General features: G+C 38.1%; 2 protein-coding genes and 1 long non-coding RNA gene across 8 annotated transcripts; 2 read left to right on the top strand and 1 right to left on the bottom strand.

Annotated features, from left to right (window-relative positions):
* Window positions 1-86,933: 86,933 nt before the first annotated feature.
* LOC120525763 (TOG array regulator of axonemal microtubules protein 2-like) lies at window positions 86,934-227,229 on the top strand. Of its 3 annotated transcripts, none has more exons than XM_039748344.1 (22): window positions 86,934-86,973; window positions 133,207-133,317; window positions 159,859-159,993; window positions 162,270-162,500; window positions 165,245-165,876; window positions 171,204-171,364; window positions 176,263-176,342; window positions 177,439-177,521; window positions 183,183-183,375; window positions 189,429-189,541; window positions 195,025-195,343; window positions 195,435-195,584; window positions 195,935-196,067; window positions 206,580-206,685; window positions 207,450-207,685; window positions 207,955-208,113; window positions 212,712-212,829; window positions 212,915-213,018; window positions 213,105-213,420; window positions 215,546-215,762; window positions 222,901-222,987; window positions 226,843-227,229. In XM_039748344.1, the coding sequence occupies exons 2-22, from the start codon at window positions 133,293-133,295 to the stop codon at window positions 227,124-227,126; spliced, it is 3,882 nt and encodes a 1,293-aa protein (XP_039604278.1). In that variant the 5' UTR covers window positions 86,934-86,973; window positions 133,207-133,292; the 3' UTR covers window positions 227,127-227,229. The 3 variants fall into 3 exon arrangements, with proteins under 3 accessions (XP_039604278.1, XP_039604279.1, XP_039604280.1); XM_039748345.1 differs by lacking the exon at window positions 86,934-86,973 and adding an exon at window positions 131,712-131,755; XM_039748346.1 differs by lacking the exons at window positions 86,934-86,973; window positions 133,207-133,317; window positions 162,270-162,500; window positions 165,245-165,876 and having other exon boundaries at window positions 159,865-159,993.
* Window positions 227,230-243,728: 16,499 nt separating this feature from the next.
* LOC120525761 lies at window positions 243,729-249,929 on the top strand. Of its 4 annotated transcripts, XR_005633007.1 has the most exons (8): window positions 243,736-243,970; window positions 245,041-245,191; window positions 246,539-246,590; window positions 246,674-246,724; window positions 246,918-246,977; window positions 247,068-247,123; window positions 249,288-249,361; window positions 249,475-249,929. It is a non-coding gene; the product is annotated as an uncharacterized LOC120525761 (long non-coding RNA). The 4 variants fall into 4 exon arrangements; XR_005633006.1 differs by having other exon boundaries at window positions 243,729-243,970; window positions 246,539-246,724; XR_005633008.1 differs by lacking the exons at window positions 246,539-246,590; window positions 246,674-246,724 and having other exon boundaries at window positions 243,770-243,967.
* An 11,534-nt stretch (window positions 249,930-261,463) lies between these two features.
* LOC120526636 (photoreceptor cilium actin regulator-like) lies at window positions 261,464-276,351 on the bottom strand. The gene is made up of 2 exons (XM_039749798.1): window positions 272,939-276,351; window positions 261,464-261,593 (listed from the first exon to the last, which is right to left on the bottom strand). The coding sequence occupies exons 1-2, from the start codon at window positions 276,349-276,351 to the stop codon at window positions 261,464-261,466; spliced, it is 3,543 nt and encodes a 1,180-aa protein (XP_039605732.1).
* Between the last annotated feature and the right edge of the window lie 12,007 nt (window positions 276,352-288,358).

The following is a 288,358-nucleotide window of genomic DNA, read 5'->3' as shown; positions in this document are numbered from 1 at the left end:
TCTTCAGCACATATATTGTATTCCTGATGTGTCAGTCAGTTCCCTGAGAATTAAAGAAAAACAAAAAAGTTTTTCAATGCAAATATGCAGCATTGGCTGTTTTAAAAAGGACCTAAAATACAGTCTATACATTGTATTTAACAATTTCGAGGTGTAATATGTTTTCTCATGTCAATGTTCATATTAATAGCGGCTTTGTGATATGAATTATTATGCATGTGAGTCGTCATTTACAGTAGCTGGTTTGCCTGTATTTCCCTACTTGATCAAGGGTGTTGTCACTTCCCAGTTTCTCCAAAATGTTGTGTATGCATGAGTCAGATTTGTTGTAAATGTATGCATGCATGTTCCCCCATCATGTTTTCTTTCATAAATCCCAATATTTGCATGGAAAATTGCGTACATATATTTTGCACCATTTTTTGTGTATATACAAGTCTTCATAAATAAAGCCCCAAGTGAGTGCAAGGATAAGAGAGCAACAGTTGGGGTAAGGGTGGCACGGTGGCGCAGTGGTAGTGCTGCTGCCTCGCAGTAAGGAGACGTGGTTTGCTTCCTGGGTCCTCCCTGCGTGGAGTTTGTATGTCCTCCCCGTGACTGCGTGGGTTTACTCTGGGTACTCCGGTTTCCTCCCACAGTCCAAAGACATGCAGGTAAGGTGTATTGGCGATCCTAAATTGTCCCTAGTGCGTGCTTGGTTGGTGGGTGTGTGTGAGTGGCTGGGATTGGCTCCAGCAGACTCCTGTGACCCTGTTAGGATATAGCAGGTTGGACAATAACTGACTGACAGTTGGTGTAATGGATATACATGTGAGTCTACATAACTAAGAATCTGTGAATAACAGAAGTTAATCTATACTAATAAAAGGCAAAGCCCTCACTGACTCACTCACTCACTCACTCACTCACTCACACTCATCACTAATTCTCCAACTTCCCGTGTAGATAGAAGGCTGAAATTTGGCAGGCTTATTCCTTACAGCTTACTTACAAAAGTTAAGCAGGTTTCATTTCAAAATTCTACACGTAACGGTCATAACGGTCGATAACAGTCAACAACATCCGCCATGTTGAACTTTCTTATTTATGGCCCCATCTTCACGAAATTTGGTAGGTGGCTTCCCTGCGCTAACCGAAACCAATGTACATACTTATTTCGTTGGTATGACGCCACTGTCGGTCGCCATATTGAAATTTCCAACGTCACTAATTCTCCAACTTCCCGTGTAGGTAGAAGGCTGAAATTTGGCAGGCTTATTCCTTACAGCTTACTTACAAAGGTTAAGCAGGTTTCATTTCGTAATTCTACGCGTAACGGTCATAACAGTCAACAACGTCTGCCATGTTGAACTTTCTTATTTATGGCCCCATCTTCACGAAATTTGGTAGGCGGCTTCCCTGAGCTAACCGAAACCAATGTACGTACTTATTTTGGTGGTATGATGCCACTGTCAGCTGCCATATTGAACTTTTCAACAGTCTTTGTTACTTATGGGCCCATCTTCAAGAAATTTGGTACACGGGTTCCCAACGCTAACTGAATCTTACTTATGTACATACTGTATATACGTCCATAGCCTGCAGCTCAGTCACCGTGTGAGGCGGTCCTGCCTACCTATATAAGGCTCCGGTCTCTACATTCCCTTCCTTGCTTCGCCACGGGATTCACGTCTCACTACTGATAACTACAGCCTTTTTATTTAATCAACGGCTTCTCTGCTGTTTTATTGTTCGTTTATTACGATTATAGTTATTGTGTAGGTATTTTAGACTTACTTTACATTGCTCAGGTACCCATTTCCTTTATCATTCCAACCGTACCCCCATTACCATGTCTGTTGAGGTGATCCCCATTGATCAAAGTCACTTACCGAGTGGTTTCCATGCCTGGAGATGGCACCTACCTTTTCCATTCTCTTTGTTACATATTGCATGGCCATATCAGGCTCACTCTTGATATCCGGAAGAACATTGTGTCTTATGTATTGAATGACTGGGACAGGTTCAAGGTTTGGACTGATGATGGTACAGGAGATAATTATACTACACAGGATCATTATAAGAGTGAAATGTTTAAGCTCTTCACCTATTGTTCTGCATGTGAGTTGATGGTTGCCGCTGAATTGTTCGGTTGTCGCTTTCAAGTGTACCGAAATGGCCAAATATTTTACACCTTTCGACAACCGCCAATGCCTCTTAAACATCTTAGATTCACAGGGGACGATTTCAGTAGTGGACACTTTGATGTTTATGAATGTTTAAACTCTCAAAAGCTGGATGTGAAGTTATCGATGAAACCGGTTGTGTATGCTTACAACACTTGACAGATGCCAAATGTCACTTCAACACAAGTCCTGCAAATACTGTCGTAATTGAAACAAACCATGAAACTCAAACCGATTATGACAACAGCAATCCGAGCTGTGAGATTTGAAACAAGATTACTGTTCACATGGCCAACTGTAAGTTGCATGCTCAAGAGTAAGCTCAGCACACAGCTTGGTCATATTACAACTGGAGGGCCGAACTCACAATGTGATATACAAAGAGATCCTAAACAAATAATTATTGGCATATTTTCCCTCAGTTTAAAAAGGTTTCATTTTCTTCGTAATAAAAATTTTAATGCCGTACTTCGCCGCTGCGAAGGGCGGTATTTTGCTAGTATTTTCATACAATAAAACCATTAAGATAAAATTGGCACAGTATATATATATATATATATGTATGTATATATATGTATATATATATATATATATATATATATATATATATATATATATATATATATATATATATATGTTACATGTGTTTTTTTGATGGGATTTCGTTTAGTAAGTATATTTTACATTATATTTTGCAATTCATACACATTCGTTATACACCTTAGATTGGCCTGTACCTCAAAATGGTTTCAGACCTTCAAAGAACACTTCATTGGATAAAACAAATTGAGATTGCTACATAACTGTCATAATTCATGTCTATCTATTATTTTATATTTAAACTTAACAATTGACATTCCTGTCTCCTTTCATCATCATTAACTAAATTCAGGGTCACAGCCTACACTTGCAGCATCAGGAGAAATCAGAAATCTGCCATGGATAGAGTTCCAGCCCAACATTCCAATTTGCTTTTCATAATATTTGTCTCTGCTTAAGATTTCAATCCAGGTGACACCCACCTCTCAGGCACACATCCTCTCTGAGATGGCAGCAACAGCAGAACTCAGACCTTGAACCTTTACATTACAAAGCAGTATTCTCTGCCATTACACTAAAGGAGATTAGTACAACGGCAGTGAATGCTGTACTGAAATCTGAAGGGCCCAGTTTTGAGTCCTTCTGCTGCTGCTGTGTGAGTGAGAATGAAGAGCTGAGAGGCAGATTGACTGAGCAGAGACAGTATTAAATGTTTATAGGCAAACTACTGTAAAAATGCAAACCATCCTTCAACATAAAAATGAAAGTATTAACTATGTGCTACTTTATACAGGACACATCCTGTACTGTTAAAGTAGGGATTATTACTTTGCTATTCTGTCATGCTTTATCCCTTGCTTCACCTCTGCTCATATTAGTGAACTTGCCATGTGATATAGGCAAAGGCCATTTGCAGTGAGTCACCACACCAGTTTAATACTTACCTGCAGCAAAGTCAATCTCAACTGAATCTCATCAGCAGCCTGTATTTAATAAGGTCTTCATGATATGAAGGGCAGTTTTTAATTACACTGTCTTTCATAGATTTGTGATGTAGGTGATTTCAAGGCTAATAAAACCACCATCATGTATCTATCCGTTCATCTCGTATAGACTTTGTGTTTTTGTAGCCTAGCGCATATTTTATCTTGTTACTTTGACATGTACAATTATTTGTATCATACAGCACTTTGTGATGGTGTGTTCTTAGAGAAGCACTATATAAAATAAATAATATTTGATTGAAAAGTAGAATATTTGTGCTGAGATGCATATTTCTAATGAATGAAGTGAAAGTTTTTGTAGATGGGGGTAAACATAACTCATTCAGACACTAATTTTCTTGATAAACAAATCATATTTATCTGTCTCCACTGTGTTTTCCAATTGTCTCTTCATCCCATATCATCAAACAATTTTCTTACATACAATGATTTAAAGTTAAAAAATGAATTTTTATGCAGTACTCTCAATTTTTGTGCTGCATATGTTTTCCTGAGAATATCAATTTCAGCAAAATGCAGGAGGCTGCAAATCCCTCTGTGAGACAATTAACTTGCTTTGTTCTCAGGTACAGCTCCCAAGCTGGCATGTATTATTTATTTGTTTCCGAGGTATAACTCTATTGTAGTTCAAATGCTAATCTGCATTTTAACTAGACTTCAGACCACCATATTATGCTTTATAAGCCACCTTTTTTCAGTGGCACTATTGTGCTCCTTCAGATTTTCACTTCTGCATTATTAGAATTGGCCTTTTGTGAGCTGCATTTGAAAGAGTTTATAGACAAATATTAATACAAGCAATTCTGTGTTAACATGACTCACTGTAAGATATGGTATAAAGGATTATACAGTAGGGCATTCTTACAATCAGTAAAGCTCCATGCTGAAGCTGCAAATCAAAATTGTACCATTAAAGCAGGCACACTTGCACCTGAGAATATTGCATATGAAGACCAAACTGGGTCAGAGCTGAATTAAATCATGTCCTGAAACTATGTAATTCTGTTATGTTCAGCTAAGCACTGTGGTAAAGCAAAGAAGACATCCAGCAAGTAAATATTAAGAGCATCATAGTGACACATTAGTTAGAGTTGCTGCCTTACAAATCCAATGTCTTGTGTTTGAATATGTTTTTTGGTCACTCTTCATGTTTAGTGTACATATTTTCCCAGTGTCTGTGTAGGTTTATGTTTGGGTACTGCAGTTTTCCTCCCATACTTCTAGCCCATGTTTTAAGTCAAGTGTAGGAGTGTGTAAGTCAGTCCTGTCTGGGTGTTTATGTGAGTTGGCTGTGTAATGGACTAGCACTCTATTTCTATGGTTGCTGCCATCTATTCAGTGCTGCTGGTAAAGGCTTCAGTCCCTGACTTGAATTGAATTTAGTGAGTTTAGCCAGAGAATGTTATATTATGTTTTAGCAAAGTTGTCAAAGTATCTCAACCAATCTGTTTTGGCAGAGCATATGTCCTTAAAGTTTAGATGATGTTACTGTTTTGTCATATTTTTGCTAATCTGTATGTAAATAAATACAACAATGGAACTGTCACTTATATTCTCGCCTCTCTTCCTTGATTGTTGACTGGAGGGCCACTGATATCACTCCACCTCCAACCTGCAGTCCCACCTTTTCCACCCAGAACCTATGAAGGAAGCAGCTATCCAGGAAGATCTCAGTCTAAAAAAGGTCCATGTCTAAATAAGATGTACCTCTTTTTCAATTGTGTGTTGAGAACTTTCTTTTTTTAATTCATTTTGACAGAACAACCAGGTATTTCACCATTGTGTCTGTTGTTTCTTATATGCTTACAATACCAACCAACCAACTATTTTCTAACCCGCTGAATCCGAAATACAGGGTCACGGGGGTCTGCTGGAGCCAATCCCAGCCAACACAGGGCACAAGGCAGGAACCAATCCTGGGCAGGGTGCCAACCCACCACAGGACACACACAAACACACCCACACACCAAGCACACACTAGACCTGCATGTCTTTGGATTGTGGGAGGAAACCGGAGCGCCCGGAGGAAACCCACGCAGACACGGGGAGAACATGCAAACTCCACGCAGGGAGGACCCGGGAAGCGAACCCGGGTCTCCTAACTGCGAGGCAGCAGCGCTACCACTGCGCCACCGTGCCGCCCTGCTTACAATACCTTTTATTTTAATTTTTAAATAACAACAACAACAACATTTATTTATATAGCACATTTTCATACAAAAAAATGTAGCTCAAAGTGCTTTACAAAATGGAGAATAGAAAGATAGAAGACACACTAAAAAATAAAAATAAGTTAACATTAATTAACATAGAATAAGTAAGGTCCGATGGCCAGGGTGGACAGAAAAAACAAAAAAAACTCCAGACGGCTGGAGAAAAAAAATAAAATCTGTAGGGATTCCAGAACATGAGATCGCCCAGTCCCCTCTGGGCAACCTACCTAACATAAGTGAAACAGTCCTCTTCGTATTTAGGATTCTCATGGAAGGACTTGATGATGATGGTCGCGTAGACTTCTGGCTTTCAGTCCATCAATGTTGGAGCATCATGATGCTTTGAGTAGGTGGTGGTGGCGCAGGAAAAAGAAACAGAAGAGAGAGTTGGGGTCAGTATGGATTTTAGAGCCACTATGAAATACACCTCCTCTTAAGTCAACTTCATACTAATAATTAAACCCAGGTGATAACTTCTGTGATTTTTATTTATGTTTACGGTTTATTTTATGTTGCTGGGACCACCTCACCTTGTTTAGGTATTCATGCTGTCAATCTCTGAATACATATTGGGACTTGCTGTGCAAGCTTCAAAAGATAAAAACTATAAAAATAATGCATGCAGCCTGAGGTTCATAAAACCCATCCATCCATCCATCCATTATCCAACCCGCTATATCCGAACTACAGGATCATGTGGGTCTGCTGGAGCCAATCTCAGCCAACACATGGTGCAAGGCAGGAAACAAACCCTGGGCAGGATACCAGCCCACCGCAGGGCACATACACAATTTTAGAATCGCCAATGCACCTAACCTGCATGTCTTTGGACTGTGGGAGGAAACCGACGCACCCGGAAGAAACCCATTCATTCACAGGGATAACATGCAAACTCCACTTAGGGAGGGCCTGGGAAGCAAACCTGGGTCTCCTAACTGCGAGGCAGCAGCACTACCCACTGTGCCACTTCATAAAACCCTATATTGACATTTAAAATGAATATTCAAAACATATTGTTACTATAGTCTAAAAGGGTATTTGTTATATACTGCCAGTAGTCTTTATTTGAGTACCTGGAAATGAAACAGCATGACAAAATGTAACCCCAAGTCTGATTTGTAACACTGGGTGTGGGAACAGTCCCCATACACCCACAGCCCTTTCACATACTAACTCCAGTTAACCAATAGCACTAAAAAGGTAAACTAAAACTTGGGATGACCCTTTCCCAGCTCATGCTGGTGCTTCCATGCTATAAACAGTTACAGTCCAGGGGAAAAGAGGTGGACTACAACTGAGCTACAGTGCAAATGTGTAGCAGGCTTTATTTCTAGCATTCTCTTCAGGTGAGTTTTATTATTTAGCTGGAAAAAAAAACTACTGTATTAGCTTAAATACTTTGCTGAGTATTGAGAAGATGGACTAGATTCACACTTTCTCACAATGCGTCTGAAATGTAAATTTCCTTCATTGCTGCTTTAGATGACTTAGAATGTTGTCCAATTTTTTTAAATCACTTCAAGAATGTAATAAAATGCAGATTAACCATATGGTCTCTCAGAGAAATCAGCCCAACATCTGCAAAGACATCAAAGTTAATCAGTTGTTTTATAAATGGATTTAAAAAATGCATAGAATACTTTTATTATAATATAATATTATTGTTACTTCAGTATTATAATATATTGTTTTCATACAATAAATAAACAAGTGAAAATGTAAAAAGGATTTCAGAGTTTTGCCTAGTTATTTGTTGAATTTATTAAGGGGCTGGTCATGAAGTACTGCTCTATTTTTACTTGTCTACTTCATGTTATTTCTTTGTTTCTTTTTGTACTGCCAGTGCAAGTGGACTATGTAGTCAGGTTTTAAGAAAGAAGCAGGGCCCTCATTTATAAAACTTGGTGTGATTTCAAGCGTGAAAATAGGTATATGCCAAAACACAGGAAAATGTGTACAGCAATAAAAAAAAATCTAATTTATAAAACTTGGCATATGCACATTGCTACACAATTTACTCTTCATAAATCACAATCATCTTGTAAATGTGCATTATTGAAACAACAATTTGTGGACCATGCTAATCAATCTTATACATATTCAATCACAATGCTGCAAACCCTCATTGGCTGGTACAGGTGCCTCCTACATCAGGGGTCTTCAATCACAGTCCTGGAGGGCCACAGTGGCTTCAGGTTTTTGTTCTAAGTCGGTTGCTTAATTAGAAAGCAATTCTAGCCAATAACTTAAGCTCATGGCTTGTTAGTGCTTTAACTCTGCTAAGTCAGGTAATTATCATAGAAAATCCTAGATTTTCTTCCCCTTTCTAAGGACATCATCCAAATGATTTGAAGGCTAAAATGGATGAGTAATTCTCAGTCCTTCACTTTTTTCTCTTCACTATCCTTTCTACTATGTAATTAAACCCAATAGTGCATGATAAATACACACAGGTGTAAATGGTAACAAGCTAAACAGAGAAATGCTGGACTCCTTTGTCATTTGCATGTTATTGCTAATTAGGAGCAATTAAAAACCAAGAATAAAGCTGTTTAAGACTAAAATAAGCAATAAGGGTTTAAAATCTTAACGAGCGAGACAACTAAATTGAAGGAGAAGTGTTACTTGAGCAATAAGTGCTTCCTTTTAAGCAACTGGGTTGGAACAAAAACCTCCAGCCACTGCGGCCCTCCAGGACTGTGATTGAGGACGCCTGTCCTACATAATGCATGTGGTAGTGCAAGACAGAATTTCTTGTCTCTAAGTTAGAGGAGCTTTACTTGGTAGCCTAAGCACAGGCTCCAGAACCAAGCACAACTATTACAGTTGCAATATGTTACTACTACCATAAATTCTGTAAGCTCCAGCTGCACTGTGTGGTAAGTAAATTAAATAAACAAATAAATAAAGGTTTGACCTCTGGCAATGAATCAGATTGCTAACCAACAGCAGAGTGTGTGTGTAACAGGAGGAGAAGAAAAACACATCTACACTCTCTTATTTCGGCCTGTGATTGGCTTATGTAAATGGAGATTCCCCTTTGTGCAGCATTATGCCAGAGCAGTCCTAATGATTGTCAGTCTCATCTTGGCAGCACAGATGAATTGTATGTTAATAGAATGTAACTGCTTGCAGTTAACACAAGCAGCTTCATTCTGTCTCTAGGTGCCCTTATTGCAATGTAAGTGCATTAAAGTGCTCTTTTTACCTTAGGGAAATCAAACATTGCTGCAAATTGCCTTTTTCTGTTGGTAACATGTTATATGTATATGAAAAGTGGATGTAGCAATTTGTCGGGCTTCCAGCACAGCGGGCATGATGGAGTAAAGCTTGGCTGAGACAGTCCTCATCTGTCGGCCAGATCCCTGAAAAGTGACAACATTAAGTATAAACTGACAAAAAAAGGCAAAATAGTTGTTTAGTGCAAATACTCAGTATCGGCCTGTTTGAAAGGGAACTAAAATAGAGTCTACATCATATTCATAACATCTGACCTATAGTATGTTTTTCATGTCAACACACATAATAATAACAGCTCAGTGATATTAATTACTTTGGATGCAAGTCATAATTTAGCTGGTTTGCCTGCATTTCCCTACTTGATCCAGGTTGTCGTTATTTCTCAGTTTCTCTGAAATGTTGCACACACATGGGTCAGTGTTGCCGTAAATATATGTATGTTCCCTTGTCAAGTTTTCTTTTATAAACCCAGACGTTTGTATGGGAAGTTGAGTATGCACATTTCAAGCTTCATTATGCAAGCTTTATAAATGAGACTCCATGTGATTAAGTCAAAATCAGTGTACATTCATAACTGTTGATTTTAAATAAATCGTTGCAAAATAGTAATCGAAACTTGTAACCTAATTGAGGATTGCTGATATTTGTAACCAGAAACACACCAAAAATGCAATCTGATTTCTCCAAACTTTTTCTGTTTAATATGCGGTGCAAGGTTTTAAAGAATTGCACTGCTATGCAGTATGACCTCCAGGACCTTGCTCTCAGTTACCAAGTGATTAACTTGAAGTTGTGATTTTTTTGTTATATAATTTAGTGAGAAGTCAAGCAAAATGACACATTTTATTTGCTAACTAAAACGATTATAATATGCAAGCTTTTGAGGCAACTCAGGCCCCTTCTTCAGGCAAGATGCAATACAGAAACTGGAGTTCCCTGTGTTTATATACACACTAGGACAAATAACCACATTGGTAAATCTTTAAGTGAGACTTATTATATAATTTAGAAATGGCAACTGTCTAATGAATATAAGTGTGTTTGCAGGCTTGAATGACACTTACTGTGTTACTTTACTTATTTTACTAGGTTTGTTACCTGCTAAAAACACGTAATAGAATAATTTTTAAAGTATATCTCTTGCCTTATGTGGACTGTCAGTGTTCATCCTATGTCATTCTGCTTTACCATTGTGTGTCTCATCCTCTCTTGGCCAGGCTTATTCTGTTGAAGGCAATCCTGTAAAGCCTGCTTCCCGGACTCTGTAAGTCTGAGATGTGTTGCTCACCTACTGTCCACTTTTTGACTACCACCAATGGTAACAGGGCTCCCATTACCCAATGTGAAATCATCATTCATATTATTATGAATACTTTGAAAGCAATTCTCAGGATTCCTTTCCTCCAAGTACATGTCAACTTCTGTTGCCCCAGGCTTCCTGTCTCGAATGCATTTGACTAAGCAACCGAAAAACTGACCAATATGACAAAGCCAAATTGACCAATCAGATTGCTTGGAGGGACCACACACATGCACACACAAACACACATACACACACACGCACAATAGAGTCTTATTAGATGTTGAGGTTTAGTATATGAGATTCACTAAACTTTAATTCAATAATAATATACTGTGTTGTGGTATAATGGCAAAAAATAAAGGCAAATTAAATGTATTATAATGTTAAAAAGAATAATGAAATCCATAATACTGTACTGAAGTGTAAGGAATTTTGCATTGCTGTTCAGACTTTATAAATGTTGTTTTCTTCTTTAGCAATGTTTTTTTCACTCAAGTGTTGAATGAAGCATTAAATAATGCATAGCCCAAATCATACACCTGGGCACAGTTACAAGGTAAACATAATACAAGTTTATTAATTCTTTTCTATTGTGCATCCTGTAATGGTAATCAATTATTTAACTTTGATCAGGCTGTGCGCCTTGTCATTTGCTTGTCAAACTTGCTTCCAACTTTACGGCTGGTTTTTTTCTTTGGAAAGTGTAGGAAGAAAAAAAGTCCTGTTTGTAAAAGTACTGGTTTAAATCACAGCAGCAGAGTTAGCACACAGACACATCTCTCCTGGTTCTCATGTAGATATTAAGTGTTTTATTGCAACTTTGTCTAGACATCTGCTATCGCTTATACTTGAGCTTTTCATTTCACTGCACTTTGTGAGAGCAGACTGTTTGTTTTTTTGTTTGTTTTTGTTTTTCAAGGTGTGACAAAGAATGTTTCACTTTTCAGCAGTACACACTTCAGATTTCAGAGGTGAAACAGCAGTGTTGACAGCATCTTTGTAAACTCTACATCAAGTGTCATCTGGTTAAATAAAAATATTTAGTTACTTGAAATAGTAGAAATAAATCTTGTACTGAAGGAGAGAAAAATCAATTGTTATTTGGAGGGAATGAAACAGAATGATTTACCAATTAACTAATTAGCCTTATCCTTGTGATCTTGCATAAGAATAAGGTTACCATTACAGTTTGTCGCCAAAGAGAAAAAGATTGGCATCTGTCTGTAAGAATTTGCTTGAATATTTTCCTAAGTATCGGTAAAAGTTATTTCATGGGCATCTTTATTTATCTATAACAAACAAAAAGTTAGCACTGTTGGAATAATCTCAGCTTTTAATGTCCCCAGAACTAAGGTTGAAAGCTAACCCCAATATGATCTATATTGTATATAAATTTGCTTACCAGCTTATCTAATCCTTTTCCACAGATGGAATACATTCTGGTGTTTGAAGAGAAAACTACATGATGATGAATTCAATGTCCAGCTCCAGAAACCACTCTATGACTTACGTAGCCTTGTGGTATACAGTATTATCTGACTGAAATAGCCTATTTACAAAGGGCTAAAACATTTCCTTTAAGGAATGCAGATTATCAGCAGTGATGTACAGATATCCTATGTCAGGAACAGGCCATGGCCTTTATGATAAGTACTGGCTGAGGACACACCTCTAGTATTTTGCCTGCTTATTTGCCTTTGGCCTCTCCTGTCTGTGTTTGCTGCTGTGAGTCGTTTATTACATGAAAATCACATGATGCATCACTTATGCACTTTGAAAGTTTGTCATTGCAAGAACCTGCCTTCTTGAGCTGTCTTTTAAGTTTTTTTTTATTCTTTCTGCAATTCTAATTGTTCCTAAACTCTTAAGATGAAGGGTCTTGACTTGTGCATTTGTTCTTGATTATTTTCACAGTTTATGATTCCGACCCTAACCCTTACCCTTCACATTTTGTTGTTCATTACTCTCGTCAAAGGAAGAACTTATTGTTCCTGAGGATTAGGCCCAATTGAAATGAGTACAGACTGAGCTCCTGGGCAACTTCAACAGTCCAAAGCTCAAATGATGAAAACCATATGTCAGCTAAGACGAACCAATGATAAAAAGCATCTTTTTCAGAATGATCAAAGATCTTTACAGGTGACAACATGACAGTCAGAGACCCAAACACCAGCACTGTCACAGTTAAGCACTTAGCAATAGTGGCTCTCACAATACATAGAAATCTTCTGCTTCTCCATAATACCAAAGTTATTCAAGGTAAAAACTGAAGAAAGCTGCTGTTTATGGTATTCATTTTTTAGCCTGTCATTTTTTGACAGGTAGTTTACCAGTATGTAAAAGACATGATTAAAGTATCATTGTAAAAAAAAGTAAGATAGGTCATGCTAAAAAAAAAGTCCAGTGTATTCAGATTCTTTTAAAAATAAAGCTTTGTGTTTTACATTCCTTTGAGAAAAACCAAGCCCTTAGCTAGCAGGACATTCTTTAGATAGATAGATAGATAGATAGATAGATAGATAGATAGATAGATAGATAGATAGATAGATAGATAGATAGATAGATAGATAAATACTTTATTAATCCCAAGGGGAAATTCACATACTCCCGCAGCAGCATACTAATAAAGAACAATATTAAATTAAAGAGTGATAACAATGAAGTATAACAGACAGAAAATAATTTTGTATAATATTAACGTTTACCCCAGGGTGGAATTGAAGAGTTGCATAGTGTGGGGGAGGAACGATCTCCTTAGTCTGTCAGTGGCTTCATCAGGCCATGATCTTCAGCTCTCTCTGGATCGGTTCGCAGCTGAGTGTGAAGCGGCTGGGATGGGAATCAGCACCTCCAAATCCGAGACCATGGTCCTCAGCCAGAAAAGGGTGGAGTGCCCTCTCAGGCTTGGGAGTGAGTTTCTGTCCCAAGTGGAGGAATTCAAGTATCTCGGGGTCTTGTTCACTAGTGTGGGGATCTCCTTAGTCTGTCAGTGGAGCAGGATAGTGACAGCAGTCTGTTACTGAAGCTGCTCCTCTGTCTGGAGATGATCCTGTTCATACTGTTGGATACTTTAGTGTGCAGTATGCAATGTAATGTTGGCTTGTTCTCATTGTTTTAGTAAAGTAAGATGAACACTAAATTCTAAATCTATCATCAATAACAATAATACCCTCTCTATACATCCTGCTCACTCCAGGAGGAATATGTAACAGTTGATGCCAAGTGCACGGCAGCATACTAAGAAGACAGGAAGATTTAGTAATAGCCAGTATGTTTTCAGTTTAAAATGAACAGCCCCATTGGTTCTTGCTATAAAATAAGTCTGCTATTATAAAATAATATGTTTTGAGCCATGGTTTACATGGGGAGTATGATAGGATACCTATACTGTATTGGCAGATAGATAATGCAACAGGCTTAAAATTCTAAGCCAAATATATAATATTATCATTATACTTACTGCTAATTTTATTACTGGATGGCACAAAAACAACACAGAACAGCAAAAGAGTAATGTTTGACACAAAAAATTAGAAAAAACTAGGAACGTTAAGATTGACAGATAAATTTACAAAACGCAAACCATTCCAATTTTCTAGATTAAATTTTTATTTAGATCACTTTTAAGATTCACTAGTTATTCAGATGACCTCTAACAGTATATAATATGAAGCAAGTAGATTTAATGGTGATTTAATTTAGTCTATGAGAATTAAATGATGCTAAATGTTTTGGTCAATTTCACTTTAAACTACTGTATATGCTATTATATTGCATTTTAATCTGTCTTTTTTACAGAATGAAAAATTCAGAGTTTATAAACAGCTCTTACACACAGCCAGCCCACATATATGAGTGCTTAATATTGGCAATTAAACAAGGAAGCAGCACAGGAAATTCTAACACACAGGTAGCACATTTGCCTTTTTATGAGTAACATTAAGTTTGTTCAATGTTGCTTTCAAAACTGTTCAGCTGTTTTCCTTATAATTTGGCATCAGTTTAATATTTGATATTTTACTGATGCTGCAATAGCATAAATAAAGGAAAAAATAATGTCTTTGTTTACAAGCAGATGTGACAGATAGTGGGCGCTATCGCACCCTTGAACCCCTGTCCACGACTCCAGACACCACGTAAAAGTCCAAACTTTGATTTTATTAAATCTCCACAATGTACAAAGCACCCTCTCCTCCACTATATTCATAAACACTCACAATCAATAACAATAAATTAATCCTCCACTCCCAGATGCGTTGTCACCCTTCCACCCAGCTCAGCTCACCGTCTGGGAGCTCCCATAGTCTTTTTATATTCCCTGACCCGGAAGTGTTCCAATCCCCAGTCCATGTGACTCTCAATCTCTTCCAGGTCAGGTACAAGTCCTTTCTTTTCACCCCGGAAGCCCGTCGCTCTTCCTTTGACGAACTTCCAGGTTAAAGGGCACAAAGAAGTCTTCGGTCCTCCCTACAGCTCCCTCTTGCGGCCCCTGTGGTATCCAGAAGGGTCTTGTATAAAAACTACATGTCCCATTACTCCCTGCTGGTCTTCGGGGCACCTCCATATGCAGGGAGAGCTCCATCTGGCGGCCTGAGGGTATTGGCCGGGATGACAAGCCGGCCACATCTCACACAGATTATGTAAAAAAATATTCTGACGTTTGTTTTACATTTTACTGCTGAGAAAACAATAGTTGTTGTCTGATACCCTATGCATTGTGATAACTCACAATGTCACACTTGTGACCTTACTTCAGTGTTTATATTTGAGTTACATTTAGGAAGGTTAGTTTTGGAAAGCTTGAATATTAGGTCTTTAGAGGAAGCATAGCTGAAGAGATCCATGTTTAGCTTTTGAACTCACTTAATTCAGTTCAGGGTCATGGGTATTTGAAAAAGAGCTCTTCAGAATTTGAAATAATACTATTTTTCATTTAATAAAAGCACCAATGTCAGTCAAAGTGTCTATCAATTGCATCGGTTATTAACAATGTTAAACATACATTGAATTTTTTTGACCCATCGCCTCCAGACAAAGTAAATTAATTTCTCTGTTGGTTTGATGTGCCTTGAGCTGCGCTTTATTAATTAGGACCATTATGTATGGCTGTTTCTCATAGTACAGAACAATTTGAAAGCATCTGGACTTGACCTTGCTTCAGCAATGAAACATCACTAATTCACATCTTTTTTCAGATACAGTACTGTATTTTCAATTTTAAACATAGGTGAAAGGTCTAAACTGCTTTATGGGATCCATTCCAATACTTGTTCCAAAGACATTCACCAGTGTGCTGCCTAAATGACTAAATACAGTATCTGTCACTGTAACATCTGTTATAATGAAGATGTGTCATTGCTAACTTCCTGGTCTCTTGACTACAGTCCTGCTTTTAATACAATGACCCGTTTCTTTCCTTGTTTTTTGACAAAGTAAATATATAAGTATCAAACCATCTTCATGTTACTATCTGTTAAAAATTTTGTAGATGAGTAGGTGGTAATTCTGAAGTATAACTTCTCTATGCCCCTCACTGTGAGTGAGACTGTTTCACAGAGTAGTGTCTTATTACCAGTCCTTTTTTCACTGTATTTGAGTGACTGTATTTCATATGTGATGTAGGACAGACTGGCATTGCCCATTTTACAATGCTCTGTCATTCAAGGACTTAGCTAAGAAGCAAAGTGCCAGACACTCTTAATTCCAGCAAGGGTAACAGATTTTTTTTACTGCAAGGCCTCTTTGGAATATAGATACTGGGCCTTATCTGATAAAATTATAAACCACAAAGTGAAACCTCAGGGTGTCTCCTCTGGGATGCTTCAGGAAAATATAGTACAAGGGTGACCAACTCCAATCCTGAAGAGCCACAACGGCTACAGGTTTTCATTTTAACATTTTTCTTAATTAGTGACTAGTTTTTGCTACTAACTAACTTCATTTAATTTGTTTGCAACGTCAGTCCTGCAGGGCCACTGTGGCTTAAGGTTTTTGTTCCAAACCAGTCGGTTCTTGACACTTTTCTGCTTCATTTTAGTTGTCTTGCTTGTTAAAATTTTTAATCTTTAATTGCTTATTTTAGTCTTAAAAGGCTGTATGAATTTTTAACTGCTCCTTATTAGTAACAAGATGCAAATGACAAAGGAACCAGCTACATCTAGCTTTTCTCCATTTCTCAATGTTTATTCATTATTCACCATTTGGTTTAATTAAGGGCTCAGAAAGAAACAGAAGAGAAAGTAAAGAACTGAAAATTGCTCATCTGTTTTAGGTTTCAAATAACTTGGAGGATACATGAATTGTAGCTGCGTTTTTCCAAAATTACCAAAGCTCAGCAGTTCTAACTCAAAAAAAATGGGATTTAACAAAAGCCTAACACGCAGAAATAATTCCACAGACAAAATATCTTTGTTTTTAAAAGTTTAATTAAGTTTCAAAGTAAAAAAGAAAATTAAAACAGCAAAAAAAAGAAAAAATCATGTTAAGAAAAGTTCAGTTCAAAGCTTAAATCTTGTTACATCTCAAATCATTACTATTTACTTAAAATTTCTGAACTATTTCAAAACGTTCAGAAAACTGTATGCTTATCCCATTTCTGAGTTGAAAATGGGTCTTTCAGGTCCCTCTTTACTGGCACCTGTTCTAAACACAACAGAATCTATCATCACACTGTTTCTCAGTTACTGTATAGTAAGAAGGTTCTATCTCTTACTAACTTATAGGGGGAAAAGAATATACCATTGTCTATGACTATGGTAGAAATTTATATTCTATTCAAATTAGGAAAACCTTAATATGAGTTTAACTCAAAATTTTATCCATCCACCCATCCATCCTCTTCCGCATATCTGAGGTTGGGTCGCGGGGGCAGCAGCTTGAGCAGAGATGCCCTGACTTCCCTCTCCCCGGCCACTTCTTCTAGCTCTTCCAGGGGAATCCTGAGGTGTTCCCAGGCCAGCCAGGAGATATGGTCCCTCCAGCGTGTCCTGGGTCTTCCCCGGGGCCTCCTCCCGGTTGGATGTGCCCAGAACACCTTGCCAGGGAGGCGTCCAGGAGGCATCCTGATCAGATGCCTGAGCCACCTCATCTGACTCCTCTCGATGCGGAGGAGCAAGCTGCTCTACTCTGAGCCCCTCCCGGATGACTTCTCACCCTATCTTTAACTCTTTTAGGGCTAATTTCTTATCTCCCAAGGCTGAATATTTTTCCAAAAACTAACATTTTTTAAAAAAGAACACAAAGCAATTGTTTAACATATCAAATCAACAAAAAATATTTACTTTTGACAAATGTTACTGTCTTGCATGTTGTATGAGCCTGCATACTCTATGATTTCACATACATATCACATAAATTTTACACAGCAAAGTCCTGCAAAGTCTGATCTCGCTCAAAGCAGCCAATTTCAGTTGCACTCACTTCGCTCCCTTGTCACATGTCGATGCCATCTTGCCATTGTTTACATTTCGCAACTCATGCACACGCTAGGATTAGTTGCCGAGTCAACGAGTCTAGCATTCCTCCAAGCACAGAGGGAATGCCTGTGACGTGACAGTGAGATTTGTCACCATTAACAGCTGATTATTGCCCTCTATCCCTTGGATGTCGACTTTAGTCGACATTCACCCTCAACCCCTCCTGTCGACAAAAGTCGACATCCGCCCTAAAAGAGTTAAGGGAAAGCCCAGACACCCTACGGAAGAAACTCATTTCAGCCGCTTGTAATCGCGATCTCGTTCTTTCGGTCACTACCTATAGCTCATGACCATAGGTGAGGGTAGGAATGTAGATCGACTGGTAAATTGAGAGCTTTGCCTTACGGCTCAGCTCCTTTTTCACTACGACAGACCGATGCAGAGCCCGAATCACTGCGGATGCCACACCGGTCTGCCTGTCGATCTCACGCTCCATTCTTCCCTCACTTTTTAGTGTTCATCTTACTTTACTAAAACAATGAGAACAAGCCAACATTACATTGCATACTGCACACTAAAGTATCCAACAGTATGAACAGGATCATCTCCAGACAGAGGAGCAGCTTCAGCAACAGACTGCTGTCACTATCCTGCTCCACTAACAAACTAAGGAGATCCCCTCACTCGTGAACAAGACCCCGAGATACTTGAATTCCTCCACTTGGGACAGTATCTCACTCCCAACCCTGAGAGGGCACTCCACCCTTTTCTGGCTGAGGACCATGGTCTCGGATTTAGAGGTGCTGATTCCCACCCCAGCCGCTTCACACTCAGCTGCGAACCGATCCAGAGAGAGCTGAAGATCACGGCCTGATGAAGCAAACAGGACAACATCATCTGCAAAAGCAGTGACCCAATCCTGAGTCCACCAAACCGGACCCCCTCAACACCTTGGTTACGCCTAGAAATTCTGTCCATAAAAGTTATGAACAGAATTGATGACAAAGGGCAGCCCTGGTGGAGTCCAACTCTCACTGGAAAATGGTTCGACTTACTGCCGGCAATGCGGACCAAGCTCTGACACCAGTTGTAAAGGGACCAGACAGCCATTATCAGGGGGTCCGGTACCCCATACTCCCGGAGCACGCCCCACAGGACTCCCCAAGGGACACGGTCGAACGCCTTTTCCAAGTCCAGAAAACATATGTAGACTGGTTGGGCAAACTTCCATGCACCCTCCACTGATTATAATGCAATCATGCACACTCAAAATTTTAACTTTCTAAAATTGGCTCTTACATGTATCATTAGAAAGGAAAATAAATCTGTGATTTACAAATGAACTAATATGGTGGAGTTAAATACTAACAAGACATGAAATTAAATAAGTTATTTTATTGGTGAGGACTGGCTTCTAATTAAGCAACAAAATTTTACAGCAACTGCGGCGTTAGTTCATCATGGTCTAGTATATAGAGAAAACATGAAGATTAGCAGAATTTAAAAACTACAGAAACAGCAACCAAATGGTTAAATCTCTGTACATGGATTACTGGTTTAGCGGGATTAAACTGTTGACAATTTAGCATGATCCTAGATCTGTCGGTTCTTCAAAACTCTTTTATACAATACAATACAATTTATTTTTGTATAGTCCAAAATCAGAAGTGCCGCAATGGGCTTTAGCAGGCCCTGCCTCTTGACAGCCCTCCAGGAAAAAACCCCAAAAAAAACCTTTTAGGGAAAAATGGAAGAAACCTTGGGAAAGGCAGTTCAAAAAGAGACCAGGTAGGTTGGGCGTGCAGTGGGTGTCACACATTTTTCTGTAAATAAAAATCAAACACAAATGTGTTAGGAAGTTTTTCTTCATGGTGCCTCTTGCCTCTGCAGTAATATGTACTAACCTTCTAGTGGTGTCAGAAAATTCTCACAGTATAGCACTCTGTACCCCTTGCCGTGTCATATGTTCACAAAATCTCTCTTTTTCAATGTAGACTGTATACCAGAAGGGGCATGTGTACTGGCAACGGGATCCTGCGCAAGTTACTGTATATCACTATCAGTACAGGAATGTTTAAAGTGGAGTTTATACATTATTAAATATTATTATATTTGCAAACTTACCTCTTCTTCTGATGAGTGGTTATACATTGCGTCCTCATCCAATACATCACATGGGTCAACCTCTCATTGCTCAGGCACAGGTGAACTGTTATGACATTCCCTGCAAATGAGCCATCAAGAAAGGAATATATGGAAATTGGACCACAAGGCCTCTGAAAACACACCTATGGCATACTTAAATGCACAAATTTGTTGGTCCTTTACCCACAATGAAGTGACCACTGCTGCATTCTACCACTGGTTCTGAGGAGGAGCTTCCCCCTTCAATGCCCTCAGAAACATACAACAGGAATTTTGCTGGAGAGCCAGCTCTTAAGCAGGTGAGGTCTGGGACAAGTGGATTGCCAACATTTTTTTTTTTTGGTCCGCCTTCTTCTTATTAGCTTTTAAAGGAAGAATAATAATAATAATAATACACATCTTCTTGAAACTGTTTATGCTATGATATGTAAGATTTACCAGTTTGAACTATATTCTTGTGTTTCGCTTTAACCTGTTCCAAGGATCTGACAGTGCTTATATGTGATCTGCATTATAATCAATAATAATTAATGATGTAACTCTGTGGAAATGTAATGTTGTATACAAATACTTTGTAATAAAAGAAATACTTGCACACTTAATTTGTCCTCCATTTTTCACCAGCCCTCCTTTTGTACATAATAACTCCTTGAATTCATCATACCTCTCTAGTAAAACTTCTTGCTGTCCACCAATAAGCGACTTGCCGATCATGTTTTCTTGTCTTGATGTATATGGGCTATTCAAGCAACACAGGGGCTCACAATCATCTCAGATCCAGCTGTGCTAATCTAATTCTCAGGTGCATTTTTAGGACCGACATAACCAGATGGATTTAAGCTGATCCAAGATGAAATTTCTGATCTTGGATGATTTAAGCGACATATGGAGAATATCCCCTGGTCTCTGACGTACTAACTGCTAACCTTCTTAATCCAGTCCAGTTTTGTGAGGTGTAAATGACCACAAAATCATTCCGCACATAGGGAACATAACTACGTACAATACCGGAAATATGAAGAAACAGTGAGGACAAACGTTATCTCTGAAATGGTGACCTTTAGAATTGTTGCACCCCTTATAAACGGAGCGAAGTACACAATGAATTGTATGTTGTTTAATTTGTTCTGTTTCTTTGTAGAATGTTAAAAAAAAATTTACTTTTTATTTTTGTTATAGTTATCATGGTGCTCGTAATGATATAACGACTACAATAAAGAGCCAAAGTCTAAGACATAAAGATAAATGCACCAGTCTGAGACTCTCTGCATGTCGATTCTATTGAAACCAAAGGATGCTACAGTGAAAACTTGACCATACATCTGAAACGTCCTTCATGTCTTGTGCTGCTTAGCACCTCAAGAGCAGCAGTTGTCCAGCTGATAACCTACACTCAGACATGTGCCGAGTATGACGGCACATCATATATGGGGATACTACAGATACAGTGATAAATCCTTGTCGATAAGGGACAATGAAATTTGAACATCCTTATATACTGTATAAAGTACTTAAACCTACATGGACTATATTATAATGATGGTATAGTAAAATACTGTTCAGTAAATTGTATGGTTTTCCTTGAAATATTTTATAAGTAAAAGTTTAACAAGTGCTATATTTATTTTAATAATTATAAGTAAATGTTTAAAAGTTATTATATTGTAAAAATTTTAAAGTCAGGATAAAGAACTATAATTCCTGAGGTAAAAGTTGACAATCAAAATGTTTAAGACAAAGTTGAGATATAGCTGTGAAGGTATGATAAAGTTCAATGCTATGTTATGAAATCATAACTTTAAGCTTGTACTACAGTGAAAACGCCTTCTTTTGTTAAAGATTGAAAGGTTTATTTAAATATTTATAGTGTATTTGCCTATGACCTTCATTTTATTCTAATTTAGTAAAAACAGGGCTGAGATTACTTACTGCTGTTTCACTGCCCACTGAAGACACAAAGAATAATTAAACAGCTGCCTAGGCTATAAAATGTTGTCCACTGCAGAAAATAATGACAATCCAATAAAGACAACAAAATTTAGATCCAGCTCTCGTGAAAGAAGCTTAACAGAGAAGGGCCAGGAACTGCATGATCAGGAAGCCAAGAAACATGAGAAGGCATTCAACAAGGCTTATGACTCCTGGAAGCAAATAGCAAAGGAAATTAGGACAAAATTGAAAACTTTCTGTTCACAAGAAGACCTTAATAAAATACAAGAAGACATTCAAACAACACATGAAAGTGTGTGCCAACATTATGAGTCCATTTAACACAACCGCACTTCAACTCCGGAAATTGTTAAAAAAAAGATGCCTGTGTCATCTTGACTGCGGACATCTGTGAGCTTGTAAGTAAAAGACTTCATACTGTTGAAGAGAGCTATAATGACCAATTAGAGAAAGAAAGAGCAAGAATGGCACTGAATAAGGATAAGCATGGGTCTATTTTTGGATATACAAAATCATAAACAGTAATCTCAGGGTTATCGCAAAGATCAGACAACCGCTCAAAAGCCATCTCTAACGTCTCTAGCCAATGACCAGATGGAGAAGCTGAATTTGCAGCCAAATTAGAGCAGGCCAAAGCTATGCAAAAAATTCATGCTCAACAAGCAAGACTTCACAAATCAGAAAGCGAATGGAAGCTCAATGAGACAAAAATGTTGGCAGAAATAAAACAGAAAGAAGCAGAGATGCATCTAAAGCTGGAGGAGGAAAAGGCAAAGCTCCAGGAACTTCACACAGATAGAGAAGTAAGAGTAGCAACAGCCCAGGTAAGAGTTTACAACAATCTTCAAGGTGACCTGGAGAGGTATGAGGAACAAGATGAACACAGAACCTACTCTGTGTGCCAAAACATTGAATCTAGAGTTCAGCTAAATCCAGAAGCTGTACCTTTTCAATCTCAATATTCTTCTCCTGAAGTGCCTGCATCTCAAGAATCAGTTAGTCTTGCCCAAGCAATTGCAAGTTCATTAGCCATAAACCGTCTCTCTATCCCTGAACCCACCCCATTTACTGGTGATTTCTTAAAGTTTATTGATTGGAAGACATCACTTATTGATTGTAAGCCCATTCCAACTTGTGAAAAGATGTTGTATTTGTATTTGTACCTTGCTGGAGAGGCTCAAAAGGCTGTGGAGGGACTTTTCTACAGAAACTCAGAGCATGCCTACAAGAGTGCCTGGACTGTCCTTAATGATAGATATGGAAACCCATTTATTGTACAAAGGGCCTTTCAAGACAAGCTTATGAAGTGGCTTAAGATTGGTGCAAATGATCCTATAGCACTTCGAGAGTTTGCAGACTTCCTGCAAAGCTATTCCCAATGTTAAAGGATTGTCCACCCTAAACGATTGTGAGGAAAATCATAAGCTGCTTAAAAAATTGCCTGAGTGGATTGTACACAGGCGGAGCCAAGCTGTCGTTAAGGAAATGGATGCATCCGGAGACTATCCAGGCTTTACTCACTTCTACTCACTCACCTGTTTCTGTTCTTTATTTGACAGGACTGGACCCTGGCGCTTCAGGAGTAGGACCCACTTCGGGGGTAAGGTGCCCTCGCGGGATGTGCCGCTGCACCCGACGGGTCTTCAGTGGCGGTGGGGCAGTGTCGGAGATGGCTGAGGGGGCAACCTAGCCGGGACACCTAGGAGGACCGGAGGAGGGCTTACTCCTTCCCCAGACCAAGTGGGAGCGACCACCCTTGTATCTTTGGGGGCCACGGGTACAGAGCTTTGATGGTCAACCCTGTAACCCTCAACCCGGAAGTGCTGGGGGGAAGAGGAGCAGGGACACCCGGAGTGCTTCCGGGGATGCAGCTGGCACTTCCGCCACACTGGGGCGTGTCGGTGGAAGATTGCCGGGACACACCTGGAGCACATCCAGGTGATTATAAAAGGAGCCGCATCCCTTCATATGATGGCTGGAGTCGGGAGGTCGAGAGACAAGTTCTTGGAGGAGGCAAGGAGGCGGCCTGAAGAAGGAAAGGCATTTTGTTGTGGGCAGGACTTTGGGGACTTTGTGGTTTGTGTGGCACTGTAAATATGATCAATAAACGTGTGTTGGGTGACATTGACGTGTCTGCCTGCTGTGTCTGGGCCAGTTTCCACACTGTGTAGATCCCTCAAATAGGGCAACAATGACCAATTCTCTTAATCTCAATTTGGATACAACAGCTGACCACATACTTGGTATTCAATGGTCAATAGAAAGTGATACCTTCAGCTATAAAAAAAAACAGTCTTCAACACGCGGCGGCATTCTATCCATCCTTGCCTCTCTATATGATCCACTCTGGTTTGTTGCTCCATTTACTCTAAATGAAAAGTGCATCCTGCAGGAGCTGTGCCATAGAAATATTGGATGGGATGATCCGCTCCCTGAAGACCTACACCCACGGTGGGCTGAATGGAGAAATGGTATCCAAAGTCAAAGATAAGTCAAAATACAGAGATGTTTTCACCCACAAAACTTTGGCAACATTGTCAGAACAGAACTGCACCACATCTCAGATGCTAGCTATGTTGGATACGGTGCATGTTCTTATCTGAGATATAAGAATACAAGACCTAACTTTTTGTGGCAGCAAGAAGTGAATCTTACAACTGACCTTTTAGACAAGTTCCTTGTGGGTGATTCTGAAGTTAAATTAATTCAGTTAATTCCAACAAGAGTCAGCAAACACATGGACATTCTTAGCCCGCTGAGTCGGTTTTCTTCATAGGCAACACTTCTTAAGGTGGTTTCAAGAACTGGGGTCTAACCAAGAAAATCACTGTGACCTGGTGACCACTGAAGAATGTGAAAGAGCTGCAGAAATTGTCATAAAGCTTATTCAACAGCAAGCCTTTTGTCAAGAAATGAAGTCACTCCAAAACCGAAATACTCTTTCAAGTGTGAGTCCTCTCTTCTTATTTGATCCCATTTTGATTAGAGGAATTCTTTGTGTTGGTGGAAGACTGAAGAAGTCTTCTCTCAGTCAGGAATTAAAACACCCCATCATTCTTCCAAAGGATAGTCACATCACCAAGTTGATTCTGTTCTATTATCGCAATAAGATCTGTTATCAAGGCCGAAGTCAAACTCTAATGGAACTTAGGGTCAGTGGATTTTGGGTCACAGGTGGGAGCAAATCTGTTGCCAAATTGATACACGACTGTGTCTCATGCAGGAAACTTCGACGAGCAGGAGAGGCGCAAAGAATGGCTGATCTCCCTAAATAGCGTGTGGAAGTTTCAGCTCCATTCACATTTTGTGGAATGGACTGCTTTGGACCCTTCCTCATCAAGAGGGCCCACAAGGAATACAAAAGATATGGCATGATCTTCACATGCTTCTCATCTCGAGCTATCCACATTGAAATGCTTGAAGATCTGTCAACAGATGCATTTATCAATGCTCTGAGGTGTTTCATCAGTCTTCAAGGAGCTGTTCGCCAGCTCCATTGTGACCTTAGGTCAAGCTTTCTAGGTGCTAAGAATGAATTCAGAGAAGCACTCAAGCAATGCAATAACAAGGCACTTGTGGTTTTCCTAACTGAAAAACAATGCAAATTTATCTTCAATGCACCCTCAGCAAGCCATGCTGTTGATGTTTGGGAATGACAAATTTGTACTGTTCGAAGTGTGCTGAATGCCACACTTGCTCAGTGTCCAGGAAGACGTAATGACGCCTCCCTTAGAACATTGTTCTATGAAGCAATGGCTATTGTCAACAGCCGTCCATTAACTGTAGATGGAATCAATGATCCCAAGTCACTGGAACCATTGACCACAAAACACCTGATCTGGATGAAGTCTAAGGTTGCTTTTCTACCTCCTGGGAAATTTGTAGAGGAAGATGGGTATGCGACAAAAATTTGGCACAGAGTCCAATTTCTGATTGAACAGTTTTGGAGTCACTGGAAGAAAGAATACCTCTTGAACCTTTCCAGATGCCAGAAGTGGCACGTTCCCAAGTGTAACCTCAGGGTGAATGACAGTCATTATCAAGGAAGACACCCTGCCCAGAAATCAGTGGCATCTAGGAAGTGTGGTTGAAACCATGGAAGGCAGTGATGGCTTAGTTCGTCAGTCAAAGTGCAAGTAGGTGAGCAAAACCCAACTAAAACACATGATCAACCATCCAAACTTTCAATCATTGAACGACCCATCCAGAAGTTGGTACTTCTTGTTGAAAGTGGGTGATTGGCTTAAGCACTGGGTGGTTTCCCCTTACATCAGACATGTTATTTATTGTTACGTTTTATGCATCAAAAGGTTATGTTTGGCAACTTAAGAGGTAATTTAGTGTTATATAGAAATAATGTTATATTCAGTCAATGGTTCCTCATAACATGATTGGTAGGAGTGTAAATGACCGCAAAATCATTCTACATTTAGGGAACATAACAACGTACAATAACAGAAGTGTGAAGAAACAGTGAGGACAAACGCTATCTCTGAAACGGTGACCTTTAGAATTGTTGCACCCTTTGGTAAGCGGAGCGTGGTATGTTATTAATTGTATGTTGTTTCATTTCTTCATTTTTTTCTGTTTGTAGAATGTTAAAAAAATGTATGCTACTATTTTTGCTATAATTTTCATGGTGCTCGTGACGACATAACAACTACAATAAAGAGCCAAAGTTTGAGACATAAATAAAGATAAATGCACCGGTCTGAGACTCTCTGCATGTCGATTCTATTCAAACCAAGGGTTGCTACATGAGGTTCATCCATCAACTAAAATGACAAGAATGGCTAATATTTAAAAATATTAAGCCACTAGTTTCTAAAGTAGTGTCAAATAAGTAAGTATTGTAGTATGTGTGGAATTTGTTATTTGTATTAATTGTAATGTTTTAATGAGTATAGCCCATTAGCCTTTAAATTTGCCCCAAAACACTCTCCTTGTAGTAGGATGAAGGTGGGATGATTTGTATGACATTATGGGATTTCATCTTGAAGGTGATATTTTAATGATAGGAGCACTGTTCGGAGCAGTTAGATACACTGTATAGTCACCACTTAGATTTCATTAGCAGCTCTGATGTGGACTCCAGGGTTATGGAACAGAAGCGTGATGTGTGCAGAGTAGCATCTTTAAGATTTCTGTTGCAGTACAACAATGAACTCATGTGGGAAATCGACTTTCTGGAGAATGTAAATTGAGTAGTAGTGCTGAATATTAATGAACAATTTTTAATCTTTTGTTTTATATGCTAGATTTTTCTTTTTGACGTTTAAACTATAATAGAGTATCTCTGGAGGCTTTTACCAGCAAAATTACTGACAGCATCTTTCCAACACAGGACATGTGGCTTTATTCCTTCAGAGTGCTTGTGCTTAAATAGGCATGAAAGCAATCAGCTGTGGTGCCAACAATCTAGCATATTTTTAAAGTCCATTTTGTACTTCTCCTTCAAATTAGACATTGTATACAAATATTTAAAAAAACACTGATTGAAATTAAATTAATTCAAGGACATCCATGTCAGACACAGAAGGATGAATTACAACCAATGCATCCTAAAAGCATGTCATTACAGTAAGACAATATTCATTTAATTGGTAAAATTAAAAAAGCAATGCAACCGTCTATTTTAAGACATGCCTTGTGTTTTTTTTACTGCAGATACTTAAAGCAGCAACTCAACAAAGCACAACAGAAAGTCAGGCTAGGTAATCTTAAAGTGAATGAAAAAATCATGAACCTGAAGTGGAGAAGAGACCGTTATGCATTCAAAAACTTAAAAGCATAAAATTTTATCTATGCGAGCATCATGAATATGTGATATATTACAGTTTCTTTGAATACTTGTTTCATCCACAGTTTATTATTTGTGGGAAAAAGATGGAGGAATGTCTTAGAAATCAAAATGTATGGCTCTTGTGTCTGAAAGTGAAATGAGCAGTGTAACTCAGTTTAATAATTCTACATTTATAATTCATCATAAATTTCAAAGTATTTCATAAATAGATGTCCCTGCTGCCTTTATCCTATTGTCTTTTTATATAAGGTATTCTAGATTTCTTATGTTGATATTCACACATTCAGCTGATTCATCATTTTGTTTAATTGCTAGAGACTGGTGATTTATGGGATAAACTCTACATCTATATTAACTTTCTAATGGAACATCATAAAATAATTAAACATTACATAACATATTTCGGGGTTGAAGTGGGTCCTATTTTGGAGGTAGTAGGAGTAGGAGCAAAACAAGTGCTAACCTTGGACTGAAAGCCGGGCCAATGCAGGTCCCTCTTATATATACACTAGTTTAGAGTTACTAATGAACCTAAAACTTATGTTATTGCCTGTGAGGGGTCTGAACCTTTTCTCATGTATGTGCATATATTCAGCCTTATGCCCAGTTTTGCCAATTTTTTTTTTAATTGTCTAAAGTCCTGGGAATGACGTTAAACTGCATCCACCTCAGCAAGCGGTCCTCCAACTTGCAGGGAAATCATGGGGACTGGTGGCAGGATTGGCACTCCAGCCACTGTAAAAAAATTCACACAGCTGTAAGATGACAGAAAGGACTCCTTTTTGCTCTCCGTGTGAGTAGCTCTGCTGCAGCTGCTCATAGAAAGACTGCTCGCATCATGAAAGGGATGGGGAAAGTCCTCAGGAGCCCCATCCCCAGAAGAGTGGAAACTGTCAGCAAGCCATTCGGGTCAAGCCTGTTGGGGATCAGAACTGGTGTGGTGCTGAGGCGTCACCCACTGCACGGCAGCATTCGGGTCCCAATTTGAGGTGGCCCATCCGTGTATGTGCGTGGAATGTCTTGTCTCTGCGGCATGATGATCAACTTCCTCTGCTGTTGGAGAAGCTGTGTAAACTCTGCATTTCAGTATCAGCACTCTCTGAGGTGCGCAGAACTAGAACTGGGTAGAGTTGAGTGTGTAGTGTACTGCTTTCAGCATTCTAGAAAAGTGCAAATGCAAAAACCAAAACTGTTAAGATTAACTATTGTAGGGCAAGTTTTGAACAGATGAGGCAAAGTCTAAGGAGAAAGGACTGGGATAAGCTTTTAAGTGTGGAGACCTGAAACAGGTTTAAAAACATTTTACATATGATTCACGACAGATACATCATAAACTTTGGAATTAGTAGGAAATTAAGAAACACTCTTCAGTCAGTTAATAAGCAGTTCAAAAAGAAACTGCAGTTATATAAGGAGTAGAGGGGCCACCTCCCTTCATTTGGAGTCAAGAGTCGGGTGGAAGTGGACTGGAGTCTGGAGAGAGAGGAGTGGAGGTGGCAAGAAGGAAGGCACTGGAGAGTGAAGCCTGGACTTTGGAGGATCGGTGCTGGAGGCACTGGGTTGTGAACTTGACTTGTAAATATTGTGTATAATAAATATGTGTGTGCTGGGTGACAAACCGTTGTCCGTCTGTCTGTGTCCGGGCCACATTCCACTATATATATATATATATATATATATATATATATATATATATATATATATATATATATATATATACATATATATTTTTTTTTTGATGTCTTGACATGTGAGGAAGAGGATAATCTCCCAGCGGTAACAGAGACTAAGGAGGTACCCAGTGATTTAGAAATTGTAAATGAGTTTAGTGAGTACATAATGCATATAAACCCTTAACTCATAATTTTTAGAAAGTCGCGGAACACTTGGGAAATTCCAGAGGACTGGAAAGTTGCCAATATTATCCTGTTATATAAAAAGTATCATCAGGTAGATCCAAGCATCTATAGGCCAATAAACATGTATCACAGACAAATTAATTAACTTATCATGTTATGGACAAATTCAGAACCCTTGAGAAACAGATCCAGCAGCTCTTAGACAGGTAAACTCATCTCATGGAATTGAAAGCTCGACTATTAGAAGAGATTTAATCAGTATCTGGGATTAAATCTACAAGTTTAACTCTTCATTGTGCAGCTTGTACCCTGGGCAAAGTAAACTTTAGACCCATTCCTGCTCTAAGGGAATTTTGGGAGCTCTGGCAACACAAGCAGGTGCCCAAGCCCAGGTCACCTTGCTTTGTTAAGCAGTCATCACCAGACAGAACTGTTTTTGCTTTCACCACTCCCCCGCCATGACTGAGGACCATGGGGATGTAATTGATATTGGAGACTCAATCATGTGCCATCTGAGTTTTCATTCTCCAAACCACAAAACGTTTGTGCCCTGTTTTCCAGGTGCATGAGTTCAAGATGGTGAGATAAGAGACCCAACATTCTTTGAAAAGCACAAAAACAGGACTATCAGGACAATAGTTCTATATATTGGCATGAATGACATTTGACATTGGCAGTCAGAGCTACTAAAAATGGACTTCACAACCCTTTATCCAGGCCAAGAGGGAGAGGACCTGGACTGTAAGAATATTAATTTTTGGACTGCTTCACGTGCTCACATGATCAGATGAAGACTACAGCCAACTCCTGGCCTTGAACACCAGAATGACAGCCTTTGGTGATGGCCTGCATACAAACTGATTTGGTATCATCAATCAATCAATCAACATTTATTTATATAGCACATATTCATACAAAAAAAATGTAGCTCAAAGTGCTTTACAAAATGAATAGAAAAATAGAAGACACAATAAAAAATAAACATAAGTCAACATAATCATCACACTTTCTGAAAATATCTCTAAGGTAATAACATTGTTCATGACTATGTAGCTTTAGTTGTAATGTTAACTATAAACACATGCTAAGGTGTGATAATTTTTCAGTGTTTTTACCTATAGATAAATGTGCATTATATTAGCACTATAATAACGAGTAATAGTTTAGCTAAATAGTCCAGACAAACATGGTAGTGAATAACCTATTTGGCATATTTTACATTAATGATCTTATCAATGATAGGCAAGTAGACATTTTGTAACACTGACTTAAATGTGGCACACCAGTGATGGTGCTGCAGTGTTAAAAGAAGCAGGGCCTCTGAATTATAATTTTTCTATGCTTTATACACCCATGGAAGAATGCTGGTGATTTAGCAAGTATTTACTCAAGTTGTATAAACTGTAAGTATACCACTTTTCATATTTCGAGTATCTTCCTGTAGTTATTTAAAGAGTATCACAGACTCTCAAATTAAGCATTTATTGATCTCCATAACAGAACAGGTGTTTTATTGAGGTATTCTCAAATTTATTATCTATATTAATAATTAATTATGACAGGTTCCTAATAGTAGGCATTTATCACCTTTCATGTTGATAACCAATGTGACACCAAAACAAAAGAAGTTATTAACTTACTGTATTCTTTTGATCTCAGTCAGTATATTAACCAGCCTACACATAAGGAAGGACTTCAGCAGGATTCAATAATTTCAAAAGGGATACAAATTGGCATTAGGCAGGTCTTTGAGGTATATCTGACCATTTCTGCATTTTATTTGATATATTGGTGACTAGGACTAAAGAGCAACTATTGATTGCATTCCAAACCAAGCTCAATCAATGGAATGCCTCCCCTTTCTTTCCTACTAAGTCCTCTTTTATCCCTGGAAGTGTAGGTACTTTGCTTCAAAACCCATTCATTGTCGGTAAGGGATGGCTGCACTGATTGTGCTTGCATGTTAGCAAGAAATTAGTCAATCCCCCCATTAAACACTCTGTGGCCATACACTTTTCTGTGTGTACACCTATACTCTCAAGTTATGAGCTGCACTATTTTATTATAACACCTGCACCCGCTTAGACATGCCATGGACCCTGGACAGGCTCCATCACAGATCTAAATGGGGTGGTAGTCTAGCATATGGCCCAGACTATTATTGCATCCAGCACTGTGACATTTCATAAATACGATTATTTTTTATGAGGGTGGTAGCGCTTCTCTTTCATGAATCTAGCTTCATGTGTTTGACTTGTGCATCTAGTGATTGTCTGTTTGGAGTTTTAATATTCTCCTTGAGTCTACATTGTTCTTTCCCAGGTATTATTGTTTTCCTCATATATCATAAAAGATGTGTGTTAACTTATTTGGAAACTTCTCAGTGGGAGGATGTGAACCCTGTGAGATGATCCTTGTGGAAGACTGATGCCCCTCCCATGGCACTTGAAATATAGCATAACATAATATTCTCATACCCACTTAATTCATTTCAGGGTCATAGTGGGCAGAGTCTATCCTGGGAGGTATTAACACCAGTCAATTTCAGACATTATATTATATTATATTATATTATATTATATTATATTATATTATATTATATTATACCTATATTATATTATATTTGTTTTTAGGCATTTCCATTTTATTATGTTTTTGTTTGAGAAATTAAGTGACACTGATATATTCTTCTGACTCTCAAAACGCATATTACCAACAATAGCAGTGCCTCCATATTTTCTAGCAGCAAGGGTAAATTAGTCATCAGAATCACTGAGGAGAGAGCAGTAAAGCAATTTGCATGCATTCATGCTGCTTGACTAACTTTTTTAATAAATGCAAGCAACAGAGTTTAGAGTAATGAGGTTTATTTGGCAATAAAACACATTACTGCAACATTATTTACACATTTAAATGGCTTCTGAGCTCAACCTCAGTAACTCATTACTTTCATAGTTTAAGTGGACAGGGCACAATAATCCTGAAGCTAAGCCTTTCCAGAAAAGCAGCAGCTGTTAATTTTTATATAGAAAGCTAAGGCACATGATGTTTATGGTTTATAACAAGTGTCAGATTTAAAGGTTTCTGCTTTAGTTTTATTTTTTATAATTTATTATATATTATTAAGTCATTTATAAATCTACATCTACTCCAGAGCAAAGGCCCTGTAACAGAGTATAAACAGAACACGAAACTTGCACAACAGCTGGCATGCATAGTAATGTCAGAGGAAAACAAAATTCACATTTAAATATTATTCATCTCCTGTTAGGCTTCAAAGAAAATAGTGTTAAGCCAAGAAGAACTGCATGCATCAGATTAGAATGTTATTAAGAGACCAAGATGTTTGTTTTGTAGTCTGCAGAACTAGAAAGTAAAATTTCCAGTGTAGGGAGACATTTGACAGTTGTAGTTAAACGGCGCCTGATATGCTCACTCCTCCAAAATCATAAGCCACTTTTTTTTCCATTCTAATCACTTATAGGCAGCACAGATTTGTGTAGACCCATTTTAATATAATCCAAGAGAGAAAATTTCATAAAGCAATATATATTTGATGCAGTGTAATATAAGCTTTCCAGTAGCTGCTGATTTGGCAGTCATCCTACAAGATAAAAGAAACAAATGGTGGGATGTTTAAGAAAGCCTTTGCTTTTATTTAGCTGAAAAAATGTCTGTTCTCCAGCTTCTCTCACAATATACTGGGAGAACCATCATGTTATAAGACAACTAATGCTGCTATTATACAAGATAAGACCAAGGTAGCACAATTACTGTACATAGCAATACAAAATGTGAAGCCAAAAATTTTAATGACATAACAAAGTAAGATGCATGGAATATGATTTGGTAAAGCTCATCCAAACAACATGCAGTATCAACAGAAACATTCAATCCAAGGACAACTATAATCAACATTCCCAGTGGTCCCTAAACAACTGATTGAAGAATAACACTTATTCATATTCATGAATTTATTGTAGACAACTCTTAAGGTCAAGACGTTCAGAGCAGCTACAGTCACGATCCATAAAAATAAACACATAAACATGTTATATAAAAATACACGTGTGACAGATTTATAGGTGCATTATACCTAATGTAAGTAAATCTTTTTAAAAAGCTACTAGTAAAAGTTTAATGTTCAGCCTTTAATGAAATGTGAGGATTAAAGGAGATTCAAGGGGTTCCCAGGTTAAAGACATTTTTGGGGCACAACAACCATCTAAATGGCATAAGGTATGGCCAGGTATACTAATGTGTCTTGATAGTGTAGGTGTAACATACAAAGACAAATAGAATAAAAATGATAAATGTAAGATGATAAAGTATAAAATGATAAAATATGAGGCAGCATAAAAGGACAATACAAAAAAAGAAAGAGATAGTAGGATTAAAATTTCCAGGCAGTAGATACTGAGTAGAAGCTTGGCCTTATAACTAAGCATGGAAAAAAGGCATTTAGATGATATGTTGTTTTAGCTTTAACTGCACAAAGACGTTTATTGGAGGGAAGTATTTATACAGGTGATGCCCTAGGTGAGTCGGAGGCAGAGGCTGCAAAGAGGTGAAAGACACTGTCATGAGTACAACAGAGAGAAAATGAGGAACAGGGAAGAGTCCTGAAGAGGCTAGAGTGCAGCCTTATTACATGAATTTGGCCAAATTGTTATTATCATAAAATCATAAGATCCCTAAGCAGGTTGCCCATTTATGACCAAGATTAAGAAAAAGAGTTTGGAAATGCCTTACCCACCATCAAGAGGACATCTCCCTGACTTAGACAAGGGGACCATAGTGGCACTTTTGTGAAAGTGACACTACAGAGCTACAATGTAGACTCATCTCTGTAAGGACTGCACAAGGCTCGGGATATCATACTGCTAAAGAAAGGCTTTTGTAGTAATGCCACATAGGGAGTTTTCCAAATTGTATAGTATGTCCTCTGTTTGGTGATTGTTAAATGTTAGTAACAACACTGGTAACTCAGATATCTGGTATGCAAGTATATGGGGTCTGTGTCTTTAAACAGGTCTTTAAACAGGTTTGCATGGATGCAGAGGCTTGTTGGATTTGCTATTTGTAGTTGTAGGCACTGCACATATAAAACAGAAAAAGTGGGATATGGTGGGACTTTTTGACTTTTCCATTTTCCACCAGCTTCATTATCTGCAGCACTCAAAAAGGCCATCACAAGTTGTAATTCCGCAGGAATGAGGATGATTTTGGATGGCCATCAAATATAGGAATGGTGGTGTGTACATTTTTTACCATTTACATCTGCTCTTTGATAAGAGGTGCACCTCAGAAGATCATTCACCTTCAGAACTCCGGTGGTAGGATTATGTTCATTATCCATTTTTCAGGGAAGCAGTTTACAAAAGGGGATTATTCCACCACATCTTTCCTTCTATTAACTGTTGTTTGCACTTCAGGATCCACATCCATCACTTACAGTAAAGACTTTTTCAGGACTGTACTTATCATCTGGGGTGTGGGGTTGGGATAGTTTTTTTTTTGGTGTTCTTTTTATAAGTTTGTCATTACCTTTTCTTTGTTGTGTTATATTTGTTGCTTAATATATTTAATATATTTTGATTGTTTTTATAGTGTGTTTTGCTAATATTCAGGCATTGCTTGAAAATACTTTTAGGCTTAGGTGTTGGCCTAATTCCATTCATTCCTCATCTTACAGCATACCGGCATCCTCGCCACACAAATCTGTTGTCAATTTCTGCATTCCAACCCCCCCTGACCCCCCCAGAAGTCGGGGATCGCTATGTTGTTTATAAATAAAATGGCTTCATTTTGTTTTGTTTAATCAAAGCACCCTGATGCCCCAACACTGATGCATTAAAGGCCAGAAGTCCACATGACCGTCATCATCAAGTTCTTCCATGAGAACCCTGAATACAATGAGGACTGATTGAGGTGATTTATGTTAGGTAGAATGCCTAGAGGGGGCTGGGTGGTCTCGTGGCCTTGAATCCCTGCAGATTTTATTTTTTTCTCCAGCCGTCTGGAGTTTTTTTTTTTTTTGCTTTTTCTGTCTTCCCTGGCCATTGGACCTTACTTTTATTCAATGTTAATTAGTGTTCCCTTATTTTAATTTTTATTTATTTTCTCTTTTTTTTCTTATTCTTCATCATGTAAAGCATTCTGAGCTACATTATTTGTATGAAAATGTGCTATATAAATTAATGTTGTTGTTGTTGTTAGTACTCACTAATGAAAAAATTGTCACAGAAAAACAGTCTTTTAAATGACATTTCAGACAGTAGAGGTCAGGTCTGACATGTTAAAGAGTATATTGCTAGATTGATTAAAGTCTCTACTGAAATGCTTGTATTTTCTTTTGAATTGCAGTTGTGGTGGCTTATATTTATATTTTTACAAAACACTGTCAACTTTTCATAATCCATTTGCAATTGGCGTTGTTCATTTTATAGGAAAAGAAGTGTGGTTGTATAATTATCATTTTTCATTTAATCATTATTTTTTTTAATTTTAATATGCAGAGACTAAACTTTAAAAAACAAAGAGAATCATGCATAGATAAAAAAAAAGCTAATAAAGATAATTGTATGTACTGTATTTGGAAGAAACCTATATGCAAAGCAGCTTACAACATTTGAGAAACAAATGGCTGCATATCTTTTTGTTTTACCATAGCTGGAACACAGGCAGATGAAGTGACTTTCTCAGATTCAACATTGTCAGTGGTGGCATTTGAACCCACAACCTCAAAGTCTGAAGTTTAAAGCCTTAACCACTGATGATCTTGTGTCAGTAAACGGGTGGTATACGAGAGCAAGCCCCTGTGATACCTTGGCACCCCTTTGCATCCCATCTTGAGTTCAGTGCTGGCTGGACAGGCTCTTATTCCATGTGATTTTATAATGAACAGAGCAGGTTTTGAAAACAAGTACATAAAGACTATCAAACTATGCCAATGCCTACCCAGAAAGTGTTACCTTGGAGTGGGGATCCATAGTCTAGTCATAGTCTATTGTGCAGTGAACCTACACCCACTCATTCATATTGGGCGAGATATTTTTTAGTCACCATGAGACTAATGGGCAAGGAAGCAAGAGTAAACTGAGAAGAGTCATAATAATGTAAGTAGGAACATGCACACTCTATACCATCTCTCATCGGCTTGGGATTTGACTTATGGAATCAGTAGACATAAGGGAATTAGTAGACATTAGGTAGTAAAATGGTCTATAAAGATGTTTAAGTCATTAGAGGCTCTCACGCATATAGAAATATCTTTTTGTTTGTTCCGATATCCCAAGACTTGTACAGGTATGGCAGGTTGATGACCTATAACTAATCCTGTGTCAGTAAGCAGGGTGGTATTAAAGAGCATTCCCTGTGATAGCATGGCATCCCAATAAAAGTTGGTCTGTGTTGTAATGGAGCCCTGTCCAAAGCTGTTTGCGTGCCATTGACCCATTGCAGCCAGGAAAGGCTCCAAGCCTTGCATAAAAATTATGAGTTTAAATAGAATTTATATTATTAGTGCTTATTTTAAATAAGGGAGAGAGTTTGGGAGCATCCATTGATACAACACATTGCCGCACCCACCACACGACAAACCACATCAGGATCCTAGCACCCGAGTGCAGCTGTGCAATTGGTGACACCTCAGCATCACACTAGTTGGAACAGAATAGTGTAATACAATTAATATGAAGATGTATATTTAGTAATCAAATATAAAGCTTGTTTCCACCAAAGTACCTGTATTTTATTGTGAATTGCATTTTGTTTGGTTTTTACTTGAAACTTTACATAATCCACTTATGACCTGCATTGTTCATTTTGTAGGAAAGGAGTCGTAGAATAAAATATTACAAAATATAAGCAGTTTGTAAAAAAAATATTGTTTTTTAATAGAATTACCATTTCAAATGTATGATGTATTTCAAATAATTAAAAAAATATTAAAAAGAATAATGGCTGGTAAACAAAAAATAATCCTATCACGTCCTATGTTTGAATAATGCACCTTGTCATTGTCTGTGTAGATTTTGCATGTGCTCTCTGTGCTTGTAGGGGTTTTCCTCCTTCATCTTTAAAGACTGATTGTTTATGTTAGATGGTAATGTAAATTTGCTCCAAAGTAAGTAAGTATGGGTGTGTGCCTTGTGATGTACTGACGCCCTGTCCAAGGTTGTTTTCCTGTCATCCACCCAGTGCTGCCAGGGTAGGCTAAAGGACTCTACAATAAGTGTGTTTGAGAATTTACGTATGTAGAAATGAATGTATAGTGTGTAGTTACCTTTAGGAACTGCATAGAATCAACTGCATTTCTTTAAGGCTAGAATTGGCAGATACCTGAGTAGCCAAAGATGGACACAGAAGGCAGAAAAGTAGGACAAAGGAGGATGCATTGAAAGTTTAACTTGGGAAGTATCTTTAGCAGTGCTTGAAGTGGAACCAAATAATTTTTTTCACTTTGGAGTTTCAACCACTCATACAGTACAGTATATACCTGCATTGTATCAAGTCAGGAGAGAGGGATTGCCCTTTCAGTTTCGAGTGCACTGATAGACCTGGAGTTAAGACCATGTGGTGTTGGTAAGCAAATATCTACTGTCACTACTCCTTTAAAAGGAATAGTGCTGGTACTCCATGCAAAAGTCTGACATTTCCCAGATTATTAGCTTTGCAGGCTGGTCCAAAAAGGAGTACAGGTCCTGTTTTTGCTGGACATCTGACAACTACATTTAAGGCTCTGTCTGTAGAGAAATATATTTTATTATACTAGTGTTTTAATACAGTTTATAACATCTATGTTTTCTTTAATTCACTTATCAAATTTACCAAATATTGAATTTATCAAACTTAAATATAATTTAAATTTTACTGATTTTTAATGAAAATGGGTACAATGGTTATAAAAGTGTTTTATAGCAGTACATTTCTCTGTGTGTGTATAGTTTTCCATAATTGTATTTTGACAGCATTTTACATTGTGAAACAAAAAGAAATTGATGCATAATAAGAGTAACATGGCAAAACAGCAGAAGACAAAATATATACAAACTGGACTGAAATAAACACAGATCACGTTTGTTTTTCTTATTGATGTAAAATGCAAAACCAAAAAAGAATATTTTTGTGCAGTATAATAAATGATTCATTCTGTAAATTATATAAGTTTTCCTAATTGCCCTGTGAGAAATAGTGGCCCTGATGGGTGCAGTGACCTTTTCTTAGTCACTATCATTTTTAATCTACTTATTACTAAAAGTGCTCGATGACAGAATGGCTACCTTCACGCACTACTGCAGAATTTGTAATGAGCACCACGAGAAGGTATAAGGAGTATGTTGATTTGTGAAATTGGATATGGGTTGGCTCTTTAAATACAGATTGATATCTGAGGGCAGCCCAGTGAAGATGTTAATAAGAAAGTACAGCTGTTATGCAGTGCATGTGGAAGCAAAGTGTGTGTTGCCATGTTATTTGTTAATAAATATGTAAATAGCCAGTGTGGCAGTTGGGTTTGCAGTTTTCATTTGAATTAAAGAAGAACCTGTCACAGATGAGTAAATCAAGCAATTTTCCTCAAACCAGGCTTATATTTTATCTTAATAAAAAAACTAAATATTATTAGGGTTCAGTTCACAATTCATATTCCACATCTATAAAAGCATAGAAACTCAAAGACATGTAATATAAAAGAAGTGAAGTGTTTCAGAAAAGTGGATTTTTGAAATATTGTAATAACTGTTCCCAAAGGCTTAGTTTTACATCCCTAAAAAGTTTTAATTAATTCATTAAGATCTGTCCATCATTAAACCTGAAGTTCAGGGTTGTGGAAAATTCATTAAGATAAAATTCTCAATCAAAAAGAGATAAGACTGAGAGTTTTTGATAAGACAAAAAAGCCATTGTTTTAAAATGTTATGGGAAAGTTGACAATCCTTTAAAAATGTATTGTATGAACATAAAAAAATATATTTTAAATACAAAGGAAAAAAAGCAATTCAAGCAATTAACAAACACTGACATACATAATTTAAGCAATGTAAAAAACATTAGATTGAATTAAAAGTGGAGAAAACCCTATTAAATTTTTTATCATTTCTAAAGAAAAGTGATTTTAACAGGTGTAGGTGCACTGCTACAGATGGTTTCTTCTTTAAATGTTTTGAAAGCCTCTCTGTCTGAGGAAGGTATGGGAACCCCCTTTAATGTATAGGGGGTTACAGTCAATTACGTTTACAATTTATTCACTTTGCAGATGATTCTATTCAAAGTGATGTTCAAAAGATGTTCAAATGCTACAATGCTATAAAATCACAAATTGAGAGCCCAAAACAAAATGCACAAAAGCTACATTTCTTTAGGTATAAGAAATTATCAAAGCCATTATCAATTAGACAGAAATTCCCCAAACAAGAAGGTCTTTAAAAACTTCTTAAATACAGCGAGGGAAGCAGCAGTTGGAATGGTGGTGGGTAACTCGTCCTCCAGCTACGAGCTACACCTGATCAGAGTCTGGATTTTGATTTGATGCCAAGCAGAGATGGCACTAGCAGACACAATTCATCAGCAGACCTGAGTGGGTGAGAAGGAGCCTCACAAGTGTATCCAGTGTTGCTGACCCATTAACTACTCTGTAGACAAACATCAAGGATATGAACTGTATACAAGTTGCAACAGGGAGTCAACATGGTGATTTGGAAAGATGAGTGACATGTGCCCACCTCACCTGGTTCAACAGAATCATTTGCATCAGCTTTGTAACAAAAAGTCCTGCCTGCAGAGAACTGCAGAAGTCCGGACATGACAAGACCACAGCCTGGATCAGGAGTTCTGCTGCATGCTTGATCCGATACAGTCTGCTCTTTTAGATGTTCTACAAAGTGAATCTTTAAGACTGAGAGACAGTTGCAACATGGTCAGTGAAGGACAGCAGGACATCATTTACCACCCTAAGGTTTTTGTATTGACATGGTGGGTGTTAGCAGTAGTGGTCCAACACATGTTTATTCTTCATTATGTGGCCAATGTCCTGGCCACAACACAATGCCTTCTCTCTTTAGGCCTCCTCTGCTCCTCTCCACCCACACCTTGTCTCTCGACCTCCCGACTCCAGCCATCACATGAAGGGAGGCAGCCCCTTTTATAAGCAACCGGATGTGCTCCAGGTATGTTCCAGCAATCTCCCACCGACATGCCCCAGTGTGGTGGAAGTGCACTCTGGATGTTCCTGCTCATCTTCCCCACAGCACTTCCAGCTGTGGCGGAAGTGATGAGGTCCAGGGCTCCAAAGGCACAGGGGTGTCCCCTGGCTGTGATCACGGGCCCCTACAGGGTTGAGCTTCAAAGCTCTGTACCCGTGGCCACCAAAGGTACCAGGGCGGTCACCCCCACATGGTCTGGGGATGCCATCCCAGCCATCTCCAACAGTTTCGTAGTCGTAGTAAGGAAAACTGAAACAAAAGTCAGAAGCTGGAAACCTAAAGTATTTAAACACATGCAAGAAAGGTTATTTTGTCAGGCTATCCACAAAGGTAGATAAGGAACTTGCTTTATCAATGATTTTAGGTTCTGCGATCACTTAGATCCAATAGGATTAATAAGAACTGGAAAAAAAACTTTACCTGATCTAATTTTTTCACCAGATGGCTGCTTCTTCTGATATCCCACTAAGTTTTCCGAGACTTCTCTAAAAAGTAGGCTTCTTGTTACTAGTAATTATCTGAAGAGCTATTAATATTATCAAAATGGAAATGTTTACCTTTACCAGGTTATAAAAATCTTAAAAACCAAACAGATTTTCTCACTATGACTTCTGTAATGAATTACATATTTCATTTGCAGAGGACTGAGGCAGTCACATTGCCTTGTGGCCAGAAGACCTGCTATGGGATAGGCATGTCACATCACCTCAATCCCACTTCATGACAGGAGTGTGCCAAAGAGTGGTCAGACTGCAAAATACTACATAAATTGGCTAATTTAGTTATTTTCATTTTCTATATCTGTTTATACAAGTATTTGGATTTTCCATTATTAACAGTAACTTTGAAGTTCTGATATTGTCTTATTAGTGTTTGTAAACCAATGCTTTCAATTTTTACATTTTCATTTTTCAATTAAATTTTGTAAAGTCTGACCCTGACACAGACAGAACCTGGAGGCACAAGTACAAAAAGCACACATCATTTATTTACAGTTCAGTGTCCCCAACAGCCCAAACACACATTTTATTTCTTCTTATCTTCTTTCTTGGTCTTTCACTCTTTCTTTTTTCCAAGTCCTTCTTTCTCTCTTTCTTCACGATTCCTCCCGTCAAGTTTTGTTCTTCCTCCTCCTGACTATGGCTCCCAGGGTGGTGGCTGCTGGCTCCTTTTATAGCCCACCCGGAAGTCCTCCAGGTGTTTGATGTCCTATTTCCAGCAGCACTTACGAGTGTGGCGGAAGAACTGCTTTCCAAGGCTCAGCAGCAGCTGCAGCACCCCCTGGCAGTGCCCATGGATCTCAACAGGGCAGCACCAAATTCCAACTCTAATGATGCCCTGTGGGAGTCCTTGGCACTGCTGCAACCCAGGGGGGGCTGCCATCTAGCGTTCCGGGGTGAGGTACTGTCCTGACCAGGCTTGCTTCCCCAGTCCTCCTAGAGAAGAGGCATCCCAGCTGGGCAAAGACCCCAGTCATCCATGACACTATATATATTTTCATTTTTTGCATTGTGTAAGATTTTGCATTATACAGTACATAATATATTTTAACACTCAAATAAGGATCCCATTCATGAAGGAAAATCAGTTACAGATATACAAGTGTTAAACATGCAAACTGAATGAAGAAGGAAATATTTTTCCAAAAATATATATCTAATACTTTTTGAATTAATAACAAATAGTAAATAAAATGTAATCCTTACATTTCATGTCATCTCTTCAATTAGCTATACGTATGTTACTGAGATAAGCACTCATGTGATTAGTACAGATGCCACACAGGTCTCAAATTCTGCATTTAAATCTTGCCCAAAGACCCTACATTTATATTGGTCTAGTATGAGTCAGCACGGATGCGTGAGTGTGACATGTGACAGGCCAGTTATTGATTTATCGTTCGTTCCTGACTTGCATCCAGTGGTCTTTGCAACACAGAATTATTCAGAAAATGGATAGATGGCATATTTTTCAGTATGTATATTGAACTAAATTAATAACTTAATGACACCAGAATAGTGTATGAATTACATGAAGTATTTCATAGTGTAAAATCATTTTGCTATTACAGTATATATATTATATGCAGGATGTGTAAATCATGTAAATCTTTTGACATGTGCATTATCTTGAACTCAATGAATCATTAAGAAAGTGTTCAATTTTAGAAAAATCACACAAAACATCATTAAGTTTTATTTCATACATGCAAGTCTACTTTTGCAAATTCAAAACACAGTCAGGGGAGTTGGAACCTAATCGAGCAGCACAAGGCACAAGGTAGGAAGCATCTTGGAAACAGCATCAGCTAATCACAGTGCGCACGTGTGCACACTGACACTCACTCACACTGGGTCCAACATAGACTGACCAAACAAACTGTTAACTACCTTTAACACTAGAATTACCAGAGCCTACGAAAAAACTCGTAATTCCGTCCCACCTTAAATCGCTTCTTAAATCCCTTCACACCTCTCCGCCAGCGTCCTTTGTCTTCTAAATGTGCTGATAAAGAGAAGCTAGGAGCAGCCGGCTATTCCATCCCCCCACCAATTTTGAACGTGCACAAACTTCTCTCAGCTCATGCCTTGATTGAGTATCTGAGAGTGAAGTGGAGTTTTAGAGTGGAAATAATAGATCGTTATTTGGAACACACGCATTTCATGTCTGTTCCGTTTCTACAGTAATCTGTGTAAACACATTGTTAAAACAGAAACTTTTTTATATTCTAGTACTAGATGACAAAATGTAGGCATAAACTATATAATGTATGAAGCCTGAAGTCCAAATAGCAAAGAAACATTTTCATAAAAGGTTCAAATATAACACAATTGCGCTTTTATTCAAAAATATAACTGCAGAAACAAAAAGCCGCTTTAACATGCGACATTGACAGCACTTAATTATAACTGCCTCCGTGGTGCAATGGAATCAGTTCTCGCCTTGGAATCAAAAGGTCACGAGTTTGATCCTGCACCACTCCGTTTTGAGAAGTAAACTTCTCATAGTCTTACTATTTTAGAATAAAAGCATACATTTGATTTCAGTCTGTAACAGCCGGTGCAATTTATGATCCTTGTAAAGGTTAGCTTTTTTTTTAATTCACTTTTCATTCTCTCAGTCACGTTCAGAATCAATCCATACAACCCCATCTGACACTGCTGTTTTCACTAAAGACGCGCTATTGCTCTGCAGTGTACCACGATGCATACTAACAACAAACCCCAACAACCCCCCCGGGTTCTGACACACAAACGCTGGCGAAGCTGCCTTCTTCGTATCTCACCGTCACTTGCTTTTCTTTTTATTCAGTTTTACTAAGTGTTCCTGCCAGTCCCCGCTTGTTGCTGTATGCTGTTTCTTTTGTACTCCAGGACACGCAGAGGAAAGAATGGTAAAGAGCAGTAACTTCGGCGCTATATGCAATCATCAGACACTCCCCATCTGCCCGTGTCATTCAAACACAGGAACATATATTGGTGTAAAAGTATAACAAAAGTGCACTTTTATTCAAGTGCACGTTTTCCATCGCCTTTTCCTGTAAGAAGCAATGTACACACTTCTCTCTATGCTGTGGTTTCTATTACACACCTGAAAGAAAGAGACAATATATGTGAAAATATAATCGCACTAATGCAATATTATTTGAAAACGAACAGCTTCAGATTGGGTGTGAATTTATGCAGGAACTGGAAATTCTCTGATGCGGGACCTTCCCCCAGGGAAGAAAGTACAGTGTCAGGTGGTCATTCAGTGTAATAGGAACCATAGCACAGAGAGTTGTGTGCACTGCAACAAGTACACGTGTCGTAAATGTAGGAAGAACGGTCCTTGGGTGTGTGGGAACTGTTAATATTTGAATGTGATGATTTTATGTAGCACGGAATGAAAATCAGCACTTCTTAGCATTGCACCATGCAAGCTGTCGTATCATTCGCCTACTGTAACTTGCTTTCTTTTTTCTTCGGTTATACAGGTAGTCTTGAATAAAAGTGCACTTGTTTTGTTTGCAAATGAAGTGTCTGCGCGCACTTTTCGTGGCATTACACGTGTATTTTTTGAGCATGCTCAAACACAGGAACATATGTTGGTGTAAAAGTATAACAAAACAACGGGCAGATGGGGAGTGTCTGATGATTGCATATAGCGCAGAAGTTACTGCTCTTTACCATTCTCTCCTCTGCATGCCCTGGAGTACAAAAGAAACAGAATACAGACGCGCTATAGCTCTGCAGTGTACCACGATGCATACTAACGCCCCAAGGGTTCTGACACACAAACGCTTGTGAAGCTGCTTTCTTCGTATCTCACCGTCACTTGATTTTCTTTTTATTCAGTTTTATTGAGCGTCCCTGCCAGTCCCCGCATGTTGCTGTATGCTGTTTCTTTTGTTAGTAAGTTAGTTAGTATGCATCGTGGTACACTGCAGAGCTATAGCGCGTCTTTAGTGAAAACAGCAGTGTCAGATGGGGTTGTATGGATTGATTCTGAAGCGACTGAGAGAATGAAAAGTGAATTTAAAAAAAAGCTAACCTTTACAAGGATCATAAATTGCACCGGCTGTTACAGACTGAAATCAAATGTATGCTTTTATTCTAAATTAGTAAGACTAAGAGCAGTTTACTTCTCAAAACGGAGTGGCGCAGGATCGAACTCGTGACCTTTTAATTCCCAAGCGGGAACTGATTCTATTGAACCACGGAGGCAGTTAAAATAAACGGGTGTCAATGTCGCATGTTAAGGCGGCTTTTTGTTTCTGCAGTTATATTTTTGAATAAAAGCGCAATTGTTGTATTATTCTTGTGAAAATGTTTCTTTGATATTTGGACTTCAGGCTTCATACATTGTATAGTTTATGCCTACATTTTGTCATCTAGTACTAGAATATAAAAAACGTTTCTGTTTTAACAATGTGTTTATACAGATTACTGTAGAAATGGAACAGACATGAAATGCGTGTGTTCCAAATAACGATCTATTATTTCCACTCTAAAACTCCACTTCACTCTCAGATACTCAATCAAGGCATGAGCTGAGAGAAGTTTGTGCACGTTCAAAATTGGTGGGGGGATGGAATAGCCGGCTGCTCCTAGCTTCTCTTTATCAGCACATTTAGAAGACAAAGGACGCTGGCGGAGAGGTGTGAAGGGATTTAAGAAGCAATTTAAGGTGGGACGGAATTACAAGTTTTTTCGTAGGCTCTGGTAATTCTAGTGTTAATACTTTTTTTTGTTTAATTTTCAGTATTCTTTAAATACTCTAGTTCAGGGATGCCCAATGCGTCGATCTCGATCGACTGGTAGATCGCAAATGTAGTGCAGGTAGATCGCGTTGCATTCAAAAAAATTTTTTTTTAAACGTTATTCTATCATATATCCTCCCCATGGCATTTGCCACTTGATTGACATACAGGACGGCCAGTCTGAGATTTCTTCTAACACACTAGTCATCCCGCACGCATGATCAAACGTGCGAGCTACTGCAAAACTCCGGCTGTGATCTAGTTAGCCTTCCAATTTATATCGACTAAAGAAGGGATTGAAAAAAAAAATTAGTTTATGGAGGGTATGGGCTTTATGTGGAATTATCACAATGTCACAGTCGAAGTGCATTTGTCTGATCTGTTAATCTATCATTGCTATTGCAAAGAAGGAAAATGTGGAAAGGCATTTTCAAACTGTTCATAAAAACTACGAAACTGATGTCCTTCCAAAAAGCAATCTGAGAAAGAGAAAGGAGAGGGAACTAAAATCGCAGTTAATCGGACAGCCGTCATTTTTCACTTGGCTGAATTCAAAAGCTCCTTGACTGCATTATTCTGCTCTACTTATTTATGTGAGTCAGCCTTTTTGCACATGATGATTATTAAATCCAAATACTGTAGTGACCATAAATGTATTGAATTGTTATTGTGCTATAAAGGTTATTCAGTTATAGCAAGGTACGGCAACATACATTTTATGTCTAAAGTATACTCAGTATATATATATATATATAATTTTTAATGGAGGTAGATCGTTTCGACCTGGTCATTTTAAAAGTAGCTCATGAGCCGAAAAAGTGTGGGCACCCCTGCTCTAGTTTAATCCCATGGTCCGAAGACATGAAGGTAAGGAAAAATGTCAATCCTAAAATGCCCCCCTTCTGTATGTGCTCACTCTGCAATGGGTTGGCACCTTGTCCATGGCTTGTTTATGCCTTCCACCTGATGAGTGCTAGGATAGGCTCTGGCTGCCCTAATAAGTAGGTAATAAATAGGTTAGGAAAATGCTTGAATGGCTGGATGGAATTGTCAGTATTTAGCACACAACAGCACAAAGGTAAAGAGGAGGACAATCCAAACTTATTTGAAATTGTACATTTTTATTATTTAAAAATGCACTGTGAGCACAAAGAACTCACTTTTAAAGTGATCAGAGAGCTCGGCATGCCTGAGAGCTTGTTCTGATCCCTATGCAGGAGTGACAAAAAATTTGGTGGCACTGAATGTTCTCCTGATGTTCAGCACAAAGTCCAAGGAGGCCAGTAATGTCCACTATTAGGGATTTTAAATGAACTCAAGCGTTTTACTTTGTCTGCCCTAATTTCAGTCTTACCATCCCCTTGAAAAATTAAATCAATTAAAACAAAGATTACCCTGATTTGGCAATGGAGGAGAAGAAAGGAGTCTTCATTATTGTTATCATCATTTCTTTGCTTTAGAAACAATAAAAAGAAGACCATGTATTACTAGAATTATGAATTTAATTCTGAGTCTGGTTACACAAAAATGGTTCAAGATCTGAACTCATACCAATCACTATGCTCATTCCATACCTGTCTTTAGTGACTTTGACTTTGGGTAGCACTTGAAACTATGATATACCTGATTTGCATCAAACCTTGTCAGTCCGACAGCCATTTCTTTCCTATTTCACAAAAGAAACCTGAAATTCAATCCAAGCAGAAGTCCTATAATACATTTTTGGAAAAAAAGACCAGAAGGCATATGTTGAGAACTTGTATCGGTTTTCAGATTATTCAGTTCACTTTACCCTTTTGTATCCCTATAGGATGGAGATTCAAACCTAGAAATATGCAGAAATACTGAATGTTAAAGAGACAAAATTCTCCAATCATTCAAGCAGAAAGCATAGATGCTGGGACACTTGCTCAGAATAAGTATTTACTAAGTGAAGATTAAGTTGTGAGGGTTTTTAGGTCTCAGGTTTCTACACAGAATGAGCTTCCAACAAAATAAAGTTAAAAAATCTCTTTCACATGTACTTTCCTTTCAGACAATTTACTTGTTATGATTTATGTGTAGAAGAAGTTACAACAGGCTACAATAAACTGTATGAAAGCTGAATTAAATGGAGGTCAAGAACCCCAAGCCGCTAGATGGAACCCTCCCTGCAATGTGGAGATGCCCCGAATTCCAGCAGGGCATCATGGACTTTGGAGTTGTAGTGCACAGCCCTGCTGGATAACATCAGGGCTGCCAGGGGGTCGCTCCAGGGAGAACCAGGGACTGCTATTTGCCCTATGCCCCAGGAGTACTTCCAAGTCACATGAGCGGAAGGGATGATGTACTTCCAGGGTGAAAAAAAGGACTTTTATCAGACCCAGAAGTGATAAGGAATTATGAACTGAAGGATGAGAAACACTTCCGGTTCGGGGACTATAAAAGGACCATGGAAACTCCCAGTCAATGAGCTGAGCTGGGTGGTAGGAGGGCAACGCGTCTGGGAGTCGGAGGATTGGTTTATTGTATTTGTGTTGGTTTAATGAATAGTGTAGAGTGGAGGGTGCTTGGTGCACATAATTATTATAATAAAACAAAGGATTATTGCACTTTTACCTGGTGTCTGGTGTGGTACCTGAGGGTTCAAGGGAACGATAACGCCCCCATACTGCTACATACCATACTCTTCATCCTTTTAGCATTGATGCTATACCATCATTTGAGCCTCGGATATCAGATGATCATAAATTACACTGGGCAATTTTTTATGAAGGTTTTGCTTCCTGAAAATGTTTAATTGATAGAGAGCACATATAATCACGTATGAATATGGACAAACATGAAATTACCTTATATCGAATTTAGCATGTTTAATCGCTTAATGATGCTGACACTTTGCATTTGCTGCTGATTTGGTTTGTTCTCAGTATGCGATGCTTCTAGTGTCACTATCCAAACATAGTTGGGCTGATACTGCTTTTCTAACATTGCAGTGATCTGGTGAAGCCTTTTACCATGTTAGTCACCGACTGCAGCAAAATTAGCAGGGGATGTGGAAAGTGAATTTTTAGCAACATGTTGCACTTTATAGTTTGCCATGCTTGTATCATGTTGTGAACCACTTGGGCATAGTTTGGTGCTCTGTAGATTCCAAGAATATTCTCAACAAAATCCTAGATGCCTTCCACATGATTTCCTTCAGCCCAACTAAAAGATCTTCAAACTGCTTGTGATCTGTGGACCAACAAAAATGCCTCCCTTAATCTTGGCATCAGTATGCTGTTTAATATATCAACATCCTTCACCTTCCTTTTTCTTTGTTTTCATAGAATGTTTCATCTGTCCAAATTTCATATAAAAAGGAGGCAAAAATATCTTAGGTAAACAACTGGTTTGTGTGCCATACTTCTCTGCCCTGGAGCTGAACGCTCAAAGAACAGCAAGTTCCTTTTAATGTAGGGAGACTCTGTCCCATTCTCAAATGAAACATAAGTACTTGGTATATCCGAGCTGTGTTCCTAATAGCAGTAACTCTACTTTGAGATCAGAAAAGATGTTTCCGTTGTAGTTGTTGCACTGTATATGTACACTTACACAAGAAAATCACAAACATAAGCAATTAAAATAAAACAGTTTGTGATGGGAAAAGTTAAAGGGGAGTTTTGTGATTGCAGGCCAAAATCCATTAGCTTCATCCAAAGGAATTTAGGAAACAAAATCTTCAATGTGAATTGTCCAATGGCAAACAGACACATTCTTTACATTTTTGTTTTCTTTTTTTGGTAAATCCAACTCTGGAAAAAGCTGAGGTATGGTCAAAATAGTCAAAAGTTAATGTACATGTAAATTTACAAGGTTTAAAGATATTTCTCTCAAAAATGTAATGAGAGAACCAGAAACACAAGAAATTTGGACCAAAAAGGAAACTTTTAAGTTGCTCTTGGGAGTACTTTTGTCACCACTCCAGTCCACAGACGAAACTTACAGTATACTAGAGAAGATCACAGCTTTATATGCCATTGCTACTTGGCAAGAAAACAACATACAGAAGAATTAGGTTAAACACAAAGTCTTTTACTTCTTAAACAGCCAGATCAGCACATGAGCTTCCATACTGCCTTATTCCAGTAAGGCCCAGCAGCCAGGCAAGAAATTACTAGCCTCCGACTTGTCCTTCTTATTCTGTCATTTAAATTAACAACATCGACCCAAACTACTCGGGCCACCATTTTCTCTCACATAAGCAGCTTTCCTAGCTCTCAAGCACTTTGCGATAAATGCTCTTCTGTACTTTGGTTTGTGGAGGTGCCCAATGCTTACCAGTGTATATTTCTCATGTGGAGGTACCCTGCAGTATCCTGACTTTGTACCATCTGGGTTTTATTGCAAAATAAAAAGTATAGTACATAATATTTAACATTAACAGAGTGCATGTATATTTATATTTTTATTCTGAAGTATAGACTGAAAATCAATTCTCCGTTCCTCTGCATCTCTTTTTGGATGAGTCATTTTCATAAGATAAGTTCACATAATGTAAATGAAAGCATAGCCATTATATAACAGGCATAGTAGGAAAGAAAATTAGTGCAACAGAGCAGTAGGCAAAAAAAATATCAAAAGGATTCCAATCAAATGGCTGCACATGTAATAAGACACTGGTGGACAAATTCACAGGCAGAAGAAACATTCACACTGAAAATTAGTTTTGTAATCTACAGGCAGAAAAGATCAAAGCTAACAAAAGTAATATCTAGCAGCTAAAATAAGACATAATGTATAAAACCATTTTAAATGATAAGAAAATAGGAAAAGATTATGCATACTTTTTCTCATCCATTCACATTATACAGTATAGTACTGTATATAACAATAGTTTTCTGTTGGATTTGGCTTATTTTTTTAAGGATGAATGTATATTGTACCTGTTTTTGCTGGATACTTTTCTCATGCCAGGGTTGTAGTATATTTAGAGGAACAAAAAGTAGGAACTATTCTCTTTTTAGGATCCCAGTTGTTTCTAGGGTGCATTCTACAATAACAAGCCAGATTAAACTGCCTTTTAACACAATCTCTTTAGACTTTGTTAGGAAAATCATATGTGCACATGGATAACATGTGACAAATTTTGTTGTGGTCAGGACGAAAGAAGCTGCAAAGTCATAGTCTTTGCTGTCCTGCTATTCATTCCTGCATGTGACTTAATAAAAATTAATTAATTTAATATTTACTCATGGGCAGCATGGTGACACAGTGGTAATGTTACTGCTTTGCATCAAGGAGACCATCATTCATGGAGCAGGCACTACCTGCATTGTGTTTAGATGCTCTTCCCATGTCCGCAGTGGTTTCCTTCAGGTGCTTCAGTTTCCTCCCACAGTCCAAAGACATGCAAGTTAGGTGGATTAGTGAAGTTACATTGTTCCTGCCTTGTGCCCAATGCTTCTTGGGATATGCCCTCATGATCCAGTCCCGGATAAGCAGGATTGTGAAATGGATGGATGAATGTTTACTCATATTACTAATGAAGTATTTCTAAATCTCTGTTTCAGATTATGTTGTATTGTTGCATGCAATTTTCTATACTAATAATGACTGGGTAATGTGTTAGGAATGAAAAGATGCCAAAACATTTGATTGAAATTAAAATTATCAAACTACAGAGGGCTTAATTCAAAGACACCCCGAAAATCAAAGCGAAAAACGATGTGGCAAGCTGGTCCTTTTTGCCAAAATTGAATTGCAGCAACTCCAAATCATACTCAGTAGTTTGTGTGGCCCCCATGTGCTTGTATGCATGCCTGAAATATCTGGACCAGAGCATCACTGAGCATCACTGAGCTCCTGGACAGTCTGAGAAGCAACCTGGAGATGTGGGATGGATCGAAACATAATATCCCAGGGGTGTTCTATGGGATTTAGGTCAGGCAAGCATGGGGGCCAGTCAATGATATCAATTCCTTCATCCTCTAGGAACTGCCTGCATACTCACGCCACATGAGGCCGGGCATTGTCGTGTACCAGGAGGAACCGAAGACCCACTGCACCAGCATAGGGTCTGACAATGGGTCCAAGGATTTCATACCGTTAACTAATGGCAGTCAAGGTGTCATTGTCTAGCCTGTAGAGGTCTGTGCGTCCCTCCATTGATATGCTTCTCCAGACCATCACTGACCCACCACCAAACCTGTCATGCTGAACTATGTTATAGGCAGCATAACATTCTCCATGGCTTCTCCAGACCCTTTTACATCTGTCACATGTGCTTAGGGTGAACCTGCTGTCATCTGTGAAAAACACAGGGCACCAGTGGTTGACCTGCCAATTCTGGTATTCTATAGCAAATGCCAGTTGAGCTCCACAGTGCTGGGAAGTGAGTACAGGGTCCACTAGAGCAGGCATGTCAAACACGCGGCCCCCAGCCCACATGACAGATCCTAGTTAGCACTGAACTTGTACAAAATGATTACTATCGTTTGTGATTGAATCATTCTGCATCTTCGGCGTTACTTATTGACTTTTCTTACTTCTGCCTTCTGACAAAAGTGCGTTTTCCCATGGCATTATGGTACCGGAAACGTCATCTGCTAGTATAGCCACGAGCCTTGAACAAAGTTAATGAGCCATAACATCACAACTGGAGTGCTAGGCTGCAGCAGCGGGCAGCAGGGGCGGATTTAGGTATGTGCAAACTGTGCAGGGTCGTCACGCCAATATATATTGAATATAAAACAGAAGGAGAAAATAACGACATAGCTGACGGCAATGTGGCCGAAAAACATTGTGTTTCTTGTTAATTAGTACGCTGTATTTACTAATATTGCTAGAGTCTGAGCAGTAAGCTATATGTAGTATTATAATGTTTTGCCATAATGAGAACATCATGGGCCGCCACTTGGTTTTCAAGTTATGGACATGCGCATATAGCAGTGTGTCATGAGTGCGAGGCGGCTATGCAGTGTTTGCAATGGACGTGACCATCCATCGTGTATAAGATACCATATTGACATTGGCGAGCGAAGGGGCCACCGATTCTTTCTCTGCCCAGGGCCAACATGAGCCTAGAGCCGCCCCTGCTAGGCTATATTAGCTGGGCTGCTGAGACTGGCCACTGGGCAGAACTGACCATTACGAGTAGCTTGCATATTTTCACATTTTTTTTGCTCTAGTTTTATGTAATTTTGTGCTAGTATTGTAACAAACAGTTAGTGCAGACTACAGCTGAAGATCTGAAGTGGACGCGAGAAGTTGGTGAGTTGTTTATTAACATATTTTTGTGATTTTGAGTTTGTAAAATTAGTGTAGGTCAGGTGGCTTTTTTCATATCGGCTTATCTTACAATATAAACTTTGAAGTAAACTTAGTAAACTAAAATTTGATTTTTGGAGGATTTCTTTTCCAACTTGAATTACTGAGCAATGAATTCAGTGAGCGTTTTCGTGATTTCAGTTCACACGAACAGGACTTTGCGCTGTTCTCTAACAACGTTTGAGAATGCGCTTGAGAAGATCCAAATGAACTGCAGTCAGATTCTATTCTGAAGGCAAAATACAACAAAGTTGGTGTGCCAGGCTTGTATGCTCACTTGCCACCCTCGTATGTGCAGATCTGTAAGTTGGCATTGAGAGTACTGTCCACATTCAGAAGCACTTACCTTTGTGAGAAATTGTTTTCATTAATGAAAGCTACCCAAACCCCACATCGCTCAAGACTTACTGTCGAGCACCTTTCACCCCTCATAAAAGTTGCAGCTGCACAAGATTTCAAGCCTGATATTGAGAAACTGGTTACTAACAAGAGATGCCAAGTGTCGGGACAAAAGAAAGAAATCTCACACTGTAAGACTCCTATATAAGTAATGAATATAATATAATAATATAAGGATCTAGCTAAGAGGCCAGGACTCTAATTGTATGCTGTTGTACGGAGAGTGCATGGAAATAAATTGCTTTTCTTTAAACTTTAAACTTTAAGTGTTGCATTTTTTAAAGTTTTCAGTATTGGAAAGAAAGCTACAGTAACTTTGTATAATAGTATAATAGTATTTGTTACAGTGCGGCCCGCTGACGCACGTATGGCAGTCGAAGCGGCCCACCAATGGTAGTGAGTTTGACATGCCTGCACTAGAGGACGTCAGGCCCTCAGGCCACCCTCATAAAGTCTGTTTCTGGTTGTTTGGTCAAAGATATTCATACCAGTGGCCTGCTAGAGGTCATTTTGTAGGCCTCTGGCAGTGCTCATCCTGTTCCTCTTTGCCCAAAGGAGCATATAGTGGTCTTGCTGATTGTGTCCTCTCCAGCTCTCCTAGAGTCACTGCCTGTCTCCTGGAATGTCCTTTATGCCCTTGAGACTGTGCTGGGAGACACAGCAAACGTTCTGGCAATGGCACATATTGATGTGCCATCCTGGAGAAGTTGGACTATCTGTGCAACCTCTGTATGGTCCAGGTATCACCAGATGCTACCAGTAGTGACACTGACCATAGCCAAATGCAAAACCAGTGAAATAACAGTCAGAAAAGATGATGAGGGAAAAATGTCTGTGGCCTCCACCTGTTAAACCATTTGTTTGTGGGGTCATCTCATTGTTGCCCCTCTAGAGGACATGATGTTAATTTCATTAACACCTAAGCAGCTGAAACTGATTAACAACCTCCTCTGCTACTTAACTGACCAGATCAATATCACAGAAGTTTCATTGACTTGATGCTATACTCTGATTAATAAGTGTTCCTTTAATTTTTTTGAGCAGTATATATGTTTTATATACTATATACTATATATATATATATATATATATATATATATATATATATATATATATATATATATATATATATATACAGTGGTACCTTGGTATATGCCCTTAATCCGTTCCAGATCCTTGGACTTATACCAAACGAATTTTTCCCATAAGAAATAATGGGAAAATGATTAATTCGTTCCCATTTTAAAAAAAATCCTGTTGTTATTGGCATATTATACAGTACATTGATGAGGTTGTATAAAATAATTTAAACACTGCTTAATACTAAAATACATAAATACAAAAGCAATTAGATGAAATAAATGAAAATGACTTGTCTGATAACAATGAGTTTAATTTTACTGCACAACAAAGGAGAGCGTTACAGCTCTTCCAAAGGAGCCACTTCAAGCGATTGTGAAGCACTGCCGTTGTTCTTCTGGCAGTCTTCAATCCAAATCCCTAAAGCAGATTCCATCCAGACTACTGCCTTATTACATCCACTTACAACTCGTTTTGCACCCTGGTTAAAAGGACACTGCGGCCATTGATCTTATATTCCTTTCCTACTTTTTAAATAAAAAGAATCGTAGCCTTCAACAAATCCAAAATGTTTACCTTTTCGGCAATTGTTAACATCTTCCGTTTGTGCTTGGGCACGGCCCCTGAAGCAGTAGCAGATCGTTTTGGAGCCATAATGAAGGGCTTGACTATGCACAAAGATAAACATAAAAGAGCACAACTCTTTACACAGCGAAACACGTTGATGCTAAATGAGCGAGACGAGACTTCCTGGTTAACACTGCATTCAGCACGCAGGAACTTAACTGTGTGCTCTGATTGGTTAGCTTCTCAGTCAGGAAAACTTAACTGCATGCTCTGATTGGTTAGCTTCTCAGTCATCCGCCAATAGCGTCCCTTGTATGAAATCAACTGGGCAAACCAACTGAGGAAGCATGTACAGGAAGTAAAAAAACACATTGTCCGCAGAACCCGCGAAGCAGCAAAAAATCTGCGTTATATATTTATTTATGCTTTCATATAAAATCCATGATAGAGTGAAGCTGCGAAAGGCGAAGCGCGATATAGCAAGGTATTACTGTACAGGTTAAAACTTGGCCCTCTTTTTTTTTTGAAGGCGCGCGCCCGGTATACCACACGTGTCGTATTCCAAACAAAGGTCGTATACCAAGCAAAATATTTTGCCTCTAAACAGGACGTATACCAAGTTGGACTTATTCCAAAGCAGATGTATACCGAGGTACCACTGTATATATATATATATATATATATATATATATATATATATATATATATATATATATACTCTGTATACTCTAAAAGTCTGTTAACAACAAGAATTGGAGGATGCATCCTTTAGTGGTGTAGAGTCCAGTTTGGACTATTATCAAAAAAAGTACAGGTACTCTGCAAAAGAAGTCACACAGATTCTGCACTCAAGCAAGGATTTTCAGTTGCCAGATGAAAAAGAAGCGTGAGGCTGGATTATCCCGAAGTGCCTGTAAGTGATGTAGGGCTCGTCATTACTCCAAACTATTTTTTTTTTCAGGAGCTCCAATCTCATGATTATTCTCCTGTACTCAATGAGCAAGCTCATAAGACATTGATTTCTTTGCAGATAAAAAGTTGAAATGATTCAACACTTTTGCATTCTTTGCTCTTTGACCCTCCACCAAATTTTCATCCTCAATATCTGTGATTATCTCAAAATGTAATTAATTTTAACGTTACTTGTAGCCTTGCAACTGATCAATAAAATAAATTGGCAACTATTTTTTTCATTGATTATTATTAATAAAAATAATTACTTGCTTCTACCCTCATAACTATGTGAGTTGCAACACAATTTCTGACCTGGCTTTCACTTCATGAAGACGACTTGTGACGTCACTCTCGTTTCTACCCCAATGCTAGGCCATACAAAAAGAAGTTGCTATCATTTTGAAGAATAGCTTCTTGGAGGAATCACTGGTTCTGTTGTCACAAGTCTTTTTCAAATCTTTTAGGCAATACAGGATTAGTTTTCTTCATTTAGGCAATTTAAATGGAGTTTTCTTCAACAACAAGGACCCCAAACCTTTATATGCTTGCTTTTGTCTTTTTACTTTCTCGTATACAAAGTATAGGGAAAGTTTTGGAATCCTCCGAAGATTCGATGTTGAGATTTTGATGAATCTCAATGACCTCCTTGAGTCCGAAAATACCATTTTTGGAATTATGTCTGTATGTCTGTCTGTGCATGTGTGTGTGTATTGTGGCAGGTGGCCAGCATCCTTACGTGGCTAGGACGCCCAGAGTGTGGAAGGACCGAGGAACAGAGTATTATTAGGACAGTTTCTTCCCCAGGCTGATTGAGGGCAGCCCCCTTGGTTTCCAGTGGGGCCACGGGTTATGAGCATGGGAGCTCAACCCTGTTGGAACCCGTGGCCACCACCATGGAGCTCATGGACCTATTCTAGGACCTTATTTTTACCACACCAGGAAGAAGCTCACTAAGGAGGAAAGAGTGGACAAAGCCTGAGGAAGGAAAGGAATGGACTGTGTATTGCGGTGTTGGTGGTTTGTGCACTTTTATTATCAATAAACCAAATGTTGTGTGTTAAACCTGTGTCCTGCCTGTTTGTGTCCGGGTTTGTGCGGTGGTACACCCCCTAGTGGTGTCACAGTGTGTAAACATGATAACCGGGAGTACGTTTTCACCTAGGTCAACCAAATTTGCATACAAGTATTAGGTACAAAATGTAGATTTCTATCAACCTTTTGGGCTATTTCCATTAACTGTTAACTATGCAGCTGCAGAGTCCAACTTTATTCAACAGTATTCAACGTTACTTTTATAATAATTGTTCAAAATATTATTCATTTGATTTGATTTGTTGTAGATGGTTCTTTAATGTACATAATATAAAAATATAATCATTGTCTTGCGGTTTATTCCTCAAATATCCATCTCCATATCTGAGTATATGAGAAAGTCTAGAGCAGACCACTCCCAATTTCAAGAGTGTGTTAGTCTCTTTGTCTAAATATACAAAAGGGAATGGCTAAGAAAAAATGGAATATATTTAAAATTCTGATATAATTTATTTTATTTTAAGGGGAAATCTATTAACTTGAAGTAATTCTTCATTCTAATTTTGAACAACTCACCCATCAAATATATGAAGGGCTGGTTGGGAAAGGTGGGAGAAAGAATAAGTGAAAGAAGGCTGTGATTCTTCCCCTCACTTTAAAAAACTGTAGCAGAAAGACTACAGCCCAAAATTGTAATGCACATAGGAAGTGTTCATTCAGGACAAGAACTAAGGTAGGCAAGCCTGGCCCTAGATAACACAGTCATTGCTTTGAATTTTTAAGTTTAGATATAAATTCATGCTTCTAGCTAAATGCATTTTTTAATCAGCAGTGAGCATCTTTGAGCTTTCAGCACATAGATTCAAAATTAGGCATACAACACAAAAAAGCACAATACTGTTTAATATAACATTGCATTCTATCTCTTACTATAATATAAAAAACACAGGAAATTTGCATCTAACAAGTTCATGTGTGAATGAGAATTAAGCATCAGTGCTCTGCATAACATATGCTTAATTGCACCTGTGTCTGTTCATCTGAATTATTACTCTTAGACCAGGGTGAGCCATTAGCAAAAAGGTCAAAAAGACACAATGCAGTCCTGTGAAGCACAATTCTCAACGGTAATTCAGGTTAAGAAGGTTTCTTTGAAAGGCAAAGCACGCACTGTAGGGTCATTTTTAAATGCACATGAGGCAGAAATTGGCCTACATATAGGCCAAGAAACCCCAGAATGTTTAATTGTAGCTTAGTGCTGAACACATTTGTATTATTATTGAGTACACCTATAAATAGTTGGTTCTCCACTTGTGCTCTGAACAATGGTTTTTCAGATCATGGACTCAGAAAAGTGTAAAAAGAGAAGCTCAGGTACTATATACAGACCCATGTACACTGCAATGACTGCCATAGTTGACGCAGGATAGCTGGTGAAGGGTCTCTTATGTAAATACCCCAGTTCTTGTCATCCACTGGATACTTAAATGGTATCTGGTGACTGGAGTAATTTAAATGAAGATTACTGTGACCTTTCTTGCTTTGTAAAATGAAGCATTATAATCATGTGTGGGGTGCAGCCCAGACACAGACAGGTAGACATGATGTTTTATCACCACACATGTTTATTTACACTATATTTATAAGTATAAGTTTACAAACCCAGTGCCGCAGCACCGATCACCCCTCAAGTCCAGGCCTTCCCGCAATGCCTTTCACTTCTCTGGTCCGCCTCCACTCCTTTCCTCTGAGCTCTGTCCTCTTCCACCCGACTTCAGCCATCATATGGGGGGAGGCGGCCCCTTTTATAGCCACCCGGATGTGCTCCAGGTGTCCTCCGGTAACCTTCCGCCAACACGCCCTGTGTGGCGGAAGCACCGGCTGTGTACCCAGAAGCACTCCGGGTGTTCCCGATCCTCTTCTCCCCAGCACTTCCGGGTGTGGCAGAAGTGCTGAGGTCCAGGGCTCTCTAGGCACAGGGGCACCCCCTGGCAGTGACCATGGGCCCCTACAGGGTAGAGCTTCAAGGCTCAGTACCCATGGCCCCCAAGGGAACCACTGTGGTCGCCCCCACGTGGTCTGAGGTGAGCGTAAACCCTCTTCTGGTCTTCCTGGGCATCCCGGCCGGGTCGCCACCCCAGCCATCACCGAAGCTTGCCAACTGGTTACTTGCAGAGATACAATTGATGAACAACAAATAATTTTCAAATATCCCATAATATTCAAAAATTGCTCTACTTGTTTCAAGGGTTTAAGTGTATGCCCTTAAATTTATAGTTCTGACACCTAAATGGAACAGAGTCATGCAAATTTTTCCATATTCTGGTTGTGGTATCCACTACAGTCAACAGAAACCAGGATTTGCCAGATCAGGGAATATTTTTACAATTGTTCAGTGTTTTTGATCTATAGTTGATCAATCAAAGACTGATGCCTCATTTGTAACATACATTAATGCAGTTTTACAACAACAACTATTTATTGACTGACTGTAGGCCATTCTTTACGTTGTACAAATCATGTCGACATTCATAGGCTCCTACAATAGTCTGTCTTCTGATCACAGGACCACTGTTAGATGGGTGTGTTTTGGTTGGTAGCCTACTTCTGATGGAGAGCTCTGGTAGCTGGTCTTACCCATCCTCCCACTTTATTGAACACACACATATACATACGCATGCACACACACACAAACGCACACAAACCCATCTACGTATAATGCATTTTTTGTCATATGCTGCTATCAGTAACTGAGCAATCAATTATGCAAGAAAGGGCAGCAGCACCTAATAAACTGGCCATTTAGAGTACACTTCCTTATATTCTAAATGTGTTTCCTCATGGTAACTTCAAAAGATTAAGATGCATACATTTAGATAATTGGCAAGACTGAAAAAGGAATAGTAATTGAAAAATATCAAAATTTGAAAAAACACAGGAGTGCTACTCAGTGTCCTGGGTTTGAACCTCTTCCATGTTTTTTGTCTAGATGAATCTGCATATTCTTATTAAGTCTGTGTGTGGTTTTCTCCCTCATCCCCAAAGATATTCAGGTAACACTTTCATTTAGTTACTGCAAACTACTCATTTACTCTTATGTAACAAGACCTTAAGAAATATGGCCTTAGGTCTTCATAACACTTACAAAGCATCAATAAAGTGTTTATTCATATCTGCAATGTGACCTACTAACAAAAACATCACTTTGGAGTGGTCTACGGTTGTTTAACTGAGACACCTTAATCTTGATTTTACATATTTAGTATAAGACCTATGAATCCTTCATAGTAATAAGTAATTTTACTATCATGTCAATATGCCACAGTGCACAGAGATGAATAACTGATCTACTGATGTCTCATTAGTGTTACAAAAACAAAAATAAGCCTTCTTTAAGGTTTGGATACATAAGAGAAAAGTTTTTCAGTACCTAAAGTGTTACCAATATTTATATTTAGTTAATTGCTAAAATAAAACAAATAAATAAATCACTATAGGTATGTGTGAGTGGGTTTTTATGTTGTGTTCAATGGTGCTGGCTTCAATATCCCCACCGTGAATTGAATTAGACATTTATTTTGTTATTTTACAAAAAGTATAGTACTAATGTTAGGAAGAGAGAAGTAACCTGTCAGGAGGAGCATAGTGACCACTCACAGGGCAGAAAGATGACTGGATGAAGTGGATCAATGGGAAGATGTGTGTAGCGCTATTGTATTTGTCCAATATTGGTGATTTTGCTGTCTTTTCAATTATACTTTGACAAATGTTGCCCTCTACATATTTATTACTGAAGTCATACTAGGTTTGAAAACAATGTTAAAAATAATGTGGTCATATATGTTTTGATCCTAGTTTAATGTATATTTCCTGTGGTTGGATCCAGAACTTTTTAGTACTTTTTGTATTCTTTTTGACTGAGGGTTTGAATATTTACTTTAATGTCTCTACACCACATACTGTATGAAGACTTTGGTCTCTACTGTTGCCACATCTTTGGTTGCAATAGTGTGATTATAATGTTTCCCTTTTGAATTTTCATCTCTTTTTTAATAACTGGGGGAAAATACCCTCTTAAATGCTTTATTTATCTGTTAGTGTGCCACACCATATATGAAACAAATTAAAAATGTGAAAACAGTGATTGGAACTTGATAAAAAAAACTAACAGAATATTAAAAGTCCGTAAATGGAGCCGAACATAGGCATGCTTAAGCCATGCTCCGGGGTGAGATTTCAAATATGGCGGCAAGATTCTCATTTAACAGTCTACTCAACAAGGCTTGCCTGATCTGTAGAAGCCATCCACCTGGATTGACAGTGCCATCTACAGCAACATTTCTGAAGTGCAGCCATGTCAGTAATTTTTTGCCTAACTGTTTTTGTGTGACACTATGTTACTGCAGCAGTCTCCTTCAAAACAGCACGTTTCCTAGTTAAAGTAAATGAGGATAAAACATTTATTATCACTTAATTAATTAAATGCTCATTTGTCCTATTAAAGAAGGAAAGGTAGCTGATCTGTCTTGATTAATTTGTCACCTCATTAGTAAGGCACTGTGTTTTAAACAGTAAAATATATGGATTATATCTTACTTTCTGCCTTCAGTGACTATTATTACACATGTCCATATTCTTAGATACATTAAATTTAGAACAATTAACTTCTACTTAAAATATTAAATATTTGATTCACTATTTGTGTCAGTTAATCATTTGGAAATAAATTAGGATACTGAATTCAGAATATTAGAAGACAACCAAATAGCAAATGGTACAGTTTCCAGCAAATAACTAATCTAAAAAATTTAAATTGGATTATTATATAAAGGATAATTCATTGCAAACACAAAAAGACTTTTCATCCAAACAGTGCCTACAGAAATAGTTAAAAATTAAGGCAGTTTTTATCACAGAAAAGCTAGTTTATTCACTTGTGCCAAATAAAACTGATTGTAAACTTTATTATCAGGCTATTTATGTTGTTTGATTACTATTGTACAGTAAATTCAAAACATGGGAAATAGAATCATGACTAAACCTATTGTTGGATAACACCAATTCATAATGGGGGTTAAAACAATTCATTCTTGTCAGTAATTTTTATTCCTTCTGATCATTAAACTTCTATGCATGGTTCTTTCTGACATTCAAACTCATGTGCATATCGAAAACAGTGGACCTAAATTATGTGTCTCAAATCAAAATTAAAATGGACCATGATGTGATTTGTATTTAGAAACTGTTTCAATTAAAATGAACAGCTCTGACTATAAAGTTTATGACCCTTAAAGTGTTGGAGGTTAGAGAGCAAGCAAAACTAATGGCAACTGTAAAAAATGTGTTGAAGGAGGAAGATTAATGCTTAATGGACAGTAAGATGAAAGAGAGTAGCTTGAAATCATCTGGAATAGGATTCTTGTTAACACTTTATTTTGGATACGGCAAAAATGAATCCATTACTCATTTACTCTCATGTAACAAGACCTTAACAAAGGCTTCTTTAGGTTTTCATAACACTTTTAAAGCATCAGTAGACAGGTTATTCCTATCTGTGCAGTGTGGCTTATTGACCTAATGGTAAAATAACTTGCTGAGGATTCACATGTCTTATGCTACATATGTAGTAAGGGAAAAGTGTCCCAGTCAAACAACCGTAGACTGCTCCAAAGTGAAGATTTGTTATTACATAGCACTGCAGAGATGATGTTTTGTAAATTTTATGAAAACATGTTATTTTGTTACTGCCTAAATGATTTAAAACTAAGCATTGCAGTTACACCTAGAGTCTAGCCCGAGCAATGTATAACTATTTAAATATATCTATGTAATTAATATGAGATGGATGGATTTTAAAATTCACTCTAGTATATATGGTTTACATGGACTTGCCCAACCTTTTCTTACTGATGTTTCAATTGTCTATACAGTAGAGAATAAATTTTGATCGAAAGATGCAAGCTGCTTAAAATCCCAAGGAAAAATAATACTTGTAGATGGTGAACATTTAGGTGCAAGGCCTCTGAACTCTGGTAGTATCAACCTGTTAATATTAGAGGTGATTTGTAAATTTCAACATTTAGATTAAGGCTGAAAATTCATCATTTTAGCAGAGCATACTCTTGCTAAAACAGATATATAACAGATAAATAGGGGGCTTTGCCTCCTGCTCACTTTGCTCGCCAATAAATACAAGCTCTATGGGCTGTTGTGAAGAGGGGGGCTGAACGCACACCAAGGAGATGTGGCTTCTTCTCCAAAACGATAATACAATGGGAAACAGTCAGTCAGCCATTATCCAACCTGCTATATCCCAACACAGGGTCATGCAAACTCCACGCAGGGGGGACCCAGGAAGCGAACCCAGGTCTCCTTACGATGAGGCAGCAGCGCTACCACTGCACCACCGTGCAGCCCCAATGGGAAACAAATTCCTTTTTTTTTTGCCTCCTCTTTGCTCGATCAGCTGCTGGTTTGCTGCTTCTGCTGTGCCGTGTGATCTACACTTTGTTTGCCTACCCCTTCAAAGCCAGCACTACACACTGTTGTGAAGAGGGGAGCTGAATTCACCCCAAGGAGATGCGGTTGCTCCTCCAAAACCCCTCTTTAATGGTGATACAATGGGAATCAAAAAACAGTTGTTTTTTTTACCTCCTCTTTGCTCAGTCAACTGCCTGGTTGCTGCTGCTCCAGCTCCGCATGATCTGCATTTCGTGTGGCACTTTGAATGTTTTAAAGTGACTGCTTTGTCTCTCTTCTCCCCCAGACATCCTCAAACACTATTCAATCTCTTTTCGCTGTTCTGTTATTTCACCGAATAATATTTTCTGTTTGTTTGCGCTAATGTGATCTTTACTCTCATTTTTTTGAGACTTTCGAATTTTTCTACTTCCATGATCTCTAGCCAGCTCTGCATGTGTATCACAGGACTTGCTTCCGAAAGCTGTAAGTATGACGAGACTTAACCGTTCTTGCAGGACGTGAGTGTCTCTCTGTCTTTTCAAAAGATCTCTCTTCAAAAAATCACATCTCATCCCGTTTTTTTTTTTATAATAGAGAGATAAGTTAATTGTTCTCATATATGATAATCATTTCATTTATTTTCATTACAATTATTATCAATAACTCTAATTGACTATTACAATCATGTGTTGATAGAGTGAACAGAAGGCATTGGCATCACCAGTTATGGATTCAGTATTACACCTTCATCATATTTCACTAAAATCAGGCACACTATCCCACATTGTATTACATTAAATCTATCAGTAGAGTAGCTGTGCAGCTTGTTGTCCTAGATTTTGCTTAGTCTATTGGTAACAGCCTTCAGTGCCAGTTGTTTATTGTTTCTGTAGCATCAGAGTAAATTTACATTTTGTTTTCCTCCTCACCATTGCCAACTGGCATTAGCGTTATTCTATTACTATTAAAAGTTATTACAATAACAAAAAAAAATATTCATGTACTGTACTTGTCCCATGGTTATTTTGTGTTTTTATTGAATGCTATTTTGTGTTTATTTAGATCTCCCAGGGGAAAATTTGGCTTTTTACAGAAGTTCATAAAATATTAAATAAATAAATGTGTAGGTAATTCAATACACTATGGTCTGATCACACCAGAATAACTTCTGGTGAATTACTTGTTGGCTGAACATACTCAGTGTTAATGTTTCAGAGACAGGATGCACTCAGTTTTGTTCTAATTCTCTCCTTTGATGCTACCTCCAGGGGTCCACAGTGAGTCCCCTAAATGAGCCTGTCTTTTTTAACTAGACAGTTAATTAGTTGGGCCTCTCTTGAAGTGATATTACCAGCCCAACACACCACACTGCAGAAAATTGCACTGGCCATCACAGAGTTAAAGAAGATGTAAAGGATGTTACTACCCATATTAAAGGAGCATAGTTGTCTAAGAAAAAAGAGTCTGCTCTGCCCTTTCATCTATAGCTCTTTTGTGTTACAAGACTAGTCCAGCCTGTCATTGATTTGCACACCCAGGTACTTGTAGGAGTGCACCACCTCTACATCCACTACTTTAACAGTGACTGGACATAGCGGCATTTTGGTGTAGCGAAAGTCAGTAACCAGTTCCTTGGTATTGCTGATGTTAAGCTGCAGATATTTCCCTTTGCACCAAGAAACCATTTTCTCCACCTGACTCCTATACTCTGTCTCACCTCAGTTATCAAAACACTGTACATGTGCAGAATCATGTGAGTATATCAGCATGTGACATGACCTGCTGTTACATTTATTGCCTGAGGTGTACGCAGTAAACAGAAAAGGAGACAGGACTGTTCCTTGTGGTGCTCCAGTGTTGTAAACATACATACCAGAGACACTGTCCCTGAATCTTGCAAACTGTAGTCTGTGTGACAGATTATCCAGGATTATCAATTATCCAGGACACCATAAGATCATCACCTGCATAGCTCTGATCTTAAACTCTGTAAAAAAATGGGAAAACATATCAGTAACAGAGATTCCTAAATCAAGAACCTTTCACTCCTAAAATCTGTAGAAAATAGAACACTACAGCAACAAAAGCCATCTGAGAATTTTATCAACTAAAAATAATAGAAGCAGATACTTTGACTTAATGAACTCCTGACACTTTACACAATACAGAAATCTTATTAATGCAAACAGGATGCATCCCTGTAGATCTGAAATCAGATTGTAGCTTAAGAGAGACCACAATGTGAATTATTTGAATTCATTTATTTTATTTAATGAACTGTAAATGTGTAAAGGTCTCAGCTTTGTGAGTAAGAGAGCAGACTTTCTTTAAAATAATTAGACTGTCTTCTGTGTGGTAGAGAATAATTTCCTGCTAGATATTGCATTTCTAAAGCAATGTTGCCATCTGGTGGCTAAAGAAAAAATACCGTATTTCTAAAGGTTATTATGAAAACAGGAAGGTATTTCACAATGCAAGTTTGATTTATTCTAGCACAACTCAGGCTGCCTAACTCCGGTTAGCTGGGTCAGCTGACCTTGACTATATGTCGCTTTTGTAAATTCATGCAAAAATATCTTTGGTAATTCTGGCCAGATTTTACTTTGTAGACTAAGTGCACATACTGTGTATGATCCTTTTTAAAAAGTATGAATACTGAATGCTGAGGGCTTGAACTTGATTCACATATAGAATAAATCAAAGTAGACAATGCAAAGTACAGAAACAGAGTGGAGAATTAAAAATACAAACCAATATCCTCAGGCAAGACTAGAATGGAAGCAGGGAATTTATAAGTGGAATTAATACTTCACTAGGTTTATAATGAATGACTAAATAATGCAAGACCGCACATCATGCATTATGTTATCTGCATTTACAGCCTAATCTGCTAATTATCCAGTAGAAGAGATCAATGAGTACATATTAGAATTAAATATTTGGTATATGAGCATATTTGTTAAGGTAATTGATACTGTTTGTTCAATTCATTTGTGAAAGGTCCCCTCGATTTTACAATAGTAACATCATGTATACACAGACAAACCATATTACAGCAATTGTGCTCATGCTCAGAGGTCAGCAAGTTGCACATTCAAGCTTTGGATTCAGCCATGTCAAACCATACTTATCTTAAAAGATAAAGTACTAAATACAGTCAAAACTCTCTGATGCCAAAGTAAATTCAAATATATGGTATACAGTGATAAACATGCCGGCAGAAAACACACATCAATCCATGTTCTTCCCTTTTCTGATATTTTACTACATTATTTATAGAAATGATACAGAAACGTCTTGTAAGGTGAACACAGGTGAGTAAGTAAATGAAGGATACATGATTGCCGGCTAGTCCTTGAAAATGACAAAAACTGGAAATAGAAAACAAAAGGGCATTATTCTAAATACAAAAAAATTCAAAATTGTATTAATAGTTACAGTTGTAGAGTGTAATTCCAGGTGAAGACTGGAAAAATATAACCTTACTGCCATCTCTGGATCTGACTGGGGAGATGCTGTAGGATTTCCTGGATACTTGACAGAAAAAATAGCTGCACTTAAAGTCATGAGGGGCAATGAACAGAATGACAATAATAAACTTTCTTTTTCTAAATAAAACGTATAGTCGTTTTAAACGTTTACAGAATGGAATCTGATGATGAAACCCAGGAAAACCTACTTTAAGGAAAAGGTCAAATACTGAGCTAGATATAAGGTCCTTGTCATTTGCTGGAAGAAACACTTTTCCAGGTACAGAAAAGTCAGATAGCCAAAACAGTTATAAAAACAGAAAAGGTACATTTCACATTTTACAGTATGTAGCCCAATTACAATGTGATAACATAAGAAACATAATCACGTAGTATATGGTACATTATTAAATCAAAACTAAGGTATTACTTTTAACAAAGTATTTTTTATAGGAGGTGGATTTATAGCTTTATGGCTTAAAATGATTTTTTTTTCTGTGCTCCTTATTTCTGTCTTATACAATGCTACTATATTTACTAAATGCACCTGTGTACTCGTACCTTGGAGTATTATTAGGTTTTCCTTATGTGTCTTCTCTCCATGAGTACTGCCACTGACTAAACACTAGTGATGTGCAATGAATGAACAACCTAATTCCTTTGTACTTGTCTTGGTCTCTGAATGAATGTGCTGGTTCAATGAAATTAAAGAACGAATCCTTTTGAGACATGTGCAGTGCATGCTACGTTTTATATAGCATTCTGCGATTATTAATATGTGCGGATTACTAATTTTGTTACTTGATTTTTATAAATTGCTTATATTGTTTGAATAAAGTTGTTGCACTGTTATGATACTGTTCTAGATTTCAAACTAGACTATAGCTTGTTATTTTGAAGCAGGAAAACATGGGGCCCTAAGTAGAACAACATTTGTTGGGCCCCCACCGCCTTGGTGCTTGAACATTCGCACATCTACTATAAATTTAACACACCCATTATCACTTTTATTAGCTGTTGCTTAAATTATACCAATGTCAGCCTGGCATGTTTCACCCTTCTGTGGTTTTTAATCTTAAAAGGTATTAAGCTCATTAAAGTGGTCTCATGTTGATGTGCACTTTAATATTCAAAGTGAATGTTTCCTAACCCAGTCTTCAGGCTCCCCTAGACGACAGTTCAACTTTTTTGTTTTATCCTAACCCTCAGCACACCTGAACCAGCTGTTCAGTATTACTGATCACTTGCCTCTGTTGTAGAGGGGAGTTAGGATAGAGCAAAAAGTTGGACTGACTGACTTGAGGACTAGGATGATAATCCCTATTTAAAGAGATACAGTACTTTTTGTTTGTTCTTTATTTGGCCTTATACAATTTCTTGTATTAGGAATTTGTTAGTTTTCACATACCCCTTGGGATCAGAGCACAGGGTCAGCCATTGTACAGTGCCCCTGGAGCAATTGAAGGTTAAGGGCCTTGCTCAAGGGCCCAGCAGAGTAGGATCTCTTTTGGCAGAGACAGGGATTCGAACTGGCCACCATAAAATGAAAAGATGAGCCTGTGAAAATATTACAATAACTGTTCAAGAATTAAATATAAAGCTGAATAATTATAACTATCTACAGATGTGCAAAGAAATTCCAAAGTAAAATTTATGGCATGTATTTCTTTTTTTTCAGATATTCTTAGTTCTTCCTCTTACAATAAACCTCAATTACACTTTCACCTTAAAGTCTCTCTTTCCTGGACTTTCTGGAGGCAAAGTCATTTATGACATCGTTATAAGAGATCTGGCGGCCAACTTTGTTGTTGATGCTATACAGTGCAAGCCCATACAGTGTTTCTTGTGCCATGGAAGATCTCAAGTAATTTTTGATTAATTTGAGTTTAGAAAAGCTCTGCACTGCAAACGTAACAGCCACCGGGAGAGTGCAGGATATCCTGAGAGCTATATCTTATAGTTATACAAAAGGAAGGGATAAATAAACATGTTTGGCATATGAACAGGGTTTTTGGATGCTATTTGTTTAACGGTCTTGGACAGTGTGTCATTGGAGCATTTCATGCTGGCATAAAGAGACCTAGTGTTTGGCATCAGCAGAGGAGATGATCTCATGTACCAGGAATGGAAAACTAATTCAGTTAGGGTAAAAAACCCAACACCCGACTAGGCAAGAAGTCAGTTGGACAAAGTCACTCATCCAGCCAATGGTGAAAGCCTGAATGCAAGTGTCTCACTTACAACCAACTGAAGTTACATTTTTGAAGTTACTGGGAATACAAACAATTCATACAGAAATACACATCTGTTCACTGCCTATCAAGAGCACATTTACTGTATATATTGTGTGCCCTGCTGTATGTAAAGCTTAGGTTTTTCTGTTGAGGGAAAATACAACTCCACCTGCCAAAAATGTTCAGTTATCTTAAGGTTGATGGAATCATTAAATGCTCTGGAAGACCACGTTAGAAAACTGAGGAAAATTAGGCAAACTGAAAATTGGATTTATTAGGTTTGTTTTGATAATTTAGCCATTTCTGATTTGGCTTTAATCTTTCCAGGCCCCACTGTAGTCAGTGCATGGTAGCGCCAGTTTTACCAATTCAGCAACAGTTAGACAGGATTTTACAAAATGAGAATTTTGTCATTTGATGCCTCAAGTCACCAATATGGACCCAGATTCTGTACTCAGCAATCAGCAACATATTTGGCCCATAGTTGGTGATTACATAGTTCAGAATGTTAAAATTCCTAACTATCTTAACCCAGCAGTTCATGTAAAATGTCTCCACAGGGCAAAGGTAAAGGTTAAATTGGACTTCGTGGCAAAAGATGAAATATCCACCTTATTGCTACATGTCAGCACTTACAATATTGCTTTGCTGCAAACTGAGGGATTAAAGAGGAACTTCACCTTTTTGTACACCAAAGCAAAAAGAAAATATCAGAATCTAATTCTGTATGGCCCTTACCAAGATTATAGAGCATGGGTGGGGTGCATAGCAGATTGTGCTCTTTTCTCTACCTGGAGACTTGGTGTGGAAATAAAAATACAGCATTTGTTAATGAATACGATGAATTTTGGGGAAAGCCGTGGAGAGTATTCATCCAAAATGGAAGGGATCTTTAATTTTATCCCAATATTTGACAGCAAAATTCCTAGCTGCTTAGTCAGAGCACCATGCAAGTTGCTGCTCAATGATCTTAAATCATAAGTTGTTTTTTTATTGCAAATACTGCCCTACAGCTTCAATCCAGAATCCCTGGTGTAAGGCATCTTATAAAATTAGTCATGTAACAATATCTAAATCATTTAATAACCAGATGATATAGAGGATAATTAAGCCAGGTGATAAAAAAACAGATCTTTCACTAGGAGTGCCTGTATTAGTAACTTATATGAAATTACAATAAAAGTACAGAAAGTATAATTCAAGCTCAATAGAATCTTTACGTTTAAAATGCTATTTGCTAAATATTCTCTTGTAAATATGTTTCCTTTGGTAAATGATATTATGTTAGGTACAAAATCTGATTTGTGTTTCCTTACTGAAACCTAGCTTAATAAACAGGACGATATTCCTTTAGCTGAGGCATCACCAAATGGTGATGCATTCTTTCATAAATGAAGACATACTGGTTGAAAGGTGGGCTTGGGATGATTCTGTGTGATGAACTGCAAACCACTTCTAAAAATCTTTGCAAATTTACATACTTTGAGGCACTTAAATTAGATATTAAAACAGATTCTAGTACAATTATAGTACTAATCCACAGACACCATTTTCATTGGCTGAATCTGGAAGCATTTTATCTGACTTATCTATATCTTTGTAATGGCCAATGCAAAACACTTCCTCAATCGACGATTAAAAATAAGTAAGTAGACAGTATGTAAAACAATAAATATATGTTGTGAACATGTTGAACGCGGCCCCAAGGTAGCTGCTCCTCCAAAACAGTGATTCAATGAGAAAGAGGGGGTTTCAGAGGAGCGGCCACATCTCCTTGCGTTTGTGTTCACCTTGTTCACAATTTAAAAAAAAAAGAAATGAAACAAACTCCAAACAATGTATATATATCACACCCCAGCCATCCCCGACATAACACACAACCCCAAAAATGACAGGCGGAATATAATAATAAAAAGATGCAGCAATAAATATGCAATACAAACCCTTCCTTATCCCTACACTGAACATAAAACAGATATGATGCATGAGAAACACTTAACACACATAAAGTCCAGGAAATGTCCAGAGAATAATTAATGGAAATGACCTTTAATTGGTTAGAAACTGTCCAGCGGTAATTGTAATATGGAAGCATTTAATCGTTTGCTCCTTTCCCAAAATTAAAAAAAAAACGACTCACCATATGGTCCTCGGCGTGACCTGATATTTCTGATATTTCTCACAATTTGTGAGAATGGTGATATAGGCATGGTGAGCAGAAAGTTGTGGAAAGGTACGTGATGACCCAGATTGGCGTTTCTCTGTCTCTTGTGATGTGTTGTGTTCTGGGTTTCCTCCTTTTCCCCTATATCTCCATTTTCTTCTCTCCCTCCTCATATTTAAATAGGAAATAACCCGGTTGGACTTGATGGGGGACAGCATTTACACATTTACACAGATGTACTTTAGACTACATAAATGGTACAATGTTATGAAAGATGTGACTTGGCACAAAACACATTAAGACGTTCCCCCTTCGTGTAGCACCGCTACAACTTATGACCATGTAATGATGATGAGGACTTTTAATATACACACAGAAGTGGAAACTGTCGCTTTTAACCAATGTTTTACTCATCTACTAAGCACATTCCCAACTTGTCATATTGTTAATAGCCCATCTCATTATAATAATTATATATTAGATCTAATTATTACTTACAGAGTTCAGACGCAAAATTTAAAATATTACTCCACTAAATAAAGTTACCTCTGATCACTACTTAATTACATATTCTAACCCTTATGAGTACAACCAACAGATTGAAGCAAAAACAGTGCAACATTTAGACATTTATATGTTTTTATAAAAATATAAATAATACAGTAATTAAGAACCATGACTAATTCTCCTCTGTTTTGTTTCTCAATCTTGTGTCATGCTGTGTGTTCTACTTCCAAGCTGCTTCCTGTCAATGGAAAGCCATCTCCGATACCTGTAGCCTTGGAATTGATGGAAACATTCTGTTATCATATTAGATGGTACACTCTATGCCTCTACTGTAAAATGCCCAGAACTGTTTGTGCGACCAGTTCACCTATGCCTAAAACTGTTGCTTGTCTGATTTTGTATTATAACTGACTTTGGACTGCTTAAAAGGTTTCTTTTCTCCATGGATGCTGCTGATTGATTTTTTTTGTTTTCCTCCCTTCTGTTGTCAACTGGCTAAAGTTCACCAGTTACTTAAATGGACAGATTTTTCTGGGCTCTGTTTATGTTAATCAGTTTATCTTACTTTGTAAACTGTGTGTTTAAACCAATTTGCATCTTTATAAATATATATTGTGCAAGTCTGATTGCATTTGAACTGTAAATTTGGTAAAGAACTCTGAACATGCCCTCATTGAAGTGTGCTATACAACATTAAAGTGAATTTTATTGTTTGTAGGTTGAAGTGGGTGGGTGAGGTAGGTTGAGATTTGCGTCATCTAGTTCATTTAGCAGGTGTAGACCAATTTATCGATAAGTAACTTTAAACATAGCACCTGCAAATTTAATTTTCTGTTGCAGAATCAAAACTAATTGCCAGGACAAAGTAAAATATGTAAATAATGCATTGTTAATGCTTCTGAAAAATACACAAGTTTGTGAGGAAACAGACTAAAGCAAATTGATGACAAAGGTTCCAACACGTAATTCTGCTTTCATTGTGCCTTTGTTAGTCATATTGTAAAACAACCTGTCTTGTTCTGCTAAAAATGCAAAATGTGTGCCAGTCTCCATCAAACACAAAAAAATAACTGTATCTGAAATTATAGTCCACAGTGTTTAGAATCATGCCTCAAATTAAATAAATGTATAATCATTGTGGTTGAGTTTTGTATTCGCTCAATCAAACCCATACTCTTTGTCCTGATAAACACAAATTCTGTATTTTTATTCTTCTGTTATACTTGCATGTCTTTCAAATTCAAATTGACTTTACCAGAAAAACAGCTGGTGGTTTACAGTATTTTAAAAAAAATTACTTTTCCTGGATGCTTAGCTTCTGTTATTACATGTCAAATCAAAACAATCTCAGTGTCAGAGGCATTTTGGCATGAAAATTCTGGTGGCATGACCTGGACTTGGGAGAGAGAGATGTCCAAAGCTGTGACACCTACCCAAGAAGCTGTGTAGAGGGTGTGTGTGTGCGTGCGTGTGTGCAGAGCCAGTCAATCCATAAGACGACATAGGTGGCTGCCTAGGGTGCTAATATCTAGGGGCAGCATTTATGAAAGTTAATGGACTTGCATTCCAGACACTGAGGAGGAAGGGGCCATAGAAGTGTGATAATAATGTTCATGGTATGGACATAAAGGGGCAGTGTTCATCTTTCTGAAGGCATGTGCACTCCGGATATCAAATATGTCAGAAGGGGACCTTTTTTCAATTTCTTGGGTAATCCAGTTACTAATTGTGTCATGTCTGTCAGCAGGATGTAGGTGTTTGCTGTCTTGCAAAGGAGTCATGGTTTTGAACTCTGGCTGGTTGAGTATAGAAACAATACAAAGTTGTGATAACAGACCGGCTACTTCCTTGGAGGATGTTTGTATTTACCTGACTTGGAGATTACATGTTTGACAATATTGGCTTCTAATGTGTAGATCTGTACTCATTAATAGTTGGTAACAATACATTTTGTTAACTTGTGTTTTCATTAACTGTTAAAACCAGGAAATTTAGATGTGCCATTGCTTAATCCGATTGTCCAGAACTGATAATGTCAGGGACTGAAGGAGATTTAAACTTCTGGGCAGGAGAAGGCAGAAGAGGAACAGTCCACTGAGAATGCTGCCAAGACTCGCAGAGAGCACAGCGGCTCACTGGCAGACTGGGGTATGTGGTTGGTGCAACGTGAGGGACACAGACGGCAACACTTACTCCGTGGGAGGAAGGGACAGCTCCACAAGAAGACGGTTGTGGGTCCAGCGAGAGAGGGAAGCTGCATGAAAGGACCGAGCAAAGCTGGTAGACAAGAAGTGAGGCGTGCCTAGGTCACAGCAACACAAGGAGCCCAGAGTGGAGAAAAAGAACGATGAGGAGACGCTGACAAGGAGTCCATGATTTGACAAAACTTCTGTTGGGCAACGAGTGTCCAGTGAACAGAGTGCATCGGTGGACAGTTGGACGATTAATTGTTGGGGTAACACAGTGTACAAACTGGACTCTAAAGGTTGTATCCTCCAATTCTATTTTTGATGGACTTTTAGAGTGTGGACTGTGTGTTTTCCTTTTTTAAAAAAAGGAAAGTTGTTCTTGATATTGTTAGATTTTGTTTATGTTCATTTATCTTTTTAATGTACTTATTATTGTCTGGTGTAATAGAAGTTACTGTTGCTTTTCCTAAATTACTGTTGTGTCTTTCATTGTGTGTTTACTCACCACCCAATTTAAAGAAACCTGTGCACTATTATTGGTAAATTTCAGGAGTTCCCAGTCTCTTAATAAAACTGGGTGGCGTAGTTGGATATTTAAATGGTGTCTAAGTTAGATTTCCTGTGAGTGTGACTGGAACACCTGTCACAAATAGTTCACTGGTCATTGAACTCAGATGATACTGAGTGGGCACTGTTTCCCACTGGTCACCATTTATGAAAGTACAAGTTTGCACGCTCCATACATCAAGTATCGCACACCCCTTTAAGTCTATGGTATAGGCACAAAGGGGGCAAATTGTGCTATTGGAGTGGCGCGCACTCCAGACACCAAGGATCATCAAAGTCTAATAATACAACCCTATCTAGGGGCTGTTAATGGGTTTCTTTTTTTTTTTTTTTATTTATTAATTTTATTACAATCAATACATAGCAATCAAGTTTTTACAAAAAAGAATTATGTTAAGAACAGATCGATCCCCACCCCTGAGAGAGAGAGCAAGCCAAATGGTGTAAGATTTAAGGCTTGTAAACATACCTAAATTAATAAATTCTCTGTGCTTTATAAACTTATTTTAAAATATTACTGATTAGATCCTGCCATGTTTTGACAAAGTCTGTACAGATCCTCTAACTGAGTATTTGATTTTTTCCAATTTTAAATAGTATAACACATCAGTTTCCCACTGACTTAAAAGAGGAGAGTTTGGGTTCTTCCAGTTTATCAGAATAAGTCTGCGTGCCAACAGTGTAGTGAATGCAATCACAATTTGTTTGTCTTTCTCCACTTTAAGACCCTCTGGAAGAACCCCAAACACAGCTGTTAATGGGTTAGGAGGGATTGTGAGTCCAATGCTGTCTGAGAGGTAATTAAAAATTTTTGTCCAGAATAATGTTAATTTGGTGCAGGCCCAGAACATGTGACCTAGTGAGGCTGGAGCTTGGTTGCAACGTTCGCAGGTTGGATCATGCCCTGGAAACATTTTGGAGAGTTTTAGTCGTGACAGATGTGCTCGATATATAATTTTGAGTTGTATAATTGTATGCTTTGCGCATATGGAGCTCGAGTGAATTCTCTGCATTGCTACTTTCCACTCCTTTTCTGATATATTAATTGAGAGGTCATTTTCCCAGTGTCCTCTTGGATCTTTGAAAGGAAGGGATTGTAAAATGATTTTATCTGTTAAAATGGGTTTCAATCAGCAAAGCAACAAAGACGATTTTACACACTGCAAAAAGAAATATTATTCCATATTAAAAATTGAATTGATCTTACCATGATAAAGTGTTATAATTAGATTATAATGACTAATTTGACTTTACCATAAGCATTTTTAAAATATGTTAAATTGTTCACCTACACAGTGTAATTTGGAAGACAGAATTAAAACCCAAGAGGATAGATCCCTTCTGGCAGTAACATAATGATGTATTCACTATTGCAGAAGAACTTAAGAGCCCTTTTTTCAAAGTTGAATAAGTGGTATTATCTTTAGTAAAGCTACTTTATACATATCTAAGTCAGAGAGACGGTGGGATGTTCAACATTTCTGTCCATGTGAGGGACTGATTCCTTGCTGGTGACAACACAGGTCCTAAGCATGCACCATAGTCTCATCTGCAAATGTCTAGACGTCATTTAAGTTTTACAATGTACTTGATTCAGCCTACTGCAAAAAATATTCCATGACTTTAGTTTTGATTGGAAAAAATATATTTAAAAAATAATGATATCTCCAGAAAAAGTAAAACAATTCTGCGCTTAATCACATAGAAAATTAAGATCATTAAATAAAAAGTTTTTTTGCGACGTTAAAATACTCTCTAAAATCATAGCTAGAAGGATGGAGAAAGTGCTCCCCTCGGTAATATCACAAGACCAAACTGGATTTATTAGGGGCCGACACTTATCTTCAAATCTTCGACGCCTGTTTAATGTAATATACTCACCAACTAAATCAAACACCCCAGAAATATTATTATCATTGGATGCAGAAAAAGCATTCGACATGATTGAATGGAAATACCTTTTTACTACATTGGAGAAGTTTGGGTTTGGCCCGAACATTTGTGCATGGATTAAATTACTGTCTACTAACCCAGAAGCTTTAGTTTGCATTAACAACATTTGCTCAGACTACTTTAAACTAGAACGTGGCACTAGACAAGGATGCCCCTTGTCACCGCTGCTGTTTGCATTGCCATTGAACCACTGGCAATACATTGTCGAAATACTGATCAGATAAAGGGATTAGCAGAGAAGGACTGGAAGAGAAAATCTCATTATATGCAGATGATATGGTACTGTATATTTGGACCCAGAAAATTCTGTGCCTGCAGTCTTAGCAGCACTCACAGAATTTCAAAAGATCTCTGGTCTCAGAATTAATCTGAATAAAAGTGTACTCTTTCCAGTGAATTCTCAAGCATATAATATTAGATTAGATACCCTACCTTTTATCATTGCAGAACAGTTTAAATACCTAGGGGTAAACATCACAAGTAAACATAAAGCTCTATATCAACAAAATTTCACCATCTGCATGGAAAAAATTAAACAAGACTTGCATAGATGGTCAACCCTTCATCTCACACTAGCTGGAAGAATTAACACTGTTAAGATGAATATTCTTCCTAAGCTCCTTTTTTATTTCAAAACATTCCAATATATATTAATAAATCATTCTTTAGGCAATTAGATTCAACAATAACCTCATTTATTTGGAATTCAAAACATCCACGCATCAAAAGAGCGACCCTACAAAGACAAAAGGCAGAAGGCAACATGGCTCTTCCTAACTTCCAGTTTTATTACTGGGCAGCAAATATACAGGCGATAAGAACCTGGACACAAATAGAAGAACATACACAGGCTTGGACCGCAATAGAAGTAAAATCCTGCAGTACTTCTTTGTATTCCTTGCTCTGCGTTCCAATAAACACACGTTATCGGCAATACACTAATAACCCAATTGTGCTCCACTCACTTAGAATCTGGAACCAATGTAGAAAGCATTTTAAGACAGAGAAGCTTCTATCTGTGGCACCTCTGCAAGAGAACCACCTCTTTCAACCTTCACAAACATATGCAGTTTTTAATATCTGGAAAAATTTGGAATTAACTTGCTTAGAGATCTTTATATAGACAACGTCTTTGCATCCTATGAACAATTACATTCCAAATTTAACATTCCAGCTGCACATTTCTTTCACTATCTTCAAATCAGGAACTTTGTTAAACAGAACCTTCCAGATTTTCCTCATCTTGCACCCTCATCCATGCTGGAAAAAATATTGCTCAATCTCAAGGACTTAGACTCCATCTCTACAATATATAAAATAATTTTACAATCCCTCCCTTTCAAAGATCCAAGAGGACACTGGGAAAAAGATCTCTCAATTAATATATCAGAAAAGGAGTGGAAAGTAGCAATGCAGAGAATTCACTCGAGCTCCATTGCAAAGCATACAATTATACAACTCAAAATTATATATCGAGCACATCTGTCTCGACTAAAACTCTCCAAAATGTTTCCAGGGCATGATCCAACCTGCGAACGTTGCAGCCAAGCCCCAGCCTCACTAGGTCACATGTTCTGGGCCTGCACCAAATTAACATTATTCTGGACAAAAATTTTTAATTACCTTTCAGACAGCCTTGGACTCACAATCACTAACCCATTAACAGCTGTGTTTGGGGTTCTTCCAGAGGGGCTTAAAGTGGAGAAAGACAAACAAATTGTGATTGCATTCACTACACTCTTGGCACGCAGACTCATTCTGATAAACTGGAAGAACCCAAACTCTCCTCTTTTAAGTCAGTGGGAAACCGATGTGTTATATTATTTGAAATTGGAAAAAATCAAATACTCAGAGGATTCGTACAGACTTTTTTCAAAACATGGCAGGATCTAATTAGTAATATTTTAAAATAAGTTTATGATGCACAGAGAATTTATTAATTTAGGTATGTTTATAAGCCTTAAATTTTACGCCATTTGGCTTGCTCTCTCTCTCAGGGGTGGGGATCAAATTGTTCATAACTCAATTTTTCTTTTTGTAAAAATTTGATTGCTTTGTATGGATTGTAATAAAATTAATAATAAAAAAAAAGTTTTTTTTCTGAATGTCTATACAGTGACAACAAAAACAAGCAATATACAAACAAAAAAATAATAATTCAAGAACAAGTAAAGTCACATAAAAGAAACAAGAAAATTCATAACAGAAAGTAAAAATCCATCCATCCATTATCCAACCAGCTACAGTGCATCCAGAAAGTATTCACAACGCATCACATGTGCTTTCTCAATTTTTTTATTTTTAATAAATTTGCAAAAATCTCAAGTGAACTTTTTTCACGTTGTCATTATGGGGTGTTGTGTGTTGAATTCTGAGAAAAAAAATGAATTTAATCCATTTTGGAATAAGGCTGTAACATAACAAAATGTGGAAAAAGTGATACACTGTGAATACTTTCCGGATGCACTGTATATCCTAACTACAGGGTCACGGGGGTCAGCTGGAGCCAATCCCAGCCAACACAGGGCACAAGGCAGGAAACAAGTCCTGGGCAGGGTCACAGCCCACTGCAGAGCGCGCAAACACACACACACCCACACACCAAGCACACACTAGGGACAATTTAGAATCACCAATGCACCTAACCTGCATGTCTTTGGACTGTTGGAGGAAAACAGAGCACATGGAGGAAACCCACACAGACACAGGGAGAACATGCAAACTCCACGCAGGGAGGACCCAAGAAGTGAACCTGGGTCTCCAAACTGCGAGGCAGCAGTGCAACCCACTGCACCACTGTGCCACCAGTAAAAATGTAAAAATGCAAAAACAAAAAATTAAACAGAAGTAACCTGACTTGAATAAAAAGGAAAAATGGGCAAATCAGTAACAAGGCACTGGAAAATCCCAAGAAGGCATTTTACTTAACATAACAAGCCCCTACAAAACTATGTCACACTTTTTTAGTACTAGGGTGTTGTACCGTGTTAGCCATGAAACTTTCAGCTTTAATTTTTAAAATAGAACCACTCCCTATTCAGAGATAGACATTTGCATAAATCTGGATACTGAAGCGGGTACAGGGCATTGGCACACTGGAAAATGTCTTTCCAGCTAAGTCACACTGCAGAATAGACATACTGTTCAGCTGTCGTCTGGCTTACAAAAATCTCAACTTTTTTGGCAGTGTGGTACAGTGGTTAAGGCTTTGGACCTCAGGCCCTGAAGTTGTGGGTTCCATTCCTGCCACTGACACCATATGATCCTGAGCAAGTGACTTCACCTGCCTGTGCGCCAATTGGAAAAAAATTGTAATCAATTGCATCTCAGATGTTGTAAGTCACTTTGGATAACAGCATCTGCCAAATAAATGAATAAAAGTTTTATTATTTATTTTTTTTTTATTTTGGAATACAACATTTTTGCAGAAACCTTAGTTGCTGTTTTGGAAAACCACAAAGTATATTTGAATGGAAGGCAGCTCAAAAGGTTTTGGAAATGTAATGTCAAACCCACTTTATCCACTTCAGGGTCTCAGCCCTGTGCTTCATCTCATAGCAAAGATGTAAATCAGAGTTGAGGCCAAATAGACACCAGTGCTCAAACATAGCTATAGTTCAATGAATGACAACTGCAGTGGACAAAATAATGTGCCTATGAGAAGGTACTGCTTTTTCAACTTGAAATGACTTTAATCAAGAGAGTTTATAGCTTCCTTAAAAACTAGCTGCACTCATCTTTCTGGGGGAACTCTTTTGTGCACACTCCAAAATGACATCCTGCACTCTCTGAAACAATCTGTCTCTATCTTTGGAGAGCTGAAGGCAAGCAATCCCTTTGCTTTGTGGATCTGAAAGCTGAGATTCACTCTGCCAAGGCAACCACTCAGCCAATGGGCTGAGAAGCAGTTATTGCTTCATGAAGGCAATTTCAGCATCTAAACTCTTGTGCCAGGAAGAGTGATGCTTTTCCCTATGCAGTTGCAAGGAACACAGCACAAATCACAAACAAAGGCCCCCATCACAAAGAGACACTGAAACGCAAGAAGAATCCTCCATTTGAAACCATACCAACAACAGCAACAACTCCAAACAACATCCTTAAAGACTTGGTATCATAGAACTATTTATCTGTGCCAAAATACATTAGAACTATAAATAGCCAGCAGCCAGCCTCTTCTGCGTTACATGTTTGTTCTGATTCATGTCTTATATGTCAATATATATATATGCAGTTACTATATTTCTAAAATCATTCTATTTATTAATTTCTTAATTTATTATTCTGTTTCTTAAAATGAATGTGCTTCAGCAAACTTAATATAAGACTAATGGTAGGAGACCACCTCTGAAATTGAAAGGTAAAGAAAATAAACTAGGAGCTTTACCAAGTTATTTGGTTAAGTATTGCCTGATAATAAAGCAAAACTGATCACTAATTGAGCAACTAAAATCTGCTGTTGGTATAAAGGAGCCTCAATGGTGTTTTTTGGCACACTTCTGCTAAATGATTCATTGGCTTAAAGCCAGTGTTAGTGTGTCAGAGAGAGAATGTGCAGCATTGTTCATAATGGCACTCAATCTTGTTTTAATTCTCTCCTTCACTACTTCCTCCAGGGGGTCCACAGTCGGTCATATAACTGAGCTTGTCCTTTTAATTAGCTTGTTGAATCATTGGGCCTTTCTTGAAGTCATGTTGCCAGTTCAGCAGACTACAGCGTAGAAATTCACACAGGCCACAGAGTTGTAGAACAGATCACTATCTGGAAGCATCATAAACAAGACACTATGCTGTATATTGATTTTCATCCACCACTGAGAAGTACCACTCTAAATTTGAAAGAGCTCTTTCCACTTAGTGGAAAAGAAGCCAGCAGTTGAATGCTCCCGTTTCAAAGAAGAATGCTGGTGTGGAAAGAACAGGAATGTACTGTATGTAGAAAATCATTTGTTTAGCTATTTGCTGGCCTTGCACTAACCATCAAACACCTGGCCACCAGTAGTTAGCACTGCTACCAGATGTGTAGTGTACAATTTGAGCCGTGAAGCTTGCATATTCTATGAATTCTGTCCATGTCCTTGTGGCATTCTTCTTTTTCATCTTAAAGCCATTCAATTCTATACTAAATGTGCTGCCATGATAATTTAGGCTTTTCATAGCCAGGAGATATTCCTGAACAATGTGTGGTTGCAAGGCTTTTACTCAGTTTGGCTGTATTTTGTCAGACAGGCACCAGTAGAACATTTTTTGATCAAATGGTTTGTGATATGAAAGGTGATTGAACTTGTGTATATTGATAGTCATTAGCAAAAAAGAGCCAGATTTGATTTGGTAAGTTATTGTTTATATTAGAGAAGTCTTACATTTAAAAAAATTCTTGTATAGCTCCACTTGCATTTTTTTGCTAAAAAACCCACTGAACAGGAGGCCAATTTAGACTCTTCAACTTCTCTGCAACACATCTTTTGGATATGTGAGGAAACTGCAATACTGTTAGGAGAATGTGGAAACTCCACACAGGCAGAGGCAAGGCCTGTGATTCTAATCACGGCCATCCTAAATCCACAAGGCAGTGCTAACGTCTCACCACTGCAAAATCAAAAATGCAGTTATAAAAAGACTTTTAGCTTTAGCTCTGTTTAACATTCATTTATCAAAGATTCTCTACACTGATGCATCCATCTGTGAACTGAGAATAGTTCTCATCAAAAGCCTGGAAACTGGAAAAAAAAAACTTGTCTCTTGTATATGCATGCTCATTGAAGGGTCATCTTCTGGGCTTGTCAGAGGTAAGCACTAACAATCCTAAGACACCAGGGGGTGTGATCTTTGGCTCTCTTGTCTTTTCCACTGACAGCTCAGAGAAGATGGTCATTGAGGGCAACTGAGCAAGCCCAGATTTTAGGTTTCCTTGGAATTCTAAGGAGACACTCATTTGAGGATCTGAGGTCCATGAGCTATAAGAGCAGGTCAACAATCACCCCTAAGCTTTTACCTCCGTCTTGACACTCCAGTTTATTTCCCATTGTATCCATTATTGCTGATCACTAAAATTTCAGTTTTCTCTTTATTTAACTTGAGAAGGAGACATCTTATTTAGGGGATAAACAACCCTCCAGATGGATCTGCAACCCTGAAGCCTGAGATTCGTTAGAAACTATTTTTTCCAGCCAATGGATGATTCTATATAACAGGATGTTGGGGTTTAGGGGATCCTTAGTGTTGGGGAGATATACTATGTTATTTCTAATATCATTAATTTTTGATTGAAAATACAGCGACAGCCTCACAGGTTTCACTTTTCCTTCCTTATACTGTCTTTTCAGGTGTAATCTCATGAGTGTGTGCCTAATATTTTAGCACCAACATGCATGTGGATTGATGAAGTACATTGAGATTGCTTATTACAGTATTAATGGTGTACAGGTATATTCTGTGGAAAACATGTCATGAGGCTACTGTACCCACTGTACCTGTTAGACAGCCAGGAAATGCCAGTGAAGAAATGTTGGAATCAATGTCTTTCCTACTGGTTGGCCTGATTGAGGTGTCAAAGTATGGATTCAGAAATGTTTACCACTCACTTTCAGTACTCTGGTGTTAAACAAAAACACAGGGCCAAAGTTTTATTTCTACATTTGTTGGCATCGCCAGAGGCACTCACCTCTTTCATGTGCTGTAGGAACTTTAGAAGAATTGTGCCTGACACCCAAAATGGTTTTGCAAACAGAAGCAATGATCAAAAAATATTCTAACAGTATACAACTTAAAAGCCTCTACACCTAGTATCTCCAAGATGCTTCTTGGGGAAATGTTTCAGTCTATATGGTGGAACTCTTCAAATTTGCACCAGCTAATTACAGATACTTCTTCATGGTGGCGGACTACTTTAGAAAGTGGCCCAAAATGGGCTTTTTGCTTTAGGGGACTGTTATTAGCATACTTACGTTTACCTGTAGGTGATACGAGAATCCATGTGAATTTATTTCTGGTTAATGGACTGCAGTTTGTGTTACATGTGTTCATTATGTTCCTAAAATGCATGGAAATAACATATTTTAAAAGATTTAATATAAAGTGCATTTGTTTGCTCCATATGCAACAAGTAGGGTGTCTCCATCTATGCTGCTTCAAAGCAAGAAGAAAATACCCATTATCCAACCTACTATATCCTAACTACAGGGTCACAGGTTCTGCTGGAGCCAATCCCAGGAAATAAATCCCAGGCAGGGTGCCAGCCCACCGCAGGGCACACACACACACACCAAGCACACACTATGGATAATTTAGAATCGCCAATGCACCTAACCTGCATGTCTTTGGACTGTGGGAGGAAACCCACGCAGACACAGGGAGAACATGCAAACTCCAAGCAGGGTGGACCCAGGAAGCGAACCTGGGTCTTCTAACTGCAAGGCAGCAGCGCTACCACTGTGCCACCAGAAGAAAACATAAAACACAAACTTTTCCTGGGCTTGATGTGTAGCAAAGAATAAAGCAAAAACAATAATATTTGAAAAATACATTAATGCTGACAGAATTGCAAAACAAGCCAACAGCTGGTGATCGGTACAGATATAATAAAAAGTCAAGGGTGGTAAAGAGAGTCAGTTCAGTTATCTTTTAAATGATAATAAGCAAGAAGTGCAATGGCGCCTAAATTATATAAAGTTACATTCTTGGCTTTTATTGAAGGGACTCATATTTTATACAACACTGGCTTTGAAATTTTATGGCCATTAAACAGGTAAAACTGTCACTTTTATTATGATGTATTTAAATGTACCTGTATGAGCACTTCATAATTGACATTACTGCTCAAGAAAAAACACAGTAAGTAGTGTGTGTATGAAATTGTACAGATTTACTGTTATTAGGCCACACAACACTAAAGGCTATAAATGGACAATACATCTAGGAAAGAAAAAGGATTAGAATCTGACGTAATGATCCAAAATATGAAGCTGTCATATGGGCACATATGGAAAGTGTTGTATGTTTGTCCCCTCCCTGATTTCCTTTTAACCAAAATCTAATATTATATAAAGCACACCTGAGTGAACAGATAACACTTTTTTATTTAATTTATTGAATGAATATACCTATACAACACTAGCTTACATTAGATTACACTGGCTCTATAGTAAATAATGACTGTGTGACCAGATATCAACATCAAATTCGCCAATGACACCAGATCATGGATGAGACAGTTTACAGTAAAGAAGTGGACTTTCTGACAAAGTTAACCAAAACAACAACAATAATAATAATAATACATTTTATTATATAGCACTTTTCCTATACTCAAGACACTTCACAGAGTCTCAGAACAGTAGTGTATATGTGACATTGGATACAAAAATATCCACCTAGAACACTAAAATCAGATAAATAGAGGATATGCAAAGAATTAAATAGAATAAAAAGCAATAAAAGATGGTAAAATGAGAAAATTCAATAGTAATATAAAAGCCTGAACAAATAACATTCTTTGATATAACACACACACACATATTCTCCTGGGCATCTGGACAGAGAGATAAATTGAAAGAAGGTGCAGAATGTTAGGTTAAGTTAAACAAATTCCTGAACAAATGAGTTTTAAGTTGTGTTTTTTTCTAGAATGATTTGAGTCATCTGAACTAATTAATTGTGTGAAGTCATTCTAAAGTCTGTGTGCAATACAGCTGAAAAGCCTGTCACCCACAGAGTGCAGGTTAGTGTGGGGCACAACAAGGTTGCCAGAATTATTGGATCTTAGTGGGCGAACAGAAGTACAGTGACAGAGTTCTGGAGGACTAGGTCAAGGCTGAAAGAACTCCTCATTAACAAAGTTCAGCATACTGTCCAAGATGGCTAAGTAAGAATTAAATTGCACTTTTAAATGGACTAATAGGAAAAGGGCCCCACTCTTAAGGTTATTGAAGGAACACTATAATAGCACAGTAACACAGTATGTAATATCGACCCCACAGGTTCTATAGACTGGAGTTTTAGTGCCTAATCAAAACTCTGACTAACGGAAGGAAGTGTGAAAGAAAAGAGAGGAATAAAGTAAAATGGGGAATATTGAGAGGTGACTTCTGGGAAGAACACCAACCAGTATAGGAAGGACTTGAAATGCAGTGTGCTTTGTTGTCTTACTTCAGTTTATTTCTGATTTGTGTCATTCATTTGTTTACATTTTGTCCTCCTTAGTGTTATTCTGGGAGAGGAGTCAATACAATCATTCCTCTTTCTTTGTAAACAGCGGTCATTAATTATGAAAGGCGTTAACGCTTTAACCACCTTTCCTGCGCAAATTTCCCAAAACTCTTATTTTTCCATTTTCCTTCTACTAACCAGTAAGGCAAAATTATTTACCAACAGTCATCTTTAAAATCCTCTACCTCTACTTTGCCAGAAGCATATCAGACATCATTAAAATGATAAAAAGTTTACTTTTGTCACTTACAAACATCCATTCCCTTCCATCTAATTCCCTGCATGCAGCCCTATCTGTACTTCTTTGTTCTTCACATGCTAGATGATTCCTCTAATACTGAGGACTTGAGCTCTAAGTTGCTGTTCTGTAGGAAAAGCAACTGATCTCATGATTACTGATTAGAATGAAGAAACATAACTAAATATTGCTGTTGTTACATGTTAAATGTATTTTTACTTTTCTGGCTGAGGTCAGTGCTTTATTCTCATACAAATCATTTTCGTTTAGAGGCTTTTATTTGTTCAGATTATTGATATTATTGATAAATGTCCTTAGAATCACATCCAGCTGGCCGGTTGTTGCTGCAGAGATGCCCTCTGTCCCAAACCCTGCACTGTTGCTATGCTGCCTTGTTTGATCACCCTACCTTCTCCTGACCTCACCTGAGTATTTGTTTGTTCTTTGAGCTATTTATTCTCTGAGGTGTGGATGTTGCCTTGCTGTATTATTGGCCAGCACAGATTTTACACAGGGTTGTATCACTGCCATCTGCACTGCACAGCAATGGTCCAATTCAAGAACAGCCAGGAGTCAGGTCAGTATGAGTACAATTCTGAACTGGGTAAAGCCTTATCCTTCAAAAAATAGTTGCTATTAAGCATTGCATGAATAACAGCTTTGAGACTTCAGTGATTCTTAAAGGTTTCTCTGGAGACAGTAATTGAACTTGTGGTCATTGTGAAAAACTTCTGCGGATGTTTGTGTGTTCCGGAACTGTGAGTGATTATTAAATTATTAATGAATTTAGAACACAAAACTTTTTGCAGCAAATTTGAAGAAGGCATCACATTGCAAACAATTCTAACATTATGTAATCTGCACTTAATAATGAGCACATTTTAGTTTTGTTTTTATTTCTATATTATTTTCACCTGTCATCATTTTCATTAGTTTCAGTTTAATTTTCTAAGATTTTTGACCAGCTCATTTTTAGTTTTTATTATTGGTGACTTACTTCCATTAGTATTTATTTTCAGGGAATCATTTTGGTTTATTTTTCATTGTAGCCTAACAAGAAGCCATTTGATGAAGATTAAAAAATACATACTGGGGCTCCAAAATGCAAGGATTGTAAAAATATGTAGATTTGCCCATAAGTAATGTAATGAGCATATTCTGCTCCAACTATTTATTCAGAGTTCACTTCCGGATGTTTTGTCAAATGTGTCTCAGAAACACTGTGGTAGTGTCCATCTGGTAAAGAAGCTGGACATTTATTTTCAAACTGCCAGTCATGAATTTCACAAATAGCCAAATAATTCACACAGGCACTACTGGGCTGGACCAGCACACATTTTGTGTCTCTGGTTTTGAGTTCAATCAACTTTTTGCTACCAGGAAAAGACAGAATAGCCCAAATTCACTGTTTGTTGTAACGGATGCAACACAAAATCATGTTTCTTTTTTGATGCTATGCAATTTCCTCCCACTTTATTTTCTTGTGATGTAAAGTGGTCTGTACACTTACTATAAACTGTTTGCTTTCTGAACCCTTGTAGCCTCTTTTCGGTATTTCTTGCAACATTCCATTTATTCAGTTCTATTTTCTTATTGTTATTTTGTTTGGTCTAATACATGGTATATATTTATATTTGATATTTATACAGTTTTAATTTGAAATAATTACATATTTAATTATTTTCAGTTGCCACTGCTATGTTAAGAAATTAGTGTCTGCTGTACTGTTCAATGCTCTACAATATTTTCATTGCATGTTTACTCATTGTTGGCTAGCAAAAAGTGTTCTTCATTGTGCTGTAATATGCAATGTCAATAAATTAAGCTAAATAGAAAATTCTCATTCTATTTGCATATCGTCTTTATGATCATATAAGTACGCTTTGAGATTTTCTGAAAATATATATATGCAATCTGAAAAAACACAAATATCTCCTGAGATCTGAAAAGATATTGAAATCTGTCTCATTATATGTTCTCCCTCTACTTGCAGTGCTTAAGGTTGAGTTACAATGTTCTCATGCGATAAAATGTTAAATAATTTATAAAACTGACTAATAATAATTTGCAAGGGAAAAATGGTCAATAATCTTCTGTAAAATCAGTAATTTGTGAAATTGACTGAGGTCAGCAGACAGAAGGTTTCTGGAGACATAAGATCTATTGATCTGTACAGCCTGTCATTTTACCTTTTTTGGTAGGTTTCTGGTTTTATTGTGGCATTATGACTGTAAAAGCAGTTTAAGTGTGTTTTAAATTATTGGCTCCTCCCCCAAATCCAAGCACCTACATCAATTATGCATTTGGTCAAGTTGATGGCAGTGTTATGTTCGCAGTGGACCCAGACAGGACTATCTAGTTTTCCTTTTATTCCCTAATTTGTAGGTCTGCTACCCATGTTTGAAAAACAAAATGTTCATGTTGACCAACTAATAACTGTTATGCTCAATAGTTTACATAACCCTGCAGTGCATAGCCATGTCCTGAAGAAGGAGAGACAGTCAACAATAGTGTATCAGCAATGGGCTTATTTAAAAACAGAAACAACACATTTTTGTTTCCACCTATTTTAATTTTATTTCAGTTAGAGCATATGGTATTAATTTCAGTATGATTTTATGTTTTATTTCAATTAACACATTGCATTTTAGTCATGTTGGTGAATAATTTTACTTTGCAAAAAAATGCGAAAGAAATGGTATTTGGTGACCAGTGAAGTTCATGCTATTGGCACTGGAAAGGAAGGTTTCAGTTCCTGTTTTCCTGTATTAATTCAGTATGTTTCTACCTATTTCTTTAATTATTGGAGTCACTTCCTGTCATGTGTAGTGTGTGTTGCGGTTGTTCTTGGAGTACAATGCCCACTTTGCCAATTATGAAGGCACTCCTGACAATCACAGTCTTTATCAATACTTAAAGCTCTAAAGCACTTGGAGGGTGGATATCCTCAAACCTCATCTGCAAAATGTAAGAAACAAAAAAAGATGGTTGCTGTGTAATGGCTTGGCTTTCCATGTAGCATGTTTTCTCATGAAGAAAATGCAGTAATGTGCACAGTGGTGCATTTTGGCATGTTTCTGTGTGGAAAATATGCAGCATGTCACATACATTATTTACAAAATGCCCTGTGCTTCTCTGTTTTACTGGTGTGCTGTGCTTTCAATTTATTACACAACAATGCAAGTTGACATAGAAGTTTGCAGAAAGTGTTAGGGAGCAATACTTCTTATTATACATCCAAAAAACTTTAAAAACTCCTCAAAAAATCATTTTACTTAGCTTATATTCATAGTTTTTTGCTTTCATTTCATAACTTAATGTAAACTAATTTTAGTGTAAATTTCATGACACTTTATGAGAAATTTAACTTGGCCGTTTTGTTAATCACTAGTTATTTTTACAGTTTTTCAGTGTAGATAAAAGCAGAAGTGCACACAAAGTGATATGGAAAAAATTCCTTGTTATATATCCAAAAAAATATTTAAAAACGCCACAAATAAAAATTTCTGTTGAGCCAATTTGGAATGGCCAGTTAACCTAACATTCAACTTCTTAATGAATTTGGCAGGACAACCAAACTACCTAAAGGTGAACCCATGCAGACACCAGATGAATGTCTAAACTCAATTAAAATAACATGCAAGCAGAATATTTAAAAACAGGAGTTTGGATTAATGAGTCTGAAAGTGGTTACAATAGACAGTGACTGCAAATGGAGGAAAATTAAATTATTGCATCCCTAGTTGTATCAGGGGGTGAGTCAATAACAGTATGAAATGGCATTCCATCACGCAAATGAGAAGCTTCAGAGCCATTTGCAGGGGGGCCTAGAAAAACAGCTGATCCTAACCACTTTTCCTAATTTAGGAAGCTATTCCTAACTTCACAAGGATTCAGGAGAGATCATAAGCTATTATAACTCTCTAGAAGTTGCCAAAAGATGATGTTCAGGCAGAGATTGGCATGTACATTCCAGGAAAGGAATAATTTTTTGGTATTGCTAGACAACAAAGAATTCATAAAAAGATATCAATCTGACAAATATTATACATTATGTGATTGATGTGAATTGTCAACTGAAATGAAAATGTTGGTAATGTTACTTTCTTAGCTACAGGGAAAATGCCCCTTTTCAATAGTGATCTTCTTCTTCTTCTTTCGGCTGCTCCCGTTAGGGGTTGCTACAGCGGATCTTCTTATTCCATATCTTTCTGTCCTCTGCATCTTGTTCTGTTACACGCATCACCTGCATGTACTCTCTCATTACATCCATAAACCTTTGCTTAGGCCTTCCTCTTTTCCTCTTCCCTGGCAACTCTATCCTTAGCATCCTTCTCCCAATATACCCATCATCTCTCCTCTGTACATGTCCAAACCAACGCAATCTCGCCTCTCTGACTTTGTCTCCCAACCATCAAACTTGAGCTGACCCTCTAAAATACTCGTTTCTAATCCTATCCATCCTCATCAAACCCAGTGCAAATCTTAGCATCTTTAACTCTGCTACCTCCAGCTCTGTCTCCTGCTTTCTGGTCAGTGCCACTATCTCCAACCCATATAACATAGCTGGTCTCTCTATCATCCTGTAGACCTTCCCTTTCACTCTTGCTGATACCTGTCTGTCACAAATTACTCCTGACACTCTTCTCCACCCATTCCACCCTACCTGCACACTCTTTTTCACCTCTCTTCCACAATCCCCATTACTCTGTACTATTGATCCCAAGTATTTAATGTCATCCACCTTCGCCAACTCTACTCCCTGCATCCTCACCATTCCACTGACCTCCCTCTCATTTACACACATGTATTCTGTCTTGTTCCTACTGACATTCATTGGTCTCCTCTCTAGAACATATCTTCACCTCTCTAGAGTCTCCTCAACTTGCTCCCTACTATCGCTACAGATTACAATGTCATCAGCAAACATCATAGTCCACGGGGACTCCTGCCTAATCTCATCTGTCAACCTGTCCATCACCATTGCAAAAAAGAAAGGGCTCAGAGCCGATCCCTGATATAATCCCACCTCCAACATCCGTCACTCCTACCGCAGACCTCACCACTGTCACACTTTCCTCATACATATCTTGTACAACTCTTACGTACTTCTCTGCTACTCCTGACTTCGTCATACAATACCACAGCTCCTCTTGAGGCACCCTATCAAATGCTTTCTCCAGGTCCACAAAGACGCAATGCAACTCCTTCTGGCCTTCTCTAAATTTCTCCATCAACATCCTCAGAGCAAACATTGCATCTGTAGTGCACTTTCTTGGCATGAAACCATACTGCTGCTCACTAATCATCACCTCACTTCTTAACCTAGCTTCCACTGCTCTTTCCCATAACTTCATGCTGTGGCTCATCAATTTTATTCCCCTGTAGTTACTGCAGTCTTGCACATCCTCCTTATTCTTAAATATTGGCACCAGTGCATTTATCTACTCCTCAGACATCCTCTCACTTTCTAAGATTCCATTAAACAATCTGGTTAAAAACTCCACTGCCATCTCTCCTAAACACCTCCATGCTTCCATAGGTATGTCATCTGGACCAACGGCCTTTCCATTTTTCATCCTCTTCATAACCGTCCTTACTTCCTCCTTGCTAATCCATTGCACTTCCTGATTCACTATTTCCACATCATCCAACCTCTTCTCTCTCTCATTCTCTTCATTCATCAGCCTCTCAAAGTACTCTTTCCATCAGCTCAACACACTCTCCTCACTTGTCAGTAAGTTTCCATCTTTCTCCTTTATCACCCTATCCTGCTGCACATCTTTCCCAGCTTGGTCCCTCCGTGTAGGCAATCAGTACAGGTCTTTGTCTCCCTCCTTAGTGTACAACCTGTCATGCAACTCATCATACACCTTTTATTTAGCCTTCAGAACCTCTCCCTTCACCTTGTGCCTTATCTCCTTGTACTCTTGTCTACATTCTGCATCTCTCTGACTATCCCACTTCTTCTTTGCCATCCTCTTCCTGTATTTCCTCATTCCACCACCAGGTTTCCTTTTCCTCCTTCCTCTTTCCAGATGTCATGCCAAGCACCCTTCTTGCTGTCACCCTTACTACATCTGCTGTAGTTTCCCAGCTGTCTGGTAACTCTTCACTTTTACCCAGTGCCTGTCTCACCCCTCTCTAAACTCAACCTTGCAGTCTTCCTTTTCAACTTCCAGCATTTGATCCATGGCTTTGCCCTCACTCTCTTCCTCTTCTTGATCTCCAACATCATCCTACAGACCACCATCCTATGCTGCTTAACTACACTTTCCTCTGCCACCACTTTGCAGTCTTCAATCTCCTTCAGATCAACTCTTCTGTATAGGATGTAATCTACCTATTTGCATCTTCCTCCACTATTGTAAGTAACACTATGTTCCTCCCTCTTCTTAAAATACATATTCACCACAGCCATGTCCGTCCTTTTGGCAAAATCCACTATCCTCTGACCTTTTTCATTCCTCTCCTTGACACCATACCTACCCATCACCTCCTCGTCTCCACTGTTCCCTTCACCAACATGCCCATTGAAATCCACTCCAATCACCACTTTTTGTCCCTTGGGCACACTGTTCATCACTTCATCCAACTTGCTCCAAATATTTTCTTTCTCACCCATTGCACACCCAACTTGCGGTGCATATGCACTAACAACATTCATCATCACACCTCCAATTTCCAGCTTCATAATCATTGCTCTGCCTAACACTCTTTTCACCTCCAAAACACTCTTGACATACTGTTATTTCAGAATAGCTCTTACCCCATTTCTCCTCCCATCCACACCATGATAGAACAATTTGAATCCACCTTTGATCCACCTGGCCTTACTCCCCTTCCATTTAGTCTCTTGCACGCACAATATATCAACCTTCCTTCACTCCATATCTACAAACTCCCCTTACCAGTCATACTGCCAACATTCAAAGTTCCTACCCTCAGTTCCACTCTCTTTACATTCCTCCTCTCCTCCTGCCTCCGGACACGTCTCCCCCCTCTTCTTCTCCTTCTTCTTCGGCCAACAGTAGCCCAATTTCTGCCGGCACCCTGTTGGCTAACAGTACTGGTGGTGGTCATTGTTAACCCGGGGCTTGACCGATCCGGTATGGAAACTTGTACTGTTTGTTTGCAATAGCGATGATCCTGGTATATCACAGCCAAACATTTCTTGAATTTTGCACCAAACTTTAAACACCCTTACAATGTGTGAGTTATACTGATTTTCAGAAACTGTTATTTTATGAAGTTTTTCCTGTGGTTATAAGTTTATGAACTTCAAAGTATGGCTGTGGATCATTCATCCATCCATCTATTAATTTTCTATACCCACATTATCCTGAGCAGGGTTGTACAGAAGCTGAAGCCTATTCCAAGCAAGCATCGGGTGCAAGGCAGGAACAATCCATAGAGCATTCATTCAGTGAATTCACACATTCAGTGTGTGTCTCTTTCCATCTTATTGTTCATTTCAGTTTTATTCTTTATGTTATTTGAAAGTGGCACCAGAAATGCACAGCTTAGCTCAATATCCTGCCTACTTTTCCATGTTTTCCTACTTCTTCTACTACTATTTTTTTATTATAATTATTATTATTATCAACTTTGTGGTTCTAAGTTAGTATCAGTAAACTACAAAACACTATTATAAGTTCCAACTTGTGGTTTGGGTTGTTGTGAAGTTGTGACATAATTTATTCTCAAATGTAAACTCATTCCTGGCTGCGAGTGTGTGTAGGATGCTTTTTTTAAATACTTATGTTCTACTCTGAGGTAGGACAAATTCTTATCTTAGAATGAATTTGAATGCAATTGTGAGACACTAGATAAATACAGGACACTATAACTAACTCAGCCAATCCAGGACATTCATACATTTATTTTTTTTATTTGTTAATACTCAGTCTTTAATGAATGTTATTATACAAACCAAATGATGGTTCATCTATTAATTAATTGATCTCTTGTTGCCAGGATAGGCTTGGGTTCCCCGTACCAATACAATATCAATAGCTGTATAGTTTATATATACAGTCAGGTCCATAATATTACAGTAACACAATTTTCAAAAATTAGTTCTCTTTACACCATCACAATTGATTTGAAAGAAAGCAATTTAAGGTTTTTAACAAAAATCTTGTATTAACTGTTTAGAAAAGACTATTTTCAGGAGATCAAAAGTATTTGGACAAATTAACATAATCATAAATATAATGATCATTTTCAATATTTGGTTGAAAATCCTTTACAGTCAATGACTGCCTCAAGTCTGAAATCATGGCCATCTCCCATTGATGCTTTGCCAGGCTTTTACTGCAGTTGTCTTCAGTTGCTGCTTGTTCATTGGACTTTCTGCCATAAGGTTTGTCTTCAGCAAGTGAAATGCATGTCCAATTGGGTGGACATCAGTTGATTGATTGACTTTTGAAGAATATTCCAGTATTATGGATTGAAAGCACTTGGTTTGCTTCTGCAGAATGTTTTGGCTCATTATCCATCTGTACTTTGAAGCATCGTCCAATTAGTTTTGCAGCATTTGGCTGAAATTCACCAGATAGTATAACCCTGTATATTTCAGAATTCATCCTGTTAAGCCCCTTCAATTAAATCTAAAAGTCTATATTTCAATCACATCTTGATTGTTTTATTTTAAATCCATTGTGGTAATGTACAGAGCCAAATAAGGGAAAATTGTGTCACTGTCCAATATGGACCTGACTGTATGTGATGGTGCACACCTAAGTATGAAAGCAATGTTCTTTCCCAAAGTTAATAAGTTTATTGTGCAAAACAATGTCCAGTGGGAGTTAAGCAATTGGAGAGAACAAAGTTTAAAAAGTAATAGCTTAAAGGTAAATCTCAGTTGCCTCTCTGAGCCTTGTTATACGGATTTTTTAGTCTCAGTTTACTCAGTGTGGTGGCTGGTCTCACTACTAAACAAAGCGCCAGAAGCAGACAATGTTTTTGCTTCTCACTTTCAAACCTTCGACTGTTGCTTCTTTCCACACTACCCTTCCAGGTTGAACTCTTGTCCAGCACACTTCCCAATTTAAATTTCAAAAGTTCAAAGCCCAGCCTTGACCTCTTCTCTGCATCCTGTTCCATAATAACAACTGCCCAATCCTTTTCTGAGCATATCCATACCTTTAACAATCTTGTCCCCTTGGAGTAATAAATTCCAGTGTAATTAAGGAGCTTATGATATGTTACTTCCTCTAACAGATACTTAAAATGTTCTTAAAAAAGAAGTTTTTCAAAGCCATGATCCAGATCAAAAGTTACCTGTGGTATGTCAATCTTGAATGAAAGATGGTAGTTTGGCCTAGTGGTTCAGGCACTAGACTGTACACCACAATGCTGCCAATGCAGTTCCCATGCTTGACTCACTGTCTTATCCTGAGCTAGTCATTTAACCAACCAGTGCCAAATAAGTGTATAATATAAACTTAATTGGGGTTCCAGAGGTAAACATGTTTAATATTTACTTATTTATTTGTAAAGTTCCTTGGGGTAGTGTTAACTAGAGAAAGGTTCAAGATAAAAAAGAAAACTATAATACCAAAAGGAAAAGTATTAAATATAAAATAGAATGAAAATAAATTGTTTTCATTAACATGATAACTCAATCATTTCAATTAAATTGTTGAGTTTGCACTCAAGATGAATTTTATTATATAACTAGCAAAATACCCGTGCTTCGCAGTGGTGAAGTACTGCCTTAAAATTTTTATTAAGAAGAAAAGTAAACCTTTTTAAACTGATGGTAAATATACCAATAATTATTTGTTAAAGATCTCTTTGTATACCACTTTGTCAGTTTGTCCCTCCGGTTGTAATATGACCAAGCTGTGCGCTGAGCTTACTCTTGAGCATGCAAAGTACAGTTGGCCATGTGAATAGTAATCTTGTCTCAAATCTCACAGCTTGGATTGCTGCTGTCGTAATCGGTTAGAGTTTCATGGTTTGTTTCAATTACGACAGTATTTGTAGGACTTGTGTTGAAGTGACATTCGCCATCTGACAAGCGTTGTAAGCATACAACTGGTTTCATCAATAACTTCGCATCCAGCTTTTGAGAGTTTAAACATTCATAAACATCAAAGTGTCCACTACTGAAATCGTCACCTGTAATTCTAAGATGTTTAAGAGGCATTGGCGGTTATCCAAAGGTGTAAAATATTTGTCCATTTTGGTACACTTGAAAGCGACAAACGAACAATTCAGCGGCAGCCATCAACTCACATGCAGAACCATAGGTGAAGGGCTTAAGCATTTCACTCTTATAGTGCTCCTGTGTAGTATAATTATCTCCTGTACTGCCATCAGTCCACACCTTGAACCTGTCCCAGTCATTCAATACATAAGACACAATGTTCCTCCAGATATCAAGAGTGAGCCTGATATGGCCGTGCAATATGTAACACATAGAATGGAAAAGGCAGGGGTAATCTCCGGGCATGGAAACCACTCGGTAAGTGACAGTTCTTTGATAGATGGTGATCACCTCAATAGACATGTTAATGGGGGTACGGTTGAAACGATAAGGAAATAGGTACCTGAACAATGTAAAGTAAGTCTAAAATACCTACACAATAACTATAATCATAATAAACAAACAATAAAACAGCAGAGAAGCTGTGGATTAAATAAAAAGGCTGCAGTTATCAGCAGGGAGACGTGAATTCTGTGGCGAAGCAAGGAAGGGAATGAAGAGACCGGAGCGACAAACGGCCTTATATAGGCAGGCAGCCAACAACGTGGGAGCCTTACATGGCAACCGAGCTGCAGGCTATGGATGTATACTGTATATGTACGTAAGTAGGATTCAGTTAGCGTTGGGAACCTGGTACCAAATTTCTTGAAGATGAGCCCATAAGTAACAAAGACCATTGGAAAGTTCAATATGCCGGCCAACAGTGGCATCATACCACCGAAATAAGTACATACATCGGTTTCGGTTAGCGCAGGGAAGCCACCTACCAAATTTCATGAAGATGGAGCCATAAATAAAAAAGTTCAACCTGCTTTAACTTTTGTAAGTGAGCTGTAAGGAATGTGCCTGCCAAATTTCAGCCTTCTACCTACACGGGAAGTTGGAGAATTAGAGATGAGTGAGTCAGTCAGTCAGACAGACCGTCAGTGAGGGCTTTGCCTTTTATTAGTATAGATAAGAGCAGCTCACTACTGAAAATGGCAAAAATAGGAGGCAGTAGGGATTGAACCAGGGACTCTTGATTACAAATCAGCAAATCTTACACCTACGCCATTGAAACTGTTGTCTTGTCCTTGAACCTTTTGTGAAAGTGTTTACTTGATCTTTGGACTTCAGGCTTCATACGTTCTATAGTTTATGCCTACATTTTGTAACATTCATTACTAAAATATGAAAAAGTTTCTGTTTTAACAATGTGTTTACACAGATTACTGTAGAAACAGAACACACATGAAATGCATGTGTTCCAGATAACAACCTATTATTTCCACTCTAAAACTCCAGCACTTCACTCCCAAATAATCAAACAAGGCATGAGCTGGAAGAACTTTGTGAATGTTTTACGACAGTGGGGGATGGAATAGCAGGCTGCTTGTCTAAATCGGCACACTTACAGAACAAAAGACGTTGACGGAGGGGTGCGAACGGATTTAAAGTGGGCCAGATTTATGAGTATTCTCATAGGCTCTGGTAATTCTAGTGTTTAAACTAATATTTTTCTTTTTGTATACATTCATTCTGCATTTATGTGTTATTTCCCATGAGAGTGGGGCGGAGTGGCGGCTCTGAGGCTAGGGATGTGCAACCAAGTTTGTTGGTTCAAATTCCATAAATGCCAAAAGTGACTCTTCTTCGTTTGGCCCTTGAGCAAGGCCCTTAACCTTCAATTGCTCTATCCTGGGTATGATTTTAATCTGCTTCTAGACCTAATTGTAGGCTCTCCAACCTGTAGGGAAAAATCTGGTGGGTTGGTGTCAGAATTGTCACTTCAGCCACCATAAAAAAACTCATACTGGTTTCATTCCAACTGAACTAGTGTGGTGCTGAGGTGTTTCCCATCGCATGGCTGCACTCGGGTCCTAATCTGGGATCCTGAGTTGGTTTGTCATCTGGTGGGTGCAGCAATGCTCTGTATCAGTGTGTGCTCCTAACCTCCTCCACTCCCATGAGAGTTGCTGGCGATTTTCTACATTACTGTAGTATTTATCTTCTGTTTGGAGTTTCTAACTGATTAGGTTCTTTCTGCCTTTGTATTTTTGCTACAAATAACCAGAAAACGGAGTCCGGTGTTGGATGTTCTAGTCTTTCTAATCTGTAGTAGCTTGTTGACCAGGGATGTCTTATTCTGAATAGAATACCATTTAGCTTTACATTTAGTGAATTCAGAGTTACACATTTGCTGTTACACTCATTTACATTACTTTCTTAATTTTGTTTATGTCTTTAGTCTTGGGTATTAATGGTGAAAGCCACCATATTGCATTGATTCTTTTCTAATTAGATTTTTAAGGATCTTTCATATCTTTTTTCATATCTTTAACCACTAAGTTCCTGACTAATTGTCTCCATATAAATTCTAGGATTTTAGGCATGTACCAAATTATTGTTTTAAGTTGTTACTTACCTCCACATTCTGTTATAATTCAGCTAATGCCATTTTCTACAGCCTCATTGTTTGTCCTCATCTTTTCCTGCTTCAATATCATCTTTAACTTTTTAAAAGATTTTTATAAGATTTCCTTATATTTGTTTGACATAAGACATTTTCTGAGCTTCACCTCTGTCTGTCTTTGAACAGGATTAGTGTTTAGTGGTTATTTTTTCTGCTTTCTCTTTCTTTTTCCCCTTGTTGTTTCTTCTAACCGAGCTTTAAGTTTTACTTTATCTGCAAGAGATTCAAAGTGTTCACAAGAGCTTGTCTCCAATGCATTAGATTATAGGTAATTTCTTATGTTTTCACATTTCACAACAAGATGTTCTGATATTTAATCCCTAGAAAATGCACCTCATGCCAAAAAAGTGTCTCCAGAATCTTTGTTTTGGGCCTGTAGATCAAGGCAAAGATTGCTCTAATGACCAGATGACATTTTGTGCTGCTCAGTTAAATCACTATGTTTTTATTACCACTTAAATAATAAACAATGTGTCTTTTAGATGCAATTAAGGGTTAAAGTTTCACAATATAACCATCTCTCTGTGTGAAATTCTTGGTACTATATTAATGAAACTTCCTTCTAAGAAATCAAAGATATATGACACCCTTTGACGTTCATGTCAATATCACCTGCCACACAACCTTTAACAATCCAATGCAATGAGTTCAGGCATTGAATAAATTCTAAATTTAATGTGTTAAGATAAAATGTTTAGTTTCTGCTACTGAGCCAGTGGCTGACTAGGAAAGCAAGTGCTGATGGTCAGCTTTCTCCAAAGACAAAGAGGAGTTGGGGCCTTGACTGGAAAAACCCCATTTAATGATAGGTTAAGTTTAAGAGACAATTTTAAGATCAGACACAACACCGGTGCAGTGTCAGTATAAAATACTTTGTAGTTCCCTCCATAAATGCATCAGACAGCAAAATGATGGTCCAAGGTTGTCACATAGCTTTGTGGGAAAAGAGTCAGGTCAATGGGGTGAGCTTAGCTAGTGCCAATTGTTGGGTGGGTCTTCCTCAATGCAGAATATAAAGAGACATGCAACCTTCTGCGTCAATCACTAAAATACCTCAGACAATGGCATCTTGTGCCCCATCGTTCTAAGTAAAAGGAACAGAATGGTCTCCTGTTAGACATTTCATTATACAAACCATAAAACAAGAAAAGAAAAAAAGTAAAATAACATGGGAATAAGACTGAAGTTGGTAGGCATCTCAAGGAGTCTGGACAGTCAAGCTTTCAACAATCAAATGTCGATACCCGAAATAGCAGAAGTTACCCATTACTTGTGAGATCTGAGTGCAGAAGCTGTGCTTCCTTACCAAAATACTGTCCAAATTCTGTTAAGCAGTTTCAAAGAAAAAGTAAATGAAGTGAGTCTTGTAGGAAAATTAAGATTTTTAACTTGGACCCATCCAGGGATGCCAAATTAATGTAGGAAAATAAGAGAATTTTAATTCAGGGCCACCCAAGGGCACCAAATTAGTGAAGTATGTTTGAGGATTTTAAGTCATATCCACCCAGTGATGCCACATTAAGGTAGTGTGGATGGTATACACCTAGGATTGCCAAATGAATGTAGGAGTAAGGGATTTCAGTTTTACCCACCCAAGGACACCAAATAAATGGAAAGTGGAAAGTGTGTAAGGATGTTAGAAAAAGAATTAATTGATGTTTATCAATCAGTTAATTAACTATCAGCTTTGCCTTTGGAAATAACATTAATTAATTAAATAATTTGGTAAGGCTTCCACTTTATTTTCCTTACCTTTCTCTATAGAAGGGCTTTCCAACTGTTAGACTTTTATTGATGTAACTGAACTACACTCATTTTAAGAAACAGAATAATACAATTTATTGACAAGGACTATAAAAATATGATAACTACATATACTGTATATCAACATAAAAGACAGGACACAAGACAGACAAGACAAACATATAACCCAGAAGAGACTGGCTGTTTACTGGCTATTTAGAATTCTAATTTATCTTGGTACACATAAACAGTTTTAAGTATGATGTCTAGTTCTGTGTGGAATTGTTGCCGGTGTTACTCCAGATTGGAGAACTCTTCTTGCCCTGGAATTTTTGTAAAAGCAATATGATTTTTGTTACCTAGTCCTTTGTCAGTGGTGTGCTTTGATGCTGGAAGGCAGCTTGCTGTTAGGCCCTTTGCTATGTCGTCTGCAGCTTTGGTGAGAAGAGCTTTCTCTTCCTGTCGGAACAATGTAGGCACTGAAGTTCTCTTTTTGAAGTATACTGCCTTTCAGTCTTCTCAGAGACTCAGAGGCGTAGCTAGGGTTTTCAGCGCCCGGGGAAAACTGAAGATTTTGCGCCCTCTCCTGTTTGCCAAAATGCAATGGGGAAGGGAAAGAAAATTTTTAAAAATGTATTTAAAATAATAGTATTTTTTAAAAAAAAAATTTCATATAAGTCTCCAAAAATGATAAAGCCGCCTCATGTTCTTTAAAATCTAAATCCGTCATTAGTTTTTGTAAGAAAAAAATTTGTTTTCCGCATTTAAAAATGATTTTAAAGAAAGTATATAGCAAATTATAAAGCAAAATAATTATAAATTTATAAAAACTGCATTACTTACAATTTATTTGTACGAAAATATGATGGGGAAATGTCTAGACTTTTGCAGCCATCTATTAGGATACTTCACCACAGCCCAATCAATTTTCAATCAAACACATAAGCACAAATCACTTGGCACACAGAAATGGCATTTGCAACTATTTTAGACAATGATACACTAATGCCTCATGTCAGTCGCGCGACCTGTTTAATAACGTCTGGGTGGGAGTCAAGCATGTTAGAGTAGTGGAGGGGATAAATTATTATCTGTTGGGTGTATAGAACTAATACATGCTTTGAAATCAGAAAGAGACAAAATACATAAGAAAAAGATATCCTCATACTGATGGAGTGATGAACTGAGTATGCAAATGTTTCTTATTTACTTTTTAGTACATTTAAGAATGGAAAACATTTCATTCTAAAATTTCGTAACATCAATTTGGCACCCCCTGGATGCTGCACCTGGGGACAGATGTCCCCCCTGGCCCAAGCCCCAAACCACAGTTATGCCACTGGATTCAGGCACTGTCACACAGCTTCACTTGGAAGAGTGGATCTTAGTGCTAATTCAGCTCCATGGTCCTATGGAGAGTAGCTTCCAGGCCAAACAAAGTTTGTGAGCTCTTTGCTTGGCAGAGAGTAGATGGCTTCTCATTGCACTCATTTTCTGCATCCCTGTTAAATCCGCTGTCATAACAGGTCTTCTTTGCCACTACAGTCCAGCAAAACAGGCATTGCCCATTATGTCTTACACTCCAGTGTAGTCTTTTGATAGTAGTTTTTTTATTTAATGGGGAAGTTTACAGTTAGTTTGATGAAGGTCTGTGACAGTTCTAGAGCCATTTCAATGAATTGAAAAAATTTTGAATATTTCAGATTTACATTAGATACATTAGAACTTTGGAGGTATACAGCATAAATAATAGTTCTGTGTGTCAGGGGACCAAGAAAGTGCATTAAAGAGACATTGTTTTAAAAGCAAGAGCTTGGAACCAACTCATGATGCTCATGATGCAACATTTTTACAGTACAGGTAGTCCCCAACTTACGAACATCCGACCTATGACTTACGAATGGGGCAGCAGCTGTGACACAGGCGCCTCAGTAACTGCCATTCCATCATCTTCAGCCTGCGGACGCTGCAAGCGGTGGCTGGAGGGGGGCGATTTTGCTGCTCACGCAGTGTAGTGTCCCTTGGGTGGCTCCCAGCGGCAAGCGATGACCCATGGTCCATAGTCACCGGGGCCACAGCTATTGCTCGTGTGCAGAACGAAGGGTCTTATTCTGAATAGCTACTGGTCCTGACTGGATGCAAGCTGGATGGACCGGAGGGGGGCGTTTCACTGCTCGCACACCACACACGGCTGCCCCGTTCGTTCTTGGTGGGCGGCTGCCGATTCTGCAAGCGGTGACCTGGTTGCCATTGAGTGTGCCTCGGGTGTCTGCCTGTTGAATGGGGGCAGTGGTGGCCGATTCACTACCCGCCTTTGGCCACACCCTGTTTGTTCTCAGTGGGCAAACGCTGCAGGTAGCATACTGTATGCAAGTGGAGGTGACTGTGTGGTGGATCGCCCCTCACCAGCCCCATTCATTCTCAATAGCAAGACTGCTTGTACTGTTATGTACATAGCAGGAAGTTGTCTCTCGTCAGTACACCAGACGTGCTGTCGAAGAGTGCCTTCTGGCCGTCATAGCGTTTACAGTGCTGTGCAGAAGAGCTCATCTTAACTTTTTGTCTTCTTCCTTCAAGAATGTCTCTGAAACACAAATCTGATGCAAGGGCTGGTGATACAGTAAAGAAGAGAAAAAACATCACCATTGAAAATAAAGTAGAAATAATAAAAAGGTCAGAGAGGGGTGAAACTCCATCATTCATTGGCAGAGCACATGGTTACAGTCAGTCAACAACAGCATTTATTAAATTTATGTACCTGTCTCGACTTACATACAAATTCAACTTAAATACAAACCTACAATCCCTACCTCGTACGTAACCCGGGGACTGCCTGTAATACACTTTACAGTAATTGATTGTAATGCTCCAATACAGTGTTTTTGCTTCTGCAATTTGCATTCTACATTTATAAAAACAATGTTTGTGAAGAAATTATTGAATGTTATATCTCAGGGTTTAGTTTCAACTCCTTGCAGTGGATGTAGGTTTTCACAGTAATAATTCTCTAGATGAAATGTTACTTCCTTGTCTGAGCTGAACTATTCACATAAACTGACTATACGCAAATATATTGGGTATGCACAATTTAGAATTGTACTGTAGATATTATTGACATTTTTTCATCAAAAATGCCATTTCCCATGAACACGCATAGGATGGACAGTAAACTAATTAGTTGTTCATGTGCAGGTTGAACGTATTTACCAAATAATAATGCATGCTGGTGTAAATATGAGCCTTAAAAGGAATAAAACATTGAATTTTAGTAAAAGTAGAGATACTTATCTTGGTTAAGTTAACTTTACAATGACAATGCAATAATGTTTATAGAATAATTATAAAGACATAAGAAACTGAAATTGTAATCAACAAGCTGGAGGGTAGAAAACATTCTTTTTTGTGTTGTTTAAAGTAAACTGTCAGGCAGACTTCATAAAGTAGCTTGTCAATAATACAATGACACTGTTTTGGAGATTCATCCTGTATAAGAGTGCAGCGGGTTAAGTATATCAGTATAATGTGCCATTATACTGGGTAAGGGGTCAGCCGTTACAAACTACAGTATGTATTTCATATCTGATTATTTACCTTATTTTATGGCCCAAAGCCCTAATCAGATATGGACATGTCTGGTAATTTGACTCCTACCCATCCAATTTTTTAAAGTATCCATAATCTTAAGGCAACATAAAAATGAAATAAAAGTTACACTTCTTAGCCATTTAATGCACATTTATAGGAATATGCATTTAATTCAATCAAAGATTAATTGTAAAAGTACTACTTCTTCATTCTGAAATTAAGCTGTGCAGTGCCTGTAAAAAGTGTTTATCCCTTGGAAGTTTTTACATTTTATTGTTATACAATATTGAATCACATTGGATTTAATTAGAATTTTTGATACTGATCAACAGTAAAAGACCCCTTAAAGTCAAAATGAAAACATATCTCTGAAAAATGATTTACATTAATTACAAACATAAAGCACAGAATAACTGACCATCACATAAGTTTCCCCACTCCCTTTAATATGACACACCTACTCATGACTTGTGCAGCCAATTAGGTTTATAGGTCTCCTAATTAGTAAAATGGAAATTACCTGTCTATGGTTAAGGGATTTCTATTGATTGTATTGAGCAGTCCATCTGGTGAGTCAGCATTGTGTCCTAATCTACACAATGAAGACAAAAGAAAATTTTAAGCAAATTTGTAAAAAGTCCAGTCACAAATTTTCAATTGGATTTAGACCTGGACTCAAATTTGGACTCCAGGGCATTAACATTGTTGTTTTTACACCATTCCTGTGTTACTTTTGTTTTTATTTGGGGTCATTGTCTTGCTGGAAAACAAAATTTCTCCTAAGGTGCACATTTCTTGCAGATTTCATCAGGTTTTCCCTATATTTTGCTCCATTCATTTTCCCTACACCCTCACCCTGTGTTTTTGATATTGTGCAGTATTTGACTTATGCCAAACATGGCATTTACTCTTATGTCCCATAAGCTCAACTTGATTTTATCAGATCATAGAACTTTCTTCCATCTGACTACAGAGCTTTCATAGAAACCAGTCAAGATGTCATGTTCATTTTTGTAAAGTGTCTTTCTCTTTGCCACACCTATAAACCACCTGGTAAAGCACCTGGGCAACAGTTGTATTCTCAGTCTATCCAATCTCACCTTCAGAGTTCTCTTAAGGTTCCTAGTTGTCTCCCTCACTAGTCTTCTTCTTACAAGACCACTCAGTTTTTGTGAACTGTTTGCTCTAAGCAGAATAACAACTATGCTAAACAAATTCCATTTTATAATGATTGATTTGACTGGATTCCAATAGATAATCAGTGACTGGATAATTTCTTGTATCCATCTCCTGGCTTGTGCTTTTCAATCACCTTTTCACAGAGTTGCTTACAGTGTTCATTGTGTAGAATAGGCCACCATACTGACTTGCCACAAGCTGGACTGTCCAGATATGGTGGATTTAGAATACAAACAGTGGCAACCCCTTGACTACAGACAGATGATCTCCACTTAGTTATTTATGTGATTTAAACCAATTGGCTGCAGCAGTAGTGATATAGCATATATTAAAGGGGGTGAACACTTGTGTCATCAGTTATTCTACATTTTACATTTGTAATTAAATTAAGATCACTTTGCAGAGATCTGTTTTCACTTTGATATTAAGTAGTCTTTTTCATACAAATTAAATCCACCGTGATTCAATGTTGTATAACAATAAAATGTGAAAATATCTAGTGGAGTGAATATTTTTATAGGCACTATATCTCCTCGTATTATAGTGTTGCATTTAAAAACAGAGTTTCTCTGCCAATTGTAACTTAGAAGTGAAAAGTGTTACTGGAACATCGAGTCTAAACATGACAACAAAAGATGAGATGGCTTTCTGCTTCTTTAAGAAGTGGTTTTATTTTCTCAATAACAGCTTGTTTTGTCAGGGAGATGCATATGTGTGCCTGGAAAACACATACGTTTGATTTTCTAGCGCTGTGTAATTTGTGTGCTTTTACATCCTGTACTTTCAACAAAAGAGCTGCAAATTCAAATACATTGAAATGTCTTCTTTTTTAACCTTTTTGCCCACCATAATTATGCTTTTGTAAGTACTAATTAGTTCAGTCAGTTTTTGATTTCCTGCAGCTAAAAGCTTCTAGCACATAACTGGTTGGGATTCCAAAATCCCATCAGTTTATTTTGTATAGAACACTGCACAAATTAAAAAATATAATACAGTAATCATAGAACTTAAAATGAAATTGAGCAGCAGTGAGGTTAAAGTGTGGATCTGCTGTTAGCTTATCATTTGCCAGATGTTTATAGTCATTTTAAATTCACCCACAAACTGTAGCAATTTAAGTCACTGCAATAAAATCAATGAAACAATTTAGCAAAGTCTGTTTCAAAGTGATTGACATAAACAAAATAATCATTCTTTATTTTAGTTTTCATTATAAACACCAACTGCAAAAAAAGTAGTATAGATGTACAGTATATTGATATAAGATGCTCCTCATGAAGTAATGTGTTCAAAGTTGCATAAGGTTATAATCAAGTTTATTGTCATGTGTATATAGCGCACACAGCATAATGAAATTTTTACTTGCATGTCTCCTCAGAACAGTGACAGTAACACAGTAGCAAAAAAAAAGACATGCTAAAAAGTATACAGAATAGAATGTATATACTGTATAGTATACACTGTAATTGGATACATAAACATGTATTATGTTACAGGGTTTGTTACTGTGATTAGCTGTTCAGTAACCTTATGACCTGTAGGTAGAAAATGTCCCTGAATCTACTGGTGCGAGTGCCAATGGCCCTGCATCATTTTTCAGAAGAAAGGAATGAGAACAGTGACAATGCAGGAGAGATGAGGTCTTTAATTTTAGTGTTTCCTGAACAGAAGACTTCTCAGTGCCAGCAATATTTTTCGCCACCTTTATCACCTGCTGCAGTGTTTTACGTTTTTGAGCCAAGCAGCTGTTGTACCAGGATGTGATGCAGTCAGTGAGGATGAACTCCATTGTGCACACGTTGATATTTTTGAGAACAAATGGAGGAATGTGAGCTGCCCTTAAATGTCTCAGCAAGTATGGGTGCTGGTGAGCCGTACCGATAGTAGACAAAATGTGTTGTGCCCATACAGTTCATCAGTGATGGTTTCTCAAAAACATTTTAAGAGTCCCGCACTGTCCACAACACCCTGTCTAATGACAGTGTAGTCTACTTTCTCTTTCCTTTTATAGTAAAGGCTAAATACAATTTTTATCGCATGTTTTCATGGAGAACTGAGATAACAATGTTTCTAAGAGATTGGGAGACTATGGCGACCAATGCGGAACAACAGCAAGCAATATCTAAAAATATCCAGGAAAAAAAATCTAACATTCCTCATGTAACATAAGTGCGCTTTTGAATTGAAGACCCATGTCTGCCCTTTATTTACTTTTCAAGAGGCTTCTTTTAAATTCAAAAGGTTCTCTGTTTGTGAACAATTTTCATTCTCTGGAAGTATTCATTTATTTTTATTTTAGCAATACCTGCATGTTTTTTGTCAATTGATAACAGTTGTGAACATTTCACTGGATGATTTAACATGTGGATTAAACAATATGAGTAACGTGAGATTTTTCTTTTGAGGTTTATGATATTGTTTGCTGTTGTCCAGTGTTGGTCACCGTAGGCTTCCATTTTATCAGAAACTTTGTCTCCTTTCTCCATTAAAACACGAGATCATTTTTCTTCACGAATAACCTCATAGGGTAAATAATGTATAAAAAATATAATATTACATATATTATATGATATATATATCTTTTTTGGGTGGAGTATTACTTTAAGTCTGAGAATGTTTTCCTGACTCCACTTTTACAGCAGGCAGATTGCTGTATGACTTCTGAACTACCTGGGTTTAGTCACACAAACTTGTTAAGTTTATGGTTTGCATGCCTGTCCTGAACTTTGACAGTTGTTTGGAAGCAAACCTCATATTTAAACAATGGATCTGTACACCTGTCCCAGACACTTGATGTTGTAGCCTCTTCAGCAAAAAGAACAGTTTTAACTGCAAAGTTTTCCTAAAATAAAGATATTCTAATATTTATTAGATATTCATGGCCACATTTAAAGAGAAGAACAGTTCAAACTGACATACAAAATATATTAAAAAATGGATAAAGTCATGTAATTATGGTTGTTATGTTTAACAGTTAAGTTGTTAAACAGATTTATTCATCCATTTTCATAACTTGCCATGTTAAATAAAAGACAAAGGGAATGGAAACCCCTGGCAAGACTCAGTCTTTCATGAGAAACCAGTGCATTACAGGGCACACTCAAGCCAACAGTTAGTCTCACAAGATGAATATGGAGATGCTAATTAACCTGTCACACATCAATGGAGTAGGAGAAGAAATCAGAGTACCCAGTAAAAGCATACACACAGGCATAACAGAAATGTGGTTTCTGGAACTGTGAGGCAGCAGTCCTTATTAAATATTGTCAGATTTAAATTTAGTGGTCTGCTATACTGTACAAAAACATTGTTAGGTGAGCTGGTGATACATTGCACATCTTCTAGACAGAGGTGATGTCAAACTTGAGGACTACAATTGTTAAAGTTGTTGCCTTGAGGATATTAGATTATATAACAAAAACTCACAGAGCTTTATTAAGACTTTCCAGCACATTTTTAAATATTCAATATATTGCAAGCTTGCTGCATGTTGACAGCAAATTAATATGCTGTTTTCAAGTCACAATCTACTGTAAGCCTTTTTTGCCATATTCTAATAAGTGCTGGTTTGACACACACAAGACATCAAACACACATTCCTCTCTTATGTTAATGCAATATAAAACTGCAGTATTCTTTATTTCTCGAGGCTGTATTCTATACATTATACTTCCACGTCAGCGTTCTCTGGTTGTCAGCACTCACAAATACACACACACACACACGCACACACCCACACGCACAGACACACACACACATCCTTACAACTAACTTAAAACAATATGAAACTTTATTGATTTTATTGAGGCAAGGTGCAGACTGGTTTGAGTCACTGGAGATGTCAAACTATACTACTGATAATTACTTGATAATTGCTGGAAGATCATGTAGTGATTTTTATATTTAAAATAAATCCACATATGCTACTGAACACTGTCCAAGGAAAGAGCACAGAGGCAGAAAAAAATCAAGAAATGGATGAACAAATGGAGAAACACAAAAGTAATAGATAAACAGAAGAATAATAGAAATAAATTACTACATAGATTATCCCTATCTGCTAGCAAGGGTTGCTTGTCTTTTTGCCGATGTTTCACAACCAGCCCAAACAAAGCCCTCCCTAGTTCTCTCTCTCTCTCACCTGTCTTTATACACAATATGTGTCTGATTTCACTTCAGAAATGAGTACATTAGAGGGTCAGCTCAAGTTGGACGGTTGGAAGACAAAGTCAGAGAGGCGAGATTGCATTGGTTTGGACATGTGCAGAGGAGAGATGCTGGATATATTGGGAGAAGGATGCTAAGGATAGAGCAGCCAGGCAACAGGGAAAGAGGAAAGCCTAAGAGAAGTTTTATGGTTGTGGTGTGAGAAGACATGCAGGTGGTGGGTGTAACAGACCAAGATGCAGATGACAGTAAGATATGGAAGAAGATGATCCGCTGTGGCAACCCCTAACAGGAGCAGCCGAAAGAAGAAGAGGAAGAAGAAGATTTAAAGGCTTATTGGTTATACATAAAAGGCTTATTGATAAATTCACTTTTGAATGAATAACTATTGTTGTCATTGAATGAGTCATGTTCTCATTGTAATTGGTCTACCATCCCCTAAGACCTCTGTTTTCTCCAATTTTGAGGCTGAAATTCTGACTGAGCCATTCAACTTCTTAGTTGAGTTGACTATGTGCTTTAAGTGATTAAATGATCAGCATGTTGATCTGCATTCTAGCAGATTTTCTGCTAAAATACCCTCATTTTTGGAAGTTTTCATTATTCCGTTATTTCATTGTAGTCACCACCATACTTCACAGTAGATAGTGTGTAATTTGCATGGTTAGCAGGAATTTAGAGTAAAAACTCTACTTTGATCTCAACAGACATGGTAGGTTAAAAGTGCTTCCCTTCCTGGCCTGCAATGAGAAGTCAAACATATACCTTTTATTGGCTAACTGAACAGATTACAATATGCAAGCTTTCAAGTCAGCTAAGGCCCCTTCTTCAGGCAAGATGTAATACAGAAACTAGAATTCCCTGTGTCTATATAGACACTAGGACAGAGACAGCATTTTAAATACTTTAAGTGGGTCAACTCCAGTGTAAAAATAACAGACCTGTCCAGCTTAAGATTCAGCAGTAGAGGAGAACAATGTATAGTCAATCCTGGCTTGAATTATTTTTCTTGCAAGTAATGGCTTCCGCATTATCAGGCTTACCTATAGCTAGGAATGGTGGCAAAATGGCAAAAATATGTGCAATATGCAGGCAGTGGTCAGTTACTGTCATATATTCCTGAACTTCCATTAAGGTGGTCATTAGCATTTTGAAAAAAAATTTTTTTTGGTAATGTCCTGGTGGTAACATATTTAATACATTTGTCAATGGTCGTGTTCCCAGAACCACTTCAATTGATGTCAAGTGAAGGCAAAGTAAATTTGTACATGATGTCATATGTGATCTCGAAGGCATGTGCAACTTCAATTCTATCTTTCCACCACCACAGATCCAACACAAACACAGATAACTCAGCACGTTGCATAACCCTACCATTAATTCATTTCCCATTTATCTCCATCTGTATATTTTAATGAACTTGCAGGCAAGTGGGAGCTTATGGTGGACTGGGACCCGGACACAGGCAGACGGACAACATGGTTCCACCACACACCGTTTATTTACAAGACTTATTTACAATTTTAACGTGCACTACAAACCCCAGTGCCTCCAGCACTGATTCCCCCAATGTCCAGGCCACACAGTTTATCTGCCTTTATCCTGGCCGCCTCTAGTCCTCCCTCCAGCTCCTTCCTCTTCCACCCGACTTCTGCCCATGACTGGAGGGAGGCGGCCCCTTAAGTAGGAACCAGCAGCTCCAGCTGCTTCCCGGCACTCCCCTTTGGACACACCCCAGTGTGGTGAAAGTGCCGGCTGTGCACCCGGAAGCCGTCCAGGTGTCTCCTGTCTTCTCCCCAGCACTTCCTGGTGTGGCGGAAGTGCTGGGCTCCAGGGTTCCTCAGGCACCGGGGCGCCGCCTGGCGGTGGCCACGGGCCCCTACAGGGTTGGGCTTCCAAGCCCTCTACCCGTGGCCCCCAATACAACCAGGGCGATCGCCCCCTTGTGGTCTGGAGGAGGCACAAGCCCTCCTCCGGTCCTCCTGGGCGTCCCGGCTGGGCTCCAGCCCCGGCTGGGTACCACACGGGATATTCCGGCACCAGGGCGCCGCCTGGTGGTGGCCACGGGTCCCTACAGGGCTGGGCTTCCAAGCCCTGTACCCGAGGCCCCCAACATAACCAGAACGGACACCCCTTCGCGGTCTGGAGGAGGCACAAGCACATTATCAAAACAAAATCAAATGCAAGGCAGGAACCAACTCACATTTCTTACACTATACTGTACACATGCACTGACCCACACAGACATATATAGAATATATATATAGAACATATATACTGCATATTTTAGGGCAATATTGATTAGTATAAGCCAATCAGCCCAAAACGTTTACCATGCCTATTCACCTGAAATGTCCAAAATAACATTAAGTCAAGTCCTACTCTCCACCACATTGCTTGGTAATTTATTCAATGTTTCAATGGTTCACTGAGTGAAGACAAATTTTCGAACATTTTTCTGAACTCTTCCCTTAACCAAATTTACAACAATGTTAAAATATGTTACTTCATGTTAAAGTAACACCAGTGGTCATCTGTATTAATTTCCTTTATAATTTTGGTGCAGTGGTAGTGCTGCTGCCTTGCAGTAAGGAGACCAGGGTTCGCTTCACAGGCCCTCCCTGCGTGGAGCTTGCATGTTCTCCCTGTGTCTGCTTGGGTTTCCTCTGGGTACTCTGGTTTCCTCCCACAGTCCAAAAACATGCAGGTTAGGTGCATTGGTGATTCTAAATTGTCCCTGGTGTGTATGTGTGTGTGCCCTGTGGTGGGCTGGCGGCCTGCCCTGGGTTTGTTTCCTGCCTTGCACCCTGTGTTGGCTGGGATTGGCTCCAGCAGAACCCTGTAGTTAGGATATAGTGGATGGATTTTAAAAGCTTCATTCATGACAACTCTTAATCTCTATTTGCTTAAACTGAAAAGGTTTAACTTCTTTAGCCTTTCTTCATAGCAGATATCAAACAATCCTGGAGTAAACCTAGTTCCTCTTCTCTAGACTCTCTGCATCACTGCTATGTCTGTTTTGTAATATGGAGACTAAAACTGTACACAGTACTCCAGGTGAGGTCTCAGTAGTGTATTATATAGCTTAATCATGACCTCCCTTGACTTGTATTTGTTCTATATAAATGTTGTTGAACTACATGTGTCATGATACATAATCTAAAATTCTGTTAGCCATTTTGATTGCAACTGCGTACTTTTCTGATGTAGAGAGTGACAAGTCCACTATTACTTTGAGATCCTTCTCATAAAACATACTTTCAAGTTTCAAACCTCCCATTATTTATTCATCTTGCTGTTTTGTAATGCTGATGGTTATTTGTTTTTCACACAAATACTTGCTCACCCCTGGGCCTTGTAGCTTCATCTTGGTCTCAATCAAGAGCTTATAGCATGGCATGCATAGCATAACCTATGAAGTGATGTATGGGGTACCTTGACCACAAAATTCAGCTTCAGGTCCTTCTCAGGGCAAACAGAGAAACAGCGGCACACTGTTGCAGATAGAAAACCAACGACCATGCACATATTCGGCCACCATAATCAGTCCAGCATACTGGTAGACTTTTTCCCTAGCCTTCAGTAACACTTAAAAAACAATTGCACCAACATAATCTACTCAAAACTAGTTCAGTTCCTCCTTCACCACTGACTTCAATACATTTCATATAGTTTGGCAAAGTTTACACATTTTGCAAAGCAAACTCTGCAGGGTTCTGTCATCACAATTGTCTAGTTTAACCTTTTGCTATTAATAGAGCATCTCCTGGTCTGGAAATTCTATGTAAAAATGGTTAACTGAAGAAAGGCTGAAGAAAACCTACTGTCCCTTGTGGTTCATTGTGAGTGCACTAGGTGGTTGGTGAGCTCTCCTATGTTTATTAATATTTGTGATTTTTATGACCATTCTTTTTCTTGTGTGTTGGGACTTTGTCTGCTTTTGAAATTGTCAATTTTGAATCCATTGCCTTCTGTACCTTTGTGCTACTTTATTAAACAGAGCCTTTTGAAAAACAAATCTTCTATTTATTAACAATGGAAAAACATTTATTTGTTATTTGTTATTTACTGTATATAAAAGCATCTTATCTTCCTAAAGTGTAAAGTCACAAGTAGACTGCAGAGCTTTCTATGTTTGCCCCCCTTTTGACTTATCAGAGTTATTGTTTTTCTCCCCTCTAGTGGGCAATTCTGCCATTTTCAGGACTCTTTGTGCTTGGGAACTCTTTAGATCATAACACCTTCAACTAAAATACACAATGGCATGTAAATGAGAAGCGGTAAAGCCAGTTTTAGAACAAGGTGAAACCAAACCATTAGTTGAATCAAGTGATAGACAATGTGAAATGGTCATTAGATGTTAACACGGACAGTACAAATGATGCCTATGTCACTGTATAACCGAACCATCATGATATACCTGGTGAATTCAGTTACATTAAGCTTCAAATGCAAAAAGGCGTAATATTGGTGATATTATAAGAATAATAATATTATAAGAAAGGTCAGCAAAGAAACACTGTTCCACTTTCCTGATTGCAACATCTGGCTGTGCATTGATGACTGCTTCAAAACACTTAACTTGTAGAATGTACCTGTATACTATATCAGTATTTGGACACTAGACATACATTTGCTACTGTATTTATATTTGCAGTTTGGTTTTAACTATTTTTGTTACACATAATAATATTTTTTTCTTGTGAAAAAAATTCAAAATGTTTGGCTGATTTTCCTAGGATTAAACACAATGCTAAAAAGGTTTGTTTTGAAGTAATCCTCAACCAAACTACTCATATGCCTCCCCTGTACATTGGTGCCCCTTCAGTTGAAATGTAGCCTTTCACTACAGAAGAGATCCGATCTGTTCAAAATGGATTTATCCTACACAAAGATTGAGCCACTCTTAGAAAACCTACCAGTCTTTCCAATCTTTTCTGGATTGATGTGTGGCACAAGTAGAACTTCAGAGAAGACCACATTGTCCGTTCTGTGCCTCAGCTTGGCACCTAACTATTTAAATCTGGATTGCAGAACTGATAGTCTGCCCTTACATATGACAATGTTTCAACATGGACAATCACTACTCAAACCAACCCCACTCCAGTCAAGAGGCTATCTATCCAAGGAGGTCAACACACCATTCTGCAGCAAACCTGAGTCTCAATCTCTCTAATGATTAAGTGGCCTGTTGGGGGCTCCTCGCCCATGTCTCTCAAGGTTTTCAGAGTCACTGTCCAGCTCTGCAGGGTCCAGAAAACAGCTGGATATTTCCAACAATATCTATCTTTGTATAGGCTGGCAAATCCATGAATCAATAAATAAGACAGTCTTTCTAGTCATGAGTGAGATCTAATTTCTTTAGTAAATTTTGGTCCACAAATTATTAGATTAAGAATTTAAACAAAAAACAAAAGTAGCTCAAAATAAGCTGTTATGAGGAAATATGAAACACTCAAAAGAGAACATATCAACATAGAAGAAAATCAAATAAGACTGTATTAATCTCATGCAATATAAAAAGACTCTCGGCTTCCATGTATATTCAAGTCTTTATTATATTGCATAATACTGCAAATTGGAGTACTGCTGAAGCTGTAAAACTGAAGTGTTATAGATTTTTGTAGTCTTTGTTTTCATTTTTTATCATCTTTGGTAGAAATTCATTTCAATGTAATTTTAATACAGTGCACTTTGCATGTTTACAAATCTTATTTAGTAACTGAGAAATGCAATACAATGCAAAACACTCATACATACAGTATATACAATATGTGAGGTCATACGTTTCACTGAGCTGCAAAGCTCTATAGGGTAAACAGGAGTAACATCTTTCACAGCTTTATACTGCAGGAAACGATATTCTAATTTTTAAGTGAATGTTTCATTCACTTGTAGTTTCTTTATAGTGTATTACTAGTTTTAATAAAGATCCTCACATCAGCAATGTGAACATATTACAGATTGGAAGCAGAATAATTTGAACAGTCTAAGAGTGAAGTATTTCAGTAGTCACCTCTACTTCAGTCAAATTAATGAATAGCTCAGAGGTGGGCAAGTGTGGCCTTCACGGCTGCATGTGGCCTTCGAGGTCTTTTTTTGTGGCCATTATGAAGGTATCAGTGAAACAAGTGATTGCGGCCTTTTGGCTTGTTCACACAAGCCGAAAATGTTTAACGAAACAAACAACGTAAACAAAGATTCATTTGGTCTCCGCGTTCATACCTAACGGAATGATCAATGACAGCTAACGAAATACAGCCAAACTGAATGCAAGTTATGGCAATAGCAGTCATGCTAGATATTTACTGCGGATAGAGTGCACGCACACTGTAGATTTTCGCGAGTACCACTGTAATTATTTCCCGTGGTAACTAAAGTGGCCAATCAAATGGCACCAAAAAGGGTTAAAGTTCAGCATGCTTAAATTTCAACGAAAGTAGTCAGATCCATCATTTCCTCATCTGATAATTATCGTTGTGTTTTACTGGCCATATAATGCAGTTACTGCCTTCAAAGAAATCCAGACATGTAAACGATGAAAATCGACAGTTCAACGGTGAATGGGAGTTGGATTTCTTCATGTCAAACCAAGGAAACTCCATGATGTGCCTAAGATGCAAGACGCAGATAAAAACATTAAAGTGATCAAATACAAAACAGCACTATGAGAGCTGTAAGTCACATATGAGTACATCAATTTAAAAAATGAGGCCAGAAAGCAAGCATATGATTCCTTCAACAAGAGCCATACAAAAGAAACATCCATGTTCGCCAAAAATCAAATCATCCTCTCAAAATCTGGAAGTTGAGGCAACGTTTCGCGTCACCTTCAAACTGGGTGGCGCTGGAAAACCATATACTGATGTTGAGCTATTCAAATCATGCATGCTTGAAGTTGTTCAGTGTCTCGAACCATCTTAACTTCAAAATTTGAAAGATTTACCTCTATCATGAAGGACGATTGTGAGGCGCCAAGGTGAGATCCCAGTTGACTTAAAAAATCAACTGAACAAAATATGTCAAGAGTCTAATACTTTGTATTCTGTAGCGTTGGATGAATCCTGCGATACAATAGATATGGCACAACTGCTTATTTTCATCAGAACAATGTCACCAACATTTGACATCCATGAAGAGTTGTTGTCCCTAATCAGTCTCAAATCAACAACAAAGGCACAAGATATTCTCACAGCATTTAACAACACTTATGTAGAGAAGAAAGTGGATCTAAAGAGACTTGTTGCTGTGTGTACAGATGGAGCTCCTACAATGGTAGGAACTTCGGGCGGTTTTCTCACTCTACTTAAACAACAAATTCACTCTCAATATCAGGAATCTCCCACATTATTGTCACTGCATTGTATTCTACACCAACAAGCTCTATGTGCCAAGTCTGCAACCTTGAACAACACATTGGAAGACGTTGGTATTGTGAATTTCATTCGAGCTCGAGCGCTCAATCATCGCCAGTTTAGAGAACTCCTCCAAAATGATGATTCAACTGAGAAAGAGGACATTTTATATTACTCAAACGCTCGTTGGTTGTCAAGAGGATCTGTTATAAATAGAATTTATGAATTGCAAGGCACTATCAAAGAGTTCTATGCATCCAAAGGAGTGGTTTGTAAACTCGATGACATCAACCTTTGCATGAACCTGGCTTTTCTCAGTGATCTTTTGAGAGAACTCAACAGTCTGTATAAGCAACCCCAAGGCAGAAATCAAAGTGTCTGTGACCTCTGGCGGAGTATAAAAATTTTTCAGAGCAAGTTGAAATTGTTTCACGGCAAGTTTCAAAAGCAGCAGCTCTCCAAATTCTTTCCGTGTCTGTCTAATTTTGCCAGTAACAACCCATCTGTAAAAATACATTTTGATGAGTTATGTGAAGTGTCAATGGCAATGATTTAAGGCTGGTTTCAGAGCCACACCTGATGGAACCTGACAATGTGCCAGAGAAGTTCCAAATGAAATTGTTGGAACTTAGTAAGATCCAAATGCTAAACACAAGCTATCCCAAAATTCCATGGATTTGATTTCATTTTGGCGTGATGCTCACATCTACCCCATTCTGCGCGAACATGCTTTACGAGTATTAACCATGCTTTGGTAGCACATACATTTGTGAATGTACATTCTCTCATATGAAGTACTGTACATTAAAAATCGATACCGCACAGTCCTGACAGATGACCATTTGGAAGGCCAGCTACGTTTAAGAACAACAACTTTTGAACCAAGTTTTAATGAATTGTCAACCAACAAACAGACTCAAAAAAGTAATTGAAAATTACTGAATTAATTTGTGTTATGGATTATTCTTACACTTTTGCACACTTTGGGGTCAGTATATAGTTTAATAATAAATAATTAATAAAAGCATGCCTATATATGTTGTTAATGACTTTATAATGGTGCAGCCTTGTTCAAGTTAAAGCAGTCGTCAGTGGCGAAAAAAGTTTGCCCACCACTGGAATAGCTTGTTGTCTTTATCCTTCAATATGATAAACAACCTGGTTGGGGACCACAGGAGCATTCTGGAGGCAAAACTGATTTCTACTAACCATTGAGAATGTTAGGTTGAGAGGATCAGCAGCTTTTAATTTCACTATTACTGTGGTGCGTTTAAGAAAACTCACCAGTGCCTTTACTTCCACTTTCATCTGCAGTAAGCCATGTACTGGTACTGTTGGGGAGTGAAAACTTCAGCTCCCAGCGGTCCCATATATCTCCGCCTGTGCTCAGCAACCTCTCTAACTGCACAAAGATATCCATTAGATGACACATATCCTAGTACAATACTTTGGCTCAGGACAGAAAAGCAGTATAGAGTGGTGAATTCAGCACACAATATTAGTAGCAAAGAGCTGCCTTCTGTTCAGAATCACTGTATAACATGACCTGTCTTAGAAAAACCAAAAGGTTATTAAATACCTAAAGAATCCTGTACAGACGCTTTTCTCTGTCTTGTATTCTGTCAAACAGGATTATTAGCAATAGCACCAGTGGTTTTAGAAAAGTGTATACAGTATGTATAGGTCATGAGACTGCTCAATATCTGCTTATAACATCTACACAGGCTTACCAAATATGTGCTACTTAAATATACTGTCTGATATTATATTTCATGTATGGTGTTAGACTGACTGCTTAAATTGTGTTCCTCATCTGTTTTAGGTATTGCCCTATTGCCACTAGACTATGGGAGACTTGCAAGGAAGGATTTTATTATACTTTGTACTTTCCTTGTAACAATAAATTTGAATATGAACTTATGATTAAACTGATCTTTATAGACTTACTAAGATTCCAACATATGGAATTATTATAATTTTAAAAAATAAATATGAACCATCCCAAAACTATTTTAAACTTCAGACTTTCAAATATGTTCTCATTCAAAAATATTAACTTCTTCAGCTTAACAAAAGGTGTTCCTTTGGATTCTCTGCATTACCATTGTGAAAGATACGAAACACTCACATCAGATAATTAGAATCAATCTTCTCAGTAAAGAGAAATATGTGAAAACGAAGTTAGAATTTGTTAATCTGTGCTGATTACAAGAGTGTGGTGTTTGCCAGGTTGGGATGGCTGCTACTTTCCAGAGGTCGGTCAAACGTTCACTGCTCTTGCAAAATATGGAAGAGTGTGAGGCTCACTATTAAGCACCAAACAGCTACGGTTACTCAAGGAAAAAATGAATAAAGTGATTATGATTTGGAATTTTTCATTTGAATATTAAGGAAGTTATACCTGCCTTACTGCATAAAGCAATATGTCAATGAGAGTCTTTGCCTGCTCCTCATTGTTTCATCTCAAAACAGCATTCTTATTTGGATAAAAAATAAACTACAAGTTTTGTCTACCCATGAAACCATTTAAGGCTGGAGCATAAATCTGTCAAATGAAGAAAAATGTCACATATATTGGAAGTCCTCTGCTGCTACAGATGGCTCAATAATGTGAGTTCTGTATTAGTTATTAGTCTTTGGAGCTTGGAGAACTAGTGGTCTTTTGCTGGTGTACACACCTTGAAAGGTTCAGAGTTGCTTATGCACACAATTTCCTAACTTAATAATCATGTTATAATTTGAATGTGTTACTCTGTTTGCAGCGAACATGCAGATTGCTAGTTAAAATGTCAATGTACAAGGTGCAATGAAACCATATAGAGTCAAGAGAGATGTTCAATCTGCATGACTGTGAGTCCCAAAGCTAACAATAGGAAAAGCAAATGATTCCTGCAATCATCTGCACTCATGGCAAATTCCCAGAGTGACGGAGGCTGATCGTGAGCATGCTAGGCAGCAATTAAATGTGGAAGAAGTCAACTAGCCAGCAACATTATAAAAGAATGAATATTTTTATAAGGAACACAGACAACTAAAAAGAAAATGAGACATAATCAGAAAAGAAACAGTACCAGTAAACTACCTGAGTAAATAAACTGGAAAGAGTAATAAGTACTCATTCAGTCAGAAAGACAGACCAAAAAATTTCTTAAACTAAATGAGGACATTCTGAAAAAATCTCTACACAAAAGTAAACAGTCCAAAAAAAGGTTAAAGGTTAAAATTGTAGCAGAGCTAATTAAAGGACTCCAAATTCCAGATGCAATAGGGGTCACTAGGCCAGCAGACATGTTTTTCATGGAAAAGCTGCTTGGAGGATGACAAGAAAAGCACCAGATTTAAACTGCTGCAGCTTATTTGATTGCTGGTTCACTAATACAATTACATCCCAAGGCTTATAAGCGTTGCCATGTTTTGTATGACTTCAGTGTGTGTGAGATCATCACTGCTCAACACTTGCTCCTTTTATCACAGGATTTCAATAGACAGACCCTACATGGTAGGACAAATGTCACATCTGTTGAGAAGGGCTGTTCACTTGGGCGTTTACTCATCACCATCATCTACATCTGGTAGTTGGATTGTGTTTCTGTTGGTGTTCGTTTTTGTTTGTTTATGGTCATTGGTGTTGTCACTGTCGGGAATTATTCAGGCAGTTGATTTTGCATTCAGGTTATATGTATATATTTTTTGGTTATAGTTTATTTACTACAAACTTTTGGAATTTTATATAATGGGTTTGATTTATCTCTGTGGGTAGGTGTGTACCAAGACAAGCTGGGTGTGTTCTTAGCTTCCATTAAATATAATAAATAAAACAATGTAAATATTGTCAATCTGACTGTCCTAAGTATGTTACAAAAGTAGCAGAAATTATAACAAAAAAAAAAAAAAAAAACAAGAAGAAACACCAGAAGCTAGGACACACTTAGAAAGCCAAAACCAAAAACTAAAATTTGGGAAGGAATTTGTTTAAATATACCATTAAATAAACAACTAGAATAAAAGGCAAGGATGTCCATTAGTCATGATGGTCTCAGCTCTTTATGTTCTCATTGTGAGTTTACAGAGCTAAATCGAAGTTGTCTGTAACTTAAGTCCATGAGACTGAGACACAGTTTATCACATTAACCATGACATTTCACCAAATACATTTTGCATGGTATTTCCAATTTTCACATTTTACTACCATGCCACTTTCAGTGTGGTCCAATGGTGATTAAATATAAGCAGAAAGACAACTTAAACACAGGCTTGGATTTGATCATAAATTAGCTGAAGTTTATAGACAATAAAAAACAGAAAAGTCAGGTAAAAATGCATTCTGAAAAGTAAAGGGTTGTATCAGTGAGGGAAGATGTTTAAGAAGTAAAACAGAAAAAGCAAATATAAATGTAATGCTGGTGGAAATATGTGCAGCTCAGGTACATTCAATAATGACCATGAAAAGAAAGCAGTGCATCTATGCCTACAATAAGTAAACACTGAAGGCAAATAATCTTCAGAGTTCATGTTTACAAAAAAGGACTTAACAACTAATAAGTAAGTTAGATTCATTTCAACTGATTAACTCACAGTGATTCAAAATTAGTGCTGATAGATAAATAATAATGTTAAGCACATTAGGTGGAACTGAGCCATTATGTTAAAGCAGTGCTTATTGAATTTTTTTCAACAGTCAACCTTTTTGAAAATGTTAAAGATTTAGTGGATCACATATAGTCAACAATCTCATTTTGATGTAAATTCTGCAGTACATTTGTCACATTTATTTTATTTATTGATGTGAAATACTAACATTTAAATCCAAAGTTCCTTAATTTATATTTTAAAATACATATTTCAGCTAGTGAGCCACAATATCCCTTAACCAAAGATGGAGGAAAGCCAATTAGTCAAGTAATACTAATACAGCAGAAGATTTTGACTTTACCGGTGGTAAGCTCTACAGGTGGACATCAAGGTGAATTCAAAAAAGAGTCGCCAGCAGTGACAGAGACAGACAATGCAAATCTAAAGTAGCATTGAGTGAGAGAGAGGGAGAAAGGGAAAGAGAGAAGGAGGGAGGAGATGGCTACAAACAACCAGGAGCAGACCAAGAAGCAGTTTAATAAAGGAAAAAGTTGTTATTGTCATCAAGAAAGTTGGAAGGACTGGTTGTTTTGATGTCGTTCCCTGTGGCCCTAGAAACAAAGACACTTGTTTAGTAATTTGAACAGGTCAAATCTCATTATAGCGAATAGCAAACTAACAAAATTTTCACAATAATAATCACTCTTTGTTGGCCCCAAAAAAAACTTCAGCCAACCCACAAAGCATTAAGGACACACACAAACACACTAGGGCCAATTTAGAATGCATGTCTTTGGATTGTGTATTTTCATACCTGGAGGTTCAAAACCACGCAAACACATTGAATGTCTCAGGGAGAACATGCAAACTCCACAGGAAGGTGAGTCCAGGTTTTCAAGGGAGGACCTAGAGGAGGCAGCGAACCAAAATAGGGTCTCCTAACTGTGAGGCAGCATCTTAGAATCACCACTGTAACAGATGCACCGCACATTAAAGTCCGGTATTAAATGTTTTAAGCGATCTTGCCTAATGGATAACATATCTAAGCAATTTAAAAGTCACTTTGTTCAGGTGAGAGGATTGTCTCATGCTGACCAACTGAAACTGCATTTTAAGTTTAGAAACATCACAATGACAATAGTAGAGGTGCAGAGGAAAATGTGCAAGTCATTTTTAATAAACATTTCTTTATAAAATAATGTTGCTGATAGTTCCAGCTCAGGAAAATGTATAATTTGGAGGGTGTATGGTGTTGCAGAGCCAGGGATGTGTTATCATTGCATAAAATAATGCAATCAACTTTAAATATCTGCCATATTAACATTTAAATAAACTGATATTAAATGCAGATAAACCACCAGACAGTGTGACCAAGAATATCTAAAGATGGCTGTAGGTACTAAACCTATTATTTTTATGTCCATCTGGCCTCTTGAATCTCTTTAAAAACTTTATATGAAATTTCACAATTAGGGGAATAGTGGTGTAGAGGTTAGCACTGCTGCCTCCTTGCTCCTGGGATATGGGATTTTTTAAATTTCCAACACTATCAGTGTGGAGTATAAAATGTCTCTTAGATTTTATATGTTTGGTTTTCTCCTGGGTTTCTAGTACCCTTTAAATTTCCAAACTTTTAGATTGTACTTTACATTGGCCCAGAATGAGTAAGCTTGGGTATCGGTGGCTGCTCTACTGACCAGGGTTGATTCCTACTTTGCAAATAATGCTGCATGGATAAGCTGCATCATCTTTATTCGTGGACAGAAAGATTTAGGAATTTAAAATGATACTTCTCAGACCAAAAAGTGAAACAAAACCCCTCAATCTGCAGAAAAATGCATAACATGAGTCATTACAGTTGACTAGCATGATCAATATGCTATAAATCTATACTAATAAAAGGCAAAGCCCTCACTGACTGACTGACTGACTCACTGACTGACTGACTCACTGACTCATTACTAATTCTCCAAGTTCCCTTGTGGGTAGAAGGCTGAAATTTGGCAGGCTCATTCCTTACAGCTTACTTACAAAAGTTGGGCAGGTTTCAAATTCTACGCGGTAAGGTCATAACTGGAAGGTATTTTTCTCCATTTACTGTAATGGAGTTGAGCTCGAAAGCCATGGGGGGTGGAGTTTCATGTGACATCATCACGCCTCCCACGTAATCATGTGAACTGACTGTCAACGCAGTGCGTAGAAAACCAGGAAGACCTCCAAAAAGCGCTGAAGAAAACATGCATTATATAATTGAGAAGGCAGCGAAACAATAAGAAGCGAGCGAGGGACATATACTACCATATTCATGAGTGCTGCTACTTCGGAAACAAAGCAAGGTGTAGGATATAAACGAGAGTTTTGATCACTTTGTAACTAAGTTAAAATTGCAGGTGAAGGGGTGTGCTTATGCAAATTCAGAGAGACTGTGTTTGTGGGGGATTGACAGTTAAGGCGGGTGGGGGAGTCACGTCATCATCTCCCCTCCCATTTACCTCATTTCGCTCTGAGCTGAGCTCCGCGGCTAACGCCGTCTTCCGAAGCAACTTCGTCACACTGCCACCAAATACTCACAGAAAAATCCACAAGTTAATACACACCCTGTCTCTAGAGTTTATCCACACTGAATCCTCCAGGCACTGCTTACAAAAGGTTACATTGACAATCGTATTACGTTATTTTTAAAATCTTTCCTTTTCTTAGCACAAGCACAGCTGAGAAGCTTCGATGCATGTTCTCCATAACGCGTTAAAAAATAATGCATTTAATCACACTTTGCATTACAAGCAAAGGGGAACTCTTGTCAATGCATGATTTCCTGGTACACCGATTACATTGATCAGCGGTTCCAGATTCATTTTACCCTCGCACCACCTTGGTTTGAGAAGAAGTATGAAAAAATATGAGGTTAACACAGAAAAACAGATCACCAATTCAAGCTTTATGAATAATCGATTCGCCATCAATAATTGTTTTGTTAAAGCCATACTCAGTGTAATCCTCATTCCATTTTATAATTTTTCCGCCACTAGCCATGATTAAATGAACGGTAAAAAGTAAGAGAAGCGAGGTGACTTATTTAGGCAGGCATATATATGACAACAACACTCATGACAATGTCAATCATGTTACGTTGTTATTAAAATGTTTCCTTTTCTTTTTCATTACTTCTTTAGCACACTACTTCTCCGCTCGTAGCTGGTATTTTGCTATATATATATATATATATATATATATATATATATATATATATATATATATATATATATATATATATATATATATATATATATATATATATATATATATATATATATATATATATATATATATTATATGAATTACCTCCAAAGAGCGCTGAGACTTTTGATATCGTGGACGTTTCTGCAAAAAGTGGGGTGTCCTGCCCAGCAAAAGTCGAGCAGCCGGCGCGCGTGCATAGCTGTGCCGGCCTTTGAGACACTGACTGCGCTTCTGCCTTAAGTCAAAGTAGGCACTTTTAATTTTTTTCATCCTCCCCCTGAGCTATAGCCCAGACAAGTGCAAACACAGGACCCCTTTTCTACACCGCGGCAAACTAATATTAAGGCGATTCACACTTTCTTTTGCACGTATACGATTATGAGGTCGTCAGCTTGGATTATGATGACACGCACAGGAGTGGAGGACTGACAGGGCCATCACAGCCGATTAATGGCAGGGACGTCTCACCAGTCTACACAAGAGCCACTGCGACTGTCCCTAAAAGGCGATAATGTCGTCAGCGAACACATCTCTCTATACTATATAATAGAAAAAGGCAACTTTCCTTTCTTTACACCTTTTTTACTTTTATCCCAAACCAAAGCCTTTCTCTCTTAACACTGCAGAGGACACAAAACTAATTTTCTTTAATTGCTGGTAATGTCGATAAGGCACATTACCAGAGGCAGAAATTTGAACGTTCACATAGAAAATGTAATTTCTATACCACAGCCGTCATGTAGCGCCTTTCAAAAGGGATCTACTACCGAGAGATGATCCATATACATTTTAGCTGCTGTTAGTACTACTTACCTGTTGTGTTACACAGTCTTTAAAATGTAGATTACCCGCAACCACTCCAGTAGTGCTCAATGTACCTGTACTTCTTAAAACGTTAATGTTTTACTATTTAATAATTTATAGACTATATTTTATTATTTTTCCTTTGCACTCAGTGACCAAAGCTATACGCACACATATAGACACATACATATATATACCTGTGTGTACATATATATATATACACACACACACCTATCTACATTATATATATATATATACACACACACACACACACACATACATACATACATACACACACACATATATATAGTTTATATGATATATGATGTAGATAGGTATGTGTATATGTATATATGTGTATATGTACATACGTATGTATATAGATATGTATATATATATATAGATATGAAGATATGTATGTGTATATATATGTATATATGTATGTAGACTCAAACCCATTATGACAGCAGCAATCCAAGCTGTGAGAAAACAGTAAAAAGGAGGCGTGTCAGATGTTGTGGTACATTTTCTGATGCAGCTAGACGAAAACAACTTCAGTGACAAAACAATTACATTGACAATCATGTTACGTTATTTTCAAAATGTTTCCTTTTGTTTCTCTTTCCTTCTTTAACACACTACTTCTCCGCTGCCAAGCGCGGGTATTTTGCTATATATATATATAGATAGAAATTTCTTTTTCATACCTTCTTTAACACACTACTTCTCCGCTGCGAAGCGCGGGTATTCTGCTAGTTATTTATACATCTTATATCTTTTTTTCTCTTCTATTCTCTTAATGTGGTGCTTTTACATATAGTGTGGATTGCTGTATTGTTTCAATTCATTTACAGCTTATTTTTTGAAATACATTTTACAGAATTTCAGCATTTTCAAAAGCTTTCACTTAGCAGACCATGAAAACAAATTAATCTCAATGAAGCTTTTGGCATTACTGGAACTTAATCAATACTTCATCACCAAGCTTTGATCTCTCAGGCATCTCTGCTACAGCTACTCTTAACCTGACCCTTCTGGGAGAAATGCATTGCAAGCAGTTGATAATCTGCATAAATAAAAACTCTTCTCTTTAAAATGATTTAAGCTGCTGTTTATCAGCAAGATGCTCATTTCCAGTTGTCTCTGTGGATTTTTTCAGTTTTTTGTCCATTTAGCTGTTTGATTGAGAGTTAAGGCTATATCACATTAGTCAAAGTTTTACCCTTCATTTACATAATCTTAGCAGTTAGAGGCAGTCAGCAGCATGCTCCCATGATACCGAACACCTAGTGTGACATGCAGTGACTGACTCCAACTAGCCAACAAAAGTACCCAGTAAAATCAAACAGGTTTGATTTTTTTCTTTCGCAGTGTGTGTGCGAGCTGACAATGAATGCTAATCCAGAAATACAATGAATGGAATGTAGCAGCTTGAAATAAGAAACAACGCAAACAAAAGAGAGGCTTGTCTTTGTGATGTTTTGTGTTTTGCAAACCAGAACAAAATGGAAAAATAAAAAAATGTCCATGGATGAACTCATTGTACCTTCAAACCTGTTAATCCTGTGTACAGCCCAGGCTTGTAGTAGCACATTATTGGTGGTTACAAAAAGGGGCAAGCACAACTCTGGTGGAAGGTCAGCACAAAGTTGGTAAATGTGATTTTCATTTGAGTAATCTAACATGGTCCAGCAACAAAATCAGCAGTCCTCAAATCTGACTTACCCCATGACTAGAAGTTGTATAAATTAACATCAGGTTTACTTGTTTTTTTAGGAGATTGTTCCGCCCTGGCTGGGAGGTGCAAATGTGTTGGTATTATACATTTTATTTCTTAAAACACAATGTGTTTCTGGTTAGGTTAATTTTAAGGCCAACAGTTGTACTTATTAAAGCTGTTCAAAGACGCTTAACAAACATTGCTGGGTCAGTATGCATCCACATGAACAGGTAGTTTGAAAACCTAATTTTCAAGCATGACATACTTTCTTTCAAAAAAAACCAAAACAAGTGACAATATTGTAAAAGTGTATTAAGAAGTGCAATGACCAATGGGTACACCATATATTAGTGAAACAGAATTGCTAAGGTTCTGTTTAGCAGCTGAACACTGAAACTATACTTGGCAGATCAAAAATAAGATATATCAGCTACTGCTGCACCCTGCAGTTTACAACAGTGTAAAATATTTTTTATTTCTAGCTACTGCTGTGTTGAGAAACCTAAACAATTGTCACATCATTTATTGGACTATGAAAGACAGAAAAGTTATAATCAATATATTCTCTTGTGAGAGTGATAAGTGGGTAACCAGAGGTCCTGGGTTGACCAGGACAGTCATGATTTAATGCTATGCATCCAGGTTAGACTGACCAAATGTAACCATAATTGAAAAATAATGATAACTGATTTGTGAGACTATTACGTTAACATACATGCAGCTGAAGTAAGGGCAGCTGTTTCGGGCAGGGAGATTACATGATTAAAGGAGGCCTGACCCATCACTTTCAGGCATAGGCCATGAATGATTAGAACAGGTGCACTGTGTGCAGATCTGGAAAGAAGTGGATCTAAGAAGAGCACAGTTCATATATAACATATTCAGATAGCTCATTTGGTAGTTACCCATACCTGGTAATTTTTACAAATAGCTTACTGGATATGTGAAATGGTCAGGAAACCTCTTGAAGTCTGAAGCTGTTTGTAAGAAGAATGCCTCCTACACTTCATTGAATAGGAACTTTTACAGAACGCCACACATTATGGTACTGCATGGGGAATATCCCATGGTCTTTAATTGTATTTGCATCTAGCACACTCACTGGATTAATACGTTTTATCACATTTTTGGAACCATGACAAATCTTGTCAGCCTAAAGGTTTGGGACTTTGAAAATCTGTTCAGTTTAGATAAGTGTTGTGTGTTTAGAAATCAGTGTAAGCAGTTTTTGCAAAACACAAGCAAAGTATTAAGGCAATTCGTTATGTTTGTAAGATTGCATATGCAATAAAGACAGCACTACAATAAAACATTAAAACAAGACTTGGGAAAGCATACAGTGCATTCACAATACTTCAGCCCCTCTTGAAGTCCAAACAGTACAGCCAGAGTACAAAGGTCAGACTTTATAAGGGCAATGCCAAGCCTGTTCTTTTGTATGGCTCTGAATGCTGACTTGTTGAAAAGGGGGACATAAATAAGATCAATGCCTTCCACAATCAATGTCTCAGGAAGATCTGTTGTATCTTCTAGCCTGAGAAGATATCTAACGAAGACTTTAACAAGAAAACTAAGAGCCAGAGTGTGGTGCTTAAGATGGCTTGGCTACGTCCTCAGAATGGACCAGAGGCGTATACCTAAGGTTGTTCTGAGATGACCACCACCTGGGAAGCGCAAACAAGGCCAACCTAAAACATCCTGGCTGCGAACTGTGATAAATGAGCTGAAAGATATGGACCTAAAATGGGGTAAAACAGAACATGTAGCTCAAGACTGGACCAGATGGAAGCAAATCATCAATACCTCATGCACCTTCCAGCATAATGAGGTGTAATAAAAATAATAAATATGCTATAGATATAGCTCAGTAATGAATGCAAAGAAGGAATAAAAAAAAATACACTCACTCAAATTGTGCACTGGCTTAATGGGCTGAATAAAAGTTCACTAGAACATTGCTAATGCCATTTAAAAATCTGTTTCTTCATTTTAGTCAGTCATTCTGTCATTCTCCAACCTGCTATGTCCTAACACAGGGTCATGGAGGTCTGCTGGAGCCAACCCCAGCCAACACAGGGCGCAAGGCAGGAACAAATCCTGGGCAGGGTGCCAACACACACACACTAGGGACAATTTAGGATCGCCAATGCACCTAACCTGCATGTCTTTGGACTGTGGAAGGAAACTGGAGCACTCAGAGGGAACCCACGCAGACACGGGGAGAACATGCAAACTCCATGCAGGGAAAACCTTGGAAGCGAACCCATGTCTCCTTACTGCGAGGCAGCAACGCTACCACTGTGCCACCCTCTTCATTTTTGTTTTGACTTTTATTCCTTTTTCCTTCCATTTTACTATAAATAAATTAGTTGTTTTAAGACTATCTATTTAATGAGCAACATACTGTGGAAATTTTCAATGCCTAGTTTGTCCTCTTCTCTATATTAAATCACAGAGTTTACAAATAGTCAATATTACAGCTTGGTGCAAAGAAGTTAAATCTAGATTGCAATTTGACAGTTGGTATGCTTTTAATTTCTAAAGTAAGCTAGGCTGGAAATATTATTTGCCTGAAAAAAATGGGAATTGTAAACTAGAAGCTGTAGTTTTGCTGTATATTAATACAGAATTATAGTAAATATATTTTTGGTTTGGCTTACATCAGATAAAATGTGTAATTAAATATTTAAAAGCATTTATTAGTTTGGCACATTTGTTATCACTACTGGCTCATAACTACAAAGAGCTGTATTGAATTTCTCTATTCTTCAGTGTCTTTTACATTCAAAACAGTCTTTCATTTTGTACTATTAAAAGGATGTGTTCAAAGAAATTCATTTTAATTAGCTGGTTCTGCCACTTTCACCAAGCGCACTGTAGTTGTATCAGCCCAGTTGTGGCTTTGTGCCACTCAGCTAAGTCAAATTGGTTATTAAACAGTACATTGTTTTTATGAACAACCTTCAAGTATTTGCAGAGTTAACAACAGTTTCGATGTTGGCTTTATCAATATTTGCTTAGTTTGTCTAGGTGTTGGTTCTGTTAAATGTACTAAGGATTTCTAACTGCTTTATTTGGCCAAACAAGTTCATACTTTCCTTGTTAGAAAATAAAAGGTAAATGTTCAAATGGCTTAAAGTTATTCTAGTCCTGACTATTAGAACAAAGGTGTAGTTGTAAGCCTCATAAGGACCAAGAGGTTATAGCTAGCCAAAGTTTCTCTCCAAGCTAGATTTAATTTGGGTAGAAGGCAGCAGCCAAAAGAAGAAGAGGAATGCAAATCTTCTCTTATTGACCATTGACTCATTAAAAATGGAGTGGAATAGTTTTTATACTCTATTATAGTTGTTCTGATAAGAATAGATAAATACTTGCCAGTGTAATACATACTTTCCACATTTTCATGAGACTGGGATGGATGGAGTTCCAATGAAATTTAGAGCAATCTTTGTATTCATTCAGTCATTTTCCAACCCGCTATAGTCATATTTGTTTAAATTTGTTTACTCATGTTGGAGGCAAATTTTCATAAAAAGCACAAGATAATCTAAGGTGTAAAGGTGTCATTTCATGAAAAGAAAACCTGCCCAGAGACTAACATACATTTGTGATATAGTGAAATGTCAGACATTGAAAGAAAAAAAATTTTGTAGAGACTTTGGCACTGTAGTTTAATTTCCAGCTTTACAGTGTGACTCAGAGAAAAGCACAAAAAAAAAAACTGTCAGCACCAATAATATCTCCCGACCTTTTTAACTGCTCTGGAAAATAGCACCAACCAAATATATAATCTATATAATATATAGTATCTAAGCTAATTATATTTTCCTGCGGTGGGCTGGTGCCCGCCTGGGGTTTGTTTCTGCCTTGTGCCTGGTGCTGGCTGGGATTGTCTCCAGCAGACCCCCATGACCCTGTGTTAGGATATAGCGAGTTGGAAAGTGACTGACTGACTGACTAATATTTCCCCCCTCATGCTCTCTTCAATGTATTCAGGCCATATGCTAATTTTGTCATCTTGGATATATCTTTACTGTAAATAATTATAAAGATTCAAACTGACCTTAAGATGAGGTACTTTAAATTGTACAATCCTTAACAAACATAATTTTATAATGACTCCTTTAGTTTTACTGTATATTTCATGTTCTTCTGCAGCACTTTATAGGAAAAGTTGCTACTGTTATTCAGACAGTATCTATGCCAGTATTATCTTGTACTAACAGAGTTATCTAATTTTTCTTCTGTCTGGTGGTGTTATCTCACTGAGATAAAGGGGGATTTTATCAGACGGCAGCGGTTGAGACATGCTACTACAGACTGGCTGTAAGTGAAAGGTTGAATAATAGTCTTCATCTTCTAGGTTTGTTATTCATTCAGTTTGACATGATGTCCACCTAGGAGACAGGCTTTATCTACCCTTTCCTCTAAATGCAAATTAACTTTGTCTTTTTTATTAAATGTATTTATTAAATGTATTTCACAAAATACACAGGAATGCAAGGACTGGTGTATTTGACTTTTGGATGTTGTCATACAGTATGGATTATGACATATATGAGCTAAAGTTATGTTATATCAAGAAAAATGTGATCAGATTTGAACCCAGGAGCAGTGAGACTACCTCTTTGACCACCGTGCCAACAATTAACTAAAAAAAAAAATCCAACACGTAAAGACATACCTGAAATAGTAATTTCAAGGCTTGCAGTGTCCTTCATGCTCTATGTAATTTTAAAAAATTTTTCTGTCTATTGAAATGTGTAAAAAATCCCACTAACCTATTGCTTTCACAGTTCCATCCCACCTTAAAGACCTTTTCACAATGAGTGACGCAGTTCCTTTTATTCTTAATAATTTTCTTATAAGTATGTATTTATTCCACTTGAAATGTATTCCTTTAATTGGCTTAAAACATTTCCTGTACAAATATGAATTTAGACCGTGGTGTAAATAAGTGTGTCTTAAATAGCAGCATGTATTTGTCATTCATGTGATCATTAAGGGGATGATGTAACAACAGACACTATGAAGAAACAAGAAAGAAAAATGGTAATAAAAATTGAACAGTCCCTGTTAGCAAAATAAAAGATCTTTTTTTAAATTGCAAAGAAAAGTAAAACAGATTCAAATAAAAAAAAATCCATGTAGTCAGATTAAATATAGAAATAACATTAAGATTGGAGTCCAATAGGCAGCAGTTAATAAGGTGGTGGAAACAAAACAATAAAAAAATCAGACGAACAGTGGTATTCACCAACTGGATCTGGGGAAATTCTTAAAATAAGGGATGGGTAAGTAAAGCTCCATTTCCAGACATCTGTAAGATATTTATACTCCATGTGTGCATTAAATGTACAAGAACATTTTCATCTGTGGAGCCATTTCAAGTGTAACTGAAGTGAATAGACTTTTGATTAAAAAGTGGTCAACTCTGAAGTGACTGTTTACAGAACTAACACATTTGGAAGGGGTGACATTACACAGCTCCTCATTTTCCACATCAGGACTTCTGTTCATTATACTTACTTTTTACAAAATAACTTTAAGATGTCACATTGTTGTATGCTACTGTGAAGATCCTTGCCACATTTTGATGTTTTTGAGTAAAATGTGCAGATATGACAAAGTCTGCTGCTTATGAGATGAGATGTTCACTGACAGCTAAGCATAATAATGGATGCATGCATAGATAACTGCATTTTACAAACTGCTAACAGCAACCATTTATTTTTATCTGCATATTAAAACATTTATTTGTTTCTTTTTTATCCCAGACTGTGCTCTTGATTCAGTTCCTCAGAAACTAAAAAAAGCGGAACAAGAAAGCAGGAAAATGTGAGAACAACAGCAAGAAGAAATAATGGATCACGGTGATTTGCCAGCAGGTATGATGATTATGGTTGAAAAAGCGGGTTTATGTGATGACAATATGAAGTGTGGCCCAATATGAAGGCGATTCCTCAAGCAAACAATTTAACCTCCAGCACTATTGTCAGACAAAAGGATGCTGGGGTTTAAAATGTAACAACCTGAAATGAGTTAAGATGTAGAAAATGTAATTTCCGCCATCCATTACAGGTTCTGGTGTGGGTACAAACTATTTGTGTACAACCAGTGGTGCTGCTTGACACATACACACTTCATGAATGTGTCACTTGTGACTTTTGTGGCATATAAGTAAGCAGACAAAAATTTTCAGTGTAAATTTACCTTACTATATTGGGGGTAGGATGGGGTTGGTGGTTTTGCTAAATGTATGCCATCCCACTAACCATTGTAGGGTACAAAGCTTGAATGTTTGAATTAAGATTAGATTTATAAGGTTTAGGAAACTTTCCTCCAACTGATTTACATTTCCTCAAAGTCCTCCTTCCCTCGCCATCTCTGCAACAGCAGCAGCACCAGGAGCCCCATGTCACCATCTATAGCCAACACATCACAAGACACAATCATGCACATATGGAGAGAACAGTCTAAGGCAAGCCACCCCAACTACATAGGGAACCATAAACAAAATTAACCATGTGATCAAAGATAAATAGTTCAATTTGGCGATCCTGTGATAGAAAAGGGCACACGGAAAAAATGGAAAGCAAACCAGATTGACCAAGTAATTTCTGTCATATCAAGTGAATTCATTGTGCATAAGATGTCATCAGTCTTGTACTGTATATAAATAACATGAGATAAATTCGGCACACTGTTACATCTTAGTCTTGAAGCTTTATAGGCTATAATATGAATTCATAAATGTGGAATGACTGTGGATCTGAGATGTTGTATAACACTGCTTTCTGGAAATGCTGGCTGTGGGGTAAAATGTGCCACAGGTTTTTGGGCAGATTGTTCATGGCTTGATGTACCCCAATAAAAATAACATTTATATTGTATTCAAATGTGATTAAATTAAATATTAATGTACATTTAAGTGTTATTTTTTGATAACAGTTTAGGGTATGTATCATGAGAAAACTCCATAAAACACGACTGGCAGTGTGTTGTAATGGTCAAGGCTGTAGACTTCAAACACTAAGGTTGTGGGTTCCAAGCCTGCTACTGACATTATGTGACCATGAACAAGTCACTTCAGTCTGGAAAAAAAAGAAATGTAACCAATTGTATCACTCAAGTGTTTTAAAATGCATCAGATAAAGGCATCTGTCAAATAAGTAAATGTAAATGAAAGTGAACAAAAAAAATCTCAGCAGGCAATCCTGCTAAGGAGGAAAAACACAAATAAAGTGAACAGAACAGCATTCAAAAATGACAAATTGAGAAGAATTTTGTCCAAGGAAGAAACAAAGGGGGCAGCAACCAAACTATTTTAGAAGACAATGATATGGATGTTGTGCTAAATGACAATGAAGAAAATAGTCAAAAAGAAACCAGTGCTGAAGACTATTTGACAATGCCTGTAGTGAATGATTTTGTTTTGTAAACTTTGCTGGGATATCCAGCTGCTGTCACTACATTGGTACTGGAGACAAGTTAAGAAAATAAACCTGAAGCAAAATTCATAAACGGAGGCACAGTGTGTCCTGTGCTTGGCAAGCGATCTTTCACATTTAAAGAAATATTAGAAAAAAATGGCAAGAAGTTTTGTAGTTAGTGGAACAGTGAAAAGTTTATTTAAAAGTTTATTTAAGTTTTATTTAAAGTTTAAAACAGTTTATTCTTTTCATGCAATCTTGAAAAGTGAAATGTGGAGTAAGCTTATGGCCACAACCTTGAAAGCCTGAAAGATAATCACAAAAGTGTACACTTACTCTCCTTTTCCTTGTAGTTTATTCTCATCTGTCACCAATGTGCACACAAACACAACACGCATTTTTGTTAACATTTTGAGATAGAAAGTTTGCTAAAGTGAAAGCATAAAAAGTAATTTTAAGTTGAAGATGCATACACAATTTTGATAAAGTTATGTCAAACAGTGCGGTGGGCCGGCACCCTGCCCGGGGATTTGTTCCTGCCTTGTGCCCTGTGTTGGCTGGGATTGGCTCCAGCAGACCCCCGTGACCCTGTGTTAGGATATAGCAGGTTGGAGAATGACTGACTGACTGACTTATGTCAAACAAATAGCTCATTGTTATGTTAAAAATAGACATCAAAGTTTAAATTTTAATATAACATTTGAATCTCACACTCACAAACTTGCTCCCTCTCTCTTTATCTTACACACAGTTTAGTTTGTTGAAAAGTTAAACTGATCCAAACAATTTATTACAATGATAAAAATAAAAGCAAAGCATTAAAGCTTTTATTTTGAAGCCAATCACATCCATGGTGCCTAGCATTTGTTGTTATTATATTAAAATAAAAAGTTATAGTATTTCACAAAATGGTGTCATTTTATATTGTTCTTAATTTAAGCATGTGTGTTGTATGGGCCGAAATTTGACAGTGTTTTATATGGGCAAAATATGGACCCCAGCCACAAAGCTATAGATCACACAGCGAGGCCGTCAGGTGCTGAAGCACATAGCACATAAAAATTGCTTATGCTCTCTTTTATCACTCAAAACAGAGTTTTAAATTGCCTCTTGATGAAACATCAGCACATCATTACACAACATCAACATCATTAAAAGGGGCTTCCATGGCTGAGTAGTGGCACACAAGCCTAAGATCATTATGCTCAATGTTGGCTGGAGTGTTGTAAAGCACACCGCCATTGGACTCAGGGGAACTGGAAACATGTTCTCTAGTGTGATGAATCATACTTCACCATCTGGCAGTCTGATGGGCGAATCTGGGTTTGGCAGATGCCAGAAGAATTCTACCTTCTGGACTGTAAAGTTTGATGAAGGAGGAATAAAGGACTGGAGCAGTACTTCAGGGTTTGTTTTGGCTAGGCCCCTTAATTTCTTTGAAGAGTATTGTGAATACTACAACACAAAAAGACATTTCAGGCAATTGTGTACTTCCAACTTTGTAGCAAAAGTTTAGGGAAGGCCCTTTTCTATTCTGGTATGACTGCCCTTGTGCACAAAGTCAGGTCCATAAAGACATGGTTTAATGACTTTGGCATGGATGAACTTAGGTGGCCTGCACAGAGTCCTAACCTCAGCCATATTTAAAACTGAATGAATAGAAAATCTGATCGTGAGCCAGGTTTTCTCATCCAACATCAATTCCTGACCTCACAAATGTTGTTTTGGCTGAATAGATACAAATTCCCACAAACACACTCCAAAGTTTTGCAGAAAGTGTTCCATGAAGAGAGGAGGCTGTATTAGCCACAAAACTTCATTTTAATAATTATAGTTTTGGAATGGGATATTAAATCAGCTCATATAGGAGTGATAGCCAGGTGTCCATAAATTTTTGGCCATATAGCATATTATATTTCACAAACAATAAGCAGTGAACTGTGCAAATTTACTTTAATATATCATTCAAAAACACTATTTCTAGATAGCTAACTTTGTAAACTATTCTTCTAAATTATGGGCTCGAACCAAATTAAATCTTGAGGAGTGAGGAGTGAAAAAGGACAACACTGGTAAAATGCAATTATTAAATACCTGCTGATTAATTTTCTTATACTTAATTTTTCCACAAAGGATTGGAGAGAATTTCTCTTAGCCTAATTCAATATTGACATGAATATCTCAAGATTTGTTTGAGTGGTTACCAAAATTGTCAAAGCAAAGATCTTAGTGTTGGATGAGTTAGGAGAACTGATGCAGAATAAGTTTCCATTGGCCTCAGACATTCTGGGAAGTCAGTGACTCAGGAACAATAAGTAGAATGTTGTTAGTATTGTTCAAGAAGGCAGAAGGAACAGTGACTTTGATTTAAGATACATCTTTTTCAGAGGCAGAAATAGCCTTTTAAGAAAATTCTGAACTCAGTGGATATGCCATTTTGGAGGCATCTGTGGGTGGCTAACAGTTGGTTTCCCTTTAAAAAAGACAGGACAAGATGTGTGTTCCAGGTACCAAGGGAACATTGATACTGTCTGCCTAATAAACTAGGACATCCTGACTTAATTTGTACCAGCATATATAAATTAGAGATGAGATCCTATAACATGTAAATGTTTTATTGTGTTCTCATATAAGAAATCATATTCTATGAACCGGATATTTACACAAGACGTTTAATGATTAACATTTGTGGGATGATACTACAATAGCATGGGAATGTGCCATTTATCTGTGTGCTGACTGGTGTAACTGAAATGCTTTCTAGCTATTATATTTAAATGAACCAAGCTAATTAAAGGAAACTATTCCATTAGTCCATTCAGTTTTGCAATGCAGAACCCAGCTGCTCACATTGCAAGGTTACACCACTTGGTGTAAATAAAGAACATCCATTTTGGATATCATTTTCAATGGTGACTCATGACTACTCTTTTATTAAATGAACATTTTCAGCAACGGTCATTTATTTGTACAGTAGATCTCATTCTTACTATATAAGGTACTTATTTTCTTAATGTAATGTAATCATTTGAACACTTATATCCATAAGGGTCTCACTGTTTGAATGTTAACTAACCCTGAGGGTGTTTCTAAATCTAATATCCATCCAGACATGTTTACAGGCACCATAAAGCAACATCAATTCTAACTTGTCCTGACTGGTATGAAAATGGATAACTAATTTCTTGAGAAAACCAGAAGATGCTAGCAAAAGGCAAAACAAAAGACAATAAGAATAAACCGAAGCAAACTTCATTGTCAAATAACATGCAATAAGTCAAAAGCCAGAGAAAACATGAAAAGTAATCACACTTGAAGTCAAAATGAAAGTAAGGATTTTATCCACAGATCGCATAAAGCTCACAGTAAAAGGCTGACGACCCTGGACAACATGCCCCTAGAAAATGTGGGAAGTGACCCTGACAACGGTACACAAATGGCTTTTCTTAAAGGAAAAGGCTACAAAACATCAGTTTTCAGCTTAAATCATGACATACAGTAAGTCAGGAAGCAGGGCTTGGTCCACTGCAAGATTTGGTGTGGCTGGCTGGATAGCCAGTCAACTAAGAATGTTCTTGCAGACACAGGGAGAAGGTGCACACACCATAGAGACCGTACTTGATCTGAAATTGCCCCTTCCTTCCTGAACTAAGGAAGGAGCAGCCCTAACCACTGCACCAGCATGCTTCCTGCCCAATCTCACAATAAACACTTAACTTGCTGGCCAAGCCCATAAATTAGTTTAACTGATACACTTTATGTATTGTATAATGGCACACACACCATTGTCATCTCATATCAGTACTTTTTATTTCACTTGAGATTAGTTTGGAATTCACATCATAGTTTAATTAAAACTCACTCAAGAAGAAAAAGTGCCTTGTGATCAAACCATGTTCTTGTCAAGACAGCAATTGTATTGTTGACAAAGAACAGTCATAAGTGGAATAAAGGTTACTCCTTTAGATGTTAGTGTTTTGTTGTTCGACTGGGTATGGGATGTATTATTAAATATGAGCATGCTTCCTTATTCAGACTTAAGGCAGACAGACTGTTACATTATCCTCTGCAGAAATAGTAATAGCCTAATTGGCACAGAAAAATCAGTATTTGTATACATTTTATTAAACTGGATTATGCACTCAGTTCTTTAAATGAAGACTAACAATCATAAAACAACAATGTTGATTATGAGTCTTTCACTTAAATTTAAATTTTGTTGATGATATTGAGTTGACACTTGCATATAATTCTAGCAAGTCAAGGACAGCGGAATAGAGGTAATTCTGCTGCTTATTAGACTCCGTCCTAGGTTTGAATTCCATGCCCAGAAATTGTCAGTTTTCACATTCCTTCTGTGGCTCTATGTATTTTTTTTCTGCAAAACAATTCTACCATGTTTGACTTTGCTGTAAGCAAAACATAAGCAGCTTCTATTGGTTGTGCTGAACACTGAGGAATTGAAACACAGCGTGCCATCACACCAATTATGACACTCATTGCTGTGTGGTAAATATGCATAGTCTCTCACTGCTAGTTGGCTTTATTTGAATGCTGTTGCAACTTTGCTTGTCAGTAATCAATCATCCTTCATTACACAAGGGACTGTCACTCAGTACTCTCTACTTTCTATGTCTCACTTTGAATTCTGCATAGTTTCCTGATGTTTATATGATGTCAAGGATTGTGCTGCATTTTAAGGTTAGTTTAATTTTGTTGCTTCCCTTACAGTTTAGATAATAGTTTCCAAATGCAAACTATAAGTCTGCCAAGTATGCTATGCTAATGTAATTGGTGATCTATACATGCTGCAGTGAAATTGAGCCACTCCTAGGTTACCTAATCATCATTATGAAATAATTTGCCTGCATATGTACTGTATGAAAATGAAATGTAAATTAGCACAAACCCTCACAAGCAGACATTCTAGTCTATTGTTCATTCCATGTTCTGTATTTTGAGTGCTTAATTGCAAGTTAATTGGTCTATTATCATACAACCTTACATAAAATGACCTCAGGATTATCTTTTCTTAAAGGTATGATGACAGTAGCAGTATGTGCAATGATATGTATGTTGCAAACATCATCATAGTCTTAAGGACTTAACTAAATGATGATATTTAAGTACTTTAGATTTTCATTTAATTGTTATTTATTATGAACTATAGTATACTTTGCAATATTGTATCACAGTGGTTAGTATTCCTTCCTATCATTTCAGTCCAGACTTTATATCCTGGTCTGGTCTGTCTGTACATGGTTCACCAATATCAAACAACAAGCAGAACACACCACCAAAAACATGCAGATCTGGTGGTGGTAAGTTGGCTGTAAGTGAATGAGTGTGGCTGTATGCATGACTGTGCCTTGTGATAAATCCATGCACTCTCTGCATGGTTCCTTTCTTGCACCCAGTGATAGGCTCCAGCTGCCTAAAACATTAAAGTGTAATAGTTGGATGTTTCTGGTTTTAAGCCCCTACCTTTATAACATTTACTTACCTGATCCCTCCAGTGTCATCGAAAGGCTTCCCTAGTGTAACCAAGAGAATTCCCATTAGGAAGACAAGTTTCAGTTGACCAGATCAATGTAAAGTGCAATTGTTTGTGGTTATTATTAAACCAGTAACAGCGCACTGCACAAATACACTTGACTTGAGCATTCATAGTTTTTATCCTCTCTCTCTGTGCATTTAGCATTTGTTTGCTCAGAGGTTGATGCACTAGCGGCTCGCTTCTTCTCTTCTTTCGTCGGCATCTTTTCTCGTTAAAACTGATTAAGCCAGTGTTTGTGTTGCAATTACTTGACGCGTTTTCCTTAATTTTTTCATTTAAGCTGGCACTTAAGTTTTCAATCTACCTCCAGAATGATTTAAGATATGAAGAGGTAGGGGAAGTGACGGCGCATGTGCCGCAAGGCCGCCCTGCTGGCCGCTGCCGAGAATTGATTCTACAATAAAATAAAATAAAAATAAAAAGAGTAATAACCTTGGCGGTCAATCATCACCCCAGAAGCGGATAGTAAATGTCACGTAGTATATGTGTACCAAATTTCAGGTCAATAGGTCAAACGGTTTGCGAGCTACAGGTGATTTAAAATCCTGGACAGACAAACGAAAAGCCACAGTAGCATATTATATATATAAAGTAGCATATTATATATATAAAGATATCCCATACTCATACTTATATACAAAGTATAAAAAACTGACACACCAACAGGCCAAAGCCTAAACCTTTAGAAGAATCTGTAATATGAAAACCAGGGCAGAGCAAAAATACAAATGAAACAACCCTTTACTCACATGGATGGCTTTAAGAGAGACATCAGTTACGTGCCAAACATTCAAGAATGTAATCTTCAGAAGCCATAAAGTGATGGAGAGCCGATCACAAAGAATCTCTAAGTCTAATTTAATCTAGCACTCAGAAAAACACACCAGTCAGAAAGTGTATATTAAAAGTTATAGACAAGTCTAAAATATTTAGTTCCACAGTCATATGAAAAAGTTTGGGAACCCCTCTTAATTCTTTGGATTTTTGTTTATTATTGGCTGAGCTTTCAAAGTAGCAACTTCCTTCTAATATATGACATGCCTTATGGAAACAGTTGTATTTCAGCAGTGACATTACGTTTATTGGATTAACAGAAAATATGCAATATGCATCATAACAAAATTAGACAGATAAAATACATTTGGGCACCCCAACAGAGATATTACATCAATACTTAGTTGAACCTCCTTTTGAAAATATAACAGTCTCTAGACGCCTCTTATAGCCTTTGATGAGTGTATGGATTCTGGATGGATGTATTTTTGACCATTCTTCCATTCAAAATCTATCCAGTTCAGTTAAATTTGATGGCTGCCGAGCATGGACAGCCTGCTTCAAATCATCCCATAGATTTTCAATGATACTCAAGTCAAAGGACTGTGACGGTCATTCCAGAACATTGTACTTCTTCCTCTGCATGAATGCCTTTGTAGATTTCGAACTGTGTTTTGGGCCATTGTCTTGTTGAAATATCCAACTCCTGCGTAACTTCAATTTTGTTTGCTTGAACATTATACTGAAGAATTTGTTGATATTGGGTAAAATTCATCCAACCCTCGACTTTAACAAGGGCCCCAGTCCCTGAACTAGCCACACAGCCCCACAGCATGATGGAACCTCCACCAAATTTGACAGTAGGGAGCAGGTGTTTTTCTTGGAATGCAGTGTTCTTTTTCCACCATGCAAAGCACTTTATGTTATGACCAAATAACTCAATTTTTGTCTCATCAGTCCAAAGCACTTTGTTCCAAAATGAATCTGGTTTGTCTAAATGAGCATTTATATACAACAAGCGACTCTGTTTGTGGCGTGAGTGCAGAAAGGGCTTCTTTCTCATCACCCTGCTATACAGATGTTCTTTGTGCAAATTGCGCTGAATTGTAGAACGATGTACAGATACACCAACTGTAGCAAGATGTTCTTGCAGGTCTTTGGAGGTGATCTGTGGGTTGTCTGTAACCATTCTCACACTCCTGTGTATATGCCACTCCTGTATTTTTCTTGGCCTGCCACACCTGGGTTTAACAACAACTGTGTCTGTGGCCTTCCATTTCCTGATTACATTCCTTAAGGTTGAAACTGACAGTTTAAACCTCTGAGCTAGCTTTTTGTAGATAGATAGATAGATAGATAGATAGATAGATAGATAGATAGATAGATAGATAGATAGATAGATAGATAGATAGATAGATACTTTATTAATCCCAAGGGGAAATTCCCATGAACAATCTTTGTTTTCAGATCTTTTGAGAGTTGCTTTGAGGATCCCATGCTGTCACTCTTCAGAGGAGAGTCAAAGGGAAGCACAACTTGCAATTGACCACCTTAAATACCTTTTCTCATGATTGGACATACCTGTCTATGAAGTTCAAGGCTTAACGAGCTAATCCAACCAATTTGATGTTGCAAGTAATCAGTATTGAGCAGTTACATGCATTCAAAGCAAAATTACAAGGGTACCCACATTTTTGCACAGCCAGTTTTTCATATTTGATTTAGTTCCATACAACTAAATACTGCTTCACTAAAGATCTTTGTTCGGAAAACACCCCAGTACTCAGATGGTCCTAGGAAATTAAAGACATACCACTGTTATCTTTTTTGTTGAAAGTAGAGTAAATTATTATGCAGGCTGAGAGGGTTTCCCAAACTTTTTAATATGACTGTATCTGATCATAACTGCTAAAGTGAGGAAAGCTGCCTTACAGATAATGAATATTAAAAGCAACAAGTGTGTACATTGGAACTGATAAACCTTCAAAGCTTTATCATATAAATAAACATGGTTGTGACATAAATGTGAGATTCATAAAGAAAAAGAGACAAATCCATTTGCAAACCTATTTGACTCAATCCAAGGTCATAGTGGAACCATAGCCTATCTTGCATGTATTGAGCAAGAGTCATGAACACGTTTTGAAGCACATTCTATTTCCATTCACACATGCTTACTCACATGTGGACAATGTAAATGTATTAATTAATTTAACTAACACATCATTGGGAAATAAGAGCTAAAGCTGAGCATCTAGAGAAAAGCACATGTAATCCATTGGAGACCATACATATCCACACAGTGACCCAACCAAGATGCAAAACCCAAAGCTGTGGAGCTATCAGGCATTTAGCCTTCCCATGCATCACCAAAGACATACAGTATGCAGTTGTAAAACGGCCGTCTGTTCTATGTGACGATCCTACTGAATCGTTTTTGTCTTGAACCTGACCAAGACACATGGCCTGCATTAAATCTATGAAAAATTTTAGGAACTAAGCCAACTTATGAAGATGCCCAATGATTCAACCAAGTGTTTCAAAAATTACATAGGAGGATTCTATGGTGTCTCTTTATGAAGCCATGTGATATTCAGGATCAACATTTTACCTTGTTCATAATAATATGTGAGCAACAGTTCTATCCACAACTTACTAATTTCTAATTATTACATTCATTAAGTTCTTTTTGATTTTGCAAGGTGACATGTGTCTCAAGATTAACAATGAGCTTCTGACTACAGTCCACCTCAGATCTAAAACCAAAATGTTGTCCATCCATCACTGATGCCTTTGTTAAACCAGTTATCAGTTCAGAGTCACTGGAAGCCAGTGCCTGTCATACTAAAGTTTGTGTTTTAGTTGTGCCTTTAGTTGTTTTAGTTTAGTTAGACAATCATTAACAGCGCTGGTAATGTTGTATCTATATTCCAGATACACCTTTTCCCTACATCTTTGGGATAAGTAGGAAACAAAAGAAATCATTTAAAATACTTGTGTACTCTAGCAGAAATATAAATTCCACACAGTGATCAAGCTGGAATATAAATCAAGGCCCCTGGGTCTTTCAAAGTGGAATTTTATGATGAACATTTTCAGTCTATATAAATAATTGTTGCATTGCCTTCATTTGTCTTGTTGATTCCAGGCTTGCCCACTATCTCTGTGGATTTTGAACATTCTCTCTGTATGTGAATGTTTTAGTTTCCCACCCCCAGGCAATACACTCATTCAGCCACATCTCACAATGTTCAGGTTAGGGTAATTAGGAGACTAAACTGGTGCTGTATGTGTGAATTTAGACTGGCATTCTGTTGAAAGTATTTATGTCAATAAAAAAATGTTTTAAATGTTTAGCCTCAAGTGTAATAACAAAGCAACCTCTGACAGACCAAGTAAAGCGGTGAACAATCAAAGTGGAGAGAAAGCATGCTTAAGTAAAAATGATTGAGATACTGGCATGTGCAGTGGTGGTGTTTACATGAAGAAAAAATGTGTCAGAACTTTCAGGACATGATATGGTGAAAACAATAAGCTGCACTTATCAGTATTCATAACAGTTGTCATTGTCAGTTAGCTCTTGCTGCTTTGACTTCTTAAGTATTAATGGCGTTAGCTGATGGATGGCATATTCTTCTTATAGGAGACTTTGTAAACTGGTGGTGTACAGAGCAAAATGTTCAATATTTAAGCTTTCAGAAAAGAAAATTATGTGAATTTTGAAGATACTGTGCTTGAAAATGAAGAGCTTATGTTCTTATAAATGTTATCCTTTCTCCTACTGCAGCAGCATGTGGTTACAACTTCGACTGTGAGTGATTCTTTTGAATCTCCACTTTCATATTCTAGTGATCTAATGTGACTGCAGTCACTGCTGTTTTAAATGCATTGTAGTGTCGCATAGGGTTGTACCTCCATTTCAGAGTATGCAAAATCACTCAGCAAAGGAATGATTAGCATTTGCCAGCGAAGTCCTTCCTTACACATGTCACTTACTTCCTGGTATTTACTGTAGGTGAATTAACTAAAAAACTATCATACTCTGTGTATTACATACATAGATCTTATCAATCTGAACAAAGTTCACCCTGCACACCATTCAGACACTTTTTTCTTTATTCACTTTTTCACATGTTCAATTTAAATTGCTAAAAATGAAAAAGAAACATAGAATCAACTGTGTGTGGCAAACTGCTTTATAACCCACTTTGTCTCTTCTATAGCACAAATCGAGAGAAACAAATCCTAATAGTCAACAGGACAACGCATGCTGGACATATGGAACCCCAGATGCCAATGTTTAAAAACCAATCACTTATTGTACATGATGATGATTTAATTTTATTGCCATTGTACAGGTACAACAAAATGTAGTTATTACATACCCCTTGGGGTCAGAGGATGGGTCAGCTATTGCACAGTGCCCCTGGAGCAATTGAAGGTTAAAGGCCTTGCTGAAGGGCCCAATGGAGTAGCATTTCTTCTGTCAGTAATGGCATTTGAATAATTAATACGACAACAACAACAATTTATTTATTGTATAGCCCAAGATCACACAAGGAGTGCCACAATGGGCTTTAACAAGCCCCATGTTTTGAAAGATCTCCTGCCTTCACTCCCTAAGAAGACAAGAAAAAAAAATCTCAAAAAAGATCCTTGTAGGGAAAAAGAAAAGAAACAATCTTGGGAAAGACAATTCAGTGAGACAGAGAGACCCTTCCAGGTAGGTTGGGAGTGCAAAGGATGTGGAAAAATGAGGTAAATACAACATACAAAACAGAACACAAGTAATCTTCTTTAAAGAGCTAAATGGCCAATCTAACATTGCAGCCTCAGAAACAGAATGCAATAATGAAAACAAGGTAAAATGAAAGAATAGACTATACCACTCACTAAATACAGAACTATTATATATGAGTATGCAGATATGTTCAAATGCATCAAAACAAAAGTAGAAACTAATTAAAATAAATAAAAAACATCTGTCCATCAGCCAATTGTAGAACCACAGCCAGATTGTAGAAAAGTAGTCAGACAAGCCAGACACAGAGTCCTGGAGATCTCGGCCAGAAAGCTGCACCCCTTACTGACCATTCCACAGCTGAGTCGGTGCTGGACAAGCTAATCTGATTAAACAAAATTCTCCTCAATGATTCCTGTGCTCCTTTATTTGAGGTGATTTTTCTATAGGGAGGCCAATAACTTGGCAGTAGAAGAGTGGCATCAAAGTGCCACATGAGGATAGCGAGAAGAGAAACAGAATAGGTGAGCATTTGTAACAGTTTGTAAATATCATATTACTTATATTTTAGTACTAATGACCAACAACACAAATGCATTAAACACAGCTAATCAACAGCTCTACTCAGGGTACGCTAAACTGAAGCAGTGAGTCTTCAGCTAAGATACAAAAACGGAGACTAAATGGGCACTTCTAAAAGTAGCAAGCAGAAAATTCCACACTGTTCCCACTGTTATTTTATTAATCCTTGGAATCATAAGCATACCGGCAGCTTGAGATCTTAATATGCGTTCTCGTTTGTATGTGATGATAAGTTTATATTAGACTGAAGCTGATTGGTAAATTCTTTTTCAAGTATTTTTACAGGAAAAGGGTATATTTGAAATGGGTCTATAAATTTTAAATCTATACTAATAAAAGGCAAAGCCCTCACTCACTCACTCACTCACTCACTGACTCATCACTAATTCTCCAGCTTCCCGTGTGGGTGGAAGGCTGAAATTTGGCAGGTTCATTCCTTACAGCTTCCTTACAAAAGTTGGGCAGGCTTTATATCGAAATTCTACGCGTAATGGTCATAACTGGAAGCAGTTTTTCTCCATTTACTGTAATGGAGATGAGCTTCAACGCCGTGGGGGCGGAGTTTCGTGTGACATCATCACGCCTCCCACGTAATCACGCAGCACATAGAAAATCAGGAAGACCTCAAAAAAGCGCTGAAGAAAACATGCATTATATAATTGAGAAGGCAGCGAAACAATAAGAAGCGGAAAGTGACATATACAACCATATTCATGAGTTCTGCTATTTCGGAAACAAAGCACGATGTAAACCTACACTTTAAATTAAGTTTATAGACAGGCTGCCGCTGGCGTTTGTAATTTAGTGCCTGCCCATATAAGGCCGTCCGTCAGCGGCAATCCAATAGCAAACTCCCACTAAATATTCACGGATGAAGGACTGTGCTTATGGAGAGGAAGATGAGATGGTCAGCGTGGTGTTTGGCACAAACTCAGCGAAACTGCGAGAAAGTTTTAAGTGCCAGGACTAAGGTAACATTAAATACAGCCATGGACATAGCACGAGATGGCACCAGCACAGCTGGGAACCTTCGATGCAAGTACACCGAGTGGCTCACGTGAACTGACGCAGTGCACAGATAAAAGCAACAGTTCCAAAGAGCGCTGAACAAAACCGAATTACACAATTGAAAAGGCAGCAAAAATATGAAGCGCCTGATAAGCATATTCATAAATGCAGCTACTGTGGAAACAAAGCACACGGTGGAAAAAGTCAATGTCCCGCTAAAGGAAGACAGTGTAAAAAAACCCGTGCATGCAGTGTGTCAGGTCTCAGATAAAGAAGAAGACGAGCTGTTTATTGATGCAGTAAGAAACGAATCGATGAATGAAACCTGTCATCTTTACAACGATTGACAAACACGGAATGTAACTTGAACACAACACATCCTACAAATACAAACCTGATTGAAAGAAATAATGATAATCAAATCCTTGATGACAGCAACACTCAGTAACACTCACAAAACAAATACTGTATATTGAAAGTCATGTTACGTTATTTTTAAAATGTTCCCTTTTCTTTTCTACCTTTTTAACACACTACTTCTCGCTGCGATACGCTGGCGTATATATATATATATATATATATATATATATCCCGCTCTACATACTCGAATAATGGATACTTTATTCGCCATCAATGATTGTTTTGGTAAAGCCATACTCAGTGTATTCATTAGATGAACGGTAAAAAAGTAAGAGCGAGGGAGGATGACTCATTGAGGCATGCAGGCTGTAGTCTTGCGTCAACTCTATCTGAATTGCGCGATCACATTTGAAAAATATATCTTTTCAAGTTCTATTTAGTCCATATGTGTCAAACTCAAGGGCGGGCCACATCCGCCCGGCGTGTAATTATATCCGCCCGAGATCATTTTATATACTGTATTATTGTTATTAAAGCCCGGTATATGAAGCGCTGGTAACACAATAAACTACAGATCCCATAATGCAGCGCTTCAGCTGCCTTGCCGAACACTTACCACGTTAATCAAGTCTACCTTTGATGCTGCAAGTTATTGCGAAGCTAGAGTTATTGCACTGAGTTTGCACGGCGCTTTGGTGACTTTGAAGAACAAAAAGTCCGTCTACATGCGGCTCGAACCTTGTGCATGTTTGGTAGCACATATCTGTGTGAGAAGCTCTTCTCAGTGATAAAGACTAACAAAACAGCACACAGGAGTCGCCTCACTGATGAGCACCTGCAATCCATCCTGAGAATCTCCACAACACAGAACCTCACACCAAACAGAAACGAACTTGTGGCCAAAAAGATGCCAGGCGTCCAGCTCTAAAATGACATATGAGCAAAGACAACTGAATGATTTGATTTGTTATTGCACGTAAGAGCGGAGTCAACCGTTTTAACAAACAGCGTATTGCACTGATCTGAAATAGCTGTGTGTGTATATATGTAGATATGTATGTATATGTATATATATGCTTATATATGTGTGTGTGTATGTATGTATATATATATATATATGTTTATGTGTGTGTGTATATATATATATATATATATATATATATATATATATATATATATATATGACAACAACACTCAACACTCACAACAGTGACAAAACAATTACATTGACAATCAGGTTACGTTATTTTCAAAATGTTTCCTTTTCTTTTCATTGCTTCTTTAACACACTACTTCTCGCTGAAGGCTGGTATTTTGCTATACTATATAAAAGAAAAAGGCAACTTTCCTTTCTTTACACCTTTTTTCCTTTTATCCCAAACCAAAGCCTTTCTCTCTTAACACTGCAGAGGACACAAAACTAATTTTCTTTAAATGCCGGTAAGGCACATTACCAGAGGCACAAATTTGAATGTTCACATAGAAAATGTAATTTCAATGTACCTGTACTTCTTAAAACGTTAATGTTTTACTGTTTAATAACTTATAGACTATAATTTATTATTTTTCCCTTGCACTCAGTGACCAAACCTATACACACACATATAGACACATACAAACATACACACAAGTATATGTATGTGTATATATATACACACACACACACACACACACACACACACACATACATACATACATACATGTATATAATTTGTGTGTGTGTATGTATGTGCGAGTGTGTGCATATGTAGATATGAAGATATATATATATGTGTATATATATATATATGTGTGTATATATATATATATGTGTATATATATATATATATGTATGTATGTATGTATGTGTGTGTGTGTGTGTGTGTGTGTGTGTGTGTGTGTGTGTGTGTGTGTGTATATATGACAGCAGCAATCCAAGCTGTGAGAAAACAGTAAAAAGGAGGCATGTCAGACGTTGAGGTACATTTTCTGATGCAGCTACCGAAAACAACTTCGTGACGCTGCCGCCAAATACACAAAACAATTACTTTGACAATCATGTTACATTATTTTTAAAATGTTTCCTTTTCTTTCTCTTTCCTTCTTTAACACACTACTTCTCCGCTGCCAAGCGGGTATATATATATATAGATAGATAGAGAAATATATATATAGATAGATATGAGAACAACACTCATATCAATGACAAAACAATTACATTAACAACCATGTTACGTTAGTTTTAAAATTTTTCCTTTTCTTTTTCGTACCTTCTTTAACACACTACTTCTCCGCTGCGAAGCGCGGGTATTCTGCTATATATATATAGATAGATGGAGATATATATAGATAGATAGATAGATAGATAGATAGAGATATATAAACATAGATAGATAGAGGTATATATATATAGATAGATAGAGATATATATATAGATAGATAGATATATATATATAGATAGATATGAGAACAACATAGATAGATAGATAGATAGATAGATAGATAGATAGATATAGATATGAGAACAACACTCATATCAATGACAAAACAATTACATTAACAATCATGTTACGTTATTTTTGAAATTTTTCCTTTTCTTTTTCGTACCTTCTTTAAAACACTACTTCTCCGCTGCGAAGCGCAGGTATTCTGCTAGTATACTATATTTGGGTCTAGGTTTGACTTTTTCAGTAATGTATGATAACTGCAACTTATAGTACAACAGGTACTGTGACATGTAATAATGAGATACTGATAATGCCATTAATGGGTGCTTCAAGAACATCCATTGCACCTTTTACTAGTTTTATGGGCATTGGATCTAAGGAACAAGTAGTAGTTTTCATTTTAGAAATTAAAGTTAAGACTTCCTGTTCTGTTACAAGATTAAAATTTCTAAAGTGGTGAATGCAAGGCCAGACAAGGTTTGCCAAGCTAACATAGGTTTGCATTGTGATGCTGAGATCTGGGATCTTATATTTTCAATTTTCTCATTAAAGAGGTTCATGAAGTCTGCACTGCTAATGACTGTTTAGCACTGTAGTCCTGAGCTCCCATTTGTTAAATTAGCTACTGTTCTTAATAGTACATGAGGGTTAATATTGTTGTTATGTATTATGTTAGAATAGTAGTCTGAGTGGACATTAAAAAGAGCTTTTTTATATTTTTTAACACTCTGTTCTTGCATTTCAAAAGACCTGCAGCTTTGTTATTCTCCATTTGTGCTCCAGTTTTTCAACACTTTAATTTAGATGCTCTTATTAAACCAGGGATTACCAATTTTTATTTTAAGGGGAGACACTGCACCAAAGCTTCTCTCAAGGTCATATTATAATTTGTTACCTGATCTAAATTGTTGTCCACAATTACATTTGATTTACTCAAATATATCTGCAAATTTTAAAGCATAGTTACAATCTAGATGTTGCGCTGTTTTTGTTTTAATCTGTGAATGTACTGGTAAGAGCAGAACTAAATCAAATATAATTAGGTAGTGATCAGAAATAATAATTTAATGGAGTAATATTTAAATTTTGAATTTCAACTGTGTAAGTTATAATTAAATCCAATGTGTGGTTATGATTATGAGTTGGACTGTTGACAGTTTTAATAAATAAGTAAAATATTTACTAAAAGTCTCAGTTCCTGCTTTAATGTGTACATTAAAATCCCCCATCATCACTACAAGATCATAATTTATAGCCAAATCTGATAAAATGGTGTCAGGTTCAGTCATGAACAATGAATATGGCCCTGGCGGTCTGTAGACTAGCACTACAATTGTGCTGGAATCTGTTTAAAATGAATGCCTCAAAGGATGTGAAGTCACCTAAGTTTTTTGAAGTGATTTGCATTTTGTCACAATGATTATTTCCAAGGGTTCCTCCTTGAGCAGAATATCTAGATCTATGAAGCAATGTGTATTCATCTGATGATGCCTCAGCTAGGGCAACAGTGTCAGATTTACTAAGCTAGGTTTCACTGAGAAGACACAGTTCAGATTTTGTACTTAACATAACATAATTTACCAAAACAGCTTAACTTCCAAGAGTTCAAATGTTTAATAAGCAGCATTTAAAACTGTATAGATGTTTCTGAACTGATGATATAATTTTTGTTTAAATCTGAATTATGTTACTATTGGTAATTGTTGGTTATTGCTAAGCTATCGGTTACTTCTCTCTGAGAAGACAGCTTTTACTCCAGTTGAATTTTATTGACACATTTGATTAGTTTATCGCCTGTTCTTTTCTGGTGTTTCTAAAACACTATGTGCGTATGTGAGACAATTGATAGAGAATGTGAGCTTGCTGCTGTGTAGCCTTTGTGTCATGCTAGCATACATTCTAAAAGCGCATTGTGGTCCAAGTGACCTTCCAGTGCTTAGCAGAACTCACCAAAAATAAGATAAACATAAAAATGAGTGGCGTAGTGGTAGCTCTGCTTCCTCACAATAACCAGGGCTGTGTCTCAGGTCCTCCATGCATGGTTTTTGCATGTTCTCCCTGTGACTCCCTCTGGTTGTCTCTTACTGTCCAAAGACATGCAGGTTAGGTGAATTGCTGATGCTAAATTGGAATGTGTGTGTGTGTGTAGTGTGTGTGTCTGTCTAGGGTTTGTTCCTGCCTTGCACACTATAAAAGTTGGGGTAGGCTCTGACCCCTGCTGGATTAAGCTGGTTAGAAAATGAAATGACATTAAATATGTTTATTTTGTGGTGCAGTAATTTGACATTTAATAAATTCAGATTTTCCTGCAAACATTTACACAGTCCTTTATATAAAATGTTTACCCAATTTCTTGGATATTAATATTTCCAGTTGACAGCTGGCTCCTGCTCTGTGCCTGAATAGGTTCCATATCCTTGCAAATTTACAATGGAAAAATAAACAGATTTGGAATTACATGGACGGATGGACAAGTTACTTAGTCATTCTACAAGATTAGAAATGTTTTTTGATCAGAATTGCAGAAAAAATATAGAAGCAGAAATTAAGTATGAGAACTTATGCCTATTTTTATTTGTGCCATTTTGAGATTTTTTGCATTCTAGAAAGAAAAATATATAATTAAAGTTGATAATATGAAATTCTAAATCAGGAATACACTTTATGTGGAGAAATCTGAATTTCATTATATAAAAAGGTTGCTTAATCTAAACAATTCAAATGTAATGATACCCTACAAAAATTAATAATCAAAACAAAACATTTAAGCATCACATCAGGAACAGGTGAGATTAATTTGTAAGGAAGCAAAAATATGCAAACTTTACATGACACATAATTCCAGAATGAACATAATCACAGTGTCTTAAACTGTAGGAATGAGCTGATTTATTGAACACGCAAAACAAATTAAAAAATATTTATTCTTCGAAGAAATACATTTCCTAAAATATATTCATAAAACAGCCAATCAAAATATTGTTCAGACGAATCAGTCATTCATTAAAATGATACTCAAACATTTTAAATTAATTATTCACTTTTCTTTTTTCTTAGGGAGATTGCATTTTCAAAACATTAATTGTATGGGGAGAGGGACATACAGTATATAAACTAAAGTAGATACAAATGTGTCAAACAAAACCAGCCAGACCAATAAAAAGACCAAATTAAGAATGATAACGTAGTGCAAAGTGCTAAAGAGGAATTTGTAATATTGCTACAAATGAGGAAAAGAAAGGTGCACTGAATTTTACACAAATTAAAAATGTCTACAAACATTATATAATATTGAAGAAGTTAGCTTTTAGCATTGTGTTAACAGTAAATATTAACCAATACAAAAAACAACACGATCACACTAGTCTGGCAACAATGAGCTGTTCAAAGCAGGAGTAATAAGTAATGTGATAAATGGATGGAATTGGTGGATGACAGTGGATGAGAGCGCTCCTGAAGTTGTTTGCCAAATATGAACCATTTGCCCTTCTAAATGTGTTCAGCTTATCCGGCCCATTAACAGATCTGCATATGGTACAGGTTTGGGTTTACCAATATCAGAGCTTGATAGGTATTATGCCTTGTCAAATATTAGAGACAAAGAGAGTGTAAACCTTTAACTTTCTACTGTAGTTTGAGACAGAGAAAGAGAGAGGAGAATAAAGGGAGGGAAAAATATATAAAAACAGATTATTTTCTTAATTTCAGGTATGTTCAGTAATGAAGGTGAAACTAAGAATAAACTAAAACATAAAAAAGATGAAACATGAATATATTTTAATCCTGTTATACCTTTTCAACATTCAATACTGTCTTATTAAGGAGCCAGGTGTGAACATCATGGCCCACTCTTATTTTTGAAAAAATGATTCATGGATCTTGACTTTTCTGACAATGCTGTGATTTTCACAGAGTCAATGGGGGCTCTGATTGGAGCACTCGAGAGACTGAGCGAGGAGTCTGACTTGCGAGTGTCCTGGATAAAAACCAAGATCCAGGCCTTTAATGACCTCTTGGGCACAGCCATCAGCAGTGTATTTGTCTGCGGAGAGGGTGTCGACCTTGTCGAGTGGTTTACTTACCTTGGTAGTGACATTCATGTCTCTGGTGACTCTTCCTATGAAGTCAGTAGGCGGATTGGGAGAGTATGGGGTGTCATGAGGTCGCTGGAATGGGGTGTGTGGTGCTCCCAATATCTATGCAAAAGTACAAAGGTCCAAGTCTTTAGAGTCCTGGTGCTTCCTGTCTTGCTATATAGTTGTGAGACATGGATGCTATCCAGTGACCTGAGACGAAGACTGGACTCCTTTGGTACTGTGTCTCTCTGGAAAATCCTTGTGTACTGTTGGTTTGACTTTGTGTGGAATGAGCGGTTGCTCATGGAGTTCTGAATGATGCACATTGCCTGCATTGTGAGGGAGCATCAGTTACAGGACTACGGCCATGTGGTGTGTTTTCCCGAGGGTGATCCAGCTTGTAAGATCCTCATTGTTGGGGACCTGAGTGGCAGGACCAGACAAAGGAGTCACCCACGTAACACCTAGCTGTGGCAGATAGAGGGTCATTTCTAGAGGGTGGGACTGGAACTCATGTCTGCCTGCGGTGTTGCCAACCGGGATCCCAAGTTGTTTCGTCGTGTAGATGGTGCTGCAACGCATTGTACCAGTGCATGCTTCCCAACTTGACTTGGAAAAACAAGTCTGTTGCTAATGAACAAAAGGACAAATTTGAAGGATAAGCAACAGATTGTTTCATAGCCTATTGTCCTACTCACAGTTTTACACAGAGGCATTGTCTCAGCATCTTTTCAATCAATCTGAGGCACTTGTGCTAATCGCTGGAGACTTTAACCATGTAACGCTGGACAAAACATTACCTGCCTTCTCCCAGTATGTGGATTGTAACACTCGGGGAAACAGGACTATTGACCTACTGTATGCAAACGTTAAAGACGCATACAGCGCCACCCCGCTGCCTGCGCTTGGGAAAGCAGATCATAACCTGGTTCTGCTTCAGCCTCAATACAAACCAAGAGTGAGGGCGCTACCTACAACTACACGCTCATTCAGGAAGTGGTCCCCTGAGGCAGAGCAGGCTTTGAGAGACTGCTTTGGAACTACAGACTGGGATATATTGCTTGGGTCACATAGTGAGAACATTGAAGAGGCTGTTGAATGCACAACTGATTACATCAACTTCTGTATGGACATTGTAGTTCCAGTAAGACAGTATTATGCTATGCTAACAACAAGCCATGGAGTACAAGTGAAATCAAGGGCCTTTTGAACCAGAAGAAAAGGGCTTTTAAAGGTGGTGATCAGCATGAGCTCAAGCACGTGCAGAAGGAACTCGAGTCCAGCTCAGGGCGGCGAAAGAGCAGTACAGGAGAAAGCTGGAGCAGAAGTTGCAGAACAACAGCATGAAGGAAGTGTGGGATGGGATGAAGATTATCACTGGCTGCAGCTCGAAGCGGGGTGCCACCATCGAGACAGGCGTGGAGAGAGCAAACCAAATGAACAACTTCTTTAATAGGTTTGATCACCCTAACCCACTCTCACCTGGAGTACTGCATCCTCCAACCATCCTTCTGCTGATACCAGCATAGGTGAGACATCCCCACCCACAATTACAGCAGCCCAGGTGAGCAGAGAGCTGAAAAGACTTTGTGCCAGCAAAGCAGCGGGTCCAGATGGTGTATCGCCATGACTGCTGAAGGCCTGTGCGTTGGAACTGGGGAGTCCTCTACAGCGCATCTTCAACCTGAGCCTGGAACAGGGAGAGTCCCAAGGCTTTGGAAAACATCTTGTATCACCCTGTCCCAAAGGTATCACGTCCTAGTGAGCTGAATGACTTCTGGCCTGTTGCTCTGACGTCACATCTGATGAAGACCATGGAGCGGCTGCTGCTTCACCACCTGAGGCCACAGGTCCGCCAAGCCCTCGACCCTCTGCAGTTCGCATACCAGGAGAAGGTGGGAGCAGAGGATGCCATCAGCTATATGCTACACCGATCCCTCTCCCACCTGAACAGAGGCAGTGGTGCTGTAAGAATTATGTTTTTGGACTTCTCTAGCGCCTTCAACACCATCCAACCTCTGCTCCTTAGAGACAAGCTGACTGAGATGGGAGTAGACTCACACCTGGTGGCATGGATTGTGGACTATCTTACAGACAGACCTCAATATGTGCGTCTTGGGAACTGCAGGTCTGACATTGTGTTCAGCAATACAGGGCGCCAGGGGACTGTACTTTCTCCGGTCCTGTTCAATCTATATACATCAGACTTCCAATATGACTCGAGTCCTGCACATGCAAAGTTAGCTGATGACACTGCTATTGTGGGCTGCATCAGGGGTGGGCAGGAGGAGGAGTACAGGAAGCTAATCAAAGACTTTGTTAAATGGTGCGACTCAAACCACTTACATCTTAACACCAGCAAAACCAAGGAGCTGGTGGTGGATTTTAGGAGGCCCAGGCCCCTCATGGACCCTGTGATCATCAGAGGTGACTGTGTGCAGAGGGTGCAGACCTATAAATATCTGGGAGTGCAGCTGGATGACAAATTGGACTGGACTGCCAATACTGATGCTCTATGTAAGAAAGGTCAGAGCAGACTATACTTTCTGAGAAGGTTGGCATCCTTCAACAAGATGCTGCAGATGTTCTACCAGAAGGTTGTGGCGAGTGCACTCTTCTACGCAGTGGTGTGCGGGGGTGGCAGCATAAAGATGAAAGACGCCTCACGCCTGGACAAACTTGTTAAGAAGGCAGGCTCTATTGTAGGAGTAAAGTTGGACAGTTTAACATCTGTCGGCATTAAGCAAACTTCTGTCAATCATGAATAATATACTGCATCCACTGAATAGTGTCATCTCCAGGCAGAGGAGTAGCTTCAGTCACAGACTTTTGTCACTGTCCTGCTCCACTGACAGACTGAGGAGATCGTTCCTTCCCCACACTATGCTACTCTTCAATTCCACCCGGGGGAGTAAATGCTAACATTACTCAAAGTTATTGTCTGCTTTTTTTATTTTTATTTTTTCATTTTTCATTTTATTACTATTTAATGTAATATTGTTTCTTTGTATCAGTATACTGCTGCTGGATTATGTGAATTTCCCCTTGGGATTAATAAAGTATCTATCTATCTATCTATCTATCTATCTATCTATCTATCTATCTATCTATCTATCTATCTATCTATCTATCTATCTATCTATCTATCTATCTATCTATCTATCTATCTATCTATCTATCTATCATCATTCTTTTAGATGTCTCATGCACTGCTTATTGCAAAGTGTGCTGCACAAACAATAAAAATAAATGTATTCACTCATTTAAAAACTTCCAGACCTCAAATACTAAGTGCTATAAGAAACTCCTTGTTGGATTGGGCTCAAATGCCATTTTAATGTCTGTCTTGCCTATTTTTTGATTACTTTGCTTCAAACATAAGACAAAGCTATCATTTGCTTTGAAAAAATAGGTGTAGCCTAGACAAAGAGGGAGTAGCCCTTGCCTTGAGGTACTGCTCACTCAACATTACTGTTCTTTGGCCATTTGTCTAGGAGCTGTACTGCTTTAATAATGAATTGCTACATTGATGACCAATAAAATTTACTTCTGACCAAGCTGCAATAAGTTGCCTAGAACTTTCTTTGTATGGCTGGTTTGAGTTCATATTGCTACAGCTTAACTTAAATGTAGATTGCATACAATAAGTGCAGTCCATTGCAAAACTGAAGTTATAAATGAGAATGCAATAATGGTTCATCAGTTGAAAATGTCTGCTATAGCAGAATGAGAGCACCAACAAAACATTAACAACAAGAATCGGCTTCTAATTAAAAAAACTGGTTGGAGTGAAATTGTTTGGAATTTGAGGTCCTGAATTAGGTCCTCTTTTGACTCCCTTTACATCTCATTTTTGTGTGGCTGCCATTAAAGTGGAAAAAAGCAATGGAGAGGACTGAGTGTTAAAAAAACAAGAGGATTAAAACAAAGGGAAAACAAGTCAATTAACAGCAGAAAATAGTCCCTGATTAAGAAAGTGACAGAAAGGAAAACTTGCAGCCACTGTAGCTCTCCAGGATCAGATTTGGAAACCCCTGGTTATGTTTCAGTCTATGTGCGTTGTGTTTTATGGGAAGTTCCCTAAGTGGCTGAACCCATCACCACAAGGAACTGCCCTCAGCCCTATAAAGGTATGGCTGGTTTTAATGTGCTTGGGAGTGGTGAGTTTCTTGGTTTTGTGAATTACTGGATTTTTGACCTATGTGCTCAGGGTTTCATATTGGGCCTTTGTTCACCTTGGATTGCCTTTGTTTTTGCTTATTTTGTGCTCCATGGAGTTTCACTGTTTAGCAGAGATTTTTGTTAAATAAATCTTTTATTTATAAAGATTCTCATTGTCCTCTGTGATAGTAGCTGGGGTATAAACAATCCAATTTCCTGGTTATGCTAATAGAAATTAGACAAAGAAACATTTGCTTTTAAGCTTTCATTTAAAACAAATGCTTAATTACATCAAAACAAATACCAGCAAATCTAAGCAATGCAAGTAATTATACTACCTGGGTTAAGTCCATATATAAACAAGACAGATAGTACTTTTCCTTAGTTACAAATTAGATACTGTATTGGCTGGAGACTGAACTCTTTTTCAAGTGTCCATCACATAAACAGAGCTACATTTAAGTGACCATTTTAGTTTTACAAAGTAGAAGAGGGAAAGGCTCCTCACAAATGTCCATTTTTGCAACTCAGATGAGCTGTTTACAGAAATGTAAAAAAAAAAAACAGCAACTGAACTGACATAAATTAAATTTTTGCAACAATCAGTAGATGAGAGAACTCTTTAAAAAGTCTAATAAATGTCAGCTGCTTTTCCCCGTTGGCTTTCTCAAAACCCACAGAAAATGTTATTAAATCATTATCACAAGCTTAAGGTTATTTTCCCACAAGAGACAAACACTGCACTTTCTAATAAGCAAAATGCTCTGAATCCTGTTTTGCCCTTTTACGTTTTCTAGAACACACAACACTCTTGTTCAGCTTGACAACATTTTCAGGCTTATGGCCTTTCACATGAAATCTGCCAGCAGAACTATCTCCCATACATATGTCAAATTCAAGAAGATATCTGAGAAGCTTACTCCATAGATTTAATGATAATGTGTGTATTTTGTTTTTTTTTTTCTTCTTGATAGTCTCTTACACTCAGCAGTTAAAGTAAAAGTTTAAGGAAGAACATTTATCATCCATTACCTATAGCCAGTTGTGATACTGTTAAATTTGTTCTATAGTTGTTTAAATGAAACAAAATATACAGAGTTACTTTCAGATTTAAATATAGACAGTCTATAAAGTGAATGAAAAGTGTTGATCATAACTACACTTGTTTAACTTGATAAAATTTAGATAATGTCTGAATATTCTGTCATATTTATAGTATGGTTATACCTAAAAATCTTCACGTTCTTATGTGACCTGAAGCAAACACATTTAATTGTATTTGTAATGTATATCTTTTGTTTCTGGTCTCAGGTGCATTTAAAGCTCCTGTAGCAGTGTATTGTGGAAGTGTACCTCACGTCAGGTCTGTGTACCGGACACAACGGAATGGAAGCATTGACTCAAACCTTAATCTCTACGCCAATGGCTGGAGTGAAAAGGACAAAGGTAAAATGTGATGGTATCTGAAAATCCAGTTGGAACATTTCTTACAAATGGTATTTCATGCTGTTGCCCAAACAAATTTTAATTATTACGCCAGTACAATGCAAGTCCTGTATGATGTTGGACTTTCTGGAAGCTGTCTTTGTCAATATCTGCTTTCAGGATTCTTACATCTGCTGGACTGAGACATGACTGACATATGTATAATTATACTGTATATAGAATTAGTAAAGTAATTCCCATTTGTTACTTTTAAATAAATTCTGCAACAAGAAAATAGGAAAATGGTTGGCAACTTGAAAAGAGCACATTCTGCACAAATGTTAGAAAGTTGTGCAAAGAATCATTGACGCATGGGAAAAAAAGAAATAAGAAGTATGTACCCAAGTAAGACTTTAGGGACCTTCTAATCTCGAGTTGATGTTATTTTAGACAATCATGGTGAATATGATAGATGAACTTGTTGGGCTGAATGGCCTGTTCTCATCACCAGTTTTCTAATGTTTTAATGTTCTAATGCACATTTGCAAAACTTTTTCATCTTAAGTATTGTGAAGCTAGTACTTAAATAATGAAAATGGATCAGAAATAAATGACAGATTATGTATGCTTTCCTGCATTGTCAATATTAATACCAATATTATATGTACATACCAGACTCTCAACTAGTAAAAGTGGATTAAGACCACTGAGAGAATGGAAGCAAAGCTGATAGAGTAAGCATATGGCATGAATTATTGTGACCTCTGCATTTACAGTATGTCATTCATATTGTTAAACAAGAAGAATTCCTCAGCATTTCTTTAAATTTTTTAATCATATTTTGAACAAGTTAATTCTAAGTCCCTGAAGGCCACATCCTATCCCAGAACCAAGAAGAGATGGATGGCACCAGTCACTATTGCAAGACTCACATTCAAATACACTACATTCCATTACAAAGAGTAAAGAGTCATTACTTCACATATTTGGGATGTACCGAAGTAGCCACAGAAAAGCCATTGTCATAGGGAGAGCAGGCAAATTCCATAAATATATATATATATATATATATATATATATATAGTGGCAGTAGGGGGTGCTAGTGCTCCCTTAAACCCTCAGGTATGACTCCAGACACCAGGTAAAAGTCCAAGACCTTTTATTGTTTTCTTCAGTGCACCAAGCACCTCCCACACTACTCATATATTTAAGTCACTACAAACAACACTATAAACTACTCCTCACCCAGACACTTTGCTCCTCTCCAACCCAGCACAGCTCAGTGTCTGGACTGAGGCACCGTTCTTTTATAGCCCCTGACCCAGAGGTGTTTCTGTCCCATCAATCCATAGTTCCTAATTCCTTCCGGGTCAGGGCAATCAGTCCTTTTATTCAACCCGGGAGCATGACATTTCGTGACCGTGACGTACTCCCGGGTCATACGGCCTCACAGGGCCCATAAGCCCCCCCACAGCGACTCCAGGTGGTCCCCAAGGTATCCAGCAGGGCTGTGTATAAACACTACAAAGTCCATAAGGCCCTGCTGGACCTCGGGGCACAATCCTGCTGTCGGGAGAGCTCCTCCTGGCGGCCTGAGGGTGCGGACCGGCATGGGAAGCCGGCAGTCCTTCACAATATATATATATATATATATATATATATATATATCTATATATATTGTGGTCCCCGGCAAGGACGCCCAGGAGGACGAGAGGAGGACTTGTGCCTCCTCCAGACCGCGAGGGGGCGTCTATCCTGGTTATGTTGGGGGCCTCGGGTAAAGGGCTTGGAAGCCCAGCCCTGTAGGGAGCCGTGGCCACCGCCAGGCGGCGCCCCAGTGCCTGATTATCCCGGGAGCCCGGCACTTCCGCCACACCAGGAAGTGCCGGGGGGAAGACTTTGGAAGACACCTGGAGAGCTGCCGGGAGGACAGCCGGAACTTCCGCCACGCTGGGGCGTGGCCAAGGGAAGAATGCCGGGAACACCTGGTGCTCGTCCGGGAAGCATATTTAAGTGAGCAGTGGATGTCGGGCGGTAGTAGACAGAGCTGGAGCGAGGACTGGAGGCGGCCAGGAGAAAGGCACAAAGGACTGTGAGCCTGGACTTTGGGGGATCAGTGTTGGAAGCACTGGGGTTTTGTGAGCACGTGACCTGTAAATAGTTGTACAATAAACGGTGTGTTGGGTGACAATATGATGTCCGTCTGTCTGTGTCCGGGTCAAAGTTCACTATATATATATATATATATATATACAGTATCTGTGTATGTGTAACTGTTTTGTCTGACCTTCTTATAGAATTGTCTCTGCCCCAAATGCAATTTTCTGTATCTGGTCTGTGCAATGGATATTCACAGAACCTTTGCATTGACAAGAAATCCAATAAAAGACGATTGTCTCTAATTCCAATTCCTGTGGACCCCCGGCTCAGAAGACCATTGTCTCAGCCTGATTCAAGAGATGTTCAGAAGGAAATTGAGATGCTGGAGTCAGAGAACAGAGATTTAAGAACCATGGTCAAGAAAAAAGGTACTTTATTACCAACCTTTTGAGCTATACAGTTGTCTTTAACTTTTTTTTTATTTTGTAATTTTTTTTTAAATTGTATAAATAAATAAATTGTTCAGCTGTTCTGTACTGCAACAACAACATCCCTAGAGAAAATAAAACTCTGGAGGGTCCATGGTCAGCTATACCAAAGAAAGTTAAAGATAAAGTCAGACACTAATCCCAGTACTTTTTAAACCTCGGCCAACTGGCTGCACATAACCTCCTGGGCATTCTACAACTCAGTCAATGCTGGGCAGTTTATTCTAAAACAAGGCCTTTCAAGCCATTGATTCCAGGGCTCACAGTATCTTAGGTGTCTTTTCCATGGACAAGAAAACAGCTTGGCACAGCAGTATACCAAGAAGAGAAACAGAATTGAGATGGGTTAGTAATGGTTCATAATTATTGTAATGACTATATTTTTGTACAAATGACTAACGAACAGAGATGCAATATGCAGAGCTGTTCTAGTCAGGGTATGCTAGACTAAATTAATTAGTCTTCAGCCTGGATTTAAAAACAGAGACTGAAAGAGCATGTCTTATATATGCGGGCAAATCATTCCACAGCTTTGGGGCCCTGGAGCTAAAGTCTTAACATCCATTTAAGGTTTTGCATAAAAGAAAAATGATTCTGAAACCAGCTTTAAGCTTAACTGGGAGCCAGTGTTAGGACTTTAGAAAATGTGCTTTCTAGTTCTTGTAATGACGTTTGCAGCAGCATTTTGAAATAACTGAAAGATAAATAAAGAATGACTTGAACAGTAACACATTGCAATAGTCAATCCTACTAGAAATAAGTACATTAATTATTTTTCAGTATTCTTCATATTTAGAAAATGTCTTAATTTTCTTACATTTTTAAGATATAAAATATGTTTTAAATAGTTTTGTAATGTGTATTTTAAAAGATATGCTAGTTTCAAAAGCTCTATTGGGCCCTTGAGCAAGGCCCTTAACCTGCAATTGCTTGCAGGGCTGGATGCAGATTAACATCATTCCCAGGATGAAGTAGGTCCTCCAATTTGGAGGGGTTGGTGGCAGGATTGGCATTCCAGCCACCGTAAAAAAAAAAACCTCACACAGTTCCATTGTGGTGCTGGTGTCACCCACTGCACCCAGGTCCCAATCCAGGTGGTTCATCATGTGGTGAGTGTGGCAACATACTATCAACGCATGCTGGCAACCTCTCTCTCTCTGTCTTATTTCAAAGAGAATACCTAAGTTATGTGTTGTTTCAGTACAACTAATAGTTAGTCATTATGAATAAAAAATGTTGCTCTAGTCTGCATCATTCCCTCCCAATAACTGTTTTTCCACATTCAGAGGCAAGTATTTCTAATTGATCCACTATTTTAATTCACTGACACAATAAAGAACACCATCAGAGAAATGCTGTTTGGTCTAAAAGAAAGGTATAGTGCACATGAATACCACTGACAACATGAATACCACTGAATTTGCTTTATCAGAAGATATTATGTGATGTGAGTTGCTTTTCCTGGTAGTAATTCCAGCCATATTGCAACTTTCTTTCTTACATGCCATCTTTTTCTTCATTCTTTCTTTCAAGACTGAAATACAACTTGTTTCTTGCTAACCCTCAGCCTGTACTCACTAACTCTCTGTATGGTGAGGTTCTTTCTTTGGCCCCTGTCAGGACCAACCACCTCTGCCTCAGCAAGCCCATCCATTTTTTATGACTGTTGCATTTTCTTCACAGTAGTAGGGGCAAGGCAGGACCTCATTATGGATGTTTGAAACATCTTCAAGATGTTTCATATCTACTTTATTGAACTGGATTCATGTACATAGTGGAATTCTTTTTTTTTTCAAATTTGGCTTCTGAGTTTGAGAGTAATCAGCACTATATAATTTTACTAGCCATCCCCCGCGTATTAGTGAAACAGGACAGTGAGGAGGGCCCCACTCAGCTACTCCTGACGTCACTCTTCCTCCTCCCCTCACCCTGCAGCCTCTGTCTTTGATTAGTGCAAATATATCGCTCCTGCAAGCAAACTATGATTCTTAACGCAATGAGAGGTCACAAAATCAACCAGAATGTTCAAGCAAATTATAGAAAAAAAAGATCTGATCTATTCTCTCGTTCGCTAACTAAGCGAAGTTAAAGTTATGCCCCGAGGCAGATGCGTGAGTGAGGAGTGTCCTGCCCCCCTCCCCACAGTCCGATGAGTCTCTCTCGGGTCTGCGCTAATAAACCGGTACTGCAAGTGAACTATGATACTTAGCGGAATGAGAAAGTCGCAACATCAACGGAATGTTCAAGCAAATTATAGAAATAAACCTAATCTAAATCCGTTAAGTAGTTCTCTCATGAAAAGTGGACAGACCAACAAACAGGTCTAAAAAAACTATCAGAAATTTTGCTCTTGGACCATGAAATTTTTAAAACCTTTTTTTAGTGAGCACCTATGGGCCAAGGGTAACCTACATTCTAAATTTCAAGTCCCAAGTCCTCATGGTTCAGGAGATTTTGTGATGAGTGAGTCAGTGATATTTGGCTTTTACACAGTATATATAGATTACAAGTTTAATTAATTTTGCTTGGGTAATATATGGTGTATTTAATTATTTTGATGATTAAGCAGTTATTCTGCATTTGACTACTATTTTTATTTTTAAAGAATTCAATTTTTATGATTGTTGCTTAACATATTTATTATTAACTTTGGATTGATACTGAATTTATTTGCTCATTTACAGAAACAAAGCTAAAATCCAAGGATATTCCTTCTACTGGATATCAGACAAAGTCTGCTCAACTTAGTGAAATCAGACTGAAGACAAATCACAGAGCTAAACAAGTATCAAAAATAAATGAGTCAACAGAAAACAAGTCAAGAACCCTTCCACAGATTCAACTGAATTCTAAACCAATTGAGCTGCACAAGGAGGATTCTAAAGCCACTTTCCCAAATGAAATGGGTACCAAAATACTGCATGGCAGTCATATAATTTCAAAAAGCACATCTCCTACAGAAATCACTACTAAATATCTCAAGCCAATGGAAATTAGCTCTAAATCCTTAAAGTCCAGCTTACCTAACTCTAAAATATTTAAGTCCAATTTGCCCATTTTAAAACCCATCCAGTCTACAGAATTTAACTCACCATCAATTCACTCTTGTGAAAATGGCTCAAAAGCTTTTCATCACAATAGTTCAGGCAGCAAACCTTGTGTGCCAAGTAAAAATGGCTTAGGACCTGTTTCCACAATCAAACTCAGCCATGATGATGGAATTTCATCTGAGGAAGTAATAAGTTATTCAGGTGGACACAAGCTTAAGAACAAAGATTCAGAGAAAAACACCAATCCTGAGGATATGCATGATGAGGTGAGACAGGCAGAAACACTGCATTGTAACTGTTTCTTTCTGGATTGCTTAGAACACCACAATTCAGACTTTAATACTAACAAACTAATGTTACACAGTGCTGCTGTCACATAGCTTCAGGTGTCTGGGTTTGATTGCCAGTCTGCTGAATTTGTATGTTCTCCTTTAGACCATATGGGTTTTTATCATGTACTGGGGTTTTCGCTAAAAAAGACCTGCTGGTTGGGTTGACAGATTACTCTAAAGTGTCTTTAAGTCTCATCTAAGGTTGATTGCTGCTTTATACTAAATGCAGCTGAGCCACTTCTGAATAATCAGTATGAATGATAAAGTGGAGCAGTATCATCCGCATGTTACAGAGTCTTTGGTTCAGATTCTTATGGCTGGCTGGATTTCCTCCAAATTTTATGATTTTGCCCACATACTGCCTAATTGTGTCTCTTAATTCTCCCGGTACTAGTGTTTCCTGTGATAAACATACTTCCTGCATAACAGGGTTGCTAGCTTGTACCTAAGATTGCTGGGAAATGCTGCAGCTCATCTAACCGTAAAGGTTCAGAGAATGGATAAATGCTTTTATTGGACTAACATTGCTAATAATTATATTTATGGTGTTTACCATTCAGGGCGGCACGGTGGCACAGTGGTAGTGCTGCTGCCTTGCAGTTAGGAGACCAGGGTTCGCTTGACGGATCCTCCCTGCGTGGAGTTTGCATGTTCTCCCTGTGTCTGCGTGGGTTTCCTCCGGGTACTCCGGTTTCCTCCCACAGTCCAAAGACATGTAGGTTAGGTGGATTGGTGATTCTAAATTGTGCTTGGTGTGGATGTGTGTGTCCCGTGGTGGGTTGGCGCCCTGCCCAGGATTGGTTCCTGCCTTGTGCCCTGTGTTGGCTGGGATTGGCTCCAGCAGACATCCATGACCCTGTGTTCGGATTCAACGGGTTGGAAAATGGATGGATGGATGGGTGTTTACCATTCATCAATTATAGTAGACAATAGTCTATATTTCTTGTTCAAAATTTGTCCCGTAAGTAGTTTGCTTTGTTAGTACTTCAGACGAGTATTAAAAAATAAATAACTCGTTAAATCATGGTTACTATTGATAAAATAGACTGCATCATCTTCAGAAGTTCTAAGAATATATTTCAATTGATTTATGATATGAAATGTTTACAAGAGCAGAACAGGTATGTCATTAAATTGCACTAGAAAACTACTTCAGAACTGTTTCTTAAACTTGGCAGGCCCACCTATTTTGATAGGCTTAAGCCAGGAGTGGACCAACCAGCAGTCAAAGTGCTGTAAGCCCATTACAGTTCCATTTAAAAAACCTGAATTACTTATAGCTGTTTGTCTACTATACAAAAGTATTGCTGAAGTGTATTTTTTCAGTTCATTACATCTTTAGGTAACATTTTTCAGACAGACTGTTACAAGAACATACAAAAATTAAACAAGAAAAAGACATAAAAAGATGTGTTGTGTTTGTGTATGTGTGTGGAGAGCGACATTACACATATTAAATAACTTGTGTGTTGCGTTAACAGAAGACGCCAAACTAACCATTTGTGTGAGTGTGTGCTAGTGGGCTGATTCCTGCACCTAGTCCTCTTGGAACACGCTCTGGCCTTCTTGCATCTTGAATTGGATTAAGTATAGTGGATATGTTATTGTTATGTTATAATGAATAATAATCATGAAACACTTTACAAACTGTAATAAAAGGCGCTCTATTGCGCTTGATCCGTCACAGACTCACACAGAGGCACGTGTAAAAACACAAAGAAAACTTTTATTTTCTTGTCCTGTGGGGCACATCTTCGCTGTGAACCCCACAGGCACAACACAGTCCAAATAACATAAGCATCGCACAACACTCCCGTCTGGCACCACCACTCCTCATGTCTTGCTTCATCCTCCTCCTACAGACTCTGGTCACTGAGTGGTGGTTGCTGGCCCCTTTTATAGCTCACCAGATCACCTGTTTCCAGTTGCAATTCTGGGTGGGGCTGAAGACTCATCCAGTCGGGCTCAGGGACCCATGCAGCTCCCCCTGGCGGCCATCCCCGTTCCCAACAAGGCTGTGGAGAACTCCATTTCTCATGGAGCCCGGTGAGAAGCTGAGGCACCGTCAGCCAGGGAGGCTACCACCAAGCGTCTTAGGGGAGGTATTGAGCAGCCCATGGTTGCTCCCCCGGAACATATGTCAAAGGGGCATCCCGGCTGGGTCCGCCACATTGCCCCTCATTCAGATGAGCCTGGTGGGGCTCAGTGGCATAACCTGCAAGGGGTGGTCTTCTCCAGGACAGGGAGAGGGCATCCTCAGTACCACGGCTCAGCCCTGTGGAAACATAAGCAAGAGGTCTTGTGGTGTTGCCCTGACGTTGCTGCCAATCGGAGGTCCTCTCTGGACAACACCGCCAGTTGTGACCACAGCGGCCACAGTTATAACACGACCGACCCCTTCCAGTTCGACCCCTGTGGGACCAGAAGCAGGATAGAAAACCCTGCCCCTTCATCTGCTCAGCTGAGGACTCGTGGTGTCTCCACCCCTATGCAGTTCAGCCCTCCAGTGCCCTGAAGCAGAATGGTCTTACACTGCACTCTGTCAGGAGTCCCCGTCTTCTTTTCGCAGGTCATCCTCCTGCTCTGGAGTGCAGCGATGGTTTGGGTCTCCTTATGGGAAGAAGAGGGACTCAGTGCCGTCTACACCCCTTTGGACGCCTGTAAGACCAGTGTCGGCAGTCGAGGCAGGGACGTTTGGCAGCCGATGTCTTCCAGCTGCCTCCCTGTACACTCCTCTGCCGCGCTGTCAGTCATCGCAGCTGCGTCTTGTGTAGGAGGCATGGCGGCTTGGCAAGCAGAACTGACCAATACCGCTGCTGTTGCGCTCTGCCCTCACCATTCATATACGGCACAGGCATCACTTACCTGTACCGCCGCATCATTCAGGTTGGAGAAACCAGCCCCACACCATTTCAGCCACTTGGGGATGACCCCTAATGGTGCGCCAAACTTCTTCTCCAGCCCTTCTTTTTCCTCTTGCAGGGCTTGAAAAACCAGAAATAGGGACTGCAGAGGTAGGAGGATGCCCTCCGCTTCCCATGCAGCCTGAAGCAGGTTATTTTCGTTGGCCAGCGGTGGACTCAGACTCGCCTTGTCCTCTCCCGCCAACCGCGAGCCATTGAGGCCCAGTGCTTCTCCCGCAGGCCCCTTCGGGAGATCCCCAGGAGTGGAGTGGAGGTTCGCCGTCCCCGCGTCTCATCCCCCACCCCCTTACGTGCATCTGGGATGCTTCCCTGCTCCTCCGCAAGGAACACCATGCCATGGAGATCGTCCGGGCTTTCGTCCTCCAAGGGATGTCCGAGGCCGAATAAAAGACCCAGGTGGGCCTCGCTCTCCCCAGAGCTTACTCCGCCGACATGCCATGTACACACGTCGTCCGGCCACCAACGGGTATCCCAGCCCTTGGCGTCACCTACCTCCTGCTGCAACCTGTGGTGCCAGCAAGCTTGGCGACGTCTGGCGGCCAGCCTTTGAATCCGGCCAGACCTTTTCTTCCCCATCAGGGCAGCGTCCTTCGGGTCTTCCTGATCGTCTTCCTGTTTCTGGTTGTACTTCCGGGTGGGGCTGAAGACTCGTCCAACCGGGCTCAGGGACCCATGCAGTGCCCCCTGGCGGCCACCCCTGATCCCAAAAGGGCTGTGGAGAACTCCATCTACCATGGAGCCCTGTGGGAAGCTGAGGTACCACCGTCAGCCAGGTAGGCTGCCACCAAGCATCCCGGTGGAGGTATTGAGCAGCCAATGGTTTGCACCCCAGAACATATGTCGAAGGGGCGTCCCAGACTGGCATGGGAACCAGCCGTCTGCCACAAAATATTTAATGAAATTCCACTTAACGTAAGCCACATTGATTTAACTACAGTTTACAAGAGTTAAGCAGTGTAAAGGGGAGAGGCTTTTTCCAGTGCAATGCAAGGTAATCTGAATTTGCAGCCACTTCACTTGGATACAACTAATCATTATATTTTATATATTGTTTATAAAGTACATATATATGATTGTTCCACTGCTGTATTTCCACTCCATTGTTTGTTATCTACTATTATATACACTATGTCATTGAATGTGTCTCTCCATAAAATTCATCCCTTATACAAAAAAGTTTATGTTGAACCTCATAGTTTTCAGATATGAGAAGATGATGACTGATGCATAGCTGGTTCAGTTATTTAACTTGATGAGTAGTTTAACTTCATAGCTTCTAACCACAAAGATATCATTCCGGACTCTGCCACTTTGTACCCTTTAGCTACACTTCATCTGTTTATGCTACAGTTACAAAAATGGAAGTAATTATAAGCTAACATATTATATAAATGCATTTTATATCAAGCCATCCATTTTTCAAGACCATTTTTTATTGTTGAGGGTGAGAAGCCACATTATATTGTGCAAAGCATGCATTCAATTATTTAACCTGCTTAATTTAATCCATAGACATCAGAACATCACAGCCTATCCCAGTTGCCTCAGATTAAGCAAGAAACCAAAACAGAATAAGGCACCACTCCATCATAAGGCACATTCATTCACATACCAATACTGGGCTAGTTTAGAGTCATCAATCAACCTAACTTAAATGTTTTTGGGATTTGACAGAAAACTCCGACAGACATATGGGTTCATGTCTTCACAGACAGTGAATAGGACAGGGAGTGAACCCAGTCTCCGAAAACTGAGAGGGATCATTAACCACTGTGCTCACACATGCCATTCTTCCAAATGCAGACACAATAAACTCAAAATTAATTTCTATAATTATAATCAGACAATAAGTTCTCAGAAAGTCATTTTTTTCATTGTGGTTGTTCCTGAGAAGAATATATGTGTGTGTGTTTAGGACCAGCAGTATTCATCTTTGTATTACTTCAGTTTGGGTCAGACCCTTCATTTCTCAAATTGTTGCCATGTTTTCTGAATACCTCAGCTGAATGAATGTATATGACATAATGACATGTACATTTTTTTAATGAATGTCCATCTGATGTTTTAAGATAATCAAGAGCCCAATTTATTTTACTCATATGCATTTTCTTCACATAGACATAGATTAATTAATTTCACAATATAAAAGTGCCAAATGCACTGCTAAAAATTGAGTCACATTTAGGATTGGTTCCTGCTTTATGCTTGATTCTTCCAGAAAAAGCTCTCAGCTTTCAGCTCCAAATAAGGTGAAATGAGTTTAAGTTGTGAATGGATGAATCCATAGATGTTTTTGCATCTCACGTTTTAACCATGTACTGTTTTAATTTTGTTCAGTTAAAGGTGTCCCTGCAGTCTTTACGCTCCAGTGCTCTTCGAAAGAAGCAATCACTATGTGGAGTTTTATTATCTCAAATTTCCAAAACTGAAGAGAAGCCTGTGTATGATCCAAAGCCTCTCATCCAACTGCAAAGCAGCATGGATCAAAGGACTGATGGGTAAACATATGTTTACAGTATAAACTTGATTAAATTCATTAGAAAATTCTGGGTTTCAAAAACAGTTAATTAAGAAAAACTGTGACTAATCGTTCTTTACTGCAATTGCTGTCGGCATTTTCATTCTATGAAGCAGCCCAATGAGGTGGTGGTTAGCACCGCTCCTTTTCAGTTCCAGAAGATTGAGTACAGATCTGGGCCTGCTAACTTTCTTTGAGGAGTTTTTCTCAAAGGTGCTCTATTCACTATGTTACTAGGTGCTCTAGGTTTTTCACACATTAAAAAAAAAAACGTGACCGAGGTAAACAAAAACATCTTTTTCACAAACATGACATCATCAACACACTTACTAAGCACATTCAAAATAATCTTGAAACATTTCTTCAGCATTTTCAGACTACAGATGACAGTTTGAAAAATAGATATAACCCATATTATGTGGGCCCCAGAAAACGAGAGACTGGCAAATATGGAGGGAGAACTGCTTTGTAGGTTTCAGGTATGCTGCTGTAAACAAGATTCAAAATGTTTATTCCACTTGTGGGACAACACACACATGCAGATGGTATTTGAGGATACCCAATTTGATTTATGCATGATTACAACTGACTATTACAACAAACTATCCCGCTGGTGTGCTAATTCCTGTATGTTAATAACCCCAGACAGCATTTTGAGTACCATGTTGGCATTGGCATGCAGCAGTAAAATAGTTATTTGCGCTTCTCTGAGCAGATTAAAGGGGCAACATTTTGTCATTAGATGAAACAAATCATTTAAAAATGTTTTGCCATTATCATATACAACACACACTGTTAACAACAAAAAATACCAACTCCTTCCTTTATTCTTACTGGGCTCATAGGTTTTGTTCAACCTATCAGTAACAGTGTATCAAGGGGATATACAAGAGTCTGTTGTCATAGAACCATGCCATGCTAAAAATTAAGATACAACATTCCATGATTTCTTGCATGCAGTTAGTCTGATTTTAAGCACATCTTGCTTGTTCTCCAAGAACAAGCTTTGGCCAGGGACAGATTTGGAGGCGTTGGTCAGTTTGGCTTTGCTTTTAGCCTAGTCTGTAACCCCACACTCTTATCACACATCTGCTCGTGTTCACACTGCCTGTGTCACCTTTATCTTCAGGTTAAGTGGCTTGTAGACACCATGGTCATCACACTTGGGTCTTGTGGCTCAGATGATAAGCTTACTGATATCACCCAGATCATGCAGTTTAAGGCATTCATTCCCGCATCTAGACTAATTTCCAGAGTCAACTCACTAACAATTTCTTAAGTGATTTTGCCACTGCAAAGGCTATTCCCAAAGGGTTTCTTCCAAAAATACCCACTCTCAATCCCTCCAGTACATGCATTTTAAACCACCAGAGTAAAAAAAAAAAAAAACTGAATCAAAGACTTCATGCTGACTGAAAATAAAAAAACTAAAATTGATCTTATCAAATCAGGACCTCAGTAGCATAAGCTAACTGTAGGGTAAGGTGTATCCTTGTCTGAGCTTCTACTGCTGTCATTAGACAGATTTGATGATTCAGATTCATCTCCAGTGGTTCTACATTATCAGCTCTCTTAATGGCAGTCCTTTGCGTCTCCTTTTGATTGGTACCGCACATTGTATACTTCTAATGCATATTTTGCCATTCATATTTTCACAAACATAACTGCCAGTTCTTTCAACCTTACACTGACTCCTACACTCCTCATTTTAACTGAACAACAGAAAGCACACACAACACCTGGGACAACATATCATTCAGTTTTAACACTCTTCCACTGACATTTTTGAATGCCAATGCAACAACTTATGCTCATTTTTATCACATTCAATATTCTCTTCACACACACAACATACTCATATGTTTAATGGGGGTCTTTTTAAGAAACATTTTGACTGTAGAAAGTTTATTGTAATTAGACGTTTGATCTCTGTTGGACCAGGTTAACAAGAGCACCATTGCTTTTTGCAGTTCAAAACCAATGTCCCTGCTTTGAGTGCAGCCTTCATGAGGCATTAAATTGGTTTAGTGATGTGTCTAAATGGTCCTACCCAGTTTAAAGTAAAATTTGCTCATGGATGTCTAGAGGCATATGTATTATGCATCTAGGGCAGGGAAACTAAGACCAATGTTAAACAGAATTTGACTTTAATACAAGATACCCACAAGAAGGAATAAGACAACAATATGAAATTAACAAATATATACCACTATTTTCTGGGAGATAGCAAACCTGCTACATCTATGTGTGCACTTGAGTTTCTATAAGTGCTTCTAAATTTGACTGTCTGTGCTGCACTCTAATTACAATTATAATAAGTACTTAAAAAATAACTTGAAACTTGACTGAATGCTTACCTCACAGCATGTCATTTTCACATGCTCTGTCCACTATTCTGACATGTTTAATTTATTACCATTTTTCTTACTTTCTATTTGAGATTATGAACATTAAAATAAACATTTAATTCAATTCAGTGAAGCATGTACATTTAAAAAAGAAAACACAGTTATCTGCATAGGCTTTCAGGCTTAAATGTAAAATAATCATAATATAATAATATAGCAAAGTAAATTGAGATTTATTTGGGTAAATTAGTAATGCAGGAGAAGAAATGATCCTAATTTATAAAGATTTTGCAGTCTCCAGTCAAGTCTAAATTTATCTGATCAAGGCAATTATATATTAGTCATCATCCATATGCACTTCGGTGCGAAGTCCGTGATTTTGATTCGATACTCTGCATGTGACTAGTGATGTTATTGTCTCTGTTTATTCAGTCAAAGCAGCAGTTATATCAAGCATCGCAGAAGAATTATATCTCTTCTTATGATGACTGCCTCAGATATTGTAATAAAATAGACATTAATGCAATAAAGACATTTTTACCAGCTAGCAAGAGTACACCATGGTACAATAATGAACTTCCCACCTTATTTTAATGGATGAGCGGGCTTGTAGTGTTGATGGGGGAACTGGTGGAGCCCACATTCATGTGCAGACACACGCAGTTCAGACAATTTCATCATTAACACACTGGGATGTATAATTAGGACTCTGTGCCCACTGAAGCAGGATAGACAGGGTGAGATCAAGAGAGAGAAAAGAAATGAAAGGTGAAATTTAAAAAAAAAGGATAGTGGAAGAAAGGAGAAAAGGACAAAAAAGAAAGAAACACAGATGTTAAAGGATTGAAACGATAAAGAAACAGGATTGTGGCCAGACTGCTGCTGCTGCTAAGCAGAGAAAACAGGCCAGTTGGGTAATGGCCCTAAGAGGAGACAGTGAATGGTACATGCCGGGTCGCTCCTGCTGCATGCTAAAGGAGCAGGAGTGACCAAACACTCTGAGTGGGCACTCAGAAAAAAAGCAGAGAATGATTTTAAAGGACAGATCCTTTGTTTTTATGTTTCGATTTTACCCCAACTTATTTATTGTTACTTTTAACCTCCACAAGAGCACTGATTTTATTAGATTATTTATTGACTTACTTATTTAAAGAAGAAGCACTACAATATATTTATTGTTTGAACAATGAATACTAAAAGCACTGACACTTTTGCTCCAACACTTTTTGTGTTGTGTTTCTATCTTGATCTATGACTATCAATGTCCCAGATTCAAGAGAGTGTGCCAACTTCGGACAACCCAGGTATCAGAAAGCAAACTCCTCCCAGAAGACACCCCATCTAAGAATGAAACCTACATTCGAATACTGGTAAATCACAATGACATTCATAGCACCCTTGAGCCACACTTCAATTTTTATTTCTTTGATTATTAAAAACATTTGGTTTCCAAATTTCTTTTGTAAAGCCAGATAAATCAATTTTGTTCATTTTCCCTTCGTAAATCATTTTTTATACTTTAGATAAAGTCCATCCACTTGTCCATTTTCTCATTCCAAATATTCAACTTCAGGGCCATGGGCAGCCAAATCCAAGGCAGGATTCATCTGGAATGCCAGTCATCAGAAGGAGGAAACCATAATGCCTCAGAAAGCCCAGGTTTACATAAAAAAAAGTCCACACAGGCAATAACTGGTCTGCAATCCCCTGAAGAAAAATAACTACATGAAAGTTAATACCATGCATTTTCAAAGTCAAGTTAACAAACCAAATCATTTATATATCTTAGCTCTCTGAATTTCAAAGATGTTAGAATAATTTATAAACATATTATTACTTGGTTTTCTTTAAAATTCCACAATTTGTTCACTTTTATATAATCCAAAATGTGTTCACTGCTTTTACTAAACTCACTTTGATATTTTTAGCCCAACTCTCTCCTATTTACAACATATAAATCTCATATGTTTCCATAATTTATATAGTTTATATATTTTAGTTATTATTTAATTTTGTAAGTGACATAAACTTTAGTCTACAGTTGAAAACAAGATTATTAATGTTGTTTTTACACCTTATAAAATACCAGGTGAACATGAGGACGAATTTATGTTGAGTTCATGTACATATGAATAAACCAAATCTGTATAGTTGTTTGTTTTCTGTGACAAGTGATAGAAAGTTTTAAACAAATTTATAAAAGATATTAAGGCAAGAAGAATCTTGCATATATGGGTTGTATAAATTATAAATAGATACTGTGAGAATGATGTACGTACATCACATTTGATGGGTTGCATACTTGTAGTACTATCACAGTATTATAATACAGTACATAGCAGCTCAAAAGTCTTCACTTCCTAAATAAGAATATTCAACTGGAAAACCAATGACTTTGAATTAATCCTCATAGATCTTCTATAGTATTAATGTGATTTGCTTGTGCATGGCAGGCAACACTGAGAGCTGTTCCTTAAATTACAATCATAATCATTTTAATGCCAGCAATAATTTTATGTTTTATTTTAAGGACATCACTGGTGGAAGCAGAAGTCCCCAATTCAGATTTGGGTTCTGCAATATTACAATGTGAAGTAATGCCAGAAGGAGGTAAATCATTTTTTTCTATTTTTTGAGACAATTGCTTAATATCCTATAAGTATGGGACACTGATTTCCTTCAAAATAGTATAAATAAGTCATGCATGTTTTTGTATGTTTCCACCAAACGATCCATTATACAACTTCAGCCTATACTCCTAAGCTACAGAATGAATGAGGCTGGGTCATTTTTAAGAAAGAGAGTGACATCTGCAGATGTATCAATAAGCTCAGTCAGTCAGATCTTTAGACAAAATGAGAGGACTGCTTGACACATTTGTGGCATTAAGAACTTTGTACTTTGTAATGAACCAAAAATGTTCAGTAGATCAGGTAGGTAGGTATGGGTATAGCCAACTCCAGCATCATAAATTTTAGGCACTTCCTTTGTAGAGCTTGAGCATTCTTCCTTTTCCTGTGTGCTTTTGTTTGTTTGTTTTTGTTTTTCACTCTAACTTCTTCAGTTTTCTGCACAGTTTTCACTATATCCATAATAGCTAACACAGTACAACACCCTAGTACTACTCTTTTATGCAGTAATTTAAGACTAAAGACTCCACATTGGCCTAGAGAGAAGACAGAGTGTGTGGTGTTTTGTGATGTACTAAACACTGCCCACATTTGATTCTTGCTTTACACCCCATATTGTCAGGGTAGCCCCTACAACGGGTTTCCACAAGTTAATAGGATAGTTGGTTTTGATGATTTCAGACTTTGGAGACTACTTATGGTTTTCTGAATTAAACAAAAGTTGGTTAAATAATTATTATGTACTACAAGTATCTTGGTGGGCTGACGCCCCGCCCGGGGTTTTTTTCCTGCCTTGCTCCCTGTGTTGGCTGGGATTGGCTCCAGCAGACCCCCGTGACCCTGTAGTTAGGATATAGCGGGTTGTATAATGGATGGATGGATGGATACATGTATCTTGGACATTGTGGCTATGACAAATAATTTGAGTCAATGAAATACAGCCCTGGTCCTAAGTCAGACAATTTGTTATTCAACTGAAATTCATTACAGAATTTTCTTGGAGTTCAACATGGAGTTAAATTGTTGAATAACTTATGTATTGCGCTTTTAGACTTCTCCATTTTTTACTTATGCAGAAATGCTAGAGAACAATGAAGGTCATTCTGAAGAAACTAATGACAAAAACATAACTGGATCACAACCACAGAGCCAAGAGAAGGTAATAAAATACATTTGCTGTGGCATCTGAATGCCAAACTAAAATACATCATCAGGACTATATACACAAAAACATAAAAGGTTTAAGCTTTATAGCAAATTCCAGAATAGTTAAGCACACAGGAAAGCTTTTTATTTCAAAAGGATTGTAATAATTAATCTTAACTCTCATTCATAAATCTGCACGTGACATAGGTGGAGCAAGAAACCGAAGACTGATATTCATGTACTACCACTACCCACAAACTCACAAATGTCATGCTGCTGCTTATTCATCCCATCCCTAATTGAGATTCACCCCATATTTGGCAATTACAGCTATGCAAGTGTGGAAGCAGCTGGCCACATATTTAAAATATGGATTAATTTATCCAATTCTGGCACCTACAGTACAAGGAGACATTGCCAAAATAAATAAACAGTAACTAAATTAATCCGGTTAATCAAGTACAAAAGAGCAGGCAAGAACATCGTCAAAATAGGCACAGAATTGAAGCAGAATTAAAGCAAGAATTCACTGGCAAAGACATGGTCATCAATCAAAAAATAAGAACTTTAAGCCATGACCCATCTAAAGTACCAGTAATTATATAATGTAACTGCAAGGTAATCAAATTAGCTTGATCGTTCTTTTTCATTTTTTGATAACAGTGTGTATTGTCCAACACCTTTCTGGACAAAAATGGTGTATAAAAAGTGAAAATAATTTAGGTGTTACTATTTCAAGTTTTATCCCAAATTCTTGATCATATGATTGTTTTGATGGATTTAATCTGATATCTAATGATCCAAAAGCACCTTTACTTCATTTTACATTTCAGGATCCAATGTTAAGGCAGTAGGTCTTAAGGCTTTAAATTAAAAAGAGTATATTCTGTAAGGATTTTGTCCACAGCAGGCTTAATTGTGTCATATCCACTTTATTATCTCAGTTTACTTTAGATTCACTTATCAAAGGCTTATTTTGAATCAGTTTTATTTTATGATTATGGTGTTCCAGTTAGGAAATGTTGCTTATTACATTTAGATTCTTACCTACTTTAAATCAGTTTATAACTATTTTTTCTATTGTATCCAACTATGTGACAAGTTTTTATTGTTCTTTGCTAGTAATTGCAATTACCAAGCATTAGTAGATGACATATGAAACTACAAACACACATAACATGACAGCTGTAGTCAGGTGCAAAGTGATGGACTTGGCACCAACTGATGGCTGACTGGGGAAAAGACATCATTGATATTGAGACAAAGAAACAAACTGAAAAATGGATGAACCAATCTTGCAATAATATCTACAGGCCAGTTTTGTTCAAGAAATATTTAAATTTAATTTTGTGTCAGTTTTTTTATATACTGTAATTATCCTTTTAGTGAATGTTCAAATGTATTACCTACCATGTGTACACTCTGAGTTGTGTAAAATGCAACTTGCATGTCTTACAGTAATACAATTCCAACAAAGACCCATACACAACACACACACTCTGCTCATTTTACCAAGGGTTCAAGTAATTATTGGGTACTTGGTAGACACTCACCTGAAGTGTTATAAAGTGTATTTATGTATGCAAAATGAAGATTTAAGTACTTGGGGGGAAAAAAACTATACAGAGTGTTATGAACATGCAAAGTCTGAACAGATGGTGATTTGGCCATGTTTTGAATTCATTCTTTTGGATCTCTGAGTCACCACCACTATTGGACTGTTCCTTGAAATAATCCTCTTACATTTTATAGAAGATAAAAAAGAATGTTCCATAACAGCTTTAGATATCTCAAAGATACTGTTTGCAAAACAAACAGATATTGTCTGAGTAAGAAGCATTGGCGTTCATTTTTTAATTATCTAGTGTAATAAGAATGACCCAGAGACATTGGGAAGGTTTGGGGCAGCCACCCATATAATATTTCCCGGCTGCAAAATTGATTAAACAGAACAGACATGTTCACACAACTGAGTCCAAAACAGAACTGATCATTGTCTTTAAGATGGCAGCTTTTAAATGCTCACAGAGGATGTGATGTCATCAGGACCGAACCGGAAGTGATGTCGTTGGTTGCCCCTGAACCAGGCGAGATTTCCTGAGAATGGTCTGCAAGGAATTAAGAGAGAGAATTACTACTCTTCGCTACCCCCTTGTCCGGCATGGAATTACATTACTTCAGGCCCTTTACTTGTCTCCTAAACATGCGTGTGTGACACTAGGTATACCAACTTGACCTAATTCAAATAAAAGGCATTTGAAAATAGCAGTCTTATTGACAGTAGGCTAAGGTAGGCTATTTAATAGTAACTTTAGCAGAGATACTCACTTTTGCTCAATGACTCAGGTCTAAAATCTAATGTCAAATCTTGGAGTCTACACAAAAATATACATTACTTTTGCAGGTAGATTAGAAGGTAGTTTACTATTTATTCAGCGACTTTTTGTCTAGCTTTAAGACATTTCTGCACCAAGAAAATAATTAATGATCATAACCATCACAGGGGATGCACAAACCAGTGTGTTTCTTTGTGCCTGTCCCAAGCCCAGTCAAATGGGAAGGGTTATGTCAGGAAGGGCATCCGGTGTAAAACTTTGCCAAATCAATATGCGGACAACAATACAAATTTCCATACTGGATCCTTCTTGCCCCGGGTTAACAACGACCCCCACCAGTACTGTTAGCCAACAGGGTGCTGGCAGAAATTGGGCTACTGTTGGCGGAAGAAGAAGAAGGAGAAGAAGAGTGGGGAGACGAGGCAGGAGGACAGGAGGAAAGTAAAGAGAGTGGAACTGAGGGTAGGAACTTAGAATTTTGCAGTATGACTGGTAAGGGGAGACAGTTAGCCGATATGATGGAGAGAAGGAAGGTTGATATTATTCTGAAGGAACAGTATGTCAAGAGTGTCAGACCGAGTAAATGATTATGAAGCTGGAAAATGGAGGTGTGATGATGAATGTTGTTAGAGCATATGATCTGCGAGTTCGGTGTGTAATGGGTGAGAAAGAAGATTTTTGGAGGGAGTTGGATGAAGTGACGAACAGTGCACCCAAGGGAAAGAAAGTGGTGATTGGAGCGGATTTCAATGGGCATGTTGGTGAAGGGAACACTGGAGACAAGAAGGTGATGGGTAGGTATGGTGTCAAGAAGAGGAATGAAATAGGTCAGAGGATAGTGGATTTTTCTAAAAGGATGGACATGGCTGTGGTGAATACATATTTTAAGAAGAGAGAGGAACATAGTGTTACGTACAAGAGTGGAGGAAGATGCACACAGGTAGATTACATACTATGCAGAAGAGTTGATCTGAAGGAGATTGAAGACTGCAAAGTAGTGGCAGGGGAAAGTGTAGTTAAGCAGCATAGGATGGTGGTCTGTAGGTTGACGTTGGAGATCAAGAAGAGGAAGAGAGTGAGGGCAGAGCCAAGGATCAAATTGTGGAAGTTGAAAAAGGAAGACTGCAAGGTTGAGTTTAGGGAGGAGGTGAGACAGGCACTGGGTGGCAGTGAAGAGTTACTAGACAGCTGGGAAACTACAGCAGATGTAGTAAGGCTGACAGCAAGAAGGGTGCTTGGCATGACATCTGGAAAGAGGAAGGAGGAAAAGGAAACCTGGTAGTGGAATGAGGAAATACAGGAGAGTATACAGAGGAAGAGGATGGCAAAGAAGAAGTGAAATAGTCAGAGAGATGCAGAAAGTAGACAAGAGTACAAGGATATAAGGAGGGAGAAAAGGACCTGTACAGATTGGCTAGACAGAGGGACCGAGCTGGGAAAGATGTGTAGAAGGTTAGGGTGATAAAGCATAAAGATGGAAACGTACTCAGAAGGGAGGAGACTGATGAATGAAGAGAACGAGAGAGAGAAGAGGTTGGATGACGTGGAGATAGTGAATCAGGAAGTGCAACGGATTAGCAAGGAGGAAGTAAGGACAGTTATGAAGAGGATGAAAAATAGACAGGCCGTTAGTCGAGATGACATACCTGTGGAAGCATGGAAGTGTTTAGGGAGAGATGGCAGTGGTGTTTTTAACCAGATTGCTTAATGGAATCTTAGAAAGTGAGAGAATGCCTGAGGAGTGGAGAAGAAGTGTACTGGTGCCGATATTTAAGAATAAGGGGGATGTGCAGGACTGCAGTAACTACAGGGGAATAAAATTGATGAGCCACAGCATGAAGTTATGGCAAAGAGTAGTGGAAGCTAGGTTAAGAAGTGAGGTGATGATTAGAGAGCAGCAGTATGGTTTCATCCCAAGAAAGAGCACCACAGATGCAATGTTTGTTCTAAGGATGATGATGGAGAAGTTTAGAGAATGCCAGAAGGAGTTGCATTGCGTCTTTGTGGACCTGGAGAAAGTATATGACAGGGTGCCTCGAGAGGGGCAGAGAAGTACGTAACAGTTGTATGGGATATGAACGAGGGAAGTGTGACAGTGGTGAGGTCTGCGGTAAGAGTGACGGATTCATTCAAGTTAGAGGTGGGATTACATTAGGGATCGTCTCTGAGCCCTTTCTTATTTGCAATGGTGATGAACAGGTTGACAGATGAGATTAGACAGGAGTCCCCATGGACTACGATGTTTGCTGATGACATTGTTAAGCAGTTTGAGGAGACCCTGGAGAGGTGAAGATATGCTCTAGAGAGGAGAGGAATGAAGGTCAGTAGGAACAAGACAGAATACATGTGTGTAAATGAGAGGGAGGTCAGTGGAATGGTGAGGATGAAGAGAGTTGAGTTGGCGAAGGTGGATGAGTTTAAATACTTGGGATCAACAGTACAGAGTAATGGGGATTGTGGAAGAGAGGTGAAAAAGAGAGTGCAGGCAGGGTGGAAAGGGTGGAGAAGAGTGTCAGGTGTAATATGTGACAGACGGGTATCAGCAAGAGTGAAAGGGAAGGTCTACAGGACAATAGTGAGACCAGCAATGTTATACCATACCATACACCATAGATTGACCACAAAGCAGGAGACAGAGCTGGGGGTGGCAGAGTTAAAGATGCTAAGATTTGCATTTGGTGTGACAAGGATAGACAGGATTAGAAATGAGTACATTAGAGGGTCAGTTCAAGTTGGATTGTTGGGTGACAAAGTCATAGAGGCAAGATTGCATTTGTTGGAAATATGCAGAGAAGAGATGCTGGGTATATTGGGAGGAGGATGTTAAGGATAGAGCTGCCAGGGAAGAGGAAAAGAGGAAGGCCTAAACAAAGGTGTATGGATGTGGTGAGATAGGACATGCAGGTGATGGGTGTAACAGAACAAGATGCAGAGAAAGAAAGATACAGAAGAAATGATCCATTGTGGCGACCCCTAAAGGGAGCAGCCGAAAGAAGAAGAACCATCCTGATAATGTGCTCATACCTTGCATAACTGATAATGTGGAGCTTTTATGTGCTAATATACTGTACTTTTTAGACATAAAATTTTAAAAGAAAATGAAGCATTACTGCAATTCAAATAATATTTGAAAAAACTTGATAATGGCTGTGCTTCATCTGCTTTTTCAGCTCCTTGTCCTACACCAATAGTTATTCAGATTAAATTATAATGCTTATTTCCATAAATCAGTGTACTGTTGTTAATAAACATTTAGAAAACAACTACAGATGAAGCAATAATCATAATAATTGCTTAATAATACTATGTACAACTACCAAGTAATGTGCTGTCTTTAGATCAGCAATATCATTTCCAAATCTGCTAAGGAGAAGCTGCAACAGAAATGGAAGAAAGAACTCGAGCGAGTACAAAAGGAAGAAGATAAGTGCCAGCCAAACATTGTCTCCAAATCCTGCACCAACCTAGCCTCTAAAGATCACACAGAGCCCAGCAGCAGTCTGACAGATGGCAACATTAACTGCAAATCAGGTGAGAGTTGGCACAACCATTCCTCATGTTACTAGACAGTTTAAGAACAGATTTATTTTTTAGTTTTTAATAGAACACTTGATCCACATGGCTAATTCAGATACTAGTGTAACAGTACTATCCCATTCAGAACCAAGCCAATGAAATATCCATTAGCTCTAAATGAGGTCTTTCTGTTTCCATCTGCACAAGCACAATACATCCCAACAATCACTCATATGTCTAAAGTTGATTTAACATGTTTAAAAGTTATAACATTCTTCAAAAGACATTTACCAGCTATACACCAAACATATAAAACACATTCCTTATTGTACCCCCATTTCATGCACCATTGTTCTCAGTCCATGTGCTGTCACCACTGATTTGTTGTACATATCTGTGTGTGGAGTGGTGGTTCTCTTGCTAAAGCATCTGTGCCGGTAAATAGAAGGCTGCTGATTTCAATTTCAGCCGTGCCAGTAGGAATAATATTCTGTTGGGCCCTTGAGCAAGACCCTTATGCTGCAATTGCCAGGGGTGCTGTAAGAATACTCAATCCTGTGCTCTGACCCTAAGCTTCTCTCTCCCTCTCTGTGTGTCTCTGGAGAGTAAGTTGGGTATTGTGAAAAATTATACATTCACTATGCAAGGAATTTTATATGACAGATAAAGAGACTTATTTTTATATCTCTCTCTATATATATATATACAGTATAAATATATAAATATACTAGGGGATTTCGCCCCCTGCTTGCTTCGCTTACCCACCCCCAGGTTTGGTTTATTGGATATACAACTTAAAGAGATTGTTATTTTCATGGGAATTGTTACATATGCATTATTTTCTCTTTTTCTTTAAAACTTTTGTAAAAACAATACTTGTCCTTTATTTCCGGCCCCGGGCGTGGTTACATCTCTTTCTCGTAGGACATATAACGCTGCTCATGTTGTGAAGGGGTTGCGGCTTAACGCACGCTAAGGAGATGCCATTGGATCATCTGCTGTCTTTCTGCTGCTGGCGAGCTGCCTGTTCTGCTTGTCTCACTGCCTGATCATTTCAAAGCCTGTAAAGCAGCTGTCCTTTTGCCACTTCGTTTCTCTGCCACTTCGTGTTGTGAAGGAGGGTGGTTAGGGTGGCTGAACGCATGCTAAGGAGAAGCGATCGGATCATCTGCTGGCTTTCTGCTGCTGGTGAGCCGCGTGTTTTGCTTGTCGCTTCTCATTGTTTTAAGAGCTGGGAGGAAGTTAAAGTGTCTCTCGCGGGACTTCAAATTGTCTTGAAGATCACGTCTCGTCTCCCTAGTATCCCTCACAAAGATTTTTTTATAATAGAGAGATATATATATTAAAATAAATTAAAAAATAAAAGAACACTTTATATATATTACACACTTTTTATATACATATATATTGTGAAACAAACAGCCGGACACACAACGACGGTTTGGGGCAGCCACCCGTATAGTTTCTCAGGCTGCAAAAGGCTTTAAAGTAGTGTACAATGTGTACAGGTTAGAGTTCAAAACAGAACTAAGTATGGAGGGTGAGGGGTTTTTATAGGTGGCTCACAGGAAGTGACGCCCTTGAGGCGTGAGGCCATTGAAGGTCCTTAACCCATCAGCAGGACCGGTATCTTGTCTTTTGGGCAAGGAGGAACAGGATGAGCACTGCCAGAGCCCTACAAAATGATCTCCAGCAGGCCACTGGTGTAAATGTCTTTTACCAAACAATCAAAAGCAGACTTCATGATAGTGGCCTGAGTGCCCAATGTCCTCTAGTGGGCCCTTTGTTCACTGCCTGGCACCATGGAGCTTGATTGGCATTTCCCATAGAATACCAGAATTGGCAGGTTTGCCACTGGTGCCCTGTGCTTTTCACAGATGAGAGCAGGTTCACCTTGAGCACATGTGATAGACGTGAAAGGGTCTGGAGAAGACCATGGAGAATGTTATGCTGCCTGTAACATCTTTCAGCATGACCCGTTTGGTGGTGGGTCAATGATAGTCTGGGGCGGCATATCAATATCAACAGACCTCTACAGGCTAGACAATGGCACCTTGACTGCCATCAGGTATCAGGATGAAATCCTTGGACTCTTTGTCAGACCCTATGCTGGTGCCCTAGTCCAGATCTGGGAGGAGATCCCATAGGACACCATCCGTTGTCTCATTAGGAGCATGCCCAGATGTTGTCAGGCATGCATACAAGCACGTGGGGGCCATACAAACTACTGTTGAGTTGCTGCAATGAAATGTCTGCGAAATGGACTAGCCTGCCGCATCATTTTTTCACGTTGATTTTCAGGGTGTCTTTGAATTTAGCCCTCTGTAGGTTGATAATTTTCATTTCCATCAAATGATGTGGTATCCTTTCGCTCCTAACACATTACCCCGTCCATATGAGTATAAATATCCAGCATGATTTTTTTTCCAATTGATATCTGAAAGTGTTTTTAAAGTGTTCCTTTAATTTTTTTTGAGCAGTTTTATATGTATAAATAAATGAGGTGTCTGCTAATACTGAAATCTGTATGCAGTGCATTGTTACTTGTATACTGTATTTGGGCACTAAACTGTTCTATCAGATGTTAATAATTCTTTACCAGATGGGTGTTTTTGGAAGTATCAGCTCTGTATATTCTTTACATCCCTGTTACATTTAGTCCTAATGTTCTATGAAACAGAAAATCCTTTGTTTACCCCACTTCATTTTGTACAGCTAAACTTAGAAAGTTTCATGAGAGATATATTTTGGATTGCTTTGTGTGTGGCCCATCCTCTATTTTTAGACCAATTTGGTGAGTTTAACCCTAACTGAAACAGATGGTTTGCAAACATATTAAATAAAATAAATTAAAAGAAATGAAATCATACACTCAAACAAACATTAGACGAGTATACTATTGTAGTTAGTTTTTTACAATTTGTTACATTCATTACTCAATTTGATATTCACTTTTTCAAACCTTTTCCTGCAGTTCTCTTTACCAACATGCAGTTGTGCACACCAGTTGATCTCATCTCCTAAACATACTAAAAGCACTCAAACAGTTATCCAAACCAATTCAGTCCACCAGAACACTAACAGTTGTTGTTTCCCAAATAAAAACACCCCAATTCTCACAACACACACTGACCTAAAAATACTAACACCAAACAGCAATACAACAGATCATCTTTATTTTGAAAGCACTTTGTTCTTTTATTCTTCAATTGTATATATTCATTTTTTGATGTGTATTGTTGAAATTGAACAGAGGAAATTTCACATCTCTTGATGACAAGCTCAACAAACAAAAAGAAAAACAGCAAACTTACTACTTAGCATGGTACAGAAGAAAAGGAGGATTGTATACTGTATATCATTACCTGGTAACTACAAGTTATCTGGCAGACCACCTCTAATTGTCATCTGTCTAATGAATGAATGTTACCATTGCACCTACTGATACCATAGAAAAGTGCCAGAAGGTACCTACTAAGTCCAGTAGGTAAGGGAATTTATTATCATTGATTAAACAAATGATAAAAATTACCTTTAAGGATAATAAGGCAATTATGGAAATGTAGAAGACTGCACTTTTATTTCAATTACCACAACATGTGCAAATTGAATTGCTACTCATTCCGTGCCCAAATGAATGACATGTTTTTAGAGTGTGAGACTCATTACAGGGTGATCATTTTATGTCTTGCAGCAATGCCATAGACCTGTTTGGAGTATAGAAAAATAAAAGCTAATCATGTTAATTAATTTTTCCCATTTAAATGATTACATATATTTTCACATTCACTGCCTTTTTTGTAATGTTTCAAAGGAGGTGTTAAATACTTTTTACCTTACGGTATTTTAGATTAAATAAGAAATGTTCAATTTTAAATTAGTTTGCTAGTTCATTATCAAGTCTTGGATAGTAAAATAAAGGGTTTTTTTTTGGTTATTTATTTTGAAAATTATTGGCTCCTACTTTTATCTGTTCCAGCAAGGATTTGGCTCTGTACTAAAAAAAAATGCTCTATGATGAACATGTCAAAAGTTTACTTCTGAAAATTTTTACTGTAGCTTTACAGCACACACATTCATAGTTTCTGGTTTTATAATACTGTATTTCTCAAACTAAAGAGATTTTAGATTAAACAATTAAAATATGATCCTCTAATTGTAAAGACACTCTTGATTGCCAAGCCCAGTGTTTAAATGTGTTTGTTAAAGGTACAAATTGCAAAAACAAATTAATGTGGTATCACTGATTTTATTTTCATTTATTTGTATTTTTGTTCCTATATCATTCTCAAAATGCTTACTCCAATTCAAGTTAATGTGGAGAGAGAGGTTGGTTCAGCGCCTGCGTTGACAGGCATACTTAAAATAACCATATTTGGACTAATCTCATTAAATACGCTTAGCTCTTTTGGCCTAATCTGTAAGTGATGTGTCTTGTGCCTTGAGGAATCTATTCTTCCATCCATCTCTCAAACACACTTTTATCCAGAGCAAGAAGCATAGGGTACAATGTTGGAAAATTCCCTGGACAAGGCACCGGTCTATCACAGAGTGAACACACAACCACATACTCACTTATAACATTGTCAATCAATCTAACCTTTATTTCTATAGACTGTGGGAAGAAACTGAAGTACCCAGAGAAAACACACACAGACATAGAGTGAACATGCAAACTTCGCTCAGAGAGAACCTGGAACATGAACCCAGGCCTCCTTATTTGCAAGGCAGCAGAACTGCAGCTGCGCCATCATACCACCTCATACGCTGAAGAAGAGTATACTAATAAATATATTGTTTGAAAAGGCGGTCAGAATCCATACAGGAAGAAGCAGAGGTGAAAACCGTAAATGGATAATTCTGGATTAAATAAAAAGTCCCTTTAGTATGATGTTATGTCTGAAATAGGATGGAGATTTCAAGACATAACAGTCAGGGTTAGGACAATTACAGAGTATCTGGGACACAAGGGTATCTTTTTCTTTTTTTGTTTTTGGATATAAGAGATAAATAGCTTAATGCTGACAGCCATGTTATAGCAGCATGAAAGCTCTTGTGAAGGATGTCCTCATTGTAATGGCGTCTAACATTGAACTATAAAATATAAAATGTGGCTGCCTTTGGTCGGGAATAAAATGATGATATTCTAAGTGTTGCACAGTTCATTCAAAATTATCTAGCCTAGTTATTTACCAAGCACTGAAGAAATTATATTTTTAAGAACGCATGGGTACACTTGAACTGATTTTTTAACAGGAAGTTTATTGTAATGAAATTCATACATTTAAATTTTCATTCATATCAAGACACCAAAACTGCTTTCATGAAAGTCCTAAATAAGTTAAGCTAGATTCCATAAGTTAAGTTAGATCCCTTGCTCTTTCTTTCTCTCCAAGCATTCAGAATTGTCATTTCCCATTTTTAAGGCCACTTATTTTTGTCTAAATGAATATTTATAGGGGCGGCACGGTGGCGCAGTGGTAGCGCTGCTGCCTCGCAGTTAGGAAACCCGGGTTCGCTTCCGGTCCTCCCTGCGTGGAGTTTGCATGTTCTCCCCGTGTCTGCGTGGGTTTCCTCTGGGCGCTCCGGTTTTCTCCCACAATCCAAAGACATGCAGGTTAGGTGGATTGGCGATTCTAAGTTGGGCTTGGTGTGTGTGTGGGTGTGTTTGTGTGTGTCCTGTGGTGGGTTGGCACCCTGCCCAGGATTGGTTCCTGTGTTGGCTGGGATTGGCTCCAGCAGACCCCCATGACCCTGTATTTGGATTCAGCGGGTTAGAAGATGGATGGATGAATATTTATACCTTTCATAAATTTCATTAAACCTTATTCTACATCAGTTACATCAGTGTACTACAGATCTCAGTATTTCAAGAAATAAAATGAAATTCTCATCCAGAATTCTTAACCTAAGTATACTTCAATCCCCATGTATCTCATTTTATCATAATGACTAGTAAGCAAGATGTATAAATGTATGATTTTACTGTATTTATGATCCATTTCTGTTCTAATGCTGGTAATTTTTAAAAAATCACAAGTAACCTAAACTCACCTTTTTACTTTCAGAAAGTAAAGAGAATTTGGACCATCCGGCATTATATGCACAACAAACTGATTGTCCGGAAATCCTAGAGATGCAGAAACACAACTCTGATGAAAATGAAGCAGATAATTCTGAGGTAATGTGTTTATATATAAGGCAATGGTCAGTCAAATGCACACATTTTATTTGAGGTTCAATCATTCTGTCATCACTTCTAACTTTGTTTTTCTTGTTAAAGTCCATATAAAGGGAATGCAGTAGACACAACCACATTGATACACACTATTTTTTAGTCAGTCACAATTGAGATGACTGCTGGGTTGAATGTGCACCTTAGAAATGTGGGAGGAAACTGGACATTCTGTAAGAAATCCATAGGAACACAAAATATACAAACTCCTGTATATGTGCTACAATAGTGAGTCTGCAGGCTCACTTTAAAGACTTGCACTAATAAGGCATCTTTACTATCAACATGTGAGTAATTTCAGAGTTTGGCTTTCCTATAGCTAAAGGCCCTGTCTCCTGTGCAGGAAATCTGCTTCTTCTAGATAGGCAAATTGTATAACTGTAAACTGTATAAATATACATATAAAATCAATACATCAACCTGTAATTTAAGCCTGGATTCAAGGTTATTATAGTTAACGAAAGCTAAAATAAAAACTGAAACTATTATAAAAAAAACATTTTTGTAAACTGAAATAAAATAATTAACAAAACTGAAATGAACAACTAAAACTAAACAAAACTATTAAAGTAGCTGGAAAGACAAACTGAAATAAAATAATAATTTACTAAACATAATTTTAGTTTTTGTTTTTGAATTAATTTTCTTGCTGTTAGTTTTTAACCTTTATAACATTTAACTCTAAAACTGAAAGCCATCCACCACGAGCCACCCGCATGTACTCATCCAGTGAATGGCGGCTGGTGATGGAGGGCGGGTGTTCACACAGCATTTGTGGTGACAGAGCAAGCTGAATATTCATGTAAAGCGTGTGTAATAGAAAGCAAATTTACGTCCTGCTTTTCTTTGCACTTGTATATCAAGATGTAATTCAAACGCCTGCAATCGGAATGTGCTGCTCAACAAAAACATTTCCATATGGACAGAAACATCACAAGTGAGTAACGTTTCAGTTTTAGAACTCACCGAGTCCGAAAATAGCATTTTTTGGAATTATGTCTTTGTGTGTGCGTTTGTGTATAAAGACGATATCTCAAAAACGCAACTAGATAGATGGATGAAATTTGGCATGTGGTTGTTACACCAAACTGTAGATTAGTATTAACTTTTGGGCCAAATAAATCAACCGGAAGTGGTATTATACCTGAACACATACTCAATTTTTTTTTATTCATGCAGCTGCAGAGTCCAATTTATTCAACTTTACTTTTATAATAATTGTTCAATATATTATAAATTTGATTTGTTGTTGATGGTTCTTTAATGTAGATAATATAGTCATTGTCTTGCGGTTTACTCCTCAAATATCCATCCCCATATCTGAGTACACGAGAAAGTCGAGGGGAGACCACTCACGATTTTTGAAAATAAAACGTCACTGAACAAGAGACTGACAAGATCATCATACAAGATCAGCATATTGTTGCTGATCAATCACTTTTGCTTTAAAAACATTGTTTAACAAAAAAGCGACACAAACCTTGTAAAATTCCTCAGTTGGCAATGTCTCTACTGAACTACAGATAGGTGAGGGAAGAGAGTCTGCCAAGTGGTGAAAAGCTAAACATACTAATTTCTTTTTGTATTTATTCTATATTTATTCATTTATCTTTTTTAGTTCATATTCACAGCTCAAAATACCTGATATTGTGAAAATAATCCAGTAGCAAAATTATGCTTTAAAATATCTGTCCCCATTTTTTCAATGTCTCTCTCTCTCTCTCTCTCAAATTAGATAGCTGAAATATCATATTCTTTTTGCTCTTAACATTACCCATATTATAAATATTGCATACCAGGGATTTTTCCTGTCTTGCATCCAAACCTGCTGGGGTAGGCTCCAGGTTCCTGTGATCCTGCTCTGGATAAACAGTTTCAGATAATGCATAAATTGTTCTTAATCTCAGATCCTGTCTCTGTCATTTTGTACCTGTCCATACTCTAATTACCTGCTAATGCTCAGCTCATTAAGTATTTACTGTTCTTATGGTGGGCTATTCAAGTATCACTGCCCCTAACCTTCACATTACATGCTTGTTTTTCTTTGTTTCCCTCAATACAGCTAGGTGGGGTCTGCACACTGATTCACGCCTAAGAGCCTTGTTCTTCCTTAACCCCTGTGATTTTCATGGTCAAACCTGTCAGAACACAGTAGAATCTCTTTTCTTATGTTTTATATCTTTCCAGGCCTGCAGGTGTAAAATCCATCCATCCATCCATTATCCAAACCGCTATATCCTAACTACAGGGTCACAGGAGCAATCCCAGCCAACACAGGGCACAAGGCAGGAAATAAACCCTGGGCAGGGCACGCACACACACACCCCCACACCCAGCACACACTAGGGACAATTTAGAATCACCAATGCACCTAACTTGCATGTCTTCGGACTGTGGGAGGAAATCGGAGTACCCGGAGGAAACCCACGCAGACACGGGTAGAACATGCAAACTCCACACAGGGAGGACCCAGGAAGCGAACCCGGGTCTCCTAACTGCGAGGCAGCAGCGCTACCCACTGCGCCACTGTGCTGCCCCAGGTGCAAAATTCTGTCTATAAATTGTTTGTGCCTGAGATGGAATCAGAGATCAATATGGCTGCTAGAAAATAGCAAAGCCCAGTGTTTGAGATTTTTGAATGAAATATTGAAGACATTCATTATAAGCACATTGTTGTTGGAGCGGGATATGTTGTGTGCTATAGACCAGTGGTTCTCAACCTTTTTGACAGCAAGGACCACTTTACTAGAAGCAAATTTTTCCAGGGACCGGTTTGGATTGAGGATTCGGGGCAGGTTCATAGGGCAGTTTTATACACAATTAACATTACATTTCTATTATTATTAAGTTATAATATCGTAATAGAAATTATACAACTTACCATAATACAGAATCAGTGGGAGCCCTGAGCTTGTGCTCCTGCAACCAGACGATCTCATTTGGGGACGATGGAAGACAGTGACATACAAAGTGTGTTGCTTATGTTCAGACTACTCCGTAATCTCGTTTTGGTTGCTGTCACTGCAGAAAATACTGCCTTACAAAGGTAGGATGTTGGAAATGGAAGCAGACTTTTCAGTGCTTTTGTGGCAACCTGAGGATATTCCGCCTTGACTTTAATCCACAATGTATGAAGATTTGAGGTTGTCTCAAACATACTTTTAAGGCCACCATCATTTGCAACCTCAAGCAGTTGATCCTTTTCAAGCAAAGATAAAGTTAATTCACCTGGCTTATTCACAAATGAGTCACAGATCCATTTCCTTTCCATTTCAGAGGTCTTTTGTGGTTGGGAATAATGCTCAAACTCTATTAAAGGTTAGATAGGTGATCATACACCAGCTGGGAGAAAGAAGGCACTGGATTGGTATCTTTAACAACCCCTGCTAACGTTTGAAACATATCAAAATTACTAATGTTCACTTGTCATCCCCATAAATCAAGTTTTGCTTTGAATGCAGCCACTTTATCTGCCAACTTGAACAATGGGTATCTTCTGCCTCTGCCCCATGTGCTGCTGCTCCACCGCTCTCTCAGATTTTCCTCCTCAGGCTCCTCCAACCTGGCTGGATACTGAGTCTGCAGAGTGGGGTGCCCTAGTGCCTGAATGCCAGTTCATATTGTGAGGTTTCTGAACTCTTTTGGGATCCCCCACCCAATGGGAACATCACGCTGAAGTGCGTCCCGAAGCGTGATTGCTTCACAGTACAGCTGTGAGCCTGCTGTTGCCCCGGCAACAGATAAACAGTCTTAAACAGACGTGATGATCACACTTTGAGATGCTCTTCGGCGTGTAATACTGTATAAACTTAATTAAATTCTTGTGAGCTGGGAAACATTTAGGGTCATCATACATTTCTCTTTCAAGTAACTCTTTGAATTTGAGAATTTTTCTTCTTTGATTGGTTTCTCGGTATCAACCATTTTTTCATACATGTTAAGAATGTGTGTGTGGTTAGTTATTTTTTTGCTGTTTCTCTGCTTCTATGTGTCATAAATTTGTATGCTTGTTTGCTGTTGGTTGGTCACAACAATGTATTGGACAGACATGTATTAATATTTAAATTGAAATGTTTTCATTTTGTTTATTCATTTTGCATTTTTTCTGTTTTTTGATTTAATTTTTTATTGCTTTGTCATGGCTTGCCTCCATTTTCATGGTGTAGAATGCAATGCTTCGGCATTCAAAACATGGTAAGTGATAACAACTGATAGTTGTGCCACTTAAAACACAGCAGAAACACACAACTAAGTCTCAAGACTCACAAGAGCGAATTCTGGTTTTGAACTTTATTTTATGTTCTTACAACTTAAAATTTGGCTTTGTTCTAGTAACATATTGAAAGACAACAATAATCATCCATCCATTCATTACCCAACCCGCTATATCCTAACTACATGGTCATAGTGGTCTGCTGGAGCCAATCCCAGCCAACACAGGAAACAAACCCCGGGCAGGCGCCAGCCCACCACAGGTGCATACACACACAAACACCCACACACCAAGGACAATTTAGAATTGCCAATGCACCTAACCTGTAGGTCTTTGGACTGTGGGAGGAAACCAGAGTACCCGGGGGAAACCCACGCAGACATGGGGAGAACATGCAAACTCCACGCAGGTAGGATCTGGGAAGCGAACCTGGGTCTCCTGGGTGAGACAGCAGCGCTACCCACTGCGCCACCCAACAATAATCATTGTTTATCAAATCCTGATAGCATCTTTGACCATTCACCTTTTAAAAATAATTAAAATGTTCTTTGGGACTACAGCTTGTCTTATTGAACACATTAATACTATTGGCCTTTATTGTGTACATTAGTCAGTGTGGAATAGTTATTTTGCCAGATTTAAAATCTAGAAAACATCGGACACAGGAATAGATAGGCATTGTAAAATCAGTTTACAAGTTGTATATATCTTGAGAGTTATTCTCCAGTCATTCATTTTGTAATTCTGTTTCATTTATTTTTCATGATTTCAAGGGAAATGCATATTTCTGCAGTTTCAAAGAAATGCATTAGTCCATTGCAAGCTATATACTCTCTCTTTGTTAGTTTTATGCTTAAAATTATTGTTTGAATTGACTGTTTGATAGAATACTGTATAGCAACAGATGTGTGAGCTGTATTTATGGTTAAGTCCCAGAATTATCACAATGGCCAGAAAATGCAGAAATTCTCTGTCAAGGCTTCATCTTTGCCTCAAATCACTTTCTATGAGATATCAGTCTCCAGTAGTGTAATGTATAAAATCCTACTTTTATTCTTTTTTGTTTGATAACGATCCATGTAAGTGATGAAAATAAATAAATGTAGAGTTTACAATTCATTTCTAGATGTGCCCATTGTAAGTGATTTATTGATATAACAGTTAACTAATGATTGATTCATTGATTTTTGCATTAATAGTTTCCAGTTCTTTTTAGGTCAACATGCTCATCTCTAAGTCTGCCCAGGAGAAGGTTCGGCAAAGGTGGAGGAGAGAACTTGAACAACCATGGCTGGATAAAGAGAAAGGGAACACAGATCAGTTAACTAATGACCAGGATTCCAATCACCCTAATGATCCACAATCCATGTCTTCTTCAGACCCTACCACAGACCTTCAGTCACAGATGTCTGCAAAACTGTCTGCAAATTCCAATGTTGACTCACAACCTCAGCACCTCCCTGCAATAACTAGTAACCTCCAGTCAGACCCACTACCTGACCCAGAAACAGAGGAGAGTTCAGAGTTGAATCAAAGTAATTTTTATCATGTTATCTGATTCTTACTACTCAGTGTCTTCTCCAAACTTATATTGCATTAATACAATTAATGTTCATTCATTTCCAGATGAATACATTTCCCCAATTCCCATATCTCTGCCACCGAGTGGGCTGCGACTTCGGCGTTCCAGTATGGGAACTGTTCTCCGGAGGAGAGTCAGTCGTTCTTCTCTACCCAGCATTTCTTCTGTTAACCTCATGCGACGACACTCTTCTGGTACTTGTATCACTATTGTATTGTCTCAACTCACTAAATCTAATTATCTAATTATCAAATTAAATATCATTATGAGAAACTTTTTCGACAATAGGTTTATTAGTAATGTTAACAAAATGTAAAGGCATTCCTGAACTGACTTTTCTTTGTATTTGCTAGACATCCTGATCAATTATTTTTCTCATTGAAGACCCTCAAATATTTTTTACTGTTAGTTTTATTTTTTAACATTTTTGGATTAGTTCTGAACATACTAGGGATAATTAATTATGCATTCAGATGTATTCATTATTTGTTGAACCTCTGCATACCATGGAGTGTGTTCATCTTGTTTTATTTGTTGCCTGCAGTTTTACCTATAGCAAGTTTAATCCCTGACACTGAAGAGGAAGAAGAAGATTCAGAGGGTGAAGAAACAAGACCATTGACTCATCCAGAGTCAAGCTTAACAGAGGCTCTCACATTGTTGAAAGACAATGATTGGTCAGCAAGTTTATTTGATTCCAGCTATATTGCAGCTCTTTGATTTACAGTATTTTCAAATACTAAATATCATGAGTAAATAGCAGTAGATATTAGGTTTTCTGTTTATTATGTGCTTACAGAGTGATTACTTGGTAATAATTACAGTATCAATAGTGTTACTGTAGGCTTAATATTAAAGCAGTTTCTCATCTTATGCCATGTAATGTTTCTTTATGCATATTCTTGGATAAAGTGAAGTTTCTCAAGTGATTGCAAATGACCTATTACTATATAAGAGTGCACCGTAATCAGAAAATCAATGGATAAACCATGTTTTATTGAAGGTCAGCACATTCTGAGTTCAGCTGTTGACTGCTTGCTTAACATAAAAAATAATTTAAAACCAAAGCTGTTATTCAACACAACCAGGATAAAATGTACAGCAGATAACTTTTTTGAGTTCCACTTACTTGTGAAAAACTACATCTGATTTTTTTAGAGGGGCATTTCATTTCTTCATTTAACACTAAATATTTAAAAAGAATCAGTAAGAATGTAGTTGCATTTTGAAGAGGTGTTTTGCAAATTACTCCTTGAATTGCATGAATTCAGTTATTTTGTTGCAATGTACCGCATTGCCCCTTATAGCAAATAACAATCTGTAAAACCTCCCAACTGCTTCCATAGTGTTATGATTTATTACATGTCTCGAAACACACACACAAAAAATTAATTCAAAAGCTAGCCTCACTACTTACATAAAATCAGTCTGGTCCCAAACAGCCTGTGTAAGTCAAACTGAATAGATTGATGAAAAATTCAAAAGGTAGAGATGAACCATTTAAGCACCTGGCTCAAATGACGGAATCCAAGTTCTTATAATTAATCATTTTAATAACAAAAGTATTCAAAAAACTAAATTTAGTGCTTAAAAAATCAAAGTTATTTCTCGAAGGACGAGAATAATCAAAAAACACAAGCACTTACAAAATCCAAAAAAAAAGCAAACCAAAACTGAATATTTAAAATTAGCTGAACAAACATGAGCATAAACAGTGCCTCAGCAGCTGACATGCAGCACACCAGGCTCTTAAAAACAGTTGGGAGCAGATCCCCAGCTACAACATTGGGGGGGGCGGGCCACTCCATTGTGCTCAATATACAGACAACATGAAATATAAGACAGATAACTATGAAATACATAATTGAAATGATACATAATAATGCATGATATATCAATAAAAAAATACATTTTAAAAAGTACAAAAAATAACACATAAAAGAAAAGATTCTTGAGCAAGAGATATAATTTACATAACACAATAGTTTCTTTCCTCTTTTTTTCAAGAATGTTTTTTGGTGGTGAAGAACAGTGAAATGCAGTGACAAAACTGTACTCTACAAAAATAAAACATTAACATATGCTCAAAGACTTGTCTTTAAGAAAATCAGCATCTTTATGCCTTCTGCTCTCACACCACAGTTTTATAGTTCACCCCTTCTCCAGTATTAAAAAATGTCTGTTCAAAGTATAAGGAGGAAATAGGTGCTGAGAAGAAGGACCCAAAATGCTTTAACATCTGTTTGACGTTTTTGTGTTGAACAAGAATGAGTCAAATGGATTAATTGAATAGAGAGTCCTAGAGATCAAAGGGGTCTTGATTTATGGACAAAACCAAAAAGTAGTTGCTGACATTAGCAAAGGCCTTAATACTAAAGTTCTAATATTGTTGGAAACAGTGTGTATCAAAAACTGCATTTAACAGAACTATAGAATACCGTATGTACAATGGATTCAAAAAATGTTCACAATCCTTGTAAATATAATTTTACAAATTTGCAATTCATACTTATATAATCTATACTAATAAAAGGCAAAGCCCTCACTCACTGACTCACTCACTCTTCACTAATTCTCCAACTTCCCGTGTAGGCAGAAGGCCGAAATTTGGCAGGCTCATTCCTTACAGCTTACTTACAAAAGTTGGGCACGTTTCATTTCGAAATTCTACGTGTAATGGTCATAACTGGAACGTATTTTTCTCCATATACTGTAATGGACTCTAGCTCGACGGCCGTGGGGGCGGAGCTGCATGTGACATCATCACGCCTCCCACGTAATCACGTGAACTGACTGTGACCGCAGTACGTAGAAAAGAAGGAAGAGCTCCCAACAATAAAACAGCGGAGAACCCGTGGATTAAATAAAAGGCTGCTTAATTGGCAAAGTAAGGAAAAAGGACGGCATTATATGGCGTTTGTTTATAAAACAGTGGAGAAGCTGTGTAAAGGCTGCTTCACAAAAAAACAGCGGAGCGCCTTATATGGGCAGGCAGTAAGCCAAAGAAGGGTATCAATAAATAACTATAATCGTAATAAAGGAACAAAAAAACAGTGGAGAACCCAGGAATTAAATAAAGGAAATGGGTACTTGAACAGTAAACTAAGTCTAAAATAGCTACACAACAACTATAACAATCGTAATAAACGAACAATAAAACAGCGGAAAACCCATGGATTAAATAAAAAGGCTGCTTCGTTGGCGAAGCAAGGAAAAAGGACTTTCTTATATGTCGTTCGTTTATAAAACAGTGTAGAAGCTGTGAGAAGGCTGCTTCCTTGGCGAAGCAAGGAAAGGAATGAACACACCATAGCGAAGAATGGCCTTATATGGGCAGGCACTCAATTACATGAGAGGCGTGCTGAGTAGCGAAGCAGCCTTACTTATGAATATGCTAAGCACAGTCCTTCACCCGTGAATATATTTTACACCTTTGGAGAACTGCCAAGGCCTCTTAAACATCTTAGATTCACAGGTGACAATTTCAGTAGTGGACACTTTGATGTTTATGAATATTTAAACTCTCAAAAGCTGGATGTGAAGTTATCGATGAAACCAGTTGGATGCTTACAACGCTTGACAGATGCCGAATATCACTTCAACAAAAGTCCTGAAAATACTAACGTCATTGAAACAAACCATGAAACTCAAACCGATTATGACAGCAGCAATCCAAGCTGTGAGATTTGTGACAATATTGCTTTTCACATGGCCAACTGTACGTTGCATGCTCAGTAAGTAAGCTCAGTGCACAACTTGGTCATATTACAACCGGAGGGCTGACCTGACAACGTGGCATACAAAGAGATCGTTAACAAATAATTATTGGCATATTTTCCCTCAGTTTAAAAAGGTTTAATTTTCTTCTTAATAAAAATTTTAAGGCAGTACTTCGCTGCTGCAAAGCGCGGGTATTTTGCTAGTCTGTAATAAAATGCATTATTTCTTATCTTAATTTTGGTGTCACAAGCATGGATCAGAAATGTGCAAGGAGCATTTTCTTAATTAAAACCTTTACTTCTTCAAAGTGTATGTGTCCAGTCAGATACGAGGCTTTTTTTTTCTTCCCATTGGGATCAAGGTACCCAGTAGTGCTATTATAGAATACAAGAGTGGGATAGCTATTTTATTAAATTTATAAAACATGCTTCATTTTAGAATTAAATTTAATGTGGTAAATTAAATATATGCCATGATTGTGAAGAAATAACTTTGACGACCTTGGCTTGTTTACACCAGCCTCTTTCTGTCTCCATATTCATATAATTAGCTGCTGTCTTTTGCTATTCAGTGCATTATTGTTTTATGGTAGTTCTGATATCATTGATCCTCTTGTCCCAAGAAAGGTGTACTCTGCCATAGATTAACATAACAACATACAATCAGCAAAATTAAATTACAATAATTGTCATAAACACACAACAAAAATCAGTACAAAAAAGGCACAAAACATTGTCTCAAATGAACATATCTTTTCAGAATATTATGGAAGATGTCACCAAAAGTTGGCATTTTAGAACTTAATGGACAAACACTAATCCCAGTAAAAGGACAAATGTTTATCTTACCACTAGAACAATTAATTTTGACAAACCAAAATTTGATTACAGGACCTACAAAACTTTCCTAAATCCAATAAACTTAAATTAGACCTTTCCCACAGCTACAAAGAATAGAAATTCATCATACACTGTATTTTAGTATAATTTTAGAGTGACCGTTCCACTGGCAAGGATCATAACACTACTATTTTTCATCCAAATCACCTGTCTGTGCTTTCTATAGTTCTTTGTGCATTCGCATGTAACTATGGCTGCTTCCTGAGAAAAAGCTCTGTGCTGTGCTATCAAAACAATTTTCCATTTACATTAAAATGCAAAAGCAACATGCAATACAATATCAACTTTTAGCACATACAGTGGATTCAAAAAGTATTCAGACACTTTTTGAACACATTAATTTTAATGGACAAATATGCCATTTTTGCTCCTCAATTATACTCAATAATCTCTAACGACAAAGTGGAAACTTTTTTTTAAAAAGGTTTGAACATTTCTTAAAAATCAAAAATGGAAATCTCTCATTTATATTAGTACTAGCAAAATTCCCACGCTTCGCAACAACGAAGTACTGCCTTAAAATTTTTAATAAGAAGAAAATTAAACCTTTTTAAACTGAGCGAAAATATACCAATAATTATTTGTTAACGATCTCTTTGTATACCACATTGTGAATTCGGCCCTCTGGTTGTAATATGACCAAGCTGTGCGCTGAGCTTACTCTTGAGCATGCAACATACAGTTGGCCATGTGAACAGTAATCTTGTTTCAAATCTCACATCTTCAATTGCTGCTGTCATAATCGGTTTGAGTTTCATGGTTTGTTTCAATTACGACAGTATTTGTAGGACTTGTGTTGAAGAGACATTCGGCATCTGTCAAGCGTTGTAAGTATACAACCGGTTTCATCGATAACTTCACATCCAGCTTTTGAGAGTTTAAATATTCATAAACATCAAAGTGTCCACTACTGAAATCGTCACCTGTCAATCTAAGATGTTTAAGAGGCATTGGCGGTTGTCGAAAGGTGTAAAATATTTGGCCATTTCAGTACACTTGAAAGCGACAACCGAACAATTCAGTGGCAGCCATTAACTCACATGCAGATGCATAGGTGAAGGGCTTAAGCATTTCACTCTTATAGTGCTCCTGTGTAGTATAATTATCTCCCGTACCGTCATCAGTCCACACCTTGAACCTGTCCCAGTCATTCAATACATAAGACACAATGTTCCTCCGGATATCAAGAGTTAGCCAGATATGGCCGTGCAATATGTAACATAAAGAATGTTAAAGGTAGGAGCCATCTCTGTGTATGGAAACCACTCGGTAAGTGACAGTTCTTTGATCGATGGTGATCACCTCGATAGACATGTTAATGGGGGTACGGTTGTAATGATAAAGGAAATGGGTACCTGAACAATGTAAAGTAAGTCTAAAATACCTAAACAATAACTATAATTGTAATAAATCTATACTAACAAAAGGCAAAGCCCTCACTGACTCACTCACTCACTTATCACTAATTCTCCAACTTCCCGTGTAGGTAGAAGGCTGAAATTTGGCAGGCTTATTCCTTACAGCTTACTTACAAAAGTTAAGCAGGTTTCATTTTGAAATTGTACGCGTAACAGTCATAACGGTCAACAACGTCTGCCATGTTGAACTTTCTTATTTATGGCCCCATCTTCACGAAATTTGGTAGGCGGCTTCCCTGAGCTAACCGAAACCTTATTCTGATGGTATGACGCCACTGTCTGCCTCCATATTGAACTTTCCAAGGTCACTAATTCTCCAACTTCCAGTGTAGGTAGAAGGCTGAAATTTGGCAGGCTTATTCCTTACAGATTACTTACAAAAGTTAAGCAGGTTTCATTTCGAAATTGTACGCGTAACGGTTATAACGGTCAACAACGTCTGCCATGTTGAACTTTCTTATTTATGGCCCCATCTTCACGAAATTTGGTATGCGGCTTCCCTGAGCTAACAGAAACCAATGTACTTACTTATTTCGGTGGTATGACGCCACTGTCGGCCGCCATATTGAACTTTTCAACAGTATTTGTTACTTATGGGCCCATCTTCAAGAAATTTGGTACACTGGTTCCCAACGCTAACTGAATCTTACTTACGTACATATATACGTCCATAGCCTGCAGCTCGGTCACCGTGTGAGGCAGTGTTGGGTCCCCATCTCAACGCCTCCCACGTTGTTGGCTGCCTGCCTATATAAGGCCGTCTGTTTCTCTGGTCTCTACATTCCCTTCCTTGCTTCGCCACGGGATTCACGTCTCCCTACTGATAACTACAGCCTTTTTATTTAATCCACGGCTTCTCCGCTGTTTTATTGTTCGTTTATTACGATTATAGTTATTGTGTAGGTATTTTAGACTTACTTTACATTGCTCAGTTACCCATTTACCCCCATTAACATGTCTATCGAGGTGATCACCATTGATCAAAGAACTGTCACTTACCGAGTGGTTTCCATGCCTGGAGATGGCACCTACCTTTACCATTCTCTTTGTTACATATTGCATGGCCATATCAGGCTCACTCTTGATATCCGGAGGAACATTCTGTCTTATGTTTTGAATGACTGGGCAGGTTCAAGGTGTGGACTAATGACGGTACAGGAGATAATTGTACTACACAGGAGCAATATAAGAGTCACCTATGGTTCTGCATGTGAGTTGATGGCTTGAATGAATGTTCGGTTGTCGCTTTCAAGTGTACCGAAATGGCCAAATATTTTACACCTTTCGACAACCGCCAATGCCTCTTATACATCTTAGATTCACAGGTGACAATTTCAGTAGTGGACACTTTGATGTTTATGAATGTTTAAACTCTCAAAAGCTGGATGTGAAGTTATCGATGAAACCGGTTGTATGCTTACAACGCTTGACAGATGCTGAATGTCACTTCAACACAAGTCCTGCAAATACTGTCGTACTTGAAACAAACCATGAAACTCAAACCGATTATGACAGCAGCATTTCAAGATGTGAGATTTGAAACAAGATTACTGTTCACATGGCCAACTGTATGTTGCATGCTCAAGAGTAAGCTCAGCGCACAGCTTGGTCATATTACAACCGGAGGGCTGAACTCACAATGTGGAATGCAAAGAGATCCTTAACAAATAATTATTGGCATATTTTCCCTCAGTTTAAAAAGGTTTAATTTTATTCTTATTAAAAATTTTAATGCAGTACTTCGCTTTTGCGAAGCGCGGGTATTTTGCTAGTGAACAATAAAACAGCGGAGAAGCCATGGATTAAAGGCTATAGTTATCAGCAGGGAGACGTGAATCCCGTGGCAAAGCAAGGAAGGGAATGTAGAGACCGGAGCGACGGACGGCTTTAGATGGGGCCATAAGTAACAAAGACCGTTGAAAAGTTCAATATGGCTGCCGACAGTGGCATCATACCACCGAAATAAGTACCAAATTTCAGCCTTCTACCTACACGGGAAGTTGGAGAATTAGTGATGTTGGAAAGTTCAATATGGCGGCTGACAGTGGTTTCGGTTAGTGCAGGGAAGCCGCCTACCAAATTTCGTGAAGATTGGGCCATGAATAAGAAAGTTCAACATGGCGGATGTTGTCAACCGTTATGACCGTTACGCGTAGAATTTCGAAATAAAACCTGCTTAACTTTTGTAAGTAAGCTGTAAGGAATGTGCCTGCCAAATTTCAGCCTTCTACCTACACAGGAAGCTGGAGAATTAGTGATGAGTGAGTGAGTGAGTGAGTGAGTGAGGGCTTTGCCTTTTATTAGTATAGACTGAAGAGAGTCAATAAAACAAAACACAGCATGCAACCACATCCTAACTCACAGGGATTTGCAAAATATGTATAGTGGTTCTTCATATAAAGTAAAAAGGAAAATAAAATAGAAAGGTTCAAAACATCCCCAGAAAGTATACTTTACAATTACATGAATGAGTTTTTGCCAAATTATGAAAAAGATTTTTAAAAGATCCTCATAAAGTAAATATGGAACCCTTTCCCACTGAGTTATAAATGGGTGGATTAGTGTTCTTCCAGCACAGTAAAATAACACTGTTCAAATAGTATGGCACAGGATATCTCAAAAGATCTTTCATAATACAGTCTTATCTCATTTGGCAATACGGAGCATATCGTTGTTCAAGCACTATAAGTCATTTTATATCAAAAGGTATTTAAGAAATAGAGTTTTTTGCCCATAACTAAGTGTAAAATATTCCCACAACATATGACCTAGCAATGCAGGCATGGTATGGTATCACTCATAGATTGGATCTTCCTTGGGTAGATTTTAGACAATGTTACATATATATGAACAATAAACATTTTTGCTTGAATTACTTTTTTAAAATTTTGATTGAAATATCCTTTTCTCATGCTTCCTTAAGATCATCATGAAGTAAAATGTCTTGAATTTTTTGATTTTATCTAGAAATGTTGTCTCAATCTTCATTCAAACTATTGAGTATCACCACAGGGACAGATATAGGTAAAAGGATGAAGGAAGTGAGGTAGATTGCTTTTGACAAAGTTTCTAATTTGCACCGTATATAGATGAAAAGGTGTGTTGCTGGAAGATTAAATTTAGAGTATAATAGTTCACAGAGAATAAATATATTATCAATTAAGAGATCTCCTAATGTCTCGATACCTAATGACTTCCATAGATTGAATATTACATAGGCTAAAAAAGGATGAAATAAGTGAATATCATGTATAGAGGCAGCAGATTAGTGCTCTCTGCCCTAAAATGTGCCCTACATTAGTTCTGTATTTTTATTAAATGGTTAACCTGGGGTTTAATGCTGAGTTTCATGAATTGTTTTTGAAACATACTATTGTTCTTGCTATGTTATTTTCATTTGTTTGATTGGGTTATGTTCTGTTATAATGTTTTGTTTCCAAACAAAGGAAGTAAAATTTAAAAAATTCATATATACCGTAATATTAAAACATTCAAACAGATTAGCTATTCAGCTTAACAAAGCTTGTCAGTCCTATTCACTTAATTTATCCTCTGTAATGATTTAGCTGATTCTAGATTATTACATTCTACACAAATTCTTTTGAATAGTATTGGCAGATTTTTGAACTCATCCATCTTAGAACAGAAAAACATCCTGTGTGACTTCAATTGTAGATTAGTTTACTGTCTTAAATTTACCATGAGAGAGTTCACATTAATGTATTTATTTAAGATATTTCCTCTATTAGCAATGGCAAAATGGATCCCTAATTCAGTTTAGTCAAACTGGGAAAGACACGTGCATAGTATCTCGAGGTACACCAGCTCAAATCTGGTACAGTTTTGAATTTTGTAATTATGATGCTCTGCAAGCATAGAGCAAACACATATAATATTACTCAGTATTTACAGTGTGTTACACTTAAAACAATCTCATGGCTGCACTATCTTCACAGTCTAATGATTCAATGGTTCTTTGACACTATAATTTATTAGCAAAGTTCCAGACTTGCTGTCCATCATGGTCCAGGGCAACCAATTTTACCAGAAAATTTCAAAAGAGATTTTAAGTCTTCTTCAGGTACATCTTTCAAAAATGTTAATGTTTTAAAAATTTGAACTACAATTAGTCATACACCCTTAATAACCAACAACAAACAATAGACATCAATCAATTTCGTTTTTACACTGCTTTAATTGGACTCTACAGTCTATGAAAACCATAGAGCCATCGCAAACCAGTTTAAGAAGCACTTTTAAATACATGAAATTTTAAATTATGAAAATTATGCATTTAACGTAGTCTACTAAAACATATAATTGCAATCTATTATCACTTTACTTTTTTAATGTAACTCACTGTTATAAAAATAACCAACTAAAATATAAGTGACTCTTGATGAAGTAACTTAAAAAAAAATGTTGTTAGCTCCTTATTTGTCATTTTATCTATGCAAAGTTCTCATCTGCACCACTTCAGCATTCTCTGGTATGCTGTAAATTTGGGCTTGACTGTCCACAATTACTTTGAGTCTGGCTGAAAACAAAAGGCAATATTAGATGTTCACTTTGCCCAGGAATTGTTTAGCATTGTAAAATGGTGAACTCTTTCCATTGGTAATAGTAGAAAAATTCAGAAATGTAGGATTTTGACTGTTTTAAAACAAAACTTACTTCACTCTGATGTGAAGTAGCATGCTTTTTTTGTCTCAGAGTTTGTCCAGTGATCCTATAAAGCATTGTGTGAACCAATTTCCAGAAACTGCAATTTCAGTATTTACCTTCAATAAAAAAATGGGGAGTGTGGCGTAGTGGTTAAGGCTTTGGACTTCAAACCCTGAGGTTGTGGGTTTAAATCCTCTATTGATGCTGTGTGACTATCAGCATATCACCTGACCTGCCTGTGCTCCAAATGGAAAACCAAAAGAAATGTAACCAGTTGTATCATAAATGTTTTAAGTACACTTGGATAAAGGTGTCAACCAAGTAAGCACATGTTATCGGGCAAATTAAGCCATTTCTGGAATTATTTATATTTTATATTTTTCATTTTTGTCCATACTGTTAAAAAATATTTATTTAGACTTAAATAGTGTAAAATGAATTGTTTAAACTGTGTTTCAGTACAAAATTTCTGGTTTTAACTCAACAGGGAGCTGAAGAGGAAAGGTCTGTTTACATTGAGGCGACTGGCATCATGGCACTCTAACATATTATTGCCACAACTTCATGATATTTGTCTAGCTGTTACTCAAGAGGTGAGTTTTACAGAAACATTTGTTGCTGACAGTGATTTGATTATAAAGCTTTATATTTTTACCATTTACATATTTGTTTGTTTTAAGAGAATTTTAGCAACTCAGTGAATTGCAAATACCAGACCCTACTATATTTAGTGCCAGCTTCCAAGCATTTACAAGCCAGCAATGTAATTTTACCAGTGTACCCCACATCTTTCCCTAGATCTTCTCCTTTGGGTACCCTTACTACTTACTCACACCACCCCATTTCACTCCCCTTGATTTGGAGAAGGATAATTTTCCCTGTAGTGCTAACATATCACTAAGCTTTTTAATCTCATATAGAGAATGACCACAGCAACCGAGAAATTTCAGTTTGGCTGTTTGAACCCATTAGTAGTTCATTTTTACAGTTGCTACCCAGAGATCATGATCATAGATTATAAGGATAAAAACTGACTCTTTGTTCTAGTATGCGAAAGTCCACACTGAAATTACAAACAGGCATGCTTTCTTTATTGTAATGGAACACTACTATTTTGTATCTTCGCCACCAGCTATAAAGAATAACTGCTGAAACTATATGAGAAATCTGTACAAAATATATCAATTCAACACTGAGTATAAGCAGATCAGCAGATTACCTATAAAAATCATAATGGACTGAAACATTTATTAATTTATATATATTTTTTAAATGCAATGTGTACAGGTCAATTTGAATCAGCAGTTTTGCACAGTATAGTTGCTAATAGTTGAGAAATATTTCTGTCTGCTATTAGGTGAATAACCTGAGATCAAAGGTAGCACGGTCTGCTATGAGGACCCTTTCAGAGGTGTTCAAAGCTGTAGGGCGTAATGTTGACCCTGAGGTAGAGGAATTGACACGTGTGCTTCTTCTGAAAACTGGAGACACCAGTGAGTTCCTACGTGATACTGCAGAAAAAGCCATGAGCATATTGGTTGAGAACGCCAGTCCTGGACGAATGCTGTCTGCTCTTATTGCTACAGGAGCTGCGTAAGTCATTTTGCTCAACTGTCAAAGCAACTTTCAATGTATAAGAAAATTAGCAACAAATTCTTCTAGATAACATGACCGTGCTTAAGTGTAAGCAAAATCAGATGTAATTCTATTTATTTAAAAACCCTTTTGCATTTGAGAGAGATGGTAGAAATCTGTCCATGAAAATAAACTGAATTTTCATTGTTGGAAAATGTCTTTTTCATTCAAAAAATATCAGCATTTGTGGATTGTCTAATATAAGCTTTGGTTTTCTCTAATTTAAGTCAGCGCAATTCAATAGTACGAAGCTGTGCTGCAGAACACATGCTAACAACTGTGGAATCACTTGGGCCAGAGCGACTCCTGACAGGAGTCCGAGATGGCCCTGACGTTATCCTCCAGACCATGGTTAAGCTGGCTCAAGATGGACATCAGGACACAAGGTAAGAACACAATGTCCACACTAGACAAATTTACACTATGGGTCTTAAACTCATGGTGGAGCTTTTTATTCAGGCCAATTTCTCAATTGGAAGTAAAATATGGTTACAACTATTTTCACCTCCTTATTACAAATCAGAAAATATAATTTCTTCTTTTACTCTTAAACAGCTATTTTCAGAGTCTTTAACTGCTTTAACCAGCTATTTGTTAACAATTACAGGCAAATCATTACTTTTTTATTATTGTATATTTGGCTGACAACTTTATCTAGAGAAGTGTAAAATATCAGATATGTAAAATTGTTTACATATGCAGGAATGGGGTTGAATTGATTGCTCAGGTAATAGGCAATTCTAGTAATTAATTAAAACAATTAACAAGACGCCACCCAGGGAATGCCAAAACAATGTAGGTTGAGTGCGAGATCTCTATTTCACTTTCCAGTCAGCATGCCAGAAATATGAAGAGATCTGTTAAATTTATGAACAAGGCACATAAATGGGTGAAAGTCTACATAAATAATTTCACTTTCTCAGTTGTGTTTCGACATATTTCACAAATAACACAGATATGTTTAGTTTACCAAACAGAATAATGCAGTTTGCTATATTCTAACTACAGGGTCATGGGGGTCTGCTGGAGCCAACACAGGGTGCAAGGCAGGAAACAAACCCCAGGCCAGGTGCCAGCACACCGCAGGGCACACACACACACGGGACAATTTAGGATCACCGATGTATCTAACCTGCATGTCTTTGGACTGTGAGAGGAAACTCACGCAGACACATGGAGAACATGCAAACTCCAGGCAGGGAGGACCCGGGAAGCAAACCCAGGTCTCCTTACTGCAAAGCAGCAGCGCTACCACTGCACCACCCAATTTGTTATATAACATATGGATAATAGAAAATTGATATATGTAACCATATACATATATATTTAAATATGTATAAAAAAAATTGGCTAGCTTAGTTGAACTTTATTCTCCTGTAGAATAAAGGCACATAGCTTATGAATTCCATCACAGTCTCTGTGTGTGCTTGTGTGTGAGATGCTGTACTGAATTTTCTTAATGGGTTTAGAAAGAAACTTGCAACAACTAGAACTTATCCATAACAAGTTTATTACCTTTAAGTTAGATTGAGACCAACAACATAATATATTAGCTGGCTTCAATCTGAATATTAAGTTATAATTAATAGTTCTCAGAATTAAAGCAGGTGTACTTATGGTCTGATGTAGGTGATGCTTTGGTAATTCCCTGGTAAGTTCTCTCCAGACATATGGAAAGATCTTGAGTGTTGTTTTCTTTCTTTTTTTTCAGGAGTTTGTCTTCTTCTTTGCCTTGGTCACACCATCTAGTTTCAGGCAGTACTTCACTTTCTTTTTGAGGTACAAACTCACAGTGTCCTCAGTTGCTATCAAAGTTACACCTGCTGGGTCAGATGGTGATCAGTCAGCTTCTGTAACTAGCAGGGTGAACACATAGCTCCATGCACTGCCTTCCACTTGTTATCTTAGCAAGGTTTGGATTTGGCTCATTCAAATCTTTTTACAAACGGTCTTCCGTTTTTCCAATCCTGCACCGGTTACCCTTTGGAGTAGAAGGGATTGTTTTAGTCTTTGTAATGGTCATATTCTATAAGCACTGGGCATCTGCTGTCAAGTAGAAGTTACATCCAAGTGTGACAGCAGTAAGCTGACAGAGGAAGCAATGAGTTGAGGTATGCAAGGGTTTTTCAAAGGCAGGAATGGTTGTCTTTCCTTTGATTTCTTCGGTGCAATATGAGCCCATTTTTTGATTGAGAACTGGTGCAAAATATTGTCTATAATGTTGCCAGTCATTGAACTATGGCTATTTGTTTAAAAGTGGGTGTTCAAATGGTGCCTCAAAGATCTGTCTTCTATTGTGACTTAGTCTGTGATTGGTCATCTTATCAGGGCCTTGTTATAGAAACTGAGATAATTATCTGACAGTAAGAGTGCCTGGCCCTGGACCTGCATTCCAGACAGATCCGAATGGATAATGTTATTATGTCCTACACATATATTTTTTACACTAGTATAACTGACATAACAATTGCCATTCAGTCAATCAAGCTTGCCTAATAGATAGTGTTCCTGTTATCTCTTTATTCTATTATCTCTTTATTCTTTTTATCTATTATTCAGATACTTTAAAATTAACTTTTTTATTCTGAAGAACTGTTCCTGACACCCTTTTTCACCAGTGTTGTTGAGTGCCAGGTTCAGTGTTTATTCGAAAGAATTCTGATGTAACCTATTATTGAATGCCTTTGAGATTTTTTAAATATTTGGATTAAGACATCCTTCTTAAACTAAAGAGGCTTCATTCACATAGCCTCTCAGATTAGGGAATGCCATTTGGTCCTGGAATGCACTTGGTAGTTTTTCTCTGCACAGCTACTACTGATTCTCTCTTTTTTGTGTCAGTGTTTTCATTAATGTGTTTGTGGTGCCACATCTACAATACTGTTATATAAAATAGGTGATCAGCCAGATAAAAGCAACCATAGGCCAGTAAGCTTTAACATATATCACAGGTAAATTAATGTAAGGAATTATCAAGGATAAGATTGAGCAACACATGGCTGAAGAGCAAACATGGGTTCAGACAAGGGAGTTTTTGTTTTGCTAGCATACTGGAACTGTATAATGAATCAACAAAATGAGCGATGCATACAATACCATTTATCTTGACTTTCAGAAAGCATTTGATTTAGGCATCAAACTAACAGAAGAGGGAGTACAGAGTGCAGTGTGTAGATGGTTGCAGAGGTGTCTAAAACACAGAAAGCCAAGGGTGATGGTCTGAGGAATCTTTACAGAATTGGGAGAAGTTAAGAGTGGTGTATCACAGAGGTCAGTGCCAGGCCTTCTAGCATTTTTAATATATATAATTGATTTGGATAGGAATACAAATAACAAAATACAGACGATTACATTTACAGATGATGCCAAGCCAGGAGGATTGGCAGATAAACCATTGAATTATTGCAGAGAGATAGGGGCAGAATACATGGTTAGGCAAATTTGTGGGAGATGAAATTTAATGTAAGTAAATGTAAAGTATTACCCATAGTAAGTAAAAATGTGAGATTTAAACATAATGAAAGGTCTGAAAATTGAAAGTACACCTTAGGAGATGGATTTAAGAGTTGTAGTTGACACATCACTATCAACTATCACTTCCAGACATTGTTCTGAAGCCACAAAGAAGTCTAACAGAATGTTAGGTTAAATAGTACAATGTGTAGAGTACAAGTCAAATGAGGTTATGTTCAAGCTGAATAACACACTGGTAAGGTCTCATCTAGAGTACTTTGTGCAGTTTTGGTCTCCAGGCTATAAAAAAGACATACAAGCACTGATAAAAGTCCAGAGAAGAGTGACTAGGCCGATACCAGGGCTACAGGGGATGAGTTATGAGGAAAGATTAAACCATGTGAGCCTTTTCAGTTTATGCTAAAGCAGATTAAGAGGTGACATGACTGAAGTGTTCAAAAATATGAAAGAAAGGACTATAGTGGATAGAGACTATTACTTTAAAATGAGTTCAACAAGAAGACTATGACACAGTTGGAAATTAATTAAGGGTAAATTTCACACAATTATTTGGAGATTTTTCTTTACACAGAGAACCATAGACACGTTGAATAAGTTACCAAGTAGTGTGGTAGACAGTAGGACTTTAGGGACCTTCAAAATTCAACTTGATATTATTTTGGAGGAATTAAATGGATAGGACTAGCAATCTTTATTGGGTTAAATGGCCTGTTCTTGTGTAAATCTTTCTAATGTTCTAATCTTAGAGAGTAGGGAGATTCTGTGACCACTAGTTGAATAGTCTGACATACCCAGCAACAGGCACCCACTCCATCAGACAGCACATTATTGGCCTTAAGAAACAGGGTGAGCTTGCAATACTTTGCAACTGTGAATCTGAGCTAGAATGTTGTCACAGAATTGTATAATTTATCATACCCTGAGATTTCTCATTGTTTACTCAGGTGTTAATATCAGCAACTCAGCCATCATGTTTGACATCTTCTCTTACTTGAAGCTGTGTAATGTGCCACTGGGTTAAGCTGTTGTAGGAATTTATAATTAGTTTCTGCTTAGGTTACATGTGTGGCCATATTGACACATCAAGTTTAGGCAGGCAGTGCGGTAAAGTGGTTGAATAACTTTATTTAAAACCACAACGTTGTCAGTTTAATCCTCACCTCACAAAATATATTCTTATCTTGTGGATTGATTTAGGTATATATTTGGTACAGATCTTTGCTTTTTGCTTGTTGTTTATTTGTAAATTTGTGTATCTTTAGTATCGCTTATATAAAAGTAACCATAGTACTTTTGTCTTATACATTAAACAAAAACTACAATTATGCTACATTGAAAGATGTTATCACTATAGGCTTTAACAGATAATATAAATCTGTTTTTGCTTTAAAAGCTGAGGAAAACCTATTGGATGATTCAGAGATTTACTCCTTCCATAAGTTCATTAATTAATCATTTAGATTCAATCTAATCAGCTCCCAATTTCTCAATCTCTTCATTTTCTTCACAGGTTCTATGGCCGCAGGATGCTCATTACATTTATGGCTCACCCTGAGTTTGACCGCATCATCCAGCGATCACTGTCCACTCATGACCTTCATTTTGTCATGACTTCTATTAAACAAAAAGTGAGACACTTAAAAATCTTTATACTTATCAGTAGTTACTTTCCTATACTGTATAACAGAAAGTTGTCCTACCTTTTTTCCCCAGGGAATAAGGGACAGTATATCTGAACCTCCATCAGCTAAGGTTCGACATTCATTCCGAGGCAGTTTCTCTGCTAGCACACTGGAAGCAACTGTGCCGGGAAGATGGTCAGTAGAAATGGTTTCAGGGTTGTTTTTTTTTTTTTGCCTTAATTCCCATAAAAGATGTCACCCTGAAACACTTGTTTTCACAGTGAAGATCCACAGCTTCCAATTAAATCAATGAGACGTCGTTCATCTATACTGAAACCAAACTCAGATTTGAGACGTACTGATGCAGACACACTTATCAGTCCTAATGGGATTTCAGCTAGAAAGCAGCAGGATGATATACCTCAGCAAAATCTGTTGCGTCAGGCGGTGGTACGAAGCATGGAGTGTACCGAGAAACTGAAAGAGCTTCAAAGGCTTTTAACTTCCCGTGAATACCAAGACCGAATGCATGGGGTCACACTTCTCCTTCGTATCAGTACTGATAATACTGGTCTCATTACTGCCAATATCCAGAAGGTAACAAACTTAATAGACTTGCTCAGATTCAGATGTACCATTTGACTGAAATTCTTGATTTATTTCTTGTACTATGACAAAATATAGTATGTGATCGATAGCATCTAGTTAACTTGCACACTTGTTGGTCTGATATTTGTCTTCATATATTGGTGATTTGATGTCACTTTGGTTGAAAATATCTGCTAAATATAATGTAAATGATGTTCTACTCTTCCCACTGACGTAAGAGTGTGAAAGACCAACAGCAAAGATACAAAGTGTTGTGTCAGAAAATATGATGTGTGAAATAGGGCGGCCCGGACACACACAGGCGGACACCGTTTTAGCCATCACCACACGTTTATTTACAGTATATTTACAAAAGTCAAGTGCACCGTCACCAAACCCCCAGTCTCCCTAAAGTCCAGGCTCTCGCTAGCTACTGTCTCCACACACAAATCACTCGGGCCTCTCCTCGCCTCCTCTGCCACGACCTCGTCTTCCTCCTCACCCGACTCCAGCCTTGATTGCAGGGCGGTGGCTCCTTAAATAGGTGGCTGATTGCCGACCTCACCCAGCCACCTGTGACAGTACTCCCCCGCTAGCTGGGACCACCAAGCACCAGCGGACCATTCTGCAAGGACGTGAACGCCTCAGCGGCAAGCCGACACATTTCAGCCTAGGGCCCGAACCTGTAAATGAAACAGATAAACAAGGGGCGGGGACGTTACCCTGATGCAGCCCCTCGGCTCATCTTCTCAGCTGGGCCAACGCTCTCCACTCCGATCGGCACCCCGATGCTCCCTCCTTCGGCTTCCCCACACGAGCAGTCCGCAGTCCCCACCACGGAACCACTAGTGGGATCAGGCGTCGTATCCACCTCCCAAGCTGCGGGTTTCTCCTCTGCATCGCAGAGGACGACCCTTCGCACCTAGCGGCACATCCTTCCATGTCGGAGGAACTGGCTTCCCCAAGCTGCTTCCTCCGCTTACTTTGGGACGCCGCGGCAGTTTGGATCTGCCCATTGTAAGAGGGCAGACCCAGCCCCACTGGCGTCCGGAGCGTCACGGGGTCGGTCTCCCTTACCTTCCCTGCTGTGCCTCTCCGTCCAGGAGCTCCTGCAGCGCGCCGATCCTCTCTTGCCTGCGGCTCTCGATCCGAAGCAACTGCCATCCCTCCTGACTCCAGCGTCTCCGCCCAGAGGGCACATCACTCGGCCGGCGTCAACAACACACTTCTTCTTTCAAGTCCTGCAAAATCGCCGCCGAGGAGAGAGAAGCATCTGGCGGTGGGCTTACCTTGGGAGTAGTTCCACTTACCGACTGATCTCTAAGGGCCTTTCCCTACGGCCCACTCAGGTTTCTGTGGTGCATGGGACGGACTTTCCCTGCTCTCGCCTTCGACCAATTATAGGAGAGAGAACAGGACACGCTGTCCAATCCCGCGTCCGTCACAAGGAGGGACTTCTGGTCGGCCATCCTGCTCTCCTCTCTCACAGGAGAGCGTCTCTCCGAGCAGCTCAGCTCCTGCTGCGGCTTCGCAGCCACAGCCTCACCTTTCGGCAGCCACTTTCCTGGGCTCCGCGTCAGTGAGCCGCCCCTGAAGCACAAAGTCCACCAATGGACCTCTAACGGTCCATGATACACTCCGTTGCTGCGGGGTTGGGTGCACGTCGCCCCTGCGGCACGTGGGTCGGTTCCCCTGTTGTGCCGGGCCTTTCACAGACTTTATCAGGAATGCAGGTCCCCACCTCGACCCAGGTGGAGCATCCTGCCGGCTACGCCACTGTGAAATAGGGCAACCCGGACACACACAGGCGGACACCGTTTTAGCCATCACCACACGTTAATTTACAGTATATTTACAAAAGTCAAGTGCACCGTCACCAAACCCCCAGTCTCCCCAAAGTCCAGGGTCTGACTAGCCACTCTCTCCACACACAAATCACTTGGGCCTCTCCTCGCCTCCTCTGCCACGACCTCGTCTTCCTCCTCACCCGACTCCAGCCTTGATTGCAGGGTGGTGGCTCCTTAAATAGGCGGCTGATTGCCAACCGCACCCAGCCACCTGTGAGAGATGATTACTACAATTTTAAAAATAAATAAATTATCTAATCTGAAAAGTCTGATCCTGTACCTTATAGATCCTGGACTGGTTCATCCCTCGCCTACAGGATTCAAATAAGAAAGTGAACCTGCTGGCATTGGAGACTGCCAGTGAACTAGTACCCCTGCTAGCAGACAGCCTAAATCCTGTTCTCTCGGGCATCACAACTGCCACCATTGATAATCTCAACTCTAAGCATCCTGGTATTTCCCTTGGTGCGGCTAATCTTCTTGATGCGCTCATCATGTACCTTGGTGGGTATAAAGTCTACAGTATAAAATAAAATAATTTTGTAAGCATTAATAGCAGAGAAAATTATATATTTTGATTGTTGAGTTGAAATAACATTTTGATATGTTATTAGTTTTTAAAGATTAATTTTATCCAGCACATGACTCTTTCCAAATAAAACTGTGAGTTTAGCAGTAGAGTACTGCAGGATGTCATATGTTTTGGAAATATCCCATAGCTAGATAATTTTGCAAAGAATATTTGCATAATTTGTCAGATTTTTGGATTGCATTTACAATTACTCCCAGTCCTTTAATAACATTATTTGTAATAAAACCAGATGGGATAACATTATGCATCAAACACTGCATTGATCAAATATTAACTGATGCACAGAGTATGACTTAATTGTGTTGTTAATACTGTAATGTGATTTATATACTCAATAAAAATTCTGAAAAAAAGTAGATATTTTATTATATGAAATGAAATGGATCAATCGTACCTTGTATAAAATATATACAGTATTGTCCTTTATTGCAATTATGTTGCAATAGGTGCCTAAAAAGTAAAATCATTATTTCTGTACAGCAAATTTTACTAGATTTGGTTAACATTAAATGATGTCTAGCATTTAATATATATATATATATATATATATATATATATATATATATATATATATATATATAATATTATTATAATGCAAAATTCTTAGAGTGAACCTCTGACCTCCACCTATATAGACAAGTCTTTGGGAGCTGTAGAACATTTTCCCATAGCCCATAGCCCATGTAGATGCTCATCAGTTTAGATAGGTTTTTCCATCTTTTTTCCTCGATAGCTGTTCTCCTCTTCTTTGTGCGATTTATGCAAATTCCACCAGATAAAGGAAACCGGATGTCCTGCCTTCCAGTGCACTGATGTCAATCAAATGCTCTATGGGCTATCCTAAACCAGCACAAGCAAACCAGACACACAACAGAAAACAACTTTTATGTGTCAGCGCTACACTATCACCCAAGCCTTCAAGCTGTTACCCAGCCACACGCTAATTAACCCAAATCCATTGGATTGGACAACTGAAGTCATTGAAGTGAAACAAAGCATCGGCATTGGTGTGGCGAGCACCTCAACAATTTAGGACTTTAAACCAGAAAGGCTGATAGTCCAAGAACCATCTGGTAATACTGTACTGTACATGGATTTGACTCCTTGTGCAGCACCATCCATTGTAAACGAGCATGGTCTCTCATCAGCGTTAATTCACATCCCTGTTCATCGCCAGATACTTGGTCTCTCAATCCAGTAGTTTCCTGCTCAAGTACATACATTACAGACTGTTATTAAAACAGGTATTGGCATCAAGGCCTGCTTCTTTGTCAAGTCTGTAAAGGTGCTGCCCTCTTAGAGAAACAGGGTTTGAACCAGCAAAAATACCATTCTAGTTCCAGTAAAGCTTAAACCTGCCTTTTGTTTTTTGGATGGAGCTATTTAGGAATTGCTTCAACTTTAGAACATTGTGGACGTACGGTACCTCTACCCTTTAGGTAACCTAAATATTTAGCCTCAGTGAATCAGAAATTACATTTTTTTCAATTTATTTTCAGCCCGGCTTCGCATAATGCCAGGTGCACCGCAAGCATATGTCGTACGTGACCCTCCCATGCCCTGGAACAAATGACTGCATCATCTAAGTAGGTGGAACAATAGGTTTGGTGGGGATGTAGCACTCTGTCCACCAGACTCTGGATTGTTACTGGTGCCCCGTGCAAAGAGACACTTGTACTGCAGTGTCCACTCAAGGTACTGAACATTGTGTTTTCTTTGTGGATTCCGTTAAAGGTATTTGCCAGTACCCTTTTGTCATGTTCATGGTGGTCAAGTACTGGACCTTCCCAAGCCACTTGAGGAGCTCGTCCACACAAGACATTGGGTAGGCATTAAATCAGGAAACATGATTCAACCAAGAGAAGTCATTGCAGAAGCATCAACTTCCGTCTGGTTATAGGAACAGACCAATAGGGCTGCACCAGAGACTAAAACTTTCCTCAATCACACCCAGCTCCAGCATGGGTCTAATCTCAAGTTCCACTTCAGCTTGCTTGGCTTCCAGGAAGCAATAACGGCACTCTCTGACATCAACCCAGGGTTCTGTAACAATGTCATGTTAGTGTGGCTCTTCCAAGCCATTCATCCAACACTCCTGGGACAGACTAGATGGCTTCTTCCAGTTCTTGTAGTTGGCCAGATGTCAAATCTGCTGTGGAATTAAGGCTATTTTGAGCAAAGAACGAGACAGACTGAGCAGAGTGGGGATCAGGATTGCAATCCTGCCAGGGCTTCAACAAGTTCACATGATATACCCACTTGACCAGCTGTCTGCCTGGTTTTTTCACCAAATAGTTGAGTAAACCTTCCTTTCCTTAATTTCATTTGGGCCTTTGGAATGGGATTTGGAATGGGAAGTGGTAACAAGGACCATAATATTGTTTCAGGGATGGAATTCACTGAGTGTTGTGCCACGGTCATAGAACCAAACCTGTGCTAACTGTGCATATTCAATGATTTCTTTTAAGATGGGCTGAATTTTAGTGAATCTGTTATGTAATTGAGCGATATACTCAAGAATGTTAGTGAAAGGGAGTGCCTCTTCTTCCCAACTTTCTTTTCGAATGTCCAATAGTCCTCGGGGTTGTTGACCATACAGTATAATGGTTCAAAAGCAGAGAAGCCCGTAGAGACCTGCAGTGCCTCCTGATAAGCAAACAACACAAGGTGGATAACCTAATCCCAGTTTCATCCATCCTCGTTGACCACGTTAACGTAACATTTCTTTGAAGGTCTGGTTAAACTGCTCCACTAAACTATTAGTTTGAAAGTAGTATACTGAGGTTTTTAAATGCCTAATTCGGAATATCTTTGCAATATCCTTAAATGTACCTGTGGTGAATGACAACCCTTGGTCCGTTAGGACTTCTTTGGGGATGCCAACACGCACAAAGATCCCTACAAGTTTGTGTGCAATAGTTGTAGCATTAGCCACTTGCAAAGAGATCGCTTCAAGATAACGAGTAGCATAATCCACTATGAAAAGAATATATTTATGTCCTCCGGCCGAGGGTTCAAGAACTCCTACATTATCAACCTCCAATCACTCAAAAGGAATATCTATGAGCAGGACAGGAATGAGAGGAGCATAGCCCTTCCAAGGAATCTGCCTCAAATGATATTTAGGACGTGAAGCACAAAATTGATGGGCCTCCTCATTAATCCCAGGCCAACTGAAATTTTCTGGGGTGTCTTTTCTCCAAAAAAATGGGAGCCTAAGATGTTGACATGTGCTAATTCACAAACCTGTCACCAGAAGGTTCACAGAACTAGCAAGAATGACCTCACCTCATCATATCACCTCGCCCTCATTTTTAGCCACTGAATAAAATAAATTGTTTTTCAACACAAAGTGGGGGCCCTGTGGCATGGGATATCTGGTTTTCATAAATGAGAGCGACCAATTTTAAGGCAAACTTTAGGGACTCACTGTTCCACTGCTCCTTTTTAAATGAAGCCGGAGCTTGTCTGAATTGGAAATGCAAAGTGGAGAGAGGATCAGTAGTGACATCAGGGGGAGGAGTAATGCTCTGTGATGATTCGCCCTCTGTCTCTATAGAAATGTCAGTGTGAGACTCTGGGATGACACTCTCATCTCCTTGAGTCGCCACGTGACTCTGTTCAACCACTGACTACAAGCACGGCATGGAAACACTTTGTAATGGGGTTTCACCATCAATGATTAGGCCCATTGCTTTAAAAGAGGTGTTAGATGTCATTCCACTTTTCCCTTCCAATGATTCCCACCCAAGGATCACTGGAAAAGGGAGATTGCACTTAAGAGCTACCCTGTTCTTTTTAGTGTTGTCCTTATAAGTTTCAAAGTGTATACAGGTTAGACTTGTCGTCCTGGGTTCCCACTGTTGTATAAGAACATATTGGCAAGAACCAAAAGAAATGTTGCTACCGGAATCAATGAGTGCAGCAGCCCTATGCCCATTAACAAACACCATGCAAGTGCATGCATACAATACATGTGACAACACATTCACACTAACATATTAAGATGGAATTTAGAATTACCGAGCTACCTATGTTATTTATCTTAAGAAAGACCATTTGGACACATTATGGATTATCTACATAGTGACCAGAAAGGCTTCCAGTGTAAGCCTCTGGAGCTGTGTGCCAAAAGCTCAAGCCATTGGGCCACAGTTTTTCCTGTGACAATGAGAGATGAATAATATACTGATTGTAAGCTAATATCAATGGAACATTGATCATATGTTATGTACTATATATATATATATATATATATACTGCTCAAAAGAATTAAAGGAACACTTTTTAATCAGAGTATAGCATAAAGTCAATGAAACTTATGGGATATTAATCTGGTCAGTTAAGTAGCAGAGGGGGTTGTTAATCAGTTTCAGCTGCTGTGGTGTTAATGAAATTAACAACAGATGCACTAGAGGGGCAACAATGAGATGACCCCAAAACAGGAATGGTTTAACAGGTGGAGGCCACTGACATTTTTCCCTCCTCATCTTTTCTGACTGTTTCTTCACTAGTTTCACATTTGGCTACAGTCAGTGTCACTACTGGTACCATGAGGTGATACCTGGACCCTACAGAGGTTGCACAGGTAGTCCAACTTCTCCAGGATGGCACATCAATACGTGTCATTGCCAGAAGGTTTGCTGTGTCTCCCTGCACAGTCTCAAGGGCATGGAGGAGATTCTAGGAGACAAGCAGTTACTCTAGGAGAGCTGGAGAGGGCCATAGAAGGTCCATAACCCATCAGCAGGACCAGTATCTGCTCCTTTGGGCAAGGAGGAACAGGATGAGCAGTGCCAGAGCCCTACAAAATGACCTCCAGCAGGCCACTGGTGTGAATGTCTCTGACCAAACAACCAGAAAGGCTTCATGAGGGTGACCCAAGGGCCGCATGTCCTCTAATGGGCCCTGAGCTCACTGCCCAGCAGCATACAGCTCGATTGGCATTCGCCATAAAATACCAGAATTGGCAGATGCACCACTGGTGCCAGAAGTGAAAGGGTCTGGAGAAGCCATGGAGATCATTATGCTGCCTGTAACATCATTCAGCATGAGCAGTTTGGTGGTGGGTTAATGATTGTCTGGGGAGGCATATCCATGGAGGGTCACACAGACCGCTACAGACTTGACAAAGGCACCTTGGCTGCCATTAGGTATCAGGATGATATCCTTGGACCCATTGTCAGACCCTATGCTGGTACAGTGGCTCCTGGTGCACAACAATTCCTGGCCTCATGTGGTGAGAGTATGCAGGCAGTTCCTGGAGGATGAAGGAATTGATACCATTGACTGGCCACCACACTTGCCTGACCTAAATCCAATAGAACACCTCTGGGACATTATGTTTTGGTCCATCCAATGCCACTAGGTTGCACCTCAGACTGTCCAGGAGCTCAGTGATGCCCTGGTCCAGATCTGGGAGGAGATCCCCTACAACACCATCTGTCATCTCATTAGAAGCATGCACCGATGTTGTCAGGCATGTACACAAGAACACAGGGGCCATACAAAGTGCTGCATACAATTTTGAGTTGCTGCAATTAAATTTTGGCAAAATGGACTAGCCTGCCACATAATTTTTTCACTCTGATTTTTGGGGCGTCTTTGAATTCAGGGCTCTGTAGGTCGATCATTTTCATTTCCATCAAACAATGTGGCATTCTTTTGTTCCTAACACATTACCCAGTCTATATCAGTATAGATATCCAGGAGGATTTCTTTTTCCCCATTGAGATCTGATGTGTTTTCAAAGTGTTCCTTTAATTTTTTTGAGCAGTTTATATATATATATATATATATACTGTATATTGTATATACACACGGTATTTTAGAAGATACATATTTATAAAGTATTTAAACATGAATCAGCGCATTAATGCCTCTTGTTCTAAGGACCAGGTTTGATTCAGAGATGTGTCTGTACTTCTGAGGATCTTTGAATCTTCTCCTCATGTCTGCAAGAGTTTTCTCTTTGTACCCCTGCAATCTCCAAAACGCCAAAGACATCTATGCTAGGTTAATTTCTGATTCTAGCTTATTCTGATATGAGTTAGCATGCATTTTTGGTGAGTGAGTGAATGTGCCTTTGCATTGACCAGCATCTTGTCTATTGACTTGAGGCTGTGCTGATAAACTGTGCTTCCCGCTGTTGAAAAAAAGAAGGTCACTAAAAATAATTATTGGATAGAGATAAATGTCCTTTATAATAAAATAAATTCTAATTCAGTTATTGTACATTTTAAAAGTGAATTCCTTTATTAAGTACAAGAGTAACTTCTCAAATTTCAAATGTGGCTTAGAACTATTGTGGGTTCTGTAAAAGAAAATGTTCCTCTAAAGATATGTTTCTGATAAAGATCTATGAAACAGAGTAGGCATTTCATTCTGTGAGAGAATAGAAATCTCCGTACCTGGGTAACATTGCAATTTTATTCTTGCCAAATAATACCTGAAATGCTGCTGTTTTAATGCTTGTGAGCTCTTTCTGAGCTGTCAAAATTACTCTGGAATGCTAACACCACTGCCTACAGCTTTTCTTGCTAATGCCTGTAATTTCCCAGGACTCCAGCCTACATGTCTGCAATCAAAGCAGATGCTATCTGTTTTACAGGAAACATTTTTAAACCGAAATAAAGATGGGCAAGGGACTTCTCACTTTATTGAACTCCATCTGTTCCTGTCATTACTAAACTAGGTATTAATACAGAAGCCATTTCACTTGTGATTTCAGAGGTCAACTTTAAAGTACTAGGAGAGAATTTATGCAAGTGCCTGTCTGAGTCCATGCTGAAAGTGAAAGGTGTCTTGGTTTATCTCTTTCAATAGTCCTCTGTAAAGTGTGCTGTAAATGTATAACAGTATATTGAATTCATAAATTTTAGAAGTTCCTAAAAACTTTGAGTGGACAAAGACGTTTAACTAGAGTAGCTAAAGAAATACTGTGCTATAAAAAGGATATGCACCCTTAAGCTTTAAATGGAAGTTTAGAATCTGTTGTCTCATAAACCAAACAATTACATGTGTCTAATAGCTTCTACTTCTTACTTCCAGATAATTCACTGTTGTTACAGCCACTGGCCAGCAAAGTGCAGTTTATAAGTGGGCCAGCAATACAGGAGGTGGTTCAGCGATTGGCAAGTAAGTGAAATAAGTTTTTGATATAGAGAAATAAGTAGCAATACATGACCAAAGGACTCAGAAGCATCTGCTGTTGTGAATATCTAACTGTAAATGTAATCTCTGTCTGTTTTAATTTGGGCAACATTTTTGGGTAAATTAATACTCAACTAGGGCGGCACGGTGGCGCAGTGGTAGCGCTGCTGCCTCGCAGTTAGGAGACCCGGGTTCGCTTCCCGGGTCCTCCCTGCGTGGAGTTTGCATGTTCTCCCCGTGTCTGCGTGGGTTTCCTCCCACAATCCAAAGACATGCAGGTTAGGTGGATTGGCGATTCTGAATTGGCCCTAGTGTGTGATTGGTGTGTTTGTGTGTGTCCTGCGGTGGGTTGGCACCCTGCCCAGGATTGGTTCGTGCCCTGTTTTGGCTGGGATTGGCTCCAGCAGACCCCCGTGACCCTATTCAGATTCAGCGGGATGGATGGATGGATAATACTCAACTATGACAATGGCAGTCATTAGCAAATGGGAATGTTATGTCCTTATAACAAGATTGTGGTTAGTTGTTGATGATAGTGAAATTATTATGCATTCATATGCATTTTTTAAAGAAAAAAGATGATCTTTAACTTTGCAATGACAGCTCAAATTATGAAAACATTCTACTGAGTCTTGCTTGCTATTCCCTGCAAAATATCCTATCATAACCATTAGTGTAAAAAGTGATTTTTTAAAAGAAATATTTAACACAAAATGAAACATTCCATGCATTTTATAACCTCAAGAAAGCAAACAAGAGAGAAGAATACACACTTTTCAGTTTTCATTTTAGAAAAGTGTAATGCAAGGAACTTTTATTTACTGAGGGATCAAGCTAAAGAACCAGAGACTGCAAAAAAAGGTTAAACCTCAGATCTAGAAAGAATAAAGTTAATTCGAACATTGACAAGGAACTTTAGGCCACTCTTTGTCATTCCATGGATAATTAAATAGTATTTGCATATCATGTCTACGTAAGGTTTGTTGACTTGGAGAAGGCATACTCTGTTGCACGTTTTGGAAGAAGTTACAGATGTGTGGGTTACGGTTAGTTAGAAAAATAAAATGGTTCAAAAAATTAATAACCTTCAAAATTAAGTTGAATTGCTATTAACTGGATGTCAGAATCAGAATCAGTGACTCAAAAAAAAATGTAGTGTAGCGAGCGTTTGGGGGCGATACCCAGTCAGGATGCCCAGAAGGAACGGAAGAGGGATTACCCTGGTTGGTATGGGGACCACAGGAACAGAGCATAGAAGCTCAACCCTATAAGACTGTGGTCACCGCCAGGAGACGCCCAGATACCTGAAGAGCCAGGTGCTGGCAGAAGGAAAACCAGGGACACTCAGAGTGCTTCCGTGTGCTCAGCCAGCACTTCCGTTACACCAGGAAGTGCTGGCGGAAGTTCATTGGGAGGCACCTGGAGTACGTCCGGGTGAACATAAAAGGGGCCGCCTCCCTTCATTTGATAGCTGAAGTCAGGTATAAGTGGACGTAGCTCGCAGGAGAGGAGTGGAGGCGGCCAGGAAGAGAGACATTGTTGTGAAAGGACTGGACTGAGGGTGATTGGAGCAGGTGCACTGGGTTGTGCGTGCGCATTTGTAAATAAGTAAATATGACTAAACGTGTGCTTGTGTGTAAACCATCGGTGTCTGCCTATCTGTGTCTGAGCTGCTGTCCACAGTACAGTAGATTTCCCAAATTGATACAGAAAAATGACAAAAGAACCCAATCCTAACAATTTGTCATTCAATGTGTTACTTGTAATATATGTTTATATTCTAATATTATTTTATTAAGAAACTGATTTGAAAGGAGAAAGGTCTCTCATGGGAATACTGTAATATTTACAATTGGCCTGTCTCGATATGCTTTCACATAATACAAAGATCAGTGAAGTGTCGCAACTGGCCTCTGTGCTGTTACAATTCTATGCAGAAAAAGTATTTGATCAATTGAACTGGTCATTCCTGTCGCAGGGTTTGAACTCGATATGTTTTAGTGCAGAATTTGTAAACACAAGAATGCTGATGAATCCAGACCTGTCTTGGTCCTTCTTCATTAAGGAAGGATCTAGGCAAAGTTTCTCTCTCTTCGCTCTTCTGTTGATCACTGGAGCTGTGGACTGAAGCTATTCAAAAATCAAAGCTAACCAACTCCATTTTTCTGCATAATCCAAACCGCAGAATCTTTCTCTATGCTGATCCCATCCTTCTTTATATATATATAATGCTCCTATGAATCTAATTAATTAGAAATATTCATATTTTTCAAAACCATGTTGAGCAGTAGCATTACTAATCTGGAATATTCCCTACTTCAGTCCTTCCACTCAATCTGCTACTATCCCAGCTACCATTTTTAGTGATCTACTCACCCAAAATGGGTGAAGTGGTGTGACGCCTCTAAAAAGATCCAGATAAGCAGATTATATATAAAAAGATTCCTGCATGCCTACATCCAAAGGCAATCTGGACTTCCACTCTAATGGTGGGCTTTGGACTACTCTGTGCTTCAAAAGTTCCAAAATAAGTAAAGCTCATTAGAGTCCAAACCCCACTCCGGGAGGATGGCCATAATCTTGTGAATGAAGAAGCAAACAAAGCATCTGTATAAAATGAGATTTATCATACAAATATAAGAAAAATATTACAGTACAAGTACTCAAAAGAGCAAAAAAGAGGCAAAAAAAATTACCAACAAAGCAATCCTAAACAGCAAGTCCCAAAACAATATCTAGAAATCAGAATCCCATAAATAAAAGCAAAATAGTTAAAACCCCAGTAAATACAAATACTTACCAACCACCAGGCACATACAACATACGACAGAGGGAAATGCAGTTCTCTTGAGCCTTTATAGCGCTGGGTGCCATCCTTCAACAGAGACTGATAGGTGGCAACGTCTATTAGTAATCCACCACAAACAAAAGGAACAAGGCAGAACATACCCTCAAAATTATACATACATAATAATACCACAAAAACATAAATAACATAAATGATAATATTTAAAGGATAAAAAATAAACAAAAAAGACATAAACAAGGAATTTAAACAAAACAAAAGGGAGTGTGGCCTTTAGCTTCAACATAAACCAGCTCTTTTAGTAACTGCCTGAAATATTCGGTCATTAACCAAGCATCATCAATACAGAGGATTGCCACTTCAAACTTCTGTTATGGATTTGCAGATATCAAGATGTCAGTCATGATTAAAATTTTATTTATGTTTCAGTCCCACCTAGACATTGTGAAGATAAATGTTCCCAGATTTGCCTTTATAGATTCTACGATCTCCCTGATCTCCTCTTCCTCCTTGTAACTGGTCCAAAATGACTGAAAAATGTTATTTGGTTCATTTATTATGAAGTTAGATACTTTTTGGTGTCATGTGTTGCTAATTCTTTAATGATATTAATACAATTTCAATATATTTTACAAAGCCTAGCACAAATTACAATAACACTTTAGAAAAAAAGTTTATTGGTGAAATAAAGAAGAGTCTATAATCAATGAAATTGAACATAAGAACTGAAGGTCCTATTTATGCATTTATTTGGTTTTTGTATTGATTTGATGTACTTTATTTGATGTTAATTTATACTTAATGCTGTTTTTTATGTATAATTTGCAAATTGTGAGGAAAGTGCTTCAAGTATCAGCTGCTTAACACTGCAACGCAGGTTCACATTTCTGCATCTTTTAAAAATGTTTCATAAATATATTACATGGTAAAGAAAATTATAATATACAACAAAGAAAAAAAGAATAATGTATATTAATGTTGAACACTCTTGTTATTCTACATTCTCTAACAGAAAAGCTAATATGTACTTTCAGTCATTGCAGGCACTTCATATGCTCGTAAACCTCAAGCAGTAGAGCGCTACATCCTGCCAGCTCTGTGGTACCTATTGGCCAACATGACTGGAAATGGTATTCTGCCAGGAGGCTGTGGGAATATCCGACCCGTAGTCTTACAGCTGGTCCTCAGTCTGCAGCAGCAGATGGGCTCAGGTCTACAAGAAAGTGCTTCCAGTCAGACTGCACATGTTCAAGCTACTCTGCAGGAACTACTGAAAGTTGAGAAACCAGAGGAGCAGTGTTCTTCTGTGGAGACATAAGACCTTTAAACACTATGAACTGAAGTCCAAGACAGAAATTTGAGATTATTCACTTTCAAGGTCTCCCTTTGCAACACCCATACTATCTCTCATAATAAAACCCTATAACAACTTTTGGTTTGTTTCAGTGTTATTTTGTCCATAATTTGTTTGCCTTAACATGACAATGCACATTGCCAAGTTTGTTTTGTTTCCACAAGATACTGTATATGGTTTGTTGAAAGTTTCTCTGAAAATTAGAAATATTTTGGTTTTGTTTTCTATTTCCTATCTTGCACTCAGTGCTGCCATAATGGGCTCTGTCCTTGTGACCCTGCATTAGGTTAAGTAGCTTTGAGTATATTATGATTACACAAGAGAGTCATATGGTGAACTTTTTTGAATATAATTGTAGAGGGTTACAGGCAATCATTATTTATAAATGCAATAACTATTTATTTTTTAAATCTCAATACTATACATTTTTGCAATTTACAAAGTAGTTTGTTTTAGCATGACCTGCCTAATCCAATTCAGGGTCATGGGTAGTTAAAGTCTATTTTATATGACAGGTCTCACTCACTCAATCACCAGTTAACCTAACCAGTACATCTTCTGGGATGTAAGAAGAAAACTAGAGTAACTGGTATAAAACTTCACTCTGACAGCAACCAGGTCTATCAAGCAGGGGGCGCTAGCTCCCTGGTTGGAATAAGTTCTTTTTTAATTGTGGCATCTTAATTAACCCAAACCTAAATAAATATATTATAAAGCGGCGATATCCTACCCTTAGTCATATGGCGGTAAGAAATCACATAAGAGAAAATAACTTAATTTTCTTTAATGACGATTTAAGTGGCATAACAGATGGAAAGCCATGACAAGACCATTGGTTACAGTCTGCCATTTTCGTCGCTGCGCTGGAAGGATTTTCAGGATCAGATGACATTATCTCCCATCTGTCCGTCGGCTTCAAAGGTGTGCCAGGCAATGTTCCAAGGCTTTATACTCTTTCTCCATGCCATCTTTCCTGCCATTCCAAACAAGGCAAAGAGAGGATCCAATGTCATGCTGACTCTGTCACATAGAAATAGTACAATGCCCATTTTCGTAGTTGTCCCTTTCTTGTCTTCTAATGCTTGCCTAGCAGTTCCAAATTATGAACCCATGTATGCTAAATATGGCCTTGTGTTAGCTGTACATGTGACAAGAAGCAGATTTATAAAATATTTTTTGCACAGAGCACAGTGACATATTAAACTTATGTACTTATTACATAAGTAACGAAATTTACATAACATTACATAAGGAATGACAATTGAACCCAAACTGTCAAAAAAAAAGAATGGAACATTTTGTAATCTTATATTTTCACATCGTAAATAAAACAGTAAATAGTAGGCTTACTGTAAAAATACATTTGGACTTTGGTTACCTTCTTGATTTAAATGCATCATGAACTAAGATGCCTGCATAATCACATACAAAATCATGATGTCTGGTCTTTTAACTTGATTTTATCATGATTTCCTTTTCATGTTTTTTTCTGAGTGGGGTTAGGCCACCAGTGCCACAGCCCTGAAAACTGCCATGATTCGAAAATCTACTAAAGATAATCAAAATAGGAAATATGACTTTAAAGATACGGAAGGAATGTATAAGCTACGTACAATAAATTAGTTATTAAAATACCTCTGAAGGTTCGTGCATCTGGCCATTTTCAGAAGACAATTTCTCTATTATGGAGATGTCAGTAAATTACAAAAAATGCTTTATGAAACTTTGCACATATGAAGAAAGAAATTTAACAGTCTTTTTCATCTTACAAACCAAACTGAAGATGAATTTTCATAGTTACAGAGACCAAGTTTGGTTTGGCCTCCAGTGTTAACACCAGATCATCTTCAGTCATTACAAATACAGTGCTGCCTGAAGCATGGGTTTAATAATAATTATTCTTTACATTTATATAGTGCTTTTCTCACTAGTCAAAGAGCATTACATAGTGAGGAAGGCAAATTGAAGAGCCATTAAAATGAAGCATTCACCTGGATGATGCGACAAAAGCCATTTTTGGACCAGTATGCTCACCATACATAAGCTGTTAGGTGGCGAAGGGGTGAGTGATGGTTAGCCAATCAGACACAGGAGATTATTAGAGAGCGAGAATGACCAGGCCGTGGTGTGAAATTTTGCTAGGACATCGGGATACACCAGTACTCTTTATGAAGGATGCCCACATTAAGTCAGGACCTCAGATTTTACATCTCATCAGAAAGCTGGCACCATTTTTACAGCACATTGTTCCTGTCACTGCACTGGGGCATTGGGATATACATTCAGACCACAGAGTAAGTACCCCCTGCTGGCTTTGCCAACACCTCTTCCAGCAGTAACACAAGCTGTTCCTGGTTGGTCTCTCATCCAAGATCTGGCCATGCCCGAACAAGCTTAGCTTCAGGAGGATGACATGTTCTTAAGTGCATGTGGTATGGCTAGTGACATCTCAGTAAATTCTGCATTCAAGTGCAATGGTTCACGCAGTTTGTCACATGTGTTGCTCTACTGTTTTCTCACATTATCTTGAGCATCTCTGTTTAGAAAAGAAACAAACAAAAAAAACTGCAAAATACTCCTAAAAGCTCTGAGAAATCACTCTAAAACTTTCTTCTTGAAAGTTTATGAGATCTGTGAGACAGCAGTATAACATTAATTGAGACTTTTTATAGGATGATGGACACCGTCAAACAGGTCTTTTAATAAGGTTAATAAATATGGAGCTATGGATTGGGTGCAGTGAGAAAAGGAGAGGTGGTGTTAGAATCTAAAAATGAAGCAACAAGCTCCAATAGTCTGGGAGTGCTGACATGGAAGAAGGAAGTGATATAACCTTTCATCATTGTCATCAGTTTAACAGTCATTTTTTTGTGCTTACCCATATTAGCCAGTTTCCCAACCCTCAGTCTTTTTCTTCTGCTCCTTATAGTCTTTTGGGGTGAGACTCATTCTTTTTGTCTCATCCTTCGCCACTCCAACTACTACTAATTTTGTTTCACACTTGGCCTTAGGCTCTACATCTGCATCATCGTGCATCTCTTCCCCCATTCATCCTCTGCCTTTCACATCACATGTGCAAACTACCTTAGTTTTTTCTTTCTCAGTACAACTCCAGACCAGGAGCCTCATGTATAAATGGTGCATACGCACTGTGAGATATGGCTGGCCATTCATCCCGGCCAATACCCCCAGGCCGCCAGATGGAGCCCTCCTTGCAGCATAGAGGTGCCCCGAATGCCAGCAGGGAATCATGGAAAGTGGAGTCATAATACACAGCCCTGCTGGATACCATGGGGGCCCCCAGGAGTCGCTGCAGGGAGGCCCAGAGATTTATATTTTCCGTACAGCCCAGAAGTATTTCCAAGTCACGGGAACAGAAGAAATGATATACTTCCGGGCTGAAGAAAAAGAGAAGTTTTTACCTGACCCGGAAGTGCTGGATAATCACATGGACTGAGGGACAAATACTTCAGGGTCAAGGACTATAAAGGACTCTGGGAAATCCCAGACGGACGAGCTCAGTTGGGAGGCAGGGTGACTAAGCGTCTGGGAGTTTGGAAGATTGTTATAGTGATTGGTTTATTGAGAATTGTGGAGAGAAGCGTGCATTGTGCACTTATCTATAATAATAAATATTATTATTGGACTTTTACCTGGTGTCTGACAAATGGTCTGAGGGTTCAAGGGAGCGAGAGAGCCCTAATCTGTCACAGCACAAAAATGATGCGTACAAACGTTTCCATGCTGAAATAGCGATGTTTAAAACCTAAACTTGGCGTAAAGCCACGCACATTTTTTCAGTAGCTCCAACCCTGGCGTACGCAAGTTTTCCGCTCAGTTTTGCAAACTGGCGGCACCCAGCATCAAAGCAGTTCTACTGTTCCTACATGGTTACCCTTTCTTTTTTAGATCCACATCCCTGATGCGGCTTTATCATATACACTGTGACTAACTGCATATTGTTTATTCATTTAAGACATGTGATTGTAATTAACCTGTAACAATATAATGGTCCAGGGAATAGCCAACGTATTCCAAATACCATAGCTGCTTTAGTGCTGTTACTCTCACTGCACCTTCTTTTTCCTCTTTCAGCTGCTCCCGTTAGGGGTTGCCACAGCGGATCATCTTTTTCCATATTACTCTCACTGCACCACTCGGAGTATTTATATCACTATATCTGAGTGGGGAATAACAGATCTATAGCAGCTGATCGGAAAAAGAATTATCGGTATACAGCATCAAGCACACACTGCCTCAGCCATGCTGTCTATTGAACTGCTGTCACATGGCAAATGCTTTAAAGCCTTTCCTGTATGGACCTCGCGGTTCAGAAACAGTTTCATCCCAAGAACTATAAATGCACTCAATCGGTCCATCAAGTGCTCCTTGTAGAACTGTTTGTACTTATAAGTACAATTATCTCACTGTAAACTTGCACTACAGTTATAAAATTGCACAACCTGAGCCACTTCATAAAGTGCGTATTTATATATGATGACGATATCATTTTTAAGATGAAATGCAGCAAAGTATGTTTATTATATTATACAGATAAAACTTTAACTTCATTTAAATAATCTATATTGTTATTAATTAAACATGTGAGTACACGTTGTTGCTGCGCTAGCAAGGATCTGGCGCTCCATTCACGAATTGTTCTTGCCTTGCACTGTATTCTTTCTGGTGCTGGCGTGACACTGGAAGGATAGAATAATGAAACACGTACTACGAATATATTTCAATGTTCCTTAAAAGTTTTCAAGAATCTGCGTTTTAAGCTTACAGATGCCTTAATGTCTAATACAGAGCTGATTGTGTGGTGATTGGGTATTTGGAGAAAGAAAAGTAAGAACAGGAACTGGGGCTTAGTACATTTGAAAGAGACAATACTGTTGAAATAAATTATTTAATTGAAGGTCGCTCATGGAGTAGCAAGCATCTTGCGTGAGACATAAACAATCACTGCGCCACCGTGTTTCCCATGTTTAATAACATGCTTTAACGCCTATCATCATGAAAATGATATCACGTGTACATCTCAGTGTTTTAATTATTCAGAGAGCTGTAATATTATGAATATAATGGATTCTGTGTCCTGTCAGAGGAAGAGAAAGTCTGTTTAAGAAGCATGTAGTGCACATTGAGCACATAGAAGATCAAATACAAAACAAAGCATTTAACATGCTACTTTAATTATAATGGGATTTGAGAAACTAGTAAATTAGACGATTTTAAGATGAAGTTTATGATGTTCTACTTTAACGACAAAATAGACTATGTGATTAAAGTGGAAATTTCAAGATTAAAGTTGACATTTTGTTTTTTTTCCTACTGTGTGCCTATTTTTTTTTCTCTGTACCCTAATAAGCTTTCATATGACACTCAGACGGTGGGCTACAACTCGCCTTTTCATTGCGACTTTGATATGTGACAACTTCTTTTTTATTTCGGGCACTGTGTGACTTTGTGAACTTGAGCTTTCGTGTTTCTCTGACACGCTATGTCACTCGATCAACTTCCTTTTGAAGTTTATACCACTGTTTAAACCAACAAATAGTATGTTTTTCCTTGCCTCCACTTGATATTCCCTGAAATTCTTCTATTTTTCCCGGTGCTTTTGCCATTGCCTTTTCACAGAAGGCTGAGCTTAAGGGCTATTTATATTGATTTGCATTTTCAAAGAGGTATAATTCTGGGAGGAGACGGGGCAGGACAGCAGGCACATGGATATGCGTTACTTTTCACGCTGACCAGGATTTATGTAGCAAATGAACTTGGAAGTTGGTGAACACACAGATTTATGCATCTGGATTTTTTTGTGCGTACAGACATTTCCGCTTTTGTCCATACGCCATTTTATAGTATGAATTCTACACACAGCGTTATACATGAGACCCCAGGACTTTCTGTCAACATTACATTCATGTTCATCTCACTATGTGAAAAGCCAAACATTTATATAATCATTCTTATCTCTGTTTTCTCAAGTTTACTTTACGTTCAGCCTTATTTGGCCATGTCTCACTATTATGCAGCATACTACTCCTAACACAATTTTCAGAAACTTTACTTGTCAATGCCAGAGAGACTCCGTAACATGCTACAATAGTGAACAGCTCCGAGAATTGAAGCTTGCCTCTTCTCTCCTTTGCTATAACTCCAGTGCCTGCTCCTCCATATGTAATCAGCGAGTCATCTATGGCATAGAAATTCCCTCTTGTCTGAAAAATAACTCCATTACTGATATCTAAAGAAAGATTTACATTATCAGCATGTGCCAATTCTTTCACATTCAGCACATGCACACTATCCTGCATAACAGTATCTTTCATACACCGATATCTGCCAGCCCATGCTTTGGATTGCACTTCTCCTTACATCTCTATGGCACACCCTGCATGGCCATGCATCCACTCTTCCACACTTTCCATCCCTTTGCCTCCAATCATCACATTAGTCATTCCTACATTATCTTGAGACATTTAACTTCCAAAATAGCTTTCCATTTCAGTATCTTCCTAATTACTCTAACTCATTTAATTTGTTTCCTTTAACATGAGATCACTGGCATACAAGAACTCCCATGAAAATCATTCAAAAACCTCTTTGATTTCCATCTCCATCACTATTACAAAAGCAACAGATTTAGAATGTATCCTCAGGGCAGCTCCAGTATTTCCATGTGCAATGCTGACCATTGTTCATGATTCCTCATAAATTGACATCGTCTGCACCTAGCCTTGTCAATGCTCACCTCACCACCTCTCATGGTACTATGTCAAATGCCTCCTTTGGATCTGCACATGCATAATGAAGCTTCTTTCCCTTTTCTAGATGCCTTTCCTACATTTACCTGACAACAAAGATTTATTTTCTGTTGCTCCCTTCCCAGGCATGAAACCAAACTATATTTCACTTTCACCTGATGCCTTTCTTAAATCACTCAAAATAATTCACACTCCAATGTAGAAAGCACACCTTTTTTTCTAGTCATAAGGACTCCTCCCTTCACTAACAATAATGTTATGTTATGTTCTGTCATACATGCAACTCCAGGACTTTCTTCTTTTTTTAATATTTCCAATATTGGTACAATATGATCCATTGCTTTACCTGTTCTCATCTTCTTTTAACTTTGACATTAAGAAGTCTTTTTCTGTTAATTAATGTCAAAATAGTGATATTAAATCCACTGCAATTCAATGTTTCATTTGTGAAAATATCCAAAGGGTGAATGCTTTCTATAGGTCCTGTTCTTCATTCTGTTCTTTTTTCTCATCTCTTTTTTTCAGCAGCTCCTACATCTTAACTACCTGTTCTTTCACAACTGCTTTTTTATCGTTTCACTTTGCTTCCTTACAGATTACCATGTGACTTTTCTCTGTCATATTCTGTCACTCCTTACAGCATCTCCTCACTGGCATGTCTTTTTACATCCTTGGCAATCCCCTTAGATGATTCATAGACTTTTTCATTGTGTTAAACTAGGCATTCTTCATTCCTTCCCACTTTCCATTCCTCCTAGGCACTAACATTCTTCCCCATGCAAGTGGGACTGTGATCTTATTCAATGTGTGAGTCACAAGGGCAATACAGCCAAAGATGAATTGGAAAAAAGGGAAACAGTCATTTATTATATTTCATATATTGTTGTTTCTCTTTACCACGCCTGTAATCATCACCCAAAACAAATGAAGCATGTTAATATCCAAGAAAAATTTTATGTATTTTTTTAAAAACTACATACTGTACAAGCACTGATATGCTGAGCAACATTTGAACAAATTTATGACTGTTTAATACATGTTTACATTTTTATTCTTTTAAGATGCTTTTTTTGTGATTTCTACAAACTACTGCAATGCTCTTCTTGCTTATTCAAAATCTTGACAAGCCAGCTCTAGCTGAGTTCTACTTTTGCTCAAAATGATGTCTATAACATTATGCCAGCATGTACTAATGATGTCCACAAACTAGTAATTTGACTTGCATCACACACAATTAGGTAATTAATTTGTAAATCTATAGACACCAAAACATAAACAAAACCAATGTAAGGTATACAACAAAAAGTAGTATTGATAAAAAGAAGAATATAAGGTAAAACATAATCAGACACACAGAACCTCACAGGAAACTGCAGCATAAGGAGCAAAGACAAACATAGATGCAATTAGTTGCTACTTCTTCAAGTATTGATGTTATTCTGGGAAACAATTCGTGCCCGTGAACAACACAGAACATGATGACCCTGGCTTTCCTATTGCTGTCCATGGTATTTGTATTTGTAACCAATCTTCTGTGAGAAAAAAAAGTGAGAAACCATGTGACTTCCACAGATTGAACCAAAGATTGACTTCCAGCATCTGATTTAACAAAACACCGGATTGCATATCTTGGCTCATTTTTTCACATCATTTGATGTCTACAGTAGCTTTTGGCAGGTGCAACTGAAATTTGCTGGTTGGTCTTGGATAGTGGCACATTGTTATAATGGCATGTTGATTGCGTTACACTCTGAACAACTGTTGGAGGTTAACCTAAACAATATCTGTCACACTGTGTGTTGTGTACATAGATGATCTTGTGTAATCTCCCAATATTAAGACAATCTTCTGTACAGTTCAGAGTAGATAGAGTACATCTGATAGGCAAGCTCCAAATTTGACCCAAATATGGAGGAGTTGAAATGCAGACAATTTTAATTCTAAGGGTATGTGATGAGCATTAACAGTTTTTCCACCAATTTTTCTAAAGTGGGAATTACAAGAAAATAGCCACAATCTGAAAGCCTCACTTTTCCGTACACACTCCTAAGGTCTAACTTCATAATACCTGTGCATTTTAGGAAATTTAAAAAATACCTCAGTGGTATTGACCTCCAATTGGAGTGAAGTAATAAATCTGAAATGGAGATTAAACAGGTGAAAGCAGCACACTTATAATTCACTAGTCTTACTGTCTCAAGTTCCATCCATGATGTCTTTGGAGAAACCAGTAGATAAGATAGTGGCTGTATGCACTATAAGAACATTTTATTGCTCAAAAGTTTACTTTTGATGACCTGTAAGAGCTTCTTATTTATGTTTCTTTTAAGAATCAATTTTGTTACAGATGTTTCTCCTAAAACTCCTTAAGAGATATAGCTTTAGAAAAAAAGGAGATACTACTGAGGTAAGAGGAATAAAAAGTGAGAGTTAAGATTAAAAAGTATGCTATATTTTGTGAAGACTTCATATTTTTAATTATTCTTGTACTGATGCCTTTATTCAAAGTGAGTTACAACATTTGAGATAGTATCAGTTACATTTCTTTTGTTTTTCCAGTTGGAACACAGAGAGATGAAGTTACATTCACATAGTCACAGTATGTCAGTCGCAGGATTTGAACGTACAATATCAGGATTTGAAGTCTAACGTCTTAGCCACTATGCCACACTGCCTAGTTTTTCTTTCAGAATGAGTATGATTTAATTCGAAAACATCAATACAAATTAGCGCAACTGCAGTTTTGTAATCATAGTGAAGTGTTTTATTACCACAATCAACTGTTCATACATTTATTCATATACAGTATTACTGAGCACACAATGCAAATACTTTCAAAATGTATAAAAAAAAAATGTCAAGACGCTACAGAAAATATGCAGCCCATTGTGTGAGTTTGCTGATATTTCTGCTTAAAGTTGAGGAGAGACATTTGTGAGGGAATCAGTTCTAAGGAGAAAAATCTAAAGAGGTATGAGACAAAAGAAAATATGCCAATTTTATTTTTACTGGTCTAACTGTTGTCTAGGAGAAACAAAAAAGATATTTAAGAGATCTATTTTTTGATTTTTCATTCTTTGTTTTCTAATGTTGACAGTTAACTGATTTCTATAAGAAAGACTGAAAGAAGCCAGAGATAATGAAGACTGTCTTCACAGTTTCCCTTCCATTGGACTGGAGCAGCAGGTAGAGTTTAATGCATTGGCTTTTGGCCAAGTTAAGTCAAGTTGGGGAGCATGCACTGGTACAGTGCATTGCCACACCCACTACACAACGAAACTCAGGATCTCAACTCAAAGCTCAGGATCCTGATTGGTAATCCCCCAAGCAGACACACGGTCCAGTCCCACCCTCCAGAAATGACTCACTATATGCCGCAGCCATGTGTTATGTGGGTGACAGCAATGAGGATCTTATGAGCTGGATCACCCTCGGGGAAACGCGCCACATGGCCGTAGTGCCGTAACTGACTCTCCCTCACAATTCAGGTAATGTGCCTCATTCGGGACTCCACGAGAAACCACTCATTTGACACAAAGTCAAACCAACGGTCCCCAAGGATTTTCCGGAGGGACACAGTACAAAAGGAGTCCAGTCTTCGTCTCAGGTCACTGGATAGCATCCACGTCTCACAACCATATAGCAAGACAGGAAGCACCAGGACTCTAAAGACCTGGACCTTCGTCCATTTGTATAGATATCGGGAACGCCATACATCCCTTTCCCCATGCTCTCCCAACCCGTCTACTGACTTCACAGGAAGAGTCACCAGAGACATGAATGTAACTGCCAAGGTAAGTAAACCTCACAACAAGGTCGACACTCTCTCCTCAGACAGATACACTGCTGATGGCTGTGCCCAAGAGATCATTAAAGGTCTGGATCTTGGTTTTTATCCAGGACACTCGCAAGCCCAGACACTCAGACTCCTCGCTCAGTCTCTCATGTGCCCTGATCACAGCCTCCATTGACTCCGCGAAGATCACAGCATTGTCAGAAAAGTCAAGATCTGTGAATCTTTCTTCACCAACAGATGCCCCACAGCCGCTGGACCCCACGACCTTGCCCAACACCCAGTCCATACAAGCATTGAACAGAGTAGGAGCAAGAACACACCCCTGACAAACCCCAGAATAAACTGGGGAAAAACACAGAGGTTCTGCTTCCACTCTGCACAGCACTCACAGTACCAGTATATATAGGCTGACTATGATATCCAGCAACCTCAAGGGGATCCTGCGAACCCTCAGGATGTCTCATAGGGTAGCTCCATCAACTGAGTCGAACGCTTTACGAAAATCTACAAAGGCTGCAAAGAAACTCTGCCGATATTCACGTTTGCGCTTCATGAGAACCCTCAGTGCCAGGATGCGGTAGACTTCAGTCGCGGGTAGGTGAGCCACTATTGAGGACGACCCTAGCAAGGATCTTACCCGGCACAGAAAGCAATATTATCCCCCTGTAGTTGATGCAATTCAGGTGATCACCCTTCCATTTCCAGATAGGGATGACAAGTCCCGTTTTCCAGTCAGTTGTGATGATGCCAGTCTCCCAAATGGAAGCAAAGATTGCTTGCAATGCAAGGAGGTCAGCCTTACCACCACCCTGGAGAAGTTCACCCCGGATACCACAGATCCCTGCAACCTTTCCTCCCCTTAGCTGTTTCACCACCTGTGCAATCTCAGTGAGATTGGGTGGTTCACAGCTAATTGGAGGATCAGCCTCAAGAACCGTGGACCCAGAGATATCCAACGTCCTAGCCGGAGGATCAGCTTTGAACAGCTGCTCAAAGTAGCCAGCCCATTGGGTCACAACTGCAGTGTCATCCGTAAGGACCGTTCCATCAGCCACCCTGACTGCGACTCTCCGAGGAAAAGATTCAAATGTGCGTAATGCTTCGATTCCTTTGTAACTAGTTAGTGGGTTACTAGACCACAGATGGTGTGTCACTTGCTCACAGATTCCTCTAACAAATGCCTTTTTATCTGCCCTCAGAGCCCTTGCAGCAGTCCTTCTCAGTTCCCGGTACAAACCAGAGTTGCCATTGAGCCATGCGCCGCAACTCCTCTCGATGATATCCAGGGTGCCCTGTGAGATGCAACACCTCCTTCTGGGTACACCAGCAACACCAACACAACCCTCAACAACCTTCATGGTCTTGTCATGTAAGGTTTCCCACATCACCCAAATCTGCAAGTTCCTCACACAAACTGCATGCAAACTCATTAGAAACAGCCTGGTCTTGGAGTCTGGCCAAGTCCAGGCTAATTATCCTAGTAGTTGGTAACCTGCTGGACCTAAGCTGGATCCTAAGAGTAGCAACAACAAGTCTGAGGTCAGAATTCACAAACTGGACACTTCTGTAGACACTGTAGTTTTGCAAGAGCCTCCAGCATCTGCCCACGAGAATGTGATTAATCTCCTTCATTGCACCACCAGTATTGGAGTACCAAGTCCAAAGATGTGGTTCTGACCACTGGAACCAGGATCCAATTTGCAGCCCCTGACCTTTTGCAAAGTTAAGGAACATGGAGCCACTTTCACCACGGCCACCAGACCCATGGGGACCAAGACAGTCCTCATAGCCAGCCCTGTCAGTGCCAGTGGCTGCATTGAAGTCACCCATGACCAAAGGATTTCACCTCGTGGGCACCCACCAACCACCGAGCGAAGCTGCAAATAAAATGTCTCCCTCACTGAGACGTCACTCACCGTGGTCAGAGCATACACTGAGACAACAGACAAGGCACCCAGGGAGTGCCGCAATCTGAGTCTCATAATATGCTTGTTGAAAGAAGTGACACTATCGGAAGAAGCCAATCCGCTACAGCAACAGCTACTCCCCGAGTATGACAGCCATCAGAGCAACCAGACCAATAAAAGGTGTATCCACCCACAGAGATCTAACCAGTCCCTGGTCAACGCACCTTGGAAAGTGCCGCCACTGAAATGCACAGTTTACACAGCTCGTCTAAAAGCAGAGGAAGATGATCATCTACCCATAAGGGTCGCCTCAAAATGGGACCCGAATGTTGCCGTGCAGTGGGCAACACCTCAGCCCCACACAAGTTCCGATCCCCAACAGACCTGACCCCATTGGCTCTCCAACGGTATAGACTCTTCCGAGGATGGGGCTCCTGAGGGCTTTCCCCCATCCCCTTCATGATGCGAGCGCAGCAGAGCTACTCCTGCGGCGAGCAAAAAGGAATCTTTTCTGTCATCTTGGAGCTGTGTGAGGTTTTTTTTACGGTGGCTGGAGTCCCAATCCTCCCACCAACCCCCATCATTTCCCTGCAAGTTGGAGGACCACTTGCAGGGCCGGATGCAGTTTAACGTCATACCCAGGACTTTTTGGCCAGTGTATAACTATTTCCTAGGGTATAGTCTCTTTTTCATAACTTTTGGTGTACTTTTTTAATCCTAGAATTAATCAATCCAATAAAGACACATTTTAAACACATAGCATAATGTAAAATTCCCAAACCTGCCTAATTTAACTGAGTATCAGAGGGACCCATTCTTTTGTAACGTTTCAATTACTGCATGACGGGATATAAGTTTCAGTCTGTTGCTTTGTCCCTTACATCTGCTTACATCTTAACTACTGACCACGTCTCTATGACAAGGATTGTTAATTTTTGCAAAGCAGAAGAGCTAATGGTTTAATGACTGGAAGTCCTATAGAAACATGACTTTCATATGGAGTATTGAAGAGGCCTGAAGTGTACAAATATTGAAAACTGAGAGCTTGTCCCCTAGCTGACATTGTGCAAACATGTGAATTGCCTCAAAGTCAAAAAGCATCAGTGTTATTTTTAATCAACTGTAAAATCAGTCGGTGAAAACCAACATTTCACTTTATTTATTCTTTTAGTGTTACTCTAATCAGACTATGATTTTTCTAAATTCTAATTCATTAAATCATAATCTAACTTTACTGCTTTCCTTAGGCAAATGTAATCAATTTAAAATGACACCATCACACACCATATTTTTTTCCATTCCATTGGAACTCAATAGGAAATTTTTTTACAATTTTTCTTCTTTAACTTTTACTGCATTTTTTGTGTGTTTTGATAAAATGTTAATGGCCAGCTTTTGATTTTTTTTTCCATGGTTCCGGTTATACATGCAAATCTTAATGTGTCCCATGCCTACTAGTTTACACCTCGGTACTATCTCTTGACCTACAAAGAACTAATTTGTTTTCCTTAGTTCTTTTACCATTTCATATCTTTTCACTGGTTCCATTCCTTTTCTGCATGCTTATTATATCCTTAACATTTTTCACTGTCCTTTCCTTCCAACACAATGTAGTCTAAAAAGAAGCTTATAACATTCTCTGTTTCTAGCATTTGCCTTTCTCTCATGGTCTTGCTTTTCACTATTATTTACTATTTTACACTCATTAATTTTTCCTTTTTTCTTCTTTCCCTCTAAGTAACTAAAGGTTAAATAGTTTTGTAAATAACACCTAAATTGTAGACTCACTCACAATGTCTTCAGCATTGCCTTACTAGTTGTAGAATTACCATCCACTATAAGGACTTCTGCTATATTTTCAGTTTAAGAATATGAACTGCCATTTCACCTCACTAAAATATATTTTTATATTTTATTTACCCCATATACTTTGTAGTGGGCAAGAAAAATTTTAAAACTGATGTTTTAATGGAGAAAAAACATTACAACTTTTAGTGACCAATGGTGCACAATGGCATATGATATGAAAAACATCTATGGAAAAAAGAAACAAAAAAACCTCACTTTACTCACTTCACGTAATCTATATCTTAGTTAACCAGTCTTATGGTCAAAATGTGCAAAATGCATTTTTTTTTTGTTAAGGTTAATTCCTAAACAAGGAAAGCATTTCATAAAACAAGTCTTTAGACCAACAAATGAGGTGGAAAGGTGGGACTTCAATTCAAAACGTGACTCACATTTTTTGTTCAGAAAGCAACAATTTAACAATATATATGTTTTTTTTTAAGCATGAATTTTGCACATTTTGAACATACAGCTGGATAACTGACATTTAGATAATGTAACGCAAGTAGTGTTAGATTATTTATTATTTTTTCACAGATACTTTTCACATTGTTTGCCACTGCCTAGTGTTGTTCACATCTGTGTCCTATACTGTTCTTTCTCCATGAAAACTTTACATTTAAAAATATTCTTAAGCCACCACTACAAACTACATGGAGTAAGTAACACATTAAAAATATATAATTTTTGGGTAAAGTATTCCATTTCAAAAAATATTTTTAAAACTGTTTTAGTTTTATAATAGCAAAATTCTCCATATGAATAGTTATTTCATGTGTTAAATTACCCTTTAGTGTACCTATTCAGCTACAGTATATAATTCATTAAATGACTTAGGCATTTTTTAAGGATTGAAGGAGTTATATTTACCCAGCAGGAGGACTCATTCCCTGTAAATGCAGGCCTTTATTTTACTGGTCAAATAAATATAGACCTAAACTTTTTTCTTTAGGTCAGTTTAGTCATAAACAGAAGTAAAATACTTGGCCTGTTTCTAATGTTGACAGTTAACTGATTTCTATAAGAAAGACTGAAAGAAGCCAGAGAAAATGAAGATTGTCTTCACAGTTTCCCTTCCATTGGACTGGAGCAGCAGGTAGATTCATTGTTTGTCCTTTGGCCAGTTTCCAACTATTTCCTAGGGTATATCCTCTTTTTATACCTTTTGGAGTTTTTTTTTAATTCCAGAATTAACCAATCCCATAAAGACACATTTTGAAAACATAGCACAATATAAAATTCCCAAACCCGCCTAATTTAATTGAGGATCAGAAGGACCCAAAGCCTATCCTAGCAGCATCAAGCATAAAGACAGGGAGAAACCCTAAATAGGCTGTAAGTTTAGAAAAAGTCCCAGGCATTAAAATACACTGTCATTGGTCCAATCCAAAATAGCTTTTTAACCTAATATGCAAATCAATGAAATGTGGGACTAAAACCTGAGTACCACCAAGAAAAAGCAATTCAGACACTGGGGGAACAACATAACTAGGCCAGTGTTTCTCAGCCTGCCAGGGGGGCATGTGATTTCTACAAGGGGGCCGCGAAAAAAAAAATAGAAATCGAAGTAGAAGCTATTTATTGAAACAAACTCGTTTATTGCAACTGTTTATGGTAGAAAAAGCATACAGACTATCGCCTCTGTGGTATTAGTGTAAATGACAGCAACAGCGATGAGTCGTTCGTGAACGAGCCGGCTCTAAGAGCAGATTCTTCGTAGTGCAGTGGTTCTCAACCTGTGGGGCGGGCCCCCCTAGGGGGGCGCGAAGTAACAAAAAGGGGGCGCGAAGATGTGAAAAAAAGAAAACAAGAATCGAAAATATGAAAAATATATCTATTGAAACCAAAACAAATGAACTTAAACTACATTCTGATAGTAGAAAAATAAATATACAGTTAGATAAATGTCGATAAAAGTTAAGTAGGTATAATAAAACATGCATCTATGAAATAACATTAATTAAGAAAGAACAAATTGTGGGCTACTTTCAAAAAAATGTTAGGGAGGCGCGATTAAAACTGTTATGAAAACTCGGGACACATATACTTCAAGGTTGACAAAACACTCCTGTCGGGGTCAGTCGAATCTACAGACGCAGAAAATCCCTGCAGCGGGGGCGGGACTTTGTTTTGATGGGCACACCAGGCGGCCAATCACATGCACAAAGACAGACTACGATAATACTATTATGTGAAAGAAGGAAGGGGGTTGACCCTCCGAAGACAGCAAGGGTAGTGAGAAGGGTCTGGCTGTAGCCTGCAATACCTATGTTATTGGACACGGAACACCCTTCATATCACGGAATGCCCCCAACACCAGTCACGGAACGCCTTCTGATGTCAGTTTCGAAACGTCATCATTGTTTTTGTCGGAGTTCGCAGGAATGGTGGACTTTGAATAAAACTTTCTGAAAGCTTTTCGAGGAAAGAAGACACTGAAAGAAACTGACACTGAAGAAAGAGTTTGAGTTGGAAATGAAGATGGTAGTGAGTTTGTTGCAAGTTTTACTAATATTAGATAATATTATACTTTACTGCTAGGGTACGAATTATACCACAGTGTAATAAAGATGTTGAATCAACTTTCAGGTTCTGTACAGTACTAAGCGCTCTAAGAAAGTATTAACAGTTAAATAACAAACTGGTCGGTTTGTGTAGCTAATTGTTACAGGGCTGTTCGGAATACTCGATTCTGAATAGGAAATCGACGGATTCATCAGTCAATAATTTTTTATAACAATTTTAATGATATGTAATTGACCGTTGTTGAGTATAATTTACCATAGCTAAGTGTAACGGATTGGAATCAAATATAAGTGACCGTGATTAAGTAGTTAGAATTGCCAGAATATCATTCACCATTTGTCCTGTATATCACGTATATGCTAGTTAATCAGAAGCAAAACCTATCAGTAACCTGGTATATTAGATAGCAAAATATATTTCAGAACGACAATATAGAGAGATTGAGCCAATATAAGGTAATGTTCCACAGAAAGCTTTTTGTTTGCGTAAGTTTCTAAGACAAACACAGTTAATAGTGGATATACTGGTTTTTCAATTATAGTAATGTTGCTAGTCAGAAGTTTGTATATACTTAGGTCACTTTAGATGATCTTTTTTCATAGTTATATATATATATATATATATATATTTACAGTACATAACTGCGTATTTTAATAAGTAGCTACAAACAAAGGGCAAGTGTGAATGCAATATTCAATAAACTCCAGTTCAAGAAAGTTCAAATTAGATTGTAGACAATAATGAGGAAAAGAACAGCCAGGATAGAACCATGTTGTTGTTGTTATTATTATTATTATTATTATTATTATTTTGGGCTTTACAAAAATAAATTGTATTGTATTATTTTATAAAGTTCTTTCAATGATAGTACAGTTTGTTTGAACTCAATATTAAATGTTTCATGCCCACCTCTTCTGCATTCTTCAAAAATACTGCTTTTGAAGTTTTTTTCTATTGAAATAAACTGAAATGATTGTTCTTGTGCATTTTTGTCAGTTTTAAGAACTTTATATCTATTTTATATTCACTAGAGACACATAAGTATAATGAAGACCACAGAGGAACCTACAGTTGTGTTTGGTGCTCAGGAGTTTGCTTGTCTGTTTTGCTATAAAAGATCAGATTATGTAGGCATCATCAGCCACTTACAGAGCCACAAAAGGACAGTAGTTGTTCATGGAGGTATGTGAAGCTCTCTAGAAGATATCTTGTAACTTGTAAAATTTGATTAATTGACAATTTCAATACAATTTAATGCAGCTAGATATTCACCTTAACAACATGATTTTATTTGACAAAATAGTATACTGTGTACTTTTTTACCTTTTGAAAAGCCAACTTTGAATAATTTTAGATTAATTAATTCATGCCTGTGTATTAACAATTTTCTCTTTTAAAACATTTAGTAGAATATAACAAAGATCATGAAGAATGATACTTATGCATTTCTAAATAATCTATAATTTATTAAAATGTATGCATTGCCAGTTGGGTCAACATGTGTATATACAATGTAAGATTCTGAATTCTTCAAAAACATTAGGCATGTTGTATTTTTGAGGTTATGTATCCAAAAAACAAAATTATTCACTTTCTTGACTCCAGTGATCATCATGGCTTTTTAGACGGCCGCTATATTGAATTGTTCAGGTTTTAAAACTTAAAAAAAATGAGACTTCCGTATTTTCCCATGCTGAGGTATCATTGGGATTTAAGTAACGTAATTAATGATATTGAAAATTAAATATTATCTAGTAACACAATTTAATAAAACACTTGCATAAAGCCAATGTGCACAAGTAAATATGGTGTCTTGCAGTTCAAGCATTCAAAACAGTTCAAGTTCTTTGTTCTTGATCTTTGTTCAACTGTTCAGTTTCAGCGTCAAAAGTTTTAATGTTCTTTTTTTTATGTTTGTTCATATGTTCAGTTCACTCAGTTTGAATCTCAGCCCATATCTCTCAAAATCAGCATTTCAGCATGACTTTTCCTTATTTAATCTTTTATTTCTGTCACCTAGTAATGGCTGATGTCCATTTGAACTATTCTTCTTTAAAAATTTTGATCCTAATAGTTTTCACTAAGCTATTTTGGAAAAGCTATGTAAATAATTCATAATGGCACAGTGGTAAAACATCCTCAAGGTTCTAAAATATTTGTAATGGTGTGCTGTAGTCTCATGTTTGAAGCCAAAGTCACTCCCTTCATAAATTGTTCATTTTAAAGTTGCTAGAGACTATATTATCTGATGTTCACTATTTCTCTACCCGTTCTATTACCAATAATTATACTCTTGTAATCTGAAATGAAAATCATTGTCATATAAAGTGATGAAAGGCTCCAGCTAAGTTTTGGTTAAGTAATTCTTGCTTCTGTGTGATAAAATTATTAACTGGCACATTTTCAGAATTAAATATTATTAATCCAGTTCTACAATGATATTCCATCTGCAAAGCTCATATCAACTGTGTTTTTAATATACATTAATATAATATAAATCAATTTTGACAAAACAAATTTTATCTGTAGGAAAATTGCCTCTAAACTAATGCCAGGTAGCTGTAAGGAACCACAGAACAAGGTAATGTAAATATAAATATGCTTTGCTAGTATAAGACAAAAAACACACACATCTCCTTTACTAATCACCTCTTAAAATGATAGAATCTACCCAAACAGATTGACAGCCTGGACTATGGGATCTTTATGCTTATGGTAAGTTGAGGACACTTTGCCAGTAGCAAGATGTAAATGTTGATTTAAAATAATAACTTTCTTTTTGTTTTAGTGTGTTCTCTACATTGCCACTGGAAGAGCATTTGATTTCAGTCAGTGTAAGATTTGTTTGAAAATTGTGATTTTCTTTATTCATAGAAATTATTGCAATGTCCTTATTTACATTTTTTAGGAAGATGTGCCATAAATTAGAAGATGGTGGTGTCTTCTCTTTGCAAAACAGCATGAAAAGGTGTGTAACTTTTCAAGCTTTTTTTAAGGGAAGAACAGTTATCAGAATTTGTCAACTTACAGCATTTCTAAATTTTTTTTTATCTTCCAGCTAAGACAGCGGTCTTAAATTTCCACACAAGAAGAAGGACATTCTGCGTACCACAGGTAGTGCTTCGTAATTATCAGTTGAAAAGTTTTCTGACACTAATTTTATATATTAGAACTTCACAAAAAGACTTTGACCAACAGGTCACACAGCAGGTCTCCAGTGAGGCCTTCACTGACTTGTGTTTTTCTTCAGCCCTGTGTTGTGTCAGTGGCATTACGGTGGCAGAGAATGGTGGTCTTAAAAATGAAGCTTTTGTGTGCTCTAACTAATTTATTAAATGGCAATTATTTCTGCTTCCAGCAATTCCTGACAAGATAGGAAAAAGCAAGGAATTTTTTTCCCCCACCCTTATTTTCCATTGCTGAAGCATATGAAAATGTTGACTAAATTATTTATGCCAGTACAATTAATAGTATAACATTTACTTTACTGTTCCTAAAATTTAGGCAATGAATGGCTTCATAAGGGCGGCACGATGGCGCAGTGGTAGTGCTGCTGCCTCACAGTTAGGAGACCCGGGTTTGCTTCCCGGGTCCTCCCTGCGTGGAGTTTGCATGTTCTCCCCATGTCTGCGTGGGTTTCCTCTGGGCGCTCCGGTTCCCTCCCACAGTCCAAAGATATACAGGCTAGGTGGATTTGCGATTCTAAATTGGCCCTAGTGTGTGCTTGGTGTGTTTGTGTGTGTTCTTCAGCCGCGCACCCAGACACCCACGGCCTACTCCTAGTACTTCTTCACTGAAGACAACAACGCACCTGCTGAAGATACTGCACCACCTCTGAAGACTCTCCTACTGAGGTCGTGCCTTCATAGGTTAGTGGTTGTGTGCAATTAAATGTCCAGTACAATAATCTACTAGATAAAAGTGTTTGGGATTGTCCTTCCGTCCCGTGAGTGCAAAGCGTAGCGGTATTTCGCTTATTACAGACTTACTACTTGCGGCTTGAGGTACGAAGCGACGCGATGTAAGCAGAGTTCTGGTGCTGACACCGTTCCCTTGCTTTTGTGCGCGATGCGCTGGAAAAGTAGACAAAATTATGTCTCTGGAAGTAATTAATGTTGATGGAGTACAAATGCCTCACCGCGTAGTAAATATCAGGGGAGATGGTGCTTGCTTATTCTCATCTATAGCTTATTTAGTGCATGAAACTCCGTCTTTAGCGGTACAGATTCGGGCTGACATTGTACGACTTTGGACAGGCACTTGAGGGGATAAAAAAAAACTTTTCGGGAGATGTTATGAATGGGCACTTTGATGTTCTCATTCCCTACACTTACATGCCTGATGTACACATGGAGGCACAAAAATTGAGGATAAAAGTCGGTCGCCTTAAAAGGCGAGTGCGCCTAGTAATATGATATTTGTAACGTCTAATATGTCTTATTTTCTCTTGTCTAATATATTGGGTAATACGAGTGTAATTAAAGGGTGTTATTTCATGTCTAGAAGGCTCTAATAATGTTAAAAAAACGTATTTAGAAGGTCGTTAACAGGTTTTCTATACTCTAACTGCGAAAATATTCGATTTATAAATAAAGAATCCTACTTCACGAAAATTCATTTATCACGGTAGAGTCTGGAACGGATTAACCGTGATAAACGAGGGTTCACTGTATATAATATATTATAATATAATATAATTATATAATAATAATTATTATAATAATTAAAAATAATTATTATTTATTATAAATAATAATAATTAATAATAATTAAAGGTAAAGACTTTCTTTTTCCTTTTCAATATCATTCAGAAATCAACCAGTCTAGAATGTAGTGTTTCTTTGCATCAGGTAAAGACTTTCCATTATGTATAACTTTTTACATGTAGCATTTCTATTGCAATATGTTTGGGTGAATGTTTCAGCAGTTTTTAAAGCATGCTTACTAAACTGGGAACAATTAAATGACCTGTTATTTGAAATGATGAATTTGGCCTTCACAAGTGACAAGGCTGTGGTAATTGGACTCTTTGTCTTTCAGGGACACACTTCAGTGCAATTCCTGTAGATGTACAGATTGAATTGAAAAGGGTCTTACAGTAATGCATTACTAAATAAAAATGTATGATTTTTTCACTTCAGGGCACTTAGTCATTTTTAATTATTTGTGCACTTTCTGAATGGTTTCTAACTAGACATGACATTCCTTTAAAGATGAACTGCTATGGTTGTACACTGGAGTTTATTTTTGTATTTTTCACTCTACCTCTTGAATACAGGGAGTACAGTGGAGGCAAAAAGCAAGATAAATCAATCAAGCTAAGCATTCCTATGACATGCATTGGTCATATTGGTGGGTTTATTTCATAAGCCAATTTGACTGTTCTTTGAGTAAAAGTGGAGTTAATATATTGGTATTCCTAATAAAGTACTTAACAGTATTTTTTTTTCTTTTTCATAAAAAAGTCTTCATTGATCCAAAACATCTTGACTGGATGCCAACAAAGACCGACTGGTTGGGACAGAACTCCGGCCAAGAATTCTGGAAATGGACGAGGATGAAGTTATGTGCACAACTGAAAAATTAGAACAAACGGGAGATGATGAAGATACTGAAGAAGTCATGTCCAAATTGTTATTTACTTTTGACTGCATGAAGGACATGAACTTTTTTCTTGATGAGATACGGGGTAAAAAAAAATTCCCATCAGTTGCTTCTGTTCTACAAATTAGATTTTTCTATTTTATTATTATTTTTTTTTTCAGCCTTCAAAATTTCAAAGGAACTACATATGGCAGAAAGCCTACAGTGATGTAATTTTGTTCAGTGGATTTGATCAGTGATTCACTGTAAAGACAAGTGGGGATGGACTGGTTTTCTGACCTGGTTTAATAGTTCCTTGTATACTGAAATGACCAATGTAATGGATGGATGACATGGATGGATGCCCTAACTGGATTTTTTTGCTTTATTACTTAAAAATAAATTCATATTTGAACCTGGACCTCGTGTGTGTGTCTGGTTGTGTCAAGGGTTTGGGTGCTAAAATGCCCCCCACAGGTTACACTCCCCGATGTGGTAGTTACAACAGTGATCTTTGTATTTGATACATCACTTTAATTTTCAAGACCTAGACTGTTGGCTTGCAAGTTCAAGAAGGGAATCTAATTAAAAGCAAAAGTTAGTTGTGGAAAGATCTGCAGCCCCTGGAACTGAATATGAGAACCACTGTATGAAACAATGCCATGTTACAAATCAGTATTATTAAAATATATATATATATATATTATTTTTTTTTTTCTCTATCATACACACACTATACAGTATATGTGTGTTTCATGATTTTCGTCTTTTGTAATGTTTAAAATGTGCTTTATCTGTTTAATCCTCCTTTTAATGTCCATAACAGTCTGTGTTGTATGTGATGACTCATTTTAGAACTAACTACACTCTCTCAGACTTCTTACTTAATTTTAACTTCGGAGATAACTTTGCTCCACTTCACCATCTCCATGATGCATACTGGTACAGCAGTTAAGTCTTATAATCCATCTTGGCACATCTGGTTAATTTAAACACTGCTCTTACAGAGGTATGTTTATAGACAATAGCTTAGCATTCAACACTTTTGTGCCAACAGAACTGGATTTTGGACTGCATAGCGAGCAGACCTCAGCTTTGCAGATTGCCAGCATCATATCCTCTATGCTCAGTCTCAACCCAGGTACACTATGGGGCAGTGTGCTAATCCCCTGGTGTGACTGTGCGTCCGGACACCACGCCAACTCCATCATTAAAAATACTGCTGACATCACCATCATAGGCCTGATCACCACCAATGATTAAATGGCTTGCAGACAAGAGGTCTATCGGCTGACTCAGTGGTCCCAGGACAGTCTGACCTTTCATGGACCAAAATTAAGGAGCAGGTCATAGACTTCAGAGAATGGATTAAGCTGTGGTTTCTTTTTGTGGCGTGCTGTGGAAATAGTGAGCTTGTTTAAATTTCATACAATAACAATCACTGATGAATTGAGGAGGGAACAGCATGTTTTGTTTCTTGCCAAGTTCATCAGTGCCTTCCTGAGATGTCTCACATGTGCTGTCTGGAGTCTATCTTCACTGGCGGCATCACATAAGAAACATTTTAAGAAAAAGATTAGGTATAAATATTTGAAATATACCTGAATATATATTCTATACTGTAAATTGTATTCTATATATTTGTTGTGTTTTATTATCACTGTTCTGGAGAGGCATGTACTGTAAGTAACAATATCATTGTACTGTATGCACAAGACAATAAATACTGTATGTTTAATGATGAGATCACCTCGGGATAATTCCCTACTGAAAGCACACTGTAACTGACCCACTATTTATTATTAGTAGTATAGCAGTTGTAATAGTTTTTGATATTTATCAAAATTTTACAAAGACGACGACTCAAAGACAGTTTCAGTCTATATATGTTGGTATAAGTTGGGTCTTTGCAATCAACTTAAATGTTGCACGAAAAAGGTTTAAGAACAATCACGATTGTCTCAAACTGAAAAGTTGTTAAAAATGTAAAATTATGTAAAATCTACTGGCAGTCACATGTCTTTCAATTGATATGTACATGACATACAGTATTTCACACATGCCGCTTTTAGTAATCAAAACGTTGATGGATCAAATCAATAAATAAATGACTGTTTCCTAAAATGTTTCCTTGTCAGTTTTAAAACCAATTTTATATGTAGCGCTGTTTTTGAAAACATTTTAAAAATAATTAACTTATTATTGTTTCACATGTGTATAATTTGCTAGTGGGAATATGGCATACATTTATAGATTAAAAATCTATAGTTATGAGTTTCATGAGGTACATTCCGTTTTAAACACTGGATAGTAATAAGATTTATTACTTTTACTATAGGCCTACTGTAACACTTAAGGAGAAAACGTAATCTACAACCATTCAAAACAGTAAAAAAAAAAACGGTACTTTATATCGACAAAGTGTTAGAGTCGTGAAAGAGCTTAGAATGATTTGATAGCAGAAGTATCAGACTGGAAGTCATTTTTGTTTAACCAGATAGAAAACTCTTGTAATTTGTACAACTACAGCATACTGTGCAACGAGCGCGTCAACACGGTCTCTCAGAGGGCATGATGCGAGTGACGCTGGGAATGGGCATTACTATAATCGCATCATTACATGGGAGTGTGGTGTGTTGTGCTCTGAAGGGCGTTCCGTGAGGTATTGCAGTCTGCAGCTTCACGGGGTTGCAGGCCAGGTACACAAAGCGACAGAAAGACGGGGAGCCAGATTTAAATTCAAGCGTGTCAGGAAAAAATGAAGAAATGAGCGAAAACCGCAAAAGAAGCAGCATGTGGGTTAATTTCAGTGATATTATGACAATCCGGGTAAATAAGAGCAGGAGCACTGACAGCTGTCAGGGCATATTTGACTTTATTTTGTTTACTCGGTCTTAAACAAAAATGGAGCACTCTCGTTGACTCTGCAATTCCGGGTATTCTTCACCCAGCACACCTCCAAACAACAACAACAACAAAAAAAAAAATCCCCTCCGATGTGTCACCGCCCTTTACAATTAGAAACCTGCCCTTCCAGCCCTCCCATTCCCTCGGAGAAAGTTAGAAAGCACTCTCAGCACCTCACACTATTTTGGAGACGGCAAAGCTGAGTGCAGAATTTGTAAAATGAAAATATCCGTCAGAGCAAGGTCAACAACATACCCGCACATACATCTAACAACCGCTCACACATCTGTACAGCTGGATGAGAGCTTGTCCACTTTCCTCTAGCTGCCACCCACTGACCCTGGATAAGTGTCCTGTTTTGTGCCAAGTATTTCTGCTGCAGCATCCACTGTGTTGCCAAAAACTGCAGGTATATCACAGCATTGTGCAACTCACACCAAAATAAGCCCATTTATTCAAAAACAAATGACTCCAGCCAAATAGATGTGTTGATGAGGAGCAGGCTAAAATGATAGCCAGTGACTTTCAGCCATTTTCCATTGTGGAGGACAAAGGATTAAAAACTTTTGTCCAGGCCTTAAACCCCATGTATGTTCTCCCCAGTAGTAAAACCTTGTTCCAAACAATTATTCTGCTACTATATAACACAGAGCATGCATTGTGGCAAGACAGGGTCAAAAAAGCTTTAGCAGTTTGCCTGACAACTGACTGCTGGACATCCAGAACGACATGCTCATAAATGTCCGTCACTTGTCACTCTATTGAAATCTGCCTTCTTGACTGTTGTGAGTTTCCCAAGAGATATACTGCAGAAAACCTGGCAGAGGAGCTACTAACAGTGGCAAGTAGATGAGAAAGTGGTGTGTTGTGTTACTAATAATGTAGTAAACATAACAAACACCATAAAATTTTTGCAGTGGACCCACCACCCATGTCTTCCATACACAATAAACCTGATGATGTGCTGAGGGTGGTGGAACCAACTGTGGACACGGTGAAGGCTATTGTGGTTTTTCCACAAGAGCATTTTTGCCCCAGAGAAGCTGAAATCCCATCAGCCCATCCAAGTTGAGGTATCTGGTATTTCTGAATGCCAGCCTGCACTAAAGACGTTTATCTAAAGTGTCATAATGTTAAGACTTTGGCTTTTATTTGTTTGATTTGTTTGCTGTGACTCTGTATTCAGTTGATTAAAATGTTAAACAATAGTAACTTTTTGTAACAAAAGAAATGCATAATATAAAGCTTTTATGAAAACACTGAATAAAAAATTGCTTACCAACACACACATCATTCATAATTGCTAAAATAGAATATATAAATATATATATTAAAATGTACTAAGCAGTTATATGTATTTTTTCTTTTTAACAGTATTTTCATCTTGATTGTCATTCCACTTTTCTAGGTGTTCTAATTGTTTAATTAATCATTATTTACTACATTGTGGGGCTGACACTAAAGTAGTTGCAGCCTTTCACGATTGAGTGTTTACTTGGGTTTCTGCTCTGCTTGTTTTTAATTGTCATTATTAAGATTCAATGAAGGGAGCAAACTGCACAGAGAAAGGGCGAAATATAATAAAAAGAGAGTTAAGCATTTAAATCAATAGCAAAACCAGAAATATTTCAAAGTTTCTTATAAATGTAAAAATCATGCCGCTGTGCTTTTCTGAATGCAGAAGAAAAATAATACCAGCTAATTAAATGAGATCAGTGCTATCAGGTGTTGTCACTGATTAGGAATCTGATTGGAACAAAAACCTGCAGCCACAGGGGTCCCCCAGGACCGAGTTTGAGAACCCCTGATGTACCGGACATAATCCATCCATCCATCCATCCATTTTCTAACCTGCTGAATCCGAAACACAGGGTCACGGGGTTCTGCTGGAGCCAATCCCAGCCAACACAGGGCACAAGGCAGGAACCAATCCTGGGCAGGGTGCCAACCCACCGCAGGACACACACAAACACACCTACACACCAAGCACACACTAGGGCCAATTCAGAATCGCCAATCCACCTAACCTGCATGTCTATGGATTGTGGCAGGAAACCAGAGCGCCCGGAGGAAACCCACGCAGACACAGGGAGAACATGCAAACTCCACGCAGGGAGGACCCAGAAAGTGAACCCGGGTCTCCTAACTGCGAGGCAGCAGCGCTATAACTGCGCCACCGTGCCGCTCAGTGGACATAATGACATAGGATACCAGAAGTGTGGAGAAACTGTGAGGAAATAACGGAAGACAAACACTGATTCCTAAAATGGTAATTTTTAAAATTGCTGCACCATTGGTGAAGAATAAGTAGGTAAATTCAATGAAAACCAAAGAAATGTTTGAATTTTACATACGGTATATTTTATCACATGGACTTTAATATTAAATGTGTCTCATGTGTGGCTGTATATTTTGATGATAAAAAAATAATAGCGATGCCCCAGTCTGATCCAGAGTTGAGCACTTCTGTCAATAGTGCATTCCCAAATTCAAATTTAGTGGTGTTGGATTGATCTCAATATAATCAAAAATCTGAAAATGTGCAAAAAAAAACGTTAAGGGGACGCCACAAAAACTAATATGAAAAAATGCCCCAGACGTGGAAAAAGGTTGAGAAATACTGAAATAGGCACAAATTGAGCTTTGGTAAAGAATTTAAATCCATAATGCTGGATTAAAATCTGGTTTAAATGTGTGTGTCAGCAATTCAAAGTACTGCCATTAGCACCCTGCTGTATGTGTGCTTTTGTTCACTCTCCCACTCGATCCATATATATCTATCTATACAATACTGTACAATGTAAATAAAACAATTATGTTCAAAGGCCACCTTAACAAACACTGCTTGCTAAATTCTTCAAAAATATGTCTTGAGGCATAATTGAGTAACTGCGTTATAAAATACAATGGGTTTAATCCTACATTACTTCAGGAGTGGATTATACTTTTAATTACATTTAACCAGTAATGGTGCTGCACGATAACATGCAGTGAATACACTTGACTTGAGTATTCATAGTTTTCATACTCTTTCTCTGTACATTTAGCATTTGTTTGCTCAGAGGTTGATGCAATTGCTGCTTCCTGAGCAGCTCTTCTTTTCTTCACCCTAACAGCCCACTTCTTCTCTTTTTTTTTTTAGCATCTTTTCGCATTAAAACTGATTAAGTCATTGTTTGTGTTGCAATTACTTAGTACATTTTCCTTATTTTTTAGCTTAAGCTGGCACTTAAGTCTTCAATTTGCCTCAAGAATGATTTCAGACATGAAGAGGTAGGGGAAGTGACGGCGAAGGTATGCACGTGCCGCACGGCCACCCTGCTGACCGCTGTCAAGAGTTGATTCTACAATAAAACAGAATAAAAATAAAAAGTGGTATAACCTTGGAGGTCAATCATCACCTCGAAAGCGGATAATAGACGTCACTTAGTATATGTGTACCAAATTTCAGGTCAATAGGTCAAACGGTTTGCTAGCTACAGGTGATCTAAAATCCTGGACAGACAAACAAACAGCCACGGTAGTGTATTATATAAGAAGATGTTTTTATCTATTTTTAAAGGATTACTAATACATCCTGTTGTGTGTCATTAACGCCATTGTGCACAGACTTTTTACATGAATATTCAGTAATTGGGAAATGTGTAATTTAGTGTTTTTGAAATCTGAAACTTCTTAGTAAGCTTTCCACTTTCACCTTCCCTGCTGTCCTATTGGATACCCTGATCTGTGTCTACCAAAAGTCAAGTGTTTGTTATTTATTTATTTATTTTTTCAATTTGACATATTTTATCCATCCCCGAGGTGGAACTGTCTTTTTGGATAACCTTTGGTGGTCAGAGCACAGGGTCAGCCATTGTAAGCATCTCTGTAGAAATTTTCAAGTTATGGGCCTTTCTCATGGGCCCAACAGAGGGAGATCCCTTCTGGTAGTAACAGAATTTGAACTGGCAACCTTCCCAATACAAGTACAGATACTTAGCCTCATTATGTTGCAAATTTACTATCTAGCCATAGAAATATCTGAATGTGCTAATCATTTTGTGCACAGCTTGAAACATTTGTTCAGTTTTTGCTTATCAACTCTGCACCTCCCTACCAAATACTCTAATTTATTGTACTGCTGGGCCAATTCTAGACAGGCATACAGTATATGAGGGGCCAGACAGAAAAGTGAAGGGGGCACATGGTGGCGACGGAGGCGGGAAAGGGGTAGGGTGGTGATGGGGGTGGGGGTCCTCTGCATAACTGTTTGTGTCATGTAATTGGATTGCACTTTGTCAGGCCTCTACCCTAAGACCTGTCCAACTTGGGTGTCCCACCTGAAGGCTAAGCTTTTGCTGGTGTAGCTCTTAGGGTCACGCAAACCCCCTGACCACGATAAGGAGGCAATTCCTCAGGAGGAAAACTGAAAAATAAAACAACAAAAAATAAAATAAAATATTCCTCATCAGATTATAACAACTAAAAACATGACATTTACCTTAATTGGATGGCCGATATCAAATATTCGAACCCAACAATAATACTTCTCACTATTGCCAATATTAACAAAATTTAAAAGAGTAGGCCAAGTTATAAAAAAAAAAAAATAATTCACCAAGTCTTGAAAAATAAAACTGAAAAATAGAATAAAAAAATAAAATAAAGAATAAAATAAAATATCCATCCATCTTTACAACCAACAACATAAAATGTATCCTAATTGGATGGCCAAATTCTCAAATAAATTTGCAGAATAAAGTAAGAATAAAATAAGACCTCTCAATATAGCCAATATTTACAAAACTAAAAAGGGTTGGCATAGTAATAAAAAAAAAACAAAAAACAATTCATCATGTCTTTTCCTACAATTCTCAAACTAATTTGTAGAACACAAAAGATTTAGAACAGAACGTTTTAACTTTTTTCTTCTGAACTCTCTGTTTGAAATGAACAGCTCCACTCTCTTCTCTCCTCAATCCACTCTACAACAACAGTCTCCTGTTTCCCTTTGCAAAAATTCTTATAAATTCATCCATATCCAAGTTATTTGTTATTGACTTCTCATGGGCCAAGATCACCAAATTCCTCTTTCTTTTATGTAACATGGTGTGACGATAGGGGGTTAGGACCTGTGACAAAGTGGAGAAGGAACTCTCACATGATGCTGAAGACACACCAATTACCAGGGCTGTTACATACAATTTATGCAACTCAGGAAAGGCTTCCTTGTACTCCTGCAGGAGTTTACATACATTGGACAGGTCTGTTTCCTTTGAACATTTTTTGAGCAGCATCTGTTTTGCCACAAGAACTTCATTTTTCAGACTTACAACATCTGCTACAGTGCCAGCCATCACAGCCAGAGGGTGCAACAGGGTGGGATGTAGAAATGCACTAGATTTGGGTGCAAGACTAGATATGACTCTTATCAGGTCAATCTTCTTGTGTGAAAATCTAGTTTCCATTTCTGAAATGGCCCTGTCAAGGATTTTGAGCAGGGATCTTTTCAGAGACTGATGGAAGGAAATGGTAGGGTCACCAGAGTCTGTATGGCCCAAAGTTGAGAGCAAAACACTTTGACCCAGGTGTTTGCTCATTGTTCTCCTTCTCTTTGTTGGATGTGACTCATCCTCAGCAGGAGATGACACTCCCCAACAGTCATCCTCATGGATGTTTTTTAAGGAGTCCAGTGCTGCACTAACAACCTCAGAAGCACTGCACAGATCAACTGACTGAGACTGTAGAATAGCATTTGCTTGTTTCAAGACACCAAGCTTCTGCACTAGGATCTTTCCAATCTCAAAGAAGTGATGCCTCTTAATTAGGCATAGCAGGCCTGATGCACAGGTCAACTGCAGCATCATCATCCTCTGTCATCTCAGATAGGATACTAAGGATTTGTTCTTGATTGTCCACAGTGCACCTTGTCACCTCATAGTAGCTTGTCCATCTGATCTCAAGCAGCCTTTTTAGATAAGGTGCATCATGTTTATTGAGCACATAGTGGTGGTGAAAAAAGTTGTAGAGTGAACTAGATAGGCTAAAAAATCTTTTTGCACACAGCTCACTCTGCATGGCATGCACAACCACTAAGTGCAGTTGGTGGTTGTAGCAGTGGATGTATGGGACATATCTGTCAAGCCTGTTTTGGAGCAGAGCTTGTACACCACCTCTAACCCCACTCATCACAGAAGCCCCATCATAACACTGGCTAAGTATACTGTCAGCACTGTAGCCAGCATCAGAAAGGTGTAACAGTATCTCAGAGGTGATGTACTCTGCATCAAGTTGTTACAAGTCAAGCAACCCAATAAGATGCTCCTCTGGCATGGAATTTCTGACAAACTGTATTATCACAGACAAATTTTCCACATTGCACCTATCCCTGGTCCCTTCACTTTTGAGGCAAAACCGTGCAGAATCAGCACTTTCATATTTTTTCCTGACCTCTCCAAGCACCATGTCAGCCAGTGTTTGGATAATTTAATTTTGGATATCCTTAGATGTGTATTTTGCATTTTTTGGGATGCCCTTAGCAATGCTTGCTAGCTTCTTATCCTTCTCTAAGGTATATTCCATCAGTTTTAGAAAAATATCTGAAGCAATGTCATCATCATTATTGCATCATGTCTCATGGTTTCTGCAGTCCCACGGAGCCCCAATTCATTTACACAGAGAAACCTTATAGCACTACCAATACTCTTGACATACTAACGTTTTTTTTCAAGTTGTGTTTTACCAACCAACATTGAATCCACAGTCCTCCCCGTGGCCTCTCTGCTTTTATGCTCAGTCCAGATGGTTGAAGCATGCACATGGTTGTGGCTGGACACATGCCTCTGTAGCCCCTTGTCTCGATCAAGCGCTGCTTTCCAGTTGTTAAAACCAGTTAAGGTAAAAACTACATCCCTCTCATTAATAGTGCTGCCATATTTCTGACATTTCCCGCACAACAGAGTACTCCAGCCATGGTCGTATGTGGTACCAGGCAGGATTGAATGATCTTAATGTTGTACCACCAAATACATGTTTGAGGTAACTACCCAGTATTGGCTGGGATGGTGTATTGCCATTTAAGTCACTGGCGGGTTGCTTTGAGGCAGCAATTGTTGGCAGAGGTACAGGAGAAGCAGTACCTGTTGATGACACAGGAGTAAACATGCTAGCTGCTGTCTCTGATGTACCAGCAGCAGCATCATTGCTACTGCTATTGGTACAGGCAGGAGCAGCGCCACACTTTTTAAAAGCTTGAAAAAAAAGATGCATCTCTCAACATTAACTTTCCCTTTGTGAGCTGTTGGAAGCTGGGGTGGAAAGTGAAAAGGGGGTAACAAACCTTCTTGGCTTCCCTGATCTGTCTGCCTGCCAGGTCACTTCTTACAATGCAAAACAGTATAACATTCTCAAATTTGCTTAATCTCATCAAGGTCATGGGGTCAGGCGCAATAAAGTGCAAGGTTGAACAGAGCACAAGTCCACTACAAGGCCCATTGATGCACAGCTAACAGCCACATGGGGAAAGTTCTGATTCCAATATACCTAACCTACATTTTACAACCTAACTAGTATTATTTGATTATTTTATCATTTACTTTAACAAATCCTTGATTTTTCTGCCATTAATAACTGTCACCATGTTAGATGAATATGAGAGTTTTACTAAAGACTACTGCCGAACATGAGGAGGTACAATTAATTATAATTTGTACTTACCTAGGAGTCTAATTCCTAGAAGAACATTAAAAATTAATGTAGGGTTAACAGAATGAAATTAATAACACTACAAACCTTCAGTAGTACTAATTCAGGCTACAGTGGTGGGTCTGCAAAAATCAGGATAAGTAAACACTGATTGTCATTTCTATAAGGCCACATTTCTCAATGAACAGTAGACACTTCATCATAAACAGGAAAGGGTTTTCACAGCTTCATTCTGCCTAATTTCAAAATGCTGTATACTGACCTAAGAATCCAAGTGAAGAGCAACTACCCAGTGCAGTAGATGATTTTTATCTAAACTTGAGTTTCAGGTCCAATAGCTCTGCTCTTGTAACACATAAAACATGAGGTGGTGGAGAAAATAGTTTAAGTATAAAGTCAAAGATCTGGCCACATCACATAACTGAAACTTCAGTCATTTAAAAATAGCTTAATAATGGAAGGGCTTAATAATGTGCTTTTTAAAAAAGTACTGTTCTTTTTTCGGCTTTCTTTTTAATCTAGGCCTGAATGTTAATAACCATATTGGTACTAGCAGAGAGAAAGTCAAAGTATTCAAACTTATAGTATCCAATATAAAGAAAATGAGACAGTGAAGTGGTGTTGCAGCCAATTGTGACAGGTACTGTTGATGCCAAGAAGAAAGGAAATAAAAACTCTGTTGAAAGTGCAGAACACCTACTGACAGCAATTGTGCTCATTTCACTAATTAAAGTACAAGTTTCAAAGCACATTATGTTAAATTTATTGAATTTCTGTTGTCAGTTATCCATTTGTAGGTTCTACATATCTTTCAAATCGTGAATTTAATTTAATTCATTCCAAGTATTTGGTGTACTCTGTCTTTTGTTATACAAATACAGTAAGGGAAGTATTTTTTTGTAAGCAGTCAATTTTCTGTATTTCTTTTACCAATCTTGTTTATCCCAGTTAATGATATTGCAAGGAGCTACCTTCTTTGAGATTACTGGACAAAGTATTTATTAATACACCCATCAAATTCAGCGATTGACTTTAGAGAAAAATGTTACCAGAAGTGAGATTTAACAGAGAATTTTAAGACTAGGTAAGTGACATTGAAAAAATAAATAAATAAATAAACACACATGGCAAAAATGTAAATCACTTTAGTATAAAAATCCATAAACTATCATCCTTATATAAAAAGAGCACAAATACATAAAAACCTGTTTAAACAAAAAGTATAAAAAGAACATAACCAAGAGACTGGTGGTTATTTTACAGTTACAGTCTTAGGCTTCATTCCCTCTGGATAGACTGTCCCACTACACACAGTTCAGGTTGAGAGGCGGACCGATTAGCCATCCGGAGTTCAGACAGGTGTTGAGCATCCCATGGTTCCTCATCATTTGCTAAGCTCTCCATTGACCTGTGGGAGGAGAGGACACAAAGGCGGATTAAAGATAAGAAGCTTTATTAATGGAATTGGGGCAAGTTAACTGTGAGAATGCCAGCAGCAGGTAACCACTCATTCATTAAATGGCTGCAGTTATTCCTTAAGTGAAGGATTGCATTTAGTAAGCAAATATTTTGCATCACATTAATTATCTGGATAATAACACCAAATGAAGAGGAATATGTAATGCAAATCTCTAGATGCTATAATTTTCCAAATTTTTCCTGCCTTTTTCATATTTGTCAAAAATTGTTAAGGCTACCTTGATGAAAACCTTTCAGCTGAAGATGATTTGTGCTTTCAGAACTTAACTAAAACATCCTTTATCCTGTTGTTTTCAGGGTGTATTACATAATTTTGTTATTGCTTATGCCTGTGTAGTAATCCAGAATTAGCCATTGAACTGGACAGAATTTAACCGCAGTAATTGATCATACTTGGAGATGGAATCCATTTTGCTCCTATATGATTCACATATATGTTCTATGTGCTTTCACTGTGTTCACGACATTTTTGTTGCCATTCAAATTATTATTACTTTGGATACAAGAACCCAACAAATAACACAAATTTAGTGCTTACTGATGAATCTTGACTGTGAATTTTGTCTAACAAAAACGAGTGGAATATCATATATCTTGCAATATTACATGTAGCAATAAGTAAATTTTATAAGCACTTGATACAGTGGACATTAAATTTATTTTATATTAATTAAATATTAAATTCATCATAAAAACCATAGTTTGCTTTCAAAATTTCAAGAAACTTATATGGTCTAAGTTCCTATAAACAGTTATTCTAAACTCAATCAACACTTATTTGGTTATACTTGCTTTGTAAAAAGCCTTGTGGTGATTTACGCACTGAAAGCCAACAAACAAAATAAAGGTTGAAAACCTTAAATAATTTTTTTCTTTGTTTTTTGTAAAGTTATTGGTGACTTTAAATTGGTGACTATGTGGCAGGGCCTCTTTTGTCTAAGCGCATTGACACAGTAATGATTCATTAAAAACTTATTGCTTTGGAGTTCAATACTCAACTTGCACTTCCACTTCACCCCCACATGACCCCAGAATAGTAATAACAAAATTAAAGGAAAGAGCCAGTAAATCATACAAGAAAAATGTACATATCAGCAATACATTAAATAAGATAATTTAAAATAAAATCAACACATATTTATAGTGAAATGAATACACCATACAGTCACCTTTGAAATAATGGCTGAAGGAAAAACTCTCAATGAAGATAAAAATAGCAATGTGAAATGAAAATAATTCATAAAGTGACTAATTATTGAAAACATAGCCTGGTTTGTGCTTTTTGAAAAAAGGAAGAAAAAAAAAACAACAAAATAAAAATGTTTTTTTGTTATATAGTATAAGTCCTCCATTTCCAGTTGTGTCAGATTCCTCGGAAGGACCATGCTTGTCTGGTTCCTATCCTGCTCACTGACGTTCCATATAAGTGACTAGGGGTTGTTATTGTTGGACTCCTAGAACCCTCTACATGACGCCACAAATATAGATCAGTGATTTTGGATGACGCTACACACTACCCAGAAGCCAATACAAAAAATTCTGCATGGGAACTGGTTGAGGTCCATCCATAAAGAAATCCTTACAGATCAAGGGATACCTTTTACCTCAGATATGTTCAGGGAAGTGGCCTCTCTACTTCTTATAAAGCATTTAAGGACCCCCGTGTACCACCCCCAGATGGACGGCTTAACTGAGCAGTTTAATCAGACACTCAAATAGATGTTTCCTAAGGTGGACAGCGAAGACAGGAAAAACTGGGATCACTTACTTCCCCTTGTCTTGTTTGCTTACCGGGAGGTTCCTCAAACCTCCACAGGCTTCTCTCCTTTTGAGTTATTATATGGACGAAAACCTCAAGGTCTCCTTGACATATTAAAAGGGGACCAGGAAGAGGAGGCCAATCCTTTCATAAATATTTTAGAATATATTGCCCAATTATGTGATAGACTTGGTAAAATTAGGCCCATACTTAAAGAAAACATGGAACGTGCTCAAGGAAAGCCGCCTCATTATTATAATAGAGAAAGAAGTTTACAAGAGTTCTGACCAAGAGACAAGGTGATGGTTCTTGTTCCCACATTCCACTCCAAATTGTTAGCTCATTGGCAGGGACCGTATGAAATTAAAGAAAGGAAGGGCTTGGTCGACTGTCTGGTTAAACAACCTAATAGACGACCTGCCAAGAGAATATACCATGTCAGTCTCCTGAAATCTTGGAAGGAAAGGGTTCCCTTATCCTTACTCCACTTCAGGCCACTCCTTCATTGTAGTCAGTTACTTTAATTTTGATACTTATTTAACTCCCGAACAAAAGACGAGAGTTCAAAGAAGTGATCTCGTCCATTCCGAGTATGGTGAACAAGAAACCTGGAACAACTGCCTTGATTGAGCACAAAATTATTACTGACCCTGGTGTCGTCATCAGAGAATGCCCCTATAGCCTCCCAGAATCCAAACGTGCCAAAGTTGAATTAGAGATCAAAAGAATGTTGGACTTGGAGGTGATCAAGGATAGTTATAGTCCTTAGCCTAGTCCCATTGTTGTGGTTTCTAAGCCAGATGGAAGTTTCAGATTTTGCAATGATTTCTGATGGCTCAATCAGATATCTTGGCTTGATGCCTCCCCAATGGCATGCATGGATGAACTCCTTGAGTGGTTAGGGAGGGCTCAATATTTGACCACTCTTGACATGACCAAAAGGAATTTGCAAATTCCCTTAACAAAAGTGTTTAGTACCCCAAGTGGTCACTGGCAGTATACAGTTCTTCCATTCAGCTTGCACGGAGCACCAGCAACTTTTCAATGTCTGATGGAAAGATTACTACGACCCCACCAGGCCCATAGTGCTGCCTATCTTGATGACATAATCATCTATTCTGACAACTGGGAGAATCATATACATACAACAAGTTTGTGTGGTTCTTCTGGCACTAAATGAAACTGGCCTCACGATTAATATAAAGAAATGTTTCTTTGGGTTAGTTGAGCCCAAATATTTAGGCTATTTGGAGGGCAGAGGTACCATACGTCTTCAGTGTTCCAAGTTGCTGCCATTGTTAACTGGCCCCACACAAAAACTAAATGGCAAGCTTTCTTAGGACTGGCGGGATACTATCGTTGATATGTACCTTGTTTCTCCAAGGGGGTTAACTGATTTAACAAAGCTGTGTCCTCCCAACACAGTGGTATGAGATGACAAAACAGAGGACGCATTTCATGACTTGAAAAAGGCCCTCACTTCAAAACCTATTTTGATAACTCCAAATTTTTCTTTACCTTTTATTTTACAGACAGATGCTTTGGGCACTCTTTTCCCGTAATGTACCTGAGTCGGAAACTATTGGGACATGAGAAAGGTATGTGATGGTGGAAAGAAAGGCCCAGGTAATCAAATGGGCTATTAACCAACCGAGGTACTACCTTCTGGGTCGTGAGTTTACCCTTTTGACAGACCCAGCTTCTCTGCAGTGGATGACACTGCATCGAGATTGGCGGGTTAACAGGTGGTTTCTACACTTCCAGCTGTTTAGGTTGAATGTCCAGCATCACCGCAGACTTCTCCATGTCAACACCAATGCTCTATCTCATGTTTATGACCTCAAAGCTCAGGCCGCCCGGGCTTTGGAACTGTTACAAGCGTGCGCTTTGGGAACAGCTTACAGACTTAGTTGATGACAATATTAACCTGGGCCACTTAGGGGCAGAGTGCTATAACAGTATCTATTCTTCTTTCCCCTCTGTAGAAAGAAACATTGATGAGAAAACATCCATGACATCAGTTCTTGGTGCAGACCAATTATACCCGCCTTTTTCTCCCAAAAACCATTATAGCTGAAGATACCGCCATCTTGGGGCAGACTCAATTTCCACATGGAGATAGTCTATAAAATATCGCTTTACCATGAGTTTTCTTTTGTGCCTTTTGTGTATATTTTAATATACGGAGTTTGCCTTCAGATGCCCCAGACCCTTTATGAGAATCTTATACTGTATGTTTTGTCTAACAGTTTGTCAACACTTTTAAATGTCCTGTTGTTTCTAACAGAAATTTAGATGTATGTTTTCTTCATGTCATGTTCAGTGTTTACTAAAGATGAGAAAGAAGAGGTGGAGAGCACCTTGTAAAGCACCTGCCCAATGAGAATGACTGTGACCTTATAGTAAAATTTAACGGGAGATGCCTGGAATAGTTTCACATGGGACTCACTATGATGTTTTGTTTATTATTTCTTTTTGTTTAGGTTTTACATCTATTAATTGTTTTGTAATTTTTAATGATGTAATTTTAGTCCCTTCTGTTAATTTAATTATCCTCAGTCTATGTTTTGTTTATTGTGGTTCTATGGTGTTTGATGGGAGTGGGAATATGACCCCTGATTAGGTAACTAGACCAGATGCTTTAAGTAGGTTTCAAAGACTAAATAAGCTTTAGGTAGTCACTACATGTTTTCAGTGCTCTTGATTAGCTTTAGATGGGCTCACTGCTCCCTTTTACTGCTCTTGGCTATTGGTGTGTTTTGCAGTCCTTTGGCCATTTTGATTTGACTTTTTAGGTTCTGAATTTCAACAGCATATTTTGGACTTAGGTTATTATAGATTTACTGAACTCATATTTTCACTGTACATTTTGTGTACTTTGCTTTTAATTGTTAAATTTTGTATTTTTGTATGTTTTTCTTTGAAAATGTCAACTTTTGTTATTTTTTTAATTTAATAAATTAAGTAATGTTTCCTTGGTAGGGTTTTTAATTGTTTTATACCTCATTTCAGACATTTACAAAATAATGTACTAATGATTTCTTATTTATTGTAGTCTGAAACATAATTTATGACCTCCACTCTTTAGTGTTCTAGGGTGCATTTTAATAGGATTATGATCCTACAATGTCAATTAAAGAGCCCTTTCAGAATTTTAATAGTTTGAAGCCATTTATATGTTAAAATTACAATTCAGTATGACATTGGTAGGAAAATGAACCCAGACGGGGCCCCAGTACAAATTCAGGTACTCTTCCACCCATACTGTCATGATGTGATATGATTTTGGATCCTCAAAGGACGGCAGTGTTTATTTTTGCTGTTAGGCCCCCTGTTAGGCCCGCATTGCTAGGAGTGTGGCCTCTGAGGTCAGGACCCATGCTTAATCAACTCAGTGGGATAAAAGGATAGTTATAAGTGCAAATCCTTATCTGATCTGTGGATACCAAATCCAAAATTCAGAGTTTATTTTTGTGTTTTTTTCTTGTGTGTACTTTTGATTTTGGCCATCTTGTTATCGTCACCACTATTATTGTCTCTCGTATTGGGCTTCAGTTTCGTTTTGCTTTATATTATTTCTTTGTTTTTTTTATCGTGCTTCACCCAGTTTTGCTCAAATGTTTATCTGCCAGTTCACTGGCAGAACATATACCTACTCATTCTGGGCCAATTTAGATTTACCAAATTACTCTTGAAACCTGGGGTTTGAAGTCTCCTGGAAATGTGAGGCCCTGACAGACCACTTGAACTGAAAATAAAAATGTGGCTTTACAGATCTTACTTTTGATGAAGATGAAGCAAATATCCATGTTCCTGAAGATCACTGGAAAAAAAGATTATATCTGAATTATAAATTAATATTTTAGTAGCTTGACGAAAATGTCATATTAGCTTTGGACTGAGAAGAAACTTTAGATGAGAAACAGATTAAACACCTGGAATGCAGCAACACAATTCACAGCCGTTAGCTTAAAGCCTTTTGGAATAGACTATGTTTAATAGTCAGTACACCTTCATATTTGTATATTCCTGGAAAGAAAAGGAAAAGGATACAAAAACGTTCATACATTTTTGGGGTCACTTTTATAAGTGGTAATTATTCTTATACATGATTAGGAAATTAATTTTATGCTATTATTTTTAACAGACAAGTAAAATACAGAAGATACAAGAATATTATAGTAAATAATGACATCACATTTTAAATATTGCAGGGAGAACCTCTATCATTTACTGGGTGGATTATGTGCTTGTTTTTTTTAAGGACATTCAAATTGTTGGCTTTTTGGTATAACATCTGGATAATATTTCAGCCTGACAGCATTAAGATAATTAACCCTAAAGAAGATGACCTCTACTGTTGCCTTAAAGATGGCCAATGGTCTTAATCTGTCTTAATCTAAATGCATACATAGAGCAGGTGCAATTTTTCTGCAATGTTTCCTTCTTCACTGTGGAAACTAAATCAACTATGTACTTATTGCAGTGCTGAACCATTCAAGAGCACTGAATTTTCAAATAAAGAGGGCAGATTCCCTAGAGAATGCAAAGGAAATAAAAAGGGAGCAGAGCTAATGAAGAAAAAAACAACTCTTAAAAAGACCTAAATACAAGGGGTAAATGTCTGAGGTTGAAAAGCAGTAAGGAAGAAAGCAAATGACATGTAGGACTTGCCTGGAGACAATAAGAAGCTTTAACCCTGCTAGGAAAAATAATAATGCTGAACTGTATCATAAACACAAAGATATACAACTGAACAATTTTTGTAGTTAGACTAAAGGTGAACATTTATGAAGACAGAGTTTAACCTGTATTTTTCTAATGAAGATGAGCACAATGACTGGGTTACTTTTCTCTCCTCCACTGTTAGCTGGCCTTAGCTTAATGCATGTGTACATATAATTCCAAGCTTTAAAAAAACAATTCGAATAAAAACAGCAAATAGACAGCACTGCCACAGCAATAAGGTAGCACAGAGAAAAACACAGATAAGAGGAAAGGACATTAGATGTCTCAAAGCAGGATATTTTTCTTCTTTTTTAAGACAGGCGCCGGAAACATGGAAGCAGACATTCCAGGATGGAACCAGAAACCAACGGAAAGGAAATCCTGCTGAGTAAGCTTGAAGTTAAAGGATATCATGTTATTTTCATTCTTATGAGCCATCCTCTTATAAACAGAGTAACTCAAAGAAAGGAGGGCCTGTTTTTTTCATGTGCTCCCTAAAGAAAGAACTCTACCAAAGCCAATTTCTTAGAAGAGTCCTTATACATATTAACTAGAGCTCCAGTTGCTCAAAGACCTGTGAAAAGGTGGTAACTTTTTTTTTTATCTTCCATACATATATTGTATATTCTTGTATATACTCTACTATAATTATTCATGATCATATTACCCCATTTCTTATATTACATTATTATCTTCTCATAAATATCATAAATCATGAAAAGGTGAATGGTTCAACTGCTCTTTACCTTGTCAAATATATTAATGTGTGCGTAAAAACTCAGATGTGAGATCAGAGATATTGTGAGAATAATCATATTAATAAGAGGCAGCAGAGCCTCTTGGTCACAAGATATTTTGATTTTGATTGCATTGTAGATAAACATATGACATGCTGTGTTGCTATTGTTATTTAAAACATGGATGGAAATCCAGTACATGAACTTTAGCCAATTGCTTTTTTATGTGGAATTTATCATCATAGTTATGGTTGTCATATCCCACTAGTTTTCGTTTTTTCCTCACTTATTTTTCAGTCATTGTTGGTGCCAGTTCCACCTTTCAAAGTTTCCCCTAGATAGGGCACATGGCTTAACATTAGATAGGAGACGTTTGATTATTCAAGTCTAAAATCAGGATTCAGCCTGCTCTTTTGCATCACATGCCCCACACACCTGAAGTCTCAGACATTTACCTGGACAGGTTTATCTTTGTTGTGATCTAAGACCAGAAAGACACCAAATCGACAGCTGTTCTTAACAAATTGAAATTTTATTCATTACCATGACTGTGGATTCATAGGGAGTCTATTTTCCATTGGGACTCACATTATGCTGGAGTTTTAATTATTTTTCACTGCAAATAAATTATATGTTGCATATATATTGTTACAACAAGAAGCGTTTCTTTGTTACAGGAATTAAAATTACAACTACAATTACACAGCATAATATAACATTCTTAAAAGAAAATAATAATTTTCTAGGACACACATGGGAGTTGCAGTTATGGCTACTGCTTTGCTGTAGTGTATCATGCATTTATTTGGAAATAACTGCCAAAATGTAGATTTTCTTGTCATCATGCACATGCTTTTTACAGTTAAATTCTAGATGGCAGCTAAGGGTTAGACAATACATAGTATAAATGATAAGGGGAGGCAGTGGTGGGGATTGGACTTTAGCTTACAGCCTTACAGGACCTACTAGTTACAAGTTACAAGTGCCCTTTGCACATATTTTTAACTATAAACAGCTAATAAATATTATAATCTAAGGTGGTCAAAATAAGCTGATATACAAATTATTATGCTGTTTTTACAAGAGGTGGGAAGAATGTTGACATATATAACAGTAACCAGAGTATTAATTACTTTACAATGTAATACTTGAGTCACATACTGAGGACAAGTGTGAGATTTTTCTTAATGTTTTCTTTGTACCATGTATAGATGCAGAAATCTCAGCAGCAGTGCTAACATAAGTGGTACACCATCTGTGAGAATCTAAAAGCAAAAATTGTATTTTTACCTTTAAAAAAATAAATAGACTGCTGATACATGACCACAGATTGCACACCATAAATATTTACACTGCTGCAGAGTTATACATGAAAAGCTCTGTTCACACTTAATTTGGGTTCTTTTTGGTTTTCACTATGATACAACAAAGATCTATCCTAACAAGAAACATATAATTTAAAAACCTTGTCATACATGTTTATATACGTATATAAATAAAAATATATATATATATATATATATACATATTTTATATATATATATATATATTATAATAAAAATATCTTGGGTCTAGATGTGATCTTCTCATGCCCTACTTACAACCAATTTAAAACAAGATCACAGACCTTTAACCCCTCAGTTGTTGGAATGCTTTCGGCAGACACACTTCATGTGCTCCCAGCTCTTAAAAATTTTATACGTTCTATATGACATGCCAACAACTGAGCGAAGAAGAAAGAGCAGCACGTCGAAAAGAGACCCAAAAGCATTGGAGGGAAAATAAGGCAAAAAAGAACAATAATAATCTACGTGCAAATTCTGAAAATAAGTAAAGTAATAATCAGCCCGGACCAAGTGGAATTGAAAACATCGTAGGTCCACTACGAGACGTTCAAAAACATTGGTGCGATACACATGCACAGCAAGTTCAAAAATATGAAAGTAGTAAAATTCGAAAGTATAAAAAAAGATAGTAAAGATTGCATTAGCACAATGAAACAGAATTATTACTCGATGAAATAATTGAACAGCAAAAAGTGATTGAATATATGGACAAAGGTGATACGACAGAAGTATGTAGATATTATAAGGCCTTAAAGTTTAAGTCAGAGACCTGTAGATCGTCTAATTCATGTTGCCATCAGGGAAAAGTAGTGTTTCTTCCCAATGAAGAGGCATATCCACGAAAGTTAAAAGATTTGTTGTTTGGTGAAAGTGAAATCCATCAACACTTTTTTTTTTTTTTTTATTATTTTGAATTATTTTTTAGCTTTATTGGATCTAGGCTGAGTGACTTGTTTTTCTCGTCATACACATTTCATTGTATGCTGACCCTGTGTTAACCTATATATGACAAATAAACCTAAACCAAACCAAACCAAACTACTACAGGCAAAATATCAGAGTCTACAATAATCTTTTAGCGTTCGCATCATTCAATGATCAAAATGTAGATTTACACAATAATGGACCATACGCTCTGAGAATCTGTGGTCCCGCAACAATTAAAGCTATGACAAGTTTAATTTCAAAGAAACCACAATTCAGTCAATGTACATTTATTATTACGGAGAAGCAATGCAACATAGAATCGAAACAGTGTTTAGTACATATATATGATCATCCTCTAACCATGACTCAAGATCTTGCATGGAGCTCCAGACTGAGGGTGATTGTTGGTCTTTTTATATTTCTTCCATTTCCAAAAAATTGCAGCAACAGTTGTCACCTCCTCACCAAGCTTCTTGCTGATAGTCTTGTAGCCCATTCCAGCCTTGTGCAGGTCTACAATCTTGTCCCTGACGACTTTTGACAGCTCTTTGGTTTTGCCCACGGTGGTGGAGATGTTGAAATAGAAGAAATTGATTCTGTGGACAGGTGTGCTTTATACACATACCAAGTTGTGATCAGGAGTATCTGTAATTAATTGATTGATTGATTATTTGAAATCTGTGTGCCACATGGGCACACAACCAATCTGTAGGAGCCAGAATTCTGGCTGGGTTGTAGGGAATCAAATACTTATTTCTCTCAATGACATGAAAATCAATTTATAACTTTTATGTAACGTGTTTTTTCTGGATTTTTGTTGATATTCTGTCTCTCTCCATTAAAATGAAACTACCATAAAAATTAGAGACTGTTCATTTCTTTGTAAGTGAGCAAACATACAAATTATTTCCCCCACTGTATATCCATGCATTCATTTTTCCCAAACTTCTCTACTCTGCAATGAGGAAAATGCCATAAAATGCAAATCATTTAAATATAGCAGCATATGAAAATAACAATTATAAACAGCAATGAAATATGTTGATGACTGAAACATCTTTGAATATGCTAATAATAATAATAATAATATAGTTGTAGCACTGTAGGTCAGTGGCTAGCATTGATGACACAAAACTCAAAGACACTGGGTTAAAATTGCTGCCCCTTGCCTGACTGGGTTGATTTTAGATGTTCTTCCCCATGCACGGTATGTGTGAATTTTTTTCTGGATACAGTGGATTTGCCTGCAAAGCTCAAAAATAAGCATTAGATTAATTGGTGGCTAAATGTGCATGTGCGAGCCACATCTTACACCCAAATGCTGTCAGGCTAGGCTCTGGCTTACCACTGCTATAAATTATGTGTGCACAGAAATATAGCCATTACGGAAAAAAGTAAGCCTAAGACAAGTTGGAGCAAATGACTACGAAAATGAATATTTATATTACAAAAAAAATGCAGGGATTCCAGGGATTTTGGCAAACCACGTTTAGTCTAACCTCATAAGTTAAAAAAAAATCAATCAAGTTTGTCATGAAGTAGAAGCTAAATTCAGTAAACAAATGCTACCTTCACATGTTAAAACACATCTACGCAGCTGCTCAGCTGATCTTAATAGAAATTCATTATTCACATTTATTTCTTTAATAATTCAATACAAGACTTATGACAGATGAAGAGAATCTCATATAAAGCAATTGTGCATTTCTTCTGTTTCTGAAAAAACAGACAGAAGTATTGTTCCCTTTAAAATAAAATACAAGAATTTGTTACTCACCCTTGAGTGCTGATGGTTGGCTCACTACCTGAGGTGGTTGAAGAAGCAGAGTACTGGGGTAGTTTGAGCTGTACACCAGGCCTGCGATCAGAGTAGCTGCGTCGGATGAAAGGCTGGGGCCTTTGCGTGACTGTTCCTAAAATATTTCTGTTGCGAGCTTGATCCCCCCATGGTCTTGGCAGAATACTAGTACTGGGGATGGACCAGGCCTGTGAGGCGTGGGCAGGAGGTTGGGCTTGAAACATAGATGACGTCACAGGGCAAAAGATGGAGTGAGCATTACCAATAACACGTGAAGTGTCTTCCCCTAAATCCTTTATATTTCGAGCCTGAAAAACTTTTTTGCATGAAGTCCTTGGGGAGGTAGGAGGTGATGGGGTTTTGCAGAAGGAAGATGGGTTGACTTCCCTTCTCATGGTAGGTGGGCTTGCAGATTTAGTCTTCACAGCTCCCTGGTTACTTAACTGGGATGGAGTATGAGGTAATTTTCTTTGCTGTGGGGGACTAGGTAGTTTTCTGGTTGTAGGTGGGCTGGGTAGTTTTCGACTCATAGGAGGACTAGCTGAAGATGAAGCTGGTTGACGATGAAGCACTGGAGGACTAGGAAGCTTTCGTTGTACAGCTGTAGGGCTCAAAGTAGTAGAAGAGTGCTTTTGTTGGGCTAGTGAAGATTGAATAGTGTTCTCTGGTGGGCCTCTAGGTGGGCTGGGTAATTTTTCAGAGGCAGCAGTGCTGATGTTGTCTTGATATATCAAGGATTTTTCACTACCAGCGAGGTGAGTGTCTTCTTCATTTTTGTTGGAAGGTTCTGATGAGTCAGGAACATTAGTAGGAGATTCAGTAGAATGCCTCAAGTGAATAATCTTCCTTGCTTGTCTATAGAGAGATGCTGTTTCTTCATTTTCAGTCTCAGGCTCAGTATCACCCTGAGAATCTAAAGAACTGCGCCTTGAACTTGAATCCTGGTTCGTGCACTTCTGTGGAGAAATTTTTATAGAACCTCTACAAAGAGTTCCTTTACTTGGAAGAACGTTGACAGATGTAAGGGAGGCCCTCAGCCTGTCTGAGAAAGTTGCCTTTTGTTGATTGAGAATGTTTCTTCTAGTGGTACAGTTGCTTAAGGATGATGGAGAACCATCTGTAGTCTTCTGTAGCTCTTCAGAAACTTGAAATGAATTGTCCATCAACACTTCTGGCGGAGGCGGAGGAAAACTATCAAAGTCCACATCATCTGCCTTGCTATCTGTTCTCATGGTTACCAGTTTATTGTTGTTTTCTGTTCTATTGATTGAAGAGAATTCATGGTAGCCCACGGAAGGAAAAACAAGAACCCCACATTTTCGTATGCCCTTTAGAGGAGCAAGATGTTTTAAAGTAATTAAGTTATTACCCATTTCTTTTCCCTGACTAAAAGTATCAATTAGTTTTTTCACAGACTGTCTGCCATGTTGAGAAGCTACAGGAATTGGTGGAGTGGCCTTAAAAGGTCCCTTGCTTGGCTTCTTTTCCTTTCTCTTCTCTTGCTCAGTCATTTCTTTTGACCCTGCCTTTTGAAGAATGGGCTTGTCTTGACTAGGTAGTATACTAAAGTTTTTGGCTAGAGAGGTTCGAAGACGGTTATTAGCAGTTGTACTTAAGACAGTCTGCTCTCTTCCCACCTTTGGTTTAGTCAACTTTACATGTTCTGTTTTACCCTCTGACATTTTTTCTAATCGACGACTCAGATCTTTCTGTGTTCTCTGGAGTTCAAGGAGGGTGGGATCCTCCTCCTGACTACGAAGAGATTCAGCTGATCTTGTACGCCTCTGTTTTGTTGCCTTAGACTTTTTCCCTGTTGTGGAAGCTGATGCTGTTTGTGGCCTTCTTGTTTTTTCCTCTTCTTCTTCCTCTTCTTTCCACTGTGTGGTACATCTACTTCCTATGACACTTCTACTGCTAAGATTCTGTTCTGGAAGGAAACGTATTCGGCCACTGATGGCATGTTTCATTTTTAGCGTCATCTCTACGTTTTCAGGGTTCTCTATCCATTTCTGGGCTGGTCGAGATAAAAAGCTTGGACTAGCAGGTGTGGAATGAGAGCATTTTTTAATATTTTCATCGTCTAAATCATCTTCATAATTATCCTCATCCTCATCCATTGAAGCCATACTAAACAGAGATTCTGTTTCTACACTAGCAGCATGGCCATTAGAGTCGAAGGAGTTTAAAGAAACACTACTGTGGATTTTCTTTCCTTTTGGTGGGTTTGATTTTTCTAAAGATAAGCTGCCTGCTTCTTGAGTTGTCTCAGATGAATTCAGCTTTGCAGACTCACAACTGTTTCTGTGCTGTGTTGATTTCTCTGAACTGCCCAAAGACTCACTCTCCACTCCAATGCCACTATCTTCAGAATAGAGTGCCATGTCTTCGGGCCCTGGTTTTCGGATTGCTGATGTATCAATCCACACCAAGACTTTACACAAGCGATCTTCCAGCATGTGCTTTACTCTCAGCTTCTCAGCCATCAGGTCAGATGCGGATTCAAAATAGTCAGTTATGTCTGCTAGAGCAGAATCAGAGACTTCCCCAACAGCTTTGCCCACAGACTGCATTCGCTGAACTGTATACTGTAGCAGCTGCTGAAGCAGATCAGGAGGAGGATGCTTTTGTTGGCTAGCCCATTTTTCAATAGGCCAAGACAAATGTTCACCATATTCTTTTAGCAGCTTCTCGCCATCACCAGTGATTTCCTCTAGTACTTGGTTTAGCTGTTCATAAGATAAGGCCAAGAAGCTGACCATCTGCTGGAGCTGAAAATGGGTACGAGCTGCTTGGTCCAGCAAGTCCAACAAGGTCTCATATTTAGATATACTAGGATTTAAGTAGGCATAGGCAGACTGGTGAGCCTTAACCAAGAGTTCGGGGAAGTCCACTTTCTCCTCACGAAGAGATGACCTCTCTTTGCCCTTCTTGCCAGTTCTGCCAGATTTTACTTTCTTTTGTTTTCTACACACTTTTCTTGCATTCTTCTCATCACATGATTCCACTGCTTGTGTTTCATATTTTATTTTATCCTTTTCCTTCTCCTGGGTCATATTAATATTAATTTCTTGTACACCAACCTTATTTGTATAAACCTGCTCCAAAGAACCCCTGACGGCAGACAGTGGTTTGCATTCTGACCCATCAAAAGATAAATTAGATTGACTAGGATGGCTTACCCCTTCAACCAGTGAACATCCACTTGTTCTCTGCCATGTTTCACTGTCTGTTTCACTGTGGCTAGATGAAGTCCCTCCATCTTCAGACTGAGTTCCTGTCAAGCTGTCGCTCCTGTCAGTTTGATGGTTTAATGTTTTTCCTTTTCGAAATGATCCAAAACTGTTTTTGGTAATATTTTGTAGTTTACTGCTGTGCGATGGTGTACATCCCATTTCAGTTTGCTTTGTTTAACAGATATCCAGCAAGGCAGAAGTTAGAATCTTCTGAAGCTAACAAACAGGCAATTAAAGTTGATAGGAGTACACTGCTTAGCCATCAGCTGTCCTTGTCATTTTCAAGTGTTTCATTTCTTTTATGCATTTAATAAAAAAGTCCTAGACATAGTTTAAAGGTGCTGCTTGTTTGGTGCAAAATCTCCACTGAAGACAAAAGAATATCTAATCAGTCCCTGTCTGCTCTGCTTTCTTGTAGGAGCTCCTGCGACAATCCGTCTTACCTTTCTTGGATCTTGCTGCAGAAAGGATTAAAGGAGCTTTACTTTCTTTCTTGTGCATTTGCAGATGTCACACTTAAGGCCGGAAAAATACAACACACACACGCATATATACTGTGCACACAGATTCATCAAGGAAGTTAAGATCTTAAGTATGTCAAGATAATCAGCTGCATCTTAATCGGGTAGCTTTTTATAGGTACCGTACTTGAAGTTTACCAAGGCTTGATACAAACAGAATGAAATGACATTTTGTACAAAAAAAGATTTCATTGTGAATAGAAACTCTCAATTATTCCTACAGGAGTTCAATAGGGCATGAAGTATGTCAAGTTTTTAATTTAGTAAAGATGGAATCTATTGATTTTGGGAAAAATTTCCATTGTCTTCCAAAATAAATTTTAAAACTTGCTGAGGTAAACTTTGATGTAATATGTGGATTGTGAAGTTAAAATTGTAAAAATAATTTTGTATATATAAGAAATGTTTACAGTCTTAAGGTAGTGCGACAGTCCATATTGGTATCTCACAGCTCTGCTGTTCAACTGTGCCTCTCACTATGGCCTTTATCATTGTGATATCTGCACATTCTCCCCCTGTCCAAATGGGTTTTACATTAGTCTTCTGTTCCATCCATCCATTATCCAACCCGCTATATCCTAACTACAGGGTCACGGGGGTCTGCTGCAGCCAATCCCAGCCAACACAGGGTGCAAGGCAGAAAACAAACCCCAGGCAGGGCACCAGCAAACCGCAGGGAAAAAACACACACACACACACCAAGCACACACTAGGGACAATTTAGGATCGCCAATGCACCTAACTTCTTCTGTTTCTGTTTTTTTTAATGCTTCATAAAATGGTGCAGGTTAATGAAAAATAAATCAAGAAATAAAATCTTATAACTGCAAGCAAAAGATAGCAAAAAGGTTTTATTTAATGTAATGCAAATAAGGAAATGATACAAAGGAAATGCAAAAATATTACTAGATTTCAACGAGTAACTAAAGCACAGAAGAAGAGTTTTGAATAAGACTCTTGGCCAGTGAATGAGAGGGGTAGAGGCAGATCATCAATTCAAAACATCAATCCCATATGACTTGCGTTTCGCTTGCTGTTCATAATGTGCACTGATTATTCCAGAAGTATCTGTTTAACAATATTTTAGTGTTTTTTCCCCATGTACATTTTTCACATCATTTTGCCATTGTAAAACACTGGTCATCAATAGCTTGTAGTAAATCATTAAATTTTTAAAATCTCTGTTCTACATGAAAACATGAAATTAAACATTTTTCTCTGACACCACTACAAGTTACATGGGGCAAGTAACATATAAAAAAGTATAATTTTAGGGTAGTGTTCTGCCCCACATCTTGTTAATTGAGCCTGTTATTTGTTGAACTGTGCTCTCCCTTCATCTTGTCATTTATTAACACACCAGTCAGTCACGTCTCACACTCACAGTGGTACTAGAAACGTCTATGAAACTCATGTAAAGCACGTAGGTCCCATAATAAACATTTGAATACAATACACCCCATGTGTCTCACGTAGGCACCCCTTTATCTCTTGTTTCGGTCACGTCCAAAACGTATCCTTAGAGTATATAAACCCCTGTGTCTGTTTAGTTGTGGTACGCAGCAATTTGAACCTCTGTCTACACGCTTCTCTTTGTCTTGATCCATCTGTGGAAATCACTCGCCTTGTAAGTGTCTTTTAAAGCTTCATTGTTTAATGTACACTGTCTGCTATGTATTGCTTTGTAAATCATTCTTTATTGTCTTTGATTGTACACATGTAAATGCCTGTATGTTTCTTTTGTATATATTTCAGTTTACAACGAAGTACATCCAGTAAAAGCCTTCAAGATAGCTTGCTCACCCCTTGTCGTTTTTTATGTGGATGTGCCGAGTTGTTTAAGCTCTCTGCGGCCGCGGAGTGAGGCAGAAAAGGTAGCGTATTCCTTTAAAAGGTCAAAAGATACTAAAATACAAACAAGAGTCTAAAAAATATAGTCATCCCAAAATTCAAATTCAAAAACATATGGAGAAAAGTTGTGAAAAAAACATAAACAAATGCTAAATTGTCAAAATAACTCAAAATTCCAAAGTAGCATAACACAATTTAAAAAGGGCAGCAAAGACACGGCGAACCTCTGGTACTGTAGCCTGACTTAATTACACCATCAGAGGCCAATGATTTAAAAATGTTGTCATTCAACCCAATACAGTGATCCCTCGCTATATCACGCTTCGACTTTTGCAGCTTCACTCCATCGCGGATTTTAAATGTAAGCATATCTAAATATATATCATGGATTTTTCGCTGGTTCATGGATTTCTGCGGACAATGGGTCTTTTAATTTAAAGTACATGCTTCCTCAGTTTGTTTGCCCAGTTGATTTCATACAAGGGACGCTATTGGCGGATGGCTTAGAAGCTACCCAATCAGAGCATGTATTACATATTAAATAAAATTCCTCAATGATATACGATGTGCTTCCCGCGCGGTGCTTGATTGTTTGCTTTTTTCTGTCTCTCTCACTCTCTCTGCCTGACGGAGGGGGTGTGAGCAGAGGGGCTGTTTGCACAGTGGCTGTTTGCCTAGAGGATACGGATGCTCCTCTACAAAATGCCGCTTTATTGCGGTGCTTCGGCATACTGAAAAGCACAAAAGCATGTATTGATTTTTTGATTGTTTGCTTTACTCTCGCGCTCTCTCTCTCGCTCTCTCTCTGACATTCTCTGCCCCTGATGTTTACTTCTTTGAAGAGGAAGATATGTTTGTATTCTTTTAATTGTGAGAAAGAAATGTCATCTCTGTCTTGTCATGGAGCACAGTTTAAACTTTTGACTAATGGGTGTTATTTCATGTCTAGGGGGCTCTAATAATGTTAACAGTGTGGGAGAGTTTATAAGGGCTTAAAATATATAAAAATAACCATACAAACATATGGTTTCTACTTCGCGGATTTTCTTCTATCGCGGGGGGTTCTGGAACGCAACCCCCGCGATTGAGGAGGGATTACTGTATATTAAATTAATGCAAAGCTCTAAACAAAGAAACATATACAGTATATAGTGAATGCAGTAGTGGATGTAGCGATTCCTTACCAGGCCAGGATAGACAGCGTAGATGAAGGCAGAACCTGGCTGGGATTGTTCTCATTGTTCTTCCCAGTTAGGGAGAAGAAATAATGGACAGACTGGGGAAGCTGTCTAGAAGGAACAGTTCATCCCACAGTGTTAAAAGTGACAATGCTCATGTGGCATAGTTCCAATTTGAATACCTGCAGGCAACCCCATTGGGGTCCTTGGGCGCCACCAGACGACACTGCTGGGAGAAGACCTCCCTGTCTTATGGAGCTTCCTCATGGTACAAGAAAGTCCAGCATGAAAGAAGCTGCCTCACCACAATCTAGGAGTTGGAGTTGGGAGGAGGTGGACAAAGCTTGCCTGAGAAGATTGGAAAGAAAGGGAAAGAGTTATATTGAATGGTATTGAGCATACTGGAAGATAAAAACCTGTGAAGGTACTTTTTTGTAAATAAAGGATACAGCTGTGGTCCTGTACAAACAAAAATCCTGCCACTATGGCCACTTTGAGAGAAAAACTAACTACTACTAAGAGATATTAAGAAACTGTTTAATCCACTGAGGGATGAAGGAAAATAAGTATGTGGTCCTATTTAGATGTGCCATTGCTATGTCTCAAACATTCTGGTGTCTCCACTATAGAAAAAATGTTGTGTGACTGAAATGTATGCAGAAATCCTGCAATGTGCACTTTAATCACATTTATCATTTTAAAATGTGGAGCAGTGTGTTAAATCAAGGAAAAACATGTCTTTGTCCCAAACATTACTGAGGGCACTATATACAGTATATCTTGTAATAATAATCCTGGATCAAGAAAGATAGTTCCTCATTATGAATGGAGAGACCAGGGTAGCTACTTTTAGGTGAGTCAGGCACATGGCAATCTGGCAGAAGATAAGAAACAAACAGGTCATTAAACCTAACCATATTGACAACAGATGGAACTGTGATGTTAATTTAAGAGATAAGCTACCTTGGAGAACTGCCATTTTAAGGGGGACTAAGGGCGCAAAGATACTGGGATCCCAGTTGCTTAGGAGAACTCGAGCTCAGTGCCCCTTCAGGCAAAGAAGGCTTACTTTACAGCCTCAATCTAACTCCTGGGTTTGGCCAGGACACAGCATGAGATGTGGGTTTAAGTCACTTTAAACCAAAGACACAACTTAATTTGATGTAAAAATGGATGATTGTAGCAAAACCAGGGTAGAAAGATAAAAAAATAATGTAACGAAGTGGATGTAACAAAACAGAGAGATGGTCCTCTTGGTGTTTTTAGAGATAGGAAGTGGCTGAGTCAAGCCCACAGATGAACAGAGTGTGGTAAAGTATGGTCCACGGCTGATTGGCGCCTTTTAAATAAATAATCCCCAGACTCGAGTCTTCAGGTCAGGGTGTGGTAGTCGGGCGAGAACGGTTCCTGTGCATGATGCGGGAGTGGACAGCCCTGCACTTAGTGCATAGGTACAGAATTGCCCATGACCCTAATTGATGCCGGGAGCTGCTGATTCCTGTAACTGTGCCACATCCCAGCTTTAAAAAGGGAAGCACAAGTGTAGGAAGGGAAGGAGATAAAAAGAAGTGAATGACCAGAAAAGAGTATGGAGGATTAAGAACAGAAGAACAGAGACAGAAGTGCGAGAGAGAATGAGCAGATGTAATGAAAAGAAGCAAGCAGATGTGTGTGGAGCCCAAGAAAGGAGTTTGTTACTCCTGTTGAACATCCAAGAAGCAGGAGTGACCACTACGCTCAGGAGTGTCCTCTCGGTGCAAAGAGCCAACGAATCAGTGGCGATGAGAGGACAGAGCGTGCTTTCACTGGGTGGAGCCTGGAAAGGCAGCAGTGGGCGCGGAAGCAGGGCTTGGTGGCTCCCTGCAAAAGCCATAGGACTGGCAATGGGGACACAGGCCAGGAGAAGAAATGTGTCTGATTCCTGCAGGAGGACTTCTCCTCAGGCTGCAAGGTCCAGACAGGGTAAGGTGAAGAGACAGATTTTTAAAGGGACATCAATGCTCACTGGATAAAAATACAGTTTCCTGTTAGTGGAATTTTAACCTCATTTTAATAGATTTATTTATTTTAAATTTAGTTCCACTGATCACCTTCATTTTATGGATTATTTATTTAGAACTTTGCACTGCACTTTGGGCAATTTTTTTTAATAAAAACACTGAGCACTTTGAACCTTCTCCTTGCTTCAGGTGTGTTTTGCCTTCATCTGCTCTGCTCGTCCCAGTTACATTATTGATAGTGTTGGGTTCAAGAGGCTCCCAAGAACGAAGATGGAGCATGAAGCCAACCTGCACCATCACACAGAGATTCATGCCTGTGTAGCTACCCCCAAGACATGCACTTTGGTTTCTTCCTCTGTGTGTGTGCGTTACTCATTGGAAATATCTAGCATGTGGCTAATTCCTTTGTCCTATCCATCCATGTGTTTATCTTAGTGATATCATTTTGGAATATTTGCTTATGACCTTTCTGCTTGGTTTTGATTTTTGGATATGCAGATCTGATCTTATCTTCTATAGAGCTGTCACTATTTTCTTTTGTATTTAGTTTTGATCTTTTGAAATTTTGATTCTTTTCTTGCTTTCTTGTAACTTCTTATTTAATGTAATAAATTAAATAACAGTAAATGATGTTTCCTTATGAGGATTGGGGAATATCATAATGGATGGATAGCAGAGATGGATGGATCTCTCTCTAGGTTTTAAAGCCAATGTAAGAATGGAAGAACAGACTTGATGTAGATAATGTCGAGACCTACCTGTTGGTCTTTGAGAGAATGGCTACTCATGAGCATTGGCCATAGAGTAACTGGGCGCACGTTTTCACCCTGTTTTTGACCGGAGAGGTGCAACATGCATATTACGATCTGGAGGAGCAAGCAGTATCTGACTATCTGATGCTGAAAAGGGAAATCCTCCCCTGGTATAGGCTGACATTGGCCTTTCAGACCCAACATTGCTGTGTTTGGCACACATAGGGTAAACTGGCTTGGTGGCTCTGCCCCAGACAGAAAACCGCCAATGATATTGTGTAGATGATGGTGGCCAACTTCCTCATGCACGCCCTCTAAATAGCCAACCTTGTCCAGCCCATGACAACAATGGACAGACATGAAGGAGCTGGCTGAGCTTACTGAATGGTACCAAGCCACCAACCAAAGTGAGAGTCCTGAAAAGTGCCACTGATTTTGTCGCACACTAACCCAAAGATGTGAAGCTGGCCTATCTGTAGAACTGAGGCTCCAACCTTCGCAAGTTCTGTCCAGGAGATAAGGTTTTGGGCCTAGAGCCCAAAAACATTCCAAACTCCTGGCTCATTGGCGAGGACCATATAAGGTCCAGGATCGCAAGGGCCTGGTAGACTACTTGGTTTACCAGCCCGACTAGAATCAGAGTGAATGCATATACCATATCAACCACCTAAAAACCATTGACTACAATGCAGGGTGACATGGGATGCCCCCTGTTGCTTCTAACAGAAGTAAAAACAGCTCAACTTTGGGGACACCCTTAATTCACAGCAGAAAAAGGAACTGGGGGCCATCATAACCTCTGTTAATGGCGTAGTAGACTCTAAACCAGGCTACATTGAGCCCATGACATAGTCACTGATGTGGGAGTGGTGGTTCGCGAGTGACCCTATCACCTTCCAGAGGCAAAGAAGGCAGAAGTTGAGCTGGAGATATGTCAGATGCTGGAGCTTGGGGTGATCGAAGCCAGCCACAGTCCGTGGTCCAGTCCAATTGTACTAGTCCCAAAGCTGGATAAAAATTTTATACTTTTGCAATGACTTCTGCCAGTTATTAGGTCTCTCGTTTTGATTCCTATCCCATGCCACCGGTGAATGACATTTTGGAGTGTCTGGATACTGTTTGGTACCTGTTCACCATCGATATTGTGAATTTCCCCTTGGGATTAATAAAGTATCTATCTATCTATCTATCTATCTATCTATCTTGATATGATGAAAGGCTACTGGCAAATCCCCTTGATGGATACAGCCGAAGAAAAGATCATGTTCAGCATCCCGAGCGTCCAATGGCCATTTCGTGTCTTGCCCTTTGGGCTGCAAGGGGCCTCAGCAATCTTCCAACATCTACTGGATGGACTGCTCCAGCCCCACAATGCTTATAGTGCTACCGATCTGGATGACATTGTTATCTACTCCAGCACCTGGACCGAATGCTTATGCCACATTTCGGACGTCCTCTGAGCCATTTGCAATGCTGGCATCAGGATCAAAACTCAGAAGTGCTATTTTGTGCTGACGGAAGCTGAATACTGGTGGGTGGGGGACATAAAAAACCCCAGTAGTCTAAAGTTGCTGGCCCCTGCAGTGAACCAATAGGAAGGTACAGGCTTTCCTGAGGTTAGTGAGGTACTGCCAACAGTTCATTCCCCACTTCTCTGAGAGAGCTGCATGTTTCATGCAGTTGGTGAAGAAGAAGGCACCCAAAAGTGGTGACATGGAACCCTACAGTGAACATCACATTTGGTGACCTGAAAATGGTGGTTATGTCATGTCCAAAACTGCTTTTTCCTAACTCCTCTCTTCCCTGTCATCTCCAGACCAATGCTGTGGACACTGGCCTTGGTGTCATACTGAGCCAGGTTGTCAGAGTTGAACACCCGGTCATGTATCTCAGTCGGAAACTGCTGGACCAGGAAACAAGGTATGCAGCAATTAAATAATAAAATTTAAATTTTATTTTTTTTTTGTTTTTGTAGAGTTTGCATGCTTTTCCTGTGACTGTGTGGGTTCTCCATGTACTGAATTGACTCTGATGAGTGTGTGTATGTGTGATCAGTCTGTGATGGACAGCCATCTTGTCCAGGTATTGTTTCAAATTGAGACATGCTCTAGCAATGGGAGTAGTGTATAAACAACATAAGAGAACATTTTTAACCAGCATAAAGGGTAGACCATGAAATTCTACAGAATCAACAGTGAAAAATGCAATTAATCTCAAGATATCAATGATAAAGTTTGCATGAAAAACTAGCCTTAACAAAAAGTTATGAGCAAAGAAATCAATGTCTTAGAACATGGATAGAGTTTATTGCATGTTATGTATTTAGATTTTTTTCCATCCATTCTTTATGTTTTAAGCAATTGGTATATTTGTAACGTCAAATAGAATAGAATGATAATGTTTGCATGACTACATACATGATTGAAGTTTTAGTTTTATTTCCTATAATTTGAAGTTGCAATTAAACATTTATGAATACTTTGTTAAAATTCTAAAGCTTAAGGTAGAAATGTATATGTTAATTTGAATAGTAGTTAAATGATAGCTTAAAGAAACATAACTGGAGTAGGTATAAATAAACTATTTTAACTTTACAGTAACATCTTAAGAGATATGTTTAACAGATATATTTCAAGATAATTTCTGCTCATCTAAATAGATTTTGAAATATGTTAAAGGACTTTATGTAGTAGAAGATAAAGATATATAATTTGTATGAACTACTGTTAGCCTTAGACATAGTGAATTATATATCATTATTGTAAATGATTTAAAAAATCTGATACTAAAGCATAAAGAAAAATGTGCACATACATGAACACTCTTCTAAAATTAGAAACACGAAACAAGGAATGTGGAGCCTGTTTTTGCTGATTTCTCTTTTTTAAAACTAATCAAGGATTTATCAGTTGAGACTTGATTTCCTCTTTGACTTCTGCATACCGTGCTGAGAGATGGTCTCTGGAGGACAATAGTACTAGATTGTGTTTCATTAACTCCTAGCTTCATTGCCTGCATACACTGACCACTCCTCATCCTTAAAGTGTACAATGAATATAAAGAAAAACAAATTTATACTTTTGAATAATAGATTTTAGTTTTCTTAAATTTTTCAGGAACCTCCATTGAACATGACTCTTTAAAAAAATAACCCCTACACCTTTCTGCTTTCTGTTTTTATTCTTGATTTTGCTTCCTACCCTTGGACCCATTCGTTATCTGTAGAAGGGTTAACATCTGGCTCTTATCAGTTGTTATATTAATGGTTTTGGGATTTTCCCTTGCTCCCCACTCCCTGTAGTAAAATTGAGATAGGTGTGAAAAAGGTAGAAATCGTTCACATTTTGTTAAAGTGAATGAACTTTAGGTTACCATATTACTCTCCAAAGTGTAAAGATTATGTGCCAGTAGTTTGAATATTGTAAAACTAACTAAATGCCTCTTCCCTTACTGTTTATTCAGATTGACTTTATTTAATACTATGATTATTTTTGTGATAGATAAGCTTTTCAATTGAGTAGAGGCCACAACTATAGCCAAAAGCAGATACAACATTAGTAGTTAGGTTTTTATTGAAGGATCTATATTGAAGATTACAAAAAGAATACAAAATTAAAGGAAACTTGTACAATACATTGTGCTTACCATCCGCTGAATTCAAATTAACCAATAAAAATTTAATTGGTTAAGATATAAGCAGAAACTGGATTAAAATGATCATCTGTTATACTGCTAGAGTTAATGTTATTAAGGGTAACTCCAATGAAACAGGCCTAACATCTCATGAGATATTAATCGGATGACCACTCCAGGTATCTTCTCCTTTATAGGATCCATTAGTAACTTTCAGCAATTACAGATGACATATTGCAATACAGACTAATAATGAGTAAAACTCCTATGTCATTACATCTGCAGGTAAAAGCTTATCTCATTGGAGATAAAAGCACAAGAGTTTAAATCCAGAAAATGGGCTATAGTTAAGGTCTACAAGCAAAGAAATGCCCGAGTCTAAGGAGAAACAAGTTATACCAGGCACTCTTAACTATTAACAGAGCACTGAAACTCAAAGGGAGACCAAGCTGGTCTCAGGCATCTCCCTGATCAAAGGTTCCATTTCCAGAAGGGGATCAAGCTTTGGATCAAGCCACCAACTATTTGATAACTGAACCTGCAATACAGTCAGGTTCTAGTTAAAGAGATCATGGATGCCTTGCTTGAGTAATAGGGGCACATAATATCAAAATGAGTAATATAGATAGTGTTATAGTTTAAATGAACAGTTGTTGAGGAGCGATACAGAACAGATTTTTAAATTTATGGCTTCTAAGGCTAAAATAATATACAAAATAGGCAAAAAAAAAACAAAAAACTGGGCACAGTAGAGATGGAGTGTCTTACGCAAACTGCAGCTGTGAATGTGCAGTTTCTGAATTGAAAACCTAGATATAAACCAAGATCCAGACTGGTGGCTGAAGATTTTTAACACTGATAAGAAGCTTAAAAGGAAAGTTGAAAACTACTGTCATAATGGATACTACCCATCTTTAGTCGAAATCAAGGTGGGAACCTAGTATAAACTGCAGCCAGATATAAATCAGGGCAGCTTTGTGGGTGCAAGCATGAGGATGTGAGCATGGATATTTGTATAAGGACCCTATCTTCGGTCATTGTTTTGCATATGTCATTGGCAACCTAAACTAGTAACATTTGAAGATTTTGAAATAAGTACTACAGCTGTCTGTGTCAGTGGTACACTATTGAACAGTTTGTATATTTCTGAAAAACTGACATTGCTAATATTCACTGGATAAGAGAGAAATGAAACAATTACTCATACCCAAGATATGCCATGCCATTGGTCAAGTAGTTGTTGACAATATTTAGTCAACGCATTTAGAACTTAAGTTATGCGACCAATTACTAAGATCCATAGAAGGGAAAAATGTAATTAATACCATTATTGCACTCAAGATTATATAATTAGAAGCAGACAGGGTTAAAATAGAAAATTAGGTCAACTTTGTATCATAGTTAGTGGTACTTCTTTAAAAACTAGTTATCCTATATTAATTTAACTACATGGAAAACCATTGTTACCTTTTTTACAAGAAAACTGCCTCCAAAAAGACTTCTTTCACACATACCTCCAGTTGCTCTTTAATGGTACTTACCTTGCCTCCAGATAAAATGTTTATCGAAGTTTGTCTAAACACTGGTGTGGGACTTGCTCCAAATATAAAAATAATTCCAGACTATGGTACTACTTTGATATCAAATCAGTTCTTTACATTAATCACAGTTATATTTCTAGATGATAACAGAACTTGCTTATAATAGCAATTGGTATTATTATGGTTGTCTTTACATAAAAAAGACTGAACTATATTTAATGAAGTCTGTTTTTGAACTAAGACTTGGGAAATATCTGGTGACTTTTATGATGATGTTAAAAACCTGGTCTGAGAGAACAAATTGGAGGAATTGTAAGTGAAACACATTCTTGAAACTGCCTGCCTGTTTAGCTAGGACATCCACACATTTGTACCGGCACATTCAAATTTGAAAATGAGATCATATATAACATTTACCTTTCTATTTTATTCTATGATAACAGTTAACTTACACAAAGTCTTATTTCTTTTAAACAAATAACCATCCGCAACTCTTAATATGTTAAACAAGTTTGGGATTTTACATAATGTTTAACGACATAAAGGTTGTACCATTTATCTATATGCTGATTGGTGAAAATGAAAATATATTCAAATGTGTAAATGCACTTACTGGAAATGAAAAGACTGCACTGTTAGATTTCTTTAGTCTGCCATGTTGCATTAAGTAAAGAAATTGAGGGTCTCCAC

Source organism: Polypterus senegalus, chromosome 3 (assembly GCF_016835505.1).
Source record: "Polypterus senegalus isolate Bchr_013 chromosome 3, ASM1683550v1, whole genome shotgun sequence".
In the NCBI taxonomy this organism is placed as follows: Eukaryota; Metazoa; Chordata; class Cladistia; order Polypteriformes; family Polypteridae; genus Polypterus; species Polypterus senegalus.
This window is presented reverse-complemented; position numbering and strand designations above follow the sequence as displayed.

Coding starts and splice junctions, on each gene's coding strand:
- LOC120525763 (XM_039748344.1), top strand. CDS start 133,293: ATGGATCACGGTGATTTGCCAGCAG. Junction 159,994..162,269: donor CTGGAGTGAAAAGGACAAAG/GTAAAATGTGAT, acceptor ACCTTCTTATAG/AATTGTCTCTGCCCCAAATG. Junction 208,114..212,711: donor GATGGACATCAGGACACAAG/GTAAGAACACAA, acceptor TTTTCTTCACAG/GTTCTATGGCCGCAGGATGC.
- LOC120526636 (XM_039749798.1), bottom strand. CDS start 276,351: ATGGGATGTACACCATCGCACAGCAGTAAACTACAAAATATTACCAAA. Junction 261,594..272,938: donor CCAACCATCAGCACTCAAGG/GTGAGTAACAAA, acceptor CTCCTCCCACAG/GTCAATGGAGAGCTTAGCAA.